General features: G+C 39.9%; 1 long non-coding RNA gene across 2 annotated transcripts; it reads right to left on the minus strand.

The window, feature by feature from the left end:
* Positions 1-5,054: 5,054 nt before the first annotated feature.
* Positions 5,055-209,948, minus strand: LOC112441180 (uncharacterized). 2 transcript variants are annotated; one of them, XR_008620282.2, is made up of 5 exons: positions 208,969-209,948; positions 134,070-134,189; positions 44,512-44,657; positions 22,117-22,179; positions 5,055-16,553 (listed from the first exon to the last, which is right to left on the minus strand). It is a non-coding gene; the product is annotated as an uncharacterized LOC112441180 (long non-coding RNA). The 2 variants fall into 2 exon arrangements; XR_010113501.1 differs by having other exon boundaries at positions 44,512-45,327.
* Between the last annotated feature and the right edge of the window lie 78,410 nt (positions 209,949-288,358).

Below are 288,358 nucleotides of genomic sequence, written 5' to 3' on the forward strand. Positions count from 1 at the left end.
TTCTTGAGGGTTTTGACCGCATGACAATGGAGTCTTGTTCTGGGAAAGTTATAGAGGAGCCTGGAACGTCCAAAATGATACTTATAAAAAAAAAAAAAGCAACCTTCAAACCCAAGAAAAGATGTTCAGCTGAAACAGAAAGACCTTTTTCTTACTCCAGGGTGCAGATCCACTCAGAGGAAAAGTCACACACCCCTGTCTCTCTGCATTTCACCCAGCAGGTCAGCGTTTCTCCACCTAGGGCTCTCCATGTCTATTGATTTCCACATGTCTCTCTTTGTTTGGAACAACAACCAACCAACTAGAAGACGATTTTATATACTCTTCACCAAATTGAAGTTGGGAAAGAAAAAAAGTATTAGACTATTTTCCTTACTTCTCGCTCTCAACTTGTCCCAAATATTGATCTGGTTATTTTGCTTTCTAGCCCTCCATCAACCTCCTAACTCTTCCTCTCTCTCTCTCTCTCTCTCTCACACACACACACACACACACACACACACACACACACACACAACTGCTGCTTGATCCAATCTGATGCCTGCTTAACAACAAGAGAATGACAAGCAACATCTGTTTGTAAAAGAGCCAAAGTCAAACCTTAACATTTTTTTGGCTAGGTTTCTTTTTTCCTTTTTCCCCAGACTCTAAAATGGGAGGGGGCAGAAAGAGAAATATGAAGATTTATATTCAGCATCGGCTCCAGTGAGGCAGCATGTATACTCCCCTAGAGCTATTTCAAGGTAAAAACAATTTTAGGTAAAACCACTGCAGAATTTATGGTCGTCTCCCCTGCAGCAAGCCCAGCCACATAAAATCCAACATATCAAATCCCTAAAAGTCAGGGTTTTTTCCTAATAGCTTTATATTCATCTTCTAATTAGAATTACAGGGTCTTTGTGTTGGGGGAGGGGTGGTGAGAGATAGAAAGGGAGGAGAGTAAGACAGAAAAAGAAAAATAGCAGAGAGGAAAGGAGCGCCGTTGTTCCTCCCAGATTTTATAACCCAGGCGTATAACAGGCATATTTACACTTGTGCCACACACAGGATCGTGCACTTGAAGCAGCAAGGCTGTGGCAGAAATCTGCACAGCTGTAGCCATCAGAAACAGGCTCTCTCATTCCCCCACGGAGAGGTGGATTTCTGGAAAGCTACCAACAGACCACAAAGTCACAATGCAAAGGATCAGAGCTCCCTCAATGGGAGGGGTGGGGGGTGGAAGGGAGGAGAAGGAGCTGGTAAAAAAGAGAAAGCCTCACTCACCAAATGAAACAATTTTGCCCCCGAAGAAGGGAAATAGGGGACTGTCAGAAACTCAACTCCCATTTCACTCAGGGTTTGGAATAAACCCACACACATTAAGGGAAAAATAAATGCAGACAAGTTGCTAAGGAGACTTGTGTAAACTCCAAGCGCAGACATATTTCTTGGCCTTTCCCCCTACGCTCCATCTTGTATTCTGATCACGCTGCTCTGCGGCAACGTTGCACCAACCTTCTGCATTAATCTTGGCCCTAACCGTGCATTCTGGCAAAGCACACGGGTTGTAGATATCATCATCTTTCAAACTTAACAAGTTAAAAGGGTGTGTGTGTTTGTGTGCATGTGTGTGTGTGTGTGATTAGTTGGGGGGAAAAGTAGAGAAATCTTAATTTGGATTTTAAAAACATAGGTGTTGAACAAAGAATATTTACAGTGCATATTTTGGGAGCAATGGGGAAAGGATAGGTAAAACATCTAGCACTGGAAATTTCCTTTAGTCTGTAGATTCCTTCATTTCTCCATACCCCTATACTTTTTCCCCCTCCCACATCTTTGGTTAAAATCCTGTGCCCCTGGCAGATGCAAGCAGAGCCTGCATCACTGCAGATGACGGCGTAGGGGCCTAGGCTTCTGCAGAAAACAGTGCATTCGACAAAGTTGAATCCTGCTCCCCTACTCAGGGTGTCCCAGAGAGACCAGCTTTTTGAAAACAAAGTGGGTCAATTCAAAAAACACCTAAACCAAACCCGTTTAGGTTAGAAACCAGCTAGCATTTTGGAGGAGGGATTTCAGCCTGATGTCCACCCACTGGAGCTGAGAGCTTGTCCCACAGTGATACATCTTCAGTAGCAGCTGATATATGTCAACATTTGATTTAGAAGAAAATTAACATTTTCTTTCAGGACAGGGATGTTTGTACTGTAGAAGCCAATATTTTCCTTTCTCAGCCTCTCGTATTAGAATTTCTAAAATCTTCCCCAGGACAGAGAGAGGGCAGACAACAAAGGTTCTAAATAATTGCTCAGAGCACTGGAGCAAACTATATGTCCCCAAATCAAATCTGTGTGTAGGTTTACATGTGTGACTTTGCATGTGTGCATGTGTGTGTGTTTACATGTGTGCACATGTGTGTTAATGTGTTTGTTCCTTTGTGTGTGTCTCCTCTATGTGCGTGCATGCATATTTGAGGATGTATGTTTGTGTGTGTGCAAGTGTGTATGCTTATGTGTGTTTGTGTTTTTGCAGGTGTTTGTATGTGTGCATATGTGTGTTTGTGTGTGCATGCTCACATGTGTGTGTACATGTGTGTGCGTGTGTGTGAGTGTGTATTTCCCTGCCTCGCTATGATAGTGGGATTAGTGAGATGCACACCAAGGCAGTTGGAAGGTGAGCCATCTGCTCAGTCCCTTCTCAAATTAGGGAAGTTCAAAACATTTGCCCACCAGCCACAACAGAAAAGCTCCAGTGACGAGCACCCAATCGAGCCTGCTGATTTAGTTGCAATCCTTGGACGGGTGGCCGTGGGACAAGATCCTGGTGAAGGGATGGGAAAAGTCTTTGCATTCTGCAAAGGGCTGGGTGTGTCTCTTCATGCTCCAAGAAGGCTATGCATCTTCCATCTCTTCCCTCTGCCAACCTCTATTTGGTTTTCGCACTTCAAGGCTAAAGCAAGCTGTGCTGCCTCAGTTGAAATAAGGCCGCCAAGCAACTCTTAAGCTAGCAAGATGGAGATTTGGCTCCTGCCATTTGCAGAGAAAGGCACTGTCCTGTAACTAGGCCTGCTTGCCTACCCTTTACACATAGGAGCCCTCGATTTTAGGGAAGGGGAGATCATTGGAGTTTTTTGTGACCTTTTCCCTACAAAGCATATCCTCAGATGTTTTATGGCACTAAGCCATCATGACTCAATCAAAATGAAAAATGAACCTGGAGGGAGAAGCTCAGGGTGGGCATATCTCAGCAGGCCACTGGGCAATTACCCTGTGACCTGGTTGGCCTGGGGGCAGGGCAGTGACACCTGCATTTTTTCATTTGTCCATGAAACTGCAGTAGCCTGAATCCCAGGAAATCCTGCCTAGGCACCTGTTGGCCTATTTTTCCTGCCTGCTGGGATTGAGAGAATTGTCTCACCCTAATGTGAAGACATATTTGTTAGGATACTGCGTGATTCTATATGATCAAAGAGAGGAAGAACTAATTTACAGGATCAATGCAACAAACGGTCCTAAAATAGAGGATTCTTTCCCATGTAGATTGCCAAAGAAAATGCTTTCTATTATAAGTTGGCTCACTGCTTTCTCAAATTCTCTAAAGAACAGAAAACACATGAGACACCTTTCATTATACCACCACCTCCCCTCCCTCCAACCTTACCAGTTCTTCGTGGAAAAATGAAAGCTATTAGGAAAGAAACAAGCAACATGGCTAGGCCAGCCTGGAAGGGAGACTGCACCAGACACATAAGTGCATTTGGATAACTTTCAGATAGAAAAAATATAGTTTTAAAAAACATACTGGAAAATCCTTAAGAAGCTTGTTTTTTGTTGTTGTTGTTGTTGTTGTTTGAGATGCAGAAGGAAAAATAACCAAATTAACAGTGGCTGGAAAATTAAAATGCTACCCAGACACATCTCAAAGAATAAAGTAACACAACTTCTATTTCCAACAGGGGTATTGGGACGTGTTTGCATATATGTGTAGATTTGTAAACAGACTCAAGTACTTGTCATCCAAATCTCTCACTTCTAGCCTTGAAGTGAAAGAACATATCTTTTTCACATTGTGTAAAGTGACCTTCCTTTACTCCACCCTAAAATTCAGTTTTATACTGTACATACAGGTTAAGGAACAGAATGTTCTACCTCCATCGTTTATGAGCTAATGCTCCAGATTGTGAAATGCTTTACACATCATTCAGCAATTGTCTCCCAAGTCCAGTTGGTATTACCACTCCACATTGCATAGAGAGTTGACATAGAGGAAAAGTTAAGTGTCTTTCCCAAGCTCGTATATTATTGTAATGACAGCTTTAGAATTCAGATTTTTCTCCCCTTTTTAAACTGGCGAGAGGGTTCTAGGTCTGGCTGAAGGAATTTGGAGGTGTCCCTTCCCTCATTCTGCATTGTCAGTCAGCTGTTTTGTATCACATGTAATCCCAAGGTATAGAAAACCCCAGCCATGTGGCCTTCAGTGCTGCCATCTTGGGTGACCCCAAAGAATAAGCAACCAATGGCTCATCTTGGGGACTGGCATCAGAGATCAATTCAGGTTGAGAATGGTCTCCAGACATGTATTCTACTCATGCCAATCCATTGGCACGTTTCTGTCATTCTGATCATAAGCAACAGATGACAGGCCTCACTCACAATTCTGCAAAATGGTTTATACTATCTAGACTAAAACTAAAGCCCAGCTTTCCATTACCTGAGTTAATTGTCAGTGCTCTCCGAATTTGTATTGTTTTTATACATGGACAGGGTTGAAGAGAGGACAAATTCAAGATTTGAAGAGAGGGTATCAAGTACAAAGTATCCTATGTAAAATATTTATGTTTTCTATATATCCACAAGTCAGGTGGTTATTAATGTATACTTAAAAATTGCTAGTGTCTCTCGGGGGGCATTCAAATGGTTAAGATGCTATTCTTGGGTAAAATTAATCCATAATATAATTACATCTGTATTTTCATCTTACATAAATAATTTATTTCTGACATTTAATGTGAACCAGACATCACCTCATGGATGGCTCATAGAAGCAGGGTCATATTTCCCATTTCTTTTGGTGTGGTATTTTTGGGGTGGTAGACAAGAATGGGTGGGGTAAGTGGAAAGTCAAATCTTGACTCGCATCTAAATGATTTGTAAACAGAAAAGGCTGGGAAAAATCACATATGCAGTCCAAAACTCCTTCTGCAGACATTTTAATCATACCATGAGAAGTTGAGATGCCACCATTTTTTACTTTTATTTTTAAAAATTAAACCACTTACTCCAACTCTAACGGACTGATTGGGGCTTTTTGGAAAGTGAGAAGTATTCTGAAATCATGTCTGATCTCGGTAGGAAAGAGTTTTATAAGCACTTAGTAAGTCATCACTGCCATGGGGGAAGAAGGTTGATGATAAAATGTAGACCAAATATTTGCCATTCCTGGCTGACCCCAAACTTTTTCTGTATTGGCAGGTCTTTATCTTTCCCATGACAATGGGAGAAAGCTATTCAGCAGCTTCTCTGTGATCAGTATTTGGATTCCTGAGAAGAATATTTTTATTATTATATCATTTCTGGACATTCTTGCTAATAAAGAAGGAGTTCAGGTTGATTTTTATCTTGCATTAACCAGGTCTGACACATTTTATTCACATAATCTTTAGGGCACAATCTAAGTTACTAGAACAAGGTAGAAAAAAACACAAAATAACTCCCATCCCCTTTTACCCATCACTGGAAGATGCAAACCTGCTGATAGCTAAGCCTCTGTTAAAAGCAAAACATCAAGAAAAAGAGAAAGTCTGGTGCAGCCAGCACCCTCAAATCCATTAATCCTAAGTCTAATTCTCTTTAGAATCTAAGTAAGACAATATATTTTACAACAAAAACCTCTCTCGGGCCAATGCAACATGACAAGACTGGCATGACTATTTCTTCTGGGAAGACTGGGAAACAAACTCTTGGTGATGAGTGAGGGCAAGCAAGGGCGAGGAGGAGCCATTGTAATGAGCTGTGGATGCTTTCCATCTGACCTTATTGACTTTGCCAGGCTCCCTCTCGCTGCAAGGTTAGACAGCTATGGTCGAACAGGACATAAAAGTAGCAGACTTGCCCTTTATTTAGGACACTCAGCCACAGACAGAGGCACCAGAAGACCTTAGGCCCTAAGGAAGCTTTATCACTGTGAACGAGGTCTCACTATAAATTCAAAGGATCACTAATGGACTGCTGTTCCTACATGGAGGTGAAGCCTCAGTCTAAGGTCCAGGTAATTCAAATAAAAGTCCCTTTTCAGATACAGATGCCTAAAGGCACCACATTACAGACTCTCGCACTCCTATTGATCTAGATTTCTCTGCTGAACTCATATGGTAGGCCATGAAATCCACCTTCCCCAGAGACAAGGGAGTTGGGTATTGATTCCAACCTGCAGGGAAACCCACTCTATTTCCACATTTCCAAGATGAGGCAGAGGACGCTTTCTTCCCCTTAGCCCTCAGGAGCTACCATAATGGCCCACAGAGATGGAGACTTTCCAGCCATTGAAGAGAGGTCATCAGTCCTTTTTATGAGCAAAATAGATAGGGCTCACAGGTCCTCATGAAGTTGGACCATCAACTAGTTCATCCCTCTGTCACCAGCGAGGAAGAAAAATGTGTTCTCCAGTCCCTCCCCACTTTCAGTACATTTGGTAAATGAACAGGAAGGGTCAGGGCCGCCAGATGTTTTTCAGTGACCTGTGTGCATGCAGCCAGGGATTAAGATCAAGTTGCTGATGAGTTTTCCTGGTGGACCTGGAGTCCCCAGCAAAAGCAATGACCACAGGAGACAGAAGCCCCTACCTCTGAGGTAGGAATTTTCAAGGAGACTTAGAGGCTTGACCTCCAAAGGGGAAGCCTGGTTGGAGATTAGAAATAAAGTACAATAAAAACTCTGTCTGGAACAGGTTTACATAGAATCCCCTGGGTAACAAAAAATTATGAGAAATTCCATCCAGGAGTTGAGCTGAGCATCAGAACCTTCATGTCTGCACATCTGTAAGTCCTATTAGTGCTTATAAGATTGACTTGCCCCTGGATAGATTTGGGAAATGCAGTTACCTTGAAGGGGCCATGACAATATGAGAGCTAACACATGGCTGCCTCAAACCTCTCCTCAGAGCTTCCTTTCGGGGGATATGAGCAAGTGGATTGTGAGCTCCAGGGTACCCCCATCCTAAATTATCACCCCCCCATCCATGTGCAGAAGTGTAACTGCGTGTCTCCCCAGCAACTGCTTAGTCGATGCCAGTTTGCAGGTAGAGATGTTGGCATTTTACTGCTGAAATCCAGAGCTAGATTTTCTTCTTAGCAGTTCACAGCCCCTCTAGACCCATGGCAGACAAAGGCATCACCAAATCCTCACTAAGCTAACATAAAAGCCCTGAAAACAGAAACCCCTCTCTCTCTAACTGCCTTTCTTATAACATATGGCCAACTGGCCTCACTAAAGCTAATACGACGAAATTCCTATTTAAACATCCTAGCGGAGGGCTCTAATATGGCACTGTCTCTACTGTGCATTTTCTTTTTTTTTTTTTTTCTGTTAGATCTCTGCCTTTACTAGATTCCCACTTCCCTGCACACACATACCTCACAAATGGGCTGCGCCAGATGGACTCTTAATCATAGTAATCAGCTGGGAAATTAAATGTTAGAAAATCCAGCTAGTCTCCTGAATTTTCCCACTTGAGATTAGGGCCTGAGCTGTCACCATGTCCTATATGAGACCCAGGCTGCCTTTTAAAGAAGGACCAATGTGACAGATCCAGTATGGGCTTCATGCTTTATGGGTGTTTGTGTTTCTTTCCCGGAAAATGACTGCAGCTCAATTCAGTTTTGTTTCAGTTCTGACGGCTGCTATTAATACCTCCTATTTACAGAACACACACCTCAGAGGAGCTCAAAACATTTACAGAAATTAATCAAGCCTTGCAACATCCTGTCAAGTATGCAGGGGCTAGATCTTACTTTCTTCATTTCAGAGGAAGAAACTGAATTAAGAGGGCAATTTTTTTTTTTTTTTACCATGCCACAAAGACAGGACCTCATTACCCCCTCATTTCTGGTGCTCTGCCAAATGAAGTAGGTGTTGTTGTTTTTTTTCATAGTGTACTCACCAGCTTGTTATGCTAGTATTTTTCAGACACACACAGGCACACATCATGATGTAAAATCCTGATGTGCAAATACGTCTTCTTTCTATAAATCTCCCCACAAGTGTTATCACAGGTTTCCTCTAGTAGGTGATCAGTGAGTATGATTGATTGGTTTGCAATAAACCTAACTTCTTTAGTTTTCTCCATCTTTTCCCAGAAGGCTCCTAGATGCTGCTCAAATGTTGCTTCCTCAAGTGACTCTGAGGTCCCATCAACGGCCAGGTTTTTGATGATTCTGTTGTACCCACCTCATCCAGCTCTCACCTCACTGGAACTATTAAAAGGCATCATAGTAAAAAGAAAGGAACTTTGTAGTCTTTGAGATAGACAGGACTCCATTTGAATCCAAGGTCTGCCATTGGGGGACAAGGTAATGAACTTTTCTCTATTTCCTTATCTATAAAATGATATAATAATATCTACTTCGGAATCCATCAGGATGCTATTTGTAAAAGGTGAAAATGTAAACTATTTACTATTCATCAATATGGGAATCATCAGATACATCCCCAGTATTGATGAATATCAATGCTGAGGGATACTCTGTAGCCCTTATAAAGAAATACTAGACATATATAAAGCAAGAACTGACAAAGAAATACTTTTAAGACATATTAAATGTGAAGAACAAGTTGAAGAGAATATATGTGATTATACATATATATATATATGAAATATTACCAAACTATGTGGTTATAATATAATAGTATACAGGCTTACTGAAAGGCAGGGAATGAGATAGGTGAATGAGATAAACTGTATGACGTATGTATAAATAAAGTGCTCAAGAAATGGTAGTTACTTCTGTTACTATTATATGAGTTCCTTGGGGGTGTGACTGTGTTTTAATCTTTTATTTGTAGCTCCTGGCAAACCACAGAGGCTGACTGAGTAAAAGAAAATTACTCAATGAATGACTCAATCAGGAATTAATTGTTGAGTCAGTAAATAAGAGCACTAATGTGAATTACAAAGACTCTTATGTATTGTTTGGAATGTTTTCGAATGTAGGGAGGCAACATAGTCCTTTGGGAAGAAACAGGACTAAGAGTCATAAGGCCTTGATTCTTGATTAGTGTTTCTTAAAGTGTGGTCTCAGGACCACCTGCAGCCAAATCACCCAGGAGGCTTATTAATTATTAAAGATTCGTGGGACCCACCCCTGATCTGAATCAGATTCTTTGAAATTGAGATCCTGGGATCTGTCTTGTAAACAATTTTTCTTTTTTTTTCAGCTTTTTTGAGGTAAAATTGACATATAGAAATTGTACATATTTAAGGTGTACAACTTAATGTTTTGATATATGTATACATTGCGAAATGTATATATTTTGATTTATGTGTACGTTGTGAAATGATCACCACAATGAAGCTAATTAACACATCTTCACATAGTTCTTTCTCTTTCTCTCTCTTTCTTCCTTTCTTTCTCTTTTTTGTGGTGAAAACACTTAAGATTTACCTGCTTAGCAAATGAAAGAAGACACAGAAAAATGGAGACATGAATAGTTTCTTCAATAAACGATATTAGAAAAACTGCATATCCATATGCAGAAGAATGAAATTAGATCCTTGTCTCATATCATATACAAAAATCAACTCAAAACAAGTTAGAGACTTAAAAGTAAGATCTGAACCTGTAAAACTACTCGAAAAAAAAATAGGAAAAACTTTCTTGACATTGGTTCTTGGCAATACTACTTTGGATATGACTTCAAAGACACAAGCAATAAAAGCAGAAATAGACAAGTAGGATCATATCAAATAAAAACTTCTGCACAGCAAAGGAAACAATCAACAGAGTGAAAAGGTAACCTACTGAATGGGAGAAAATATTTGTCGGTCATATTTCTGATGAGGGGTTAATCTCAGTCTATTTACAGATAAAAGTTTGAGAATTGCTGGTTTAGATCATGTTCTGACTTCCTGTTTGACTTTGGGCAAATCACTAACCTTTCCAGAATATAGTTTCTTCTCTACAATGTAGTGGATGGATCTTAAATGCACCTTGAAGTTGTAAAATTCTACACCCATGACTAATCCAATTCCCTGACTTTAGGTAGGTCTGTATATAAGCCATATAAAATGAACTATTCAAACCTGGTTTGAGCTGTCTTTGGTCCTTGGGCTATCATTTGGACACCTTTCAAATTCAGAAGCTGCTTCCTATTCACCCATGCTCCTTATAGTCTTTAATTATTAAAACCAACTAGTAAGGACATTATCTGAGCATTGGTTCTAAATGATTAAAACATACCATTTTAATTTCTAATACATTTGTATCATAATTATAATAAATATATTAACATAACTATAACAAATAATATAACAAATATATTCTCTCTCACACACACACAACACAACACACACACATAAGAAAGGTAGAATAATATAAAGGCTTTGGAACAGATATGAAAAACAATGTTAGGGAGAGATTACTGAAAAATGCCAATAAAATATCTCTCTTTGGCCTTGGGTATTTATGAAATAAGAAGAATGTGTCCAGCCATTTTTATGAAAATTAAAAGCCAAGAGCACAGATGGCTGAGTTGAAGGGAGCTGTATAGCATATTTTAAGTGTAGAGGACAAAAAATGGCAAGTGATAGTAACACCCAATAAACCCCAAAGGTTTTAGAAGGCAAAATCCAAAACCAAATTAACTTTTCCTTTTGTCTTCAGATACAGAAGCGTTTCTTAGAGTCACCAAGAAAAGGCTCTACGTCTTAATAAGAATGTTCTGAAAGAGATTTCTACCTAAGAAAGGACTTTGGAGTCAATAAATCTGGATTTCAGTCCTCTCTACCTTATTTATTAGGTGTATGTGTTGGATGCCTTCCTTAGCCACTTAGAGCCCCAATTTTCTTATCTATAAAATTGGAATAATGATGAGATATATTTCACAAGGCTATTGGAACAATGCAAAGAAATAGCATGTGACAGTGCCTAGCCTTGTGCCCAAGATGGATTGAGATTTCGGTCAATATTGAAAAGAAAACACACTTCATTTAGCCATGGCATAGAAGGTAATTGCCCCTTGAGCCCTGTCTTGCCTTTGCCGGTGAGCCTGACAAAATAAAGTGGTGATTTAGGACTATTTAAAGGGCCATGCTCTTGAAAATCTCAAATTGTTTTAATTCTAGAGTTTCTATGTTATTCAACTGTGCTCCGTATTCTTTTAGAAATTAAAAGCAAATCACAAACCTTATTATAAGTCCTTTTATCAAAAGCTGGAGTCTAAAGACTCAGAGACACATTGAAATGTATCTTATAAGGGAAGGCCAAGATTATTGATGCTAACACAGGGTAGTGATTTTGGGCTAATGAATTACTAGGGTCTAGAACCCTGTCTAACACACAGCAAGTGCCAAATATGCACTAAATGAACACAAGATTGGATGCCTCTAGCTATTTTAAAAGTGGGAACAGACTTTAAAAAAAAAGGTTAATAGAGTATGGATAGTAGAGATGGTGGGGCTAAACTCTAAAATTCACTGGAAATCTTAGGTCACGGTTAAACACGACATCTGGAAATAAGCTAGTCTACCAATAACCTAGATTGCTGATGCTATTTAAACATTTGTCATAATTCTAGTAAACTCATCGCTATGGTTTGAATGTGTCCTCTCCAAAATTCAGGTGTTGCCAATATGGTAGTATTAAGAGGTAGGGCCTTTAAGAGGTGGTTAGACCATGAAGGGTCCTCTCTCATGAATGGGGTTAAGGCCCTTATAAAAGAGGCTTCACGCATCATTCTGCCATGTGGGGACACAGAGGAGGCTGTACCCCTCTGGAGGATGTAGCCTTCACCAGACAACAGAACCCACCAGCACCTTGATCTTGGACCTCCCAGCCTCCAGAAATAGGAAAAATAAATTTCAATTTTTTACAAACCACCCAGTCTGTGGTATTCTGTCATAGCAGCACAAAGAGGCTAAGACACTCAGGTTCTGTCACCTCAACAATACCAAGCTTTTCCTTGAAAAAGTTTCTAAGGGAGAGAGTTAAAATTCCTTAAGTGACAGCCACCATCTTCAGAATTCTTTGGGCCTAAAAAATAGAGTACTAAGAGCCTTTAGATGTGGTTTCCGACTTTCTTACTGTCCCTCTCCTTCCCTATTACTCTCTCACTCTCATGTCTCCCACTCATACTCACTCTCATTTTCACCTCTGAGTCAGACATCTTGGCCTGCACCTTCCTTAGACGCAGTCTCACACATTTCTTGTTCACTGCCATGTGCCCATCCCTGGCATACTGTCGGGCATACAGAAGTACATAAAAAAATAGTTGTTAAATAAATTACATATTAGCTGAACAAGTCAGGGAGATTTCACATCAGGTAGAAAATCTCATTGTTTTATCTCTAAAAGTATCCCCAGTCATTTGTACTATACTCCACTGTTTCTTTTTGCTAGGCATATATTATGCATTTCATGTACTTATTTGTTCACTATCCTATGGACTGTGAGAGCCTCATGAATGAGGAAAATATCTTCCTCCTCTGCATCCTCCCACAAAGAGCCACTTCAAGGCTCCACCCACAGTGGTTTGTGATTCACCAAGCATGGCTGACTGACTCAGAACCAACATGATACTTGCAGCCCACTCTGGACCTTCCATGGGAGAAGGGACCACATCTCACTCATCCTGGCACTTAGTCCAGTGCCTGACACACTAAAGACACTCAGTAAATATTGACTGAGGAAGAGAGAGAAGCAGTATGAGTGAATAATACTAAAAAAATCCAAATGTTTCAGCAAAGCCAAACATGAAGCAAAATAAACTAGCGTGCTTCTTCCATTTATTGTATCCTGCATTCATTCAACAAGTATCTCCTGAATGCCTAGTTTGTGCCAACCATTGTGCTTGGCACCAGTGACTTGCAGATGAATTATATATGAGTGAGAAAACAGGTCTGCATGGAATTTCCACTCTAGCGAGGAAGGTGGATGATACACAAATAATTGCATGTGTGCTAGCATCGTCCATGGGCAATGAGAAAGTACATCTCAGCCAGGCACGGTGCCTCACGCCTGTAATCTCAGCCCTTTGGGAGGCTGAACAGGTGGATTATGAGGTCAGCAGATCGAGACCATCCTGGCCAACATGGTGAAACCCCATCTCTACTAAAATATAAAAAATTAGCTGTGCGTGGGGGCCTGCGCCTGTAGTCCCAGCTACTTGGGAGGCTGAGGCAGGGGAATCGCTTGAACCAGAAAGGTAGAGGTTGCAGTGAGCTGAGACAGTGCCATTGCACTCCAGCCTGGCGAAGAACAAGATCCCGTCTCAAATAAAAAAAAAAAAGAAAAGAAAAAGTACTTCTCTTGTAGAAGTGTTGAGGAAGCACAAAGGAGGCAGGTGAGCGGGGAGAGATGAGGAAAGGAGGAAAGAGGAGACTAAAAATTCTTCAACAAAATTCATCTGCCTCTGCAACAAGGAACTTCTTTTTTTTATTTTATTATTATTATACTTTAAGTTTTAGGGTACATGTGCATAATGTGCAGGTTAGTTACATATGTATACATGTGCCATGCTGGTGTGCTGCACCCATTAACTCGTCATTTCGCATTAGGTATATCTCCTAATGCTATCCCTCCCCCCTCCCCCCACCCCACAACAGCCCCCAGAGTGTGATGTTCCCCTTCCTGTGTCCACGTGTTCTCATTGTTCAATTCCCACCTATGAGTGAGAACATGCGGTGTTTGGTTTTTTGTTCTTACGATAGTTTACTGAGAATGATGATTTCCAGTTTCATCCATGTCCCTACAAAGGACATGAACTCATCATTTTTTATGGCTGCATAGTATTCTATGGTGTATATGTGCCATATTTTCTTAATCCAATCTACCATTCTTGGACATTTGGGTTGGTTCCAAGTCTTTGCTATTGTGAATAGTGCCGCAATAAACATACGTGTGCATGTGTCTTTATAGCAGAACTTCTTATAAAGACAAATGTGCTCAGTACATCAGTCACTCCTTAAACTTATGGCTTCGTGTTATGGCAAATTGTGATATAGCAAACAGTATATTTTATGCATTAGCAATATTGACATGCATCAGCCAAAAAAACCCAACATTCCCATTTGATTGACTCATTTGACAGATTCAAATGCCTGTGCTCAAGTGTAGTCTGGGCTCCCTGACCTTGGCACTAACACAGGAGATGTTTCAGTATGTTTCAGCAAGTTGTTAGAAGTGGTCAGATTTTGTTTAACTTAGTTTTCACAGAGATATCTGTTGCCTTGCACTTGGCAGTCAGTGTAGTATTTTTCACCAGGGATTCAACCTCAGTGGGAAAGAGCAGCAGGGATAGAGGATGAGGAGGAAAGGCATCTGGGAAATTTTCAAGGTAGAAGCACAGGAATTTAAACACTAAATAAACTACTTGAAAAAGGAACCCAGAAGTGAGTTACAACATTGTTTTAGAATAAACTCAAGCTCAAGTGCAACTACTTTAAACATCAAGATGAATAAAAGGAAAACCAAGGAGTTTCAGTATTTGGCCATACACAACCCTTTGATCTGGCTCTGACAAATCGTCTCTGTTCCAGATTTTTACCTCCCATAACCATACTGGCCTGCCCTATAACAGAAGTGAAGTCATGGACCCTGATCTCTAACATAGAACCTTTGTAGTTGCATTAGCAGGAAAGATGGGGGAAGACTCAAGCTTACATATGTGGAGAAAAAATGAGTGTCCCCCTGTATTGGCCTGTATACAAAAGGAGTGCATGGAAGCAAGAAAATAAATCTTCAAACAGAATATTTCTTATCACCAAGCATGTCCTTTTATCCAGGTTCTCAAAATTTTCTTTTGGTCCTAAGGAGTTACCACGTAGAAATAAAGAGGCAGACAGCCAAGGGCTGCAAACAGTCCTACCACCTAGGTGGAAGCTCTGGATAAGTTGCTTAACTTCCTCATAATCAGTTTTTTCCATCTAAAACATGTTGAGTTGGAGAGTACGTAAAGTCACCTGGCACCTATAGATGTCTAATAAATATGGATTACTTTTTCTCATTCCCTAACAGAAATACCAGGTAAGAACCAAGGTTGCATTTGCTTAAATGTTTTTGTAAAACAAGGAGGGTTAATGAGCAGTATAAGCAAGGATACGAGGAACACACCTGAAATACAGTAGTGAGTAACCGAAGGTGAATACAGGACTCTTAGAGCAATACAGGAAAGAAAAACGGCACTGTTCCTTTGGGAGATAAATTCTTTGTTTCATTCTCTTTTGCTCTTGTGACCTTCCTGTTTCTATGGTCCTTGAACATGCCCACTTGCTTCTGAATGCCCCAATGCCCAAGGCTCAGTGACACCTCATGAAGAATTTGGCTGCTGTAGGGAGCTATATCCCAGCCACGCTGCTATCCTTCCACCCTAACTTCTCAGGCGAGTCCTCCCACCGGGACAACAGGCTCTTGAAACTTCTTGCAGCACATGCTGTTGCCCTTACTTGGTTGGACGCCCCTGAGTCAGGCAGGCCCATACCATTCTAATTTTGCTTGTTATTTCTTTTATGAAATCCAAGATTGAGATAAACAGGGAAGGGTGCACATCCACAAGACTGCTGTGGCCTCCTAAAGAATTGTTCTATCTGAACGAATGTAATGAGAAAACTGCTAAGAAACTAAATGGCAATTCACACACTCACAAAGGTTCACTCAAAAGTCTTACATCCATAGTCTGTAAAATTTCTATTTGTCATAGAAAACAAACATAGAAGGCACTTTCTTTTAGTGGTTTTTCAGTTAACCGAGCTTCCAAAATATTATGTTCATCAACACGTTACACAGAGGACTATTGTATTTTCCTTATGGGCATAACATAAATAAAATATAAATAATAAGTTATTTACATTGTAATATAAATATCCATCTAACAAACATTTATTTTGTTTGTTTTTATTATTATTATTATAACCTTCTGTGGTTAAGCAATGAGCTAGATGAACAGAAATGCATACATGGAAGAAATTTTTATATTCTCTTGGGTAGTATTTATTGATATAGTTTGGATACAGATTTCATGAATATACAGTGAAATATCCTGCCACATTTTTCAAGTGCATCACATTTGGCTTTCATAATATTTTTATAAACATAACATTTTCACCCTTAGTTCATTCTTTCTTCAAATTATTTTTGGCCAATCTCACCAAACTGCCATCTCTAGCTTTAAAAAAAAAATGGGATTCCCCATTTAAGATGATGCTACACTTGCTATGGAAATATTGATTCTAAAAAGAAGGACTGAGATCAGGTAGTGTTGGACTCAAATGCCAAATAGAAGAGAAGCACATTAACGCCAGGATGATGAGTGTCCTCACATAAGGCCATCCTTTCTTACAGTTTCCAAGGTAAGTCATGTTTGCAGGGTCTTTGGAGAGAAGAATGAGGAATAAGAATAAGAATGGAGAAGAGAAAGACAAGTAAGGTAGGAAAAATGTCTGTAGGTAAAATACACATTACATATCATTAATAAATTTTAAAAATTATTAAAACATGTTCATTTCAAAGAAAAGTAACACTTGTTAATAGGGTGCTGGGAGTCTAACACCAATTATTATTTGCCCATAGGAAGTGGGCTTAAAGATGAGAATATGGCATCTCAGAATATGAGATGACATATTCTCAAAGTGGTGATTAAATCATAGATTCGGCTCAGTCTTAAAAAAAAATGAAATCATGTCTTTTGCAGCAACATGGATGGAACCGAATGCCATTGTCCTGAGGGAAATAACCTCGAACTAGAAAGTCAAATACCACATATTCTCATTTATAAGTGGGAGCTAAGCAATGGGCACACACAGACATACAGAGTGGAAAAATAGACATTGGAGACTCCAAAAGGTGGGAGAGTGGGAGGAGAGTGACGGTTGAAAAACTCCCTGTTAAGTACAATGTTCACTATTTGGGTTCACCAAAAGCCCAGACTTTACCACTATGCAATAGATGCATGTAAGAAATTTGCACTTATACCCCCTAAATCTGTAAAAACACTTTAAAAGAGTTGTGGTTAAAATATGTTGATACTTATGAGGAATCTCATAATGACTCAGTGAATAGACAAAGGCAGGAAAAAGTTAAAAATGCAGAAGGGAAGAAGACACACGGCACTGGCCATCAGTCCACATGCTCTGGGGACATGAGTTCCATGGGGCTCCCACCACTATTAGCTACTGGTTTTTGAATACTTCTCAAATGCCAGGCGCATTGCACGATTTACATATATTCTCATTTAATTCTCAATGGCATAATGAGGTGGGTAATATTTTCCCCATTTTAATCAATTTTCTAAATAAGGATGTGAGACATAGAGAAGTGGCATGTCTAAGCTCACATACTCAGGAAAGGTAGAGGCAGGGTCTAAGCCAGGACCCAAGCTTGCCTTGTGTTGCTTACCTCTGATCAGTTTCAATCCAAAATTCAAAGTGGGAAATCTAGTTGTAAGGAAACAAGGGTTGCTTCAGAACATTTTCTCCATCTACAGTAGTGAGTCTTATTATTCATTGGGTCTCAGACTCCTATAACAATTTTATAAAAGTGGTAGACCCTCTCCTTAGAGAGAGGCACATATGTTCATAATTGTGTGCATGTGTACTTTTCAGGGATTTCAAAACTCTTCAAAACCAAGGCTAAGAAACTGCGAACTAAAAGTTGCCACTAAAAAGGGACCTAGATCACAGATAGAACCTGACCGGGATGAGTGCACAGAAATGTCTCCCTGGCCAACCCAACCCAGTCGGTGCAAATCCTCTAGTGTAAGCAACTCTTTACAAGCATAGAATTGACCCTTAACAGGACTAGTCATGATAGACAGAGATCCCCAATGATAAAGGTATTCACAAAGAACACAGGTTACAACCCAATTCTTGAGGGATCCTTGAATGAGCCAGATGCAATGTGCAAGGGAGGAGGAAGAACGTTGCTAGAATGAATGTCAACTTTACAGTTGGGCTGTGCCCCTTGGTCATGACCTTGAGGCTCAGAGAATTGACTCAGACAGTTCTGAACAGAGTAGCCATTTCACAGACAGCCCACAGCCCAGCAGGTCACCGCTCTCTAACTCTGCCATCATGACACGGCCATCTGCAGCCACTGAGCTGAGATTTCTCAAGACCAAATTTATCACGCCCGAGATTCCATTCTTACATAAGAATCACCTGTCGCTGATGCATAAATTTCAGCACCTAGCAGAGCCAAGGGTAATCAGGATTTAAAAGGAAGGGGCCTGAATAAATTCAAGCAGATTTCCTCTCTGTGGGACTGAGTCTTGAAAAACCTTTGTGCCCTCATCTGCCCCTCAACAGAGACTGTCATTTTTCTACTTTCTGTCTGCATCACTATTGTCGAGGGGCCTGATGCTCTCAGAGCCACAGGCAATCTGTCTTCTTGGAGGTTCTGTTCCAGCTCTGACCTCGGTTTGTTGCAGTTTATGTCTCTTCTCACAAGTTTCAGCTTGCTCTCATCACCAGCTAAATTAACCATAAAGCAAAACCTTGACTCACATTACTGAAGCCTCAGAGAAACTGGTAGAAGCCCGGAGTGATGCATCACTATATCAAATAAAGCACTTTGGGTCAATGAGAAGATTCCCTTGTCTTGAAACCTTGGAATGAATGTACAGGTGTGCTAGATGAGAGCAAAGAAAATGCCATTTGAAAGCATTGGAAGGAAGGAGAGTTGTCTAAGAAGTGGTGGGATAGGGACAACACTGGATAGTGAGAAGCATCTAGGAAGGAGGGTATTTCCGAAACTAAAAAAGGGCCAAGGCCAAGAAAATCACCTACCGTTCTATTCAGTGAAATGTGGGGAAATTAAATTAGGGTTAACAAATATCTGAGAAGGTCTGCATCTGTGACCTTGGGCAAATAGTTTCCTTCTCTGGGTTTCCATCTGTAAAATGTAGGAACAGAATGGAGGCTTCTTCCAGCACTAGCATGCCAGGATGGAAGGTAGAAGAAAAGGCCTTTGAAGCCAACATAATTACTCCTCTGTCCAGAGAAATATAAACAACAATAACTCCAACAGCCTTCAGCTCTGCTTTTGAATGAGTTCTTTGCTTCTGCCTGAGAGGTAAAGTAGTTCATTCCTTGGGGAAAAGTTGAATGTGGAATGCTAGGCCATGCCCTTCTCACTTTGGTTTCATTATGTTATTTCGAATTATTAATACAAAGAACATTCAATGTAAGTTAACAAGGATTTACTGAGTACCATGTATCCAGGCCTGCAGTTGGTCCTCTAGGGTAGATGAAGAAAGAGTGTGTGACAAGTTCAGGGTCTTCAATTCCCTTAATCTCCCTTAACAGGTTTGCATGTCCCATTTCAAAAGCCAAGCACAAAATCAGCAAAAATGAGGCTAATTGTTTAAATACATCTTACTTCTCTGTATTTACATAAGCAATTGAATTGAATGAAATTTGCTAATTTTGATGCTCTTACTAATACATACTGCATATGTGTTTCGTATCTTTGTTGTGTATGTCTATGAGAAGCCTCGCTTTGGCATTTATAGGGTGTGCATTGGCTTGATTCTAGTCAGATGCCTCTGGGTGAAACAGAAATAAAAGTCAATCAACAAACTTTTGACTTTTCAAGCAAACACATGCTTATACATTTTGAAGTTCCACTGAAGTGCAATCTCTGTATGACGTGAAAGCAAACTAAATGAATCATTTTGTGGAAACTACTCTAATTCCTGAGTATGCACATTGGTTAATATTTTTGCATATCTCTGGAACACCAATGCTGCTTCACATTAATTACTGGCAATGTACTATTATTCTTTAATGAGTACTTATTTTTTGATACCAAGTAGATGATCAATTATGACACCTTCCTCAGACTCTTTTGTCTTCCTTTGAGGTTTTCTAAAACCAATCAATCAATTTGTTGTAAATGGCAATCACATCCAAAATATGCCTTGGGTACAAAACAGAACTTTTCAAGAAGTTAAGATGATCCAAATGAGGTTTTTCCAATGCAAATTATCATCATGACCACCTGAAAGTACTTTTCTTAAATGTTCTCTATAAATACTCCTGTGTACTTTCAATTACATGTATGTAAACACGTAAGGATGATATAAACCATAATTCCAGTTACATATTTCTAAGCACCAAGAATGATGCACCAAGAATTAAGGTGCATTATTCTTACTTAAGAACTAATGTACTATAATATACCGTATTGCTATGTTTTTCTTCCAATACCCCAAAGCACTATTTTTGGAACTTGGGTGTTCAGAATTGAGCTGATTATTATATTCTTCGGTTCATGAAATGTCAAAGCACTTTTATTCTGCTGCCTGTATGGTGAACACAGTAAGAAAAGAGAGGCAGGTATTTAGGGTGACCAACTATCCTAGTTTTCCCCAGGACTGAGAGGCTTTTGGGACATAACACTTGCCATGGGAGTGGCCAAGGCAAATAAGGGACAAGTTGGCCATCCTGCAGGTATTATCATTCCCGTTTATAATTAGAGAAACAAACGTACAGAGAAGCAGAATGTGTTGCCCAGCTTACCCAGGAAGTGAGAAGCAGATGTGGGACTGAGTCCTATGTGTTCTAACGACAGCCAGTTCACAACTACACAGATCAGTACTACTTCTTCTGCACCTTACTTTCTCCTTGAACTTTAAGAAAACCCATGTTGTCTTTGCCTTTTTGTGTGCTACCCTTCCAAAAGTGCTAGGTTGAATACCATGGGCAGTACTGAATGGGGCCCTTTGTCTATGCTGCAGATTACTCAGGAGGAACAACATTGCCACTTTGTGTTTTAGAGAGAGGAATGAGATGTTATAATTATCACAGCACTCTAAAGCAGAGGAAGCACTAGTACAAGTTCTGTCTACCCACCAATTATCTGTTAAGACCACTAAGATATCTGGTCTTGACTGGGCCAGATGTATAATTTCATGAAACAAATCAACCTAAATGAACCTCAGGAAAAATGGCCAGGTAACCACCTTTTGAACCACTATACGCTGACAGCTAACATTTACTGAAGGCTTACTGTGTGCTGGGCGCTGTGCTTAGAGCTTTATAGGGATTAATTCAATTAAGGCTCACAACAATAATTCCATGAATTTGCAATTATTGTTCCCATTTCACATGTAAGAAAAATGAGGCTGAGAGAGGTTAAGTAATTCACCAAAGCCCACACAGCTGATACAGGTTGGAACTTGGATTTAACCCCAAGCAGTCTGACTCCAAAACAAGTGCTTTTAGCCACCCAGTACATCACTTTTAATAAAAACAACCAAACAATGTTTAATCTGTCCAAACAGTGTTCTGACTTCCAATCACTGAGGCAGTTTATTAGGGTAGATCCAAAACTAGCTAGACTGCAAATTACTGTGAAGCAAAGCAGGTATGTCTGTCTACCTGTTTAGGTCAAAAGGTATGAGGCTTTCTGGTCATAGGCATTAAAGGATCTGAAGGGAGAAATTTTAATCTGTTGATTAATTTAGGAGATTAACTGCCCTGCCAAGCTGCTGTTATGTCTTCAGTACCTCTATTTCCTTCTCTGAAAAATGTAAATAATACATCTTGAGCTTCTATAAGAAATGACGGTGTAAAACAACAGAAAGCACTAAGCAAACTGTAAAGTGCTTTAAAACAATTATTTCATATGTTAAGCAGCTTACAAAATAGCAATTTCTTCAAATGCCCTTGCAAAGCAAATGAGACACAGCTGCTAAAATTCTCTGCAAAGAGGCGGAAATCCAGCTCTTTAAAATGTCCAAGGGGAAAACGCACACTGTAAAATTACTCCAAAGATGAATTTTACAAGAAGGATGGAAGTGTCATCAAGTTTTTCCATGGTTAATTCTAAAAGAGTGCCAGCATCGAAAAGATAAAAAAAGGCAGTTCTTCAACAGAAACCTGGGAAAATATTCTTCAATGACATTGCATAATAGAAATAGGAATTAAACTCACCTGAGAAGCAGAAGTGAGGAAGCCAAGTTTATGAGTTCTTCTCAATTTTGTCCAAAGACAAGTCTGTTGGGAATAAAAAATATTAAGAGAACTTAAAAAAGGAAAAAGAAAAAAAAAGGAAAGTCAAGAAGGATGAGCTGTCGTGGAATGCTGTGAAGTTTGAGAGTGACTCAGCACTAGCTAAGGGGCAGCAACAATTAAATGAGTTTGTTGAAAGAACCCTAATAAAACTCAGCATTCCCTGTAATCTCAGAACAAGGTTGCACCACTAAAGAAAATGTTAAACTGTGCATTAGGGGGGCTGTGGTTTGATGAAGTTGGTTGGGGGTGGGGGAACTCAGGGCTGAGTCACTGGCTCCTTGGAGGCAGCACCATTGGGTCTCTGCCCTCTTGCCTGTTTCTCTCCCTCTCTCCAGGGAGTTCAGTTCCTCTACAATTAGCCAAAAGAAGCAAGTGAGCTGGCCATTGAACGATGACAAATTGTGATTCACTTGTAGCATAAATTATAAAATACATACACTGTATAAATAAGTCCTGAGATGGAGAGGGGAAAAGAACTTCTGCCACATCTGGGCCCACGAGAATCGTGAGTGCAGGTGCCTGTTTCTAGATGGAAGAGCACCTAGGTTATCCAAAATGGATGCTGAGCAGATTTTTTAAATTCTCTGGGAAAAAGAAGATCACAATTCCTCCTAGTAACTAATTTATATCTTTAGTTACTCTTTCTAGCCATTAAGCCCCATGCTAAAACTACCCTAAATCTCTCCTGTTCTAAACTGGCCTTGGTGGTTGTGGGTGGGCAAATTGTTTTTTCATTATTGAAAAATATAAATCCTTCATATATTTGCACACAGTTATTCTTATACTAAGCTCAGAATGGAAACCAGGCAGTTCTCCTCTCCCTTCCAGAATGAGAATTCTCCACCTCTCCATCCAAGTTACAGAAAGAAAGAAACATTTTGAGGCTCTGGCATCATGTTTTCCTGTTTTCATGGGGTCAGCTATAGACTCAGTGAAGAGTTTATGTGTTCACGTCTTTAAAAAAACACTCAAAGGGTTAAAAACTGGAGGTTTGACATTTCCATAATAAGTGTTCTAAATGCTTGTATTGATATATATTTTGTTCTAGAATAAACTCAGGTACAAAATATAATATTTGTAAGTTGTTCTGCCAGCCAAACTGTTCTCCTTCATTTATAAATGAAGTTGCTAAGTGTTCAACAACTGATTGCCATAAATGAATGGGGTATGACATCCTTCCAAGTCTCCAAAGAGTTGCAACAACTTGGTTTTCCCCTTGGGAGAAAAAAAAGTTATTGTTCTAATTGATTTTTTCTGTTCTGAATAGAAAAAAATAAATTAGATCCTTCCTTCCTTCCTTCCTCCCTCCCTCCCTCTTTCTTTCCTTCTTTCTTTCTTTCTTTCTTTTCTTTCTTTCTCTTTCTTTTTTCTTTCCTTTTTTTTCTTTCTCTTTTCCTATTTCTGCATTCCTACAGGAAGAGAGAAGGAATATTGTGCTTTTCATTAACCACAGCAAGAGTCATTTGAGTTTGAAACACAGCTAGTTTTTAAGGAAACTATACCATGGTCTTCTGGAATGGGAAAAGCTTTTTCTTTCAAGGGACAAAAGATGAGATTTTCTTTTTGTCTTCAACCTTTACCAGTACTAAAGAGTGAACCATCTCTACATACATGTTCAGAGGCAAATCCGATGACTAATTGCAGAGTAAGCAAATTTCTTGATTCTGATCAAACCAGCAACATGCATTTGAATTTAGGTTGGATTTAGATGAGCAAGTCAATAACTTAGAATAGTGAAAAGAAGACTGAGGACTTAGGAATCAAATCCCATGGTGACCTTGGGAAGGATTTTGCTCTTTTATGGACAGCTTAGTAGATAAGGTCAGTCTTTTAATTTACTTAACAAATTGCAGACAGCTCTCCCATTGTAGCATTTAATCATTTCCTCCCAACTCAATTTCCTCATTCATACAATTGGGTTAATACAACTTACTCTGCAGGGCTATCATAAGGACTAAATACAATGTGTATCTAACATGCTTACTACAGTACCTGGCACATAAAAGCTGGACGAATTGTTTCTTTCAATTCATTCTTTAAATTCGTGCTTGATAAACTGATGCTGGCTATAGTAATCTTCTGTCACCCCCCACCCACAACACACACATACAAACCACACACACACACAGCAGCTAACTAAGAACAGTGCCCTAATTTTGTCAATTTTATGGAATTTTTCTTAAGGAACCCCATCACCATCTTATACCTACTACAGTAATGTATTAGTCACTTACCATGGGCCATGCATTGCCCTAAGTTACTTTACATGGACAATATCACTTCATTTCCCCTACAACCCTATGAGCTCAATACTATGGTTATTCCCCTTTTGCTTCAAATTCACTTGATCACTAATATGAAAGAATCTTAAAAAGTATTTTTAAAACATCTATCTTATATGTTTTATTATTACAATGGACTGAATATATGTGCCTCTCCAATATTTATATGTTGAAATCCTAACCCCCAACGTGATGGTATTAGGAGGTGGGGCTTTTGGGAAAAAATCAGGTCATGAGGGTGGAGCCCTCATGAATGGCATTAGTGTCCTTATAAAAGGGACCGCAGAGAGTTCTCTTTCCACCACATGAGGATACAACAAAAAGTTGGCAGTGTATAACTCAGGAGAGGAACCTGCACAACCAGGCGGGTACTCTGATATTGAACCTACAGACTCCAGAAATGTCAGAAATAAGTTCCTGTTGTTTATAAGCCACCCAGTTTATACTATTTTGTTATAGCAGCCCAAACTAAGATCATTACAATTGCAAAACATTTATGAAATAGCTTACTGAGTTGTGTTTTGTAAATTTTGTTCAAGCAAAGCACTAAAATATAGTTTCTAACCTCCAAAAAGTGACTTTTTTTTATACCAGAGAAGAAACAGAATTTAGATTAAAGGGTCCACTATGTCTTTTAAAAAAATCATATAGGTGCTTCCTATCTCTGATTAAAGTTTATGTACTTATTATAAATAAGAATAGTGGAAGCTCCTGTTTATATCTGTTTAAGAATTGCAGCCAATATCTACAAAGTACCAAATTGACAACACTGATAAGATGATGGGGGCCAGTCACCTTGTTGAAATGAAGAGCAAGAGATGGCTAAAGATTTTTCATAGAAATCACTCCACCCACATATAACATCTAAAAAAGTTACATTTATGCACATTTAATTGGCAAATAGAAAAATTTATATATAAATATCCCTATTTTTGAATAAATCTGAAGGTTAATGAAGCAAGGAAGAATGCCTGTGCTTAATACAGAGACATTCACCAGGAAAAGAAGTGTCCCTAATTGAAAAGACATTAGATCCCTATTCTAAAATCTCAATTGCTTCATGCAGAAAAACTCCTAAAATAGAACATTTATGGCATACTTTTTGTATTATGTTTGGCTGTGTTTTATTTTTTGAATAAATACTTATAGAGGCATATACCTGGGCTTCATTTTCTTTTGAACAATTTTTGAGATTGTGTGAGATAATGTTTCCTACTTCATGGAGAAACTAGGTGATAAAAAGGAATTTTACAGAGGGCCTTACTGCTATATCTACTTCCTCCCCAAGCAGCATTACTACCCTAAATATGCCTGTTACTATGGATGGAAATAATCTATATTCTCTTTGAAGCCAAATCTTCCACTTGGACATTAGATACTATCACTGTTTTCTGACTCAACAAAATTGCTTAAGGAATTCTTGCTATCTTTCCTAAAACATGAATCTCTCTCTCTCTCTACTGGACCATTTCCATCAGCACATAACCATATTGTAATTTCTCCTAATCAAAAACAGCAGCAATAACAAACCCCTTAGGTTGACCTCACTTTCCCCAGGTGTTTTCATCCAATTTCTTTACTTCCCTTTGCAGGAACCTCAAGAGTTGGATTTCCTCATTGTTTCAAGTTCCTGTCCTACCATTCCCCATTAAGCTACTTAAACCAGGCTTTAACTATCACAACTCTACCAAATTATGTTCTTGTTCAGGTCACCAGTGTTGCTCAGTTGGAAAATTCAATGAATGACTTTCAGTATTCATCATACTGGATCTATCAGCAATATTTGTCACTACTTTTGACTCCTCTCTACTTGATGCACTTCATTCTCTTGGGTTTTAGGACACCACAACCTCCTAGTTTTTCTTCTGCCTTGATAGTCACACCTCAGTCTCCACTTATAATTCTGAGGACCCCCAGAGCTGAGTCCCAGTCTTCTCTACTTTATTTATACACACTCACTTGATAATATCACTCAGCCTCACAGTTTGTAATCCCAACATGTTGGTGACTCCTAGGTCTCCATCTTTGGCTGGGGGAAGTTGACATTCTGGTTAGCTCCAAATATGCATGATCAACAACCGACTTGACATCTATAATTTGGTGTCTAATAGTCATTTCAATACCAGTATATCCAAAACCTAAAACCCAACATTCCTCACAAACTGGCTCTTCCTATAGCCATCTCAGTCAATAGCATCTCAATCCATATCTCAACCCATAGCTATATTTCTAGTTGCTCAAGCCAAAACTTTGCTTTCTTTTCAACTCACACTCCATATCCAATCTATCACAAAATCCTATTGAATTTTGATTTCAAAATATATCCATATGCAGACTACTTCTCATAACCTCTACTGACCAACCTATGGCCTGAGCCACATCATCTTTTTCTTGGGTTACTGGCACAGCCTCCTAATTAGTCTGTTTGCTTCTATCCTTGCCCTGCTCATCTAGTCTCTACATAATATCCTGAAAGACCCTTGTTAAAAAGTCAACTCTTCCTCAGCACCTTGAAGTAACACCCATTTCACTCAGATTAATGCCAAAGTCTTCTATCAGTAACCTGCAAAGCCTTATGGGGCCTCGCCCTTGCCTCTCTGTTATCTCTCTGACCTATAATGCATTCCCTTCCATCTCTTTGAATCAGCAATGCTGGCTTCTTTGCTGTTCATTAAATGTGCCAGGCAGTCTCCTGCCAATGGGCCTTTGCACAGGCTGTTCTCTCTGCCAGTGATACTCTTCCCTGGATATATACTTACAGTCTCACCTGCCTCAGATATTTGCTCAATTGACACTCCTATTTAAAATTGCAACTGTGCACATGGTCTTCCTCTGCCAGTGCCCCACCCCAGTCTTAAACCTAATCACTCTGCTTTATTTTCATCTTTTCCATAGCATTTACTATGAAGAATATAATATATTGGCTGATGTACTGTTTACTGTCTGTCTCCCTGTGCTAGAATGTAGATTCTGCAAGGGTAGGGATTGGTGTATGTCTTGGTCATGTCTTTTTTTAAGTCCCTAGAATAGTGCTTAGCATAGGAAGTCACACAATGGGTGTTGAACTGAATTGAATAAAATGAGCTTCCAGGAAAATAACCAGAATTGATAACATTGTACCTATATGAAATAAGAACTTGACTTAAAAGAACTTGATAGAGAATTACTGTCTACTGACTGATTAAATTACAAAGCAAGAGGGTAGAATGCCTGAATACATGGCCTGTTTGTTGGAAAAGAGATAACAACCTGGAATGACCACCTGAAAGAAAATGAAAACATATCTCCTCTCCCTTTTTTAAAAAGATTCTGGCAATATATTTTCAGATGACTCCAGAAGGAGCTTGGAACAGACCACAATAATATGTCCTACAAAGTCATGAAGGAGCTGAGCTTAAAACTTAACCTAAAAAAAATCTGTCTCTCTATATCTAGGGTTCATTGTAGTTCTATACAGACACTCTGACCCATAGATGTCTGCCTGTGGCTTGTGCTATTGATGGCTTATCTAAGTCCTATTTCATTAAATCAGTCTCAGAAAAGAGCAGCAGTCCCACGGAATGTTTATTTTCACCAGGCTTGGCAATCTTAAGGAAAATCAAGTAGCACAGTGTTCTCAAGGTATAGTCCCCGTCCTGTGGCATTAGCACCACCTAGAAACTTGTGATAATTGCAAGTTCTTGGGATCCACCCCACCCCCAAATTAGAATTTACAAAATCAGAAGAAATTTTAAGGGTAGTACCCAGCCATTTGTGATTTAACAAGTCCTCCAGATGACTCTGATGCCCATTCAGGTTTGAGAGCCATTGAGGAAGCAGAATTGTTCATTTACAAGTTTACAATGACTTTCTTAGCAAGGCAATCTTAGAATACAGACTTCCTCCATTGATTAATGCAATAAATTTGCTCTGTTATCCAACACCCAACAATGACTCAATGGACTTCTCTTTTGCACTAACCTTTGCGAAATACTCTTTCTGGGCATTCTGCCTCAGATTAATGAGAAAGTGGTAGACTGCTCACATATTCCAGAAGCCTGAATTAACTGATTTCATAATGCTCTGAGCTGCTTGGCTCCAGGTTCTTCCTGTTAAGATTTATGAACCCAGACTGTAACACCATTTCTCAACATATCTTCAAGTTGATGATTTCATTTCAATAGTAAAGTTGACCATAATGGAAAGTGAATTAAAGGAAATAAAAACAAACAAACAGATATCGAGGGTTGTGTGAATTTGTCAAAAATGACTTACTAATTAAAAATATTAATTCACAAGTAGGTCACCAAGAGCCCCTTTGCTTTGATTATTCATGTAAAGCCTGTTAGTCTGTAATTTATTAACTTAAAAACTAGAACTCCATCTAGTCTGTGAAGTCTAAAACAAATATTCCTTAAGGTCAAATTTCCTAGGACTCTCACATTCCCATTAAAGGTAGACAGAGATCCCATTTAACCGATGACAAAACAGAAGCTCAGAGTCTTAGCTAAGGCCACATCATTATGGACAAAGTCACAAGGCTCAGATTTCTTGAATTTTCTTATAGATGTCAATTCAATTGTAATTAATAATGTATTAAGTACCTGCTCTGTGCCAGACCCTGGATTAGGGGATGGGGCTACATAAGTTTCTTTTCTTTTCTTTTTTCTTATTTTTTGAGACAGAGTCTTGCTCTGTCACCCAGGCTGGAAGGCAGTGGTGCAATCTCAGCTCACTGAAACTCCGCCTCCCAGGTTCAAGCGATTCCCCCACCTCAGCCTCCTAAGTAGCTGGGATTACAGGCATGCACCACCATGCTAGGCTTTTTTTTTTTTTTTTTTTTAGTAGAAACAGGGTTTCACCATGTTGGTTGGGCTGGTCTTGAACTCCTGACCTCAAGCAATCCACCCACCTTGGCTTCTCAAAGTGCTGGGATTACAGGCGTGAGTCACGGCGCTCGGCATAAATTTCTGACATAGCCCCTGCCTTTAAGGAGTTCAATGCAAGAGACCCTGTCTCCCTGATTATTTAATATCTTTCTTTGGCTGACTTCGAACTCCAGTGAAGTAATGAAAGGAATAGTAATGATTGTTGATTTTTACATTGAAGAAATCTTGTGACAGAAAGAATTTCACCAGGAGGAGAATCAAGGTCCTCACACTGACCACGCACTATTTAATCAAGGCACCAAGATGTCCTATATCTTGGTGATGAAGAGATTAAAAGTGCCCTATTGTGGGCTATTAATATTTCATACCATAACACAATGTAGAGATACCATGTGAAAAAATGATGAGCTTGTAGAAAAGTCAGTGAGAATTGGAGCTCAAGCTCAGAGAAGAATAAAAGCTAAGTATGAACAAGTCACATTTTACAATTTAAAAATAACATGATGTTCAGATATATTCCCAAAACAAAGACATATTAGAACTGGTCTGCACTCTTGTTATTCTCTTCATTATATGAGTACAAGGTTGAGTTTGGGAGGTCTACATTTTTCAAAACACTAGCACCACCACTTTAGCAAATGTTCAGGTTAAGGCAATAAACTTGTGTGGCTGGGAACTGGAGACCAAGTTCTGGTCTCCACTGTAAAACTTACTGACTTTATAACCAAAGGTAAGGTTATTTTGGGTGGTGGAAAAGGTGAAAATAAGACAACTGCAGACAGGACTTTTTAAGGAAATTGAAGTTTTCCATAAAGCATTAAAAGCTATAGAAATATAAGGTCATATTTATTCAGTCACCATTTTAAGCACCTGTAATATACTCTGAGTGGCACCAAGTCCTGGGGATACCCAAGTGCATATACTGTCATCAAGTGGCATCCATGGAGAATTGGTTCCAGGATCCCCTGCCAATACCAAAATCTGCAGATGCTCAAGTCCTTTATATAAAATGTCTAGTATTTGCATGTAACCTATGCACATCCTCCTGTATACTTTAAATCATCTCTAGATTACATATGATATCTAATAAAATGTAAATACTATGTGAATAATTGTTATATTTTATTGTTTAGGGAATTACAAGAAAATAATCTGTAGGTGTGCAGTACAGACACAACAATCCTTTTTTTTTCCAAGTGTTTTTGATCCAGAGTTAATTGAATCCCCAGATGTGAAATCCATGGATGTGAAGGACCAATGGTAACAAACCATTGGTGTTTTTTATTCGTTACTAGAATAGCTGGGAAACATCCTTAGAACATCAGTCCAAAGTGACTTGAAGTGTAAAAAAATTGGATATAAGAGAGCTTTTCAAGAGAGTTAAGTTTCCTTCATTAGAAAAAAAAAAAACTAGGGAAGGTAGGCTTAATAACTTAAAAAAATTCATGGCGTCATTTTAAGAAGAGCTTAGGTCAGCCAGTATGAAAACAAAGAAAAAGAAAAGTTAGCCTCAAGTCATAGCGAAAAAAAAAAAAGATTTGGAAAGAGATTAGGGAGACTGATTTTTCTGGAACACTAGAGCTAGTTATTGGGGGAAAAAAAACCCTGTGGAATTGCTCTGCTGGAAGCATTTGGAAAGTAATTAGCTAATTCTCTTTCTCAATGTGTTTAAAGATAAGACTAAAAGTGGGTGCTAGAATACTCCTTTTCTTGAAGCTCCACTTCTAGAACTCTGAATGGCAATGAGGTGGATTAAAAGTCTATTCTCTTCTCCCTCCCTTATTTGGCTGGCATGTCTAATTCCAGAATTGGAAACTCATAGACATTGCTATGAAATGTATCATAGATCATGACTCACTATGAAAAGGACAAGTGTGCAAGTTGCCTTACCAGTGAAAAATCCTCTGCCTGCCCTCTTTCTTCCTGAGACAAGACTTCAGTTCTTTCTCTCTGATTCATATCCTGAGGAAATCAACATGATAAAAAATGGCTGCGTTCAATTAAAAAATGTCTCCAACCCACACTTTAAAAACGTAAGCTCTTTTCAATCCAGATATGGATTATCTTCCTGAGAAAGTCTTTTCCTTCAGAAGAATTTTGTGCCATTTAAGATAGGCAAAACAGGCAGAATGCCATTCCTGCAATGAAAGTTACGCATTTAGCCAACAGATTTGCAAAGTGCATCTGCCATGGCAATGGATTTAAAGATGGGAATTAGTAGGAGAAAGAACTATGGTTTATTTGAGCCCACCAACATCAGGTATTCTAGGTACTCTTCAACAGCAGCAGTTAACATTAATTGAATGCTTGCTAGGTATCAGGTACCATTCTAAGTTTTCCTTGCATTATTTCATTTAATCCAAACAAGTTCATGACATAAATCCTATTATGGATCCTAACTCACAGATGAGGAAAATGAGGCTCATCAGAGGTTAACCAATTTTTTCAATATGAGGTAGCAAGTAGCAGAGAGGGCTTTCAAATCAGAACTGTCTGACATCAGAACTTAAACTTCTAACTATTCCTCATACAGTCTTTTAGGAAAAGGTAGATAGAAGATCCCCATTGTGGATATGAGAAAATGGAAACTCAGAGAAGAAGAGTAGCTTGATTAAGAGCACAAAGATTACTGATGTTTTTGGCCTAGGATTTGAGCTCAGGTCAGGAGGACTCCAATGTTCACGTTCCAGTCATATCGATAGAAAACCTAGGAGATGAATAGATGTCCTGACATTCATTCCACGTAAATTATTTTTAATTCAAATAAGCAAATGCCCACTATGTATAAAACTCTGTACAAGTCTTACTGCATGTAAGACTTTGAAGATAGTATGAAAAAATTAAATATATTGTACCTGCCTCCAATGAACTTTAAATTCTAATTGACAGAGAAAACACACAGATGAATAAACTAAGATCAGTTGCAAAGTATTGTGACACCATAGGTAAAATAATATCCTACGCATTAAATAGATTCAGAAGAAATGCTGGGAGAAGCAGTGATTAGAGAAGAAAATTGATCAAGAAAAGCTTCCTTGAAGAGGTATAAAATGATATGTATGATGAATACAGTTGATCCCATTGCCTGACTCCCTGTCTATTTTTGTGGGTAGAAAAAAAAAGATACTTTGGAGAACCTACATGGAGAGAAAATATGATCTTAGCACCTATGGGAAACGTCCTATGAAAGATACGGCTCACAATTACAGAGCCATGGAAAGGTTGAAGGAGAGGGAAGGATTTCTCTGTGATTACAGTTAAAACTACTAGTGATTACTCTTTCTCTTGGCTAGTAGTTTTCCATAGGGTCCCATCAAATATAAACTATAATAGTTACAGATCAAATCTACACTCATTCTTTATGAAAAAAAGGCAAACAGCCAGAGGAGAGGGAGAGGAAAAGTCCATTTCAGCATTTTCAAGGGATTTTCCATGAGATCTAGCCAGTAATAGAAGAGAAAAAAATTTTCTCTGAATAAGGAATGGGCTCAAATGCTGATTGCTTATTTCACCTCCCACCTCCCCGGCAAACCCCCAATTTAATAAATAATTGGCTATTAAAAAGAACCTTTGGATGGTAAGCATGTATTCCTCAATTATAAGATTTATCCAAGCTACGTTCAACTTTTTTTCAGTCTAAAGCATGGACTTCAGCCTTCAAGAGGACTATTTACTGAGACTTCTCTAAGAACATTATCTTCTTATAAACTAGAAGCAAGAAGTATTCAAGGTGTTAATGAGTATTACTAAATAAAACAGTTCTAAAGTCAAATCACTGGGAAAGCAAATGTTTTATTTTATTTTACTTTATTGTATTATTTTTATTTTACAGCCTTAGCTATGCTGATGTACATTTTGAATGTCCAGTGGAGACATATTCAGGATTTCTTAAACTTGTTTGACCTTAGAATACCTCCTTATTTTGTAGAATTTGTATTGATATCTCATAGACTTCATATTCCAAGAAAAGAGTCATGCTCTCTTTCCTTACATAAGTTTTAGAAAGGTAGCTCTTAGAACAGTTAGGTCCAGGTGGATGCAGTAATGGATGGAGAAAGAGGACTACCAACTGGCCATAACTTCGAGCCCATAGCTGGGAGTGATGGGCCTCCACTTTCAGCTTCCTTGAATTCATCATTAAGCAAGAGTGAGTGACAAATCTCTAATGTTTCTTTTGATGCTTTTCAGGTCCACGTTCACAGCCACATGGAAAAGCACTGGAGTCACTCTCCTCTATAATGATCAGCTCAGTGTTGGTATCAGTGGGAACGAGGGAGACAAAGCAGGGGTTTCTTCCCACAAGATAGCCAAGGGCTGTCTAGAACTGATGGAGCACGTGGAGTGAAGGATTGTTTACACTGCATGCCTGAACACACTGTGTCAATTACATTTTAGTATTTCACCCATAGTCTTTGAAAAGCACTCAAAAGAGTTCAGATTCTTTTAGTGGGTCGTTCTGTATCTGTTAGATGTTCCTTGCCCTTGCCTACATCTGACCAGAGTATAAGACTAATGAAATCAAACTTCTCTAAACACCACTTGTATGAGTGTGACTTTAAAATGCTGCCATTGCTTATGGTCATTTAAAGAGGAGGAAATGGAGACAGTGAAGAGAAAGTTGCACCACTTAGAGTTCTATTTTGAGACAGAAATCCTGAAGTAAAACTTCTGTCTACAGGAATGCAGTTTGCTTAGGAGAGAGTTTACTTCAAAATTAGCACACCTGAACTACTTAATTCCTAACACATCACACGTACCACTGAATCAGACGGCCTACCCTGAAGGGCTGTTTTTCTGCCCTATCCTAAGAGTCAGAAATGTGTAAAAAGACACAGTCAACTCATTAACACATCTGCATTTTTCAATAGCATTAACCAAGATTTTTATACAAAGTATATGTATAAATATGTTAAATTAACATATTTTTAATGTAAATATTGTATCATTGCATGTAAGTATACTTATGCTTCTTTTTATATCATCCAAATATCTTTATCAATGAAGAATTCTCTATTTTACAGGTAAACAGTTTCAATGAACAAACTAATGTTTGTGTAGTGCTTTACAGTTTACAAGTCTTATTTTATCTTCAATACAACTCTGAGAGTTGAATCTTAGTGTCTTCATTTCATGATGTAGAAATTAAAGATTGAGAAAATATCACCAGGCTAATAATTGGCAGAGTGAGATTGAAACCCAGACCTTTTTTTATCTCAGATTTAGCACTGTCATTTCTCAAGGAGTGAGTCAGAACCCACATTTTCTGAGAGATTTCCAGAATAAGTGCATGGTGATCCGTTCTATACTCGTAGTTCATTGTACTGCAAAATTAGTACTTGATTGGAAACTGTCTTATTGTCCAACTACTTCATGTGTCTCTGTCTTATCTATCACACCCAAACATAAGCCTTTTATTATGTTGCTCTTTGGGGCATCCCCTGACTTCCTCATGTGCTGTTCTTACTGCAGAGAATGCTCTCTCCTTTCAGACCCCACACAACAAGGCTCCATCATATTCAACAGGACTCAGGCTAGGGGTGGTGCCTTTTCCTTCTTGGAAACTCTTGCTGGCATTCTCAACCGTCATCCTTGCTCCAGGAAGGAGACTCTCCTATATGCTCCTACAGTATCCAGAGCTGACATCTGTAATGGATTCATCCCACTGTCTTGCACTGCCAGTGTCTATTTATCATGCATTTCCCACATGACCTTCACCACCTTGAGAACAGGAATCTTATGTTACTTCTCTTTGAATCCTCAGAACCTACCACATAGTAGGCTATTAATAACTGATAAATAAATAATTGAATAAATAAAGTAACACAAAACCAATTAAGGCAGTTAGTTAATGTCTTTGAGGAGTTCTCAGGCTCATGGGAAGAAGAATCTGTAAAGAGAACAGGACAAGCAACACAGCAAGGTGTACTTCCCCAGTACACAGATGGATTCAGGTGCCTTGGGGGCATACACAAGAAGGGACAGTGCTGCCCTGCCAGTCAGGCCTCAGAGAAAGCAAAGTTGAACAGAGTCTTGAAAGGAGAGTAGAAAGTCACCAGTGTTTGTGGAGCTGAGAGAAGTAGGGTCGGAGTAGGCAGCATGAAGAGAAGGCAGGCTTTAGCAAGGCTCTATTTTATCTTGGCTGTGTAACAACCCTTTCTCTGGGGGAGCTGACCTTCACTGCATCCAACCTTAGGGTTCTATAGCAGCTGCCAGTCATGTTTCTTGTTTCCCTGGCTCAGAGGACTTCCCAGAGGTTTTGCACATTTTTCCAGCCTCATGGAGGAAGGTCTAAGAGAATAAAGCTGACCCAGAGAGAGAAGCTTAGGGCAAAGTGGGAGGAAGTGCCTGGATCCCTGATTCTAGTAATTTCTGGAGCCTGGTGTACCCAGCCCTTTCCAGAGTTTGGTTTGTTACCTAACTAAATTAAGCTGGGTTTCTTTCACTTGCAAACACAAGAGTACTGACCAAAAGTAAAACCTTAAAAGTGGCCGGGCGCAGTGACTCACACCTGTAATCTCAGCACTTTGAGAGGCTGAGGCAGATGGATCACTTGAGGTCAGGAGTTCAAGACCAGCCTGGCCAACATGATGAAACCCTGTCTCTACTAAAACTACAAAAATTAGCTGGGTGTAGCAGCGTGTACCTGTAGCCCCAGCTACTCAGGAGCCTGAGGCACAAGAATCACTTAAACCCAGATGGCAGAGGTTGCAGTGAGCTGAGATCATGCCACTGTACTCCAGCCTCAGCAACAGAGCAAGACTCAGTCAAAAAAACAAAACAAACAAAAAAACCCCACCTTAATAATATCTCCTGTGGGCTGGGCATGGTGACACACGCCTGTAATCCCAGCACTTTGGAAGGCCGAAGCAGGAGGATCACTTGAGCCCAGGAGTTCAAGACCAGCCTAGGCAACATAGTGAGACCCTATCTCTACACAAAATAAAACAATTAGCTGTGTGTGATGGCATACACCTGTAGTCCCAGTTACTCAGGAGGCTGAGCTGGGAGGATCACTTGAGCCCAGGAGTTTGAGGCTGCAGTGAGCTATGATCGCACCACTGTACTCCAGCCTGGGTGACAGAGTGAGACCTTGTCTCTAAATAAGATTAACAACAATGAATCTCCCCTATAGCATGCACATAGAGATAGTCACAAAGTAGCTACTCAAGAGTTTGTTCCTCAAATGGATCTTTTCCCATATCTGTTCAATCCTTTCATTTAAAGATGGAGACACAGACTTAAGTACCTTTTCCAAAGCCACTCATTCTACTCATAACAGATTTTATCCTAGTGCCTGACTTTTCTTCCCAGAACAGAGCTCTATCCACCAAATACTGCTTCCTTTGCTTTTTGCTGGCTAATTAGCCTTAAGGTAAGAGGTGATCATGGGATTCATATTTGATGAAAAAAAATCAAAATGAACAAAGAATTCATGAAATGACTATAAAGTGATGAAATTATGGTTTTTTATTCATTTAACAAATAGCCCCCACATACATCTGTCTCTGTGGTAGGCGGGTATTCTGGGATAAACAAGACATGCTCCTTGGCCTCAAGTAAGTTCACTAAGTGGAGGGAGGAACTGTACAACTTACCAGAGCTTCATATATCTTCAAATCAGCAATCTGGGAGAATATATACTTATTATTTTTTCATTTGCTGGTAAGTCCCTTTGAACCAGTTATGAGTCAAACAAAAATGTCAGCTTATGATTTTATAAGTGCATTTAAATTCTTTTTTTTTTAATTTTTTTTAGATGGAGTCTTGCTCTGTTGCCCAGGCTGGAGTGCAGTGGCATGATCTCGACTCACTGCAACCTCTGCCTCCTGAGTTCAAGCAATCCTCCTGCCTCAGCTGCCCAAGTAGCTGGGACTACAGGCATGTGCCACCATGCCCAGCTAATTTTTGTATCTTTAGTAGAGATGGGGTTTCACCATATTGGCCAGGCTGGTCTCGAACTCCTGATCTCGTGATCTGCCTGCCTTGGCCTCCCAAAGTGCTGGGATTACAGGTGTGAGCCACTGCACCTGGCCTTAAATTCATTTTTAATCAAAAGAGGTATCATGCAGCTGGACCAATTGAATATGGCACTTGGGTTTTTTTGAAAACACAAAATAGCCTCAAAAGACAATGAATTTCTTCCACTAAGTATATTGAAAGAATATGCTGTAGATTCTTAGGTCTGCTATAAAACAGGAGGTTCAAAGATGTTTTGCCCGAGGCTAGGCAGCATCACTGCCCTGAAAGTAACTATACTATTCAAGATGAGTATGTTTGTATGCATTTGTTAAAATAATGAGTTCTAGAATTTATATTAAATTTCCAGGCAGGCCTAGAGGCAGATGCCAGGATCGCCTTAAGTCACCTTGATGCCCTTCCAGCTCTGTGATTCTACGATTGCTTATACTGGATTTCTCCAACCCTGTGATGGGCTGAAGAGCTATTTCTGTCCTAGTTCTTTGCCTTATATAGGTCAAATCCCATTCCAATGAGTACCATAACAATAACCACCTCATGACCTGGTTATTTTAGACAACCTGATAAAATGAGAATCAAGTATGACCTCCAAACCGAAGTTGGCTGTTACAGAATTTGACCTGAATATTACTTAAGCAAGGAGGTGGCCAGTGTCTTAGGTTTTCATTTTCATGGCACTGAACCATTGCAAAACAGTTAGATTGAAGGTACCAAGAATCTATTAGTGAATCCAAACAACTGTACCCAGAGTCCCTAGTCAGTGACTCCATGTGCCTGATAGATACTACAAAATCAGAATGTCAGGGGACTGAATGCTATGAATTTCCATGTAAGAATGGTCTCCAACTTATGTGTATCCACTATAGCCAAAGAGTGTCAGGGCAATTGTCCATCTTAATTCAGGGCTATTAATAAGCCTTATTTTCATATTGGGCATCCCAAACCTAAGGTTTCTTCTCCAGTCTCTCCCAGGGAGCTAGATTCATGCTTCTTTTTGCATATATTGTTCCTGCTTGAAACAGGTGTTAGTTATTGCTCTCTGAAATGTACCTTTACAAGAGTGTAAAGACCCCGAGGGTACATATTTTTTTGGTTGATTCCCAGCTATGCTTAATATCTGGGTCCTCTCATTAGAATTTAAGTTCCACAAAAGCGTAAAATCTCATGCCTAGAACAGTGCCTAGCACATAGTAAGTGCTTGATAATTATTTGTTGAAATAATGAATGAATAATGATGGATAGTTATTCTTTAAGACCCAATTCCAATGCCACCTGTCCCCTCCCAAAGCAGCTATGTGTCTCTCCTCTGATCCTTTAGTACTGTTTGCATTTCTCTATAATAATACTTACAGGATACTCTCTTAATTGTTTATATGTGTTTTCCCAATTAAGCTGGGGAATATTTTATGGCCGGAACTATGTTTTATAATGCCATATGCTTTGTGCCTAAAACAACAGAAGTTCAATAAATGCTTATTGCTTGAACGGCTGAAAGAACGAATAAAAATATTTCTCTTGTCATGATAAATGCTAAAGATTTGTGATTTAACCTTATACCTCAAATTTTGCCTGGACTCAAGAGCTTTCCATGGATCAAACTGATGAAGCCATGAGTCACTGGGCTTGGAGGGAGGGGTGTTTGTTTGTAGAGGATTTGCTTCCCGACCTCGATGAATCACATGTATAATCACCCAAACTGCATCCTGTCTGGGGAAGTAACCAAAACCCCTATTTCTGGCCCCAATGGCTTTTTGGTTTTATGAGTAAATGCCACTGGCATGTCATTAAATAAATGCCCTCAGAAAGTCCTCAGCCAGTGCTATAACCTACAATAGTCAGGGTTGTGACAGAGAAGCAGTCTTGAAATTAGAGCGCAAGGTGGAGGAGGTACCTTTTTCACCTGGCGTCTTTCCGGTGACCTGCCTCCAAGTTCTTTCCCAATATCGGTCACACTCTACTCCCAGTCACAGGTGTGATCATGTAATTCTCCTGCGCACAAAGAATCAATGGCTCTCACTATCTACAGAATAAAGACCAAGCTTCTTAACTTACAATCCAAGGCCCTCCAGAATCTGGTTCCATCCTGTTTTACCTCCCTCATCTTCTTCTATTCCCATATAACCATACGTTCCACAAACACCGAACAATTTTCGGAACACATCCAAATCCTGCTCTTTGCTCTTATGCTTTTGCTCCCTCCTAGAATGCCACCCTCCCATTTTCAGATGCCCAGCACTTGTGTATTCTTCAAGTCTCACAAAATGCCACTTCCTCCATAATGTCCTCCGTGACTGTCTAAGGAAGAATGACTTCTCCATTGAGCATACCTAAGATTTTATCTGTACTCCCATCCCATTGCTTATTTCTAATAACACATAGGCACATGTTTGTTTCTCTAATCAATTTTCTTAGTCAATGTGATACTCCAACTCTTACCAGTGCCTGCCACAGTGGACACTCAAAATAAAAGTTGGTTGAATAAAAAAATTGAATTAGTTCAATTGTTTAAATCCTTATCTTTGTCTTGGAATCTTCAGGAAAGGTTCGATGTAAAAATTTCTTATTCTTATTTATCTCATTTTATCCCTCACCCCTTTCCAAGAAAACATGAGATTAAGAAAAGCTTTGGTCCCAGCAAACAATTGTTGTTTTATATCTATGAATCTCAAAGGCAAGGTTTTCATTCCAGGCTTCCTTCCTCTTCATATCTAGCACTTTGGGGCCCACTTTGCTAATAGATGTCCTAAGCTCGAGGGGAAAATATAATTTTGATATTAACTTGAATAAAAAAGAAACATAACAAAGAGAGGATTTACTGTTTCAAAATGCAAACTTTTAAAAAGATAGTGTATTCCAAAAACAAAGACTTTTCTGTTATCTGCTGTTTTGGAATATTCATGCCACAGTGCCAATTTCAGTGTGGATGCATTCCTTTCAGTATGGATAAGCGAAAGTTCATGCAGTAAAGTTTAGCTTTGACTGCAAACCACTTTGCTTTCCTTTCTGTTTATTAGTATAACTCTGGTTATGAGAATAAGGACATAGAAGCAGACAAGGCTAAAATCACCCCAGCCAAGTTCAGATAATGAGAGAAAAGAATGTCAAGAGTTTTATTTTCTCTACTGTCTTTGGGCAATGGTCATATCTAGGTGGATAAAAGAGACAGGTAGCCATTACTGCAGTTTGAGAGCCATCTCCTTTCCTGCTTCTTGAAAGCCGCCACTGGGGCAGCATTCTTCCTTCGTTAGAGGTCAAGTCCTCCCTATACCACTTTATGGCTGACTGACTATAGAAAAGTCAGCAACTGGTCATCGGAGAAATGCAAATCAAAACCGCAATGAGATACCATCTCACACTAGTTAGAATGGCGATCATTAAAAAGTCAGGAAACAACAGGTGCTGGAGAGGATGTGGAGAAATAAGAACACTTTTACACTGTTGGTGGGACTGTAAACTAGTTCAACCATTGTGGAAGACCATGTGGCGATTCCTCAAGGATCTAGAACTAGAAGTACCATTTGACCCAGTGATCCCATTACTGGGTATATACCCAAAGGATTATAAATCATGCTACTATAAAGACACATGCACACGTATGTTTATTGTGGCACTATTCACAATAGCAAAGACTTGGAACCAACCCAATGTCCAACAATGATAGACTGGATTAAGAAAATGTGGCACATATACAACATGGACTACTATGCAGCAACAAAAAAGGATGAGTTCATGTCCTTTGTAGTGACATGGTTGAAGCTGGAAACCATCATTCTGAGCAAACTATCGCAAGGATAGAAAACCAAACACCGCATGTTCTCACTCATAGGTGGGAATTGAACAATGAGAACACTTGGACACAGGGTGGGGAACATCACACACCGGGGCCTGTCATGGGGTGGGGGCAGTGGGGACAGATAGCATTAGGAGGAATACCTAATGTGAATGACGAGTTAATGGGTGCAGCACACCAACATGACACATGTATACATATGTAACAAACCTGCACGTTGTGCACTTGTACCCTAGAACTTAAAGTATAATTTAAAAAAAGAAGAAAAGTCGGCGATTTCTTCATCAGTTAAGTGAAGATAATAATACCTATTACAACATAACATGGTCAGACTTTATAAACTCTAAAGTGCTGTTCAAAGATTAGCTACTGTTATAAATTCAAAGATGAATTTTTTTTTTTTCATTACCTAACACAGGGGTTGGCAGACGCTTTTTGTAAGAGAATGATAATAACATTTTAAGATTCGTGGACCATGTGGTGTCTGTTGTAACAACTCCATTCTGCCTCTGTAGTAGGAAAGCAGCCAAAGACAATATCTAAATAAATGGATGGGCTTTGTTCCAACAAAACTTTATTTATAACAGGTAGTGGACCAGATTTGGCCCATGGGACACATTTGCAAATCTCTGCCCTACTCCTTTGGTGAGAACGAAACACTAGAGGCAGAGGGGAATATCTAAACTCTGTTTGTGGCATGAAGAGTAATATAGTTGGGTTTTGTGAACAGTTGTCTTGAGGCTTTCAAATATCTTTTTAAGGTACTCTCTTTAACATTAGAGTTTTAATTTTGTACATTATCACCACCATCTTCATCATCATCAATATCATTCTGTACCTATCTGAGAAGTATTACCAAGAGAGGTATAAAAGAACCCTAGTTTTCTATACCTATCACTTGACCATACTCTGTTCTGGGAAAGACAGCTCTGATTATTGTTAAAGAAAATATCAATCATACTTGTGGTGAAAGGTCGCTACATTTTTTAACAAATTGGTCCTTTGAGCAAGATGAATTTTAATGGATTGGTTTATTAACCTAAAGGTTGAACCAGACTGAGAGTAACTGAATGATTTGCTCATAATTAGTATTATTTATAATTATTTTACTTGGGAAAAAATATCACCTTAAATGTCAGGATGTTTTTTAATTGCTTCAGATGAGATTCAAAATAATTGACTTCGCAAATTTATTTTTAAAAACTCATTTAAAAACATCTGAAGCTGCTGACAGTCTGTCTAGAAGAGGCAAGATATTGATATTCATTACTAGGAACAGGGCAGAAATTGATCCATCATTTTTTTAACCACATGAATTGTGCATTATGGTCACTTCTGGACTCTGAAATAGCTACAATGCTGATAGAGTGATGCGTTTGTTCCTCTCCCCCATTAAATCTGCTATCTAAGCGAAGATGCTGTGTGTGTGGATGTAGGTATTATGTTTCTTGCTCAAATACATATTTACATATATTTTTATTAAAAGGGGAATAGGCACATGGGCGAAAAAAGGATGTATATATGTATTTAGTATTTTTAGAAAAATACAAATAGTCTATGTACACATTGTGCATCTATTCATGTGATTTAGATAGGATACTAACTTTTTGATGGTGAGTAGGTATATGACAAATTTAGCATCTTTATAAATATTTGATTTATCAGTTGATTGGTGGAAATGAAAAAAAGTAAGGGACTATATTAACAGCTGGGGAAAGACAGCTTTTCAAATAATTTTAATTGTGCAATACGGGTAAATCACTAGTAAGAAACATGCAGCAAAATAATGACTATAAAACCTTACAATTATACAGCACTTGGATAGTTAGGAACTGTTGGTGTGTGCAGTATAATCACATGTGCTCCTTACATCTATATTTGGATGCACGAAGGAAGGATGGTAACAGTTTCATTTGACAGATGAGCAAGAGAAGTCAAGTGATTTTCCCACCATCTACATTGCCTTCCCCATACACCACATGGCCTCTGGAACCCGAGGGAAGGGTGAGTGCATCTATAGGCATCAAAGCCAACTTCAGTCTTCGCACGCAGAATCAACCAGCCAGATCCAGTGTGCAGAACCCAATTTTCATCCAAGACATTTCAATGAACTAAGTAACAAATGACCCAGACCAAAAACAAACAAACAAACAAACAAAAAAGCAAACACATTTCAGGCAGTGAATATAGTGATGGGATGATTAACTGATTAACAGAGTCTCTTATTTGCTTCTTCCAAGCATATTTAGTCTGATAATGTGCCTGAGACATGGTGTGACATTTGCTCTGGCAGCAGTGTCCAGGACACAGACAAATCACTCATCAGTCAGGTAGCCAGGCAGACACCATCAATCATTATCTGCATGTTTGAGAAATACAAAATTGTAGCTGAGGTTGGGGAAAAGAACATTTGATGGTGGCTAAAAGGTAAGTATACAAAGATTCCTATTTATCTCCCAAAGAGGTTACTCTAACATGTGCTGTGGAAATAGAGTCATAAATTCTAAATTTTCTCACAGATAGTAGGTTAAGGCTAATATATCTATATAACGTATATGTTATATATTATCTTATTCACAGCTCAGCAGGCAAACCCGCTGTTGAGGATAGGAAGAATATATTAACTGATTAATTATTATTAATGCCATCTTTTATTTAACTAGCAATTGTAATCTATTAAGAGCATTCATTCACACTGTCTGACTTATTCAACCCTCAGAAAAACCCTGTAGGGCTCATAAGTAATATATTATTATCTTCCTTTTATAGACAAAGGAAAAGGAAACTCAGATATTTCCTTTCTTAAGCTAATCTCACCAGTAAGTGGCAAAGCCTGGACTAGAACACGGAATTTCTGACTCCTATTCCATTACCTAGAGCGACTGTGGAAGAGCCGAAGGAAGAAAGGGAAAGTGTGAAACATGAGTTCCGAGCAGAGAGGACCTGAAAACACACTCAGACCAGAATTCTTTCTAGTTTGGGTTAAAGTCCGGAGTGGGTGTGGCTATACGACACACAACCAGAATGATTAGATTGACTTTCTGGCACACCTACTCACTTTGAATTTTCTTGTGCAACTGAGCCTTTTGTGTCAATCTCCCATCCTCTCCTGCTTTGTGAAGTTTCTGGGGTGGCCGAGTTGGAACCAACTTCAAACCCTCTTATGTCTCTGATTCACTTTCCAAACCCTCCCTCTCCCACTCCGTGGTCAGCCTTTTGCATCACACCCTGCAAACATTTTTTTCTTTTGCACTCCTTTGGGACTCCTCCCTCTTCTCTCCCTCCATCTCCCAACTCCTCTGCACTGCCTTTCCCCTTTAATCTCTGCTGACCACCTTTTGTGAATGCTCCATCCACTCCTCCCCGCCGTCACGACTGTCCTCTTGCGGGTACCTACCTGTGTGCTCTGCAGCCACACGCACCTCCTGGTTGCCCCTCAGATGTCTTGGTTCTGTCTGTCTGATGTCGCCAGCCTCCACCCGGGGCCTGTGAGCTGTGCATGTCTTCAAGCTCTTTGTTACTTTTCCTCCTTAATTTATAATGCTAGGCAAATAACAACACACAATAAAAGATGACATCAGCTGTGTTTCTCGCCTGCAGCCTCCAGAAGTGTTATCTTAGACCCCATCATTGCAACAAAGAAATCTCTCAGTTGAGTGAGTGAAAACCAGTTACAGGACAGGAGGAGAAAACTTCTGCGCTTCCAAAATTCCGCAGCCCCAGCTGCCCTCCGGCGGCTCCCCCTTGTGGGAGATGTGGGGCATAGCAAGGCAGTGCCCAGTTGGGACGGTGCCTGGGTGGGAGGAGGGCGAGAGAAGAGTGCTCGCACTCAGGGATGTGCCCTAGAGGGCGTGGGGTCCGGTTCCGGCCACGAAGAACTGCCTCTGTGTGAGTTGCAGGATTGAGGTCCTCTGCAATTTCTCAGGGAAATACTTCCGGGAGACGGAGTCTCAGTGCCTGGAGGTCTCTGGGTCCAGGTGAGTGTGGTGTGAGTAATAAGCCTGCATGGCTTACGCGCTGCATGGGAAGTCCTGTATCACAATCACAATGTATCATAAAGTCGGATGTTCACACAGGGCTGTTCCGAGAGGTAAGGCGTGGTCTCCAGTCTCTGAGTAAAAGACTTGATGGTCCAGTCTCCCGGATTCTCTTGCCACTGTGGACACTTGGCCTTTCGGTCCCTCTAGAGCTCTGGACACATACTGCTCCCCACCTTAGTGAAAACAGACTGTATGTCCAAATAGTATCTTTCTCCAGAGGAACACGGTCTCATTATACTAACCCACCCTGGCAGATATCACTGTCATCCCCCTCCTCCTCCTCCTCCTCCTCATTTTAGTGTCATACAGCTTCTTTTGCTTACGGTTATTATTGTTTTGTTTTTTAATCTTTATTACTGTAGTGTCTATGTTGCTTATGGAGAAACAGCTCATGAAGTAGCTGTGGTTTTTAACAAATGGAGCTTTATTATTTTATTCCAAGTTCAATCTTCACGTATGGTTCAGTACAGAGCTGCCACCAACATCAGAAAGGTAGTGGAGTTTAATAGAGTCCAATGGAAATTGGTCTGAGATTTGTTTTGCTGAAATTAAGGGCTCCCTTGCCAGGACTGCTGGAAGAGTCAATGAGACAATGTGACGTGGCAAAACAAGCTCTAGGCTTCAACAGATCTAGACTTGATACCTATCTCTGCTACTTATTTTATGCTCAATTAACTACTCTCACCTCAGTTTCTTTGTCCATAAAATGGAGTTAACTTAGTTTCACAAGCAAGATCTCACAACTGGTATGATGGCAGAATGAAATAATACGTCACAACCGCATGCTCACCTACAGTTCAGTGGCAGAGCACGGTTGTCATTCTGGAAAGTTTCTTTGTTTGGATTCCACTAACTGTGCTGATAAATAGAGAACATCCCACCAGGCCTATTGGTTGTTTCCTCCACATTTGACATCATGACCAGTTTTCTCCTGCAGACTCGGCCTGGGTCTCTCTGTCTGTGTCACACGCAGCATACTGTTCTCACAGCGGGGGAGCCAATCAATACTCCTTAATGGTGTGGCTCAATGCCCTGTACTGAGGATGATCAGTGAGTGTCACTCCCGCTTTTCTCCAGAGACAGAACATAGTCTAGACATACGGGGCGGGAGATCAGGAACCCTGGGTTCTGATCTTAGCTCCACTTACTAGTGCATTGGAAATGATACTTGAAGTTGCACGAGTCTCTGATTCTGCTGCAGCTACTTTATGAGCTCTTTCTCCATAACTAACATTGGTATTACAGGAATAAAGACAAAAGACAGCAATAACTTTAAGCAAAAGAAGTTGTGTGCCACTTAAATGATGACGATGATGATGAGGAGGAGGATGACAAAGCAGAAGAAAGTATGTCAATGATGATATTACTATGAACCATAAACTCACTAAATATTTCTCAGACCTATGTTGGGCCTAGGGCTGAATATGAAAGGGTTAAACTGCCCTGAAGATAATTAAGCCCTGTTACAAACTCAAGTTAAAAAAAAAACAAAAAACAAAACAAAACAAAAAAACAGCAATAAGGATTTAGAGAAATCAAGAAAAGCAGCAAAAACATTCCCTTTCACGCAAACAGATCTAAAACTGAGAACCTTCAGTGACAAGCCCGCTGTGAAAGATGGGATCAAAATCCAGAATTACTTCTACAGGAGGAAGTATCAGAGGGTCTGGAGCATACGTGTCCCCATCAGGGACACGGGGTCATGAGTGGAGAAACAGGAAAATGAGTGGTGAGGGAAGGAGAGTCTTGTTCCCCTTTGGATTGGCAGAGCATTCCATTCTGCTCTGCAGCCCACACCAGGAAAAATGCAGGACCCAGACAATAGGACAACAAAGATGAAGCAACCATGTCATGAGGAACTTGAAGAACTGGAAATATTTAGGCAGATAAAGATACAACTCTGTAATTGCTGTCTTTGAATATTTAAAGGACTCTTAATTAGAAAAGGGTGGGATTTGCTCCACCCAGCTTCAGGAAATAGAATGAAACTAATGGAGAGACATGTCAAAGAGAAATATTTTTGATCCACTATAAGAAAAATATTCTGGTAGTTTAGTCCAGATTTGGAAAGGTCACTTTGTGTCTGGAGAAGGCTGTGAGGGCTCTGTCATTGGACATTCTTTGGCCAAATGCAGGGCCAGTCATGGAGACTGCCTGCACTGAGACAACCTTTGGGGATCCTTCTAGCTCTTGGACTATTTGAGTCTATGAACGATCTGGGATCCAAAAGGAGAAACTAGACAAAAGAAGCATGTGACATCCTCACACAGAGCATTTTAACTCCTGCTGAGGGATCTCCTGATCCAACACATTAGATGATCAGATAAATCCAAAGTGTGCTTGCAACCTTTTCCTCTCTTTCCCTTGAACAGCACTATTTCTTTAACTATCACAGGTAAGTCCAAGAGTTAGGTATCTCCCAGGTGGGGCAAATGGCCTTTAGTATAGTGGAAAACACACAAGAAAAGGCAGAACTCTTACACTGAATGATCAGTTTAAGGAGAATCGCAGGTTTGAAAAGAGATGATGTTTAGAAGCCATCTTATCAAATATCTCCCCCAATGTCTGAATTCCACCCATATCTTCCCTGATCGAGTGGTTGTCTGATCTCTGTTTGAACTCAGCCTCTGAAGTCAATTTGATTGGAGGCCATTCTGATTGGGCTCAAGAATAAGCAAAACACACACATAGAAAATGCAATCAGCAAGACATGGATGCAAGGGAAAAGGCACCTTTGGTATAGTACCAGAATACAAGGCAGAACCTAAAGCTAATTAGAATTTCTTGAAGTCAGAATTACAGTAAATTTTAAAAGCCCTACCTACAGTCTGAGGAGACATACTTGGGACACACAGTACCAGTAAAAATTGTAGGTGACGTTGTTGCCTTTTCTGCAATCTTTTGCGTCTATGTGTGAGCCTTACATGGCAGGCTGGGAAGGTATAAGAATAGGGGCAGGGGCGGTAGAAAGGGTGCAGATTGCTAAAAAGGAAGGAACTACGGGGCTTTGGGCGGAGCTGGTATGTGGTATGCGTTTGGAGTTGCTTTCATGATATTATCCTGGACAGAGTTGCAAAAAAGGGTGCAAAGCTGATGAGGGTGTCAGATAAGAGAAATGGAGCATTCGAGAATTGACTTCTGATTGAGCAGAGGGAACACTGAGCTCAGACAAAGGAGAAAAAAAGAGTTTAGGGATGAAGGAAAAGGGAGAAAAATTTAGAGGTAGGAAGATGTGAAGGGAGAAACTGCATAGGAGGTGTAAGATATCTGGGACATTTCCAAGACCATCACGGGGTCCCAAGGGGTGATGAGAAGCAGGAAAAAGGGTAAATGCTGAGGAGGAAGAAGGAGGCCGGGCACTGAAAGATCTTCTGAGTAGAAAGAAACAGGAAGAAAGCTAGACCCATCATAAGACTTGGTGTCTCCATTTCCCGACTAGGTCACTTCTCAGGAGAGAGAATCAAAGGGCACCGTCCTGGCTGCAAAAGATGGTTAATTCACGAGAAAAATCTGAATCCATCAAGTGTTGACGAGACACCTCCTATATGCTCAAGATACAGGATAGAAGTAGAAATCAAGTTCCACAGTAACCTGAATTACTACTAGTCAGTTAACAATCATTTGCTCAGTAACTACTCTTGGCCAAAGACCACGGTAAGCATCAGGAACCCGACTAGCATGACTAGGCCAACCCTCCCAGGGGTCACAGAGTAACAGGTGAAAGGGAGAAGCACAGCCCAGTGTAAAACTCCTGCAAAGGATTATAGGGTGCTGTGAAGGAAGATAACAGAATATCCAAATAATCATTTCTAGGTTTTATGTTTTTAACAGAAAAGACATGTCAGACACCACAAAGAATCAGGAGCAGTCAGTCTATAGGAAGTGTCGTCCTGGCCTGGGAATGTCAGAAAGAATATTCGTAGTCCCCAGTGCCCAGATAAGGGCAGTGGAGGCTGAACTCAGAAGAGGACCACTGAGCAACTGGCCACACTGGGGACTGTACTCCTCAGGGCGATGAGGAGGATGAGAATGGAAGGAGGAGGCCTCCCATTCTATATCCTTCTCGGGCAGACCCCACTCACCCTGCCAGGTGACAGTTCAGTGGATGTGACTTCCACCCGTGGCTAAGCAAGGAAACAGCCTCTTTGGAACTTCTCCAATGTCGCAGCTCTCCTGTCCCCACTGCTGTTCCACTCAAGCTCGCAGATGAGCCCAGCTCCTCTCCTCCATTCTAAACGCCTCTGTTTCAGGGAAGCGTTTGCATTTTCCTTGGCACAGGTACAGCTTGCTGAATTCTTTTAGGCCAGGCCAATTACAACAAGCCCCAAAATTGCTGAGCCAAGTGGTTTCTTCAGAGATCTGCTTACATTCCCTCCCTGAAAAGAGCAGGGGGCCCACTTCGTGCAGTCTCTGCACACAAAAAGTGCACGTTTCGCTTTTAAGGTGGAGTAGGCATAGGACAGTTTTCCCAGAGAGAGGGTGAGATGCAACCTATTTTCACTCTGGTTTTACTTCGCCTAATTGGGCTTCATCCCATTTCAGAGGACGGACAAGATGGCTCAGGGCCGGCTCCCTTGAAGACTGTCTTGAGAAAGGGCTAGAGAGGCTTTTAGTGCAAGCCCCATGGGATCACAAGTTGAAAGAAGTATTTACATGTGTCAGTACCCTCTCATTCCTGAACTTCAACTAGGTTCAGGGTTCAGTATTGCAATCACATTCTCGTAAGTTCTGGCTTTGGGAGGAAGATGGAGTCAGTAATGCATAACTTTGATTTTTTTATGTAATCATGATATTTGGGTAGAAATAACTCAATTCCAAAGAATTATTTAGATTAGTCTAAAGTTGTTTTTTTTTCCTGATTTTGAAATTGTTACACCATGACTTTTCAACAAACTCACCTCTTTGTTTATTTTCTATTATGCTTACATCAGAATACATAACATTCCCTAGCTATTTCTAGCTTAGAGGAAGACATTGAGAGATTATCTTAATGAGAACAGGTCAAGCGGTGGCATAGCCAGTTTGGAATTTAAAATTATCCATGAATAATAAATAAAGCACCTAATCTAGTGCAGATCATTGAGAACTGACCAATTCTGAGAGGTACTTGCCAGAAAACCAAACAGTGTCCTTCCCACAATAAAAATGTATCACAGAAAGAAGTGTGTCCTTGATTCTTGGCATTAACCCATGGCTAGTAAGGCCACGGCATTGCAGATCTGTGCTCTGAGTCTGAAAGCATTCTTCAGATGGGGAAACAGGATCTCTTGAAAAGGGAAATTTGAACTCATTCTCACAGATGAGATGACCTACATGTGTCCAGAGATATAAGAGCAGTCATTTAGAGCAGAACTTTCTTACTCAGACAGAAACTAAAGGGTCACAAGGTAAAAAACTGCCATTTTTAACTTAAAAGGCAAAAAATCAGGGCAAATCTCATTTGCAGATGGATAAATAAATTCTAGGAACGTAATCTGGTTCTAACATCCTTATCAAAAAGCCTGGCATGATGGACAAGAGGGTCTCTGGTGGTCAATCTCCTGGGAGGGGGCTCTACCAAGAGCCCCCAGTGCCACTCAACCCAGAGACTTTCAGCCCCCACTGGGTACTTGGCAATCAGAAGTAACCACATGTCTATGCTTTTGAGGAAATTTTACAAACTGAAATTTGCCTGGCTTAATTACAAGGATGCTTGGTTTTTCTATATCAGCTAATGAATAGTAGAGGTTCACATTTCCATACCAAGAAGGGAAAGAACATCCTAAACTCAGAGCAGTCTTCAGTGTGGGAAACCAAATGGGATGGTGAGAGGGTCTAGTTTCTTGTCTTTCATTTAGAATATAGCTGGACTCAAGAGCTGCTCATCTTCAGGGAATTTCATAGGTTTTTGGCTAGGGACCAATCTGGGTCATAAAAAGAGGAAACCCCCCTGGGCCCAGGTAGATCTCTAAAGAAAAAGCTTTGGTTGCTTGGGCTTTGTTTAGCAAAAGAATATTTTTTTCTTGTCCTAGAGTCAGCAAACATACTGCCAGGTAATCTGAGAGGCCCACAGGGAGACTCCAAGAAGACAAGCCCAATAGTCCCATACCAAAATCTTTCATCTTGAAGGCCATTAATGTGCCACATCTTCACTACATTTCCAAATGCCTACTGCCTTTGGGTGGCATCACAGCAATAAACACAGGACTTAATTAAAAGTCATTTCCATTTCATTGCTAAAGCCAAGGAAATCTGGTACCACAGCCTTGAATTTATAAGTAGGAAAATGGTACAAAAAAAGTGAGGGTGGGAACTAATTTAAAACACTAAAAGTCACTCAACACTGCCAGTGGGTGGTGCAGGATATTGCCATGGCACTTTCTGTTAAATTTCTTCCTCCCAATTCTTTGCAGAATTCTCCTCACTTTTGTGTGCAGAGAGCCCCACTGACTAAAAGCAACCTGAGTATTAGATATTATCACCATGAAGGGTTGGGGCAATGGGATGCATCAAACGGCATCATCCCTCAGGGAAGTACAAACCTGCATCCACTGCCCTATTTCTAATCTTGACTCACCCTATGACAGGGTCATACTCTCCTCATCATGAGAGGTTATGGGGGAGTTTGCACAGCTAACAGGCCACTGTTACTCCCTGCTTGTTTGTCGGCAAGAAAAGTGCAGAAAGTTCAGTTGCTCCCATTGGCCATTGGACAAATGCCCAGTTGCTCTCTGGGGAAATCTGATTGTGTCATAGTTAATTCCTCCCTCACCCATGCCCCTCCTTTATAGCTGCTTAGTTGCCAAGCTCTGTCCATTCTTTCTCCATTGTATTTCTTGAATTAGTCCCTTTCTTTTATTCCTACTGCAGTTATCCTCAGTGAAGTTTTCATTTTTTCTTGATTGGACTATTGCTATATCTTCTTACTTGGTTTCTTATTGCTAGGATCTATCCACTGTAATCCATTTTACATGTGACTTGTAGTTTAGTCTCCCTAATACATGTCTCTGATTATGTCACTCTTATGTTCCAAAACTCATGGTGATTCTTTGTTGCCTGCTGGTCACAAGTGATTCTGCATTGCCTACTGACCAAAGTCCAACAAATAAATTGACAGCTTTCTTCACAAAGAAGAAGTTGTCCTATGACTCACATGTTACCCCATAATTAAAGGACTGAGACCTAGAAAGTTACTCAAACTTCAAGTAGCCCATGCCCCAGAGGTAAATTTCACTTGCCCTATTTAAACAAGGTTTTCTTCAATATATTCTCCTTGTCACAATCAAAAAGTTCTTTCCAGTGTCTGCCTTGAATTATCCCCTAAGCTCTGGAACTCTACTATCTTTAACTATTATTTGCTTTAATAGCAAGTTCCACTCTCAGAAATGAGACTAACAAATAAAAAAGAAACAAGTGACTCCCAAGAAAAACACCAGAGCATGACATCATAGTGAGTTGAAAGGGGCTGAAGTTGGAAGTGGGCTAATGGCTGTTTATGATTTTTGTTTGTTCAACACCATATGTCTTAGGACCTTAACCCTCTACAGACTATTATCTTGATGGTGATGGGTATTTCTCTGCTGCACTTATACTTCCATTCCTCAAATCATAAAACATTTATTATATATCACCACAATCAAGTTATAATAATAATCCACGATGATAGCAATAGTCTAATGAAGAAATATGCTCTGGTAAAGATCCTTGGATATCAGAGAGAAGTGTAAAGATTGTAGAGGACAGATGCAGTGGCTCATGCCTGTAATCCCAGTACTTTGGGAGGCCGAGGTGGGCGGATCACCTGAGGTCAAGAGTTCGAGACCAGCCTAGCCAACATGGTGAAACCCCATCTCTACTAAAAATACAAAAAATTAGCCGGGCATGGTGGTGTGTGCCTGTAATCCCAGCTACTCGAGAGGCTGAGGCAGGAGAATCACTTGAACTCGGGAGGTGGAGGTTGCAGTGAACCAAGACTGCACCACTCCAGCCTGGGCAACAGAGAGAGATTCCATCTCAAAAAAAAAAAAAAAAAAAAAAAAAAAGACTGTAGAAAGCAACTTGGAGAATAATTAATAGAAAAAACAACTCAGACAGTTTACCCATCATTAGAGCATCGATATTTCTGGGGTTGAATGCAGCAGTGGCTAGGAATGGACATTAACTTTTCACACTAAGGGGAATAACACACTATACCACACACAATGTTGAGGATTCAAATTCTAGAGAGTGTCTTTGTCATGTGTTAATGATGGATATAAAGGTTCTCTATATGAGGCCTATGATAGTCAATGGTCATTCCTCTAACTTGGGAATGGTATGGGCTATACAGATAACAGCCTAGAGAGGTTAGAAGCTAACTTTCTTTCAAAAAAAGATGAGGAGAAGAAGGGAAGGGAAGGGAAGGGAAGGGAAGGAAAGAGAAGGGAAGGGGAGGGAAGGGGAGGGAAGGGGAGGGAAGGGGAGGGAAGGGGAGGGAAGGGGAGGGAAGGGGAGAGAAGGGGAGGAGAGGGGACAGGAGGGGAGGGGAGGGGAGGGGAGCTCAGCAAATTCTGGGGCACAACTTACAATTTTGCCTGATGTCTTACCACACTGCACAGCTAGGAAGTTCTTCTGAAGATCTAACCTGTGTTTCTTCTGGTGTTTTTGTTTATTTGTTTACCATAGATTATTTATAGCCTTTTTCCAAACAGAGAGATACTCACAGCCCTTCCCAGTTGGCTGTTTGGCTCAGCTAACAGAGCTGCTCTAAAAGTCATGGTTAAAACTTCATTCCCCTAAAAGGGTCATCGAGTTTGCTCCATAAGAGAGCTATATCAATCACCCTTCCTAAATGATAGTCTTGTCATACATAGAAGAGAAGCCAGGCAGGTGAGTAGATGCCATTATCACCACTGCTTCTGTCTATTAAAAAAATAAAAACAAGATTTCTGCCTACTCTCCAACCCAGCCAAAGAGAGCCTCAGAGTCAGACACCTGGAATTAACCCTCATCCCTGCATCTACAGAGGACGCCTGGCCAGAGCAGTACCGGCGGTGACAGAGCTGGGACCACTGACATCTGAAATGCATCCTGCACTCCAGCCCTTATGTGGTACTTGCTTGTCTCATAAAACCATTTTGTTTTTTGAGGATGAAGATAAGGTTCTTTAACACAATTTTCAATCTATAGTTGTACTCCAACGTGTTCCTTATACATCTACAATTTCTTCTATCTTATAAAATGAAATACACCCCTGATTTCCGAAAGAAAATAAAAAAGCACAGCATTAAAAAAAGGAACCTGAGAGGCCACGAGGCTTTTCACATTTTGCCAGAACCAGGCTTTTGTCTGTGCTGGCGCCCTGGAGCTCAGGGATTTCTTAGGAATGAGAGTACAAGTGGCCTTAGGACCTCAATGATTGGAAAGAGACACCTTGAAGGCTGGAAGGAGGAGGTAAGGGCAGAGTTGCATCCAATCTGTGCTCACCTTCCTGTTCAGAATTACCTGGGCGGTAGCTTAACATCTCCTAACCTTGGTTTCTTCACCTGTAAAATGAGAATAATAAGACAACACATCCCACGGGATCTTTGAGAACACGTATTCAATGGAATGAAACCCTCAGCACAATGCCTGGCACCTCGGGAGTGACCATTAACGATGCCTCTTGTTATTAATATTATCACAATCATCTCAGGGGGGCAAAGTAGCGAAGACTGACCGTGGGAAAGAGAGCTGTGGGAAAGTGACAGAGGTGCTGCCATCCCCTCGGCCCTACACATGACCCCACTGTCAGGGGTGCAGAACATTTTTCCCATTCACCAGGTCCCAACCCACTCCCAGATAGAGCAACGTGGTGAAACAGTAAAAGCCTGGCTCCCGCAAGATGGCACCATGATGGGCTGTGCCTGGATCCAGAGGAGACATCTCTGTCCAGCATTTCCATCAGGCTCTTCCGAGCCAGCTCCTGGGGTGCGCACAAAGACCCATTCAGGATGGCTGGAGTTCTGAAAGCCAGCAGATGAGCCGAGGAGCCGGGAAGGGGGTGGAGAATCAGCACAGCGCCTGGCACTAACCCCACTGGGACCTGCCCTGGGCAAGCAGGCGTGGAGGGCTCAGGTCTGCCGCCACGGCTGCACTCTTTGTTTTCCCGCAGATTCCGTTCTCTGATGGTGGTCCAGGGCACCAAGGACACCAGCTGCCATGGCTGGGATTGAATGACCTCCCTGGGGTGGCTGGGAACCCCCACTCCCATAGTGCCAGCCCAATGGGCAGGATACCCAGTGGAAACAGGCCATTACTAACAGGCCTGCCATTTCGAAAGTGCCTCTTTCTGGGAAAATTGACTCTCAGAGGTTCCCACCCTGGGAAGGTACAGTGAGAAATAAGAAGCTAAATTACTATGCAGTAGCCAATAGTTATTCCCCAGGGCCTAGAAAGTGACTCTGTGCCCTTCAGCCTCAGTTTCCCCACCTGTACAATGGGGCTAGGTACAACAACCTGTTGGAACTCAAAAAGTAGCTGCTGTGAGAGAACTTATCAGTAGTAGTTGGTTTGTTCCCTTTGAACACAAATATATCAGATCTGATGCATCAAGGATATGCCAGTCCTGCAGCTCCCTGAATGTTAGAGCACAGAGGCTGCTTAATGCATCATGATCCTTGGATGCAAATGAAAATAAGATTCCCTCTTTTACTTTTTCCCTCCTAAGTCTATAAGAGGCTGTCCTAACAAGGTGACAAGCTGAACATGCAATAGAAAACTGAGCCCCTTTAGGCTGCCAGAATTGTAAGACATTTCCTGTGGGACAACAGCATTTCCCAGATGACTCAATTCAGAAGGACTAAAAGGAGTTTCTGTGACCTGAAGATGTTTGTACATCAGCTAGTCTAGCTTTCCACCTTTGCTGGAATATGCTGACTGCATTTATTTCTCTAGATATCTCTCACCCAATAGTAAGACTCAGTAGAAGCACCACCTCCTCCAGGAAGCCTTCCCTGACTACACAGCTTGAATTAGTGCACTTTCATATTCTCCCACAACACCCTGGGCACATATACTTCCCTCTTAGCAATCAGGAAATTATATTGAAATTGTCTGCTTGTTAGTCTCTGTCTTCTTGTGACCAGGTACTATACTTTACAATCTTTTTTACTCCAGTATCTAATACAGTGCTGGCATAATGCAGGAATTTAATAAGTGTTTATTGAACTACATGGATGTGTATCTCTCTCTAGAGTATTTGCTAGCGTAAACCCCCATTTGTATTTTATAAGGGTATCCCATAACCTCTGCTCTTAGGAAGTTCTATCTCATATCTAACTCAGTTCTCTCCTGCATGCATATATTTCTCTTTTTTCAAACCTCGGGAGACCACAGCCAGTCACGATCCTCATTCTTATCAGAGTGATCATAGAAATCACAACTTGCACTCATCATTGTTTTTCTCTCAGGTTCAGCTTTATTTTTTTGGTCTGAAATCAGGAATGAACTTTCACAGTCTCAACTCTGGCCATTTTTCCTTTTAACAAACAAATAGAAAAGAACTTCCAAGAATGATTTTGACCAGATAGAGTCTGCTCCTTTTAACAAGATTGTGTGAAGCACCTACTGTGTGCCAGGCTGTGTGTGATGGAGAGGGAGCAAATGCGTAAGTCCCTGACATCAAGAGATCTTCAACCTAAAACAGAGAATAATGGGGGTACTTAATTTAATTCATAAAAAGTAGCACTGCACTTTCTTGTGATCCCTTGGTTAGAATCACCAACTTTTATGAGTTTGTAGAAAAGCCCAGAGTGCTAAAAAGTAAAAAGCAAACATTCCATTTCTGAGCAATTTGGGAGAAACTAAGTGGCCCAGTCAGGAGACACGTTGGGGAGTACCTTAAAGGATAAGTGTCAAGTGTCTGTTGACATTTCTAAAGAAATCCATTTGCATTTTCACTGCTAAGGAGAGGCCGGCCTCCACTGGCCACACATTCAGAAAGCTGGCAGGAGCCACTGGTCAGCAACCCCCAATCAAACAGGCTTCCTCTTTCTGGCCAAAGAGCTCAGGGTCTGCGTGACTTGAGGCAAGTCATCCAGGGACATTTGGGATTCTGATCTAGTGAGCCAGTGAAGACGGTACAGATAAGGCCCAGACAGAAATCTGGCAGCCTAAGTAACATCTGGTTGGTCTGAGGTTTGGACTCTGGCTGGGGCTGGGAGCCCAGGGCTGGCGACTGGGGAGCCTGCATTTGGAGCTGGTGACAGCAGGTGGCGCAGGAGCGCAGAAACCAACCTTCAGTGGGCCCTGAAAGAAATCATGGTGTTAATGCCACCCCAAACCACAGCCAAGCAAGGCAAAGGCGACCATGTTGTCCTCAAGTCCTGAAAAGGGCAAATTGCACAGATGGAGCAAAGAACCATAGATGGGCAATTCTCAGGTAAAGAAAAGCCAAGGTAGGTCGTCAGAGATCTAGGTAAAATCCTTCGATGGGCAAGGACTTCAGAACTTTAGGAAATGTGCAAAGAAAATGAAAGAGAAAGACAACACATAACATTAAGTTCAGGAGCAATATAAGAGCTCCTGGAGAGGAAAGGCTCAAGTCACTTTGAACCCTTAGGGCAGCTGATGAGCCAGGTATCGTTCTCCAAATAGCCTCTCCTTCCCTCCAGCAACAAAACGCAAACAGAATATTCACAACAAAAACCTCACCTATTACAGTTAGTAAAGCCTCGAAAATCAACATTTTTAAACAAAAAATGGAAATGTTATCTCCTTCTTAAAGCTAGTAGAAGGCACCTTCTTGTTGCCCCAATCTCTGCATAAGTTCTCCTCCAAAGCATATCACTGGGGGAAGAAGGGAGAAAGTTCCCCTCCAGTAAGTATCCAAGGTTCTTCCATTTGTGTGCCCAAAAGGGACAAAAAAGCATAGTCCTACTTATCTATTTACCTAACACCATAAGTCGAGGAATTTTAAGCAGCTGATTCTAAAAGCTAGAATAAAAGCGTTACACACAAGATATGAGACAACCTCCCTCCAAAAGACAACGGGCACAAGCAGTAGACTGCTGAGATATGCAATGGAGAATTTTCCCTCATCCACTTAAGCAGTAAGGGTTGGCTTTGGGATAAATCTCAGGGAATGCAAAGAATATTACTTATTTTTCCATTTGGTTTACTTTCATGTTGTTACTTCTCTCGTGGGAAGTAGATGCCTAAGCTCTGATGTATATAAATCCATTTTCAGTGTTTACTTAAGTACATATACATACACTATAGCAAAATGTTGCTTTGCTTGAAAAATCATTGAAACATTTGATGTGTTTGCTCTCAATAAATATTCTGCAAAAAGCATCTGGGTTCGCTGCTCAACTAGGACAGTAGACAAGTCTGGAGTCTTTTCCATGAGCCACCTGCCACTTGCCAGCTCTATGGGGTCCCACATCACAGTTGTCCCAGTAGCAGACAGTATAAGGGCTATGTGATTTAGGCTGCAACAAAGGGTGATGACAGAACAGAGAAAGGCAAGGTGAATTCCCTCTGAATGTGACCAGAAAGGCTTCATGGAGAAGGACACTCCAGTTGTTTGACTACTCCATGCCTTTGGACATGTTTTTTTTTTTTTTTTTTTGCCTGAAATGCCATTCCTCAACTCCCACCATCATCCTTTTGGGGGAATTTCCAGTTTCCTTCAAAAATAAGTTCTGATGTTATCTAGAGCCCTCCCTGACCATGACTTTGCCCCTTAGAAGTCCTATACAAATCTCATTCCAAATACATGGCACAGGAATGATGCTTGTGTCTTTGTTGTTGTCTTTATTATAATATTCACTCACCAGCTGGGAGACTCCTTTTTTTCTAATTTTTTTTTTTTTTTTTGAGGTGGAATCTCGCTGTGTCACCCAGTCTGGAGTGCAATGGTGTGATCCTGGCTCACTGCAACCTCTGCCTCCTGGGTTCAAGTGATTCTCCTGCTTCAGCCTCCTGAGTAGTTGGGATTACAGGTGTATGCCACCACACCCAGCTAATTTTTTGTAATTTTAGTACAGACAGGGTTTCACTATGTTGGTCAGGCTGGTCTCGAACTCCTCACCTTGTGATCCACCTGCCTCTGCCTCCTAAAGTACTGGGACTACAGGCGTGAGCCACTGCATCCCGCCTTTTTCTACTTCTTAATGGTTTCCCAGATACCTCTCCCTACAGCTCCTCCCAACTAAGTAGGGTTGCCAAATAAAAACAGAACTGCCCAGTTCCATTTGAATTTTGAACAAACAACAAATAGTTTTTTAGTGTAGTATGTCTCAGATACTTCATATATCATATTCTCATTTGTTAACTATGGCAGTCTTATTCCTGAGGTCACTGAGTTCGTGCCTTGTGCCCCCTCCCCGCCCTAGGGCAACCATTCAAAGCTTCAGGCGCACTTTCTCAGCATTAGCCTCTCTCCCCAGCCCTCCAGAAGAAAGGTGACACTCCTTGCACACACTGTTAGCAGCCTGGAAGAGTCATCTAAGGTCAGTTTCAGATCCATTTTGAGATTTTTTCTTTTTCTGTCCTGTATTGGCTGTATTTATTCAATAGAAGTCAAGTTTAAGTGTTTCAATTCAATATAATACCACTTGTTCAATTAATTGTTAAATAGGAGAATATCACTTACTTTTCATTTAAATGTGGTTTAATGAATTGCATGAATTACATGACTAAGACACTTTGCAATCTGTTAAATCCATGTTTAATTTCAAAGTATGGCAGGCTGGGTGTTGTGACATTTACCTTTTCAGTTCCTACTGTCTCTTTCTACCATTTCTCTCCTGCAGAAAACAAGGGAGATCCAGCTGGGAAGGCAGAAATCTGCAGAAACACATCCAATCCCATCAGAGTGCCCATCACCGAGAAACACCTTTAAGTTAAAGTTGCCCACTTTATTTCACTATCTTGTCAAATGGAGCTTTAAACATGAAAATAGAAACATCTTGGATTCTTTTAACAAGTCCCTTCTACCAAGACTAACATTATTCTCCATTTACATCCACTTCCCAGGGTGAAAAATGGCAAAAAGGATAATTTGTAACAACGCTGCCCTACCTTTTTTCACTTCATGACAGGCACAGAAAATTATAATAGCTGAATGACAGGGATCAATTGGAAAGAATTTGGGAGATTCAGTATGAGGCTTAGTAATAAAATTAATTAATATGATTTAAAATTAATAAAAATTATTTTGTTCATTATTTTAAAATATAAAATGTTATATAAATATATTAAATGTGAAATTTGCATAACGTCTCCCAGTTAATGGTATTCTATTTAGAAATGCCTAACATCTGATTGTAAAAGGTAAAGATAAAAGTCACGTATGCCTTCTACCTTATTAGAACAATACAAAATATAAGAGCAAATTAAATCAGAAAATAATCTAATATTTTTATACTGCAGGCAAAGCGAAGAACTTCCCTGAGAATAAATAAATCTGACTAAGAAAAAATTGAACTCATACTAGGACATTTTAACAGGAAGATCCAGGGAGTGAAATGTACTTCAGCTGTCGCACAACACGCTCTGGTGGCAGGGTCCGTTCAGAGAGTTGCATACACCCAAACAGTCATCACAGAAGCTAGTGAGTTTATAGACAAAGCGATGTATGTTCAGATACACTTGAAAATTTCTAAATGGTTGTCCAAATGATTTTCATACTCTACCACTACAAAAAGCATGCAATCATGAAGAACTCAGGGCACACCTGTAGGCCATTCCAGGTGCCCCCAAGACCACACAGCACCTCTGGGAAGCTCTGCCTTATAGGAAGAGGTCACCGTGTGCTTACGTCCTGGCACATTTTAAATGAATGAATACCAAAGAAGAGAAATTAACTAAATGAAAATCTTCCCCTAACTATTAAAGATTGTAGTGGGAAAATGCAGGGATAGCCTCCCTTCCCTAGCCAGCCCTGGTGTATGGAAAGGGCAGGTGAAACCATTCTGTTCAATCCCACATGCGAGTAGCTGTGAGATGCCAGGCACGGGGGTAGGCACTGGAGAGAGAAAATATGCAAACACCTTGGTCCTATTTAGGATCAGCTCACAATGTGGGGAGTGAGACTAATAGATATAAACAGAGATCCAAGAGAATCTATGGTTTATCATCATCACGCCTGTGATAAGAGTCAATGATTCTTAGAATTCAAGGATTCTTCTCTGCTCACCCTCAATGTATGCTCTAACCAGACACACATGATTTTAGCATCGTGCTGTCTTTCTCCTGAATAATTCTCTTTCCCCCCAATAGCTTGCTTTAAGCTTGCTTCTTAAGAATGTTTTTCTCCTACTGAAGAGTCTGCCACTGTTCTCCCTCTCACTCTCAGCTAGCCCAGATGGTTTCAGAGCTTGGGAAGAAGAGCACAGCACCACCGGTTACCATTTTGTGGCTGTATTCCTACATGCCTCGAATGTTAAACTCAGATGGCTGGAGAGCTGGGTTGACAATGAACCCAACAGTGTTTAAGGAAAAAGAGTTTTCTCTACGCATCCCGTTTTCTAGGCCTCAGCAGGGTTTCCTTGAGCAGATGACTTTGAAATTGTCAGCCAAACCTGTGCCTCTCAAGAGCCTGTCTCCTTTAGTTCCAGCCCTAGAAGGATCACAGTATTGAGCCATGTGGTTTTGTTGACTCTGTCATGGATGGCACATCCATCAGGGAGTCCCATCTGAGCCCCCAGCAAAACAAAATTAACTAATGTGCATAAATTAGCACCAAATGTCTCCTCTGTGGAGAAATGCCAAAGCCATTCTTTCCTACAACAGATAACTGACCGTCCCCCAGCTCCCATCCGACTCTCTTCAACAATGACCTGCACCTCACTGCACCTTGTGTTTGCTTTTATACCTTACCAAATGATTTCAAATGTATTTCCTCACTTGATCTTTGGCATTTGGGAAAGAGACAATGTAGATGTTTCATTTCCATTATACACATGACTAAAATAAAGCTCTGAGGAGTTAAATGACGAGCCCACGTCACACCACTGAATCTTGAAGGGGTGGTTGTTGGACCAAGATCTTCTGACTCTGAATCCAGTATTCTTTCCACTACCCCATATCCAGCCAGAAGCAATAAGAAAAATATTTGGGAAAACTAACACTGAAGAAGCCAGCATGTCTCTTTCTTGTTCTCTCAACCTCCAAAACAATTCACCAGAAATCTCTGGCAAGTTTCATAAATGTCTGAGTCACCTTTGGTGCACAGTTGATTCTGAAAAAAACTACACACACATATGCACACACACACACACACACACATTGATATATGCATAAAATGTATTATCATCCCAGTATTGAAAAATCTTTATCATGTTCCATGTTGTTCTTCTCAATGCAGTATGTGCCTATAACCTAGTTCGGTAACTATTTGCTGAATGAATACATTAATGTTTATCTCCCTTGTGGCTACATCTTCTTTTACATCTCAGAATCATTCTTCTATTTCGGCCTGCCCCATACCCTAGCTGCCCCTAACAACCTTGCTGCAGTTTTGGAGCAGGCTCAGCCTAAGAGGAAGCCACACACAGATAAATGAATCACAGCCAGACAGAAATAAAACAACAGTCCCTATTCTGTTGAAGCACAACCTATAAATTCTAGCTTCAGAGATGAGTGGGGTAAATAAATGCTTTAATCCTTTGAGACAGATAACCCCTTGAAATAGATATGCAAATCTCATTTTATAAGTGAAGGGTTATATGCTCAGAGGAGTTAAATAACCAGTCAAAGTTCACACAACAGGCAAGTGACAGAGGCCGAATTTGAACTAGGTTCTGAAAGTTCAGTTTACTGCTGAGTATCTAGTGTCTGGCATGGTAACCGGCCTCTCTGGTGCTTCTTGAAGAGGTGCTGTATGATACACTTGAAGGCTTTTGTACTGGACGTGTACTTGGCCTTCAAGGCTCTTCCTCAGCTATTTGCTAGATGGTGGTTAACTCTCTCACCTCCTCTGAGGGTTTGCATTTTACTCAATAAGCCCTCTGCTCACCATCCTAAATTGCAATCCATCATTTCCCCGGCCTCTCTCACTCTAGATCCCTCTTGCTCTGCCTTGTTGTTTTTCCATAAAACTTATTACTATATCTCACATATAAAATTTAGTCATTTATTATGTTTATGGTTATTTGCTAAGTAGGCTTTGCTATAGCATGAATTTTTGTCTTTTTTTTTTTTTTTTTTTTTGAGATAGAGTCTTGCTCTGTTGCCAGGCTGGAGTGCGGTGGCACGATCTCAGCCCACTGTAACCTCTGCCTCCCAGGTTCAAGTGATTCTCCTGCCTCAGCCTCCCCAGTAGCTGGGACTACAGGCATGCCCCATCATGCCCAGCTAATTTTTGTATTTTTAGTAGAGACGGGGTTTCACCATGTTGGCCAGGATGGTCTCGATATCTTGAACTCGTGATCTGCCCGCCTCGGCCTCCCAAAGTGCTGGTATCACAGGCGTGAGCCACCGCGCCCAGCCGGATTTTTATCTTTTTAAATGTACTGATGCATCCTGAACACTAAGAATTCTACCAGAAAAAGAGCACGTGTTCACAAAATATTTGCTGAATTGAAGGAATACATGAATGGGAGATACTTATTAATGGTAGTTAATATTTGGTGAATGAACGAAGAGTCAAGACTCCTTGCCTTATCTAAGCCATCCTGTGAATAGATTCAATTTGTTACGCATCTCCTGCCTGCTAGGCCCAGTGATGCATAAGTGATCTCACTTAATCAGCCCCCAAATCCTTTGAGATGGAGAATAGTATCTCATATTCTAGATGAAGATATGCAAGTTCAGGGAAATTAAATTAAATTAGCCAAAGATCATACAACTGGTAAGTAAGAAAGGCAGAATTTGAACTCAGTTCTGTCTAACTTCAAAGTTCAGGGGTCATTCTGCCCTGTCACGGCACTTCTCAATGCACTCACACCTAGAAAGGTGCTCCTCTGTAAATGAAATGCTGCCCCATATGAATAGGTAAGTTTTAGCCATTCATAGTTAATATTATTTTCTCATTAGACTCATGTTCAACTGGAGACGCTTCCATTAACTGAGATGAGGCCGTTTATTTCCTCTACTATCCTGGAGCTGGGCAGCAATGCTCCATGCTAAACCTAGCCTGGCAATTTACATTTCTAATCACTCCACAATTTAATTAATATCATGGCCTTTATCAGGTGCACTGCAAATACAGCTGATGTCATCAGTGCTTACTTAATTAGTTTGAAGGAGAAAAAAGTTTTTTTACAGTCTGAATATGTCTCCACTGGTATGGCCTCAGGGGTTTGTGGAGGAAAATAGAAACCAACTTAAAATCTGGATTCTGTGATTAAAGACTTTTTTGCTATATAACCTGGGAAAGGTTTATGAAATGGTAATATCACTGGAAATAAAAATATGAAGGTAAACAAGTGGTAATTTCAACCATTTTTTCCAACCTTATTGAAGTATAATTTAGATACCTTAGCATTCACCCATGGTTAAGTGTACAATTCAATGATGATTTGCAAATTTATAGAGCTTAGCAGTTATCACCACAATCCAGTTTTAGAACATTCCTATCACCCCTCAAAATTTCCTCAAGCCTGTTTGTCACCAATTCCTGCTCCTGCCCTACCCCTCCCCATCTTCTGACAATCCCAGGCAACCAATGATCTGCTTCGTCTAAAGTTTGTCTTTTCTGGACATTTTATATAAGTGGAGTCATACAATATGTCTTCCCTTTTCTCCCTTCCTTCCTTCTTTCCTTCCTTCCTTGCTTTCTCTCTTTTTTTCTTTCTTTCCTTTTTTTTCGAAGTCTTGCTCTGTCGCCCAGGCTGGAGGGCAGTAGCGCTATCTTGGCACACTGCAACCTCTGCCTCCCAGGTTCAAGCGATTTTCCTGCCTCAGCTTCCGGAGTAGCTGGGATTACAAGTGCATGCCACTGTGCCCGGCTAATTTTTGTAATTTTTGTGGAGATGGGGTTTCACCATGTTGGCCAGGCTGGTCTCGAACTCCTGACCTCAAGTGAACTGCCCACCTAGGCCTCCCAAAATGCTGGGATTACAGATGTGAACCATTGCACCCAGCCATGCTTGGGTTCTTTCCCTTAGTATGTTTCTAGGTTCATCTATGTTACACCATGTGTCAGTATTCTATATCTTTTTCTTGTTGAATAGCATAAATGCACTCCATTTTGTTTCATCACTCGTCAGTTGATGGACGTTTGGGTTGATTTCATTTTTTGGCTATTGTGAACAACGCTGCTATGAACATTCATGCACAAGTGTTTACGTAGATGTGTACTTTCATTTCAAAAAATTGGGTAGATTCCTGAGAGAGGAATTGATAAGTCTTATGCTAAGTTTCCATTTAATTTTTTAAGACACTGCCAAACTGTTTTCCAAAGTGGCTGTTTCATTATACATTCCCACCAGCAACAGATGAAGGCAACCATTGATTTCTGAAATGGCTTTAGATAGTGGAATTGAAAGTCTTCAGCTTTGGTTACATTGGTCTTTGAACTGCAACCTTGAAAGGAAACTGAAATACCTAAATCATACTATATACTCTTAAAGAGAAAGAATGATGGGAAAATAATTGAAATAAATGAGGTTTAGATAACAGAAGGGATTTGTAACAAGTAAGTGTTCTCAGGGATAGTATTTTCAGCCTTCATTTGCTAGGAAATTAAATCAACCAATTAAATAAAATAACTCTCCATAAAGATCAGTTAGATTTGCCATATAGATTGTTCATTTACCAAAATGCACTTTGAGAGTTATGTAACAAAGACACTGGTTTCATTTATTTCATTCTCCCTTCCTTTAGCTCCACATCTTGGAAAGAAGAAATATCTTATGAGCTTCATCCAGTTTTAGTATTTACTAGTAAAGCTGAATTGAGCCCACTTCCACATGGAAGCTATAAATTGTTTTATTTTGTTTGAGAGCTTCAGACAAAACTCCTGCATCACCAAGATGATGCAGCCAAATCCTAAGATGCAAATTTAGTTGGGGAAAAAATTTAGGCTCTCTATTTCACAGTTCATTAGTTCATTCGTTTACTGTGGAAAACATTAATATGTTTCTTGAGATACCAAGACTCCTAAGGCATGGGTTGTGGCTTCAAGAGAGAAACAAGCATGTCAACGAATACTGCAGTAAAATATTGTAAGTTCTATCATGAAAATAAATACAAATTGGGGAACAAAACCAGACACACAAAAAGGAACAGATTAGGAAATATATAATATAATATAATATAATATATATAAAAATATAATTTTGACTTAAGATCATGCAAGAGGTATTATTGAATTGCTACATTAAAGACAAGTAGATGTTTGCCAGAGAGTCAGCCATGGGGTGAGGGGGTGGTCATTCTAGTTAGATGCTCTAGCAAGAGCAAAGGCCTGGAGCTGTGAAACAGCAGAGAGAGTTTAGAGAAGTGCAAAATCCTGCAGCATGTCTGGAGTGCCCAAGGGACAAACTGAGTGGATGAGGCAGAAGAGAAAGGCTGGTGAGGGCCTTATTTGTCTTAGCAAAGAGAATAAGTTATTTTATAGAAAATAGGGAGCTATTTTATGCTAGATCTGACATAAGATTGGAATTTTGCTCAGTTTATTTTGAATGCAGTAAAGAGGATAACTCAGAGACCAATTAGGAGACTGTTACAGCAGCCAGGCTCGAGTCTGAACTAAGGCAGCAGCAGTAGAAGTAACAAGGAGGCGTAGGATATGAGTGATGTTAAGGCGTAGGATCTAGAGAAGTTATCTGGGGTGGATTACCATGATCTCAGGCTCATCATGAGATGCAAACTTTCAGGTCCTATAGGCATGATTCAGAGGTCTGGACTTTGGCCTAGGAATCTTCATTTTCATAAGCATTCCAGGTGATTCTAATGCATCTTGACTGAGGATGCTGACCTGAAGTTTGTAAGCTCACAATACAGAACCACTGAATCTCCAGCTACCACTGGAACCAGGGGAATCAGGAGACTTCTAGGAGTAAATAGACTGCCAAATGTTAGGTGAACTTTGCTGCTGGTCTTTGCTAAGTTAGCTCCTCATTCTGGTTCAGATAACTTTGAAAAAGAAAATTGTAATTCAAAGGAAAACAAATTGAAATTAGTCAACAAATGCAACCAAATTTAATAGAAATCTCTTGCCCATGTATAAGGTTCCAAATAGGGTATCTCATACTCATCTAAAATGAATTTATATGTCACCACATAGATCAATAACATTTCTATGAACTAATTCAGTACAAAAATATTATTCTGCCTTAAGAGTATCTGCTCTCTCTCTCTTGCTCCCTCTCCCTCTCTTTCATTTCTCTGTCTGTCTGTCTACCTATGAGACAGAGCTCAGTATTGTCTCTTTTATACCACAAACTCCAAAAGGGTAGAAGCTCTATGCATCAAAAATCATGTTATTCTAGTATGCATATGGAAAATAAGTGCAAAATAAATGCTTTGTGATGATGAATCTACAAATATGTTGATGCTTTATTTGCATATTGCCATAGATGTTGAATGTATAATTTGTGTATTATGCCAATTTAAGGGAGTGGGGGCTGTGCTGTGTTGTGTTTTGCACATTTTTTAAATGCAAAAACACCAGAGCAATAAATTAAACATTTTAATTAAGTGTTGTAGCATACTGCTGGTAGAATTCACTGTTACATGGCTCCGATAACTGTGTGTCAAATAATGTCCTTATTACACATCTGCATTTACTACAAGCATGACAGAACATGGTTAGCCTATATCTGGTCAACTTTCATTGTGTCCCTCAACCAGAATGATAAATATTGTCAAATACAATCACCTACATTTAGTGCCTAGTTATTTCGTGCCAGGTACTAAGTGCTTTACATGGAAGATTTCATTGAATGTTCACACAGACCTTAAATAGTTGATGTTATTATTAGCTCCATTTTACAGATGAGAAAACTGAGGCTTCAGTTAAGTAAACATAGTCAAGGCCATGTGATAAGTAATTAGGGAGTAAGAATTTAACTTAGGTCGAGCAGAGTGAGCTCTTAAAATGAGCCCATTATTTCTTAAGTTTCCTTTCAATGTGAGCAATGAAATAAGTGAATGTCATGTGATAGAAAACGAAGAACGAAAGAACAAAATCTAGAGTATGGAAGATCCTACCCCACAATGGTTATCTGTAGGAATCACCAACTGGAAATTCACCCTACCTCTCTTTCAGTGGTGTGATGGTCAATGTTTACCATGCCGCTCTCCAGGGAAGAAAAAGTCCTGATTTGTAGCATTTGCAGATTTCCGTGTTGCAAATACTCTCACCAAACTTCCATTACTAAAGGTGGAGTTAGGAAGAGATCACACACACAACTGGTTTGCATGAGCTGCTGAGAGCCAGCTCCAGGATACCACAGTGCCTGTTCCCTTCCGAAGATGAAATTCCTCATCGTCTCTGGACATACCCCAGAGACCTTGGACCATGGAGAAGATACTTACCTTTTTCTGTGGGAGGAGCCAGTGCATGGAGGAAGCGTGGTGCTCAACTGTCTACATCAGAGTGCTGGAATGTACATGCCACCAGGCTATTTTTCATTAAAAAGTGATGACAGCTAAATATATTCCCTGACTCTGTGGCTAATAACTTCCTGACCTAGACCTCACTTGCTAGACCCATTCCTGAAACCAGACCGCACTAGTCCCTGTGGGGCTTCTATTATTGGTGAGCCATCTCAACAGATGCAGGTCTAACCAAATCCATGTCTAATATATGCATGCAAATTGGGAGATGAAAGGGAAAATTTTATGTGCTGAATCACAATCCACAGAGAGAGAAGTAGGGGCATAAGCAGCTGTCTGGAAGACAGGACACCAAAAGTCATTGTCATAGAGGTCCTAAGCAGCACAGGGTTCATTCCGTCCAGCCATCATTCATAGCTATGCCCTTTGAATATTCACCTCTCACATTAAAAATATTTGCCTGGCTGCCCTGTTATGAAGGCAGTATGTGTATATCAAAGCATGGTTTTTGCAGTGAGACACACATGAAGCATTTTATCTGCATTTTAATACCATTTAATCCTCACTATTATTATGCCCATTTTACAGCTAGGAGAACTGAGTCACAAGGACACAAGTGGAAGTTCTCGAATTAAAACCAAAATAAGCCTAATTCTAAGAGCTGAGCTCTTTGCCAATTTATTTTAAGTCTCATTTCCCTGCTGACCAACTCTCCCTTTGTCTTGCTTCAACAACCACACTAATTTCTTCTTCCCCTATTTTTTTTTTTTTTTTTTTTCTGAGACAGGGTCTCACTCCCATCACCCAGGCTGGAGTGCAGTGGCATGATCATGGCTCACTGCAGCCTCGACTTCCCGGGCTCAGGTGATTGTCCCACCTCAGCCTCCCGAGTAGCTGGAACTACAGGTGCATGCCACCACACCCGGCTTTTTTTCTTTTTTTTCTTTTCAGTAGAGACTGGGATCTTGACATATTGCCCAGGCTGGTCTCAAACTTCTGGGCTCAAGTGATCCACCTCTCTCAGCCTCCCACAGTGCTATGATTACAGGCAAGAGCCACAGCACCAGGCCTATCTCTTCTTTTAAGAGCTTGCCAAATGCTACTATCTTAACTTGGAACTTCTCCCCACCTCCATCCCTTAAACCTATCCAAGTTCTAGCCACGCTTTAAGGCTCTAGTAGGAAAGGCTCAACTTTCCTGTAATGTATTCTCTGATGATTCTAACCCAGGTAGATATCCCACTCATATTACATGTACTGCCTCTGTTGGCATTAATTTGGCATTGCCTCAGTTGTACCGTTTCATAACTTGTTTGGCTTATTTTCTGACCTAATGCGCAAATTGTCAAGGGCAGAAACCATGTGTAGACCTCATAATGCTAAGTTCTAAGTAGATACTCAAAAAATTTTTAATTAATGAATAATACTGATACCATAGGTCTATTGATGGACTGAAGCTCTGAATATTCTAGAACAGGGAGGAAGATTCAACATTTTTGAAGGCTTACTACGTGCTAAGCCCTAAGTTAGGCATTTTATACAATGATTTTATTTAAACCTATATGGCTGATATTGTGACTTCCATTTTACAGATTTTTTAAAAGGTCCAGAGAGGTTAAGAAATTTGCTAACACAGGGCTGGGTGTGGTAGCTCATGCCTGTAATCCCAGCACTTTGGGAGGCCGAGGCGGGCAAATCACGAGGTCAGGAGTTCGAGACCAGCATGGCCAACATGGTAAAACCCCGTCCCTACTAAAAATACAAAAAATTAGCTGGATGTGGTGGCGGGCGCCTGTAATCCCAGCTACTTGGGAGGCTGAGGCAGGAAAATCACTTAAACCTGGGAGGCGGAGGTTGCAGTGAGCCAAGATCACGCCACTGCACTCCAGCCCAGGCGATAGTGTGAGGCTCTGTCTCAAAAAAAAGGAAATTTGCTAACACGTTATTAGATTGTGGCAGAGCTATGACTTAAATGTAGACTAGTCTGACTCCAAAGCCCGCACCACACAGCCACGTGGGTCATCACTGCATCTGTGAACGAGTTAACCTACACAAACCCCAGGGGACGGGGATCGTAGCTAGCCCAGAAAGAAATGACAAATGGTCACTTGGTAATACATTCTAGGTTCTGTTAACTCTAATATTCAGAAAGTTGTTCTTCATGTCTGACTTAATTCTCTCCTGCTTCCATTTCATGCCATTTCCCCTTGTTTTGTAGTCAAGCATATGGAAAACATCTGGCTACCATTTCCTAGACACCACTCCTTCTTGGTCTAAAAAATTCCTATGGTAGCAGCTCAACTTTATTTTGTGTCATCTAAAATATAGCCACACACCTTTTAGAGTGTAGGTTGTCCTAACTGATAGGCTTTCCTACCCAGGCAGAATTATAGCTGTCAGCAGGGAAAATGAGTGAGAGCTACTGGCAGGATGAGCTAATCCGTGGTCAGATGCTCTTGGATCAAAGATTCATGCTGAAACCAGCCGTCAGAGCAAAGAAGCCAAGTTCATGGATGAAAAAAAAATGAGGCTGGGAAGCACAATGCACCCCAGTGACCTACCATTACCACTGGCCTCAAAATAGCCTTGGAGCCAGGATAGGGGGTGGGAGAATATAGAAACCAGGCAAGTAGGCCATGGCAGAGATTAATTTGGGGAAACCAAGGATGGGCAGACAGCCCCCATCCCCTGGCATCTGGGGAACAAGGGCAGCTGTACAGGAAACATAAAAACACAGTGGAGACCAGAGGAGGGGAGTCAAATGAGAATGCTAAATGTTTGGAACCCAGTGGCTAAGAAAGACGTTGCCAAGTGTCACACTGAAAACAGGAAAGCTTTCCTGGGCCCTGGGTGTGGAGGCCACCGAACAATGAAAGGGGAAGCCTGTAAGAAGAATAACAATGACACGGAAGCCTGCTGCAGCCTGGTGAAATCCCTTCTGCAGTTTTTACAGGAAGCAAAACAAACAACAGTCTGACCCCTCGGCTCGCCCCCGACGCCACACCCCCTCCTCAGTCCGCGTGTTGGGTCAGGAAGGGCAGTGGTGTGGCCAGATCCATGAAAGGGATTCTAAGAACAAAGCCTGTGCCGTTTACCTGCAGATCAAAGTTTGCCGTTAATAACATGTGTGTTGGAGAGGGCAGAGGGAGGACCGTTGCCCCTGCATTCCATTAAAAAGGGATTATGGGCTGTCTGACCAGGTAAGCAGTGTGATCTGTGAACAGAAACTTGTCCTTTGGAAGTGGGGCTGTGGCAAAACAAAAGCCTTAGGAGACGTAATCAGCAACCGTTCACTGCAGCAGGGCGGGTGGTGCGGTGTCTGTGTTTGTGCCTGTGTGCAAGGGCATGTGCGATATTTTCTGCTGTTGCTAAGATGGGTTCCCCCTTCACTGGCCTCTCGCCCAATCGAAAGGTAGCTGCTCCTCATTGGCTGCCTGGCTTTATCGAATGACCATGACGAGCTGGAGCGAAGCCCACCTCATTGGCTTATTCCTATGGCCATTGTCAGGGGAGAGCAAATCAGACACCTAATCAATATTTTGTGAAGTGGCACTAGACTCTTGGCTAAATTTGCATTAAATTTCTCCCTGTCTGTGCCTTTGCACTCAGATAAGCATCATATTAACTTCGGGGATAGAGAGAGAGACAAGCAATCAAACACTGTCATCCTTCAGCCATTTTGGATGAATTTCTGAGTCTTGGCAAAAATCTTGGAGTGCCGAGCGTGCAACAGAGAAATTAGTCATAAACAGATGCAAACCTCCCGAGCAGAGACATATTTAACTAGGCTAGATTAGTGGTGGCCCTTCTAGACAAAAACTGACTTCCTTCCTTCCTTCTTCTTTCCTTCCTTCCTTCCTATATTCATTCAACAATTATTTATTGCACACCTATTCTGAGTCAGGTTCTTCGATGGCCCCGGATATATCACTGTGCCAGGCAAGAAATGTTTCCCTGCTAGGTCTTTCAGGGTGCTAAAGGGCCGGGGTTCATCACATGGTAAATTACCTGGCTCTTAAAGAAAAGAGAGGGGGCTCTGATCATCATCCATGGAACGAGATGGAACAGAAGTCCCACAGATGAAAGTCTCCTGAGTAGACACAGATTCTGAATGAAAAACTGGCCTAGTAACTGGAGTTCCCCAGAATTCTACGTGAATCTCAGTTAAAATGTGGATAGGTAGTGGTCCTGAGGAAGAGAAAAAAATGGATGTGAATACATTTCCTGTCTTTCACAGAGAAAACCAGGAAAGAAATTCCACATGCCCTCTACCTCCCACCACTAAGCAGCTAAGCTATACCTGCGCCCCTGCCCTCTGTGCTCCTTCCTGTTGGAACAAACAACGAGGCGTGTTTCTATCAAAATCAACCCTTTGGCTTGTGTACAAGTCCCAGCCCCATTCGCCCACTCAAGCATCTCCTGTCATTCTCACCTTGTTCTCTTACATCATCAAATTTTCAATCTTCCCCTCTCATCATCATTAAAAAATGCTGCAATATCCCTCATCTTTAAAAATAAAGATAATTAAAAAACACACACACCACAACTCTTTATAGATCCAAGGCTGATGTTCAGCCGGCGCCCATGAGCACTATTATGGTGATTGCTAAAATATTGAAAGAATTCTGGATGGGTTGGTGAGCACTGCTACCCTGAGCCTCCCGAGTATCTGCCTCTGACCTTTTCCAACCTAGCCTCTTCCCTGGGACCTCCTGGACAGCCTATAATCCAGAAACCAAAAGGTTAATGCCAGGACCAGCAAAGCCCTCCAAGACCCTGCTCCAGACCTATAGGCAGCATCCCTTCTGACTCCTCAGTGCCCATGCCGTAGTTATTCTAATAGCATCCCTGCTTAGACACGGCATTTTCTTCGAGTCATTCCCTCTTCCCCTCGCCACTACTTTCCTCTCCTTTAGAGTAAAACCCCTGGAAGAGTTGTCTATCCTGTCTCCATTTATCTTTTTTTCTTTTTTGAACCCATTTCAACCAGATTATCTTTCCAATCTCTCTCCAGCATCACTTTTCTCAAGGTTATCAAGGAAACCTCCACTTTGCCAAATCCAAAGATCAGGCCTCAGTCCTCATCTTATTTGGCTTACTAGTGTCATTTGACACAGCTGACCAATTCCTTTTCCTTAAAACATCTTTTTTTATTACTTTCTTTCCTTGTCTCTGAGACGCCACTTTCTCCTGGCTCCCCTTCTTCCCGTCGGTCTGCCTTTTGCTCTCCTTTTCTGGTTCTGTCTCACCATCCTGGTCCCTAAGGCTGAAGCTCTCTAGGGCTCAGTCTCTGGAATCTCATCTATTTTCCTCTCTGCATTCACTCTTTGGGTGATCTCTTCTAGTCCCTTGACACTGAATACCATCTATATGCCAATGATTGTCAAATTTCTATTTCCTGCACCAACATTTCTATACTCATAATCCAATTGTCACTCTGCACCTTCACGTGAATATATAATATACATCTCAAATTTAAATTGTGTAGAAGTGCGCCCTTGCTATTCCCATCAAAACTTCTTTTTCTTGCCCCTGGTCTTCATCTTAGAAAGTGACAACATCATTTTTCCTATTGCTGAGGCCAAAATCCTTGGAGTCAGCCTTGACTCCTCTCTTTTCTCTCACACCAAACTATAATCTACCAGGAAATTCTGAAGCCCTACCCTCAAATCAGACCCAGAATCTAACGATTTATCACCACCTCCCACCACAGCCATTTAAGTCCAAACCACCATCATGTGTCTCCTTTATTAATGCCATGATGATGCAAAGGTTTCCCTGCTGTCAGCCCGGCCCCTTTTACAATCTCTTCTTTGCACATTGGCTGAATAAGTCTCTTCAAGTAAATTTAGTTCATTATACTCCTTTGCTCAGAGTTTCCAAATGGGTTTCATCTCACCTAGAATAAAATTCAAAGTCTATACACTACACTTAGACACTAAATGGAGCCCACACATTATTAGCTGGGTTCCGGCTTTGCTCCACAGTGTGGCCATCTTCCAAATATGTTATTCATCACAAGGAAGACTGGGTAAGAATATGAATGTTTTATTATGCAAATCTAAAAATAAAACAAACAAAAACAAAATATTTGTTACAAAGTTAAATCTTAATGATGGTCCCTTATGAATTTCAACTTTTTATTTAAGGGCACTATATTTCCTTAATGTGCATTAAAATGATTTCATTTTGTCTCCACTCATACCATGAGCTGAAATTAAATTATGTCTAATTGTCAGTGTACATAGTGGGCAGTATTGAATAAAGAAATGCTTAGAAAATGACCTTTTTTTTTTTTTTTGAGACTGGTTCTCACTCTATCATCAAGGCTAGATTGCAGTGGAGCAGAGCAATCATGACTCACTGCAGCCTTGACTTCCTGGGCTCAAGTGATCCTCCCACATCAGCCTCCAGAGTAGCTGGGACTACAGGCATGAACCATCACATCTGGTTAATTTTTGTATTTTTGTAGAGATGGGGTTTTGCCATGTTGCCCAGGTTGGTCTTGAATTCCTGGGCTCGAGCAATCTGCCCATCTCAGCCTCCCAAAGTGCTGGGATCGCAGGTGTGAGCCACTGGACTTCTTATTAATTACCTGTGAGGATGATAATGATAATCATAAATTGAATATTCCTGGGTAAGTTATGGCATTTTATGTATTTAAATTACATATATTTCCAACAACTTTATCTCCATTCTAAAGGTGCAGCCACAGTTTTGTGGCTCAGAAAATTTGATGCCTTAATCAAGGTATAGTACTTGCTATGGTAAGTAACACAGTTTGAGAGCAATGGTCTGTGTGGCTTCAATGTTTGTGCTTCTGCAATAGCCATATCATGGTGAACCATTTAAAGATGTAATACTTTTGTCTTTATCATGCTATCATCATTATTATCTCAACAAACTCCAAGGATCACTGACAAGTGAGAAGCTGATACTGCTGTCCTTGGTCTGTGAATGAGTATGCTGAGCTCCAAAGAGCCTCAAGCTCAAGTAAGAAGAAAACCCCAGTTCTCTGTTCCCCTCTCCCAGTATGTTTCCACTAGTGTCTCATGCTACTTTACCCATATTTTTCTTAGCTAAGTGAGTGAATTGGACCTATTTACCCTTAGAGTTCCAGAACAGATTTCCTAGAATCTATCAGTTTGCAGGTCACCTTTTTCATATACCATGCTTTACAATGCCAATTCCCCATCTGCCAGAACATAAGCCTTCTTTCTGAAGATGCTCTCAAGCCCATGGGGAGCTGAGCTCAAATGTACTAATTTTCTGATGCCAAATTCCAATCAGGTGTTTGTTTTTAATATGAAAAAGAAACTAGACAAATTCAAAACTGTGCACATGCACTTGTATATTCTGACATAATCCAATAAAGAACAACTTCCTATGTGGTGGAGAATCTCCTAGATTTCATATTATTTTTTGAGAATTTAGTTTTTATGAACTAATCATGACTTACCCCTGTTTGCACCAAATATGCCCCTTTTGTCAATAGCCTCTGTGTTGAATGTTTCTTCTGTCCTTGGTCCAGGGAAGAACCAAGGAGGGAGAATCCTATTGAGGAATCAGAACAATGGAGTGACACTGTGTAGCCTCTGCCACAAGAAGGCTGATCTTCTAGGTCACATAAATATGAAACCCCAGCTGGCCAAGCGAATCAGGATACAAGTATAGCTATTAGGAGATGCATGGCTTAGTTTCACTTCTCTAAAGAAAACAGAAATTCATACAAAGCTCTGCCATGGGGTCAACTTCATGGGTTGAATAAATGAATGAATGGTCATTCAGTCATTCAACAAGTACACCTGCTGTTTTCAAGTCACTGCTGTCAGTGTTACGAAGAGAAATCCTTTTTAAAGTTCTTCATTGTATGTACGAGTTATATATAAAGAGTCACTTTGACTGAATGTTGCTGCTAGATACTTCAGCACTTGGATACCTGCACATTCTGCTGAAGGAAACTCACCCTGGGACAATCAGGGTTAGAGAAGCAATGGTATAGTAACACATCCATTTAGTACAGTCCGCAGAAATAATTTTAACACATATAAAACACAACCATGACTAATGAAGAAAGTAAACCTCTTTTAAATGAATTGCTAATATTATAGTCTACTTAGAATAAATATTTTCAGACAAAGATAAGCCCAGTGGTTGCACAAGCTAAGCAAGCCCAGCTTATTGTCCAGGAATTTAAATAAGTGCCTTTTTTAAAGGTATGTTAATTCTGGGTTGGTTTATGAAAATTAATCTTGGAGATGATTTTTCAGAAATCGATGAATTTCTTTAAGATGAGTTATTCCGTTGAGATATAATAGTCAGATGCTGTCACATTCATAGTTAACAAGCTTTCTTCTAAGTATTTTTCATGTGTGTGATCTGTGATCATAAGATTCCTGAGGGCAGAATTACAGTCACTCTTTCAAAGAGGAGTAGCTTCTTATCCTTCAGTGTTTTATCAGTGCTGAGTACAGAAAGGACTCTTGTACAAAGTTCAAAACAGAAATAGATGGTCTCACTAATAGGATACTTATATGGACTAGAAAAAGGTAACCATGACACCAGAGACCAAGGGCATCTATAATACAGTGGGGACCTACCAATTCACATGATTCCGAGGGAAAAGAAACTGGGCAGGTCTGGCTTGCTTCTCTTGGTAGCTCCATGAAATCTGCAGGGCTCTGCAAAGAACAGTTTGAAGACCACGGATATAGCCTACCTTCTCATTTCTCAAAAAGAGAAACTGAGACCAAGTAATGCAAAATGGCTTCTCCAAAATTATATAACCAACTGTTACTGAGCTGAAATTAGTTTCCTGTTTCCCAAGACAGTACTTTTCCTCATCCCAGACTCATCTCAATTTCAGAGTTTACTGCAGCCTCCCTCCAGCAACCTTTCCTCTCTATTTCAGGCAACCAGAGCAAGCCAGGTTGGGACTGAGCCACCCAAAGCCATTTGTCAGTGCCAGTCTCCCACTGGGCAATGCTAACCCCAGCATCTGGTCCTGGTTTCTAGCACTTACGCTGTCGTGATTAAAGAGTTGACATATGTAAACAAACCATAACTTAAGCACAACATGGTCAGTGAGTAGAGCCCAAACGTGGATGAGTGCTGACTCATAAGTTAAGAAGGAGCCAGTTTAGAAATTTCTAGTCTTGTTTTTCTCTGGTGACAGGTATATAAATATTGCAATTGCTACAGACAGCTTTTTTTTGTGCTTTACATTGATTTTTATTTTATTATTATTTTTTTCTTTCCAATCTTTATGTTCAGGGTTACATGTGCAGGTTTGTTACATGGGTTTATTGTGTGTTGTGGGGGTTTAGTGTACAGGTTGTTTCATCATACATATATATATATATGTGTGTGTGTGTATATATATATATCCTATAGATATATATATCCTATTTTATACATATATATCCTGTAAGTCTGTACCTCTAGAGAACCCTAATACAATGTGATATACCACATAAACAGAATTAAAAACAAAAATCACATGATCATCTCAATAGATGCAGAAACAGCATTTGATAAAATGCAGCATCCCTTTATGATTAAAACTCTCACCAAACTCTCTGGTACCAAGCCTAGTACCCAATAGATAGTTTTTTGATCCTCACCATCCTTCCACCCTCCACACTCAAGTAGGCCCCATGTCTATTGTTCCCTTTTGTGTGTCCATGTGTATTTAATGTTTAGCTCTCACTTATAAGTGAGAATATGTGGTATTAGGTTTTCTGTTCTAGCGTGAGTTTGCTTAGGATAATGGCCTCCAGCTCCTTCCATGTTGCTGCAAAGGACGTGATTTCATTCTTTTTTTTTTATGGCTGCATACTATTTAATAGTACATATGTATCACATTTTCTTTATCCAGTCCACTGCTGCTGGACATCTATGTTCATTCTATTTAACCTTTGCTATTGCAAATAGTGCTACAATGAGCACACATGTGCATGTGGCCTTATGGTAGAACAATTTATATTCCTGTGAGAATATATATAATAATGGGATTGTTGGGTTGAATAAAGTTCTATTTTAAGTTCTTTGAGAAATCCCCAAATTGCTTTCCACAGACAGCTTCTTGTAATTCTTACCCTCAAATATTTCTTAACCCCATAGCAAGTTTAACAAAATGTATTCTACCCCATTTTGACTAAGTAGGACTTTTTGAGGGCCAGTAGGCTGGAGTTACTTTCAGATTTGAATCAGGTCTTGATTACTCAGTGGGACATGCCAGGGCCAGCATGGTGAGAAAACTCTTTGGGACTCTTTTCAGGTCACCAAAATAATCTTATTTGCTGAGAGTGTACATAATTTTACTGGCTCTCTTCTTGGGACAGACACCATTTTGTGTGGCCACACTCAGACAATATGTGACACAAGATTGAAAGATCCACAGCAACATCAGCAGCATAATCTGAGAGATGTGCTGTTTTCCTCTGTTGCTGAAATCTGGTTGCAGTTATTTTGTTTGACTAACAAGTTGTATTTCCCACTTTGTGAAACAAGCTAGAGCCTCGCCATTCAAATTGTGGTCAAGTGCATTAGCAGAACCTGGGAATTGGTTAGATAGGTAGACTCCCAAGCTTCATAGAATCAGACTCACTCAATCAGAATCTGCATTTTAACAAGATGCCCAGTTGATCTGTAAGCACATTAAATTTGAGAAGCACTGATCTAGAGATAAAGATCATGATCCTCTGGCTTCACCATGAGCTCCATCTATAAAATTTCAGTTAGTGGACCACGTTGGTTTTGGACAGTTAAATAGAGAAGAAAAACAAATCCAAAGCTTCCTTAAAGTGAATTCTCTTTTTGCCCCAGCAGGTTTATCACTTTCATCTTTTCCTTTAAGAGCTGTTGGAGAATGATAATGTTTGATGTTGTACCACCACTCAAATCTCATCTTGAATTGTAATCCCATAATCCCCATGTGACATGGGAGGGACCCAGTGGGAGGTAATTGAATCATGGAGGTCTTTTCCACCCATGCTGTTCTCATGATAGTGAGTGAGTTCTCATGAGATCTGATGGTTTTATAAGGGGCCTCCCCCTTCACCCAGCACTCATTCTCTCTCCTGCTGCCCTGTGAAGAAGTGCCTGGTGCCATGATTGTAAGTTTCCCGAGGCCTCCCCAGCCATGTGGAACTGTGAATCAATTAAACCTCTTTTCCTTATAAATTACTTAGTCACAGGCAGTTCTTTATAGCAGCATGAAAATGAACTAATATAGAGAATAATTTTTTTGAATCACCAATGAGGACTTGAAGGAGGTTATACTCATGGATTGTTATAGCTGCTAGTATATATGTTGGCTTTAAATTAAGAGTCATTGTGGCTGGGCACAGTGACTCATGCCTGGAATCCCAGCACTTTGGAAGGCTGAGGCAGATGGATCACATGAGGTCAAGAGTTCTAGACCAGTCTGGCCAACATCTACTAAAAATACAAAAATTGGCCAGGTGTAGTGGTGCATGCCTGTAGTCCCAGACACTTGGGAGGCTTGAGGCACAAGAATCACTTGAACCCAGGAGGTGGAGGTTGTAGTAAGCTGAGATGGCACCACTGCACTCCAGCCTGGGTGAGAGAGTGAGACTCTGTTTCGGAAAAAAAAAAAAAAAAAGAAGGAGTCTCTCCTTCATTTCTAGACATTCAGTTGGCCACCAAGGCCTTTTGATTTTACCTCCTAAATTGTTTTCTAAACTGAGTACTCCCTTTTGTTCCCACTGCTGTACTTTAGATCACATCCTTTCACCTATAAAGTGGATATTAAAACAGTCTTTCAACTGCATGACAGGCCTCCCTATGTCATGTTCTCCTCTCATCTAGTGTGTCTTCCAATCTGTTGTCAGAATATTCTCAAAGGCAGCTCTGATCATACTGAAGTCCACCAATGGTATCTGATAAAGTCAACACCTACAAGTATGTTATGCAAGGTCTTTGGTCATGTTGGTTTTTTCTACCTGCCCAATCCCATTTCTTCTACTTTCCTACTTTTATTCCAACCTCCCAACATACACTCCATGCCTTCCCCTTTGCCCAGGCAGCCTCTCTGCTGGGATTTCTCCTTTTTCTCTCTCTTCCAGATAAACTTCTTCTAAGATCATGTCATGCTTTTTATGTGACGCTCTTCTTGACCATGACTCTCTACCACTAAGGTAGAGTTGACCATCCTCAGAGCCTGATAGCACTTCATACTTGCTCTATAAGCAGTGCTTTCACTGAACTGAAGTGTTGGTAAATGTGTCTATTGTTGCATTAGTCTAGAAAAACTTAGGGCCGGGAACCATGTCATATCTTTTTTTTTTTTTTTTTTTTGTATCTTGAGTATCAAGTACCATTGCTAACATATAGTATGTTAACTCTCAATAAATATTGATGAATTAAATAACTAAATGAATATAGTCATTGTGCAAAATAGCTATCCCATTGTCCCTGGGAACTGTGAAAACTATGCAGCCTCCACAGATCTAGGAACTATTTTCAAAGGATTAATCTTTGAATTTCTCCAATAATGGATATTAAGGAATTGGACTGACGTTAACAGTAAAAATTACCTACATGAGCTCTGCCACTACCATAAAGGAAAACAATCCTATCTCAAATCCTGTATCAAACACCGGATCACCTGTGACATCTAGTGAAGAGCAGAATTATAGCCTAAGGCACAACCATGTTGTGCCCTACCTTCCAGTGACTTGGACTGTTAAAGTGAACACCAGCCACTCTGCCAGATGGTCCTAGAACTCTTTCTCTTGGAGCCTGATGTTGTTGTCAAGAGGGGAAAAAGACAAGGGGCCAGATTAGGTGGAGAGAACAGATCTAAAAATTGGGTCTTGGCCTCTGCTCCTCCATATCCCCACAGTGATGTTCACTGAATCCTCTGATTCAAGCTTAGTTCAGAGGGTCTCCACAAATGATTGGGGCCTTGATCAGGAAAGAATTCAAGAGCCCCAGCCCAACATTCTTTCTCAGAGGTCAAGCTACACTTGCACCCTACCTCCCACCTCATATTCCCCTTCCCTGTTCTTGAGGCCCAGAACCTACCTTATACTCCAGTTTCTGTTGATGAAAGCAGTAATAATAATAATGTGATTTCACATTAATGCAACCTTACTATTTGCCAGGTACCATTCTGGGTGCTGTACACGTATTTACAAGTTTAATCACCACAACATATTGCCTTACTAGGTACTGAATTATACACATTTTACAGATGAGGAAGACAAAGGCACACAAAAGCTTTGTAAGTTGTCTACTTTTTGGTTTCTCCTCATTACGTTGTGCCTAATTACTGCAGACTCCATGATGCTGACTGCTGTGGACTGTCTTACCCTTTCAATATTATGCCTTGAACACTTGCGGCTAGACCTGCACACCCATGTCCCCTTCCCCCTTTCCCCTGCCACCTCCTGTCCCCTGCCACCAACTATTACAGATCTACCTGCTCATCCCAGCCCTGTCCTGAATAGGAAAGGAAAAGATAGACTAAAGCACATTTATTCTCTACTCTATTAATATGGGTGCTTAATTAATGCTGATAGAAGAATTAAACTCAGGGTATGTAATATGAGTAAAAGGCCTAGTGGTGACAGGCATCCACGGTCTATAATATCTGAATTAAGGTTGAGGAAAGACAAGGCACTATTTGAAAGAATGTGTCATTTTGTAGTATTCTCTTAGACATGCAGACTCCATAAACTCTCCTTATAATAAAACACAGGGCGTCCATTAACAAACTGAAGTATCTACACAGAACAAGAAACAAACCGTCACTGCTCCATTACCTGGGAGAGAGAATCCATGGAAACACCAGACTCAGGATTTTATTTGTCCCTAACAAGCCTTTTCGATGAACTTCACACTCACTTACTCTCACATTTGCATAGTTCAGATAATAACAGCTCTCTATTTCATTCTCAGTGTTGAGGTCAATGTCAGAAAAAGCTGTTTTAGCAACGATTCCCCTTTGCAGTCAGTTCTGGGATCAGGTAGAACAGACAACTTGAAGTGGGAACTGAAACCATCTATTGTGCTGTGCTTGGAGTTCTAAAGCAGATTGCACTTCCAGACACACATATGGTAATTTTAGAGTCCTCTGGAGAACTTTGAGAAACATAGATTAGATTTCATTATCCTACTCCATCCCTTTAAATCAGAATTTCCCAAGTGTGACCTGGGTATCTATCTATATATATATTTATGTATGGATATATAGAGAGCTATATATAGAGAGAGCTATATATATATATATGGCTAGAATACATATACTGCACATTGTTGTTAATGTAAATAAATTCTTCCAGAATGATAATATAAGGTTGAGTATGAAAGAATTACCATCTTGGAAGAGCAAGAACATTAATAGCATATATATTCTGCTCCAATAATATCAGGAAATGTAAATGAGATACTAATAAACTAAACCAAAAGAATTAGGAACAAGGGAGTGTCCTTAAATACCAAAGAATTCTGATCATGTTGAAATGGGTTCTTCAAAACCTCATAAATGATGACTGCCCCTCAGAGATACTTAATTTGAAAACAGAGGGGAGAAGTGAATGTTTAGCTGACCCCTACCTTAGAGAAACATGTATTAAAAATTCCTAGCTAATAAGAGATTAGGTAGAAATTAGGAGAATGAAGATGGGTTTGAGAGAAGATTCCTGGCAGGATTTTTGATTGTAGTTCATTGACTATCTGGTACGTTGAAATGGTAATATATAATTTGCAAATATTTGATAAACATAATTTGCAGAAGAACATGTTCTACTATCTACTCTATAAAAATAAGCTGATCTCTGGACTAGAAGTTTCCAAGCCCACGAAGGTGAATTTTCAGAAGTCACAACATTGGTCAGATTTTCCTCCCATTTCCTGTCAACTTCTGCCCCAATGTTGGTGACAGCGGTTGCCTGAATTGAAGACATCATCCAAGACAAAGCTCTTATGTGATGCAATGTGCAGGTCTTACACAAGCAGGACCCACAAGGAACTGCAGGAGCTTTGGGTCCTTTTTAACCAAGACAGGTCATTAAAAGAAATGAAAAGATGTCTTCTGGAGGCTTAATTAAGAAAGTTAATTCTAGGCCCCATCATAGCCCCATTAACCTTTCTCTGTTCCTAAAATATCTTATGTAATGTCAAAAAGAAGCAAGGATGGGAAAAGGAGCAGTGTAATTAAACCTACTTAACCTTAAAATGGAAATGTGTCAAGGGATAGAAGCAATTGGTATGAAGCTCCTAACCTGTATTTATGACCCCAAAACCCAGAACCCATAAGCCTCATTTTGCTATGCTCTTCTCACATTTTCTTTGCTATGGTGTTGGACAATTTAGCCTGCTAATTTACTTAGCAGGTCTGACCTGAACCATGAGAAGTCAGTTCTGAAAAATGCTGGAAGGGCAGCACTGTCCTGGTACAGGGAACAAATAAATTGCTGGTTTCCATAAAGATTTCTTGTCGCATGGAATATTTCTCAAGATTTTCAAAGTGATGGTTTTCCCTGACCCAGGAACACCTGAGCACTGACTTCCCTCTCCTCGGTCCTGTGAGAATGTGGCCTGGCTGGGGTTGAGTTTGGTTAAGATCCAGGAGAACCTGATGGATGTATTTTCTTCAATAAAAGCACATTGTTGGCCAGGCGCGGTGGCTCACACCTGTAATCCCAGCATTTCGGGAGGCCAAGGCGGGTGGATCACGAGGTCAGGAGATGGAGACCATCCTGGCTCACACGGTGAAACACCATCTGTACTAAAAATACAAAAAACATTAGCTGGGCATGGTGGCACACACCTGTAATCCCAGCTACCCGGGAGGCTGAGGCAGGAGAATCACTTGAACCCAGGAGGCAGAGGTTGCAGTGAGCCGAGATGGTTCCATTGCACTCCAGCCTGGGTGACAGAGCGAGACTCCATCTCAAAAATAAACGAACAAAAGCACATTGTTGTTAATGTAGATAAATTCTTCCGGAATGATAACATAAGGTTGAGTATGAAAGGGAGGGGCATAGCAAAAATTTAGCTGCCTTGTCAACTCCAGCAGAACCTTGTGAAGGGAGTGTGACCAGCAGGTTCCTTCCCTAGTAGGGAACCATCGCAGGGCCAGGGAACCATCTGGTTGCAGTTGTTTCCGTTCTGCTTAGTCACCTCATTTCCTCCAAGTTCTGTGTCCCAGGCTATATCAGTTAGAAAGAGAGCATTTTCCACCAATCTAAAACTGATCAGAAATGCTGCAAGTTCCCAAAATTAACATAAGCAATCAAGTCTCTATTAAATATAAGTAAATTATGCACACTTCAGATAATTCATGATGACTCTGTGTCCCCCAGGAGCCTCTCAGTGCAACCTCTTATATTGGGGTTGACATAAAATACAGGACATCTTTATTTTTATTTGAAAAATCTGGCAACCCTATTTGATATCCAATGGGCAATCATCACCCATCACCATAAGACAGAGAGAACTTGGAGCCAGCCCTGGTATCTCATTTTACATATGAGGAAATAGAGACCTGGAGCTTTCTTTTTGATGGGGGTGGAAGGGCTGCTTGTACTTAAGTCTCACAGCTAGTGAGGGGCAGCATATGGACCAGAAGCCAGCTCAATTTCTACCCATTTTGTTTCCACTGCTTATGCTGCTTCTCTAATAAATGCACATTTTTTCAAATTGTTGTCATATTAACTAGGCTTTCCAAAATCTTTTGAAAAACCTGACATTTGTTGAGCATAACCCTGTTCAGGCCTCTATGCTAAATGTTGTGCACAAACCAAAAGAAGTAACATGATCTCCCTGACCTTTAGCGCTTTTATAGTTTTATTCAGTTTAAATGCTAAAGAAAATAAAAATTAAGAAAAGTTTTAATACTGGAAAATGGCCAAAGAATACTTTTTTCAAGCCCAAATATAAATATATTCTTTTTAATGAACTATTTAAAATTAATTAAGCCATTGTCTTCTTCCAACAATGTTAATAATCCATGCTGGCATTCCAGGCAAGGGTGAAAAATACAGTGAGGCTTTAGCCAATTGTTAGATCACTCAGCTCTACAGAATCCATTGTGGAAGTTTATTCCACTTTCCATTTAACTCCAGCTGGAACATCCCTCATACCTTCAGTCACTATCCATCCAGAACCTTCTTTCTACACTTTTTCCAGTAGAAGACATGATATGAAAATTTGACATGTACATAAGTCTTTCACTCACTCATGAAGAGCTGAACAGTAAAACAGCATTGGCAATATTCAAGGTATATGCAATGGAGGGGGAGCTTCATCTTTTCATTCATTTTTGGGCTGGGCCTGGTGGCTCAGCTTGTAATCCCAGCACTTTGAGAGGCCAAAGCGGGAGGATTGCTTGAGGCCAGGAGTTCCAAAGATTAGGAACTCTTGGTTGACCACTAGGTTAGATACCAACCTAGTCAACATAGCGAGACTCTGTCTCTACAAAATTTGGAAACAAAAAAATTTAGGCCATGGTGGTGCGTACCTGTAGTTTCAACTACTTGAGAGGCTAAAGTGGGAAGATCACCTGAGCCCAGGAGTTTGAGGCTACAGTGAGCTATGACCACACCAGGGCACTCTAGCCTTGGCAACGGAGAGATCTTGTTTCAAAAAAGAGAGATAAACTTGTTCCTCTCCAGCCATCTCTGCTACGTGAACTCTATATGTGCTTGTGCCTTTCTTATTTAAAACAATATTTTTTCAGGTCTTTCTCAGGAATAATTGATTTTGCACCTGTTTATAAAATATGGTCTTGGACTTTGTAATAATAGGCATCACATACTAATATAAATGAATCCAGTCTAGCTAGGACTTTTACAATGATAATATTAATCCACTTGGAAATTCAACTTTTTTTAATGCCTTTAAATAAAAGATTTATATTTTCAGATGATCAGACTGAATGGTGTCCCCCCAACTCCAGCAATTCATATGTTGAAGTCCTACCCCCAATGTGATTATCTTTGCAGACAGGGCCTTTTAAAAAGGCAATGAAGCTTAAATGAAGTCATAATGGTATGGTCCTAATCTGATAAAACTGTGTCCTTATAAGAAGGGAAATGACAACAAGGATGTGTGTGGATAGAAGGACAAGCATGTGAGGACACACTAAGATGATGGTTGCCTGCAAGCCAAGGAGAGAGGTTGCATAGGAATCCAACCCTGCCAGCACTTTGATCATGGACTTCCAGCCCCCAGAACTGTGAAAAACTTAATTTCTGTTGTTTATACCATTCATCTGTGGTACTCTGTTATGGCAACTCTAGCAGGCTAATATAATCAGAGTAACTTTTATAAACATTAGCCAAATAATTATTAGAGTACCACATGAATGTAAGCAAGAATTCTATCTCGTTCACTGCAATATTCACAACATGTAAGACAGTGCCTAGCACATAGTTGGTACTGAGTAAATAGCTAGCAAAAGATTAATGAATGAATTACCCCCCATAAGCTGTATTATCCATACAATGTAACCACAGTGTGAGATTGGGAAAACTGAGCCTTTGGGGTCTGACACACTGGTTTTATCCTCAGTCCCTTTAGTCCCTGGACCTTGGGGAAGTTTCCTTATCTTTCTGGGCCTTGGTTTCTCACCTATAAATTGGCAATGGTAATGTTTTCATCATTAGTTATTGCAACGATTAATTGGGGTAATGTGCCTGCACATATAAAGTGATAGCTGCTATGGTGTTGATGCAATTGGTGGGGAGCTTCATTTTTTCATTCATTTATTCACCCACCAACTATCTATTGAACCCCTTCTATGCACCTAGCATTGTTCCTGACATTGAGGATAAAAAATAGGTAAGAAGACAGTCTGTTAGCTCATGTGCATTTTACATTCAAGAAGATGGAGTCAAAAATAACAAGAAACAATAAAATAATTTCAGAAGATGGTAATTGTCACAAAGAAAATAAAGCAGAGTAATGTGATGATGACTGTGGGTGACAGTGTCTGTGTAAGGGAGCAGAGGCAAGAAGTCTCTTTGAGAAGATGACAGGTGAGGCTGAGTCTCAAATGAGAAGTCAGTCGGCCTAGAAGGTGTCTGGGGAAGAGCATTCTAGAGAGTATAGCTGGTACACAAGTCCTAAGGGGGGAATTACTTTAGCATATTCAGGGGGCAGAAAGAATGCCGGTGTGGCTGTAGTGTTGTGAGCAAAGAGGAGAGAGGTACAAGATGAGGTCCAAAATATTAGCTGGAGCCAAATCATGTGAAGACTTACAGGCCAGGGCAATGGGTTTGGACTTTTTATAAATGCAATGGGAATAATTGTAGGGTTGAAGGAGGGGAGTGCCATGATGAGATTTATATTAAAAACAATGTTCTGCTGCTATGAAGATGGGTGGCAGAAAGGCATGAGTGGAAGCAGAAAGCTGGTCAGGAGTCCTGCCTAGTAGCCCAGGAGAGAGAGCATCGGCTTGGACCAAGGTGGTGTAGAGATGGACAGTGGATGAATTCAGTTGCTATGGCAGCAAGTGGACAGTCCCTTGATGGATTGGATGTGAGGAGAAAAAGAATGAGAGGGTCTGGGATGACTTTTGGGGTCTCAGCTTAAGGAACTTGGTGGGATGGTGCCCTCTGTTGTGATCCTTTGTGGGTTGGGGGAGGTAGAGAGAATCAACAGAGATGACATTAACCCTAACTTTGTGTCTACCATTGAGTTGATGCAGCAACCTTCTTGGCATAGCCAGCAGAAGCCTGTCCCCTGAGAAGAATCACTGGTGATTGATCATCAACATTTCAGATTAGTTATTGACTCATTAATCATTGCTGAGAATCACACTTTAAACAGTTATGTGAAAAATGATCTGGGTGAATCTTAAGTTTTTCACTGGACTCCTATTCTAGGCTTTGGTTTTCTTTGCTATGGAATGAGGTTTTCTTGAGTGTTTATTTTTTAAGACACTTCCCAACTGAGCCACATCATGTACCCTCACTATAAGAAAGCAAAACCAGAGCAGAAGCATCTCCTAAGAGCTACAAGGATGGGAGAATAGACCCTGGCCAAAACGTGGACATTCTGTACCTTGTGCAGAGTTCAGATTTCTTGCTCTCCCTTATTCTGCTCTTGCCACTCTTCCTTTCTCTCTCAGGTATCGTCTTCTTCACTTAGGGCTCATATGGCTGCCATTGGCTGGCTTTAATTAGTCTGGGGTACTGAGCATCATTACCATGTTGGTGGTGTTAAATTTCAATATACTCAAATACCATGAGCTGAAGTCACAGCTCATGACAACTACAGGAAGCTAGCCTTGAACTAAGCTGGGAGATAATTAAAACAGGCAGGAGCAGAGATTGTTCATACAGACCTCTTCTGCACTCCGACCCAACCAGCCTCTTTTGGTGTCATATCTTTCTTCCTTTGTCTTATTCATTTTCTCTCCAGTAAAGGTTATTCTAAAGTGGGCATCTAACAATGATGACAATGTTGTGAGCAAGAAAAGAAAGCAAGTAGAAATATGAAATGTTTGTCCTGAGAAGCTGCCTCTGATGGGTTTAAAATCACTGTGGAATAAAACCAGAATGAATTGTTCTGAGCAGTACCAAGTGTGCCTTTTAGGCCCAAATACTTCTGTAGTCCTTCTATTGTGTCTACATGAGGGTGAGCAGTTTCTTTTTCCATTGTACTAAAGAGAAAGAAGACAGACACAAATAGCAGCTAACCCAAAATCAGATAGATAGCTTTGGAATTTACTCAGGCAAAAAGCATTCATCAAAGGCAGTCAGCAGATATGCTATTTGTCACTTAACCTGAAACCCACCCACCCCTAACCCTCACTGTCACTGGGCCCAAAGTAAAGTGTAAAGATTTTTTTTTCTTTTTTTAGATAGAGTCTCGCTCTGTCACCCAGGCTGGAGTGCAGTGACGTGACCTTGGTTCATTGCAGCCTCCGTCTCCTGGGTTCAAGCAACTCTGCTGCCTCAGCTTCCCAGGTAGCTGGGATTACAGGTGCGCACCACCACGCCAGGCTGATTTTTGTATTTTTAGTAGAAATGGGCTTTCACTATGTTGGCCAGGCTGACCTCGAACTCCTGACCTCAGGTGGCCTCCCAAAGTGGTGGCATTACAGGCATGAGCTACCACGCCCAGCCAGGTGAAAAGAATTTTGATTGGTTAAAAGAAAGCTTGCCTCTATGCGGTTTGGATACATAATTAGCCTTTTTACAAATTGAGGTAAGACTGGATTCTAGGAGATGCTATTATGGGAGCTATAGATACAAACAAGCAAGTAAATGGCTTAGTATCTAACCCCAGAGCAGAGATATTTGGGAAACAAGCCTGAACTACATGGACTACCCCCACTTCCAGGTTTAAGTCATTTTAGGCAAAAATAAGCTCTAAGAAGAAAATCAAGCAGATGTGGTGATAGAGAAGAAATAAGAGGCAGGAGTGGCCTCTCTGAGAAGGTTAAATTTAAACTGAAGCATGAAAAATGAGGAGCAGCCAGGCTCAGAGCCAGACAGGGAAAGAAAACAACAGGTGCAAAGCTCCCAGGGTGGGAAAGAGCGTGGAGTGTCGTAGAAACTGTCACAGAGCCAGGGAGGGCTGGGTAATAGTGACAAGGGGCACAGGAACGTGGAATGAGGTTGGAGAGCTAAACAGGTGGGCAGAAGCCAGATTCCGTGTGGTGTTTAAGGCAGAGTAAGGAGTTTAAATATTTTCTAGGTAGAATTGGAAGTCATTAAAAGGTTTAAGCAGGGAAAAGACATGAACTGGTTTTGTTTTGTGTTTTAAAGATCACTCTAGCTACTCTCTGATGAATGGCTTGTTGGGATGGGGTTGCAGCAGGGAGATCAGCGAGGCAGCCACTGCAATAATATGGGCAGTAGATAAGATGACTTGGGTTGGGATGGTAGCAAGAGGAGACCAGGAGAATAAAACAGTTTAAGGTGCATTTTAGATGTAGAATCAACAGGACTTGCTCATAGACTGAGTAACAGGAATGAAGGAAGGGCAGAAATTAAGGGCAACTCCCAAGTTTCTGGCCTGAGCCCGCAGGTGGGTGAAGAGGCCCCTTTTCTTTGGGGGTAATGCCAGGAAGGATGAAGGTTGGGTGCAATGAGAAAGAGTTTAGGAGCAGGAGAAAATCAAGAGTTCCATGTTGGACATCTCAATACTGGGATTCTTATGCGGCATCTAATTAAAGGCCTCATCTATCATTACTTACACAGTTAAGTACATGAATCCGGAGCTCAGACGAGAGGGCAGGGGTGAAGATATGAATGTTGGGGCATCGTCATAGTGATGGCATGTACGTCACTGCGTTAGATGAGCTCACCCGGGGAGAGAGTGGAGACAGAGCCAAGAGGATAACCCCGAGGTGATACAGGAGGAGACTCGCCTTCATGACAGGAAGAAAGGGTGATTCAAGGCAAAGGGTGATTCACCCAACCCAAAGTGAATGGACCCAAAAAGAGAGAAACAGCCAAAGAGAATGTGGTCCCACCCCAGAGCCTAGTGCCTACCAAGGAAACCACAGTGGGGCCCTGTGAAGATTAAATAAATAATGCATAGGTAAGCGTCTAGTGAACTACAACTTATACAATAGGTGGTAAAAGGATTACTTTACTATCTCATCTTTGATTTTTGTATGTGTTTACTGCTTTTCCCCTTACTAAGGGGCAAACACATAAAGGCAAAGATGCCACTTCATTCACTCCTTTTGTTCTCTAGCACCTAGAACAAGTACATGTTTATTGGCTGATGGGTCGATTGTTGTTTTGACCATGCCTAGGAGAATTACTCTCCAATGCCTGCTTCAGGTTGGCTTCTGATAGACCATTCTTGCTGCTTCCTGCAACTTCGCACTTGCAAGACACACATTAGAACTCTTTAATCCTGAGGAAAGCATGCAGCAGAATCTCCTTCTTTCCAATCGATAGGAACAGAATAGATGCTCATCTGTTCAGGATGGATTTTTTTCCCCCTTTAGTTTTGCCAAGAAAATTCAAAATCACACACAAGAGTAGGAGAACTCATTTGAACTAAAAGGAAACGAGGGTTTAACTGAAACTCTTGTAACAGATCTGGACTGCAGCATATTTCTCGGCAGGGAACATCAATAAGGCAGGCCATCAGTCAGAGCAGAGCAAATGCTACTGGAGAACTTTGCGAGAGGAAAAAAAATAAATTTTCTTACTTTTTCCTCCATCAAGTTGTTCTTGTCTATTTTTCAAAGAAGCTTTTCTCTTCTCCTGCTAAAGCCAAATACAGCCTCAAGAAAAAAAAAAATTACAGATCTTCTCGCTTATGTTAGAAATCCCCCCTTCCTTCTGACAGGACTTCTAAACTTTCTTCTTCACCTAACTGCCTTTTAGGAAATCTGAGGCAAAAAAGAGATTAATCTGTATTGTAAAAGGTGAGAAGGTTTAGAGGTTAAGCCATCTCAGCAGACAATAGTAGAACGTACTTTCAAAACACATTTTGAGACGATGCACACCACCCTCCTTACATCAAAAATAAAACTCCATGAGAATAGCCAACATCTAAAAGGCCTAGAAGTGGAACTACAAATGATATTAACATGGCATATATGGAAGCCGTCCAGACTTCACAATCAAAAGGAATTGGTTTCTAATCCTGATTTGCTGGCTGTGAAACCTCGGACAAATTATTTCTCTATATCCTTTTCTTCATTTTACAAATGGATTGATACCGCTTACCTGGTATAGTTTTTGTGAGGTTTAGATACAAAGCACAAAGAGTTGGTACTCCACATGGCAGAATATACGGGTTGGGAGACAGACGCAAATGTCTACTTGCTACTCTGCTGTGGCTGTTAGGACACATGGGAAACTGGTGTACAGTAATAACAGCAAACAATATTTTTGAGCTCTTGCTTTGTGTTAGACACTGTTTGAAAGCAATACAATAAAAAAATTTAAGACATTTTCTTGAAGTTGCTCAATAGGAAGTGGTGAAACTGGATTTCATATCCAGATATTTGGACTCCAGAGTGCCTTCTCTTCCTACTAATAATATACAATTTCATAGGTATATCAAATATATATACATATAGAAACAGGGCACTTGGATTCTAGTTTGCATTTCCCACAAATTTAGTTGTTTGGCCCTTGGGAAAGTCATCTAATTCCTCTGACTCTCAGTCTTCTCAATTTAAAATGAGGAGAGTAGCTGGGCACGGTGGCTCATTCCTTTAATCCCAGCACTTTGGGAGACTAAGGCAGACAGATCATTTAAGGTCAGGAGTTTGAGACCAGCCTGGCCAACATGGTGAAACCCCATCTCTACTAAAAATACAAAAATTAGCTGGCCGTGGTGGCACATGCCTGTAATCCCAGCTACTTGGGAGGCTGAGGCAGGAGGATAGCTTGAACCTGGTAGGCGGAGCTTGCAGTGAGCTGAGATCATGCCACTGCACTCCAGCCTGGGGACAGAGCCAGACTCTGTCTCAAAATAAAATAAAATAGGAACAGTGGGACAGTAGACACTATTGGATCGCTCAGGTTGTGACTCTTCTACAATCATGAAGTCCTGTGATTTTATGCTTGTTTTAATCAACTATGGACATCCAGCTTTTCAAAACAGGCCAATCCCTTGGCTGACAGAACAGAAACCATGAAAGTCTGCAAAGATGAACCAAGGTTTCGCACATCTCAGGTGGGCTGAAAACTATTGGTTCTATTTTGAACCCACAGAAATGGAAGGAATTGGCATTTTTTTCAGAAAGAACAATGAGAAATTCCACAGTCCTTCTCTATCTCACAGTCTTGGTAGAGTTTCCTGCCATAATCAAACATGAAATATTTTATATTATAGATGACAAGAAAAAGCAACTGACCCAAGGAGGTAAGGGCAGGCCTAGAAAGCAGTGGAAGCCACAATCACAGCTCACTGTGATGACCACGTATTACAGTACTCATTGCACCTGTGGCAAAACAGGGCCCATACCACCTGGAAAACAGCACGGTCATGTGGAAAACCAGGGCTGGAAGCCAAATGTCTGACACTCGCATGCTGAGCTCTTCTTTTGACTTTTCTGTTTAATAGCATCAGTAGGAAACAAAGAGCAGATTTTCCTGATCCAACATGATTAGGTATCAAATTTTCAGATATAGAATGATGGTGTTCCCCTGCCTAAACGGCAATGATTAAGTTCCATCTGAAATGGCTGACAGAAGCCCTGTCGTGGCTTCAGTCTAAATTGTTGAAGCATCAGAATTATATGGTGCTTTTATTATCTTGTGGAATGCATGTCCCTGGGGTACTTCTTTGAGTTCAACTAAAATGACAGTTTAATTCTCAGTAAATGAGTGCTAATTAAAATGCTGGGGGAAAGACTGTCATAATTGAATAATGAGAATAATGCAGCATACATTTGTTTAAAGGTTCCTGTAAGCTGAATTTCAGGATCAGAAAATGGTCTTTAGGAGCTCACAGGCAAAACCAACTCTGAAAAACCTTTAATACTCAGCATGGGTATTCACTAAGTTAAGTCTCCACCCTGAGTAGGAATTGTTTTAAAGCTGCTGTAAGAGTCTAAATCTTTCCTTCACGTTTTATCTCTTGCAAATGTTTGTGAACGTGTTCCTTGCTCTTAGATTTTGTGAAATGTAGGCTAGAGTAGAACTTATAGCATTGAAATCCATTTCTGCTTTACTCTTAGACAGGTAGCTGTGATGGCATCTCTGGAGCCAAGTCTCTAGAATGCAATAGTCTTTGACATAATAGTGCTTTCGCAAAGCTGGAGAATTAGACAATGCCAAAATTAGAAGTGTTTGGAAGGAAGCAATGTGAAGTTAGTGGGAAGAGCATCAGATTCTAATCTTAGCCTTGCCAATAATTCTAAAACAGGATATAAATAATCTATCCTGGATCCTTATCATTTAGTTAAACCTGTTTGGAGGGTAAAATAAGATAATGCATTTAAAAATAATTCTAAAAGAAAAAAATTATAAAATGAAATAAAACTTTATCTCAACAATTGGTTGACTTAGTATAAATTTATTTAACAATTGGTTGACTTTGGTATAAATACAGGATGAGAATCCAAAATCTTAAATATTCCAAATTCTGAAACTTTTTGAGTGCCAGCAAGGTGCCACAAGTGGAGAATTCCACACCTGACTTCAGGTGATGAGTCACAGTCAAAACTTTTTTTCATGCACACAGTTATTTAAAATATTGTATAAAATTACCTTTAGGCTATGTGTATAAGGTGTATGTGAAATAAATGAATTTTCATATTTAGATTTGGGTCCCATCCCAAAATATCTCATTACATATGTGAATATTACAAAATCTGAAAAAGATTTCAAATTTGAAACACTTCTGGTCCCAACCATTTCAGATAAGGGATACTCAAACTGTAACATAAACCTCATATTTATTTTCCTAATTCAGATGAGTCTGGTATTAATATATTTAACAGGGTAGGTCTGTAATGGCCAAGCTCATCACAGTAGTATATTATTAGGGAAATCTGTATTATCCTAAAATACAAAATGTATCCTTAATCCCACACGATGTTCAATTTATATACTAACCCCCACCCTCAGCTGCTGAGATAATTGGATTGACTTTCATGCTTCTCAGTTTCTACGTTTCCTTTAGCTCTTCCATCCTAGTAATAGTTAATTTCAAAGGCTTTAGGATTTTATTGAATGCAATCTATTCAGTGAGTTTCTGTCCTGTCCTTAAAGATCTATGGGAAAAATAAATTCTATAACCTCCTTCTACGCCTAACAACTTTTACAGTGAGTAAATTCTGTACAATCTGAATTCCTTGATTGTGAAAAAATGTCCCCAGGGCCACCCATTGGGAGGCCTCCCATACACTTACTAATCCAACACAGCTTAGAGGCCTTGACAGCTCCAGCGGTGCTGCTTAGACACCCCCCTTATGAATATGCAAAGACAATCTTTCACTTACAAAAGAAACTGATATAGCCATTATGGCCTGTGGTTAATCAAACCTCCATTCACTTCCCTCTGCTTTGAGAACCGTCATCAAGAAAATGTGTTGCTAAGCAAACTTAGCAGTAAGGACCTGGTTCCCGTGTAAATGACTGCCTAGAGGGCAGCTTGCTTAGAAGTAAGAATCCAGGTTTTTTTCAGCTTCTAATTTGATTTCCTGTAAAATTCAAGCTCATCATTCAGTTTAAGGAAGATTTGAAAGTTGCTCACACATTTATCATTTAAACAAGTTCGAGTTTACACACACACAGACACACATGCACATGCATGCACACGCACACACACACACACACACTTCCTCATACCAGGTCCTCCCTCTTGCTTCTGCAATTGTTTTTTTGGAAAACCTCCAAGCTTAAGCCAAGGAAATGCATAATAGAGAAACTGCTGACTTTCCAAGCATCTGGTGAATTCACAACTTTCACTGAGCCTTACATAATATATCATCAATATTCATTCTTTCATAGACATATATCTTAGTCATTCCCACCTCCCCCAGGAAACTTGGTCAAGGGAAAACATAAAGGACATTTCATAGCAAATTCTTAATAGAGAGTACACATGAGTAGAAATATACCCTGCTTTGCAACTAACTTTCAGTGTAACCTTAAAAGATCACTTAAGGCCAGGTGCGGTGGCTCACGCCTGTAATCCCAGCACTTTGGCAGGCTGAGGCAGGCGGATCACAAGGTCAGGAGATCAAGACCATCCTGGCTAACATGGTGAAACCCCATCTCTACTAAAAATACAAAAAATTAACTGAGCGTGGGGGTGGGCGCCTGTAGTGCCAGCTACTCGGGAGGCTGGGGCAGGAGAATGGCATGAATCCGGGAGGCAGAGCTTGCAGTGAGCCGAGATCACACGACTGCACTCCAGCCTGGATGACAGAGCGAGACTCCATCTCAAAAAAAAAAAAAAAAAAAAAAAAAGATTACTTAAAATAATTGGTGCCATGGATTCCATAGTCCCAAAATGGAGAACAATATACTTTCTATGGTACCAAGATAAGGCCTTAAGCCTGCTCACACAAATAGTTTAACGTATTTCATAAACGACCTGGATTATCACATTCTGTCTTGGCTAGACAAAACTTGTTTTATAGGATTTAGGCACTAATTTTTTCCAGTGGGTGGTAAACCAGTGGTCTCAATTCTCCATTCTATGCAACAATTTTAGTTTTCCACTTGGAAAAGAATTCAAAGAGATGAGATGAGACCCAGGCAGGATAGAACTGGATTGTGGTATTAAGTAATCAAATCTGAGCTACCAAATTTATTTTAGAAAAATGCTTTATTAGATGGTGGATGTAGATGGCAGGTTATGTCATCCAACGTTCACATTTAATTGCTTTATGCCAAATAACCTTGCTTTTGCCATTTCTTAAGGTATTTGCATATAATAAACATGATTAGAGAATATTGTGTTATTCTGCATTTTCCTAGATTCTGTATTTGTCTATTTGGCATCCATTCAGCACAGGGCCAAGTATATTTGCTACGTTTTTAAAATTTTCTATATTCTTGATGTTTTGGCATTTGAGGGTCTTACATACCCAAGAAGAGACTGTCCCTTTCAGGGTTAGCTAATTCCTAAAGATAGTAAACAAGTTACTTGAGTGCATGTCTCTCATATGCAAGCTGACCACCCCCTTTATCTAACTCTCACATACAAAGCCAATATTTCTTCTGCCCTAAATCATCCCAGGACCGGTGCTATGATTTGGGTGTGGTTTGTTCCTGCCAAAACTCATGTTGAAATTTGATTCCCAGTGTGGCAGTGTTGAGAGGTCGGGCCTGGTAGGAGGTGTTTGGGTCAGTGGGGTGGATCCCTCATGAACAGATCAATGTCCTTCTGAGAAGGTGAGGGAGTTCTCACTCTTGCTAATAGGTTAGTTCCCATGAGAACAGGTTGTTAAAAAGGGTCTAGCTTCTTCTCCTGCCTTGTGATCTCTGCACAAACTCTCCCTCCTTTCACTTTCCACCATGAGTTGAAGAAGCATGAGGCTCTCATGAGATGCAGCTGCCCAACCTTGAAATTTCCAGCCACCAGAATCATGAGCCAAATAGATCTCTTTTCTTTATAAATTATAAATGACCCAGCCTCCGGTATTCTGTTATAGCAACATTAAAATGACAAAGACAGCCAGATACTAGGCATCTAAGGACTACCCCTATAGCCCGAAGCCCTCTAGAATTATTCAAACTAGCCAGTCCAAAACTGCTTACTCTGCCCTGCCTTTCCTTTCCTTTGGAAACCCCATAAAGAAAGGCTTTGGCTTAGATTCTCCTCTCTCCACTTTCTGCCTTGTGACCAATACTCGTGCTCACCATGTGTACTTGTGTAGCATGACATAGCCCTTCTCTGGGAATGCAAGGGAGAAAAATGTTCTTTCCATGGCATGAGCTTCCCCATGTCACCACTTGGTAATCTCCATAAATTAAAACCCTGTGGGTACAAATGAGACATATGTCTGCCCTCAGTTTAGTTTGTTATGGAATTAATGTTATTTGATATAGGATAAGTGATATGGTTTGGCTCTGTGTCCCCACCCAAACCTCATCTTGAATTATAATCACCACGTGTCAAGGGAGGAAAGTGATTAGATTATGGGGGTGATTTCCTCCATGCTGTTCTCATGATAGTGAGTGAATTCTCACGAGATCTGATGTTTTTATAAATATGGTCGTTTTTCTTGCACTCATTCTCTCTCTTGCCTGCCACCATGCAAGATGTGCCTTTGCTTCTCCTTCGCCTTCCACCATGGCTGTAAGTTTTCTGAGGCTTCCCCAGTCATTCAGAACTGAGAGTCAATTAAAACTCCTTCCTTTATAAATTACCCAGTCTTGGGTATTTCTTTATAACAGTGTGAGAACGGACTAATACAATGAGAGGTAGCAACAAGTAAATTGCCCTCTAAAGACTTAAGCTCCACTCAACCCTGAACTTCTTGATTACAGAAATGGTGTAATTATTTATCTCACTGTGTCTCCTGGACACAGTGCTTGGCACATGTGAAGTTCCAATTAGTTTTCACAGAATAAATACATTGGAAATGGCTAAATTAATATTTTCCATTAGTGTGATGGTGACCGTAGATCAATGGTCCAGAATCATCTGAGCACTTGTGCAAAGATGAGATTCTGAAGCCCTACTCGATGCTTTCTGAATCCTAATCTCTCTTTATGAGGCTGAGGGATCTGCCATTTAAACAAACTCCAAGGCAGTTCTTGGTTACATTTTGGTAAGAGAATCTCTGCTTTGCTTTCTTGTCTCAAAAGCATCATTCTTGGCTTTAATGGAACTCTTCAGTCAAGATGAAGCACATAATGATTCTAAAATATGAGGAACTCTTATTCTAAACACTTACTATTCATATGTAGTTTGAGGACCTATATTTTTGATATTCCAAAAACTTATCAACAATGCCAATATGTGGATGACTATTTGGTGCTCAATCCATCTCTGACATCAGATGCATGAAATCAGTTTCTCCTATATCTGTTTTGCCTTCTAATTAATATGAATTGATTGGTTAAGTTTTTCCAGTATGGAAACTAACAGACTTTTGAGTCAAATGGTATGTGCGTGTGTGTGTGTGTCTGTGTGTGTATGTGTGTGTGCTTGCATACATGTTAACATGTTAACATGTGTTTAAATGCTTTACTTTTGTTTTACTTTATTTAATTCATTCATTAGCTTGCAACCAGTCAAGTGTGACTGTGGGTGGGTTATGTATACTCCTTCAATCAACTCTTGGCATCTTATGCCCTCATCTTCTTCTCAGAACACTTGTATGAGACCTCTGCCTGCTTTGGCTACACCTTATAGAAAAGGTTCTCTGAGGGCACTTGTGGATTTTTTTTTTATTCAGTCATGAGAAAACACATGAAAGTACATTCTCATGAATATTCAGGTCCACATTCCTGAAAAATATGCTCCTCAGGGGCACCATGGCATAGCTTTGTGAAGGAGCCCTTCTCTAATAACAGTTGATATGAATCAAGGTCTCATCCAAGCCTTCAGTGAAGTTTTCCATCCAACCTTTTCTCTTAGAATTGACAATTCTGGCACTTCTGTCAACATTGTGCCTACAGCTTCTGTGACATGACTGAAACTCCTCAAGGGCAGTAAGTGATGGCATGTCTTTTTTTCCTTTCATCTCACCTTCTGTCTCTCTCAAAGGCATCAGGAAAAATCTGAGATAAGATGCTCACTTCTACACAGGCGACAATGCAGCCACATGAATAAGTAATTAAGTATAAGTCAGTTTCTCAGACCTCAAAGGGCCAGAATGTTAGAATGGAAGAGGGTGAGAGATACACACTGAGTGTCCCCTGGCAAATCTGTGGGGCCCTCAGCTTCTCTAGGCCCATCTCTGGGCCCCTGGCAGTTCACATTTTTGTCCTAAAGGGCTGAGCTTCCCCTCTGATGCTGCTAATCATGTCTCTCCTCTGTTTCATGACCTAAATTCTGGCTGCCCTGGAACTCATGGATCTCATTTGCTGATCACCACTATTGTTGGCCTGTTCTCTCTTATGAGTCCCCTAATGCTGCAGTTACATTGATCCTTATAGGGTTTGGACTACATCAAAATTTTCAAGGTACAAGATTGGGATGGAAAAGGAAGAAAAGAGGTAGATGAAGGGCTCTTCCTTCCCTAGCATTTTGATGGCTTCATGAAGTCCAAACGAAATGGCACTATTCTTTTAAGGCCTTTAATTGTGTCCCTGGTGTGAATAATATTTCATCTGATTTGATTTTTCAGTGACTTTCATGAAATTCTGTCCTTCAAAGAACAACAAATAAAACACTTGCCACTAATTATCTGTGACTGCATCAGACAACAATGTGAATGTGACCACATTTAAGACCAAAGCTCTTTGCTCTCCAACAACCAGAAGCCCTGGACAAGGAGAGTGCAGTGACTATCCCACTTCTAGTTGTCCTACTCCTAGGGCTAGCTGTCAAGACTACAGCTCTAGCCTGTCCACTTATTGTTCCTCTTTCTATGAGACCCAGAGGAAATGATAATTTAGCAACCTTCACAGTTAAGCCCACGTGCCCTAGAGCAGCTACCTTCAAATCCTTTGTCATGTAAGACTTAGCCAGATTCTGCCACAGAGATGAAGGTGAACCCCCTCCAGCCATCCAGTAAAATTGCCAATTAAATCAGATAAACCAAATTGGATCTAGTAGATATCTCTAACTCAACTGGCTCTAGGGAAATAGTGACTGCCAGCAGGTGGTTCAGAGCAACTCTTTGTAATACTCATTTCCTGTTGCTTAAAGATGTGAAAAAGACCAAGTCTACCAGCTTCTGGTGTTTGACAAACCAAGCTCCTGTTGGATCATATTTGAACAGACAGCTGTATCTGAGTGTGCCAGGGAAAGCCTTCCCAGACAATCAAGTAAGGTCAGCAAAAATTCCCCAGACTAGCTAAGAATTGGTAATCACCTAATCCCATGAAAACATAGTGGCAAGCTATGCACACTGTTGGCTTTTTTGTACACGTTTTTTCATTTACCCATCACTCATTCACTAGCCATTCAACAATTATTCATCCAGCTCTAATCTGCACCCATCTCTGTCCTAGGTGCTGGGCACACACTGTCCCGGCCAACGCAAAGCCTGCAGGCTAGTGGCCAATAACGACCACACCTGTATTTTCTCATGCATCAACTGGAACCTTTCCTGAAAAAAACTCACAGGATGCAATTCTTACTAATAAAACAAGATTGTCAGCAATGCTTAATTATTTAATTTTGTAACCGCAAAATAAAGTGGCAGAATAAATGAAGTATTTATACCCTGGATCAAAGTCAAATAGAAGTTCCTGTCTAACCCAGGAATAGATTTCAAGTTGCCTAATGTCTAATCTGGTTTTCTCACTAATCATCACTTCATCCCTTTGCAAGAGAAAACCTATAAAAAGTGTAAGAGTCCCATGGCTAGAAAAATATGTAACTTAGATTATGCCTAGAAATAAAACAAACAAGCAAATAAAACCCCAATAAGACACAACCATATAAAAGGCCAATTCTTGCTTTCTGGATAACATCTGAACCAGGCAACGAGAGCAAAAACATCTGAATTCTGAATTAGCTGTCATAAGAGTGTCTTCTTTTTCCCAGGCTTCATCTATTCCCACTGAATATGAGTTCATACATCTTCTTCTGTAGTTGGCCAATGGAAGCCTTCCCATTACTCACTGGCATGTAATTCTTAATAGCTTATTTACTTAGTGATTTGGAATGTATCATATTATAAATAACAAAATAGAAGGGAACGGGGGTAAGAAGCTTTTACATTAAGCATGATAAGAGAAGTGCACGTTGATAACGTGGGAAGAAGAAGAACTGGCATTAGGCATACAGCTATTCTCAGGAGTTAATGTTCATAACGATACTGGGTGTTCATCCTGCTGATACCGTCTTGCTTGACTAAAGAAATAACTGAAATCCAAGAGAAATTGAGTTTTAAGAAGATAACAATATCTATGCTACACTTTTGATAGATTTTTGATAGATTTTGATAGATTTCCATCAACAAATAATTTAATAACATTCACTTACGCATGAATTTCCAAATAGTACTTTACTCTAGAATGGCAGCTTGTACAGTTTCTCAGACATGTGTTCAACCCATTGATCTTCATAGCAACCCTGTGAGGCACATAGATATTCATTTATTTATTCATTGTTTGTTCATTTGTTTTCACTATTTTTTTTCATTTGCCTTCTCATTTATTCTGCCAGTCAATAAGTATTTGTTGATTTCTTCCCCATTGTGGGCACTGTGCTACACTATTATCCTGGACTGTCCAGTATGGTAGCCCCAAGCCACATGCGGCTATTGAAATTAATTAAAACTAAATGAGATTTTAAATTCAGTTATTCAATCACACTAGACACATTTTAAGTACTCCGAAACCACTTGTGGTTAAAGGTTACCTTATTAGAGTACAGATACAGAATATTTCCATCACTGCAGAAAATTCTATTGAACAGTACTGCATATTATCATCCATTGACAAATAGAGTCACCAAGACTTGCCAAGGGATGCCAAGCTGATTTACATCTCCTTAAGATTTATTACCTCTGACTTTGGAAAAGTACTATCCTTCTACCTCACACTTACTTATACTTCCAAATCTCTATATGGGAGATACAGGGGCAAGAGAGATGAGGGAGGATAACACACACTTGTTCCAGTCTAGAAGATGCTCAGCCCAGCCACTGCTCCACGCCTACCCGTGGAAGGATATCCTGCAACTTCCCTTCTCCTGTTAGTTATGTTTTGTTCTATCTTCAGCACATCTCATTCACCTACACTGCCTGAGCCAGTTAAGCAAGTGACTGTCTCTCTCCTTTTCTCAATGATTTCCAAGAACTCCACATCCACAATTACTAACCTACTCTAAGGTACCATTGCTTGCTTTAAAATTCTGTCTATATTGTTGACAACTATGAAAACAATCCAACTCCCTTTCTCTTCTTTGCCTTTACTTCCCTTTTTCAGATGACAGAGCCAAGGTTGGAGAATTCTTCCAAAGAATCCCTCAAGGCAACAAAACTGTCATTTCTTACAGAGGAGCTGCCCAATCTTTCACCTTCTGCTGTGCTCACCTATGATGCCAGCCCCCATAACAACAAAATCTTTCTCTTGAAGAAGAGTAATGTAACTTTTCCAGGAATGCTCATGTTTTTCTCTCAACAAGGAAATTAGATATTGAAAAGGAATAGTCTTTGTTACCTTAGAGTTATTCTGAAAGTTTAATTTCTTTTTAAGCAGAAAATATAGACTCAAAATGCAGAGGAAGCATTTCTGTATCCATGCAAGAAAAAAAAATGATAAAGAAACTAGAGTGGATATGATCTAATAAGCGTGTTAGGGACAAACCCTAAAGATAACTCAAGGATTTTAAAAGGCTTAATGGCAAGTCATGATGATTCATGCCAGTAATCCCAGCACTTTAGGAGGCTGAGGTGGCAGGATGACTTGTGCCCAGGAGTTCAAGACCAGCCTGGGCAACATAGTGAGACCTCGTCCTTATGAATAATTTAAAAAGAAAAAAATTAGCTGGGCATGGTGGTGTGTGCCTGTGGACCCAGCTGTTTGAGAGGCTGAAGTGGCAGGATCACTTGAGCCAGGGATTTTAATGCTGCAGTGAGTCATATGGACTTCACTGCACTCCAACGTGAGAGACAAAGCGAGACCCCATCTCAAACAAAACAAAATAATTAATGTTGTTTATGAGAAAAGAAGTAATGGAAATGTGAAGAGGTGATTCTGCAGGCCAACCAGAAGCTATGGAAAAGACCACATTAAGCTCAAAGAAAAATACAGACTCAGTTGTTACCACCGAAGTCTTATCAAAAACCTTCACCAGTCACGGAGCTTTTTTTTTTTTTTTTTAATTATACTTTAAGTTTTAGGGTACATGCGCACAATATGCAGGTTAGTTACATATGTATACATGTGGCATGCTGGTGTGCTGCACCTACTAACTCATCATCTAGCATTAAGTATATCTCGTGCTAACCCTCCCCTCTCCCACCACCCCCCACAACAGTCCCCAGAGCGTGATGTTCCCCCTCCTGTGTCCATGTGTTCCCATTGTTCAATTCCCACCTATGAGTGAGAATATGCGGTGTTTGATTTTTTGTTCTTGCGATAGTTTACTGAGAATGATGATTTCCAATTTCATCCATGTCCCTACAAAGGACACGAACTCATCATTTTTTATGGCTGCATAGTATTCCATGCTGTATATGTGCCACATTTTCTTAATCCAGTCTATCATTGCTGGACATTTGGGTTGGTTCCAAGTCTTTGCTATTGTGAATAATGCCGCAATAAACATACGTGTGCATGTGTCTTTATAGCAGCATGATTTATAGTCCTTTGGGTATATACCCAGTAATGGGATGGCTGGGTCAAATGGTATTTCTAGTCAGTAACCAAAACAGCATGGTACTGGTACCAAAACAGAGATATAGATCAATGGAACAGAACAGAGCCCTCAGAAATAACGTCGCATATCTACAACTATCTGATCTTTGACAAACCTGAGAAAAACAAGCAATGGGGAAAGCATTCCCTATTTAATAAATGGTGCTGGGAAAACTGGCTAGCCATATGTACAAAGCTGAAACTGGATCCCTTCCTTACACCTTATACAAAAATCAATTCAAGATGGATTAAACACTTAAACATTAGACCTAAAACCATAAAAAACCCTAGAAGAAAACCTAGGCATTACCATTCAGGACATAGGCACGGGCAAGGACTTCATGTCTAAAACACCAAAAGCAATGGCAACAAAAGCCAAAATTGACAAATGGGATCTAATTAAACTAAAGAGCTTCTGCACAGCAAAAGAAACTACCATCAGAGTGAGCAGGCAACCCACAAAATGGGAGAAAATTTTCGCAACCTACTCATCTGACAAAGGGCTAATATCCAGAATCTACAATGAACTCAAACAAATTTACAAGAAAAAAACAAACAACCCCATCAAAAAGTGGGCAAAGGACATGAACAGACACTTCTCAAAAGAAGACATTTATGCAGCCAAAAAACACATGAAAAAATGCTCACCGTCACTGGCCATCAGAGAAATGCAAATCAAAACCACAATGAGATATCATCTCACACCAGTTAGAATGGCAATCATTAAAAAGTCAGGAAACAACAGGTGCTGGAGAGGATGTGGAGAAATAGGAACACTTTTACACTGTTGGTGGGACTGTAAACTAGTTCAACCATTGTGGAAGTCAGTGTGGCGATTCCTCAGGGATCTAGAACTAGAAATACCATTTGACCCAGTCACGGAGCTTTGAGGAAGCACTGCAGCCTTAACCAAAAAATAAAACTAAATACAACAAATATAACAAAATAAAATAAATAAAGGTTGCTTTGTGAAGGCCAGTACAATGAGTGAATGAAGGGACTGTTGTAATTTAACGCAGCCTTTAATTTAAAAAAATTTTTGGGGTGAGGACATTTTCCCCTGAATGTCAAGTACTGGTTAAACACTGTGGCAGCACAGTCTGCAGTGAATGAGATATGAGAAGCGAATGAGTTCCCATTCAGAGGGAAAGATGATGACCTGAGTCTCAAAACCAATAGTGGACCCTGGGGCCCCCAGCTGCCCAGCTCCAGCCAGCTACAGGTGCTGAAAACCATCAAGCACAGGGCTTTTCTGCGCCTACCCCTGAATGAATGTAAGCTCTAAGGAACCCCACTGCCCTGAAACCCCAGTGGATGAGCCCACAAGAGGTCATTCTGCCCGAGGTATACTTCAGTCTACCCAGCTAAAGCCTTCCTTCCTCCTCCCTGTTACCCAACCACTGATTTTCAGAATACTAGCCAGTTCTCTCCTGGACTAGAGTCCTATTCTGAACCCAGGTGATTTGCTAGCGTTCACAGGGAAGCTGGACCCTGCCAGGCGGTGCTTAACACATCTGGAACCACCAGCCTGGGGTGTATTCTCACTGCTTCAAGAGCCTTATTATAATACCTCCTCCCATATTGACCCCCTAAGGACATTGAGGCCAGCCTACATTGGACCCCATCTGCCATGTCCCCTTGATGTTGTGATTTGACCACATTTCGACAGCTGTGTTTATCCTCCTAGCTCTGGTCTAAGCTCTCCCGGCCAGCTGATCACTGAGATTCTAAGCAAGCTGTCCAATTTTAAGCTGATCATTGCAGATCCAAGATGCTAGTATCATACAAAATCAAACATATGAATGCCTGTAAAGCCTTGTAGACCAAAGTAAAAAATTTGTATTTGATTCTAAGTATAAGTAAAGAGTTTTATGCAGAAGAGTGGCATAATATAAGGTACATTTTAAAAATGCAACTCTGGCTACGACGTGAAGAATAGATCTTAAAGTGGTAAGAGAAGATGCGAGGTAACAAGTTGGGAGAAAACCTAATAGACCAGGGCTTACCTAGTGCTCACATGGTAGTTCAGGTGAGAAACAGTGATGACTTGGACTAGGGTGGTAGCAGTGGAGATAGACAAAAATATAAGGATTAGAGATATGTTTTAAAGGTAGAGTTGATTAACATTCTCATACAGAAAAACAAGGGATGCCTGCAACCCTTGTCCATATCAAGAAAACATCAATTTAAACTATAACACACAAAAAGGATTTCAGTAAGACACAAGTAAGAATTTCATTTTAATTTAGGACTAGATAGCACTGACATAGTTATTCATACATAGATGTTGGAACTTTTCATGGTGGTGGGGGATTGCTTTAGAATAGAACAAGTATCCAACTCCCTAATTTAAATGAAGTTAATTTTAACAGTAACTTCTTGCTTGGACATAGTAAATACTTTTGCTCTAAAAATTACTCTTTCCCCTAAATAAGTTTCCCAGTGCAACAACAGAAAACCAACATACTAGCTCAACACTGTGACTTTTCAGAAGGATTTTGCAATGGAATTAAACACATTTTAAACTGTTTTGAGAGACTCTATCAAAGTTTATTGCCTAGTATGAACATATTTTTTAAATTTCACAAATGAATATGAGCTGCTGACAAAGGATTCTCTGACTACACCTATGGAAAAAGAATCCTGGGTAAAATAAACTAAGTAGCCTGGAATATGTTTTGTTCGTTGACAATATTTTCAATGTTATAATCAATTAATCAACAGACATGGCCTCTATTAATGCTTTCATTTGAATTCATTCAACTGTGTGTGTACGGCTCAGCCAATGTAGAGATTACCTTCTGATACGACAATACAGTTTCTTTGCTATACTTTATGTACAGAAAAATCATTCTTACTACTTATAACTTCAGTTTTTCATAGAACTATTCTCTGGCCTACCCCCCGCTCTCTTTTTCGGTTTAAATTATAAACCAATTTTATAACCATTAAAATGTATTACACAATTTTATCAATGTGAAAAGGTGAGTCAGGAAAGTCTAATGGTAGCAAATAATCCAGCAAAACCCAAGACTGGAACTGAGTGATGATTCTGGGCATCAGCATTAGATAAAGTTCGCTAGACATGTGGCCCAGTGTGTTGACATGTTCCCTAACCAAAGTCTTCAAATGTGAAGTTGATCACGTATGTGTAAAACGAAAACATCATTGAATGGGATTACCAAAGAAAATTATAAACTAATAAAAACGGCATAGACATTGCAGCCACAGTGTACGTGGAATTTTCTAAATCCTTCAATAAGAGCACAGGTTCCCTGTCAATCTGGATAGTGATTCTGTGTGTATACATTCTTTAGTAGGAAACCATCAGGGCCTCAGGGCTATTTATTATGTGTGGTCCTTTCCCATTCTAACATTCTATCATTCTGTCACCTTGTACTGTGTCTTCTGAAAAGATACACAAGAAATAAAAAAAAAAAACACCCTTTTACCCCATAACAAAATGAAGTAGAAATCCTCAAAGCTGTGGTTTGAGACAGATGGCATGGTTATGCAATATAAGTGGCAATATCTCCACTAGACTGTGGATTTCATTTGTGAAATATGTCTCTGAACTATGACTGATGATTGTTGGATTTTTAAAAGTGCCTTCAATAATCTCGTCAGTGTAATGAATTATCAAATATCTTGGTCCCAGATAAAGCAAGAGCCATGACAAGTACAATGGTTAGATGCATTTGTATTGCAGAGATCATCAGAAGTTGTGCATGCTTGGGCTTCAGATCTTTTACTGAATTTGCTTCAAGATAAAATGAAAGTAGTCTATTATCACATGAATTCCAGAAATGAGGCTTAAAAAAAAACTCTCCAGCAGGCTCAAAAGAAGTAATTTCAAACACAGGATCTACTGAGTTTCTAGGTTGGAAGCAGCGTTCAATTGCTCTTGTAGTACCTGGGAAGGGATTTACAGTACCAGCAGCTTCTCACCTCGCTCCTGAAAAGATTCCCTTCTGGTTGCTGGAAGATGTTCTGCTTAAGTAGGCAAGGGTGACAAGGTCTTCTGCCGGAATCACATAATGGAGTCAAATACTCCAAACTAAAAATCCAATTTGTAATAGCATAAGCTCTGTGAGCTCAAAATAACAAAAAATCTCTACAGTGAACCATAGTATTCCTGGCATATGTAATGTCTGTGGTCTGTGCAGAGGCAGCAAGCACAAGGGCTGTCTTGTGCTTCAGCTCTGTCTACCTAGTACAACAGATCTGTGATGTTTTTGAGGCAGATTATCTGGTAAATTGATCTTTTTTCTTGTAATTTTCTTCCAATTACCTACCTTTAGGGAAAATGAATGCAAAATCACTGGCCTTGAAATGCCTTTTTACATTTTCACTTTAGCAAATTTTCAAATTATGATGGGATACAAATTCCAAAACGATTTGGCAGAGATCAGGAGAGAGGACTTTGGTGTCATCAGAAAGAAACGCACCTGTTTGATGGGGGCAGAGGAGGGAATTACCCTGGTGTCAGAAATCCTGAGCATGTTAATGGTGCTCCATTCACTAACTGCATAACTCTGGAAAAATTCTCTAAACTTCCATTACTCAGTTGCCTCAGCTGCAAAAGGAATAATCACACATCCCCAGCCCACCCCACCAGACTGTCAGATTACCGAAAGGCATAATCCTTTTGCAAATTGTAACCCCACAATTCATGAAGTCAAATGCCTGATCAATCAATTATACAATTGGGATTTTTTTAACAAGAGGAAATAGGCAAAACTCTTCCCTAGTTGACATGGAAATAAAATGTCTCTCATCAACCTTCGGAGTCAGAAAAACGGAAAATCAAAAATTCAGAGAGGTAAATTTGATAATAAAGCAAACAATGGCAGAGCACTCACTAGATGCCAGGCTTCAACTTATTCATGAATCACATAATTTAATCCTCACAGGAAGGCTATGAGGGAGAGACTCTTCCTTTCCTCTCCTTTTGCAGAGAAGATAACTGAAGCTTGGCAGATTCAGTATTTTTGCCCTTGGCCACTTCCCCAGTATGTAGCTGAGTCAGCACTCAAACCAGTGCTACCTGATTATAGAATCCATGCCCTTAACCACAGGGCTGATTACCTCCTATGGAGCTGTCAATTCAGAACCCAGCTCCATCCAGTCTAGCCTCACACTCCACTCATCACTCAGCTTCAGCCCAGTGGTTGTCTCCAGCTCTGCATTCTACCTCATGCTCTCCTTTCCTAAATAGTCTCCTCGGCTTCACTGTGTTCTTTGCATCCTCAAAGGCTCACCAGAAGCCTTGTCTCTGGCACATGCCTTCCTAATAAAATTCCATTTCCTACTGATCACTCTCTGTGTTGCCCTGATTGGTTAATTATGTCTTAGATGTCTCCTGTTGCTTGGGTCTCTCATGAAAGCATACATTTCATAATACATGCCTTCTCTCTCTCTCCCCCATCCCCCAACTAATAAACGCCTAAGACTGTACTAGGTTAAGAGAAAACTTCTTAAATAATTTCTTGGAGATATTAACAGAACTTTTCCTTGTCCTACTCAAGTCCAGGCTGGCTTTCCCATTCCTCATATTGTCTGAAGGCAAATATCACACACAACAATACACTGTATGCAGGTGAGCAAGACAGGGTCCCTTCCTCCAGTAACCTGTTCAGTTTATCAGGGAAGACAGAAAACAAGCAATCCTGTTAGGCTAAGGGAAGTGCAGATTATGACAGAGGCACAAAGTAGCCACAGCCACCCCAGTCTATAGAACCATGAGAAGGTTATTTAATGAGTCTGGTATTTAGGCTGAAATTTTAAGGATGGTATAATGATAATAACAATGAATTATTGAATGTGTCCTCTCTTCTTAGAACTTTATATGTATCACCTCATTTAATCCTCTCAATAACTCTACAAAGCAGATGCTATTATATCTCCCTATTTTACTGATAAGAAAACTCGGGCTAATGCAGAATAATTTACCCAAGGTTACTAGTACATGGTAGAAATAAAATTCAAACCCAGGCAGGCTGGCTTCCAGAGACCACACCTTTAACTTGTATGCTATCCTTCCTCTCAAGTAGACGAGCCACTGAAGCGAGAGAGAAAGATTGTTCCAGGGAGATGGCCCAGGGTTTGCAAAGGTCATGAGAAGAATTCAAGCAGGATATGTAGAGAAACTAAAGGAATTTAATACAGGGCCCTGACAACTCCACATGAGTCATTGGGCACCTGAGATGGACATTTAGCCGTTTTCCAATGAGGGTGTAGGAAAGTACCTGTCCCTGCGGGGAGGTTTGCGGTTCTGCCACAGAGAGGCCTTTGTTGTACTTGGATCACCGGGGATTGTGCTTTCCTGGCCTCAAGAGCCAGCAGAGTCTGCTCCATTGTGCATCAAGAGACAGGTCTCTGACTCTCCTTTTTAACATCAGTCTGTCTCACCCCTACGGAATCAGAGAATCCTCAAAGATCCTCTGGTTCTAGAAGAGAAGAGAACTAGAATGGCCTGTTCCTCTGTTGCCAGGTTTCCACACCATCAGATTGCAAAGAAGATTCCAGAACTCCCTTAACCTCTCATTTTAATGTCAAATTATCCTTTCCATGAAGACAGTCTTACTTAGATCTGATGTAAACCCTTCATGCTAAAAATCTAGCCCCAATCTCAGCTCTCTTTTCATGTGTGGCAGAATAGTAGGCCATCTCCTCTGAGGAGACCACCTCAAATGCCTGTGACACAGCCATGCCTTGGGCTTGCAGTCACCTTGGGCCTCCTGGCTTGACCACTTGTGAGCTGTGATGTTAGGCAGATTACTCAACCTCTCAGTGATTCCATTTCTCGTCTGTAAAATGGGAACAATAATTGAGCTTATACATGAATTTGTTTTGAGGATTAAAAATAGATAAAAGGCTTAGCCCAGTTGCCTAGTTCATCATAAATGCCTATCAAATTTTAGCTTAAAAAAGAAAAGAAAAGGTATAATTCCATCTTATCTTGGGCTAATGTGCATACAGATTAGGGACTAACAAATAAACCTCTGGTCAACTTTTCCAGGGAGAGTAAAAAAGATCAAATGCCTAAAAGCAGTAATTACACTTTCAGTCTTCTTATTTTCTACAAGTATGCAGATGAATAGAACATCCACTTTTAAATGGCAGGTATAAATCAGTTATAAAAGTGTTAAATAGATCTGTGAAGGCCAGGAAAAAAGAAAAAAGAAAGAGACAGGAACCATCCCGCTGTTGCCATGACAATGAGGCACGTTACCTGGACAAAGATTTTGGAAATCTCTTAAAAGAATAGCCAGAGATGCTTCTGTCTATTTTGGGAAGGACAAAGTCTTTTATCCTGCACTAAAGACACGCATCCACTTGTCTGCTGAATATCTCCCAATTAACACAGGGCAAGATCTGAGAGGAGCGGGGATGTCATGAGCAGGCAGGAGGTGGCATGGAAAGGGACTTGGCAGGGGGCTGAGAGGTGAAGGCAAATATCAGTGGAAAACGCAAGATCAAACTGCCCAGAATCTCTATTGTTTCATTTAAAATGCCCAAAGAACATTCATTAAAAAGCATCATTCTCACGCATGAAGGCCCCCAACTGCTGCAGATGAAGCTTACACGAAATGGAATCCTAAACCAATAACACTTTTATTTTTATTAACAGTGGTGACATGAAGAAAGTGACTGAAAACTCTGGTGGGCAAGACTTTCCCCGAAAGTCATTTTTATGTGTAGAGGAATAGAGAGCTTAAGATTCATACAATGTGTTTTCTCCACCATCTCTTTAGGTGTTTGTAAGTAGATCGTGTGTGTGTTTGTGTGTGTGTGTGTGTTTCCCTCCTTCAATCTGTAGTTTACACTTAACATAATAATCTTGCACACCTCTCTCATTTTTCAGTTAATCGATAGTATTTTTAAAGCAACAAATAGAGGCTATTTGTAATAGTATTTCCTTTAATTGCATATTTTTCAAACATGAGACTATTAAAGTAGCTGTCCCTGAAAGCAGTCATTCAATTCTCCTCTGAGGTGCCCCTTCATTCTGAAAGGGCCTCCGTAATCAAGCTCAATAGCATCTCTTGGCTGCCTGAGAAAAAGCACTGGAGGAAAAAAAAAAAGAAATCTATTTTCCAGATCAAAGTAATCCCTGCTCCATTGCCATGGCTCCAGACGTCTCTTTTTTCTTTTCATTGACCAGACAAGTTTCTTCTCAGCTCCCTGCTTCATTTTTTTTTTTTTTTTTTTGCCTGAATTTGTTTTCTCTTTGGGAAAAGTGGTCATTAAAGTATTAGTTTAGGTTGATTGGTTCTTCAGCAACAGAAGAGGCTTCTGATGCTTTGTTATCTTTGACATGATCTCAAAACAGTTGCCTGATTATTATACGATATGGAAATAATAACTCAAGGCAACTGGCCTCCCTCTGAGACCAATGCAGGTGCCAGGTACAGGATTACACACCTCATCTACTAGTCTTCTCATGGGTGCTTTTAGGGCCTCAGTGTCTGACCACATCCCTGGATGTTACAGGGGACTTCACCTCCCTGCCCTAGCCATGGAGGCCCCGCCCCCACCCATGGACCTGAATTCTTCCCAAGTGGTCGAGACTGCTCAGCACTTGTCTCCATTTATACCAACCAGTGGCGCATTCAGTGGGAAGAATGAGGCAGAGGAGAGGGTGGCTTTGATGTTTCCAGGGGCAGGAAATCACTTGGATGATATTCCAGGGCCACTTGGCAGCAGGTAGAGGGTGTGACAGCTGGTGGGAAGGTCGGCGGCTGGGATGTGGCCGCTCAACCATAGCAGGGAACTGCTCTGCCCTTGCAAACTGAGAAGTTTATTTCTATAGTCTGGTGGGGGGTAGGGATGAGGGAGAAAGATCAGAGGGCCTGGCACATACCACCTGGGAAAATGAGAATTCAGAAACAATCAAATAACATGCCAGAAGAGTTCACTACTTTTAAAGACCAATTGGCCCAAGCCCTTAAATCCAATCTAATAATAATGTATGACGGCCAGTGCGCAAGAGGTGGTACAAATGGTGGTTAGCCACATCAACTTTGAATCCAGACTTTAAGCCTCTCTTTGCTCATCTGTTAAAATGCAGTTAGTAACAGGCTTACTGTGAGGATTAATAATAATAATAAGGCTTACTGCATACTTTGTGTCAGGCACTGTGCATGTTACTTGGCATGCATTATCTTATTTCCTACTCACAATAACTCTTCGGAATAGATACCAGTACTATGCCCCCACTTTCTTATCAGAAAACAGGCATAGAGAGTTCGTTATCCAGAGTCACACAGCTGGTAAGTGAAGCCAGAATTCACATCTAGTCAGCCCAAACTCTAGCACCTGCACTATTAGCCATTACTTAGGAATGAAATGGAATAATGTATAAAGTATCGATTCTGGTACCAGACACTCAGCACATTACCCATCATTAATTTTACATTGCTGACATTATTATTAGACTCCCTCTGTTGCCATGGCCAATTGAACTAAAGTAAGTGACAGTACTTCAATAAGTGAAGGGGCTTTATTAAAGCATGAACATGAAATATAATGAGGATGACTGGAGCTGGCTCCAAGTGGTGGTGATCCAAAAGTTCCATGGACATAATCACACTTACAGAATTTGCTGGTAAAAATGGCAAAAAGAAAGGCAGTAAGGAAATGGCGGTTGGGGGTGAGAATGGCAGCTCATTTCTAGAGGTTGCCCAAACAAGAGGTATGACCAAAAGGTCTGGAGACACTGGTATCATTGCTGCCTTAGCTGGGTGGACTTATAGATGTAGACAATGTCTGAGAATTAGACAGGGAGAGAGAGGATGTCCAGATGACAGGTGCATTCTGATTAGCCAACTAAGTAATACCTAACCGCATGCTCACTCCCATTCGTATTCAGAAAACACATTCACAGAGGAACTAAATCTTTCCCCACTCCTATCTGAAGATCCCAAGTAATCAAGTGCTACTGCCATCTGCAAATTTTTAAGGAGACCCAGAGAGCTTACTCAAAAGCCTCATTTATTTATTCATTGGAGGAGTATTTATTAAAAACCTTTTATGTGTCTTTGGTGCAAAGAATGTAAGAAGAGCTTACTCGGTCCCTGACCTGTAGTAGGAGAAGATCCGTGTGCTATGTCATCTCAGGGAAATGTGTGCAGACAACTCTGGGAAGGATGGCAAGGCAAGGGTGGCCAGGTCTGACTTGAAGGTGGAAGGAGGGTGGGATTGTGCATAATTCAAAGCAGTTTTTTTCGCCTCCCAGATAAGGAGTATCTTGTTTGTTATCAGAATGGAACTTATCAGTAGAGAAAAATTGGAGACAATTTATGAAAGAGGAGAGAACATGGTGAGCTTGCATGTAGTGGTTCCAGCTGGGAGCCCTAGTCTCAGCAAGAAGGAGGACACTATATTTTCTGATTCAAGTAGAAGAAGGAGAAGACAGATGAAGATACAGATAATTTTGATATGGAGGGAAGTTGAGGCAACTCATGTCAGATGGTCCCAACCTTCTCAGCAAGGAGAGTTCATCTGTTGAGAGTTTTAGGAAAGGAGGTGAGGATGTTGCTGGAGAATGCCTAGATAAGTCACTGTGGAAAATGCCATTCCCCATTTCTGTCTGTTTGGCAAACCCCAATAATCCTCCAGGACTCAGATCAAACAACATCTCCTGTAACCTCCCAAGTTCTCAGACAGAGTTGGGAGCTCTGTTCCCTGCACTTGTTTTTCTATTACCTTATTAGTCATATCATATTGTAATTCTTTTCATTTCTGTCTCTCTTTTCCTCTTGCCTGAAATCCTTGAGGGTGGAGACCATATTTTACTCATCTTAATTTCTCCAACTCTAATCTGGTACAAAATGATATTCAGGAAATGTGTGTTGAATGCATAAATAAATTACTCCATAAGCCATACATAAAAGAATTGCAATTCAGATCCAGAAAGATTAAGGAATAACATTTTAGAACTGGCATCCTAAATGTCTAGTTTCATTTCAGAGCAAAACAGTCTGCTCTTGGGCAATTACCCTAACCTTGCTGCATCTAATAACCCAGGCTCTGAAAAATGGAGACAACAATTCATGGAGCTGTGAGTTTCAGCATGAATGCCTGTAAAGGGCTTTTTAAGTGGCAAAGCAGATAATTACAGAAAAGGCCCTTGAGGAGGAAGGATGACTAAGACATGTCTCAGAGACAATGAAAGACCATCCTTTCAGGATTTCTACCACATTTCACTCTGATACAAGCAGTTACAGAGGATCTAGGGCCCTCTCAAAGGCCTTGGCACCACTAGATTCCAAGATTATGTGTTCACCAAGTTCATGAACTGTTGTGAAGGAATAGTGGTTAGAAAGCACCAGAGTCCTGCTGCTCAGCACCTCCCAGCTCAGGGCCACTGTGCTCTCTGCGGAACTTTCAGCTTTTTCTATTGTTCTGTTTTGCCTTGGCTCCTAGTTTCCTCTCTTACAGATCATCAACAGATCACTCAAATGTGCTTGACCTTTGGAAATACACTTCTGTTCCTGGGAAGTACATGATCATTTATCACTGCCATTTACCAAGTGTTAGCAAGATAAATAGCTACCTGGGTAAGCCTTGAAAGCAGCCACTAGCCCATTTGCACAAGATGTGATACAATTTATCCCAGAAGAGCCACAAAAAGAGTAAGATGCTGAACAATACGGTCTGTTAATAGATGCAGACATTCTGGAGCTTTATAAAAACAACAAATAGATGAATAAGACATTTTATACCTATTTCTAACACTGTGGAAACCTAAGGCATAATCTACACTAGATTGCCTGTTCTAATTTACAGTAGCATTTCTATGAATAAAATAAGAAAATTGATAATTCTAAAACATTGTTTGATTCATAATTCCCCTCTACACACACAAATGCACACAGACACACAAACACACACCCGTGTGCATGTGTGTGCACAGACACCTGCCTCTAAAATTGGATTTTGTTGAAGATAAATTTTAATGAGTTTGCCCCCCAATACACATACTCTAGGTTTAGCAATATGTGTGATAACGATCGGTAAAGATAGCCTGGGGTTTTTAATTGTCATAGTTAATCAAAAGGTGACTATATACAGGAGAACAGATTAGAGTTGGAAAGAGTAGTAGAAGAAAAAAAGAATTGGGACTAGAAGAGAAGAAAAAAATATAAAACCAAAAAAGAAGGATAGGCCAGGTGCGCTGGCTCGCACCTGTAATCCTAGCACTTTGGGAGGTCGAGGCAGGTGGATCACGAAGTCAGGAGTTCGAGACCAGCCTGGCCAATATTGTGAAACCCTGTCTATACTAAAAATACAAAAATTATCCAGGCATGGTGGCACATGCCTGTAGTCCCACCTACTTGGGAGGCTGAGGCAGAAGAATCGCTTGAACCAGGGAGGCGGAGGTTGCAGTCAGCTGAGATCGTACCACTGTACTCCAGCCTGGGAGACAGAGCAAGACTCTGTCTCAAAAAAAAAAAAAAAAAAAAAGAAGGATAACAATCTTTATTACTAGATACGAGTGTCAGTTAGTGGTCTCAATTCTTTCCCATACTGATTGTCAGTACATATTCAACACATAAACACCTCCAGAGTAGGGGCAGTTCAGATTTGAGGAGGACCTTAAATAGCTGTATACATTATCCTAAAGGAGCTTTTATTTTCTGAGACTGCAGGCTGCTTTCTTATCACCAGAGCCTGCAGTTATGCATCAACATTAAATGTAGAAATTTTGCTACAGCTATAATCAAAACTCTGGTTAGTATCTACATTACCTAGTTGATATTAATATTAGCCACTCAGAGCTCTTTTGAAACTTAAAATTAGTTGGAAGAGAAACAAAATGACATTTCTTATTATTGATATAACTTAAGGGCCCACACAGAGCCTGAATTGACTTTACTCAAGGATTCCATATATAGAAGCCTTTCAATTGCTGGAAAGTTAGATCACTTATAACTATGAAGTATGATTGAATGACCTTGTGTGAAAATGGCAAGATTATTCTGTGATGTAGCCTTCATTGGAACGTTCCATCCCTGCCAGAAAGGCCACTTGCTCATTACGTGGGAGAAATTGCTAAAACAATAGTCAGTCCTGCCCTCACTGATCAAAACATCTCCAGGGATCCTCTATGCTGCTTGGGCCCAAAGGACCCGACTCTATGTGCCTTGATTAACTTTCTTTGGCCCTAGTTCATCACTCAGAAATGTCTGTCTTTAGCGGAATCTTAGCTTGTGACTTTTTTTGGGTAAAGTCAAGGTAAATAATTTTGGAGCCCAACATACTTTAGAAATTGTAGGTCACTATTCCATCAATAAAAACATAAATAAAAGAAAGCCTCATTCGGAAGAATAAACCAGTATGTCCTCAATGTAACAGACACAAATTAGAAGAGTTAGAAAGATCTTGTCTTTTTTGAGGTCTAGGTCTTCAAATCTCTCTCCTCAGTATCTCAATTCCTTCAAAAAAAAATTCAAGTACTGAATTTGGAAAGATTAAAGTCTAGGGAAGAAAGAGTAGGGGAAAGCAAGACCAGTAGCTTAGGAGAAGGGGGGAGAGGAGAAGAGGGGCCATATCATGATTAAAGCTTCCATCATGCAATCAATCAAATGCAGGATATAAAAGGCAACCACAATGAAAAGTACAAACACTCGCTGCATACACTTAGAATCTAACACTTGTAGAAAAAAGTAGGATATAAGTCATCACTTCAACTGTCCATTTATAGATTTATAGAAACTAAGGCTCAAGGCTCTCAAGTGACTAATGAGCTGTTTTAGAGTACAAGAGAAGCCAAGCCACAACCAGAATTTAAAAGCCAAGATCTGAAAACCAAGCAAATGTATGAAATTCTCTTCTTTTTTCTTAAAAAGCATTCAAAGAGAGAAAAAACTAATCTCTTCCATGGCAAAATGCATAAGTATATACAATAACTCATAGATAAGGGTTTTTTTAATCTAATAATCTAACTGCTTCAATTTCTTCTGCTTGTGGACGCTGCATTTACATCCATGCTTTGTCAATTACTTTATGTTTCTGGTTCTGTCTCCCAAACTAAACTCCAAATACTTGAGGGTAATGTCTTTTTCTTTTATCAATATCAATTTCTTACCATGCTCACTATGATTGATAGTGTCCCATAGAATCACTGAAAATGCTTAACACAAGTCTAACTTTGGTTTTCCCTTAGGTAAGAGGGATTTGTTGAAGTGCAACACTCTTGACCCACTGCAAATATCACTACCAAAATTCTCCATTTGAGATATTGATAATAATTACTCTGTACCTTCTTTCATTTGGATTGTAGTAATTGTAACGTTTCGAAGCATATTTTATGGCTACCGTTTCACTTGAATATTTGTTTCATGAGTGGACCTCAAAGAACATTACAACTACAAATCCGCCAATTGCCCCACCTGCCAAAAAGATTATATCCTGGCTCTTGGTGTGTTTTGGTGCACTGGTAATTGGTTATTCCTCCTCCAGGCATGGAAATCTCGATTCACAATTCACTGGGTTAGAATATAACAATAGTCGGCACTGGAGACAGACAGTGCTCAACTGACAAAGTATATCAACTCCAACTGTAAAAAGATCCAGAAGGCAAAAATACAGACTTCTGAGTCCTTGTAGTGTTGAGGGAAGAGACCTCAGTGTCCTTCCATGACCCCCGCCTCCAGTAATATGTCTTAGTGTTTATAGCATCCTCCCATCCTGACATTTCCTCATAATTTAGCATTCCTGGTAAGGCTTAAAGGAAAGCTGAATTTTTCACTGGAGGTAGGTCATGCTGACAGTGATAGCAACTGACAGGAGATTAAAAGGAACCAAAGATACAGTGTTGAAAAAGTCTCATCAAGGTCACCCACTCGTGATAAGGCAAGTGAAGAGCGAGGGAGAAATATAGGCTTATCACTTAAGAACCAGCAGGGACAACTACATTATCTAATTATTCCTCTTCATTTCCACCTCCTGTAGTCTCCCACTCCTACACACGTGCTTTTAAGCCAGTCCATTATTTTAAAATTACTTTACGGTAGTTCTCCTTATCAGTTCAAGGTACAGCTGCCTTTAAAGGCAGTGCCACCAGCAGTCCCAACCCTGCCAAGTAGAGGTAGCTGCTCCCCAGGGCACTCAGCTCAGCCTTTTACTATAGCACGTACATGTTTACATGACTTTCTCCCCCCAAAACTGTGAACCCTTCATGGTTACAAGCATGTCTTACTCATCTTTCTACCTACCTGCATGGTGACAGAGTTAGCCAGCTATCTATTAAATTCAGAATTCTCCCCTAGCACTGAGTTGCTGCTGGGAAGCTGCTACCAAGCCAGGGACTACATTTTCCAGCTCAATTTCCATCCAGATGTGGCCATGGGATAATAATTAGCCAATGGAAAATGAACAGATGTGAGGTATTTCACTTGGAGGCTTTTATAACACATCATATATATATACACGTATATATACATATATATGATGTGTTATATTTCATATATATACATGTATACATATGTATATATATGATGTGTTATATTTATATATATTTATACGATGTGTTATAAAAGCCTCCATATATATAACTTTTTTTTTTGAGATGGAGTCTTGGTCTGTCACCCAGGCTGGAGTGCAGTGGTGCGATGTCGGCTCACTGCAAGTTCCACCTCCTGGGTTCACACCATTCTCCTGCCTCAGCCTCCCAAGTAGCTGGGACTACAGGTGCCTGCCACCATGCCCAGCTAATTTTTTTTGTATTTTTAGTAGAGACGGGGTTTCATTGTGTTAGCCAGGATGGTCTCGATCTCCTAACCTCATGATCCACCCACCTCGGCCTCCCAAAGTGCTGGGAATAATTTTTTTTTTTTTTTTTTGAGACAGAGTCTCGCTCTGTCGCCCAGGCTGGAGAGCAGTGGCATGATCTCGGCTCACTGCAACCTCCGCCTCCCAGGTTCAAGTGATTCTCTCGCCTCAGCCTCCTGAGTAGCTGAGCACTTGCCACCACACCCGGCCAATTTTTTGTATTTTTAGTAGAGACAAGGTTTCACCATGTTGGCCAGGCTGGTCTCGAACTCCTGACCTCAAGTGATCCACCCACCGTGGTCTCCCAAAGTGCTGGGATTATAGGCGTGAACCACCATGCCCAGCCATATTTTTATAACACGCCACGGTCTTTGGCCTGCTGTCAGGTAAGTGGATGCAGAGGTTGATAAACAGCAAGGAGCTGGCTGACCCGTGTGATGGAAAGAACTTGGACTCCTGAATCACTGTATCAGCTACTACTGACCAGAAACAATGTATTGGACAATTACAAGAGGAGAAAATAGGCTTCTATCTTTAAAAATCTTTACATATTTTTGGGTCTTCTTTTTTTTACTGAAGTATACTTTATTTAATACATGAATTTAATACAGTGGCATATATAGGTGTTCAAGAGATGGTGAATAACTGAATAAGGTACTTGCCCATTTGCCCATGGAAGAGCCTGAATATTTCATACTTTCCCAAGAAAGATTATTTATGGATTGCAGCTCATGAAATTATATGCAATAATTGTTATTATGGAAATCTTCCCAGAATGCTATATGAAACAGACTAATGTGACTGGGGTTTTATTTAATCTTATAGTTGTTTTTTACAAATTCATAGATACAAATTTAATTTTTTTTTTTTTACTGTGGGAGAATGTTGAGGTTGCCATAGCAACAAGTTAAAGCAATAGAGTGTATGTGATGGACTAAGATGCTTGGTGCTAGCCATGCCAGCAAAAAAATAAAATGATTGTATCATACAGAAAACTAGACTAAGGGCTATGGTGTGATAGTCAACTCTTTGTCTTTCACCTTCTATTTATTATAATTTAAGACACTGATTAGTTGACAATTTTGACAATATTGCTAGTTTATTGCTAGTTCTATAATGAAATTAATTTTAGAATAAAGATCATCATTCTAACCACCCTATCCCCACCTGCCTGAGGGGAAAAAATACACACACACAGACACACACACACACACACACACACACACACACACACAGATATCTACTGCATAACAACATTTCGGTCAACAACATACCACATATACAATGGTGGTCCCATAAGGTTTTAATGGAGCTGATAAATTCCTATCTCCTAGTGATGTCATAGCCATCGTAACGTCATAGCATAACACATCACCTTTTCCATATTTAGATATGTTTAGATGCACAAATACTTGTTTTGCAGTTGTTTACAGTGTTCAGTACAGTAACATGCTGTACAGGTTTGTGGCCTAGGAACAATAGGCTATACAAAATAGCTCAGGTGTGTAGTAGGCTATACCAACTAAAGTTGTGTAAGCACACTCTATGCTGATCACACAACAATGAAATCACTTCATGATGCAGTCCTCAGAATATATCTTCATTGTTAAGTAAAGCATGACTATGTATGATGCATGACTGTCTCTCATATCCATTTATGTATCTATTCATGAGAGGTTTGGGAGCAAGTTTTTAAAATAATTACTCCAACTCTCTGATTTACTTTACCACACAGACAGGGTCTTTATTGATCCCTTCTCTGTGGACCGGAAGCCTATTTTTCCGCCATATATTTGCAACTCATTCAAATGATCATCATTACCTTACAGAAAATTAAATGATTCAAGTGGTGCTATCCTACCTTCCCCCAGAGATATTATTCTCCTTTCTAAGTGACCCTAGGCTTCAAAGTGTCTAGAGGCACTGACACTTGTCTTGAGACAACAAAAAGACAGGTGACTTGGATTATCATGCAGGATCCAGAATAAGCATGGGGTCAGCTAGAGTAGAGTAGTTTGGCAAGTAAGGATGATTTGGGGTGACTAATATTCCTAACTGTTCTTTGAATGAGTAAAATAAAATAAGAAAAAAAATTTCTAATTTTCAGATTTCTTTTCTCACTGAAGCCCTAGAAGGTAATTCAAGAAAACCTTCAACTCTTGTGGGGGGCGGAGGGGAGAAGAAACATGACATCTCCACTTTTAGCCTAGAGTCCCCCTTTTCTCCCCATCTCATTATGTCATTTCTATTTATATGTGCTGATTAAATAATTTCTTCTCCAGCCCCCTCCTTGCTTCATTCAGAAACTATATTGACCCAACTTCCTGGAGAGGAAACCCAAGCTTTGAGAGCCCCTTCCCTAACTGGGATAGCAGGAGCCACGCAGGGAACAGATTCTGACCCTGAGAGAAGTCATTACTATATTGAGAAGCATGACACGAAGGATGCAGACCCTCAACTCCACTGCAATAGTATGAAGTATTTTAATGTAGAACAGGAAGGCATATGCAAACGTAAACAGGAATTAAACTCGGTACAATGCCAGACGGTCTCCAGCGCCCCCACCCCCTTGACTGCTCCTGCTACAAACCAGGGTCAAAGGCAGAGGGGATCAATAATGCTAAAGAGTAGTGCTGCAGTAAGAAACAAATCATTGCAAATAGATAAAATGGTCTCTGTGCTCAGGGCTCCTGATGAAAGATCCACATCTGCCATTTGACATTAGCCTAGTGACACCCCCTCCATAGGAGAGCGGAATAAGCAAGAGAGATAGGGAAAGAAATAGCAGGAGCCGGGGGTGATATCACAGGATTGTGTTGTCTTCAACTGAGAAGCCCCAAATAGCTGTGTCCGTCTGGCCAATTCAAGGAGAAATCACTGAGGTTGTAAACTATTTTTAGAATCACTGGGGATAAACTATACATCAGTTTCAAGAGGTCATAAGGTAGCTTAGTGAAGTCAACAGAAGGATAAACAGAAAGCTAATTGTATTTAATGACTTATATTTGTTAAGTGCTTATAACATAAACCATGCATTTTACTAATAAGAAATACAGGCTGGGCTCGGTGGCTCACGCCTGTAATCCCAGCACTTTGGGAGGCCGAGGCAGGTGGATCACCTGAGATCAGGAGATTAAGACTAGCCTGGCCAACATGGTGAAACCCGTATCTACTAAAAATACAAAAAATTAGGTATATGTGGTGGCTTATGCCTGTAGTCCCAGCTACTTGGGAGGCTGAGGCACGAGAATCCCTTGAACCCAGGAGGCAGAGGTTGCAATGAGCCGACATTAGGCCACTGCACTCCAGCCTGGACAACAAATTGAGACTCAGTCTCCAAAAAAAAAAAAAAAGAGGCCAGGCGCGGTGGCTCACGCCTGTAATCCCAGCACTTTGGGAGGCCGAGGTGGGCGGATCACGAGGTCAGGAGATCGAGACCATCCTGGCTAACACGGTGATACCCTGTCTCTACTAAAAATACAAAAAAATCAGCCGGGCGCAGTGGCGGGCACCTGTAGTCCCAGCTACTCGGGAGGCTGAGACAGGAGAATGGCGTGAACCCGGGAGGCGGAACTTGCAGTGAGCTGAGACTGCGCCACTGCACCCCAGCCTGGGTGACAGAGTAAGATTCTGTTTTGGAAAAAAAAAAAAAAAAGAAAGAAAGAAAGAAGGAAAGAAAGAAAGAGAGAGAGAGAGAGAAAGAGAGAGAGAGAGAAAGAAAGAAAGAAAGAAAGAAAGAAAGAAAGAAAGAAAGAAAGAAAGAAAGAAAGAAACAGAAAGAGAAAGATGAGGCTCAGAGAAATTAAATCACTTTCCCAGTATCATAAGATTATAAATGGTAGATCCAGGACCAAGGTCTGCTTCACTATAAAGCGAGATAGTGCTCTTAACCCCAATGTTACCTCTCTCAAGGTTCATTTGTAAATACAATTAAATATCTTTCTCAAAGCATTTCCTGTTGTCGTGGTCTTCAACAGGTAGAGGTCATTAGTGTGCATGTGACCTATCTGGATTCATAGCCCCTGATGAAATAAGGAGAAAAGTGTCTCTAAAGGTGATTGTGCTGTCTGGTTATAGGGTAGAGCCATAAAACAATGGATTGTAGGGAAATGCAGTCAGCAAAGAGATTTAAGCCTAGTACTATACCATTTGCTTCCATTGGCTAAATCTGTTCAGAGAAAATTATGCTGTTGAATTAAAGCAATAAACTGGTGATTTCTACTGTTGGTCATTAATCTTCTGTGTTTTTGTTGTTGTTGTCAATATATGACATATAATGGTGAGAACCTTCACTGATAGAAGCAAGAATAGTATAGGAGACAGAGAACTGCTTGCCAAGAAATAAATTCCATATTGGGAGTGCACTTTTGCCTTTTCTGTAGGCAAAACGGCCTCAGTATTCCCAAGTCTCTTGACTAACTTCACCGATGCTACCCTAGCGGTAAAAAAGGAAAAACTCTAAATGACCAACAACCACTTTGTTTTGCTTGTGGTTGAAAATTATTTTTCTGCTTTATGAAGGAAAGTAAGATTTATTGAGCAGGTACAATACATTTCTTATGCTAGGTGATTTATACACACATTATCTCACCGACTTCTCACAACTGTCTTTTGAGATACTACATGCCCACCTTCCAGCTGATGGAACTGGAGTTAGAGTGATCAATTTGCCTGGAGCAGCAATCTATGTAGCTGCATAGGAATTCAAGTCCACATTCTTGGGACTTTCCAGTCAGTACTCTTTCCTCTACTCTCTTCCTTGGTCCTCTTTAATGATTCAGGTCCTTGTCACACCTCTTTGGGTTATCATTCTAAATTTCAACAGTCATAGTTCAATAGAGTAGGAGGTATAGATCAGAGGTGCCCAGTCTTTTGACTTCCCTGGGCCAGAAGAATTGTCTAAGGCCACACATAAAACACACTAACGCTAGCGATAGCTGATGAGATTTTTTTTTTAATCACAAAATATCTCATAATGCTTTAAGAAAGTTTACAAATTTGTGTTGGGCCACTTTCAAAGCCATCCTGGGTCACATGTGCCCCACGGGTCATGGGTTACACAAGCTTGGTATAGAAGATTAAGCTGAAAAAGTGTACTGAAATAAATGTATATTCTTGAAGTTAATGCTTTGTCTAAACTCTTAAGCTAATGGGTTTATCTCTCTTTATCTCTTTCAACTAAAGTTGGAATATAGAAAAATCATTTTAATTACTTGAAAGTTTGGGTTAGCTGATTCCAGATTTCTGGAGACTTAAAGATAAGCATCTCATGTCAAAAAAAAAAAAAAACCCTCTATTGGATAATGAATAATTGGCAAAGAATGTGAGAGGAGGAGATATAATGCGTCTTCAACCTCTGAGAACCATGCATGTAGAGGAAAGAGCTTGATCTGAAAGTCACCCAGTCCCAAATGAGAATGCTGGGTCCACCACTGGGTAAAGTGGAGCAAGTTATTTTATGTCTCTGAGCCTCTTTCTCTTCATCTTTATAATCTAAATGATGCCATCAACCTTAGAGTGTTGTTATGAGGGCCAAATGAGATGATATATACAAAATGTCAAGCATTCTGCCTGGCACATAGACACCTTCAGTAAAGCTTAGTTTCTTTCCCAATCCCTTCTGATATAGCTTTTTATTAATGTAGATTTTTTTAAATTTAATTTTTAAATTTTTGAGATTTTCAAAATATTTTTACATTTTGGGGGGTTCCATCATGATATTTTGATACATGTCATGTGTAGTGATCAGGTCAGATGAATTAGCATATCCATCATCTCAAATGTTTGTCATTTCTATGTATTGGGAAGTTCACTATCCTCTCTTCTAGCTGTTTGAAAATACATATTATTGTTAACTACAGTCATCTTACAGTGTGCTAAAGCACTAGAAGTTATCTCTCTCATCTGGTTGGTACAGCCAGTATGAAGAACAGTATGGCAGTTTCTTAAAAAGTGTATCCAGCAATCCCACTACTGGGTTTTTTTGTTTGTTTGTTTGTTTGTTTGTTTGTTTGTTTTTTAGATGGAGTTTCACTCTGTTGCACTGCTAGAGCGCAGTGGCGTGGTCTCGGCTCACTGCAAGCTCCGCCTCCCAGGTTCAAGTAATTCTCCTGCCTCAGCCTCCCAAGTAGCTGAGACTACAGGTACCCGCCACCACACCCAGCTAATTTTTGTATTTTTAGTAGAGACAGAGTTCCACCATGTTGGCCAGGCTGGTCTCGAACTCCTGAACTCAAGTGATTCACCCGCCTCAGCCTCCCAATGTGTGGGGATTACAGGCATGAGCCGCCATGCCTGGCACAGTACTGGGTATTTATCCAAAGAAAAGGAAATTGATATGTCAAAGAGGTGTCAACACCTTGATGTTCACTGCATCACTATTCACAATGGCCAAGATATGGAATCAACCCAAGTGTCCAACAACAAATGAACAGATAAAGCAAATGTAGTATATGTGCCCAGTGGAATACTATTCAGCCATAAAAAAAGAATAAAATCCTGTCATTTGTGGCAACATGGATGAGAGCCTGGAGAACAATATGTTAAGTTAAATAAGCCAGGAACAGAAAGTTAAACACCACATGTTCTCATTCATGTGTGGAAACTAAAGAAGTTGCTCTCACAGAAGCAGAGTAGAACAGAGGTTACTAGAGGCTAAGAAGGCTAGGGGGAAGGAGGACAGAGATTTATTAAACTATGCATCTGTTTATTATACTTGGATAAGATGGCTTGAGGGCATGTGCAGTGCCCAATGTAGTCCAGTGGAGAGTCCATCTAGGGAGGAAATTGTTTCTTATTCTCACTTTCTGCAAATTGAATTGGTTGGAGGAAGAGGCCATTTATAGCCTTGCCATTTATAACCATGGCTACACTGGTATTCATGGCTGGGAAGGTGGCATTTCAAACAAAGAATGTCTGACAATTGTAGGCCCAGATGATTACTTTACTACTATTTGTTGTGTTGTAGAACAGATCTCCATATTGTGTCATTCGGAGTCACTCACAACTGCCTGGATCCCACAGATGGTGTCTCTGCTTTTATACTGCCCTACTTTCCCAGAATTTCTCCATCTCCAGGGCCATTACCGCCTCCTGACTCTCTCGCACTTATCTTATTATGCTATTATCCTGCACCCAGCACTGGCTGTTTTATTTGCTACTTTCTGCCACAATATTATGGTCCTGAGTTGCAGCCTCCTAGATAGTGTCTGTCTGCTCACTGTTTGTGTGCTTCACTGGGGAAAAGGGTGGTACGCAGTCTCCATTTGTACATACGTTATCAGAGGAGAGACAATGCCAAAGCATTCAGGGGAGTGGGAACATGCTACTGGGGATGCTGCAGGCAGAGGGAGAGGTAGAGCACTCCAGCTAAAAGAATTAAAACCCATAGTTTAAAGTCACCACATACCCTGATACATAAACAATCCAGACTGAAAGGGAAAGTTAGCAATTAGCTGGTAAATTATTTTTACATTCGTTCTCCTTTTTGAAAAATCACTTTGCAGTATTAATATCAAGGGTGACGGCCTACGCAGTTCTCTGCCGCGATTACAGCCGTGTTTGCGTATAGATTGAACAGAATGGAATTCAAGGGTTGTTTGGATCCAGTGCCGGGTTCAAATTACACCTTGAGTTTCAAGTATTAGTTGTGTCATCTGAATTATAGTCTTAGCTCTGCAATGAGTCTGCCAGATTACTCAATGTCTTTGAGCCCCCATTTCCTCATCTATAAAATGGGAATAATACTGTCTATCTTGCATGGTTTTAGGAAAGATAAATGAAATATATATGAGCTTCTGATTTTGTGCCTGATTCATAATCAGAGCAACTGATGTCTCTTTACTCAACCTTCTTCGTTCTTTAACACTCAAATTCATCATCACTGCATCAATCCACAAGCAATTAATTATCACATAACCCTGATGGCCTATCTTACCAGCTAAAATGAAGTTTCCATGGGGCTAGAATCATTGCATTTTACTCAGCCCAGGGACTTAGACTAAAAGCTCAACAAATATTAGTGGATTTAGGAGAGAGTGGGATGATAAACCTGTACAACAACTGATGAGTTCAAGGGAAGAGAAGATTATAGTTTTCCTAATTTGATTTTTTAGCCACATTCTTATACAAATTATCATTAGTAGTAACCTTTTCAAAAATATTCTTTCTCTATTTTTATGTACAGAAAATGAGAGAGAGAAAGAAAGAAAGAGAGAAAGAGAGAGAAGAGAGAGAGAAACAGAGAAAGAAGATAATCCTTAGAATCTTCCTATGCTAAATAGCAGTCTCTGACCCATATTAACCAGAATGCTCACAGAAAACAAACCAATCACTTCTAAGGATAATTACTACTAATTATCTTTATTAGTAAAGATATTGTAAGGCCAGATGATTACTTTACTACTGTTTGTTGCAGGCATGATAAAGTTTGAATCAAACTCTGATTTCCTATTAATTCTCTTTATTAGTAAAGATAACTAGCAGTAGTAATATTAGTATTACCACTAGTTTAGTATCAATACTACTAAATACTAGTAGAACTAGTATTATTACTATTAATAATTACAATTCACTACTAACCACTTCTAGAGGTAATTTAGAAGGAAGATGTGATTTAGGAAAAGAGGGAGGGAGAACCCCTGCCTCCCACAGCTAAACAAAAGTGACTTTTCAATTTTCTGACATTTTCATATTATCAGTGTTAGTATTACAGTCCAGTGATGAAACAGATTGAAAGTTGACAGTGTATCTTTCCTGAACTCTCAAGCAGATCATAATCAGACATCATCTTTATTTACTGAACACCTACTACGTGTCCCTAGCTCAGCAGCCCAGAAACTAATTCAGATCAGCTTAGCCCCCACGGGATGAAGTTTGAGCCATGCATGATAAAGTTTGAATCAAACTCTGATTTAGAAGGAAGAAACAAGCGAGCCGCCTCAAAAGGAAGGAAAAGGGCACCGGCCCCCATTCTGGGAGGGACATCGTCTCGACCTCTCCTCAAAGGAAGTCTTAAGTGTGGACCCAGGTGCTGCTGAGGGGGGCCTGGTAGGGCGGGGGAAGATAAAAGGCTTTCTGGAGGCCCTCTGACCCCAGCCATCCCACGGGAAATGAGCGAGGAGGCTGCTGGCTGGCAGACAAGCAGGTGTGCCCTTCAGAAGCCACGGAGATTAGCTGGGGCTTATCCAAACCTCTGCAGGAGGCAAATCTCTCCTGGTTCTCTCAGGAGACCTCGGTGCTCCTCTGGCATCAAATAAGCCAGATGCAGAATGAACGTCAACTTGGCCTTTTGTGAATCTAGGGCCCCAGACTGGGAATCTGGACACTATCATACTCACCAGGGCCCCAAAGAGAATAAGTTTTTAGAGAGTAAATTTAAAAAAGGAAAAGGGGGAGAAAAATGACTTCAAGGCAAGATCGCAGATGAAGCTTCACTTATGTTTGAATCTTTGTCTTTGGAGCAATTGTCTGCCACCCATATTAGATCAAAAGCGGCTTTTTTCTCTAGAAAACAACTTCCGGGGAAAATAGGTGATATTTGTTCTTCAGCAAAGGTAAAAACCAGAAGACTCAAAGGTTGAGAGCTCTCTTTTTCAGAAACTCCAAAAGAAGAAAGCAAATTAGCAATTTCAGCAGTGAGAGGAGGGGGACGTAGGTCCCCATGGGTGTAGAATATGTCAGCTTTGTACTGTGTCAAAGTATATGGATGTCCAAGAAAGATCAGTGGTGTTAGATCCAGCCGATCAAATATGCATTGAAATTCTGATTCTTCTGTGTATCTGCTGTGTTATTTTAAAGCAGTCACTTAACCTCTCTGAGCATCAATCATCCCACCCTAAGATGAGCCCAGCAATGGCTCCTTCACAGAGCAGTTTGAGCATTAATAGGATAACTTACGTAAACACCTGGCATAGTAACCAGCACATAGAAGACGCTAAAGAAAAATTAGCACCTTCTATTTTTCCCTTTCTTTCAGCAATCCAATCATATATATATTAGCTATACAGATAGATATTATATATCTACTATATATTACATAAAATGATGGATTACATATTTTATATATCTACAATGTATATTATATAATTGATATATATTATATGATATATAATTGATATATATCAGTGTTACTATTACATTCAATGATGAAACAGATTGAAAGTTATATATATACAATATGATATATAATTATATGATATATAAGAGATATATAATATGATATATAATTGATAAATATCAATTAATATTTATATCATAAGTCACAGGTATCAATTATATATTATATATAATATGTCAGATATCAATTATATATTTTATATTATAGATATATATTTTATATATCTATAGATACATATTTTATATATATCTATATATAGATATATATATTATATAGATAGATAGATATTTATATATATCTCCCTCATATAAAACAAAAGATAAAATCCTTACTATTTTGGACCTGTAGAAACCCATTCTCAGCAGGATAAGTCACTTGCCCAAACTTCACATAGACAGAAAGAGCAGAGGTTAGAACACAGATCTCCCTGATGCCCTTGCTAGAACTTGCTGTTTAATTGGCACCATAAAGACAGCCTAATACTCAGTCTCAGAATGATCCAATAATGGCCATAGTAGAAGAGAGACCTCAGAATCAGATACCAGTATACCACAGGCCACTTCTTGCAGAGGTGTCCATCAGGGAGATGGTAGTTGTAATTGTCTCTCAAACATGGTTGAAACTGGCTCACAAAACATGTGGGGCATATGGAGTATAGGTGGGACTGGTAGGGTATGGTACTCATTTTTTTTGTTGTTGTTTTTTGTTTTGAGACAGGGTCTCACTCTGTCACCAAGAATGGAGTGCGGTGGTGCGATCTCAGCTCACTGCAACCTCTGCCTCCCAGGCTCAAGCGATTCTCCTGCCTCAGCCTCCCGAGTAGTGGGATTATAGGCACACACCACCACGCCCAGCTAATTTTTTTTGTATTTTTAGCATAGACGAGATTTGGCCATGTTGGCCAGGCTGACCTCAAACTCCTGACCTCAAGTGATCCACCCACCTCATCCTCTCAAAATGCTGGGATTACAGGCGTGAACCACCGTGCCCAGCCTCAATACTTTTAACTAGTAATGTCACCAAGAGCTCTATTATCTTTTAAACTGGTTGTGCCACATATATATATAAGACAATTCACTCTGGAGAGGCTGAAAATGTAGAGCTGTCCCTGATTCAATAACAACAACAACAACAATAATAGTAACTTTATTTTATTTTATTTTCAAAGCCCCCTTCTTCATGAGCACTTATGGCAAAAGCAGGAATATAACTCTGAGGACTGATCCACAGCCTTCCCCCAAACTATCCCAATTATTTTTGTGGTAGGAAGTTTCTCTGTGAGAGATCAGATTGTGGTAAACCTTGTCTTTGTTTGTTCCCAGAAATAGTTGAATTTCTACTCTTGTTAGAATTGTCTTGTCACCAATAGCTAAACTTTCATAATTTTAGAATTAGAAGGAATCATGTACAGGTTCTAATTTTCCCCTCTTGCTTTCTAAATGAAGAAATTAAGGGAGACTCAGATGTGGAATAACTCACCCAAAGACAAGAAACAAACGTGGCCAGCTCTTCACCTCATGCTTTGCCCAGAGTTTCAGGGACCCATGTGTGGACAAAAGAAACAATCTTCTTGGGCAATCTTTATTTTCCCCACAGAGCTAACTGTGCACAGAGCCCATGATAAAGGCACTTAAGTCCAAAAGAGCACAATTATTATGACAAATATCCAAATATTTCATTAAACATCCTCAGGAAAAAGTAAATAAATAAAATGCCAAAAAGTCCTTCAAAGATTTGAAAGCAGCATTGCCTTTTTAATTTAGAGCTTTCTTTGTGGGTTGTCAAAGCACTTAAAATTTTTGAAACTGCTATAATTAATTATTATTAAGCTAGCAAATCACTGAAAATATAATCTTTGGTTTATTTTCATTATATCTGATGAAATTGTTTCATACAACTAAAATTAACTGAGCACTTACTATGTGCCAGGTAGATGCTAAGTGCTTAGAATACAATGATGAAAAGCCATTGTCTCTCTGCTCAAGAAATTCACAGTCTAGGGTGGGGTAAAACAGCTACTACACAAAATAGATCAATGACCTAAATGTAAGACCTAAAACTATAAAACTCTTAGAAGAAAACATAGGAGAACAATTTCATGACACTGGATTTTTGCAATGATTTCTTGGATATAACACCAATAGCACATGCAATAAAAGAAAAAGTAGATAAATTAAACTACATCAAAGTTAAAAGCTTTTGTGGACTAAAGGACAGAATTAACAGAGTGAAAAGACAACTCACCGGATGGAAGAGAACACTTGCCAATCATAGATCTGATAAAGGATCCAGAATATATAAAACACTACCAAAATTCAACAACAAAAAAAACCAGACAACTTGATTCAAAAATGAGAAGACTTGAATAGACATTTCTCCAAAGATATACAAGTAACCAGTAAGCACAGAAAAAAAAACAGCATAACTAATTATTAAAGAAGTGCAAATCAAAACCATGATGAGATATCACTTTACCCCTATTAGGATGGCTACCATTAAAAAAAAAAACACAGAAACTAATAAGTATTGATGAGGATACGGAAAAATTAAAATCCTTACTGGAATGTAAAATGGTGCCACTGCTATGGAAACTAGTGTAGTGGTACTTCAAAAAATTGAAAACATAGTTACCATTTGATCTCTCAATTCCAATTCTGAGTTTGTACCCAAAGGAATCGAAAGCAGGGACTCTAAGAGAGATCTGTAGCAGTATTATTCTTAATAACCAAAAAATGGAAGCAAACCAAGTGTCCATGGATGGATGAATGGATAAATAAAATGTGGCATATACATACAATGGAATATTATTCAACCTTAAACAAGAAGGAAGTTCAGACACATGCTATAACATGGATGAACCTAAAGGACATTACGCTAGGTGATATAAGCCAATCACAAAACAACAAATATTGTATGAAACCACTTATATGAAGTATCTAGAGTTCAAATTCATAGAGATAGAAAATAGAATGGTGGTTTCCAGGAGCTGAGGTGAGGGAGTAATGGATAAACATTTTTAATAGATACAGAATTTCAGTTTTGCAAAATGAAAAGAGTTCTGTGGATGGATAGTGGTGATGCTAGCACAACAGTGTGAATTAGTTTACAACTACTGTACATACAGTTAAAAATGGTTAAGATGGTAATTTTTCTGAATTTTTTTTACCAAAATTTTAAAAATATACAAGTACTACAATCACCATTATTAGTAAACTCACCAGATGCCAGCATAGGTCTCCTAATATAGCCAGGGACTATATTAGGTGGAACCCCTATAGAAATCCACTCAAAAAGAAATCTTCAGATTCTATTGAAAGTATAATATGATATACTGAGAGTAAAAGAGAAGAAGCTTTGTTGAAAAAAGCTGGTAAACTGCAGAGCCCTATCTAGTCTTTTCTGGAGACCATAAAGCTCACTAGAACTTTATAAAACCAACAGTGCTAAATTTTTCCATTAATAAAAATCGTTTTAAATGCCATTTCCATCTCTATAGAATATACACATTAGGACAGACAAACATTAGTTTTTGCCATTGACCATTGAGAGGCTGTGCTTCACGGTATGTGGCAGGGGCATGGGTACTGTTTGCCAGGCATGGGGGATCTTTGTTGTTATTTGGTACATTTTAGAAACAAACGTTAAACTCGCTGGTAAGGACTTACCAGTTGTACTTCCTCGAGGAGATACTCTAGATCTTAGTTCCTCTTAGCAGTGAAGGTTTCCTGGAATGTCATAGTCTTGGAAGGAGGTGAACGATTGGATGTGTAACACCGGGATCTTCACTGAGAGTGAATACAAGAAAGATCAATTATCTAAGATGCAGGTAAAATAATTTCCCATGACCCCAACATTCATAGATGTCATCCAATCTATCAGTGCCTTTAAAAAGCCACAACTTTACTCAGAGCATTTAACAAGCTCTCCTTTTATGTCTTCTCTTTGCTGGATACTGTGCGAGGTTAGGGGTATGCATACACAAGATACAATCCCTGTATTTGATAATCTTACATCCTAGAGTATGACAAAGCATAAAGAAGGAATGACAATGTCATTATATAGGATATATTTTGGTTTCGTCTGCATAAGCTAAAGAAAGCACACACACCTCCCCTCACACCACTTTCCAACGAGACAGCCAAAGCCTATAGAAATGAAAAAGTGAGTCAAGTAATGCCACTTCACGCATTTTGTCCAATGAGGTGACTGTCTGAAATCCATAGTTTCTGATGCCCAGTGTCCCCCTCATGAGATGCCCCATCTCCATCTGAACTTGGTTGGAGCCAGAAACTAAGACTGAGATTGTAGTCTCCCATCCTCATTCAAGCTCGTGAGCCTCCCAAATAGGAAACACTCCCTGTCCCTTGGCCACAGAATAGGCAGCCATTTGATCAGAAAAGCAAGCAGCCAGCTAGTGCAAATGGCAAATCCATCAGCACCATTATCCAAATGGTAAGGTTGGCAGTATTGTCGTCACAAATTTAAAATGACACATCACAACAATTACATGGCTTCTCACTGCCTGACATGCTGGTTCAGCCTAATTCCCAGACTGTTTCAGACACCCAAACAAATTAACACGTTTTCTAATGATATAAAATTGTGTTGCTCTGTGTGTGTGTGTGTGTGTGTGTGTGTATGTGTAAACCTCCATACAACCACATCATCATCAATTAAATATTTATCAGAGTTCCACTGACCTGTGACAAGCATCAGCAATTGGCCCTTGGAGCATCAGTGTTGGCTATTTTTTAAAGCCAGCTTCTAGCCTCGGTCAGTGGAACATGTTAAACCTCAATGAACAGCTCTCACTATCTTTTGTACTGGATCCATACTCCAGGCTGAAGGAAGCTTTTAGAACCAGCAAGAACCAGATGGCCCTCCAAGATCATTTTTGAATGTTTGGATCTGAGTCATTTGTATGCGGAAGCCTTCACAAAATAGCAATCTGGGGAACATGCTCCAGGCTGAGTCCAGCTTTCCAGACAGCCCATCTTTGCCTACAATTGAGAAGACAAGCACAATATTGTAGGGTTCCACAAAAATATTGCAGCATTTATCTATATGTGTAGCACCAAATACATGGAGTGTCCCAGTCAGGCTGTCACTACAATGGTAGTTCGCCACCGCTCTTCCTCCTCACTCCCCCTAATTATTTTTCTTTTTTCTATTGTACCTACAGTTTCTCTTCCAGCACAGGCATAAAGCCATCTTTGCGAATCGGCCAGCAGAGGGTACTACAATACTGGTGCAATAATCCAAATCACAGCAAATTTACAGCTGAAAAAGATTTAGACAAATTAAAATGGGCTTTGGTTTTATGATGTGCTTGGAGCTCCTAGCCAGAAATAAGAGAGTGGTGGGATGGAAGAGATGGAACCAAAACTGGTAGACAGGGACTGCTCATCAGAGGAAGAGGCAAGGCAGCAGTGTAGGTTCAGTATCACTAATCCGGGGGTGAGGCAAACCTAGATTCAAAAGTGAGAAGGAATCAAAACTAAGGGGTCAACCGCTTCTAGGTATTCACCCTAGAAAAACTTTTTAAATACCTGTACGTGAATATTTATAACAGTTCTATTTATAATCGCCCCAAACTAGGAACAATCCAGATGTCTTTTAATCAGTGAAAGAAGAAACCAAGTGTGGTATATCCATACAATGGAATACTACTCAGGGGTAAAAAAGAAGAAATTATGAATACATACAGTAACAGGGATGAATCTCAAAGGCATTATGTTGAGTGGTGGAAGCCATTCTTAAAAAGAAAGTTAGATAAATATGAGTCCATTTAGATGACATTCTCAACAGATCAGCAATTGCCAGAGACTGGGGCTGAAGAGAAGGTATAACTATAAAGAAATAGCATGAAAGAATTCTTTGGAGTTATGGAAATGTTCTGTATTTTATTATTGTTGATGATTACATCAATCTATACATGTGTTAAATTTATAGAAACAGTACACCAAAAATTAATGTCAGTGTTTCAGCTTAATGTAAAATTGTTTCATTAATGGTATGCTAAATTTCAAAAAGAAAATTTTAAAAAGAAAAAAAAGACATTAAAAAAAGATGGAGCCTGAGGGCAGAATGGGATAAGCAGATAAAGAGTGAGGCCAATTTGAGGTCTCATCAAGCATGTATAGAGGAGGTAAATTATGAGAAGACAGAGTTGAGTTGAGACTTGGAGGACAGGCTAACAGGAAATTGGTGAGAAGATCAGGTTCTTCACACTCACTTTGTTTTTGTGAACAGTGGTGTTTCACTGAGTATCAACCAGCAGCTTGAGCTGAAGGGACCACAGAAGCCACCTGGACCCACATGGTGTTGATGGAGCAAGAAGGTCACCAGTCAGGGTTGGTGCAGGACCCGAATCTGCCCACCCTAGGAGCCAGCATCTATGCTGGTGTAGATAAGAATCAAGTTAATTCTAGGAGCCATCATCCATGACAGTATAGACAGCCTCAAGTTAATTCTTCACCTCACTCGCTGGTAGGAATAGGCTCATTATCTTTGGGCAAGGGTTTAGTTGAGAGAGGAAGTGATAAACAAAACTAGATAAATGTAATCTAACCCTCTCATTTACAGATGAGGAGCCTGGGAGAGCAAAGCAGTGTGAGTTCTCCAAATTGCACAGCTTGTGAGTGCCCTTCAGGGTTCTGTAAGTTGGCCCTGGACCAGGGACCAGGAATGGTATTTCTTCTCATCTGCCTTAGGTAGGTGAGATTGTGTTTTATATTTAAAAGATAGCAAGACAGACAATGGTGACTCCATAGCATGCCATTAGAATCCATTGAAAAATACACTACCTCCCTTCAAACCTTTGTTGTTGTTCTTTTCTCAGATGAATTGCTCGAGAATTCCTGTGTCTGATTCTTATATCAGCCTTCTCTTATTCTATCCAATGATTAGACTGCTGACTGAAAAAAATAGTCCAAGAGTTCTTATCTATCAGATTGCCTCCTATGCCTATCTATGTTTTTTGTTTCTGTCTAACTTCGGAGAGCTCAGAAGAAGGAGGACAGTCTCACACTTTGCAATCACACTCTTAGATTGAATGGTATGCGAAAAAAGTCCTGGTTGAGAAGTTGAGGCACAGGTTTTGCTCCAGATTTGCTGATAACTGCATGTGAGATTTTAGGTAAGTCTCTTCCTTTCTCTGGGCCTTAATTTCCTCCTCTATAAAGTGAGCCGTTGGATTTGAAGATCTTAAAGTAATTTCTAGTCCTACAATGTTTCACTTCTATGTTTAGTCTTAAATGTAAATGATAAATACTTAAACTGATGCACAAAAGAACTGATAATTTTCAGTTTAATTCAAAAATATGTACTTAGAGTCTATTTTCAGGCTATATACTAGCCATGAGGGATATTAAAATAATTAAGAAATAAACCCTGCCTTTCAGCACATACAATCTATGGATTAGAACAAGAGTCTGGAGTTAAAGGTTACAGATTCAAGGACACTGCTCTACTTGAAATGACTCAGACCATTTATTTAACCTCTCTGAACCTATTTCTTCATCTATAAATTGTGAATAATAATAGCTCCCTCTGGGAGTGAAGAATAAATGAAAGTATATTCGTTTTTATTATGAAGTCATTCATATCACTATCCTGCCCTCTTGAAACAGCATTTTTCTTTCTCGCCCATACCTTTTGGCAAATGATCTCCATTTTTAATCTCTCAAAGCTGAATAAGCTATTAATACTTTCAGATGCAACTCAAGTTTCACTTATCCGAGAAGTCTTATCTGTCTGCTCCAGACAATACAGATCTCCCTTGCCTCTGGTTTTCTGTTGCCAATGTTTAACACTTCTATGGTACTGTCTATTGCTTCTATTCTATTGCCTCACAATTACTTGGGTATTTATGGTTTTAAGCTCTCTTGAACTCCAGTTCTTTATATTATCAACTGCCTATAGTGACTTCAAATTCTACCTGTATCAAGTAGAATCCACAACTATGTCCAGAAACCCTACTCCTCTTCTTGGGATCATTTCAGTTTATAGTATCTCAGTCACTCAAACTAAGCACCTGTTTGTCATGTTTCCTCTCCATTACACCCTCATCCAATCCATCCTATGTAATTCCAACTCATGTGCCTCTCAAATCCATTCTTTATCATCTCCATTGTCACAGCCTTACTTAAGTACCTCTTGGCTAAATTAAAGCAATGGTAGAGGGAAGGATTTATCAGTATCATCTAGCAAGCATTTTTCAAAATGCTTACCTTCCTGTAACCCCATATCACATCAGAAGTGTGGTTGAAGGAGAAGACAGAACAGTGGAGGAAAAACCAGGCTTGCGTATTTTGCAAAAGCTTTACAGATTATTCTCACAGATTTCCCATTCCTGTTGAGAATCACTGTCTTAATCTTTCTCCTTCCAATCCTTCCTGCCTGTCCTGCCTGAGTAACTTTTCAAAACTTCCAGTTAATCAATAAAGGCTTCTCATTGCCTTTCTTCAGGTTGGCTTGCACATTCTGCCCCAGGCCACTCTCTTGCCCTTGTTTTCTTCAATTTCTTCCATGCCTATATTAGTCCATTTGTACTGCCATAAAGAAATACCTGAGGCTGGGTAATTTATAAAGAAAAGAGATTTATTTGTCTCATGGTTCCGTAGGCTGTACAAGAAGCATGGCATTGGCATTTGCTTCTGGTAAAGACCTCAGGAAGTTTCCAATCATGTCAGAAGGTGGAGGGGGTACAGGCACATCACATGGCTAGAATGGGACTCAAAGAGAGGAGGGAGAGGTCTCAGTTTCTTTTAAACACCCAGATCTCATGTTAACTAACTGAGCATGAACTCACTCATCATCAAAGGGATTGCACTAAGCCATTCAATAGGAATCTGTCCCCATGACCCAATATCCTCCACTAAGCCCCATCTCCAACATTGGGGATGACCTTTCAACATGAGATTTGGAAAGGACAAACATCCAAACCATATCATTTTCCCCTGGCCCCTGAAATCTCATGTCCTTCTCATATTGCAAAATTCAGTCATCCCTTTTCAATAGTTTTTCAAAGTCTTGACGTGTTCTAATGCCAACTCAAGTGTCCCAAGTCCAAAATCTCATCTGAAGATGAGATCCTTTGACCTATGAGCCTTTGTGATCAAAAACAAATTATTTATTTCCCAGATACAATAATCATAGAGGCATTTTGTGGACATTCTCATTGCAAGAGGGAGAAGTTGGCCAAAAGAAAGGGGCAACCGGCCCTATGCAAATTTGAAACCCAGCAGGGCAGTCATCGAATCTTAAAGCTCTAAAATAATCTACTTTGACTCCATGTCCTGCATCCAGGGCACACTGGTGCAAGGGCTGGGCTCCCAAAGCCTTAGGCAGCTCTGCTTCTGTGGCTTTGCAGGTTGCAGCCCTCGTGGCTGCTCTCATGAGATAGAGTTGAGTGCCTGCAACTTTTCCAGGCTCAGAATGTAAGCTGCCATTCTTGGGTCTGGAGGGCAACAGCCTTGTTCCCACAGCTCCACTAGGCTGTGCCCCAATGGAAATTCTATGTAGAGGCTCTAACCCCACATTTTTCCTCTGAACTTTCCTAGTAGATGTTCTCTATGGGGTCTCTGCCTCTGTAGCAGGTTTCTGCCTGGGCACCCAGGCTTTCTCATACATCCTTTGAAATCTAGATGGAAGCTGCCTAGTCTCCTTCACTGTTGCATTCTGTGCACCTGCAGGCCTAACACCACGTGGAAGCTGCCAAGGCTTGCAGAGGTTTGGCACCAGCTGGAGCTGCCAAGGCTTACAGAGGCTTGCACCTGCTGGAGCTTTGAACTGAACTATACCTGTGGCCCTCTGAGCTGAGGCTGGAGCCAGAGTGATTAGGATGCAAGGAGCAACTTCCCAGGGTGGCGTAGAGCAGTAGCACCCTGGGCCTGGCCCATGAAACCATTCTTTCCTCATAGGCCTCTGGGCCTGTGATGGAAGGGGCTGCCTTGAAGATCTCTGAAATGCCTTCAAGGCCTTTTCCCCATTGTCTTGGATATTAGCACCTGGCTCCATTTTAGTCATGCAAGTCTCTCTTGCAAGTGATTGTTCCACAGACCATTTGTATTTCTCTCCTGAAAATACTTTTTTCCTTCTTTACCACATAGCTAAGTTGCAAAATTTCCAAATTTTTATATTTAAAGTTCCAAATTTAAGTCGTCTATGTGCTTCTGTATATGATCATAGGCTGTTAAAAGCAGCCAGGTCACATCTTGAATGCTTTGCTGCTCACCAGATATTCTAGGTCATCACTCTTAAGTTCAAGCTTCCTCAGATCTCTCGGGCATAAACACAATGCAGCCAAGTTCTTTGCTAGAGCATAGCACAGGTGACCTTTACTCTAATTCCCAATAACTTCCCCATTTCCATCTGAGACCTTGTCAGCCTAGCCCTCACTATTTATATTTCTATTAGCACTTTGGTCACAATCATTTAACTAGTGTCTAATATGTTCCAAACTTTCCCTCATCTTCCTGTTTTCTTCTGAGCTCTCCAAACTCTTCCAACCTCTCTCTGCTTATTACCCAGATCCAAAGTCACTTCCACATCTGCAGGTATCTTTATAGCAATAGTAATACCCCACTCCCAGTACCAATTTTCTATGTTAGTCCATTTTTGTTGTCATTAAGAAATATCTGAGTCTGGGTAATTTATAAAGAAAAGAAGTTTAACTGGCTCAGCGTTCTGCAGGCTATACAAACACGGTGCTAGCATCTGCTTGTAGTGAGGGCCTCAGGGAGCTTCCATTCATGGTGGAGAGTAAAGCAAGAACGGGTGCCTCATATGGCAGGAGCAAGAAGGGGGAGGTCTCAGACTCTTTTAAGCAGCCAGATCACATGTGAAATAACTGCACAAGAACACACTCATCACCAAAGGGATGGTGATAAGCCATTCATGAGGGATCTGCCTCCGTGATCCAATATCCACCACTAGGCCCAACCTCCAAAATTGGGGATCACATTTTAATGTGAGGTTTGGAGGGGACACACATCCAAACCATTATCAGTGCCCCACAAGTTCCAGCCAAACCAAAGTAGAACTTGTTTCTCTAAATACACCAGAGCTGTTCACAACCCCAAGCATTGGTTCATGCTATCTCATCTTCTTGGGATTTTCTTCTGTTCTTCTTTCACTCTTCCTACCTGGGAGCATTCCACTTAATTTTCAGTGCTCAGATCAAATGCCACCTCCTCCATGAAGTCTTAAGAAATTTCTACCCTCTTCCAGGCAAAATTAGTCACTCCTTCCTCTACATATCTTCATATCTCTCTATTCACAGTGCTAATACACTTAATAGCAGCTTGGGTAGGCCACCTTTCTTAACTCCCTCCAAAAGGATCTGGATTCCTCCTTTGGTTTCCTAAAACAAATTTTAGACCTCTGTTATAGTCTATACCCTATTCCACTTTGTGTGTACATGGTGTGTTTTATAACCTGTTTGTTTCTTAAATTAGACAACAATCCCCCTCAAAGATAGACATTGCCTTCTCCTTTAATTTCCCAGCATGAAGCAAAGATTCCACAGTTTTAATGGACACTAAATAAATAATTCTTTAGGCAAGATTCAGATTAGACATCATCTTCTCAGGAAGCCTTTCCAAGCCCTAACAAGTGGTAGTGAGCTGCATCTGTCACATCAGCACCCTACATGTAGCACATTCTATTGAAATTACCTGCTTATGAGCCTATACTTTCGCTAGACTGCAAGTTCCTTCTGGGCAGCAACTGTATTTTTCTCTCTCTCCTACCATGGCACATTACACAGTGCCTGGCAGACGGTTGTACTCTTCAGTGTTCTGGAACAACTATGCTGAATTTACTGTAATTTCCTTGCAGATGATAAACACTCCAAGTGCACTTATGGCATTTTTTACCACTCTCAAATTTTTGACATCATCTTCCTCCAACCCTGAATTGAGAGCAAACATTCAAACAATATTTGTCAATTGACAAATTATTATTAAATATTCCTGAATAAGTTTAGGCCTGCGTATGAGAGGATGGAATGTCCCACTTAGATGTGTTCCCAGGAAAGGAAGGATTCAGTCTTTTAATGGCCATACCCCAATTCTGTTTGTTGTCATGTATCTATATCCTGATATTTCAGCAATGATTAGTCAAGTCTCTAGTAGGTTGGATCTGTCACTGATTCAATCTCAGCATATTGACCTGGTTCCATACTGGCCACTTTCCTCCTCTCCTGTGGTCCCAATATATACACCAGATTGGCATATTAACCTTGTCTAGGAATTTTTAAAAATTAAAGGCCGGGCGCGGTGGCTCATGCCTGTAATCCCAGTATTTTGGGAGGCCAAAGCAGGCAGATCACAAGGTCAGGAGTTCGAGACCAGCCTGACCAACATGGTGAAATCCCATCTCTACTAAAAATACAAAAATTAGCCAGTCGTGGTGGCGCGCACCTGTAATCCGGCTGAGGCAGGAGAATCACTTGAACCCGGGAGGCAGAGGTTGCAGTGAGCTGAGATCACACCATTGCACTCCAGCCTGGGTGACAGAGAGAGACTCCATCTCAAAAAACAGGAAAAAGAAAAAAGAAAAAAAATTAAAAGGGACATGAAAATAAAATTTTCGGGAAAATTCAAAATAATGCCTATTCATGAGACAAGTGCCATTCCAACACAGCTGAGGGTTGGGTCATTGCTCAATGTATTCATAATACATAGACCTGCTGGGTGATGAAAACTTATAACATTACTTTATCTAAAACTGAAATGTTTTGGAATTTTTTAGGTGAATGAAAATATCAGGATATTTGTGGAAATAAACCCAATCTCACATCATCATTATTAAAATAAAAGTTACAATGCTACTATGTGATATGTTTTATTTTAAGCATAAAATAAAGCATGTTTTACTATTAGGTTTTTTAAAAGCATAAAAATGAAAAGAAGCTCCCTTTTTCTCCATTGTTTAAATAAAATAACATAAATCTCCTTTTACAAGTTTATAAATTAATCAACCATTGTTGAATGCCTGGGCATAACTTAGCTGACACCATATCCAAACATTAAGCTAGTGCTGAGCAACCAATGAGAAGGTAGTTTTTCTGGAAGTTGGAAAATCACATCAACTTGATGTAAATAAAAAGAACAAGCTCGACATTGATCACAGCGTATCAACTGGGAGGAGGAATGGAAGCATGGTTGCCATCATAATATATCACAATCGCAGATATGTCAAAAAATTGTAAGGGTTTTTCCAGATAGGTCTAGTATGAAATTACTTGGAGGCAAAAAATAATGACACTGCACTTCTTACTTAAAGTAAAACTCATGGGATATCAGTGAACTTTAACTCACATCTTATGATTTTATTTAAAAGTCCCCAGAGTCCTGATTACTCCAAAATTCTGTGATCTAGGATTGATGATTTTCTCTCTGCAGTGAGGTCATTGATGTGATTAGCTGCAATGCAGTATTTTAAGGCTCCATTGAGAGGAATGGAATAAAGTCAAGAATTGAGGCATTCGTCCAGATTAGTCTTATAAATTCTGATACTAGATGAGAAAAAAAAAAAAAGTTGGTGTGGACTTGAATGGTCCCAAGTGACTACCTGTACAACCAAAATTCACTGATATAAAATGGGAGGAAGTGGAATATCCAAAATTACTAGTCCTAGTCAGCGAAGGACAGGCCCCAGTAAAGGTCAACACCCTGTAGGCCTGAGTTGCCATTTCAAATCATTTCTCAGGTTAGTAAATAGTGGGGAAAAAATAAAACAAAACATTTTAAGGAGTTTTGACACTTCTCATTTCTCATATTATTCATTCTAATATCCCTATATTCGACTTTTGTCAAAGTTTTACATAAAAGAAATAAAAATTCACAAGTATTTAAAATGTCTCAAATGTGCAAAAAGGTTGACTTTCTCTACCAAGAAATAGGTGCCTGAAACCAGCAAAGGGCATCATATTGAAATAACTTTCTTATTTGGTTGTGAGTTTCTTAAAGGGCAGTCCAGGTCTCAGGTCCTATTAACCAGCCGAGAGCAGCAACTGAATTCCTATAAAATCTCAAATACAACCTTGAAAAGTAATGCACGCTAGCACAGGGATCTGGACCAGGGAACACAGGTCTTAGCCTCAGTACATGCTCCAGCACCACGTGTTTCTTAATCTTAGGTAAGCCAAAACGGTCGTTGTTGTTGTTGTTGTTGTTGTTGTTGTTGTTGTTGTTGTTGTTGTTATGGAGTCTTGCTCTGTCGCCCAGGCAGAGTACAGTGGTGCCATCTCGGCTCACTGTAACCTCCACCTCCCAGGTTCAAGCAATTGTCCCGCCTCAGCCTCCCAAGCAAGTAGGTGGGATTACAGGCAAGTGCCACCACACCCGGCTGATTTTTGTATTTTCAGTAGAGATGGGGTTTCACCATGTTAACCAAGCTGGTCTCAAACTCCTGATCTCAGGTGATCCACCTGCCTCAGCCTCCCAAAGTGCTGGGATTACAGGCATGAGCCACTGCACCCGGCCCCAAACTGTCTTTGATCTTTAGTTTCCCCTTACACATGGCAGGGAAAAAAATAAAAAAATCACCCTTCCAAGAGTACGATGATGAAATACATATTGACAGTCAAATAACTTTAATTTCTTGGAAAAAAAGGCTTTGCACAATAAAAATAACCTATTTTCTTCAAAAAACTGAATAATATGAATACATCACATTTACTTTGCCAGTTCTTGATTTATAGTTAGATACCCTGATCTTATTGGGTAAGGGCATTGGTATTCCTTGCCAGCATTTATTTTAGCTCTACCTTGCCAGTGATTGGGGCAAGGGTAGAACGAGAGGACCCAAAGGAATGGGGGATAATAAAAGGGATTGAAGAAGGGTAGAGAGGCACTGCTAATCTTTTAAAGAATTGCTAATCTGAGATATCCCTGTTAATACCTGCCCACAGACTTTCTTTTTAGCACTTGTGGAGTGGGTATTTTGCATATATTCTTCTCATTCTTCCAGATTTACACTCACAGAAGAGTAGAGGGGGCAGTTTCTCCAAGTCATCACTGTTTCTTTTACGTAGACTTTCACATTAAATGAATATATATTCACTTAATAGGAATGAATATATATAAATATGAATGAATATTTTAAAATATATATCAATAAAATAAATATCAGCCGTGGATTACAACATAACTTCTCTTAGAATATGCTTGGGAGTTTTATAATCTACTTAACACACCACTTGTAAAAATAATAGAGTTATTTTTCAAGGAAATTCCAAATTTCAGTCTATATGAATGAAATAATACCTATCCTTGCCACACACTAAAAAAATATCAGGGAGGAAAAGAGAACTTTGTCAGAGCATTCTCTATAACAGGGTCTTCATTTTGCATATTTGCTTATTTTTAACCCCAACTCCTTGAATATAAAATATTATATCCAAATGCTCCCCCTTTGCCAACTTAACAAACCATGAGAAGGTTTCTGTTTGTTTGCCCAAATATTACGAGCATTGTTTATTGAGTTGGTTGATTAGCACTGTAGAAAGTCTTTGTTTTGCTGATACTTTTCACATGCTATATAAGTACTACCAGGAAACCTGCCTCAGAGTAAATTAAATGAGCATGTTATCTCTGAAGGCCTCATACAGTTAGGAAGTGGAAGGCAGTCAGAAAGGGGAAGCTCAACTTTGTCCTCCCAATTCGGAGTGGAAAAAAGAAATCCAACAAAGTTTAAAAAGTGGGAGCTCTGAAAGCTGTGTCTGCTACTTAACTGTAAAGTCTCAGTGACATGCTTTTGAAAAAGAAAACTTTTTCAATTAATGGGGCCATTGAAAATAAATTTAGTATTTTTGGTCGTGTGCTGCCATCTTAGTGATTATTTTAAATCAGCCTGAGGGCATTATGGGTAAAGAGAAGGAGAACAGTTACATCCTATTTCATCTTCTGTCTACCTATACATGTGATCTTCTGCTTCATGTTCTTCCAAAATTCCAGAATGTGTGCTACATTTCTCTTTCTTTTTAAAAGATATTTGTATTTTTAGGACTCAGAAGATATAAGTTACAAACAATATTTTGACCACATTATGTTCAGTATGTTAAATACTGGGGGTGGCCATTTTCAAGAAATGTCAGGGTTAGGTCTTCAGTCTGATTTACAAGTTTTCTATTTATTGGAGCAATTACAGACACTTGTTGAAATGTCTGGATTAATGGTTGAACTTGAACCTATGCTTTCAAAATGTCTTGGGATGGACCTTGGCCACAAGATGAGTTGTTCCTTTCAAGTTGTTCCAGAAGTTAAATATCTGCAGAAGACACAGGCTAAGAGATGGGGTTCCGTCCAAATCTGTTCTCCCAAGGGTTTCAGCATTCCTTCCAGCTCCTTGGAGAACTACGCTATTTGTGAGTGCAAAAAGAACTTGTTTCGACTGCTTCAACCATAGAGACTCAGCTTTTCATTAACCTCTTTGTCTCTTCTAGCATTTTAGGTGGAAATATTACCCAGCCTTATAATATTTCAGCCATTTCCTTCCTTCCCCCTTCATTTCACACCTTATTAAAGCATAACTGATCAGAAGATGGGACGATCCATTTTTCTCCATCCAAAATGCACCGAAGAATTTAGCAATGCCAACTTCTCCTTTCACAAAAGCTTCAGAATCATTTGTTTAAATTTGACTTTTGAATCAGCCCCAAGTGACTGTTCCTTGGCAACAAAATATGTAACTTTATCACAGATAAATTTTCTTTGCTCACAGTTCCTGGCCTGGAGTTGCTGTAAGGATCATCCAGACACATGCTGGAAATTAAACAGTGTACTACCAGGGTGGCCGCAATTAAATTCAGACTTGCATTCAAACCATGGCCCGCTCCGCATTTCTTCGAGAAGTTTGCTTTCTAAAGACATTTCAGAATGTCTTTTCACAAACGAAAGGCAGGGTAGCTCTGCCCAAGTCCCCTAAATCCAGGCAATGAGAATGAAAAGGGAGAGATGTATTTGCAGCATGCCAAACTAGATGTTCATCTACAGGAAGATCTGAGGCTTCTAATTTAGGGTGTTTTCTTCTGGAACCCAAAGGTAATTCTATCCACGCCTTCACAGACAGACTACAATTATTATTTGAAAAAGAAATAAATCATGAGTTCTCATCGGACATCAACCCACCAGCATGTGTTATAAAATGGAATGGCTCCTTGAAAGAAAATATTTCTCCCTCTGCATGTAGACATATCCCCCTTGACTTAAAAATATAATTTAGAATTGAAATGCTGAATGCTTAGCAAATTCTGAAAATAGTGAAGAGTTCTGGACTCAAGCCAAATGTTGTATGGCTTAAGGGAAAAAATGATCAATTTGGAATAATTTTTTCTAGATACTTATGGATAGTACAATATTTAGAAGGAAGAAAACTATGGAGGACCATTTATAGGTATGTTATATTTCTAGGCTAAAACTAAGTTTATAAAATGTGTAAATTTGTTTTTTAGCAAAATCGTTTAAAGATGGAGTTCAAATTTAATCTGCTCCTCTGTTTCTTTTTAGGTAGAATCAGTTTTAATCACTTGTATTGATTTGAAGAAATATAAATTGCATAAAGTTAAAGTGGCTGGAAGAGATCTCCAGATTTTCATGTTATGTCAAATGCCCATTTGAAATACTTTCCTAAAAATCTGTTTTGAGGGTGTAACTCTGTAACCTTTGAAAACTTTGGGAGTTGTCAGGCGTTGGCCTGTTCATAGAAGACAATCACTCATGCATAAATGTCATTCAAAAGAACAGCTACGTTTAAGGTACAAAATAACATAGTATCAAGACTTAATAGCCACACAAACGATAGTCAAACCCTTTTTTTTTCCTACAGAGCAGAAAGTTACCACAGAAATTTCACATGCAAGCCTAAATGATCTGAAAAAGACAATCACCAATTTAGGTTGAACTGATTTCAACATTTGAGCAAATTACAAACAGCAGACCTGGCCTTCCTTACAACTTCCATCTAGTTGTTGCACTGAACAAAAATAAACAAATGGAAAGCTTGACAGATGAATAAGACTTTTCTCATGATTTAAAAAAATGAAAATGCAACAGGAAAGCAAATATCACCACCGAAGTTATTCCGAAGAAACTGCCTTTGGTATGTAGGCTGGAGCAAAGACTCCAAAGCCTCCCCTCGATCTCCCATCAGAATCCTCCACTTTTGCTGTATTTCCTAATTTTGTAGACTCTATTGCTGAGCTCTTTATCAAAACAGTGTGCAATAAAAAAGCCTCCACCGTTCTACTAACTTGCAATTTTCTCCCTCCTCCTGGACAGAGGCCACTAGGAAGGGAAAGCCTCAAAAAAAAAAAAAAAAAAAAAAAAGAGGAGTGAAAGCGAAGAAACAATAGACAACCGTGGCTTTGACAATGCCTTCCCTCAACCCCCTTTCTGCTCCTGCTGTGACACTTGCATTCAAGAGCAAGGACGTCTGCCATCCGATGCACGGACAATGGAATGAGGAATACAAGGCAGGGGGGAAAATAGGAAATCAGATGAATTCTGAGCTAAGATGGCAGGGTTCTCACCTTTTCCATTTTGGGGATTTTTTTTGTTTTTTGGTTTTTTTTTTTTTTTTTTTTTTTTTTTTTGCCAAAAATAAAAAGTCTGGATGGAGTCTTCCCGCAGAGAAGAAATAAAAAGAGTGTTTGAATTGTTGGATGGTTCTGAAGGCTTCTGAATTTGCAAACGAATTTTAGAACTATTTGCAGAGGTCTACTTGCTGCCAGCCATCTCTCTCTCTCTCTCTCTCTTCTGTTTTATGTCATGCTATCTCCATCATGCCTCTGTTACTATGAAGACTTTCTGCCTGTGTAAGTAAGTGAGAGTGTGCATTCCTTAATGTTTGAATCAAGACACACGTCTGCATGCATTTCTAATCTAAGAAGCCTATAGCAGTTACTACAACTATCAATTAGTCAGCAATAGCTGAGAACTTCAACGCCTCTGAAGGAACAAAGGTGGAAAGACAGGCAGATACTCCAGCATCTGGATCATGCAACTTGCTGGCTACAAATAATGGCACCTTCTCTGGCTTTTATCTGTGTTTAGTCCTCAAATCTATGTAACGTTATGGGTTATGAATGTATCCAGCCACATAATTAGGTATGGAGCATCTAAGACATATATGTTTCTTTGGCATTATTGGGAATAAAATGCATTAAGCTGAACTAAAAGGAAGTGCCTGCTGACAAAAAAGAGTTTATCGTATATGTGATCTACGTTCCATTTTAATCAACTCCCACTAGAACTGAAATTAACTATACGGTAGAGTTCTTTGTTCATTTCAGTGGTTTTTATGAAAGAAGCTAAGAAAATAGTGATTAAAAAAGGAAAGCTAAATATTTAGCTGTAGAAAAGCATATAAGAAGATTAATTTTCCTCCATAAATGAAATCATTTTGGTTTAAACTCAAGCCTGGATTTTGGTTAATGTTGAGTGGGTTTGTGTGGGGGGCTGTGTGTGTTTAGTTGCAAGTGTTGTGAGCACCGTCTTACACTGCATATGTCTGTGTTAACTTGTATTGAATATATTCTGGGCTAACCACCTGAAACAAAATAAAGACTTCTTTTATCTCATTTTACAGAAACCTCAAAAAAAACCGACCCTTCTGAAAACCAATGCTCTGCCTTTCGTTTTCAAGGACATTAAAATATTGCTAACTTGAATACACAAGAAGAAAGAGGGTGGTATAAGTAACAGCTGATCTCACTCCCTTTTAAATATAAATCATTTCAAATGGAATGATGTCCTTTGCATCTGATGTTATCTGTGATTTTGTCCCTCTTTTCTGGTGCATGAAAAGCAATGCTTCTTTCCTCCGCACTTTTTGTTAGAATTGAAATAATTTCCAAGCGAGATATGGAAAATATCATGAAGGTTAACATTTGTCTCTAACTCCATAAACACAACAGAAAGTCTCACCTGAGCACAGGTATTCACAGCCAAGCCGTAGCAGAAGCTGCAGAACAATATCCCCTCATTTCCCTCTGCTACTCATTCCTTTTCTTGGGACTATCACCCCAAAGAGCAAAATTTTTTTCTTCCTAAAGAAAATAGCTCAGACAATAATTTTACCCCTGTTAACTTGTGAGGTAACCACAGAAGCTGAGAAATTTGGGACTAACATTCAAAGAGAAAACCCAAACAATAGAGCAGAAAAACTGAGTTGCAGGAACCGGGAATGAGAGTCTAGCAAGCTTTTATAATGAGGAGAGGTGTTAGAAATCAGGATAAAGCAAGTCCTTATCAAGATAAAGCAGGGGTAGACAGGGGGGCACAGGAACCCCCATCAAACCCTGTCACTTAAGAAAGAGAAAATTCTAACAAGGTTGAGGAAGAGAAAGGAAATGGTGCTAAATAGCTGGCGAGGTGACCCACCGTCCTGTTTGCTCCTTGGCTCTTGCCGAGGGGAATAACAGCCACAGCAGTGACAACGGAGTTCTAATGTGTCAGGTGCAACCTCTGCCCCGTGCTCTCTACCTCCCAAAAACGAAAGAAAATCATGCCTCAGATAGAACACAACAGGAACGAGCAGGCGCCATCGTCAAGTCCCGGACCCCATCAGCACCGGCTGGTCTATGAAAGCCTTGTATCAAGGGTCCCATTCAAAGGCAACGAAGAACCAGAGACAATGGCAAATCAAAAACTGGCAGGGTTTCTGGAATAATTTAATTCCTCACTCCAGAATTTAGATGGGTATAGCAAGAAACACAGGCGAGAGCTCCTTCACACCAAGACGCGAGCATATGCCTGCCTCTCTGTGGATGTATTTTTAGACATAATATCATGGGGAAGGCAGCCTGTGCACTCATCAACAGCATTTGCTTCCTAACGTGGGTGCAGCCTCTTTTTCACTCTGAGAGTAGCTGATGAGCAGAGGAAGCAATCCACATTTCTCACCAAGCCAAAGGTCAGGAAGGAGGACCCCAAACCACAATCCATTGTCTCTGTGCTCAGAAAGCATTAAATACATTTTCAAGATGTGTTCCAGTATGAGGTCATGCCGCGTGGCAATTTGCTCACTTCCTATTTTTCCACAAATGACTTATTCTATCATCCAAAAGCATAACCAGAAAAAGAAATCACACCTTGACAAAGACAATTCAAACACTGTAGACGAAGGATAAAAATATTTGACAGGACATCTATTATTAATAACATGTACTAAACTTTTTAACATGTCTGTTAAAAGCAAGAGACGGATAATGATTTATGTCAGATTTAAATGTGCTTTAAAATTGGATATTCCTCGCATTCACTTCAAGCTTCAAACATTTAAAATAATAAACACACACAAAAATAGCTCAGCTCTTTAAAATGTGATCAACTAGAAAGGAACAATTCAGCCTTTGCAAACAAATTAACCATAATCTGGTATATTCTTATCTGATCTGGGGAATTTTCCCCTCATGTGGAGGATTAAAAAATTTTTAAAGACTCCTTTAAATTTTTCATATTAAAGTAGTAATCAAATATGTATGTGGACTTATCTATACACAGACAAAATTCTCAAGTTAATTTAAACTTATGAGAGAAATCCAAGGACTAGTAGGTCAAACCATCAGAAAAGAAAAAATAACCATAAAAACAATCTTTAACCACACACCAATTTCTAGTTTCATGCACTTCTGGAATAGAAATGGACTGAATGGAAATGAATGAAATTAATTTTTCACAACCACTATTATTGCAAAACACAATCACTTAAAATGAAGAACAAACAGCCCACCTTCCATATTTTTGAGTCAGAATTTGTTTGTGTCAGAATTACGTTTTTTAAAAATATTGTATGTAAGTAATCTGTAAAAGAGAGTTACAGGATGGATTATTTCTAACTCTACAAATAAGCATTCTGAGTTTTGATTTTGCTTTAACAATTGAAACAGTTTACAATTTCACATTGTAAATCTCACTAGGACTGAATAATGCTCTCACATGGATTGACAAAGAAAGAATAATTCATGTCAGACCAAAAGGCTTCTTTCAGTCAGTTTCATGCAGCTTTCTTCCAACCGATCTGGGCCAAAACAAATGTAGAATCTTGAGCTGAACTATCCATCACATTTTCCTAGTCTTTCAATTAATGACACTGCAATCAGATCGATAGAATGTAATAAGAAAAGAGCTTTGCATTTCTATACCTATTAATTCGCTGAGTAACTCCAGCAGTAAAACGTGACCTGAAAGGAAAAACACTCAAGGAAAATGAATTCTCTTAGCATATTGAGCAATGACTCCCTGACCCAAAAATGAACACTAGAGTTTCTATCTTCCAGCCAGGGTTATTAAGATCTAAAGATCAGATTGCCTTGTCAAGAGTGAGCTTATTCTTTTTTCACAAGATTCTCTGCAATACACTCACACCACAAGAGGTCTAGTGAAATTGGCCATTTTTTAGAATTTTGGAACAAACATCTTTGAAGTGCAGGTTAGAGTATCTGAAAGGAAAGGCATTGTTCTTCACTTCCTAGGCCACCCTGAACTACCACATTTCTGATCTTGGTTTTCTGTGATGTTCTGCACCAAGGAATTGGGTTTAGAAAGGGTGAAGCAGGGAAAGAATCGTGGGAATGCTAATTGAGCACAGCCCCATTCCAAATTATTGCATTGGTTTGAGTCTATGCAAACAGTGACAGACATAACAATGCAATACGATGTCTGGATACTCCATATTTATCACCAGAGACAGAGAACCAGGAACACACGGGATGAGCTTTCTGTGGGAAGGATGAGGCAAAGAAAGGCTGGCCTGAGATGTCCTCTATTATCATGTGCGTGTCTAGATTTTAATGTCACTGGAGGTTCATAAACAGTAACTTCAGTCATAAAAAGTAGACTCTTTCTACTAAATTAGGGTTATAAGGTAGTTCAATCAACCACTAGTGTAGCAGAAAGAACATAGGTTTTGTTGCCAGACAAACCAGAGTTTGAATTTCAATTCTACCATATACTAGTTAGCACCTCTGAACCTCAAATTTTTATTAGCAAAATAGAAATATTATTGCTTACTTGAAGGGCTACTATGAGGGTTGAGTGAGATAACATATGTAAACTATGTGGCACATAATAGCTAACCCTTTCCCCTCACAATCCTTGTGTTTCCAAATATAAACTAGCAGTAAAAATACAATCTTGGCTGAGCACAGAGGCTCAGGCCTGTAATTCCAGCACTTTGAGAGATCCAGGAGGGTGAATCGCTTGAGCCCAGAAGTTCAGTACCAGCCTAGGCCACATAGTGAGACTCTGCCTCTACAAAAAAATTTTTTTAAGTTAGCCAGGTATGGTGGATGCGCCTGTCGTTCTAGCTACTTGGGAGGCCAAGGTGGGAAGATAGCTTGAGCCCAAGGAGGTCGAGGCTGCAGTGAGCTATGATCACACCACTGCACTCCAGCCTGGGCAACAGAGTAAGATCCTGTCTCAAAAAAAAAAAAAGGAAAAAATGCAATCTTATTGTACAAATTAAATGAAATAGTGTATATAGAACTCTCAATAAACTGTTCACCAATGCACAACTGAAGGTATTATTATTGTTGACAAAAATAACAATAAAGCCTTAAAAATTGAATCTGTTATTTCATGTAAGACATAAAGAAATAGTATGGTCTGAGACCTCCCTTTTTTGCAATTATGTATTTAAATCCAAGAGGAAATATTGCTGCTGGAAGAGCTGTATCAAGTGAATTGGCCACCAGCAACCAGTCTTTCAGTGCACGCCAATCTTAGTTGCCAATGGTAGCACCATCTTTTGAAGGTTAAAAAAAAAAAGTACTTAAAATTCCAAGATGAAACTACAAGAAGAAATCTAGCAGTGAGTTGGCGGAAACACCTTTGATGAGAAGTAAGAATAGCATGGCTAAGTGTTCCCTGTGTTTGCAATAAAAGAGGAAAAGATCTGATTATTCATTTAATAAGTTTTTATCTATCAGTAGAATATTCATAAAACAGTATAGGTGGGAGCTGTAGGGAAGATAAATTGCCCTCAAAGAGCTTCAAGTCTAAAGAAAAAATACTTATGTCATAAAATGAAAATAATTACAAAACCTGAAGTGAGAAAAATACTACTAGTCTTGGAATAAAGTTTGGCAGTAATTGATGTTTGACATCTGCAGTATCTGAAGTATTTTAAAAGGACCTCTTTTATTACTTTGTCATGACAATCATTAACTAATGAAATCAGACAATAGATGAGAGAGCTTAAAATAATTGCTGCAAAATATCAAGCTTTATTAAGACATCAAGTTCATTACCTATGCATGGTCTGGATAGAAAATATTGGAAAGCTTGTAGAAACTAAAAAAACCAATTCAATAGGTATAATTAACTGAAGAAGATATCTGCTGCTTTTAGGGGAAAATAATAATAACAATATCTACCACTTACAGAGTACTTATACAATGCCGGACAACGTGCTAAGTGTTTTATGTCTAACAACCCACTTAATCTTCAAAATATCCCTAAGAGGTGTGTACTACTGTTATCATCACAGCTTTACAGATGAAGAAACTAAAGCACAAAGACGGCAAGTGACCTGCCCAAGATCACAGAGCTAGCACATAATACAGTCAATTTCACACCCAGGCAATTTGATGCCTGAGCCCATGCCCTTGACCACTCTCATCATTTTTTCCTCCTTAGAACCTCTTTAATCTGATTTTCAGTAAAAGTGGGACCAAATGGCCGATAAGCTAAGTTTGCTGTGGGTAAACTCTAAGAAAAAAAGAGAGATAACCCACTTGGTCAAGTATAACTTATGGTCAGAAGCAAAATACAGCAGTGTAAATTTATTCATTCCTTGAGTGCATTCATTCATTCAACAAATATTACTGAGCATGACTCTACTATACTGAGCAGATCTCTACCCCATCAAAGCTCACAGGCTAGTATATGAGACTGCCACTAAAAGAAGCAACGGGCCAGGTGCGGTGACTCATGCCTGTAATACCAGCATTCTGGAGACGAGGCAGGAGGATTGCTTGAGCCTGGGAGTTCCAGACCAGCCTGGGCACATGGCGAGACCCTGTCTCTACAAAACTTAGCTGGGCATGGTAGGGTGCACCTGTGGTCCTAGCTATTCAGGAGGCTGAGGTGGGAGGAGGACTTAAGCCCAGGATTTTGAGGCTGCAATGAGCTATGATCCTGCCACTGCACTCCAGGCTGGGTGACAGAGAAAGACCCTGTCTCAAAAACAAACAAACAAAAACCCACAAGTAATCACAATATAGGGAGTAAGTGGGCTGTTAGAAAAACTAACAAACAAAAACCCACAAGCAATCACAACACAGGGAACAAGTGCTGTATTAGAAAAGCTAGAGCTGAAAACTCAGAGTAGTATTTTTCCATATGAGATAACTGTTAAGAGAGCAGGTTCAGGAGATGAAAACTGGCTGGATCCAGATGTCCCAGACAGGAACAGTTATCAGTAGTATTTTCATGTGGTTTCATGCTAACCACAATCATTCCTTCTAATCTGGGGCTTTGGAAAGTGTCTGGGGAGGGGATGCTTTTTTGGCACTGTGTGGCATGTGCAACTCAACCAGGATGCCCTTTTGAGTTCCCTGGAGATGCACGTTCTCTGCTTCTGAAACAACTTACTCCAGCCCAGGTACTACAAAGGGAAGAAAGACACCTGCGTTTTTACCTCTCTCCCCTGATGCTTTACAGAAATTTAAAAAGAAAGTTCCATAATAACTCAAGAGTACAGGTACACACATTTCAATAATGTTAGTATTTTTCCTCATATTTTCTGATATTTCCTGATTTTCCTGATATTTTCTTTGGTATTTTAATAAATTTATTTCTAGTCTTTTATACATGTGAATGTTTATTCATATTTATATAATTTTTACAATGTTTGGATCATAATATAAATATTTATTCTTCCTATTCTCTTAGTTTAACATTGTATCAGGAACATTTTTGAAGTTTAAGTATCTTTCAAAAACAGTTTAAAGGACAATATAATATTCCATTGTACAGATATGTTACTTGACCATTCCTCTAATATTGAACATTTAGGATAATTTCATTTTTTTGCACTATACGTAAGATTGTAAGAGACATCTTTTCACATGAATATTTGACTGCTTTCCTTAGTACAGATTAGGAGTGAGATTATTGGATGAAAGTGCTTTCTTTCTTTTTTTTTTTAAGTATTGCTAAATAGCTTTCTAGAAAGTTTTGCCCGTTTGAAGGGAGTTGAAATCTCACTAGGTTTCAGTTTTACTTAGCAGTGCTTTTTAATTTGGTTTTTTAAAATTGAATTCTAGTGAGATTGGATTGATATTTCAAGAGTTCATTGATCATGTCTCTTTTTTTAAAATTTTGTTAATTATCTGTTTGTGTTCTTTGCCATTTTCTCAGTGGTGCTGCTATTATTTTCTGATTGATTTGTAAGACACACACATATATGTATGTGTATACGTGTGTTTGTTTATATATATACACATGCACAAACATACCTCTATGTATGCATGTATTTGAACTCTTTTTCAATTATTGCAAATGCGTTTTCTACTTTTTTTCAGTTTACAGAACTTTTATATTCTATATATGCAGGTGTATTGATATTTTCTTTGAGGACATCATCACATGCTTTTATATCTTGAAGTATTTTTTACTCAAAATCAAATATTCACTTATATTGTCTTCAAGTTATTTATGTATACAATTTTTGCATGTAATCTACCTGAAATTAATTGTGGTGCCTTTTGTGAGGTGAGAATATAACTTGAGGGTTTTGTTTCCCTTTCAACAGGTAATTTTCCTAGGATCCAGTCCTACTTATATTGATATTTTAAGTGTGACAAAATTGTTTATATATTCAAAACTGTTTTGGGGCTGCCACTTATTCCATTCAGATGTTTGTATTTAAATTCTTTCTAGTAAATGAAACCGTCAAAACTTATTTCTATTTTGTCAACACTAGGACTATCAGTTTGAGAGACAATAATATCCTGTTGTTTAAGGATTGGGCCAAGTTGTATTGCTGATTATGGATGTGATAAGACAACTGCAAAAAATTGCTGGGTCTCAGGAATGGCCTTAATGGCAAAGGGCCTGAAATTTAATTCAGAAGAGTTGAGATTAGGACTGGAGATTCCACCTTAAAGCAACCAGAGAAGCTAGAAGTCAAAGGGGTTAATCAAATAAAAATCTGCAGAAGAAAGCCAAGGCCCAGATACTGACAAGAGCACTATAAATTAAAGTTTGAAGAGATCAGACCAAACTTGAGCTCATCTTCACAGAACCAGGTGACAACAGGAGCCAAGGCATCTCAAAGAGGGAAAGATAGAATATGGGGTGGGGAGGAGCAGGGATTCAGGCTCATCTTCTAGGCTAGCATGGGGACAATGCATGGATGGAGAGAGTGGTCTAGGGCAAGGAGCACCAATTTATTTGGGCATCTTGTTTGCAGAAACTTAACACTAGTTTATATTTCCTCAACATAATGGTGAATTTATTACAGAAAGCTGACTTGGATAATTTAAATGCCTCCCCACCTATTTTTTTTTTTTTTTTTGATTGGTACAAAGACAGAGTTTTGACTGAAATAAGCAGAGGGAGATACCTGTCTCAGTTCACCTTCTTTGGCAGTGCCAGAAACTGATTCAAATGGAAAGAATGAAAACTGAAGCGGCTCATTTACCAGGAGTGTGCTAGGTATTGAAAATAAGAGATTTTTCAATTCTGAAAAGCAGGTCAATTTAACTAAACAGTACTGTCAAAAGAAGATCACTTCCCCTATCTAAAATACAGTGAGGAAAGGGCTGTACCACAATGATAGAAAAACTTGCCAGTGTATACTTCCTGCTGCAGTTTTGATGAGCCACTGGCATGGCACACAGCTAACTAGTCCCACAAGGCCACCACGCTCCACTGTCCATGCAAGGGCATTTCTGGGAGTGCATAGGGAGTAATGGGTAGTGGCTGGAAATGCAGTCTTTAGTGTAAGCTGATCAAAGCTTGAGTCTAGCAATGCCAATAACTAACCAGCTGTGTGATCTTGAGTAATTTCCCTAACCTCTCTGAGCTTCAGGGTCATCACCTGTAACATGGGCATAATAATTTTATTCACTTCATAAGGTTGTTGCAACAACTAAATAAGAAAATGCATATGTACTATATGTGGGCCTGATTCATGCATAGAATTCAATTAAATATTAGACTGTGTTCGGAGGCAGTGTGGTGAATGCAAGTGGTAGAACTAAACCTGGATTCAAACACCAGCTCTACTACTTGTTTATTCTATGGCTTCATCCGTCTATGCCTCCTCTAGAAAATGTCCATATTAATACAGTGACATCTATTCCATAAGACTGTTGTGAAGATTAAGTGAAATAATACGCACAGGCACTTGATAGTGCCTATCTCTGTAAAGACTGGCTGTAGTTATTGCTATCATTTTAGTATCCAGAATGTAAAGCTAAAAATCCTCAGGCCAAAAGTCAATAAGAAACTGAAAACATGAAATAAGGGAAAATTTCTTTTCCTTTGGAAATCTACTATATAACTAAAGCTGATTTTCTGAGTTGGTTTTCCCCTCTCTAATGGAAAATCCACATTGCAATAAAATGGATTCCTGTGGCAATGCTAGAGGCATCCAGCATGTAATCACAGACAAGGCAGCACCTCTAAAACAGCTGGGATGACACTTGCAAGGCTCTGCTGAGTTCATTCAGAGGCCACAGGATGTCTTTTCTCCAGACTGTGACAGCAGGCATTCTCTCTCAATGCTTTCTTGGGAATCCTGTGGGTGATTTCAGAGCCAGCAGCCAGGAAACATCTCTGGCTATGATAAGAATCCCAAGGAGACCTTAGGTGTCCTGATTCCTACGGCCATGCAGCTCTACCCACTCAAGATTTTAGTTTTAAATCCTTTCATCCATCCATCAAGCATTTATTTTTTAGTATCTAGGCTAGGGGCTAAGTGTGGAGTGGTGAACAAAACAAATTAGGGGTCGGGTGTGGTGGCTCATGCCTGTAATCCCAGCACTTTGGGAGGCCAAAAAGGTGGGCGGATCACTTGAGGCTAGGAGTTTGAGACCAACCTGGGCAATATGTTGAAACCCTGTCTCTACTAAAAATACAAAAATTAGCCAGGTGTAGTGGAGGATGCATGTAATCCCAGCTACTAGGAAGGAGGAGGCACAAGAATCACTTGAACCCAGGAGGCGGAGATTTCAGTGAGCCAAGATCACACCACTTCAGTCCAGCCTGGGCGACAGAGTGAGATTCTGTCTCAAAAAGCAAAGCAAAACAAAAAACAAATTAGGTCCCTGACTCATAGAACTTACATTCTAGTGGGAGAGTCAAACATGAATCAGGTAAGCGCACAGGTTAACATATAATTGCAAATTGTGATATAAGTACTGCAACTGAAAAGAAGGGGAATGATTATGTCTATCTGTAGGGGAAGACTTCCCCAAAGAAGGGGCATTTAAGCTTATATGAAGCATGAAGCCAAGTGTGGGGACTCATGCCTGTAATTCCAGCATGTTGGGGGGCCAAGGCAGGAAGATCGTTTGAGGCCAGGAGTTCAAGACCAGCCTGGCCAACAAGCGAAACCCTGTCTCTACTAAAAATATAAAAATTAGCCAGGTGTGGTGGCAAGCACCTGTAGTCCCAGGTACTTGGGAGGCTGAGGTATGAGATTCGCTTGAACCCAGGAGGTGGAGGTTGCAGTGAGCCCACATCTCACCATTGCACTCCAGCCTGGGCAACAGAGCAATACTCTGTCTCAAATAAATAAATAAACAAATATGAAGCATGAGATATAAGGAGCGCCACCAGCTTTGAGTACAAAATCTTCACGAACATTGGCTTGGAGAAAGCTGCCACCAGGTTGAAGAAATTACCAATACTGCCCACCGGAAGTTACACCGCCACTGGTGAGCACCACGCTAGACGACCAGAGATCCCTGGGTATCTGAGCTTGCCAGTTCTTCATTAAAGGAGGCAAAGGTGAAGGCAAATACCAGTTTAGTCCTGCCCACCACGAGGAAGGAAGGCAAAGTGTGTAGTCATGAATCCTTTTCTGTGGGCTTATTCCTCCTTCAGCACCTAATATGTGTGTCTCATAAAAGGGGTGCTTATTGGAGAATGACTAGCACAAAGCTCTGTCAGTAAAAATCACAGAAGCTTTGATCGTCGCTGAAGGTGGAGGATATGGGTTATAAGGTGGGCAGGATGGTCCCTACAACCTGCATAGGAGCAGTCTCCAGGGGGAGAAAGGAATGAAATCTCAATTCCTGTATAAGCTACACAGACATTAAGATGTTTCTCCCAAGCCCTCTATTTTCTACCAGTTTAAATCCAGCACATTCCTCAGAAGCCAATTCAAGTCTGGCCTCATTCCATGAAACTTCCCTACACCCCAGAGCATGTCGTCTGCCCCCACAGTATCATCCTTCCACTGCACTGTGCTGTATTGTTCTCGAGTCACTCAGTGAATTATTTTCTTGCCCACTCAATAAGATGATATAGTCCTCAAGGACTAGGACTATTCCTTTACTTCTTTTGTATTCCCCACAGTGCTGTGCTTAGTATTGTGCCCACTCTAGGCACTTAACATATCAATGCCTGTTGGGTAAATGAATGGTTTAATTAATCCATATATCTGTAAGATTTCAGTAGGTGGGGAAAATAAAAAGAAGTGGCTCTGAGTATAACAAAATTGAGCCATCCCTGGCTGGGGCTGGATAGTTATCTTTAGGAGAGTGTTTAATACTGTATATTGGTTCTTATTTAAACAGAGGGCTTAGGGTCCTATATCTGGAGATTTTCATCTGTCTAGGGTAATTGAAGGGCACCTCTGCCTGGCAATAAGCGATGGTCTAGGAAGACCTTTCAAAGCCCTTTCCATTTCTAATTCTGATTCTGTAGATTCGGATGTGTTACCATCTCAGTCCAGAGAGTACATGGTGTGAATGTTAGCCAGTCCTCACAACAGTCCCTGAACCATCTCCTGCAAAGATCTCTAGAAACTCCAGACCCCTTTGTGAGCTCTGGAATGGAAGATGCACCCCAGCCCCCACCAAATAAAAGCATATTCCAGGGGCCACCAGAGTGCAGCCATTGGTTTAGCCTCATTAATGCTGGGCTTCTATGAAAGAGTGGGGAAGAAAGAGGATTGTTGCATAAAACTATTTGTCTAAAAATGAAACAAGGAAGATTCAGCCCAGAGTGCAGTGCTGCTTTACTTTCTTCCTGTTTTAATGGAGGTAGAGCATGAGGTAATCTTTTAAGAAAGTCTTAACGGGTTGGAGTAATTTTATTGTACGTTTATTATTATTCTCATTTAGAAGACTCAGCTATTTTATTCCCAGTTAGGATTAAAGGGATCCTTTCTATTTACTTCTAACAAGCTTTAATATAAAACATAGGAACATAAAACTTGCCTCTCTAAAGGCGCCAATAGCCCATCAAATCTGATGTCACTGGTTCAGAAGACACTGAAACAAAAGGCCAGTCTCTGCCAAGCCAGGCATCTCACACGGCCCAGTAGCAGCAAGGCTGCCGGACAGGAAGGTCTGAGCCTCCACGCATAAAGCATCCATCACTCCCTGGACTCACCCCAGCACAAAGGACTCGGTTTTCTCCCATTAGGCAGCACGGTATGCCCTCTTACAGACCCCTTGTCACACTCTATGACCTCCTCAGTTGGTGTGGTCTTTGTTTCCTGCTCTTATTTTAAAATAACTCAACTGGCATAGCATTGAAGCCCAGCCAAGTTTTTAATTTAAAAGTTGCCACTCTCTTGAAAGCCTTGGGTGAGTTTGCTGCTAGGCAGGTGCCATGCTTTAAAGCTATAAGAAGGCATTGTTTTTGTAAGTATTGTCTACCTGTAGAATTGCTTGGAATTATTTTGCTCACTTTGGCTTTTCTAGTCTCACTTGGCACCTTCTCCAGTCTGTCTGGCCCCCTCAACCCTAAAACGCCAGTTGGAGTTTAGTGAAATCAATTCACCAATGAAGGAAGAAAGTATTTAGAGACACAGAGTTCCCCCACGCAGCAGTCACTGGCAGCATAAATCACAGGAAACTATAGGAAGGGGCAGCAAAAACCCAGTGAGCTTAGTCCATTATGCATTCAGCCTGGAATAATGACCTCTAATTTATTTAAGCTACGTCGCTCTTGGGGAGGGATGCCCTAATCTCACTCTGAAGATTTCAGAATATTTTTCAGTTGTTCTTCTTGCCTTTAAACCGAGGAATATGGCTTATTCTCTATCTGTGGAGTAGTTAATCTACTTAGACATTTCCCCCTACATTACCATCTGTTCTACCTTGAATTTTTTACCTCTTCACACTACCCCAGCCTTAGCCTGCTCTGCTGGCTCATTCAGTGATCTTTAATTTCTCATCTGCCTTTATGTCTGGTTGCTTATTTTTGGAGCAGACAATAGAGGTGATATAGGCCATTATTCATGAGTAGCTTCAAGGGTAACGTGAGAAATGCCTCATCTCCTGACCTCTTTTAGCATAAGAATTGCTGATAAAATTCTGAACTGAAAAGAAAAGTTCTTCTAAGAAAAAATATTAGAGAGCTACTCACTCTGGAGCAGCTTCCTGGAGAAAAGACCTGAGGTGGGGAGGGCATCCATAAAAATTTTTTAAAATAAAAATGTTTCACACAAGGGAAAATATTGATTATAATTGACATCACCAGTTTATTACAATCCATGACAGCATCTGGGAATGGCAATGTAAATTCAAAAGAACTAAAACATCATGACAGCCAACAGTTGAATGGGACTATCTCCAAACCTAATAGACTAGGGGTCTCTCATAGGAAGCTGAGTGGGCCCTTTTGGTTTCCCTCTCCTCACCTTCATTCCATCAGCCTCAGGTGAGCAATGGCATCGCAGAAGATACGCAGTAGGAGAAGGAAACTCAACTACCTACCAGCGGCCCCATCACTCTCTACACACTCTGGAGTTGCCAGTAAGAGAAATGTGCAGCCCCAGTGAAATGCCCGAAACTGTGGTTCTTAGAGGAACTTTATCCAACAATTACCATTTGTGTAGTAAAATCCTCTGGTCTCTGCAGACACAGACAAAACTAAGCAATTTCTCACTGCCCATTCTCCCTGTGACATCTTTTCCACAGCTGACGCTTCAACTGTCCACTTCACTGATATTGCTCATTTATATTCTCTTTGCCATCCCAAGTCTCTCTCCAGAATACCAAATACTTCCAAGACTTTTGCCAATGGCCACCAGAAACTAAAATTCAACATAACTAAGCAGAACTCCTCATCAGTACTTAACCCTATATGGCTAGTGTTGATGATAGCCAACCATTCACCCAGTCACCAGAGCCAGAAACCTGGGAGTCACCCCAACTCCTTCTTTCTAAATGGCTCTCCCCTCCCAATAACCAACCCTGCCAAATATATCCAAAAGATCTCACCAATCTGAGTTGCTTTTCCAGTGCCTTTGCTGTAGTCTTAATGTGTGTCTTCAGTTTCTCTTGCCTAGATGATGGTAGCACCTAAAACCAGCTTCCAGTAATCACACTCTCCAAGCCTTTTCTACATAAACAACAAAGTGCTCTCTTTTTTAAAAAAAAAATCAGCATGTCATTTTATGTTTGAAATCATGCAATGTTACTCTGTTGCTTTCAAGACAAATAAATGTTCATCCCTTTGGCGTGGCATACAGATTTCTTCACAATCTGACTCCAGCCCACTTCCTTCAACTCAACTTCTGCCAAAGCCTCAGATTCTCACTGTGCTTTAGCTATGTGGAGACACTTGCATTCCCTGGATGTTCTCTCACAATTCTTTACACTCTATGCACCATTCCCTCTATTCGTCCTGTCCTTCCTTCCTCTGGCCTTTTGTCTAGGTAATGCCAACTCATCAGTTAGAACCCAGTTCAAGGATAACTTTGCCAAACTCCCCTGGCACTTGAGTGCTTCCTTACTTGTGCACGCCAAAGCACCTTGCTTTCATTATTCACCTGAAAAAAATTGTTAAATGCTTGTACATTGTTTATTTTTTATACATCTGACTTACCCACTACGTGTGAGCTCTCCAAGTGCAAACACTATACCACTCATATTCCAGTTTCCCTCATGTCTAACACAGTGCTTAGCCCAGAGTAGGTGCCTATAAGAACATATTAAATGAAAATACTTGTCATATATAGACCCAGGGTTAAAGCCAATGTTCCATCCTTCTCTCGAAGAAATTCTCTTTCTGGTCTCCCACCCAGATCTTGGAAAACAGCACAGTGTATGACTTTGAGCATTAACCTGAGTTAGAGCACCTACGTCCTAGGCCAGGTCTGTCATCAGGAATGTGTGAGATCTGGAGCAAAGCACCAAATAAACAGCCAACATATGTTCAACATTGACTATGTGACAGATTCCCTGCTAAGCATGCTATATGCATGATCTTTTTTCCTCACAGCTACCTGAGGTGACAGATGTTAATATCATGCACATTTTACAGGTGATGAATTTAAGTAACTCAAACTCATGTTTGATGCCACCTCCCTTCATCTGGGTTATGGAGAGATCAAATGAGACTTGGTGTGTAACACAGCTCTGTAAGCTATACAGATCTACACAAACATAAGTCACCATAATTATAGAAAGCAACAAAGATTGTCTAAATGTAATTGAAGCTTTGTGATTATAGTGAAAAATAAGATGTAAAGATTTAAGCCGGGTGCAGTGGCTCATGCTTGTGATTCCAGCACTTTGGGAGGCCAAGAGAGGCACATCACTTGACCCTAAGAGTTCAAGACCAGCCTAGGCAACATGGTGAAATTCTGTCTCTACAAAACATATACAAATTAGCTGGGCGTGGTGGCCTGCACCTGTAGTCCCAGCTACTTGGGAGGCTGATGTGGGAGGATTGCTTGAGCCGGAGAGGTTGAGGCTGAGTGAGCTGAGATGACATCACTGCACTCCAGCCTGGATGACAGAGCAACACCTTGTCTAAAATATATATATATATACTTGTTTTTAGACCTTGGCTAAAAATAAAGATTTGAGACAGAGCAAGACCCTGTCTGAAAAAAAAAAGATACAAAGATGTTATAAAGATATTAAGATCCATCATCTTACACAACTGAATTCAGATGACTCAGCTGAAATAAGCCCCCAAATCAGGGATATATTGTAAAATCATAGGCGTAGGAACTCAATGTGTCCAAACCCTTCTCGTTTTGCAATGGAGAAAAAGCTACACCCAGAAGCCGCACAGCTAATCTGTAGAAACCCAGGACTCCTTAGTCAAAAACCACACTATTTGCCCCAGTAGAAATAGAATATGAGGTTCAGAGAGTGGGACTGATAGAGCTGAGTGTCCAAGTCAGAGAGCGCCTGAGTGTTTCAGAGCCAACATTGAGCTCAATACATGTTCCTGACGTCTCTCCTCCCAGACGTTGTGAATGAACACATCTGTCCTTACCAGGCATCCAACTAGTACCACATCCAACAGCCCCAACATATAAAAAAACAGAAACGACATGTGTCCAGGAAATTGAGTTTAATGAAAAGCATTAGGATGTAATAGAAAGAGTAAAGACTTTTGAACCAAAAGATGTGGGTGGAAATCCTAACTCTACCACTTACTGACTCTTTGGTAATTGAGCAAACCACTTTTCTGAGCCTTGACTTCCTCATCTCTAAAATGAACAAAATGATACCCCTTTATTGAGGGAATAAAATATTTGCCCCTGTGTTCAGTACCTTTTGGCTTCTCTTCTATTCATTAAGGTGTGTTGATGTAATACATGAGCCTTGGCCAATTTGCCAAGCCATAATATAATTTCATTTTTCTACTTTTAGTAAGTGACAATGTTTGTCTGGTATAACTACATAAAAATGTAGACACATCAAAGACATTAAATATGTTTCTCCTTTTTCTTGTCACAAGTATCAAGTCTACATTCAGCCAACATGAGTGCCAAGAACACCCTTATTGAATGATAGATTTAGTGTGTGGTTTAGTGATGCTAAGTTCTCCTGCGTGACTCTCAGCAGTCTAAAAAGAATGATCAAATGTGGGGAAGAAAAATTAACACCAGCTTAATACACTTTCGTGCCATATCCTACTGCAGGTAGTGAATAAGAGTCTGGGCTCTGAAATCAAAACAACGTGGGTTCAAATTTCACTCCAGTATATACTAGCTGTCTGGTGTTGGGCAAGTTACTTCTCTTTAGTTGTGGAATTTTCTTATCGGTAGAATGGGCAGAATAATAGCACCTACTTTATAGACATACGATGAGAGTTAAATTAATGGATGTAAAGGAGTTAGCACCAGGCCTGACACATTGCAAGAGCTTAATAAATGCAAGCTGTTGTCAATACTTACTTTAGATGCATTGTTAAGTGGGGAAAGACAGCATTAAAATAAAAGAAATATAAACCTAATTTTATTGAAAGAGCTCTGTTTTTGTTATCCGTTAGTTCTCCTAATTTGATAGTTGGTATAAAATACTATCGGGTGCTTTGTATGAGGAATTTCTCAAGAAGGTACCTTGTTCAGATGTCCTTCCACATTTCTCAAATTCCATCATCTAATCCTAGTCTATCTTCATCCATTATGAAGCCTTTAAAATATGACCTAATGCCACTGACTCCTCGATTCTATGAAACATTCCTGGAATCAACAAGGAAAAATGGCAATTTGTTCCAATGATGCCTAATTTAATAATGAAGTTCTAAAGACTACTCCACTCATTCGAGGCCCCATCAATGCAGTTTCCTTTTGTAGCCATACATATTTAGACAATGCCTACTACTTCCTATTTGAAGCAGCTGTAGATTTGTGAAACCAGCACTCAAATTGGCATCAGGAGATTTGAAGTTCAAACCTCGCTCTCTGCTCATTTTAACTTTGGTGGAGGTGCTTTATCTCACTGAGCCTTATCTTCCTGATGTGAAAATGTATATAATAACATCCATGTAATGGAATATATTCAGCTCTAAAAAGAAATGATCTATCAAGCCAGAAAAAGGCATGCAATCATAAATGCATAATGCTAAGTGAAAGAAGTCAATCTGAAAAGGCTACATACTGTATGAGTCCAGCTATGTGACATTCTGGAATAGACAAAACTATAGAGACAGTAAAAGATCAGTGGTTGCCAGGGGTTAGCGGGGAGGGAGGGATGAATAGGCAGAGCATGGAAGATTTTTAAGGCAGTGAATCTATTCTTTATGAGACTATAATGGTGGGTACCTGTCATTATATGTTTGTCAAAACCCATAGAATGTTCAACACCAGGAGTGAACCCTCATGTAAACTATGAACTTTGGGTGATAACGATGTGTCAATGTAGATTTATTGGTTGTAACAAATGTACCGTTTTAGAGGGGGTTGTTGATGGGGGGAGTCTGTGTATGTGTGGCGACAGTGGGTATGTGAGAACTCTCTATACTTTCCACTTGATTTTTCTGTGAATTTAAAAGTACTCTAAAAAATAAAGTCTATTTTTTACAAAATGCATGTAAACTTGCTCACAGAGCATCTAGAACATTGTGTGTGCTCACTAAATGTCAACTGAATCTAAATGTTCCCTCTACATAGCCTGTTGGATTGTAAATTCCAAGAAGGAAGGCATCACATATGACCAGAGCATTCTAGAAAACACCTAGCAGACCAAAAACAATCAGTCACAAAATGTTCATATTATGAGGATAATGATTCTGTCATAATTTTGCAGGCTAGATTGTACTATCTAGCCTATCATGCACTATCTTCTTAATCTATGCTTCTTCAGGAAGCGTGCCTTTTTAAAATAATTAAGACAATATTTTTAAATGAATTCACTTGTCACTGGTGCACACACAGACACACACACACATATAAAAGAATTAAGGCTAGGATTAGTGAGATGAGTGAGGTACTTGCATCAAGTACAAATAAAGGTGGAACCAAAAATCTCAGTAAATCCAGGTAAATAATGTATTGCATTAATACTTTATAAAAACATGTAAAAATACATTATTACGTTATTACATTTAATGCGATATGTATTATAAAAAACATGATTCATGCAAAAAATTCATGATGAATACAATATCTTTTTTTAATACAGAATCAATATAACTAATTATTTCCTTTTGACTTAGTTTTCAACATGGCTTGGTCCAGCACTAAAATGACACTGAGGCACCTGCCACAGATTTCACTAAGGTAAAGGTTAAGTAGCTCTTATTCAGTGGCATCAGGTGCGTCGGTGGTACTAGATGCATTACTGGCCCTTTCTTTTGAAGACCAGACACTTCCTAATAATGTCCAGAATTATTCTTTAACCTTTCAATGGTGTCCATTAGCAAACATGTTTTAGAGGGTGATTTTAATAAGACACTAAAACCCAAAAGCCATGAAACTGTCTCCAATTTCTCACTCCAGCTCTTACTCTCCTCCCATAATACTGTGGAATAGTTTACTGGCCCCTGTAATTATATTATAACCAAGATAACTGTACTCAGATTCATAATATATTCTAGGTTTTTGACTTGGCCAAAGGGTCAGTGGCTTACCTAAGCATGAGTACTGAAATTAAATGAATGGCAGAAGTTCACGGTTCTCTTTACTTCCTAAAACATGATGAAAACAGGGACAAACGGGGAATAAGTAAGTGTGAGAATCAGTATGTTGGGGAGGCTGGCGGGAGGAAAAGTTTAAAGGGAGGGTATCAGAGAACCCCTATGATCTCACATTTCTAAAGGATACCTTGTCTCGTTTGTAAACAAACACAGTCCTACAAGAACAATTTGCTAACCCACTCTCCTTCCTGTGGAGATGATTCGACATTCATTCACTTGATATTTCCTGAGCTCTTGTTATGGGCAAGGCATCATGCTTCAAACTATTCAGGACACAAAGGAAAAGTATTGGTGTGCAAAATGCAGCACTGGGGTTCCTAAGACTTGCAAACTAATAGAAAAGATAAAATATAACAAGAGCCTCTTTGCAGTGTGTAACACTTTCACATAAATATCATTTTCACACTTGATCTTTATCCTACTCTAACAAAGGTTAGCTAGGCATCCACACCCTCATTTCAAAAATGAAGAAATCATTCCAAAAATGGTGACACTAGAGCTACATCATAGCTAATGCTATGTCTTCTTTGATATGAGGCAGTAGATGACAAGTTTGAAGTGAGTAGGATAAATCACCTAAGTGTTGCAGATTAGAAATGGTAGGATTACTTTTGAATGGTGTGGTACCAAAAGGAATTACAAAGTGGGTGTGAAAAAAAGAGTAAGGCCAGGCAAAAGAACGTGGAGAAAGAGTGGTAGCGGGGAGGATAGAAAGGAAGAAGGTAGACATTTCTACGCAAGGGGACCATCACCGGCAAAGCATAGAGGTAGGCAATCACCAGGTGCCTTTTGGGATAGTCGGCAATCAGATAGCTACAGCATAAAGTTTTGCTTGGGAAGTGGTGTTAGACAAAGCAGCAAAATAATGTCATGGAGAGACTGGGAAGCCTTACATATCAAGCTAAGGAGGTTGAACTTTATTGGGTAGAGAAAAAAGAGATTAAATTTTTACATAGAAAAGTGGGGCAAATGTTAATTTTAGAAAGACTAATCTGCTTATACATTGGATGCAGTGTGGTTTGGTGGAGAGATACTATTCTGAATCAAAGAAAACTTGTTAAGAAGCCATTTCAGGGGTCTAAGTAACAAGATCCTGACTTAGTGATGGAAAGGAAGAAAAATAAAAGGGAGTTGGTGTCAGAAAACCTGGTTTCAATTCTCTTCTACCTTACCCATTTCCAAATGGACAGTGGAAAACAAATGCTGACCCACTTTTCGAAGCATATTTTAACTAATCAAATATTATAATTCACTACATGCCAGATGCTATATTAAGCATCAAGATACCAAGGTGAAGATCAGTCCTTGCCTTTGAAAGGACCGCGAGAATGAGAAAGAAAAAGCAACCAGATGTCCTGGGAGAGTCAGGGAGGTCTTCATAGAAGGATAGATGCTTGAAGTGATTCATGAGGCATGAGTAGTGCTATGGATAAAACTGTGTCCCCAAAAACTACTATAATATGTTGAAATCCTAACTGCCAATGTGACTGTACTTGGAGATAGGGCTTTTAGGAGAATGATTAAGGTTAAATAAAGCCATAAAGATGGGGTCCTAATTCAATAGGATTATTGGGCCTTATAAGAAGAGGAAGAGAGTGGGGGTGGGAGAAGAGAGATCGCTGAACACACACCAAGGAAAGGCCATGTGAAGTCATAGCAAAAAGGCAGAAGTCTACAAACCAGAAAGAGAGGCCTCAACCAGAAACCAACCCTGACAGTTCTTGATCTTGGACTTTCCAGCCTTCAGAACTGTGAGAAATAATTTTCTGTTGTTAAGCTGCCCAGTCTATGGTGTTTGTTGTGGAGGCCCAAGCTGACAAATACAAGTAGGAAGTTTCTGAGGCAGAATATAAGGAGTGAGTATACTTTGCAAAGAGGGAAGAGGGTGGAGGTATGCAGGGAAAGAGAAAGAGATAACATGGAAAGATGTCAAAACAAAATGGCATAGTGCATTTTAAGAATTCCAAGTAACTTGGTAGGACTGAAATAATGGTGGATTTGAAGAAAGGAGAAGAAGCCCAATAGGATAGTGAGAAGAGGCCATATTGTTCACACCAAAATGTTGGGACTTGTTTTGGGAAAGGAAGTGAGGCCATTTTAGGATCTTTAGCAGGGCAATGGCATGCTCAGAGAAATGTCTCAGAAAGATAATTCCAACAGGAGAGTGAAGAATGGATAACAGGAGATCAAGACTGGAGGCAGGGAGCTTATTAGAGGAAATTTATCAATCATCCAGACAAGAGCAAATGAGAAGGTAGGGCTGTAGAAGAAGCAGTGACTAAGAGTGATATTTAGGAGGAAGAATCATCCACTCCTTAAGGAACATTGCAAAATCTGCTAACCACGGAAGACAAACACCTTTTAACTTGTCTGCCCACTTCAATCATCTAAAGTTTCTTGGAATTTCCTAAAATATTGCCTTGACTATCTGCAGCCAGACCTGGCCTCGGAGGAAAAGGGGGCCATGGCCATTGACTAACAACATTTGCCATGGGCGTGTCAGTGAGGAGTGGTGATTGACAGAGTGACTGCCAATCCACTCTCCTTTGGAGCAAGATTAACCTAAAACAAGATACATTAACACAATTCAAGTTTCTTTTAAGGATCTCTACACAAGAAACACATGTTTTATCATAAAAAGCATTCCAGGGCCTCATAATCCTGATTGCTAAAGGAAAAGCTTAATCTCTGAAAATTCTTCTTCCTTCAGATTTCTTTTCCATAAGGAATAATTCTCATCTATTGAGTCTTTCCTTCAGAGCCTTATTCTTCCTTGTCACAGCTTTCTTGGAAGATTACAGCTGCTGCTAACCAGTTAGATGTCTCCCTACCCGTTCACCCTGAATCCTTCCTTTCTTCCTAAGTCTATGAGAATAACTGTGATCACAGTCCATGCCCTGTGCCCTCTGTCCTGCTCCACATTGACAATGGTCTGACTATGAAAGCCCTCTACCTCCTTGCAGCCTGATCACATTGCTAGTAGCCTCTGGTCTCCTTGTGCTTACCACACATGATCATGGCCTGCTATGGGGCTAGCTAACCTCAGCTAGAATTTTCCCTCCAGCTTCCTCTCTATAATATCACATCCTTCCCCTATTTCCAAGCTAATATTCAAGATTTATTTTTCTGGGTAAGACTTTCTTCTAAGACATCCCCAGTCAACACACACACACGTACGTGTAATGTAATGCTGTTGCATTATCAAAGCCACACCTCTCCCACAGTTATAAAGAACAGGATTACTTAATGGTTAAAAGCTTGACATCTGGAGTCCGATGGCCTGGGTGATAATCCTAGATCTGCCCTTCATTGAGCCAGTTATTTACAATTGCTGTGATTCAGTTTCCTCATCTGTATAATGTAGATCATAATAGTAGAGTATCCACCTCATTGATTTGTCGTGAAAATTGAATGAGTTAACATATACAAAATGCCTGGAATAGTGCCAGGCACATGACTGGCTATAAATGTTCCTAGTATTATTATTGCTATAGTGCAGTGGTTAAGAGCAGGGTGTTGGACCTCTCTGAATTTCAGCTTCTTTATTTAAAATATGAATGGAAAATACCTATTTTATAAGCTTACATGAAATGAGATCATGTCAAAGATTTTAGCATAGAGCAATCAATAAATTGCATTATTATAATTATTGTCATTTATAACTCAATATTGTCCACATACTAAATGAACTTGTATTTATTTTCTAAAATGCCCAGACTGTCAGAAACCTCAAAGACTGTTGACTTCAATCTCTTCATTTGCACAGGAACCTGTCTAATAGAAAGTTGACACGACTTGGCAAGGCTGCACTTCCATATGGTGAGTCAGAACTAGAACTCAGTCCTGCTGACTCCCAGACCTTCTTCCCACCACATCACATGGCATGGCACAGTTTGTCTTTTTTCTCCTCTGTGTGCTGTGCAAACCCTTCTCAACAGCACAGTGCACACAAACTAGAACTCTTTCTTTACTTGTAACTTTTATTGTAGGTTTAGGGTACATGTAAAGGTTTAATACATAGATATACATGTGTCATGAGGGTTTGTTGTACATATTATTTTATCACCCAGGTATTAAGCCCAGTACCCGCTAGTTATCTTTTCTGCTCCTCTCCTGCCTCCCAACCTCCCTGCTCAAGTAGACCCCAGTGTCTGTTCTTTCCTTTTTTGTTGTTTGTTTGTTTGTTTGTTTGTTTGTTTTTGAGATAGAGTCTCACTCACTCTGTCACCCAGACTGAAGTGCAGTGGCACCATCTCAGCATACTGTAGCCTCCACCTCCTGGGTTCAAGAGATTCTTGTGCCTCAGCCTCCCTAGTAGCTGGGATGATAGGTGCACACCACCACTCCCAGCTAATTTTTGTATTTTTAGTAGAGACGGGGTTTCTCCGTGTTGGTCAGGCTGGTCTTGAACTCCTGACCTCAGGTGATCCACCGCCTCGGCCTCCCAAAGTGCTGGCATTACAGGCATGAGCCACCTTGCCTGACCTGTTATTTCCTTATGTTCTTAAGTTCTTATCATTTAGCTCCCACTTATAAGTGAGAACATGCAGTCTTTGGTTTTCTGTTCCTGTTGCTAACAGCCTCCAGCTCCATCTGTGTTCCCACAAAAGACATGAACTTATTCTTTTTATGGCTGCATAGTATTCCATGGTATATATGTACCACATTTTCTGTATTCAATCTGTCATTGACAGGCATTTAGGTTGATTCCATGTCTTTGCTATTATGAATAGTGCTGCAATGAACATTTGTATGCATGTGTCTTTATGGTAAAATAATTTATATTCCTCTGGGTATACACCCAGTAATGGGATTGCTGGGTTGAATGGCAGTTCTGCTTTTAGGTCTTTGAGGAATCTCCATACTGCTTTCTACAATGGTTGAACTAATTTACACTACCACCAACAGTGCGTACGTATTCCCTTTTCTCTGCAACCTTGCCAGCATCTATTATTTTTTGACTTTTTAATAACATCCATTCTGACTGATGTGAGGTGGCATCTCATTGTGGTTTTGATTTGTATTTCTCTAATGATCAGTGATATTGAGCTTTTCTTCACATGCTTGTTGGATGCATGTATGTCTTCTTCACCTTTGAAGTTCTTCTGTGTCCCTGTTCATATACTAAATCCTCTCACACACACCTGCCAAAGACGTGCTACAGTTCTCAGTGCACAGCATGTGCTCAAGTATGGCAATGACCTTCTTTAATATTTTAACATTTGTCCTTTGAAGGCTTATCATAAGGAATCTTTATATATGTGTGACTATTTGTAATGTCATATTTGTGTCTGTGATGAAAACAATGGACTTATTCCCGGGTGCAGCATTTGATTTTCCCTATGTTCTGGCTAGCAGTGTTCTATTAAACAATACACTGCCTCCTGTCTAAAGCTATAAAAGAGGCATACACAATAATCTTAAAAGCAGGCAGGGCTGGTTCCATGTCATTTGTGTAGCCAAAAAGTTCCCCTCAGCTGCCACAAATTCAGTAGAACCATCAAAGGTAAGTTCTGATCATTGAATAGTATGTCCAACCCAATCCAGTAATTTACAGCCTTCTAGGGTAACACAATCCCTCTTTATCAGATTCCTCATTATTCCCAGTGTAACCTGCACCCTTCTGCACTATGCAGAGAAGGTAGTGTGATTCGAGTGGAGTGTCCATGTGATGTGTTTCATTGTATTCTTTTCTTCTCTTCTGTTCTGTTTCTTTCCCTTCTCTTTCCTTTCCCACCTCATTCTCTCTGTTTTTCACTTTTTTCTTCTTCATTTCTTTCTTTCTCCCTCCTTTCCTTCCTTCCTACCTTCCTTTCTCTCCCTCCTTCTCTCCCTTTCTTCCTTTCTTCCTTCTCTTTTTCCCACCTGCCTGCCATAACGATCATGTCTTGCCTGAAAGGACAATGATTAATAGCATTTCCTTACATTTGTATAGTTTTTTCAAGTACTGTTCTTTATCCATTTCAACGATTTCCTTTGTCTTCCCACTTGAGCCTTCATACCAGCCCCCATGAAATGAAGCAGAGCAGCCATTTCTAAAATTATTGAAAAGGAGGTCACACAATGAGTTAGTAACAAAGCCAGGACAATGAGCTATGCCACTCATTTGTTTATTCATTCATTCATTTATTCATATTGAGTTCTGCACTGTAAAATTCATTACAGATTCTTACAGGGAGTCAGACTTCATGCATGCCAGAGTTCTGTACCAGAGGGCCTCACCAGTGGCAGGTGCTCCCGCCCAGCACGGAGAAGTCAGTCAGGTGGGACTTTTCATAACAGTTACTAAGAAGTAGGAAAGGAATGTCTGGAAAAGTGCAGACATTCCATGTTTATCCTAATTCCTTGGTGGGACCAACCAGAGGAAATGCTAAGTACCCTCCTGTCTCCAGTAACCCTCATCGAGCCGGAGATCCTTTATTTCTCCCCATTGTCTCTACATATATCTATTACAATATGCACAACACTTCAATCCATTTATTTACATACTTGTTTATCTTGAACAGCTAAACTACTGGCTCCTGAACATTAAGACTTAGCTCAGCACCCAACACACTATGTGTGGGCACCTAGACATTTGGCGTGAGTGAATTAATGCATGAAATTCAGGATTGTACTATAGCATACTTCCTCCAGAACATAGCAGGAACCTGGAGGCAGAAGGGCCAGTGCACTGACTGCATCGGCCTCTTTCCTTCTGCCCCTGAAGTCTAGACTGAATGACATTGGGTCGATTTTCCTGGTCAGACTTAGTAAGAGACTTGTTAGGGGCAACAGCAGAGGAGGGCTTGATATTTGGCTCTTTGCTGATTTGGAGACAAAGAGGCAAAGGGGAACAGTTCTTATCAAAACATTTAATTATCTAGACTCTCCTAAGACATAATTTCTTCCTGCAAATATCTCTACATGCTTTAAAAATATTCAGAGTAACAGGTTTCCACTTATAAGTTATGAAGTTTAAGAATGGTTAAGTACTCTCTGTAGTCTGAAAAAAAATAGCATTGCGTCTAAAGGAAGCTAACTTTCTCTAGAAGAACAACTTTAACAGTGGGGGAATCTGTCCCCACACTTGGGCCAATGTTTATGACAAACCATCAAGCTCATTAAAACTCCCAGAGAAGAAAGCAAAGAGGATGGTACTTGGTCCTTGATCAAGGTTTTGCCGTTGAATCCTTCAACCTCCTACCACTGCTTCTAGCTGTCAGTTCCAGAATTTGAAACGCGGTGGAAGAGGCTCGTGGGTGTACAGAAAAACCTTCCTTGTGAAGCAGGGCAGTTTCCTCACACTCTGACCACAATCAAATACCATTAACTTGCAAAAGACACAGGCTGCAAAGCTGAAGAGGAGGAGAATTGTATTCCCCGAGACAGCCTGAAACAGGCAAAAAAAAAAACAGGGAGATGAATTTGCTAGAGAACGCAAATAAGACTGCCTGTGTGTTGAAGCCCCAGGAGAACAGAAAAAGATATAAATTATAAAACTGTTTATACTTAATGCACAAATCTCTCCAGATGAGGCAGCCCTAAAACATTTCCACAAGCTAGTGATGGAGAAAATTTTTAAAAAAGCAACTTTTGCAGAAACCCACAAGTGAGTACTTGATCTTGCTCAATTTCAATTTGTTTCTTTAGGAACTTTTTTCCATAAACGCAGGCCTGGGAGCCGAGCAGTACGTGCAGAGGGCCCATCTTCTGAGGGCCCAGGGACCTCCATGTTCCATTCCCATGCCAAGGAAAACACAGACGGAGAAAATGATCACCTCCAGAGGACTGCTTTTCATCACTGTACTCCGTATCAGGAGGAAGTGTGTGTTCACAGAGACCGAGGGACCCAGGCTGTATATTGACATCTGCCTTAGAAGGGTCCAGGGAAAGTTAATCAGATTTTCTTGAGCCACAATTTGACCACCAACTCAGGTAGGAATACCTGAGAGTTTTAGGCACTCCTTACATTCAAAATGATGGTAATTTTGTGTGCTTCCATTGGCACAGGGTCTCCATCAATCCAAATCCCAAAAATGACATCCCTACGATAGATGGTTCAAAGTGCAAACAACTTTGCCAGCTGAAGTGGTGGAATCTTTGAAACCAAGGAGCAAAAAAATCATAGAAACAGAATTCTAGAGCTGGTATGGTCTTTAAGAAACGATCCGGGTCAGCACCAGCATTTGCAAAAATAGTGTCTAAGTGTTGCCCAAGAGATGAGTATTTGTCTAATTGTAACAGTCTTTTGCAGAGTGAAGGTAAGAGAAATTCACTTTCTTTGCTCTACTCTTAGGCACAGTGTGTATCTTTTCTTAGATAAGCATAGCTTGGAAAAGTTCACACAACTGGGATTGTTCAACCCCACAGAACCAGCCTTGTTACAAAGTTCCATTTATGGCTATTAAATCTTTTTTCTTGATATCAAACAGAACAGGGCAAGCAGGTACCCAAACAGAATGGCTTTAAAAGATAAAATAAAATAAAATAAAATAAAAATGAAAAGATGTTTGCCATAAATGAATCCCCAATTCTGTAAGAAAATACTAAGAGAATGTTCTTTAGAAGGTCATGGGATATGTAAGTAATAAAGAAGAGAAAAATGTTTTAAGAAACAGAATAAAGGCATGGGAAATTGATTGTCAACGCATTATTTGAAAGCTTTCTTAAATTTAGTATAATATCCAATAGAATATCTCCTTCATGGTGATACTAATCTCTCTTTGAAAAGAATCAACACAAAATCTCATTAATTTGAGTCACACTATTTCAGAATTCAGGATAATTCAAACCAGACAGCTAAACTTACTTTTGTAAGTTACTGCCAGGTCTCTTTAAAAACTCAGTGCCAACAGGAAAAGACAGAAAAATAGTTTTAGCACTTTACAAACATCAACTTACATACAAATAAATATAATATTATAATTTTTATACATACATGAAAAGTTACATGAAAATTCTAAATGGCAACACTTTGTTAATTCTGACACAGCACAGAAGGGAGCAGCCAGGTTTTCCCTGGAAAGACCTGATTTCTGCATTTTCCAGGCCGTTTTCTAGCTGTGGGAGCTTGGGGAAAACCACCTGATCTCCCTGGGTCTCCGTGGCTTCTCTATAAAAGGACAGTTAGTTTAATAATACGTCACCAAAGGACCAGAGGCTTTCTTGAGCCCTCCAGCTTTTAGGTCTCTGTTACAACTTTCATGTAAATACCGAGTGTTTTTCTTTTAGATCTCCTCTTTAGTTCAAATTTCTTTATAAGTTTAAACTGATCCATCCACAGATGAATTCAAATGAACAAGATTTTGTTGCACAACACACGTCTTTCAGGCTACAATCTGAAATATATGTTGACCAAAGGAATATATTTATCTTCAGTGCTGCTGTGAGCACAAACAGAACAGCAAACCAAACAATGACGATGGATGACGATGGTGATGATGCACTTGCTTCTCATCTCGTTCATTTCTGTAGCAGTCTCTGCCTTTTGGAGCCTAATGATCATGGAACTAAACAGCCATGGAATAGCAGTCCGTGCTGCTTAGTATCTGTCTCTTTGCTATTTCATAACCAACTTGTAGTTTACTAAGAAACTTCTTCATAACCCAGCTCAGGTTATATGACTAATTCAAATGAGACCTTGAAGTCAAAGTATCCTGTGTATATAGTAGTATATGGTGATATTCTCACTTGAAAATTAATACCATAATATTATTGTTATCTTTCAGAGAGGAGAGCCTCAACATCTAATGAATTATGACGTAAATAAGAAAAAACGGAAGGAAAACAAAGTATGGGATTTAAGTCACAAAAATGATTTTAGAATCTAATTGCTATTTACTTAACTGAATTTGTTAACTATGTGGCTTTGGGCAAGTTACCTAATCTCTCTATGCTTCAGCTTCTTTACTCATGAAGTGGGCATAATTATTCCTAATTCATCATGAAACTGAATGGCTACATGAGATAAGGGATGAGATAGTGCCTCGCCCGTTATCTGCCACAGAGGAAGTATTTGTAAATACTTGGTACTTCCCTTTCATACAGACATTCGTAAGCCCAAAGAATGCAAAAATATTCATCTTTACCTGTGATAGACAGACAACGATTCTCACTTAACGCTTTTTATAAAGAGAAAGTCATTTTCTGAAGGTTTTCCATTAATATAATCAGAAGAATTTCAAATATCCATAAAACACAGAGACAAGAAAACAAGTTTCTTGACTGTTTTCAGCCCTGGCTGTTGATATTGGTTTCACTCCCGCCACTCCCAACAAGTTGACTGTTGTCTCCTAAAGGGCAGGCACAGGGACTTACCTTGGTATCCCCTGCCAAGCCTTGCAGAATCCTCACATGGAGTATGTGCGATGTGAATATTTGTTGAGCCAAATTTATCTCAAAATTCTTCTGTCCATCAAGACAGATTGTTTTTAACTCATATGGTATTTGGATACAAAACAGTCAACTTTCATGACCCCTGATGGGTCAGCAGATCAGAGACTGCACAAGAAAAACACTTGACATCTGTGAATTCCAACTAAGATATTCATGTTTCCTGGTTCTGTCAAAATACCCTTATCTCTAAGTAGAAAGAAAGGTTAGTATTCTGAAGGCATGTCAGAGGTTTCCTATTTAAGTCCCTCCCTAGATCACAGTGAGCATTCCATTCACTGGTGACAAAAAGACTGGTACTAATTTATTATAGAATTCTTAGCAACCAACACTTTAAAGAGTCATGAAAACCACATGTTCATTCCCTTGGCCTTTCAAGCACCCACTTCCATGGGGAAGAGCTTTTGCCCTCAGCCAAACGAGTACCCTTTCTTTTTCAAGTATCATCAAAATTTATATTAATGAAATTTTGACGATGTTTGAAGATTGTTCATTGACTTAATAGAGGTTTGCATAACTACCACATGCCAGACAGTGTTCTAGATGCTGATGCTTATTAGTATTAGTAGTATGAACAAAGCATCTCCCACTCGCTACCCCCCCACACACACACCTGCTCTCTTGCACTATACATTCTAGCATCGGAGGGACAAACAGTAAACAAAGAAGGGAAATATAGTAAATCTGATAGCGAGAAGTGCTTAGAGAAAAATAGGGAAGAAGCTTCAAGAGAACAGAGGGGAGTCAGGTCTTGTAAATGTCAAGATTACAGAAAAACATAACAAAGACACTGAACTTCTATGCATATGTTCACCCTACGATGGTTATAATAGTAATAATTATTATTATATATTAATAATCTTTCTAGAAAATGTACCAACTAAGCTGATATATAAGAATAGGCAGAAATTGGACTAACGATAATTAGGCTAATGATAATATATTGATCAACAGGCACTCAGACAAGCAATTCCATATGTTATCCCATGAATCATCACAATATCCCATAAATCCCATGTGTTATCTCATGAATCCTCTAGGGAGGAGGTAGTGTTCTCTTTTAACCAATACAAATAAGGAAACAGCACAATGAAGTTATTGGCCTGATGTCACAAACCGAGTGGCAGAGTTGAATGTGACTCCAGGCCCCAGGCTCTTGACACTAAACTGCCCTTAGCCCCAAGCCCGATATTGATATTCAACAGATTTAAATAAATATCTCCAAGAAATATAAAGAATACCTTATTTTCTAAAAGATAGAACATATTTTTGATGTTCCACTTCTAGAGAGATTTACTAAATTTAATCCGATCACTTTGCTCTAAATTACACTAAATTGCATGTGTGTCTTTCAGGGCAGAAAGTACCCAGTATTCCATAACTTTGAGCATTCTTAAGTTTCTGCATTTAAACAAAAAAGTTGTTGTAATTTATGAAGGCAAGATAAGGCAAACCTGCAGTGTGACTGAAGAACAAGCTCAAGAGTAAAGAAACACAAGGCTGATTAGACCAAGGTTATTGGCAAAGATTTGTGAGGACTAGAATCTGAGCATGTCCTCTGCTCCCTGAGCTTCACAAAGCCTGGACTGCCAACTCACAAACAAGAGCTGGGGTCCTAGGAAAGAGTGAGTGAAAGTATGTGGGCTGACATGAAAATACACCCCTCAGCAGCAGAGGGCAAGGCAAAACTCTCAAATTCCATGCTATGCTAAGGCAATTTAATTACATTTTAATTATTTATATCTTGCTTTATTCTAGAAACGATAAGATAAACTAGATGTAGAAGAGAAAAAGAAAGAAGAAAAATATGGATAACACTAAAGAATGGAGACAGGAATGGAGCCAATACAGAAATACAGGCCACCAAGACCTAAACATTTGCAGGAGGTGTTGAGGGGGTAAAAATTTAGCTCTAAACTGGCTGGCAGCCAATCAAAGAAGAAAACCTAATCAGTTACATTACTCAGTGTCTGGGAGATAAAATATGTCTGTTGTGTTCACATAAAAGGAAATGTTACTAAATGATATTCCAGCTCCCCACAAAGAAATTTCCAATTGATAAAAGGCAGAAGAGAGATGAGCTTCATCCTGCACAAAAAGGGAGACAAGATGGAGTGGGCAGATTATGGGCTCCTTCCTCTACAGATAATCCTGATTGTGGTAAGGATTAAATGACACCATATTTGTATGCGCCTGGTAGGCTCTAACCCATGGTAGGGGCTCAACACATAGTGGTCATTATGATGAAGATGAAGATCAAAAAGAAGATGACAAAGAGAAGGAGGAGGAGGATGGAGACTTCTTCAAGACTCAACTTTAGCAATTACTCATTAAATAATCTTGGGGAAGTCATCATGTCTCTGGGCCTCATCTATAAGATTGGGGAATATTATCTATTTCATGGGTTTAATGTGATAATTAAGTGAGATAACATGTGTGCAAGAATTTTTAAAATGAGGTTATGATTGCTAAGCAATTATTCTGTGATCACTCACACAAAGCCATGTGTAGCTGGCCCTGAGTGAGTGTTTTCTTTCTATGATGATGGAGACCCATGGAGGTAAAACTCCCTACTCTTTGCACTGTCTGCTGTAGACACATCTGTTCTCTGCCATCTAAAGGCTTTCACATGTACTATACCCTCTGCCTTGAGCAACCTTCTTCTCTTGCCACCCTTCACTTAAAATCACATACTCTTCATTCAGGGCTCAGCCCTTCTCCCAGACAGTCTTCTCTGCCTTTCTTGACTGACTTCCATGTATCTCACACTGCCCTAGTTGTCTCTGGTCATAACACTGTCTTGCAATATTCAGTGCTCTTGTCCAGACCCTGACACTGGACCACAGACTCCTCAAAGGTAGAGAATACGTCTCCTCCTTACCATTGTAGTTGTGACATGTAGCCCAGTGCCAACACATGGAAGGAATTCAGTAATATTCATTGAATCATGAAAAAGTAAAAGTGGATTCCAGGAGACCAGTCATGTGATTCTTCCTTTTTCTCCTAAGGTACTGTGATGCTGAACTGATTGTCATTCTTTCTTGCACTGAAGATGTAGCATCCACACTCTCAACTAGAATTAACAAGCGCTAGAAATTATACTTAAACCTGTGCTCATTCACGTTTCAAAGCCATCTTCCAGAAAGCTTAGCAACACGAAAAAAAAAATTGTTTAGATCTGAATATTTTTCATCTGAGAGCATTTAGAAAGGTTCAATAAGTCAGTTCAACAAATATTTATCTTGAACCAAGTCCTTTTTTTCTAAGCTTTTTACAACTTTGTTCGGTTCAAAAGAAATGCAATCCCTTATGTTATTCCTTCATTTGTTTATAAATCATTAATATGATGGTTTGAATGAGCTTTTAAAGATGAAAAAAAATCACCCTTTCATAGTTGTTTAAAGCAGCTTTTTCTGTTAAATATGGAGGTCATTTTTTACAGAAGAGAAACCGAAATATACCAAGATACTGTTGCCTCCTAATTTGTACCATTTGAAGTACCAAATTTGACTAAATACATTTTCCTATTATGTTTCTACATTTTCAAGATGTACCTAAGATTGCAGTGGGCCATTCAAAACTACTCATCAAGTCAGCTATCAAAACCTTCAGACGTTTTCCAGCAAATAGTGAAAGGACATTAAATGTTTTGGTCATCTAAAGAAACAAAGAGCTGTTGAATGGAAAAATAAAATTACTTGGGCTACTCAGTGAAGCTAATACCCAACATATGACCTTTCTTCACAGCCTTATTAATATCTTTCACATCACAAGTGGTGCCAGAATTGAATAGAGAGACTTTAAAACAAGGCTGTTTATAGGCAATAAGCTATTATCCTCTAGGACTTAGCGAACTGGCTATCAGCCAACCTTATATTTGGATACTCCTGGAAGGATAAAATATGACAGTTAATTGGTTTATGTGAGAAGAGTAAAATATCTTAAACAAAAATATAGCCCATGCCAGTCAAACGCTAGGGAAGATTATTTTCTCAGAAAACCACATTGACAATATCAGACACACGGAAGCAGAATATCTTAAATAATAGTTAATAATGTATTAATGTTTTATCTGGGGGTTCTCTTTCTCCCTTTACTCACTGGCTATAAGCCTGTACAATTCCTTCAAATTGAGCTAATCTGTAGGTACTCCAAAATCACTGCAGTTGATAGATAAAAGGTCTTACCTAATATATTTTACAATAAATACCCACATGGTACCCTAAATCCATGCTAAATTGATCTATCTCATATAGGCATAATGTGTAAAAGACTCTAGTGGTCAAATGACTCAACTCAAGTCATTTTGCAGCTAAGATTATTTGTCCCCTGTTACATAACAGGGGGTTATTCATAGAGGTTATTCATAAACAGGTTATTCATCGAGTTAAGTATAGAATGCAGGTCTCCTGACCCTTGCCCCAGGCTCTGTCAACTGCCCCATCTCAAGTCTTCAAAGCCTACTTCCCATGAGTCAAGAGTAACTCACTGTTCTGAAGCTGTGTTAAAGCATTGTATTACTCTGTTCTCACACTGCTATAAAGAACTACCTGCGACTGGGTAATTTATGAAGAAAAGAGGTTAAATTAACTCACAGTTTCACAGGCTGTACAGGCAGCATGGCTGGGAGACCTCAGGAAACTTACAATCATGGCGGAAGGCAAAGGGGAAGTGAGCATGTCTTCACATGTCAGAGCAGAAGACTGAGAGTGAAGGAGGAAGTGCCAGACACTTTTAAACCATCAGGTCTTGTTAGAACTCATTCACTACCATGAGAACAGCAAGGGGGAAATCTGCCTCTATAATCAATCACCTTCCACTAATTGCCTTCCTTAACATTGGGAATTAACAATTTTACATGAGATTTGGGTGGGGACACAGAGCTAAACTATATCAACTATCTGCAATTTGCTTGATTAAGGAACAATTTGCACACATTCCTGAGTCCACTCAGAAGGAGTGAAGTATAGTCTGAATGGAAAGTGTAGTGGAAGAACTTTCTAGTAGCAAAAAAGGGGACTATTCTCTGAAAGCTTTGTAATTAAACTAAAGAGAAGAAACAAAGGTACAGCCAGAAAGGAAGCCCTGGTCATAGAAAGTAAATAGTGTGTTCACTCAGAAGAACAAGGTTGTGTACCACAAGCATGGCCAGTAAACTCAGTGGAGAAGAGGACTTAAACAATGGCTGGGAAATGTAGAGGGGTCACGAATCCTAAAACTCTGGACATGAGATAGAATGTTCACGTAATGAAAGTTCCGTGCATCTCACTGGTATCGGTGGAGAACAGGATTTCCTAAAGGAGGCAATCTGGCCAGAACATACTCATTTGTCCCTGACATAAAGGAACCTCCATTTGTGTTCACATCTCATCACTGTGATTCTGTGATGAATGCATGATCCCTGCATCAAATCCCAACTGGAAGAGCTCCTGCTTCCACTTGCAGTTTCAGGCTTGCAGCGGTTTTTTTAGCCCTCGTCTCTTTATCTAATGAAAAGATTAATAGCCAAACACCAGTGAGACCAAGACCAAACACTAAATCTAAGAACACAGGCAGAATGGAGTTTAAGGTTGCCAAGCCAGGCATTTGGAGATGGGCTGAGATTAGACAAGGAAAAAAGCCACTGAAAAAAATTAATGAGGATATCTTTGCAGTGAGTGTTTAGGCTAGAATCAGGGGACAGAGGAGGGGAAGGTATGCAGTGGCTGGCTGAGTATAGCTGGCATGATTGGCATGCGAAAGACACAAAAAGAGAAAATCTTTATTTATAATCACTCTTTTTGTTGTTGTTTTTGAGAAGGTGTCTCGCTCTGTCACCTGGGCTGGAGTGCAGGGGCACGATCTTGGCTCACTGCAACCTCTGCCTCCTGGGTTTAAGCAATTCTCCTGTCTCAGCCTCCTGAGTAGCTGGGACTACAGTCGCCTGCCACCATGCCTGGCTAATTTTTGTATTTTTAGTAGAGACGGGGTTTCACCTTGTTGGTCAAGCTGGTCTCGAACTCCTGATCTACCCTCAGGTTCGAGATCACCTCTCAAACTCCTCAGGTGATCCACCCACCTCGACCTCACAAAGTGCTGGGATTATAGGCGTGAGCCACCATGCCTGGCCTATTTATGATTATTCTACTCTATATTTTCAAAAGATATTTGAACATCCATTAGGCTAACTGCTATGGATAGATGCCTTTTCCTTTGTAATCTACAATCGGATAATGTTTTCCCAATTTGATGAATATTCTTATTAGTTCAGAGAAAGAAAATAATATGTTTGATTCTATACCTTCAATGGCCCTAGTAATTTCCAGCAAAGAATTCTAAATTAATCCAGGAAGATACTGTAGGGTTCTTTCATTGTATTTCCTTCCAAAGGTAGTGGTGGCCCTGATGAACCACAAGCTCTGTGATGCCCAATCACTTTACCTCTCCAAGTCCCTCTTGCATCATCTGCAAAATTAAGGCATCAGTTTCAAAGACCTCTCCATTCTCTTCTACTCTAACAAGCCATAAATCTCGGAATATATTCTGGGTTTGGCCCGAGTACATCTTTACGTAGATACTTTATCTATCTTGCTACAATAACAACCACATGCCCCAGATGGGAAAACTATGCTGGAAAAAACCCAAGGCTCTGTCAGCATAATGCATGGGTGTGGTGAAGACAGGCAACTAGATTGTGTGTGAGTCAAAAACATGATTAGAAAAAGGCAGATTCTGATAAACAGCTCAAGCTCATGGAATGTAGCTAAGAAAGACAGCATATAAAATAGTCCATTGATTTAGAATGTCACAAGTCAGAGAGGGTAGTAAAAACAAAATAAAACAAGAGAAGGGAAAAGATGCTTTTAGAGTGACAATACAGTGAAACATTGCTAAATACTGTTCAGTTATTGATACTAAGCCTACATTTTCATTTAGGTGGTTTTTAAACTTTCTTAACCCCAGAATTTGTAGTCAAATCACACCATCGCTCACCCCTCTCACCCCAAAATGAAATTCTGCATTATCCTGAAATGTGTGATTTGCATTTGAGAAAATTTTGAGTTTTTCAAACATGGGTTTGAGGAAAACAAAAATGGAAAAGAAACATCCCTTCTAATTATTTCCACTCTAAATATTTTTCTTAAAAAGAGGATAGTTGCTTCCTATGTAACAAACCTGCACATTATGCACATGTATCCCGGAACTTAAAGTAAAATTTAAGGCCGGGCGCCGTGGCTCAGGCTTGTAATCCCAGCACTTTGGGAGGCCGAGGCGGGCGGATCACGAGGTCAGGAGATTGAGACCATCCTGGCTAACACGGTAAAACCACGTCTCTACTAAAAATACAAAATATTAGCCGGGCGTGGTGGCGGGCGCCCGTACTCCCAGCTACTCGGGAGGCTGAGGCAGGAGAATGGTATGAGCCCAGGAGGCGGAGCTTGCAGTGAGCCGAGATCGCGTCACTGCAGCCTGGGCAACAGAGCGAGACTCCGTCTCAAAAATAAAAAAATAAAAAAATAAAAAATTTTAAAGATAGTTTCGAAGAACACCAAAACCTTCATAATCTCCACCATTATCTGAAAATTTGCTCATAACTTATTTCAGAATTTGAAAGTACACAGAAACTACTTCTCCCATTACATGACTGAACATACATAGGTTCAAAGAAGTCAAGTAACTTGACCAAGGCCACACAGCTGAAAACAGGAACATAATCGTCCGGGCTGCAGGTTTCTCTAAGTCTTAGACTACACTGCCTGGCTCGCCTCTTGTTTGGAGTAAAATGCTAGGCAACAAAGCTCCCATGGGCAGCCTTTTGGCAGAAATCTACTTCTGTTGGGGGTGAACTGCTGAACCCCAATTGCTAAGAATAGCTGAAAGCACCTTGGAAGGAGTGCTAGTTTCTAAAGAAATCCCCACTTAAGGAGTGTGCCTCCTTCCCCTCAGCCCATCTGTCGTTATGAATCTCGAGTAATGCATCAGAGATCATTCAATCTATGGAAACATATTGAAGGTATTATATATGTCAGAGATATCTTCTTTCATATTTCCATTAAAAGCTCCCAGCTATGCCAAAAATGCTTCATTCCCAAATGAGGTACATTTCAGTAAACGAGATGACGGATAGGACTTAAAGAATCCTCTAAGGAAGAAGGAAAGTTGCAAAAAGAGAGGAAAAACTTGCCAAAAAAGAAAAATGCAGGCAGTTTCATAAGAAAGGGTTTCTTCCTTTAATTATACACTATCTTTTAAGGCCTGTAACCTGTGACGTACAACTTTCCATTCATGTCACCTTTCCAAGCTTCTATTTCTAAATTAGACAGCAAAGATCAGTGGGCCAAAAAGTGGACAGAAATGAGTCTATGTGGATATGCATGTATTTGTGAACACACGTGAACAAGTGCTGTGATCATGGGATGCATTGTTTATTGGAAGAAATGCAGTGATTCTAAAAGTGTTCATTTCCAAGTCTTTTCCCAATTTCATCTAGTGGCCTCAGAGTTCTACGATGTACATTTAAACTTCAAAGGATCTTTGTACTTTAGGGAAGACTTTTTTCCAACAAATATAGTTTTTTTAATTTATGAAATTCCCAGTCTGTTTCAGATACAAAGTGAGAAACTGGAGATGCAGTTGTGACCAGGATAGACCAACTGCTGCCCACATTTAGATTTTATTCTATCAAGAAAGTCTTAAACACATCTTTAGGACAACTTGTTACACATGTGTCAATGAGATCTAAAGACAGTGCCCAAGTCCTAGAGACATGGCAGGGAGCAGCTAACTCATTCGCATCTCTAATTCTCTAGATAACCTCAACACTTACAACTTGGAATCCTTGCAAGGTCCGAGGATATCTGCGATACCACACTGCCAGAAAAGAGACACAACAAAAACTACTGGGGTGATTCTTCCTATTCATTTGAAGCTACCCTTGTCCCAATGCTTTAGTAATTACCAAGCCTCTAGTTACTGTTCAGTTATGAAGTTGCTTGACCTCACTCTGACATTTGCTAATGAAGATTATTCTTATATATACACCCAGGACTCCACATAGTACATACTCAATTAATATGATGTATGATTAAAAAATAGGTAATACTAAAAAAATAGAAATCTGTATCATAGAGATGCAACATAGTCATAATACATTCAATTTTTTTTTTTTTTTGAGACGGAGTCTTGCTCTGTTGGCCAGGCTGGAGTGCTGTGGCACGATCTTGGCTCACTGCAACCTCCGCCTCCCAGGTATAAGCAATTCTCCTGCCTCAGCCTCCTGAGTAGCTGGGATTACAGGCATGTGCCACCACGCCTGGCTAATTTTTGTATTTTTTTAATACAGACGGGGCTTCACCATGTTGGTCAGGTTGGTCTCAAGCTCCTGACCTTGTGATCTGCCCGTCTCAGCCTCCCAAAGTGCTGGGATTACAGGCATGAGCCATCGTGCCCGGCCAATACATTCAATTTTTAAATTATCATTTAGTTTTCATAGTACAGTTAACACTATTAAAATAAATGAATATTACATGCGATTTTATAAGCAATCCTTTTCCTTGTGAATTTTATCACTCTACATATTCAATACTCCTTTACCCTCCACCTTCATGGAAGGTAATTCAATGGCTTTCTATTGGAGATTCCAAAAGTGCTCAACTGAGCACATCAGCACATGCTTGGTTCACTTAACAAACACCCAGGAATGCCTAGGACATAGAAGGGAGTTGGCATCAATATAAGCCACCATGTATTGTATGTAATATGTCATCAACTGAGCACACAAAATGCTAACAAAAACAAAATTGGTTGCCAGTTCAGTTTTAAGGCATCACAGGAGATCTGATTATTGTATTTATTCTTTTTCACCTTCCTCTGGTTCTAGAATCTATCTTCCTGTCACACACTCCTGACATTTTCCAATTCCCACTTGCTTGAGGGTCAAATAGCCTAATCTCCCCCTTTCTCTCTCACTAGCGATTGAGTCATGATTTCTATGCAAATAATCAATACGCTGTGTAGCCACAAGTTCACTGCCCTCTCTACTTTAGAAAACAGCCAGTAATGTATCCAATTCATACATATATTCAAAAAGCCAATTTTCCATTATTACAACACCATTTTTTTTTTTTTGAGACAGAGTCTCACTCTGTCTTCCCAGGCTGGAGTGCAGTGGTGTGATCTCAGCTCACTCAAACCTCCGCCTCCCAGGTTCAAGCGATTCTCATGTCTCAGCCTCCCAAGTAGCTGAGATTACAGGCACACACCACCACACCCAGCTAATTTTTGTATTTTTTGGTAGATACGGCGTTTCACTATGTTGGCCAGGCTGGTCTCAAATTCCTAACCTCAAGTGATCCACCCACCTTGGCCTCCCAAAGTGCTGGGATCACAGGCGTGAGCCCCTGCACCCAGCCTTACGACACCATTTTCTACAGAAGAAAACTCTTCTCATTAACATTGCCACTGCACTTGGCCTAATTCAATGTCTGGAAAGTTAGTATTATTCTTTCTACTGATAGAGATTAAGTTACATTATTTTAAAATAATTCTTCAGCATTCTGATCATTCTTTATTTGGGAAATAAAACAAATAAATGATCAAACCATTCTCCATTCTAGGTTCCAAAGACCTTGGCTGACTGTTGTCTAATCCACACAGCACTCTCATAACTATTTGTTATTCCAAAGAATTCAGACAGATTTTCTCTTCCTAATGGCAGCAATAATCATACTCCTTTTCTATCTATCTGTAAGTATCTATCATACTCCTTTCCTATCTATCTGTAATTTTGCACTGCAAAATCTGGAAAGTTTCAAAAGTATCATCTATTATTTTACCTTTGTTAAAATCATATTAAAAGGTACTATTATGCCCATTTTACAGGTAACAAAATTTATCTCAATTAAGTTTAATGACTTGCTCCAATTAAAATAGCTACTAAGTGAAGAGCCTGGGATACATCTGGGTCTCTTTAAGTCTCAGTCCACAGCCTTCCCCCATAATCTTCTTGCCACATTTTCTTGTCCCCAGCTGGTGTTCAGAACATGCTGTCTCCAAAACACATGTTCCTGAACACAAAACTTTCTTCTTTTTTCCCCGTGAACTCACTGCCTTCAGGAACTCTTTCTAAATTAAGAGGAAAAAGATATCTAAAGCAAAGAACTCAGGGAGAAATTGTAGGGGTATTTTTGTATGCGTGCTTTCTTTAAAATGCAGCTTCCTTAGAGATATTAATGATTTTGCCAATGTTATCCAGGCTTGGCATATTTGTAGAGTCCCAACAGTTTCTCCTCACCAAGGGATGGAATATCAGACAGCATGTCACTAACAGAGAGGGTGTTAGGGATAGAGGACAGACCTCAGAATCTCCTGTCTCTAATCACTAGGTACCTTTCCAACTGGGCTATAAAAGCGGTAGCACTCTCAGTTGTCTGATGCATTCCGACACAGTAAAGAACGGCCATAAGCAGGACCCTGCCGCACCGTCCTTGGACTGGCCTGGAGGCAGCCACGCTCTTCCTTCTACAGCAATTTCTCATGTCTACCCATTCATGAGAAACTTTCATGACTATATTACAGTCAGGAGTCAGAGGTTCCTATCACTTGTTCAAGGGAATCTCAAGCCTCTTCCTAAACTCATCTCCTGTACAACCTTCTGAGCCCCTCAATGCACACACGTGTGCTCCCAATACCACCTCCATCACAGCTAAAATGTATCAAATTCTTTCTTCATTTATGTTGAAAAACTCTATTTCAAAAAGGATTTTAAGCATCCCAGGCCAGGGAGATGCTCTCGGTTCCACCTTCTTTCCTCAGCCACTTAATAACTTTCTCGCCACCACAACCTGGCCCTCTCTATAATAGTGACTAAACTAAAATTGTCATTGATGTGGCACTTTAAAAAAAAATAGTGAAAATTTTAATTTTCCATTCTTCATCATGAACGTCCACAAACAGGAGAAAAAACAACGTGGTCAGATAATTTAAATCAAATATCCTAAGACAGAAGCAGATGATCCTGGAAGAATGCAACTTACAGAGGGATGGTTTTCCTCAGGGTTCACCAGCTCCAGAACCACCTTTGCCTTCACTCCTACTCCTATTTCTCTCCAAGCTGCCTTCCTCCCATTTTTCGGCAAGTGAATCTTATTTTGAAAACTAGCCCCATCGTCTTTGCCTCTGAAGATCTGTTTCCTACTTGGACTGGAGGATGGAGTGTCTCCTTAATCTGTGTTTCTGGAGTTTCGTCAATGTCTCCATTCTGCCATATCTCACATGGCATTGTAATCAGTTGGTTGTTTTTTTTTTTACCCACTTCTCACAGTAGGCTAGGAGATCCTCAGGAAGATAAACTATGCCTTCATTATAATTGTCTTTAGTACCTGCTAAATCTGTCGTGTAGCAGTCTCTGGTAGGATTTGTTTTCTGCATCTTACAGTACCATGGGGTCATCTGAGTATCTGCTGATACCTTTGTGTTAGCACTTTAGTGTCTTAGCTAGGACTCTATGTCTTGTGTTTATCTTTACCATCAAACTAAGCTTCTTGGGGGCAGAAGGATGGCATTTCTTTCTGGAACTCTCACAGCACCTACCACCATGCTTTGCTCATGGTTGGTGTTCAAAGATAAATAATTATCACCAGTAATTATCATTCCCCTGTAGAGGTATGTAACTGCCAATAACTAAAATCCCAGATAGATATTTGTGATATTGTTCCCAAGCAGAATTAGGTCTTTAGTCCAAAAATAGGATGCCAAGCCTTTGCAGGTATTCATGCCACGTGACTGCCTCTAATTTTGCAGGAATTCATGCCACTTGACTGCCCTTTTAGTCATAGTCCCTGCCCATAAGACCTCCTTTGGTTGAGCAGAGATGAGAAACTGCAAGTATAAAAGGCATCCTTTTTCTTCATGAGAGCACAACCACGTAAAAATAAGCACAAAACATTAATATGAAGGATGATGGCATCAAAAATTAGGAATGTGTGGAAGCCATGTAAAGTGCAATAACTATTAGTATCGGGTTCAAATCCACACGGTCAAATTCCAACCACTATCTGAGATCAACAGTCTTGTCATTTCTTGGTTCTTAGGTAACTATGAGCTCAAGTTATAGCAAAGCATGGAGCAAAATGAAAGTTAAAATTCACTTATGCTATGGTTAATTTTACTACTAACTGGTAACCACCAAAGTGAATGGTAAGTTTGACAAAACATATATTAACCCCTTCCCTGCTGGTAAATATTAGAATCCTCTAACATTCCCCCATTCCTAAATAAGTAGGGGACAATTTCCTTGATAAAGAGAAAGCCTTGAAGAGAAAATGAATGGTAATTTATATCAGATTGTGACTTTGTGATAAATAATTCAGAAATACTTTTAATTTAAGAATATTTGTTAAAACATTGTCTATGCACCAAACAGAAAGCCAAATCATGAGTAAACTCCTATTCACAATTGCTACAAAGAGAATAAAATACCTAGGAATCCAACTTACAAGGGATGTGAAGGACCTCTTCAAGAGAACCACAAATCACTGCTCAAGGAAATAAAAGAGAACACAAACAAATGGAATAATATTCCATGCTCATGGATAGGAAGAATCAATATCGTGAAAATGGCCATACTGCCCTAAGTAATTTGCAGATTCAACGCTATCCCTATCAAGCTACCAATGACTTTCTTCACAGAATTGGAAAAAACTACTTTAAAGTTCATATGGAACCAAAAAAGAGCCTACATTGCCAAGACAATCCTAAGCAAAAAGAACAAAGCTGGAGGCATCATGCCACCTGACTTCAAACTATACTACAAGGCTACAGTAACCAAAACAGCATGGTACTACTACCAAAACAGATATATAGACCAATGGAACAGAACAGAGGCTTCAGAAATAACACCACAAATCTACAACCATCTGATCTTTGACAAACCTGACAAAAACAAGAAATGGGGAAAAGATTCCCTATTTAATAAATGGTGCTGGGAAAACTGGCTAGCCATATGCAGAAAGCTGAAACTGTGTCCCTTCCTTACACTGTATACAAAAATTAATTCAAGATGGATTAAACACTTAAATGTTAGACCTTAAAACTATAAAAACCCTAGAAGAAAACCTAGGCAATACCATTCAGGACATTGGCATGGGCAAGGACTTCATGACTAAAACACCAAAAGCAACGGCAACAAAAGCCAAAATAGACAAACAGGATCAAATTAAACTAAACAGCTTCTTCACAGCAAAAGAAACTACCATCAGAGTGAACAGGCAACCTACACAACAGGAGAAAATTTTTGCAATCTACCCATCTGACAAAAGGCTAATATCCAGAATCTACAAAGAACTCAAACAAATTTACAAGAAAAAAAAAACAAACAACCCCATCAAAAAGTAGGCAAAGGATATGAACAGATACTTCTCCAAAGAAAACATCTATGCAGCCAACAGACACATGAAAAAATGCTCATCATCACTGGTCATCAGAGAAATGCAAATCAAAACCACAATGAGATACCATCTCACGCCAGTTAGAATGGCAATCATTAAAAAGTCAGGAAACAACAGATGTTGGAGAGGATGTGGAGAAATAGGATCACTTTTACACTGTTGGTGGGAGGGTAAATTAGTTCAACCATTGTGGAAGGCCGTGTGGTGATTCCTCGAGGATCTAGAACTAGAATTACCATTTGACCCAGCAATCCCATTACTGGGTATATACCCAAAGGATTATAAATCATGCTACTATAAAGACACATGCACACGTATGTTTATTGAGGCACTATTCACAATAGCAAAGACTTGGAACCAACCCAAATGTCCATCAATGATAGACTGGATTAAGGAAATGTGGCACATATACACCATAGAATATTATGCAACCATAAAAAAGGATGAGTTCATGTCCTTTGCAGGGACATGGTTGAAGCTGGAAACCATCATTCTTAGCAAACTATCACAAGGACAGAAAACCAAACACCGCGTGTTCTCATTCATAGGTGAGAATTGAACAATGAGATCACTTAGACACAGGGTAGGGAACATCACACACCAGGGCCTGTTAAGGGGTGGGGGGCTGGAGGAGGGATAGCATTAGGAGAAATACCTAATGTAAATGATGAGTTGATGGGTGCAGCAAACCAACATGGCACATGTATACCTATGTATCAAACCTGCATATTGTGCACATGTACCCTAGAACTTAGAGTATAATAAAAAAAAATTGTCTATTCACAACTATACACCTGCACTGCCCAAGACACTAACCATTAGTCATACAAAACATGGCTATTGAATGCCTGAAATGTGCTAGTCCAAATGGAGATGTGTGGGAAGTATAAAATACACTTCAAAATGCGTAGACTTAGTAAAAACATGTAAAATATATCATTAATAGTTTTTATATGAATTTTATGATATACTTTAGATATAAGGGCTTAAATAAAATATATTATTAAAATTAATTTTAACTGTTTATTTTTACTTTTTTGATGTAGTTACCATAAAATTTTAAACTGTATATGTGACCTGCATTTTATTTCTATTCGGCAGTACTACTAGAGATGACATTGCAGCAGAAACCCCGTAAAACATGACTTATGCTACGATTCACACTGCTTTCCTCAAAATCTAGTGCAGGTAAGACAGTCTGGGATCAGCTTTAAGGATATATACTGAAATTCACCACAGCAGAAACCGTAAAACTTGTAGCCAAATTTAAATGGAACTAAGGGGAGGAAGAAACAATGAAAATACAAAAGAACGGAAAATTCCAAAACCGTAACTTTTTGATCCTAGAAAATAGCGTATGTACTCCTCTACTGGAGACACATACTGAGACACTACCTCCTCCCACCTCAGATCCTTCATATCCAGCTCCCTGATGAAGACCCATCAGGTCACTCCTCCCATTAACTATCCTCCTATTAACTATCCTCAGGAGACACTAAACAGTACTGAGCTTGGTAATGAGAGACAGACACTCCTTCTGCTACTATGGATGGATAGTTACTGAAGGTCACTAATATCTGATGCAAATTTCCAGGTGTTCTCTATGGAAAGGATGGTAGTCTTTGGTCCTTTCAAATGGACAAGTATAATTTATTTCATATGTTTCCATCAGAAGCACAAGAGGCAAAGCCCAGAGGGGGATAATACTTACGAAATAGAAAGCAATTACATCTCTTTTTCCTCCAACTTCCAAGACAGGGAGGAAAATTCATTGATGAGTATTTATTAGCTAATGATGAAAGGGCACTTCAAAAATGAAAATGGCTCTAAAATGCACTGCATTATCCTGATTGCAGAAAATGGAGACTAAAGAGAAAGGGCGCTCTATAAAATGTCCTCAGCAATTGGCTCTGTCTCTCATGAGCCACTCAGATTTCTTTGTCCCTCCCACGATAATAATTTGTCTTCATGGTCATAGCCAAGAACGCATTCTTTGTTTGGTTACATAAGCTTCTAAAAATAGTAATTTATCATGGAAATGCTAAATGATCCTTGAATATAGTGTTTTAATGGACTATTAAGTTATTGCAGTGTCTATTTTCTTTAACATATTATAATTAAAGATAAAATCTTTTTTGGTGCTTTTCAAACTAGAAGCATATCAGTCTCATGCTTTGGATATTTTTTCATCTTGAAAAACATGAAGAAAGGTTTCCTGTGGTCAAAGAAGTTTCACCACAGGCAGAGAGATGAATTTTCTCCTCATTACTGAGGTCCAATAAAAAAAAAAAAAGAGGAGGCTAATTCAAAGTGTAATTTATTTTTTCTGTCTGTCTAGCTAGATTTGATAAATGAATTCAAAGTAAAATAATCTGAGAAATTAGCTGGCCGAATATTTAAAGGAAACCTAATAATGCATTTCTCATTTCTTCTTAGAAGTTTATAACTGAAAGAATCCCAAGAAATGATCTACTTAATGTCCCTCTGAAACCAGAAGGGTAAGGTACCCACCAAAGTTACACAGCAGGGCTGGTTCCCTGTCCTCTGTCTGGATCACACATTATCACTCGCCTTAGCACCCGGTGAGTGAACAAGTGGATAAATGAATGAAAGAAAGAAAAAGAAATGACTTAAACAGAACTTGAGTAGTCTTGGAGGTATATAATACCAAGGTGTTAAGATGGGCCTACAGAAGGTAGGAAAAAAACATAAAGAAGTATAGGAGACTTTCTTCATCAAACTCACAAATGACCAAGACGATATAAAGAGCCAGGAAGGCTTCCTATACAGTCAACTTCTTCAGTGTTTATTTTATAAATTTATTTTTATTTTATGTTGTATTTTTTGAGACAGTCACTCTGTCACTCAGGCTGGAGTGCAGTGGCGCGATCATGGCTCCCTGCAGCCTTGACCTTCCAAGCTCAAGCAGTCCTCCCACTCAGGCTCCTAAGCAACTAGGACTACAGTTGTGCACCTCCATGACTGGCTAATTTATTTATTCATTTTTTTGTAGAGACGGGGTCTCCCTGTGTTGCCCAGGCTGGTCTCAAGATCCTGGGTTCAAGCAACCCTCTCACCTTGGCCTTCCAAAGTGCTGAGATTACAAGCAGGAGGCACTACACCTGGCCTGGTGATTTGTTTTGTTTTGACAGTATTTTTTTTTAATTGAGGTGAAATGCCCATCACATAAAATTAGCTATTTTGAAGGAAATAACTTGGTAGGATTTAGTAAATTTACAATATTGTGCAACCACCACCTCTAACTAGTTCCAAAACATTTTTATCATCCCCAAAGAAAACCCCATACCCATTAAGCTCCCTATTTTCCTCTTCCATAACCCCTGGAAACCACTAATCTGCTTTATTTCTATAGATTCACCTATTCTGGAGATTTCATAAAGGTGGAATCACACAGTATGTACTGTTTTGTGTCTGGGTCCTTTCACTTAGTCTGATGTTTTCAAGGTTCATTCATGCTGTAGCATGTATCAGTACTTTATTCCTTTTCCTGGCTGAATAATATTCCATTGTATGTATATATCACCATTTAGTCAACTCTTTCTTATCCATATGTAACTTATGTGTGGTAACTTTCGATTTTCAGTACTCACTGAACTCCCTGCCATCAATTAACATACTCTTAAGGGTCTTCACTCAGACGCCAGTCATTGTTCAAAAAAATGGAAAGCTGTTTTAATATTGCATCAAGTCAACATAATGACTCTCTTTGTAAAATCTGTTATATTCTACAAAGCATTTCTAACAACAACCCAAGGAAATTAGTACTATTATTATTATCTTTCTTTTGAATATGAGAAGACTGCAGTAGTGAGCTGAAGTAGCCATTCAGTGTCACAGCTGGTAAATGGCAAGACCAGGACTGGATCCCTTCCCTTTCCATTCGCTGCCCAGGATCTGAGCTCAAAACATGTTCCATTTTCAGAGTGAAGAGATCTGAAAATCTGAGGGACTCACTGCACATTGCCCAGCCCCACTCACTCTACTTTGCTCCAGTAATTGAGGAAATTCCAGGAGCAGTGAGACGGAGTCCTGCAGATGAGGGGCTTGAATTAAATAAGTTCCCGGACAAACCTCCAAAGAGGGACAGGAGTGGATACGAGGATTAAGCAAACTCTCAGAGCAAAGCTGCAGAATATTTCAGAAGTAAGGAGAGAGATAGAATGGAGCAGGGATAAGGTTTGTTTGATATTTAGTGGTAGGTTCATTGGTCCAAGTCATAGCTTGACATAAATTCCAGTGTTAAATAGAGACAATCTGGAAGGTTGATCATTATGACAGCATAGATAATTGAGATGACAATAATTGTACATGCATTTCAAAAACTCAAATGATACAGCATAAGTTCTCCCCATAGGCACAGTGCTTTAGAGTTTATACAACACTTTCACATCCATTATCTCCTGAGGTCCTCATAACAATACCATTAGGATAGGTTTTTTTTATTATTATTATACTTTAAGTTTTAGGGTACATGTGCACAATGTGCAGGTTAGTTACATATGTATACACGTGCCATGCTGGTGCGCTGCACCCACTAACTCGTCATCTAGCATTAGGTATATCTCCCAGTGCTATCCCTCCCCCCTCCCCCCACCAGGATAGGTATTGTTATACCCATTTTCTTGATGCAAAAATTGATAAGGACAGTTAAATCCTGTAGCCACACAGCTAATAAGTCATGAATCCGGGACTCAAATGAAAGTTTCTGAAGCCTGTACATTTTGAATTCTGTCTGCAACACCATGCCACCTCAGGCCAACTTCAAGGGAAAAATAATTATCCTAAATCAGTTTGCAAAAAGGAAAAGAGCTGAGAAATAAAAATTGCTCCAGGCAGGAGAAATAGCAAAACACAGCATCTCACACTGTTGATGGGGAAGAGAACATGACTTCGTCTTGAGCGTTTCTAATTTTGCAGCTCACACACATCCCATCTCAAAATCGTAAATCATGAGACAAAGTTTACCTCTGAGACAGTAGGAATGTAGCCTGCCACCTGTAAAGGAGGAGTTTAAGGTTTTGCCAAAGTTCAGATTTTTTCAAATCAAAATAGCTTCAGTTAATCCAGGGATATGCACAGTTACATTTTATTCCTAAACACTGGGCATTTTATTTTGTCTGTAAGGTTACCCCTTCTTCTTTAATTACAAGCACTTAGGAAAGAAGCCTTTCTACAACACCATCATGTTATTTTTCTAAAAATAGAATGAGGCTGGGTGTGGTGGCTCACACCTGTAATCCCAGCACTGTGGGAGGCCGAGGTGGGCAGATCACTTGAGGTCAGGAGTTTGAGACCAGCCTGGGCAACATGGCAAGAGCCCCATCTCTACTAAAAATTCAAAAATGTAGCTGGGCATGGTGGTGCACACCTGTAATCCCAGCTACTCTGGAGGCTGAGGCATGAGAATCGTTTGAACCCAGGAGGCAGAGGTTGTGGTGAGCCAAGATCACGCCACTGAACTCCCGCCTGGGTGACATACATAAATAAAATAAAATAAAATAAAATAAAATAAAATAAAATAAAATAAAGAATGACTCAAATCTGGGGCCTCTTTATTGTGCTGTAGGGCTCTGAGGCAGCAGCTTGGCCATCAGGCAAGAAGAAATGGTCTGTTCTTCCCCAGTTAGAGGGGTCCAGATAGAAGATGACCCAGTTGTGGAAGGCCCACCAGCTCACCATCGCTATCATTTTGTCCTTTTACTAACATCTTGGAAGCTCCTTACACATGCTGTGGAAATGAGAGAGGATCTTACAGTATCTGGGATTTATAGGCATAAATTCCATTAGCCAGCCTCACAACTAATTGCTGTTCTAACACTCAGCGCGGGATAAATTATAATTGATGGTAATACATGAGGAACAATGATTTATTATAGTCTCTCTAAAAAAGAGAATAATATCTGTGAGTTTGCTGGGGTGGAGTGGAGGGCCAGTGTGTGGGAAGGAGGGAGGAAACGGTCACTAGTGACTGTTTTGCCCTTCTTTCTAAAAGCTTATCAGACCTCAGGTGGACTGACCTTGAACATAAATCAGATGAGTGGAAACATAGGTGTCTGTGTGTTTGGTTGAGCTCTGATTCATTTCATTATTGTCTAAGTAGTTAGGCAAAGTTTGACCTATCGCATCTCCTACTCTCTAGCTTCTGCTGCTCAGCACTGGGTGACCTTGGTGAAACATTACTGCCCTTGCACTACCGTGGTGTCTGGTAATGCAACCTGAATCTGGAATCAGGTGCCCTAGACTTGAATCTTGCATTTGTCATTTATTAGTCATGTGACCTTACCTAGGCAGCAAGCAGGCTAATGAGCCTGCATTTCTTCAACTGTGTACAGAAAATAATACACCTACTTCTTGGCACTGTTAAGGAAATGAAATAAAATAATGCATATTTTAAAAACTTGAAAGCTTTAAAATGTCATTCAGATATGATTTATCTACCCACTAAACAAATGCAAGTCACTATTCAGGTGAAAATAATAATCTACATCCTTCCTGTGTGAGTTTATTGCCAGATTTTCTTAGTCATTTTCACAGGATAAAATTAAGTGGACATTTAAGTACAACCAGACCATGAAAGGGCTAACTTGATATGTTCTAGGCATAGAGGGTAGGGAGGTTTATGTTAAGGTGGTTCGATTTAATATCTCACATGTCACTCATTGTAAAGGCAGTCGCAGGGACTGACCCACGAATGTCCTGTTGTTGAAAATCCCATAATGAAGAAGAGAATATGACTTCACCAGTCTCCTTCCTGCCCCTAGAAGGGTTTCCATCATTTCATTAAAAGAGAAAAACCCACCACGTACTGCTCAATATGGTGACTGGCTCCTGAACAGTCAAGATGTTATTTTCAAACACATTCTTTCCTTGCTTTTCCATCCCCATGGGGCCCTGCTCTAATTCCTGGCCTTCTGAAACCCCGTGGCTGCAGCTTCCATCTTACTGAGCAGATTTTCAAACAAAGTCCCCTTGCTGTGTGCACAGAACTGCCCTCCAGAGCTGCAGGCACGCCGGTCGGGGGGCTCAATGCTGAATTTATTTCCTACATCTTGGACACGTCGTCGCTCTCTCTCCTCCCTCCCTCACTCCCTCCAGTCCCCTCTCCCCGCCTCCCCTTCATCCTAAATCCTGCAGCCATGACAGAAATAAATTAGCTAGAGGTACAGGTCACACCTTGGAGAGCAGTAAACGTTCCGTGGGAAATCAATAGAGAAGATGGGATTCTCAAACAGCTGAAGCAGAAGGAATGATGCATTGATGGCTATACATAAACCAAACAAAGGAGTCTCAGCACAGCCTTCCCGGAAGGGGCTCGCGCACTGGGCTTCATTTATTCTAACACCTGAACCTGAGACAGCACCGCAGAAAAAGACGCTCCGCAGATACCTGGGCTTTTTTCCTCAGGAAGGCTCAATGTTGCTGGGCGAGTGTTGGTGAAAATGAAAAATTATGTTCAGATCGTGGATGTTAAAGCCAGAGCCCCCAGGAAACCCCTGGAGAACCGTAAGCTGAGTGTGTGAGACACACATCTGTTCCACGAAGACCTCCTCATCCACGGCTGCTGACAGCAAAAGCCAGAGAGGGATTGGCTGGATAGTTAACTGAAGAGGTGTAATTCCTAAAGTCATTTAGTGTGATGTGTCGGAAACGCCTAGGCTTTAGGCTCTGACAGACCTGGGTTCCAGTCCTGGCTTCACCACTAGGTAGCAAAAATGGGAAAGTTGCATTTATAAAGTGGCAATAGGAGGTCTACCATAGAGGCAATTGTGCGGATTAAATGAATAACACACATAAACACCTAGTACAAAATAGGCACTCAATAAATGCTAGTTGCTTTCCCTTCCATCCCCCTGCCTGATCGTAAGCGGCTTCGTCATGTCTCTGGAGTTCTACAACTTCTCCCCACAGAGTCTTCACAATGGCAGGCCCTCATAAAATTTTTCTCTGATGGCAAAAGCAATGTCTAGCAAAAACAGGTGCTCAGCAGGACTTTCGGTGCCCTACAGTCTCGATCAGCTGCCAAATGCCACCCCAAATAAGCCACCTAAGTTAAAGCAGTGTGCCTGCTATGCAAATGCAGGGATGGAATACAATCCTGCCCCTGAGCACCTCCTATCTAGAAATCCTGAAATTTCCATTGCTATATACCAAGAGCCGATTTTTCTCCTGTCTTCCCTTGCTCTTTTTTTTTCTCCTGAAAACTGCATTTTTATTATCTTTTCCTCCTCAGTTTGAGCCTGATTTCTTCCTCACACACAGCTGAATTTCAGTAATAACACAAATAGTTACAGTGAGAAGCCATTATAAATTATCTAGAAAATAAACATTCAAATAATCTCAATCCTAAAATGTTTAATTGTGGCAAAATGTAGAGAGCATGAAGTTGACCAGCTTCACCATTTTTACGTGTATGCTCAGTGACATTAACTACATTCATATTGTTGTGTTAACATCACCGTTATCCATCTCCAGAACGTTTTCACCTTCCTCATGTACAGCGCTGTACGTGCTAATCATAACTCCCCATTCACCCCTTTTCACAGCCCCTGGAACCCGCCATTCTACTTTCTGTTGCTATAATTTTACTACTCTAGGAACCTCCTGTAAGTGGAATCATATGATATTTGTCCTTTTAGTCCTGTCTTATTTCACTTAGCGTAATGACCTCAAGTTTCTTCCATGTCGTAGCATGTGTCAGGATTCCTTCCTTTTTAACACCAAATAATTTTCCATTGTATGGATATACCACATTTTGTTTATCCATACCTCCTTTGATGGGCACTTGGGTTGTCTCCACCTTGTGGCTATTGTGAACAACGCTGTTATGAATATGGGTGTGCAACTATCCCTTCAAGACCCTGCTTTCAGTTCCCTGGGGATATACCCAGGAGTGGAAGTGCTGGGTCAAATGGTAATTTTATTTGTTAATTTTTGAGGAGCCATCATACTGTTCTCTATAGCAGCTGCACCATTTTACATTCCCACCAACAGTGCACGAAGGTTCCAACTTCTCCACATCCTTGTCAGCACTTGTTATTTTCTGTTTTTTTTGAAAGTAACCATTCTGACATCTTTTCACGGTTCGTATCTTCTCTGGGAAAATGGGGGCCGTATATGTGTGGCAACCATTTGTTTGGTAGCCCGACTTGTTCATTCCTCCTTGCATACAGGAAATTCTTAACGTCAACCAGATTCTGCTCTGGCTATAGCTTCTGTCTAATGTCTCTGTCTTTTCCAAGTCTTCTATCTTTCATTAATTCAGGAAACATAAAGTTAAGTTGAACAATTCAAGAGTTTTCAGTACTCTGATATAAAGCAGTTTGCCTAGCCCAGTTACTCATGCTACCCTCAATCTCAGTAAATGAAGGAGAAAGCCTTTTTGTTTTGTTTTGTCATCTAGGCTGGAGTGCAGTGGTACGATCTCAGCTCACTGCTATCTCTGCCTCCCGCTTCTCCTGCCTCAGCCACCGGAGTAGCTGGGACTACAGGTGGGCACCACCACACCTGGCTAATTTTTGTATTTTTAGTAGAGATGGGGTTTTGCCATGTTGGCCAGGCTCGTCTCAAACTCCTGACCTCAGGTGATCTGCTTGCCTCTGCCTCCCAAGGTTCTGGGATTACAGGCGTGAGCCACTGCACCCGGACAGGAAAGCCTTTTCAGAACAGAAAAGGTAAAAGCACTAGAACCTACTGGAAAACACTGAGATAGCTTGGAGAATAAAAGTAACAGCTCTCATATAGCAGGCTAAATTTTAAAACATCGTTTAATTTTTTTTACTTCATTAATTTTATTTTATTGCATGTGAGAACACTTAACATGAGGTCTACCCTCTTAACAAATTTTTCATGTACAATACAGTATTGTTGACTATAGGTACAATGTTGAATAGCAGATCTGAGCATGTCACCTGAGAAAATTCCCATTGACAATTTCAGATGTGGGAACTGAGGCACAGTGAAGTGAAATCATTTATCCAAAGTCAGATAGCAAGTAAATTCCAGGGTCAGGACCCAAAACCCAGTCATATCACTCCAAATCCATTTTTTTTTCACCATACAATACTACCTAAAGATTACTAAGCTCTTTACTTTTGAAACTGCCAAACTTTTAAGGACCTATTTGTAAAAGACAAACAAAAAAGAAATGTGGTTTGAGCTTGCTGTTGAAGAGGAATGGTTCCCTAAAGGCAGGCAGTACATAGACTTCACCAAGCACTAACTTCATGGGACGTGACTTGCTCAACTCTGGACAATACATGTTAGTGGACCCAGAATGAGGCAAGACATAGGCATCACCCATGAAAGGAACGTAGTCTATTGGACAACAGCAGTCCTTTCCACTTAGAATGTTTCTTGAAGGCCTTGTGTGACACATGACATCCTATGCTCAGCTGGTGAATCATGTGACTCCTCTTTGCCCGGGGGGAAACCTATCTCCTATGGGGATAGGTTTCCTCCCTTTAAACTTTCCAGGGGTATTGTGAACTTTAAATATAATATTGATAAAGCATGAAACCTAGCATCAGGTGTGTAATAGATGTTCAATAAACCAAAACCCATTGCCATCTCGCTGCTGTATCCCCAGAGTAGCTTTTCATTCCCAGCAGGGACAAGTGGGTGAAGACCATGAAGAGGCATCTGAAAGAGAACTGTGAACTGAGTGGTAAAGAATTTAAGAATTTTAGGCCAAGCGAGGTGACTCACACCTGTAATCCCAGCACTTTTAGAGGCCGAGGCAGGCAGATCACCTGAGGTCAGGAGTTTGAGACCAGCCTGGCCAACATGGCGAAACCCCGTCTCTACCAAAATTACAAAAATTAGCCAGGTATGGTGGCGCATGCCTGTGGTCCCAGCTCCTTGGGAGGCTGAGGCAGGAGAATCGCTCAAACCCAGGAGGCAGAGGTCGCAGTGAGCCGAGATCACACTACTGCATTCCAGCCTGGGTGACAGAGCAAGACATCTTCTCAAAAAAAAAAAAAAAAAATTAAGAATAGACACTTAGAATATTTAACCATCAACTGCTGTCCCTGAAGTTTGCCTCACATTTCTGCACCAACAGACTTGTTTTACTGGTCTGCATTTGAGTGCTATGTGCACTTCTGTGTACCATTTATTCATTTAGACTGTACATGCTCTGAGGGAGTGGCCCTTCCTTCCATTTGGTCTTACAGCCCTGTGACTGTGCACTTACAGTTCCCGGTTCTCTACAGAGAACAGTCCATTACGGATCACTGATTTGCTCAGAAGCAGGCCCTTGAGATTCATCTCTCTAAAGGGATTTCTCTAACGTAATGATATGTGTAAGCCAGGAACTTCGGAGCCCAGACAGTGCACCTCAAGAGCCTGGTCAGCAGTGGTCAGAAGACCCCCCATAAAACCCGAAATCTTGACATTTCCAAAACCTGTCTGCATATGTGCCTTTACTTCTTTTTTTCTTTTCTTTTTTTCTTTTTTTTTTTTTTTTGAGACGGAGTCTCGCTCTGTCGCCCAGGCTGGAGTGCAGTGGCGTGATCTCGGCTCACTGCAAGCTCCGCCTCCCGGGTTCACGCCATTCTCCCGCCTCAGCCTCCTGAGTAGCTGGGACTACAGGTGCCCGCCACCATGCCCAGGTAATTTTTTGTATTTTCAGTAGAGACGGGGTTTCACCGTGGTCTCGATCTCCTGACCTCGTGATCCGCCCGCCTCGGCCTCCCAAAGTGCTGGGATTACAGGCGTGAGCCACGGCGCCCGGCCTTTACTTCTTTTTTGACTCCCACTGAACCTTTGAGACTGTAATTGACTTCCTTCCCTTCAGAGAGACTCCTCACTTCCGAGCAGCCTGCTTAGCCGCATTGGAAAGTTACGGAAGATAACTAGATTTGACTCAACAAATGTGCGCTTATCTCAGACATATCTGCCTGGATAGCCTCCCTCTGGCTATCCAGAGCAAGAAGAATAAGCGTTCTGCCTCAGTTAACTCTCTGTGCCATTTAGCACATTTTTGTATTTTCAATAAATATGCCTTAAGCACTATTCCTCTTGTGGTGTTAATTTACCAACACGAGTGCCCTGAGGATCTGTGGGTTGAGCTAAGAGCTGACTGGGATTCACAGTAAGAATAGTTCATGCTTACCTTGGGTGATACAACACAAGCAACAAATAAGAGCATATGCCAATCAAAACATTTTCGGGTTTAGCCTGCTGTGTGAGGCACCGTGCTAAGTAATTTACATGCATCCTTTCATATAATCCTCATAGCAACCCCTTGGTATCCCCATTCTACACATGATGAAAAAGAGACGCAGAGAAATTAGCAAAGCCCATGTGTATAGTCACCATACCATAGAACACACACTTTGGGATTCTACGGATAGGATTTAAATTCAAGTCTCCAACTCCTTGAGTGTGACTAACATACCTTCTCCAGCTGGAGTTTTCTCCTTCATAGTGTGACAATATCCAAAGTCCCTGGTGCTGCCACACTTTCCACCTTCATGAATCATGGAACTCCTCTTTTATATCCTATCTACCTCAGTAACCCAGGGATTCAGGATGGTCTAGAATTTCAAATCCCCAGTTGGGCAACCTGAATTCCCATGTAGCTCTATCCTGACCTTAGGCAGCAAGTCATTCAATCTTTCAGTTTCCTCATTTGTCAAAAGAAAATGACAACACTGGCCCAATCTATTTTAACAGGTAGTGTTGAAGATAAGATCAAAGGAAATATGTCAAAGTCTTCTGAAAAGCTTCAAATACTTCTCAAATTATTACAGTAATGGATTCAGTTGGAGAACTTACTGCACAGAATGTCTTTGTCCAAAATCTTAAAATGAATGGGGAAACTGAGTTCAAGGTGCAGAAATGGAACCCAGATTATTTCTATCCTTGTATAAGCAGAGGCTTGGACTGGAGCTCCAGGTATCTGTATGCTTGCTCCAGCCTAGGCGCTGCTTGGGGCAAATCACTGCACTTCACTACAAAATATGGATGTGATACCTACCTTCTCCCGAATCCTATGGGTAGGGTCTGAGCAGGAGACAAAAACACTCAGAAAACTTGAGACAAGAAAAACTCTAGAAAGTCAATTATATGCATTTTTTAATGTGGTGTCAGATTTTTTTTCTCCCACTCATTTTCCCTTGTCTCAATCTAAATTTTATCCAGATGTGAACATGAAGAGGCCTGTCTTTGTTCATTCTCTGCTTCTTTGGTTTTCCTTTGTGCCTCAAAAGGTTTCGGTGCTATGCTTCAAGACACAGGTCATGAAGGGGAAACAGTTGGGGTGTTGTGGGGAGACTGCAGTATTAGGAACGAGGACTCAGGGTAAAGAGTTACAGCATGCTGCAGAATGTGCACCTCCTCTTTGCCAACGCAGAGACAAGGTGATGAAAAGATCCCTGGCTCCAGACAAATGCCCTCAGCCTTGCAAAGCCTTCCAAGAGGCAGCGTCCCAGAGTCCAGACTGCAAATGACTTGCATGCGCACACACACACACACATACGCTCACACACACTCTTCCATGGAAAACTGTGCTCTCGCATCCCAGAAAAGGTTTGTTGTTTCAATTAAACCTCATCAATGCCACATGTCAGAGAAGAAAGAAAAAAAACAAAACAAGACTAAATTACTTCAGCTATCTCCTTAGGGATTGATCTGTATCGAATAAAGCGCCATCTACACATGGGGAGAAGCTTTTACTTATGAAAAACAGAGGCAGGTGCAGAAGAGCAGCATTTGGTACTAAATCAAAGCTCTGGGAGCAGAAGGAAGTGGATTTAGACGCATCCGCTTAGCTCCTCCTGATATCTAACTTGCAGGGTGGGGAACAGATCACAGCCTTGGCTGGGTCTGGCCTCTGCTTCCTGGTCCCCCCTGAGGTCCCGTCCCACTTTGCTCACTGCTTCAGCTGCCCGGTAAGAACAGATGGACAGAAGTTAAAAGAGCAAGGTCAGCTCATTGGCTAAGTCTCATTTCACACCCTGCCCCACCTCTATCATCCCTTTCTGGGACATAAAGATGAAGAAAGCAGGGCAGGGGTGTTGCTGCATTTGATTCTGGCTGAAACTATGGTCGTTTCATTTACATCCCCTGAATAGCTGGCGAGTCTGATTTACACATTGATAATATGTGATGCTTTGTATTCCAGCAAATATTTAATCCCTGACGGATCAATAATCCTCGCCTGGCTGTTCTTTTTTGAAAAGAAATAAATCCCCTTTTACTCTTAAAATTCTTGAATAAAATTAAAGTGCTTTAGCCTAGGATGCACTGCTCCTACATGAAGCCATGTGGTTTCATAACCTCAGTCCTCAGATGTTTTTAAAGGGGCCACCTTTGCTAACTTGATATTTTCTGAGATCCTAACATCTCTCCAATGAGTCCTCTGTGTTATCAGTTGATATTATAAGACAGCCCTTTAAGGCCTGGTATACTTTTTTAAAATTAAAAAGTAAAATTATTAACCTAAACTGAATCAGTACGTACATAGCATGCAGTATTTTTTTGCATTTTTTGCTTCTATTCACCATGGCGGTGTTGATTTAAATTCTTTATTACAAACCTTTCTATAAACCATTTCCCTCCAAAACTACATTTTTAAGAAAACTCTATTCCTACACAGATTCTTAAAAAGCTATACTCCCGTCTTAGAGTTAAATTTGAATATTTTGAAAAATGCACATTAAACGTGGAAAGAGATGGCTCTCCTCTCTATAAGGGGCTCCCAAGGCAGCCTCAAAGCTCACCAAAAGTTCCAAAACAACATCCACAATAAAACAAACTCTCTTTCATCTCTGGCAGCAACAAAAGCAATAACTTTCACCAAACCTACCCAAGCCAAGAATTAATATAACACAGAACACATCCACATTCAGACCATTACGGCTACATCAGCTCACCACAATATTTGTTTAAAAAACACATAATTTGTGGTAGAGAGAAAGAACCTTTCATACAAAAAGAAGTTCTTTCAAATGCAAATTAACCAAAAGACATATTTTCCCTGTGTTTGGGAAATCACTCCAATACATGAAAAACATAGTTTTTGTGTGGAAAAAAAAAAAAATCAGTGTACACCCACTAATTGAAAAGGCAATTACATTAGCTGTAGATTACCTTAACAGTTAAGAAAAGTTAACTCCTGGCTCCGTAAGTCTTTAAGAAGTTTATTAGCATTTACTGACCTAAGTAGTCTTCAGTTCCCAGGTAGCAAAGTTTCTTTTCTTCTCCACTGAGATACTCATATGGACACTGAAGGACATTGTATTACTGAACTGATCGGAAAAGAATACTGTTTCCATTCTTCTGGAGGAAAAAAAAATGGAAAGAAAGAAAAGAAAGAAGGAAGGAAGGAAGGAAAGAAGAAAAAAAGAAAGAAGGAAAGAGAGAAAGAGGAAAGAAAGAAAAGAAACGAAAGAAAGAAAGAGAAAGAAAAGAAAGAAAGAGAGAGAGAAAGGGAGAAGGAATAGCAAGGCAAAATGCAGTCTAATCGAGTATTCTTCCTGGTGGGGAAAAAAAAAGTAAATCCACTATTCTGGAACGAGTTCAAACATAGCTTGACAGGCTCCAGGAGAATTTACACTGAGCATGCTTAGCCCCGCACGGCTTGCATGAGACACTCTTAATGAATATTACTTCCTTCCCACTGGCTATTCCTGCTGGAAGTCCACACCCACCCCTCTTTCAGAAGTCAGGAATTTAGCTTCAGCCAAAGTCCAGAAAACATGCTTATGCGGAGACAAGGCCTCACCGATCCATAAACTTTCAGGTTGTGACCTGCAGGTCAGTTTGACAAATAGAACATAGGGGTGAATTTTTTTTCTGCCCTTGGTTATGTTGCCAGCTTTATGCCTGTCCTAAACTGCAGTTCCTCTGGAGAAAAGAAAAACAGACAGCTTTCTTTCTGAAGAACATGACGCCCTCAACACCACAGTAAAGACCTTTCCTGATCAAGCTTCCAAACTGAAATCAGAATGAGGGTTATCTGCATATTAAAACACAACACTCGATGATTTTTAGCTTCTGGATAAAACAAAAGTCCTACCCCAAATGTATGCTTTTTGATAACTTACATAACACCTCTCTCAAAAATGCTGCATGCCAAAGCGCACTCTGAAAATATGTTCAAAATCCAGCTTTAACCTGCTATGTTGTCTAAACATTGGACTCGTATACATTTAGGTCACACTAAAAACTGACTTTCTTTTTCAAACAATGCTTTCTCTTTCCCTAAATCCCTCTGTCGTGTTTAATGACAGGAGACCTGAAATTCTGAAAATTTAAAAATAGATTACTTTTCTGACAGTCTGAGAAGGCAAGATTCTTGCTCTGCCAAAAAATCAGGGGAGGGGGGAAAGGGGAGGATAAGCAGGTGAGGGCCTGATATAGACCGCATAGTAAAAGAAGGGCATTTTAGATTTTAAAATTAATAATAAGGTATCTTTTTTGTTGTCCATTTGATATTTCAAGGGTGCCATTTATATGTATCAAATTACAAGTTATAAATATTATTAAATACTCATTTGAACTGTAATGCTTATTTGCCTAGACACACACACACATACATGCACACACAAAAACACACACCCCAATTTGTGGTTTGAAAAAAATGATGTCACAAGCATCAAAAGGCAATAGAAATTTTCTAAGTCTCCAAGAAATATGGCGTGCCCAGTGTCTAATACAAAGCCTGCCTGGCCAGCATTGATTCTTTGGATTAATAAAGGATGCATCTATGAACCTGATACGTAAATCCGTTGCCTCTTCATGCCTGTAACACTTTACGCAGCCCACTGCTGAGCTGCCATGATATGTTCTCCCTATGGAAGGTCTTTGTACCATAAAATACGTCCTTACCCACTATTCAATAAATAAAATCTCCGCAGACATATTTTCCCTGTGGTAACTATGAGTTTTTTGGAGACTTTAGGCATGGTGGTTGTTTTGTTTGTTTTTATGCTTTGCCTAAGGGAAGAATAAAATGTAGCCCCCTGCCCCGAGTGTGCTTATTTATATTACAAGAGCAAACTAAGTTTTCAGCAGTTAGACGAAGCCCAAGAGAAATCAGGCTTTGAAAGGCTAAGTAATCCTCGTGACCACACATAAGGTAAGTATAAAATAGGAAGGACATTTATTCATTTGACTCAAAGAGATTGCCTAGAGACAAGGTCCCGCAACACAGAGGACAGGGACCCTTCCTTGTAGACAGCTTACCTCCCTGCCATCGGGGTGCAGTTTCTTTTGTCTCCTACCATGAGGATGACTCTCTCCCCTGGAGCTAAGGGGAGACACAGAAGCCTGTGTAGGAAACACAGGAGCCTGAGTAGAACCATGCTGTTTCCAGCTTGAATGTTAAAACCACTCTGTGCAAAGCTGAGATAGTCTTGACAGTGCCATCACACTCATTAATTCAATTAGCAAATATTCATTGAGCCCCTACACTGACATTCATTTGGGTGCTGGAAATTGGGACGTGACTAAGACAACGTTCCTGCACTCAGGGAGTTTACATTCTGGCAATTAGATGTTGAATGGAAAACATTAGATGTTTAATGGAAAAAATTCAAGATGTAGGCTGGGTGCGGTGGCTCACGCCTGTAATCCCAGCAATTTGGGAGGCAGAGGCGGGTGGATCACCTGAGGTTGGGAGTTCAAGACCAGCCTGACCAACATTGAGAAACCCCGTCTCTACTAAAAATACAAAATTAGCTGGGCGTGGTGGTGCATGCCTATAATCCCAGCTACTCGGGAGGCTGAGGCAGGAGAATCACTTGAACCCATGAGGTGGAGGTTGTAGTGAGCCGAGATTGCACCATTGCACTCCAGCCTGGGCAATAAGAACAAAACTCTGTTTCAAAAAAAAAAAAAAAATTCAAGATGTAAATAGTAAATACATTTACAAACTGTGATAAGTCTAAGAAAGAACTAAAAGGGAAATGATGAGAAAGAAACAAGCCATGTGTGTTGGGGGCTGAGGGACAGAGCATCAGGAAAATGGAATAAATATTTGGGAAAATCATTAGTAACCAATCCAATATAAGTTAAAATGAAAAAAATATGTGGCATGGCTGGATTAAAGCCTTGAATGCAACACTAATGCATTTGGATTTCATATGATATATTATGGGAAGCTATTGAGGGCTTCTGAGAAGAATTATTATTACTGATTTGACTATAACTATTCTTTATAGCAGTTTGTAGGATACACTGGGGATGAGCATGAAAAGACCAAAGTTTTTGGAAGAGCCAAGATTGGCAGAGGTGAGGAGAACACCTAATCTAGGACAATGCAAATACTGATGGAGGGGAGAAGACAGCAATGAGAGGTATTATTACTTACTTATTTATTTATTTATTTATTTATTTATTTATTTTATTTTTTTGAGATGGAGTCTTGCTCTGTCACCCAGGCTGGAGTGCAGTGGTGCCATCTCAGCTCACTGCAACCTCTCCCTCCTGGGTTCAAGCAATTCTCCTGCCTCAGCCTCCCAAGTAGCTGGGATTACAGGTGCCCACCACCATGCTCAGCTAATTTCTGTCTTTTTAGTAAAGACAGGGTCCCACCATGTTGGCCAGGCTGGTCTTAAACTCCTAACCTCAGGTGACGCACAGGCCTCGGCCTTCCAAATTGCTAGGATTACAGGTGTGAGCCACCGTACCAGGCCGAGAGATATTATTGAGGCAGAATGACAGGCTTTGACAACTAACTGGATGTGCAGATTAGGATGAGAAGGCATTTAAGGGGAAGGCTAAGATTTCTGGTCTCAGTAGCTCTTAGTAGATCAGGAGCTCAGACATCTCTTCACTTACTTTATACCTGAACTCATGCAGCTGAAGATAGCTGGACCAAAATGTACAAGCACGTCAACTGTTCTCACATTACACTCTTGCTCACTAAACCTCACATGGGTTCTTAAGCAGATGGTGAGAATGGAGAATGATGGTGTCTTAAGCAGAAATGGAGAAATCTAGGGAAAGAAATGTCTGGCACATGGTGAACTCAAATATTTACTGGATGTATGGTATATGGAGTTTGAGGGTTAGGGGGATATCTGTCCTACACTATTATTTTACTTGGGAATTTTATTTAGCTGTTAATAGGGACCTGATAATAGTCAAACACCTAAGGGTATATTTTTCTCTCATTAAAAAAAAAAAAAATCTGTGATTGAGAGTTCAAAACATGACTACCTGGGACCCAAATCCTTCTATCTTTTTGGTTTCCCATTCTTAATGCAAGGTGTCCATCTTCAGTTTTACCTTATGGTTCATTGTGGACTATGCCTAATTTTGAGTAAATGCACAAATGTAACAGTCAACTCTAGAAAATGGTTTGGTAGCCAAGGAACCAGGGGCTCAGACACCTCTTATATAAGAATCTGGGTCATACCACCAGGTAAGCTACCTAGATAAGCAGAGGTGCTAGCCAAGAAAGAGGAGAATCTAGAACGGATAGTACATTGAGGTAGTACAAATGAGGAGTATCAATGGCAGCCTCTAGACCGGTCATAGAGGCAGGATTAGTCCCACTAACCTTCCTCATGTAATAAGACTTTCTAGGAAAAGAAACTTATCAGAATGCAGGAGGAGGTCTTAGAAGGAGTAAGCTTAGTACACAAGCAAGCAGGGCAAACGGCGAACTGTAGCAGATTCTGTGGTGTGCCATCATTACCTTCCCTTCAGGACTAAGGCACTTACTACCGCACCTACTAGGAGTGTTAATTTCTGTCATCTCACAGCCAAGTCCCTCTTGAGGAATTACCCTCACTTCTTGGGAGCCTCTGAGACCACAGGAATTCCATGTCTAAATGTCTACAAAGGAGCACAAATGCCAAGCCTCCTTACTCCAATTTGGGACAAATCAGAGGGTTGTTCCAGCTCCACAGCTCCCTGTAGGATTGCCTGAGACCTGTTACAACTGCACTTCTGTTTAACCCCTCCTCTGCTCATTCCTCCTGCCCTCCATCCCTTATAGATGTTGCTTCTGAAAACACTCCTCAGTAAACTCCTGCATACAAATCTCGATCTCACAGTATGTTGTCTGGAAACCCAATATAATCCAGCAAAATAAAAACCCTGGATAAACTCAACTCCTCACTTACTCCATGCCTGAATTCATGCAGTTGAAGATAGCTGGAGAAAAATACACAGGCATGTCAACTGTTCTCACATTATACTCATGCTCACTAAACTTCACAAGCGTTCACCCCAGAAATCATCCTTTTCTTCCCTAATCCATTTTTTCTTTCACTCTCCAGAACAAGTATTTCAAATTTTCTCTTCTAATTTCCAACACTTGTTCCTCACCATCATTCTCAGTAGTCAATCTTGCTTTCTACTATGATGAGAAAAATGAAGCAATTATAAGAGAATTTTCAAAAACCTCAACCTAAAATCTACACACCTGCCAGAATCAGAGTGAATATACTTCACCTCCCCTTCTATTACTATGGATGAACTGTCCATCCTCCCGCAGAGCAAATCCCTCCACCTATGCACTACATCTTCATTCTCTCTTTCCTACTTGAAAATATTGCTCCACGAAGTCTTCTCTCATTCTTGTTTTATCAAACTTCCCTTTTTTATTAGATTGATTGCAACATCATAAAATACACTGGTATTTCTCTCATCTTAAAAACAATAACCTTTCTTTAATCCAGATTTCCTCTTCAACTAATGATGTATTATTATCGCTTTCTTATAGCACTCTTGAAAGCATTCTCTACTAGATCTTTCTAATATCTGTCTTCCCATTCTTTCTTCTTTTAAAAAATGTTTCATGAGATATAATTCTCATACCATAAAATTATATAAAATTCAAACTTTTAGCATGCACAAAGTTGTGTAAGCATTAGCAAAATCTAAGTTTAGAATATTTTTATTACCCCCAAAAAACCTGCCAATTAGCAGTAATTTCCTATTTATCTCCATCCTCTATCCCCCAGGCCCAGGAAATCAGAAATATACTTTCTATTTCTATAAATTTTTCCTATTCTGGTCTTTTCATATAAATGAAAAGCATAAAATATGTGGTCATTTGTGACTGGCTTCTTTTACTTAGCATAGTGTTTTCAAGGCTCACCACTGTAGCATGTATCAGTTTTCTTTCATTTAAATTCTCAAATAATATTCCATTATAAGAATATACCACATTTTATTTATGTATGCGTCAGTTGATGGGCATTTAGATTATCTTCCCTTGTTAGCTCTTATAAATAATGCTGCCCTGGACATTCATGTACAAGTTTTTGTGTGGATGCATGTTTTTATTTCTCTTGAGTATATACTAGGAATGAAATTTTTGGGTCATATGGTAACTCTGTGTTTAACTTTTTCAGGAACTGTCAGACCATTTTCTAAGTTGTTGAACCATTTTACATTCCTTCAAGAAGTGCATGAGGGTCCCAATGTCTTCGTGTCCTTCTCAACTCATGTTATCACCTACAGTGTTTATCACAGCCATCCTGGGTGGGTATGAAGTGGTAGCTCATTGTGATTTTGATGTTTCCTTTGTGTTCCATTATGTTGGACATTTATCTTTTCATGTGCTCCCATTCTTTCTTAAACACACTCCAATTAAGCTTTTTTCTCCATCACTATACTGAAATGATTCTTCACAAGGCTACCAACAGCCACCTTGTTACATTCTAAGACCATTTCTCAGTCCTTATTTTTCTTTACCTATCAGTAGTTTCTGACATGGGTAAAAATTCTCTCAATAAAACACTGTATTCTTGGCTTCCAGAACACCACATTGTCTTTGTTTTCCTCCTTCACTTCTGGTTGCACCTGTTTAGCTCCTTTTCCTGTTTGTTTGTTTGTTTGTTTTCTCATCTCTCTCACTTCCAAATGTTAGATTTCTCCAAGACTCAATTCTAGAATATATTCTTTCTTACTATCTACACTCATTCCCTATACAATCTCATCTAGGATCTACATAACTTCTCCTAGAATCATGACTTTAAGTGCCATCTATATGGTTATGATGACTCTCAATATTATATCCTCAACCTGGATCCCTCCACATATTCGAAACTAACTATTTAACATCACTTGGATGTCTAAGAGGCAAAATTAAACATGCCCCAAACTGAGCTCCTACTGTTTTTCCCAAACTAGTTCCTTTTCTTTCTCAATTTCTGGCAACTTAAAATTTGAAGCTAAGACAGAAGTGGAGCAAGATGGCAGAATAGAAGCTGGACTGATCATTCTTCGAACAGAGTACCAATTCAACAACTATCTATACACACAAAATAAAAACACCTTCATAAGACTCAAAAATTACGTGAGCACTCACAGTACCTGGTTTTAACTTCATATCACTGAAAGAGGCACTGAAAAGGTAGGAAAAACAGTCTTCAATAGCTGACCCACCCGTCCTCTATCTCCTGGTAGGGGTGGCATGGTGTGGACAGTGTTTCTGTGCACTGGGGAGAGGCAGAACTCAGTGATTGTGAGGCATTGAACTCAGTGCTGCCCTGTTATAGCAGAAAGATAAACAAAACCAAGCTCAGCTGATGCTTGACCAAAGAGGGATCATTTCCCCAAGAAAGAGGGGAATTACAGATTCCAGCAGTTGGAACTTAAGAGTTCCTGCAAGCCTTGCCATCATGAGTTAAAGTTTTCTGGAGCCCTAAAAAACCTTGAAAGCCAGTCTAGGCCACAAGTTTTGCAACACCTAGGTGAGTCCTAGTGCTGAGCTGAGCTAAGAGGCAGAGAACTGCAGGGGCAGTGACCTACTGAGACACCAGCCAGGGCAACTAAGGAAATGTTGGCATCACCCTTCCCCTAACCCTAGGCTGCACAGCTAGTAGCTCCAAAAGAAATTCCTTCCTTCTGCATGAGGAGAAAAGATGGAAGAGTGGGGAGGACTTTGCCTTCCATCTTGGATACCAACTGAGCTACAGGAGGATAGAGCATCAGTCAGAGTTTTGAGGTCCCCATTCTAGTCCTTAGCTCCAAGAGAACATCTCTAGACACACTCTGGCCCAGAAGGGAACCTGCTGCCTTGAAGAAAATGATTCAGTCCTGGCAGCGTTCATTACCTGCTAACTGAAGAGCCCTTAGGCCCTGAATAACCAGCAGTGATACCCAGGTACTACACTGAGGGCCTTGGGTGAGACTCAGTTTTGTTGGCTTCAGCTGAGACTCAGCACATCCCCAACTCTGGTGACTATGGGGTGAGACTTCTGCTTGAGAAAAGTGGAGGGAAGAGTAAAGAGGGCTTTGCCTTGCACCTTATGTACCAGCTTGGCCACAGCAGGTAGAGCACCAAGTAGGCTCTTGGGGTCCCTAGTTCCAAGCCTTGGCTTTTGGATGGCATTTCTGGACCTGCCCTGGGCCAGAGGGGAGCCCACTGCCCTGAAGGGTGAATCCCAGGCCAGGAAGCTTCCACCACAAGCTCACTGAAGAGCCCTCGGGCCTTAAGGGAACCTCAGCAGTAGTCTGGCAGTACTCCCTATGGGCCTGTGGTGGTGGTGGTGGCCATGGTGTGAGGCTGCTCTGCCTTTGGAAAGAAGAAGGAAGAGTGACAAGGACTGAGCCTTGTGGTTTGAGTGCCAGCTCAGCCACAGTACAATAGAACACCAGGTAGACTGTTAAGATTTTTGACTCTAGTCCCTGGCTCCCAAGTGGCACCTCAGGCCTGCCCAGGGCCTGGGAGACCTCACTGGCCTGAAGGGAAGAACACAGGCTTGGCTGGCTTTGCTACCTGCTAGTCGCAGAGACCAGGGCATTGAGCAGACATAACCAGTAGCCAGGGAGTGGTTACAGCAGGCCTTGAGTGAGACCCAGTGATGTGCTGGCATTGGGTCTGACTCATCACAGTACTAGTGGTGGTAACCACAGGGTGCTTGTGTCACTCTACCCCTAGCTCCACGTGGCTCAAAAAAGAGAGAGAGACTCCATTTGCTCGGGAGAGAGTAAGAGAAGAGAGCAAGGGTCTGTACCAGGTAATCTAGAGAAATCACCTGGACCTCGTCCAAGACCATCAAGGCAGTACCTCTATGAGTCTATAAAAGCCACAGTGTTACTGAGCTTTGGGTGTTCCCTAAAGCACATACAGCTTAGATCATGATACCTGACTCCATTTGAATATCTGGAAAGCCTTCCCAAGAAGGACGGGTACAAACAAACTCAGACTGCCAAGACTACACTAAACATGTAACTCTTCAATGACCAGATACAGATGAACATCTACAGGTACTAAGATGATCCAGAAAAACGTGACCTCGTCAAATGAACTAAATAAGGTACCAGGGACCAATCCTGGAGAAACAAAGATATATGACTTTTCAGACAGAGAATTCAAAAGAGCTGTCTTGAGGAAACTCAAATAAATTCAAGATAATACAGAGAAAAATTTCAGAATTCTGTCAGATAAACATAATAAAGATATTGAAATAATTTTAAAGGACTGAGCAGAAATTCTGGACCTGAAAAATTCAATTGGCCTACTGAAGAATACATCAGAGTCTTTGAATAGCAGAACTGATCAAGGAGAAGAAAAAATTAGTGAGCTTGGCACAGGCTACTTGAAAATAGGCAGACAGAGAAGACTAAAGAAAAAAAGAATAAAAAACAATGAAGCATGCCTCCAGGATCTAGAAAATAACTTCATCAGGGCAAATATAAGAGATATTGACCTTACAGGGAAGGTAAAGAGATAGGGGTAGAAAGTTTATTCAAAGGGATAATACCAAGGAACTTCCCAAACTTAGAGGACGATAACAGCATTCAAGTACAAGAAGCTTATAGAAAACCAAGTAGACTTAACACAAAGACTACCTGAAAGCATTTAATAATCAAACTCCCAAAGGATAAAGAAACTATCCTAAGAGCAGCAAGAGAGAAACAAACAACATGGCAATGGAGCTCCAATGCATGTGGCAGCAGACTTTTCAGTGGGAACTTTATAGGCCAGGAGGCAGTGCATGACATTTTTAAAGTGCTGAAATGCTGAAGGGTGGGGGGGAAAAAAGAAGAAAAAAAATCACTTTTACCCTAGAATAGTATATCTGGAAAAAAAAAAAAATCCTTCAAACACGAAGGAGAAATAAAGACTTCCAGACAAACAAAACGTGATGAATCAACACCAGATCTTCCCTGCAAGAAATACTAAATCAATCAGAAAGAAAAAGACATTAATGAGCAATAAGACATCATCTGAAGGCATAAAACTCCCTGATAATAGTAAGTATACAAAAAAACACAGGATATTATAACACTGTAACTGTGGTATGTAAACTATTCTTAAGTAGAAAGGCTAATCAATAAATCAATCAAAAATAATAATTACAGATCATCATGGCAGACAGGAGGCAGGACTAGATTGCAGCCCCGATTTGGACGAACAGAGCAGAGTGCAGAGGCTCACATGATGAATTTTAGCTCCAGAACAACTGCAAGAACAAACTAGGAATCCCGAGAGGACCCACAGACTCTTTGAAGGAAGCAGACTGCTCCTGCAGGACCCGGGAGACACCCCAAATACTGTGAGTGCCCAAACTGTGGAACTGGGAAGGGAGATCCTCTACTCCTGAACACACACCACCACTGGCGAAAATGAAGGTCTAGTTTGCAGGAGAAGTTTCTGACTTTACCTGGGGCTGAGTCAATTTAGAGAGCCAAGCAAAATATAGGGGTAGAGGAAGGAGCAAGAAAGGCCCTGGGAGCTCACTGGGTCCCCAAGCAGGCCATTCCTGCCTGGCACCACAGGGGCCCTTCGGGACAGTGGCCAGAGGCATGGGGGAAAACGCCACAGGAGGAACACAATCTTCATCAAAATACCACCATCATTCTTCACAGGATTAGAAAAAAAAAAATTATAAAATTCATATGGAACCAAAAAAGAGCCCATATAGCCAAAGCAAGACTAAACACAAAGAACAAATCTGGAGGCATCACACTACCTGACTTCAAACTATATTATAAAGCCATAGTCACAAAAACAGCATGGTACTGGTATAAAAATAGGCACATAGAATGGAACAGAATAGATAACCTGGAAATAAACCCAAATATGTACAGCCAACTGATCTTTGACAAAGCAAACAAAAACATAAAGTGGGGAAAGGACACCCTTTTCAACAAATAGTGCTGGGATAATTGGGTAGCCACATGTAGGAGAATGAAACTGTATTCTCATATCTCACCTTATGCAAAAATCAACTCAAGATGGATTATGGACTTAAATCTAAGACTTGAAACTATAAAAATTCTAGAAGATAACATTGGAAAACCCCTTCTAGACATTGGCTTAGGCAAGGATTTCATGACCAAGAACCCAAAAGCAAATGCAATGAAAACAAAGATAAATAATTGGGACTTAAACTAAAGAGCTTTTGCACAGCAAAAGGAACAGTCAGCAGAGTAAACAGACAACCCACAGAGTGGGAGAAAATGTTCACAATCTATACATCTGACAAAGGACTAATATCCAGAATCTACAATGAAGTCAAACAAATCAGTAAAAAAAAAAAAAAAAAAAAAAAAAAAACCATCAAAAAGTGGGCTGAGGACATAAATGTCTAGACAATTATCAAAAGAAAATATACAAATGGCCAACAAACATATGAAAAATGATCAGCATCACTAATGATCAGGGAAATGCAAATCAAAACCACAGTGTGATACCACCTTACTCTTGCAAGAATGGCCATCATCAAAAAATCAAAAAACATTGGATGTTGACATGGATGCGGTGATCAGGCAACGCTTCTATCTACATTGCTGGTGGGAATGTAAACTAGTACAGCCACTATGGAAAACAGTGTGGAGATTCCTCAAAGAACTAAAAGTAGAACTACCATTTGATCCAGCAATCCCACTACTGGGTATCTACCCAGAGGAAAAGAAGTCATTATACAAAAAAGAACTTGTACACACAGGTTTATAGCAGCACAATTCATAATTGCAAAATCATGGAACCAACCCAAATGCCCATAAATCAACAAGTAAAGAAACTGTAGTATATACATACATACAATGTAACACTACTCAGCCATAAAAAGGAATGAATTAATGGCATTTGCAGTTACCTGGGTGAGATTGGAGACTATTATTCTAAGTGAAATAACTCAGGAATGGAAAACCAAACATCGTATGTTCTCACTGATATGTGGGAGCTAAGCTACAAGGACACAAAGACATAAGAATGACACAATGGACTTTGGGGACTTGGGGGGAAGTGTGGGAAAAAGATGAGGAATAAAAGACTACAAATAGGGTGCAATGTTTACTGATCAGGTGATGGGTGCACCACAATCTCACAAATCACCACTAAAGAACTTACTCATGTAACCAAACACCACCTGTACCCCAATAACCTGTGGAAAATATAAATAAAATAAATAAAATTAAAAATAAAAATATATAAAAGTAACATCAAAGATGATTAAATAATAATAACTACAACAACTTTTCAAGACATAGACAGTACAATAAGGTATAAATAGAAACAACAAAAAATTAAAAAGTTAGGTGAACAAAGTTAAGGCATAGAGTTTTTATTAACTTTCTTTTTGCTTATTTGTTTATGGAGAAAGTGTTAAGTTGTTATCAGCTTAAAATAATGAGCTATAAAATAGTATTTGCAAGCCCCATGGTAATCTCAAACCAAAATCATATAACACATACACAAAAAATTAAAAAGCAAGAAACTAAATCATATCACCAGAGAAAATCACCTTCAGTAAAAGAAAGAAACAAAAGAAGGAAGAGAAATCTACAAAACAACCAGAAAACAAATAACGAACTGGAAAAAGTCTTTACTTATGAATAATAATATTGAATGTAAATGGACCAAACTTTCCAATCAAGACAGAATAGCTGAATGGATTCAAAAAACAAGACCCAATGATCTGTTGCCTACAAGAAATACACTTCACCTATAAAAACGCTCACATACTAAAAATAAATTAATAAAGAAAAGGACATTTCATGCCAATGGAAACGAATAAAGAGGAAGAGTAGCAACATTTACCTCAGACAAAATAGATTTTAAGACAAAAACTACAAAAGACAAAGAAGGTCACTGTATAATGATAAAGGGGTCAATTCAGCAACAGTTTATAGCAATTATAAATATATGTGCACCCAACACTGGAGCACCCAGATATATAAAACAAATATCATTAGACCTAAAGAAAAAGAGACTGCAATACAATAATAGCTAGAGACTTCAACACTCCACTTTCAGCATTGGACAGATCTTCCAGACAGAAAAATCAAAAAATAAACACTGGATTTAATCTGCACTATAGACCAAATAGATCTATTAATAACATATATTTACGGAAAATTTCATCCAATGGCTGCAGAATGCACATTCTTCTGCTCAGCACATGAATCATTCTCAAGGATAGATTATATGTGAGGTCATGAAACAAGTCTTAAAACATTCAAAAAATGGAAATAATATCAAGCATCTTCTCTGACCACAATGGAGTAAAACTAGAAATCAGTAACAAGAAGAATTTTGGAAACTAAACAAATACATGAAAATTAAATAATATGCTCCTGAATGAAAAGTGGGTCAATGAAGAAATTAAAAAGGAAAGAAAAATATTTTGAAACAGATGATAAATGAAACAAAACATACTAAAACCTATGGGATACAGCAAAAATGGTCCTAAGAGACAAGTTTATAGCTATAAGTGCCTACATCAAAAAAGAAGCAAAATTAATGATACATCTTAAATAACTAAAAAAAAAAATCAAACCAAACCCAAAATTAGTAGAAGAAAATAAAAAACAAAGATCAGAGCAGAAACAAATACAATTGAAATAAAGAAAACAATACAAAAGATTAGTGAAGCAAAAAGTTGTTTTTTTGAAAAGTTATACAAAATTGACAAACAGCCAGACTAAGAAAAAATAGAGAAAACCCAAATAAATAAAATTAGAAATAAACATTACAACTGATACCACAGAAATTCAAAGAATCATTAGTGGCTACTATGAGCAACTATAAGCCAATAAATTGGAAAATCTGGAAGAAAGGGATGAATTCCTATACATATACAATCTACCAGGATTAACTATAAAAAAAATCCAAAACCTGAACAGACCAATAACAAGTAATGAGGTCAAAGCTGTAACAAAAAGTCTCCCAGTAAAGAAAAGCCTGGGACCCAATGGCTTCACTACCAAACATTTAAAGAAGAACTAATACCAATTCTATTCAAACTGTTCTGAAAAAGAGAGGAGGGAGTATTTCCAAACTCATTCTATGAGTCCAGTAATACCCTGATACCAAAACCAGACAAAGACACATCAAATAAAGAAAACTACAGGCCAATACTTCTGATAAATATTGATGCAAAAATCCTCAACAAAATACTAGCAAATTGAATTCAATAACACATTACAAAGACCATTCATCATGACCAAGTGAGATGTATACCAGGGATGCAAGGATGGCTCAACATATGCAAGTAAATCAATTTGATACATCATATTAAGAGAATGAAGAACAAAAGTCATGAGATCATTTCAATTGATGCTGAAAAAACATTTGATGAAATTCAACATCCCTTCATGATAAAAGCCCTCAAAAAAATGGGTATAGAAGGAACACACTTCAACATAACAAAAGCCATATGAGACAGACCCACAGCTAGTATCATACTGAATAGAGAAAAACTGAAAGCCTTTCCTCTAAGATCAGAAACATGACAAAGATGCCCACTTTCACCACTGTTTATTCAACATAGTACTGGAAGGCCTAGCTAGAGCAACCGAACAAGAGAAAGAATGAAAAGGCATCCAAATTGGAAAGGAAGAAATTAATTTATTCTTGTTTGTGGATGACATGATCTTACATTTGGAAAAAGCTAAAGACTCCACCAAAAAACTATTTGAACTAATAAAAAAAATTAGTAAAGTTGCAGGATACCAAGTCAACATACAAAAATTCATAGCATTTGTATACCCAAACAGTGAACAATCTGAACAACAAATTTAAAAAGTAATCCCATTCATAGTAGCCACAAGTAAAATTAAATACCTATGAATTAACTTAACCAAACAAGTGAAAAATCTCTACAATCAAAACTATTAAACACTGATGAAAGAAATGGAAGAGGGCACCAAAACATGGAAAGATTCTATGTTCATGGATTGGAAGAAACAATATTGTTAAAATACTCATACTGCCCAAGGCAATCTACAGATTCAATACAATCCCTATCAAAATACCAATGACACTCTTCACAGAAATAGAAAAAACAATCCTAAAATTTCTATGGAACTACAAAAGACCCAGAATAGCCAAAGATATCCTAAGCAAAAAAAAACAAACAAAAAAAAAAAAGAAGAAATCACATTACATGAGTTCAAATTATACTACAGAGCTATAGTAATTAAAATAGCATGATACTGGCATAAAAACAAACACATAGACCAATGAAACAGAATAGAGAACCCAGAAATAAATCCCCACACCTACAGTGAACTCATTTACAACAAAGGTGCCAAGAACATACACTGAAGGAAAGATAGTCTCTTCAATAAATGATGCTGGGAAAACTGGATATCTATATGCAGAAGAATGAAACTAGATCCCTATCTCTCACCGTATACAAAATTCAAATCAAAATGGATTTAAGACCTAAATCTAAGACCTTAAACTATGAAACTACAGAAAGAAAATACTGAGAAAACTCTACAGGACATTGGACTGAGCAAAGATTTCTTGAGTAACACCCACAAGCATGGGCAACCAAATCAAAAATGGACAAATGGGATCAAGTTAAAAACCTTCTTCACAGCAAAGGAAACAATCAGCAAAGTGAAGAGACAACCCCAGAATGGGAGAAAATAGTTGCAAACTACCCATCTGACAAGGGATTAATAACCAGAATATATAAGGAGCTCAAACAACTCTATTTTTAAAAATCCAATAATCCAATTTTTAAATGGGCAAGAGATTTATTTATTTATTTACTTATTTATTTATTTATTTATTTATTTATTTTTGTGACAAGATCTCCCTCTGACACCCAGGCCAGAGTGCAATGGTGCAATCATGACTCACTGCAATCTTGACCTCCCGGGCTCAACTGATTCTCCCACATCAGCCTCTCCAGTAGCTGGAACTTCAGGAGCTACACACTCAGCTAATTTTTGTATGTTTTGGAGAGATGAGTTTCTGCCATGTTGCCCAGGCTGATCTCAAACTACCAGGCTCAAGTGATCCACCTGTCTCAGCCCCACAAAGTGCTAAGATTATAAGCATGAGCCACCATGCCCAGCCTGGGCAAGAGGTTTGAAAAAACATTTCTCCAAAGAAGACACACAAATGACAAACAGGCATATGAAAAGGTGCTCAACATCACTGATCACCAGAGAAATGTAAATCAAAACTACAGTGAGATATCATCTCACCCCAGTTAAAATGGCTTTTATACAAAAGACAGGTAATAACAAATGCTGGCAAGGATGTAGAGAGAAGGGAACCCGTGTACACTGTCATTGGGAAAGTAAACTACTACAACCATATGGAGAACAGTTTGGAGCTTCCTCAAACACCTAAAAAACTAAAAATAGAGCTACCATATTATCCAGCAATCCCACTGCTGGGTATATACCCCAAAGAAAGGAAATCAGTATATCAAAGAGATCTCCACACTCCTATGTCTATTGCAGCACTGTTCCCAATAGCCAAGATTTGGAAGCAACTTAAGTGTTCATCAACAGATGAGTGGATTTTTAAAAAACATGGTACTTATACACAATGGAGTAGTATTCAGCCATGAAAAGAATGAGATTCTGTCATTTGCCACAACACAGATGGAAATGGAAGTCATTATGTTAAGTGAAATAAACCAGGCACAGAAAGACAAATATGGCATGTTCTCACTTATTTCTGGTATCTAAAAATCAAAACAATTAAACTCATGGAGATAGAGAGTAGAAGGATGGTCACCAGAGGCTGGGAAGGATAGTAGGGGCTGGTGGGGCAGGGGTAGTGGAGTAATTAATGGGTACAAAAAACATAGAAAGCGGTCGGGCACAGGGGCTCACACCTGTAATTCCAGAACTTCGGGGGGCCGAGGCAGGTGGATCCCCTGAGCTCAGGGGTTTGAGATCAGCCTGGCCAACATGGCAAAACCGCATCTCCACTAAAAATACAAAAATTAGCTAGATGTGGTGATGGGTGCCTGTAATTCCAGTTACTCAGGAGGCTGAGGCAGGAGAATTACTCGAACTTGGGAGGCGGAGGTTGCAGTAAGCTGAGATCACGCCACTGCACTCCAGCCTGGGCAACAGAGCAAGACCCCATCTTAAAAAAAAATAGAAAGAATGAATAAGACCAAGTATTTGCTAGCACAACAGGGTGACTATAGTCAAAATAACTAAAAGAGCATAATTGAATTGTTTCTAACACAAAGAATAAATGCTTGAGGGGATGGACACCCCATTTTCCATTATGTGATTATTATACCTGTACATAATGGATGCTTGTATCAAAAAAATCTCCTGCACCCCATAAGTATATACACCATGAACCCACAAAAATTTAAAATTTAAAAGACCTTTGAGCTATTCTTGACTCTTCTTCCTCTCATACCTCATGTTCAAAATATTATTAATTTATGTCAGTCACCTTCAAAATACATCTAGAGTTCGAACCGTTCTCACCATCCCCACATCTCTGGTTCGAGTTAACATAATTTCTGACCTGGATTGTAAAACTAGCCTCCCAAATGATCCTCCTGTTTCTGCCTTTGACTCCCTGCAGTCATTTCTCAACATAACCACCAGAGTGACTCTATTAAAATCTTAGTCAGAATGTATTTCTCGGCCTGGTGCGGTGGCTCACAGCTGTAATCCCAGCACTTTGGGAGGCTGGGCGGGGAGGGTGGATCACCTGAGGTCAGGAGTTCGAGACCAGCCTGACCAACATGGTGAAAACCCATCTCTACTAAAAATACAAAAAATTAGCCAGGAGTGTGGCAGAGACCTGTAATTCCAGCTACTCGGGAGGCTGAAGCAGGAGAATCGCTTGAACAAGGGAGGCGGAGGTTGCAGTGAGCTGAGATTGCACCGCTGCACTCCAGCCTGGGCAACAAGAGCAAAACTCTGTCTCCAAAAAAAAAAAAACAAGAATGTATTTCTCCTCTGCTCAGTACCCTGTAATGGCTCTTCAATCTGCTCTACGGAAAAGCCAAAGTCCTTACTGTGTCCTACAAGGTCCCAGGTTCTCCCCTCTCTTTACCTTTCTTATCTCACTTCCTCCTAGTCCCCACTCCTCAGTCTTTCCATTTCTCTCATCCTGACCTCCTTGCTGTCTCCCAAAGACCCCACATCTGCACCTGGCTCAGGCCTCTGCACTTGCTGTTTCCTCTGCTCAAAGCATCCTTATCCCTGCTGGCCATATGATTAGTTCCCTTACTTTCTTCATATCTTTATTCTGAAATCACCTTCTCAGGGAGGCTTTCCAGGTCATTCTACTGAAAATATTAGTTCCCCTCCCGGCATTTCATATCTCTCATGCCTGCTTGATTCTTTCTCATTACCACCTACATGTAACATTCTGTATATTTTAATCATCAATCTTATTTATTTTCTGTCTCCCTAACTAGAATGTGAACTCCCTAAGTGTGGACTTTTGTCTGTTTGTTCATTGATATATTCCAAACAACTAGAAAAGCATGTAATGCATAGTAGGTGTCCAATAAATACATACTTGGAGAATGAATTCCTCTACAATCTTCTCTCCCTAGAATGCTATTCCTCCTGTTCTCTATCTGCAAAATATGTTTACCCATTCAGATGCAAATAAATATTACTTTCTCTCTGTAGCTTCTTGTTGTTCTTTGCTTTCTCTGCTTTCTCTTCTTTCTCTCTGTATTTACATCTTCTATAGAGTTTATTGCTTCCCACTCTATGCTCCAAGATCACATTACATTTAACCTCTGCTGTTGCTTATAATATTGCTTTGTGACTTACGGTATCAAATTTTCCTATTAGATAATGAGTAATTGCAATGCAAAATCATCATATTATTATTTTTTATAATCCCTGGTGCCTGGCCCATCATAAAATTCAATAAAAGTGTTGAATGAATCACCAAACACATTCTCTCTTCTTTCAGCTCCCTCCTCCCCCTTTTCATCACCCCTTACCACTACCCAAAAATGACAGCTAACTCTTCCATTCCAAAATTATCCATGAGCCTCCTGCTGACCAGACTTTATTGGCAGTGTCTGTTTCCCGGTCCCAGATTCTGCCTCCATACCCCCTCCTCCTGGTCAGACAGTTATTCTCTCAGGCATTTGCTAAGAAAGATAATATAGCCAATTAATTGTGCCAAGATTCCAGTAAAAGTTAATGGATTGATGATTGAATATTAAATTGTAAGTTACTACATATTTTTTAATTCAGGCAACTAAGTAACCTCATGCTGTGGGAAGAAAATTTAAGGGTAAGAAACCCAAGCAGAAAGTACTGTTTAGTGGTTGCCTGATTGCTATGATATAGAAGATTTTGACCTCAGGGTGAATTAATTTATCAGATTACTTCCTGAGAATAGAAAGAGGATTTCTTAAGAAGAGAATTAAGGAGAAGAGCATGGATATACTGGACTCCTGAGAAGAGGTAACTCCACTAAAGGAATGAAATGGGCATCAGGGTGACACCATCACCAAAGACAGTTTTGAGGAAAGCCTTCGTTCCCTTCCAGCCACTCCATATTGCCCTTCACAAGGATCAGTTCTGGGTAAAAGCATGATCCACAATCTAGGTAATCCAATACAGAAAAGGCTGAGTGAATAGAAGAGGCCACACAATATGAATCATGTGAAAATGCTTTGGAGACTAGAATACACCATTCTTCAACACTCACTGAGCACAGAGAAGTAAAAGCAAGTCCAAGCATATATTGTATATTGAACACTACCTCTGTGAAAGAATTAAGCACCAGGGCTACAAAGATGAGTAAAACAAATTTCTAATCTGAAAGGAATTTAAAATCTAATATGGGAAAAATCAATGCCAACAAGTAGGACAAGTACTAGATAACAGAATTATGAACACATCATAGTATAGAGGCAGCATTCAGCTCTTGTTAGGTAGTGCTGGCTAAATGAGACGGTGTCATGCAGTAATATTTGAGGTAGGTCTTAAAGGATGAGTAGTTTTCTGGACAAATGAGAATTGGTAGAAAGAAGGGCATATAAAAAGGATAGGGTCACAAAGCAGCCTGGGTTGGGGAGAACTATTAGTAATGGGATATGGCTGAATCATAGGATTGGAGAGGATGTGTAATGATAGATGAGATTCACAGATAGTAAGAGATCAGGTTATGAAGGATCTTGAAGTCCATGCTAGAAAGTTTAGATTTTGTCTTTTTAGACAATGATAAGCCATTTAAGAACTTTAAGCAAGGGACTAACATGTTCAGAATTTTATTTTTGAAAGATGATTGTAGTTGTAATATAGAGAACAGATTGGAAGGTGAGGAAGACTGAACTCAGAAGGACCAATTTGTTGACAAGTGTGTTATGCAAATGAAGATGAATGAGAGTCTAAGTTAGGCAACAATAGCAAAGATGGATAGAAATAAACAGATGCAAGATATATACAGGAAATAGAAAAAGGCTTCATGACCAATTGGCTATGATGGGGAGGGGTTATGGATGGCACAGTCAACTGTTTTGATGCTCTAGTGGATTTGCTGATATGGATAATACAGAACTCTTTTTACTGACCAAGTTTTTGTGGGACTGTTATAAATCTGTGCTGGGTCATATTGAGTTTGATATTGCATGAGACCAAGGGAGAAGTTTGAAGGCAAATGGAATATGGACAGTCAAGCAGGAGACAGATCTATCTGGAAGGTGTGAACTTCAGAACCACATAAACATATAATGTTATGTGGAAACCATGGGTAGAGATAAATTGTCCTAGGAGAGTATGTTAACAGACAACCAGATATGCTATGCCCAAATGTGAAGACTGGTTGAAAAAGGAAACCTATGCAAGAGACCAAGAGTATCTGGAGACAGAAGAGGAGAATAGAGTGACCATAAAGATAAAGGAAGAGAGTTTCAATGAAGGAATATCAAATACATAAAGAGACCAAGAATGAGATTTTCAAAGCCTGAACATGTTCATTGAATTTAACAATATAGAGATCATTGTGACCTTGCTAAGAATACATTTAATGAAGTGATAGGGCTAAGTGAGTCAAGAAAGGCACCCAAGGAGGAAAATTTAAGGCGGCACTCACTCTCAAAGTTGTGCAAACATGGGGTCAGCACCTGAGAGTGAGAGCAGCCTTAAATCTGGCACCTGAGGTGCCTCACTGGCTTCACCCAAGTCCCATGCAGGCTAAGGAGTAAATGAGAGGAGAAGAAATAAAGTTAACAAGTGTACGCTGACTGCACTGACTCAGGCCTTACACTCCTTTGTCCTGTAAATCACCCTGAAGAAGTAGGTTTAAGCCACCGTATTTTGTCTTTTTTTCTTTTAATTCTTATACTTTAAGTTCTAGGGTACATGTGCACAACATGCAGGTTTGTTAGATAGGTATACATGTGGCATGTTGGTTTGCTGCACCCATCAACTCATCATTTACATTAGGTATTTCTCCTAATGCTATCTCTCCCCCAGCCCCCCACCCCCTAAAAGGCCCTGGTGTATCATGTTTCCCACCCTGTGTCCATGTGTTCTCATTGTTCAACTCCCACCTGTGAGTGAGAACATACAGTGTTTGGTTTTCTGTCCTTGTGATATTTTGCTGAGAAAGATGGTTTCCAGCTTCACCCATGTCCCTGCAAAGGACATGAACTCATCCTTTTTTATGGCTGCATAATATTGCATGGTGTCTATGTGCCACATTTTCCTAATCCAGTCTATCATTGATGGACATTTGGGTTGGTTCCAAGCCTTTGCTATTGTGAATAGTGCCACAATAAACATATGTGTGGATGTGTCTTTGTAGTAGCATGATTTATAATCCTTTGGGTATATACCCAGTAATGGGATGGCTGGGTCAAATGGTATTTCTAGTTCTAGATCCCTAAGGAATCGCCACACTGTCTTCCACAATGGCTGAACTAATTTACCCTCCAACCAACAGTGTAAAAGTGTTCCTATTTCTCCATATCCTCTCCAGCATCTGTTGCTTCCTGACTTCTTAATGATTGCCATTCTAACTGGCATGAGATGGTATCTCATTGTGGTTTTGATTTGCATTTCTCTGATGACCAGTGATGATGAGCATTTTTTCATATGTCTGTTGGCTGCATAAATGTCTTCTTTTGAGAAGTGTCTGTTCATATTCTTTGCCCACTTTTTGATGGGGTTATTTTTTTCTTGTAAATTTGTTTGAGTTCTCTGTAGATTTTGGATATTAGCCCTTTGTCAGATGGGTAGATTGCAAAGATTTTCTCCCATTCTGTAGGTTGCCTGTTCACTCTGATGGTAGTTTCTTTTGCTATGCAGAAGCTCTTTAGTTGAATTAGATCCCATTTGTCTATTTTGGCTTTTGTTGCCATTGCTTTTGGTGTTTTAGTCATGAAGTCTTTGCCCAGGCCTATGTCCTGAATGGTACTGCCTAGGTTTTCTTCCAGGGTTTTTATGGTGTTAGGTCTTACATTTAAGTCTTTAATCCATTTTGAGTTAATTTTTGTATACAGTGTAAGGAAGGGATCTAGTTTCAGCTTTCTACATATGGCTAGCCAGTTTTCCCAGCACCATTTATTAAATAGGGAATTCTTTCCCCATTGCTTGTTTTTGTCAGGTTCATCAAAGATCAGATGGTTGTAGATGTGTGATGTTATTTCTGAGTGCTTTGTTCTGTTCCATTGGTCTATATATCTGTTTTGGTACCAGTGACATGCTGTTTTGGTTAGTGTAGCCTTGTAGTATAGTTTGAAGTCAGGGGCATGATGCCTCCAGCTTTGTTCTTTTTGCTTAGGATTGTCTTGGCTATGAGGGCTCTTTTTTGTTTCCATATGAAGTTTAAGCCACCATATTTTGTCTTACATGTACGGTAACTCAGGCCTCATTTGACTGACCCAGGTATGGACATATGACCCAAGGACAGCTCATTTTAAACTTTCAGTATGCAGGGCAATCCTATTTTCTCTGCTGAGATTTTAAGCAAGAGAATACCATAACAATTTATTACTTGGCAGTAGAAAAAAACTGAAGAAAGCTTATCTTTTAGAGGCTAGAATAGCCATAATGGACCACACATATGCCAAAGTTATCAGAAGACTGAGCTCTGAAATAGCGAATCCTTTGGTAGAAAGAAAATGGAATCCAGGCTGGGTGTGGTAGCTCACTCCTATAATCCCAGCACTTTGGGAGGCTGAGGCAGGCAGATCACTTGAGGTCAGGAGTTCGAGACCAGCCTGGTCAACATGGTGAAACTTTGTCTCTACTAAAAATACAAAAATTAGCTGGGCATGGTTGTTGGCGCCTGTAATCCCAGCTACTTGAGAGGCTGAGGCAGGAGAATTGCTTGAACCCAGGAGGTAGAAGTTGCAGTGAGCCGAGATCTTACTACTGCACTGCAGCCTGGGAGATGGAGTGAGACTCCACCTCAAAAAAAAAAAAAAAAAAAAAAAAAGGAATCCAGTAGGAAAGAGAAGATAGGCAATAAAAGAGACATAAGGAATCACCAATCTCTACTACTCCCTCAGCTCCAGAGAGCTTTTTGTGTCCTGTTCAAATGCTTTCACATTAAGCTTTTTTTCACTCAAGTTACTTTGAGTTGAATGTTTCTTCCTTGCCACTGGAAGGGCCTAACTAAAGTTATTTTTAAAGGAAGCTTGTCAGAGCAACAAGCAAAAATAGACAAGTGGGATTCCAAAAAACTAAAAAGCTTATGCAAGTATAGAAAATAATCAACCAAATGAAAAGGCAACTTATGGAATGAGAGAAAATATTGATGAGTCATACATTTGATAAGGGATCAGTATCCAAAATATATAAGAAACTCAACTCAATAGCAAGAAAACACATAACTTGACTTTAAAATGGACAAAAGACCTGAAATGGCATTTCTCTGAAGAAGACATACAAGTGGCCAAGTATATGAAAAAATACTCAACATCAATAACCATCAGGGAAATGTAAACCAAAACCACAGTGAGATATCACCACACATCGGTTAGGGTGGCTACTATCAAAAAGACAAGACATAACAAGTGTTGGTGAGGATGTGGAGAAAAGGAAACTCTTGGACACTCTTGGTGGGAATGTAAACTAGAACAGACATTGTGGAAAACAGTATGGAAGAAGTAAAGTCAGCAAGTGTATGTTTAATTTCTCAAAGAATTACAAATATAACTACCATATGATCTGAGTACACATTCAAAGAAAATAAAATCAACTTGTTGAAGAGATATCTCAGCCTTATGTTCATTGGAGCATTATTTACAATAGCCAAGATAAGGATGCAACCTGTGTCCATCTCAACAGATAAACAGATAAAGAAAATATGGTACATATACACACTGTATACTATTCAGCCTTTAAAAGAAAAGGAAATGCTGTCACTTGTGAACCTGGAGGACATTATGTTAAGTGAAATAAGCCAGGCCCAGAAAGACAAGTACTGCATGATCTCACTTACAAATGGAATCTAAAAAAGTTGAACTAACGAAGCAAAGAGTAGAATAGTGATTGGGAAGATGCTATCAAATAATACAAAATTTCAGTTAGACAGGAGGAATAAGCTCAGGAGATCCACCGTACTCTGTGGTGACTGTAGTTAATAACAATGTATTGTATACTTGAAAATTGCTAAGATGGTTGAGTTTACATGTTCTCACCACAAAAAAAAAGACACGTATATCAGGTAATGTGTATGTTAATTAGCTTGATGTTGCCATTTCAAATTGTAGGTATGTATCAAAACTTCATGCTGTATACCATAAATATATGCAATATTTGTCAATTGAAATAATAATTTCTAAAATAAAACAAACTGTTTAAAAAGGGAGCTTGTCTGTGAAATAAAGGAAAAAGCTCAGATATTAGAACAAGGCTCATTTGAGCTATATATAATGGAATGAAAGGAGAAAATATTAATGAGCTACTCTGACTAACTTGACCAGCTTATTTGTCTTATTGATTTGTTTCTAAAGAGCTCTGGACTTGCAAGACAAGAGATGTAATGCTTGCCTAACAGTTGGTTGTTCAATAAGTCTTAGTTTTCTTCCCTAAAATGTGGAAATGTAAACATTTATCTACTTATCTCATAGGATGGATGGTTATATTGAAAGACAAGTTATTACACTGAAAAGTGAAAATGTGAGATGTTAATAATTGTGAATCATATCAATTATAAGAGTAATGATTTATATTTACTGAACAGTACTGCACCCACCCTATCTCACCCGCCTGCCTCTCCCACTTCTTTCTATCTCTTTCATGAGTGCTTGAAGCTCTTTGATACTCTGCCATTGCTATCTTTTACTTTGGTTGAGTTTTACTAATGTCCGATAACTGAATAATGAACAAACCTCACCTGGAAAAGCTCCAACGTGTTTGTTCACCTTCAAAAAAGTATTCCAGCTATAACAGAGCACTTTAGAAACAGAAAATGTTCTGTGGTAGTGGCCATAGTAGTGATAATAGTAAGTACTGGTGGCGTAGTAATAGCTGTCTACACTATAGAAAATTATATTTATTAATCTGAAATTGAGCTTAGCTCTTATATCTTTGTACCTTACAGAGAGTCCTATGTTCACCCTTTTGCCATACTTTTTAGACCAGAGTTTTTTCATGCCATTATACCAAGTTTTAATATAATTTGAGAGCATCAACAATCTAATTAATTAGCAGACAGATGAGAATAACATTGTTATAACACTGTCTCACGAACTGCATAGACCCCAATTCCATGCTCATGGAGGCCAAGAGCTAATTCAAAAGGAGATTTAGGGTGCTGTGAAAACTTTTACAGCAGTAGCATAATTTTGGGATGCTATTAGAAAATGGGTACATTTTGTTACTTCATGTAGAAACATATTGCTTTATTCAAAGATAAGAGCAATTTTTGGAGCCCTCCTCTTGGTCAACACAGGAAGTCAGTTGGCTGGTTCAGAAGAGATTACTTGGTGATGCAATCTGTGAGGCTAGTCTCATTCAAACCAGGGAACAGTAACAAGAGTGACAGCAGAATGGCTAAGAAGCCAGCCACCATGAACCCCTCACTGGCTGGGCAGGTGGATTCTCAATGCATTCTCAGGTCTCCTGACCGCCCGGGGATGGGGAGAGGAAAGCGCTAACATGCAGTCCACAATCCAGTTCTCTAGAAGTGTCCCAACAGTGCCCAGGACTCTATTCTGTGTCACCCTTAGAGAAATCTTCATCCTTGGGCTGTTGAGCAACTCACCCTGGCTGAGGCTGAGGTGGGGAAGAGAAGGGTAAGAGCACTCCTTTCGGCTCTGAATTTACCTGTCAAGCATGGTGAACATCTGTAAAGAAGGCAGCTGAAGTGATGGGTTCACAGGGGTTGTTATACTATGCTCCCTACTTTGGTGAATGAAATTTTTCATGAGAAATGCTAAAACAGAAAAGGCAGCTTCTTCACTGCAAAAAGTAAGGGTTTTGGAGAAGGAGATCTTTCTTCTCCAATTTTTTTCCATCATTTTCCTGGACAATGCTTTTTGTTCCACAGTTGGAAATAGGATTGGATATACAAATACAAAGTAGAATTGGGCAGCAAATAAAATTCACTTTCAGATGGAAACTACTGAAAGTAGATCCTTTCCCAAGAGGGAGTAGCAGGGGACCAAGCACCTAAAAGGAGAGAGCGAAGCACTGAGGAAGGAACATGGGAGAGTAGAAACTGGGACCCTCAGACACATTTTATTGACCTCTCCGCGTGGCCATCTCTCTGCCTCAAAGGTGTTCATTGGAGGACTCAACCTTGTGCTTCCTAAGGTCCCCTCTTCTCCTATGAGCTCCCCATCCTACTCCATCCCTGACACAATTACCCTGGGCTTCACAGACAAAGTCCCTCACTGGCTTTTGACCCCTGCCCCCTTAATAATATTAGACTATAAAGTTGCCTAGCATGAGGAGTTGCCATGACGACGGCACCCATATCCCTGTACAAGTGCCAGCACTGAGACCCGGGGGCTTGGGCACATGGCAAAAGGACGGCTTGAGAGAAACAATGGAGGGAGCTGACTGCAGATTCTTTTCATGCCTAATTACCCATGAGCACATGGCACAATGGCTTATTTAACTCTGCCTTGGCTCAGAGTAGAGACAGGTTCTCATTCCAGTTGGAAAGGATTCCAGCTCTGGCCCATTGCAGGGAGGGGCAAAAGGAAAGGGAAAGTAAGTTATTGAAATGCATAGACCTTGTCTTCTTAATTATTTTGCATTTGGCCATCATTCCTTGTCTCAGAAGCTAATTATTCCAAGTCAGGAGAATTGTTCCACCTCAGAGTTAGCTGCAAGCGAAATGCTGACAACCTGTGCTGGGAACAACTGTTTCCTGTGCCTAGCTAGGCGATAGAAGATCATTCTTTCTCAGAACTAACTCAGCCAGTCAGAGCATGGAATGACTTATTAAATCCTCAGGATGTGTAAGGTAACCTACCTACCTGTCTTCCTTCTTTCTTTCTTAGAATAGAATTCAGGCCTCACCACCCCCTGGAATTTTGCAGACTGTGGAGAAACAGTCTTGCCAGAACCATGCTGTAAGGTGATCCCAGGAAAAAGAGACAGAATGGACATACACGCAAAGAAGATTCTCCACCCTGTGCAGACTCAAGGCCATGTGACCTTCTCCACACAGTGAGCCCACAGGTAACCAAAAGTGCTTCTGAGTCCTCAAAGATGGCAGGAGAGCAAAGGAGACCATTGCCTTATAAGCGTTAGGAGGGTGAGTGTTTTCAGAGATGTAATGCCATTGTTTTTTTTGTGGGTTCTCTTGTCATGGCAGCCAAATACATGTGGTAAGAAATATGTGGAGAATATTATATATTTTTATTGATTACCAAAATTGCATCCAAGTCAATTCAGGTAACATTGCTTTAATTATCTGTTTGGATTCCTACTTCAGGTCCTGATCCCTTCTACTTTCTTCCCAATGTGATATGCTATTTATCACCGGACTCAAATAATGACAGGCAGGAGGCCAAAGGCTTTCCAACTCTCTTTCCTGACTCAGCAAAATCCAGTGGGTCCACCTGTATACCCTCTGAATATTTCTGCCTTAGCAGTGAAGGTACTGGATTGTAAGATTTTGGAAGCCATAATTCTGGGAGGGTCCAGAACATATTCTTCATTAAGGCAAAAAGAAATGCACAGTTACAGGGGTCACTTATATCTCTGAGGAGCTCAGTGGTGACTGTCTTCTGTAGAACAGGACTGACAGGAGATGTAACCATGAAATTGAACCTCTTGATATTAAGTGGAGTTTCAAGTGGGGTCCAGAGTAAGATAAGGCTCTGCTGCAGATTCAGGCTCCAGTTCAAATCATCTTGCCACTCAGGCCTAGATCCAATGGTATAGAAGTGTTGGAGGTGGATAAAGAAGACATGTAGAATTGCAAGCCCCACTTGGAGACTCAAAGCACAGATCTATGATTGTGGAGGAAAACCATGCCTTCTGCAGCAGAAAATTATTCTCATATGAAAAGAAGCTCATAAGTAACTGAATGAGAGTAGGATACCAAGTGGCTATGTGACCAGGGCTGCTCATCAAAGTTGGAGATTACCTGGTCAACTGATTCATAAGATCAGGTGGTCAAGGAAGTAATATCTATGTAATAGAAATTGAGCATCAGGCCTACAGAACACCAGGAGGTACAAGTAAATGATATGAGCAAGTGGCCAGACTTCTACATCCCCTTGCTCCGTTTCTCTCTCAACTCACATCTATAAAGAGTAAAAAATAGTTCAAGTCCAATTAAAAGACTGGGACTACACTATATTGGGTGCTAGCAAAAAAATGAACTGCTGATACATTACAGCATCACTCAGGAGTGACATTAAGGGATCTTAGCAAAGGAAAATTCTCCCAGAGGTCAGAGCTTTAAGCACTACTCTGGGCTATTCACTTCCTATGGAAGAAAATTTGAAACGTGTGTATGTATATATGTATATATGTGTATATATGTGTGTGTGTATATATATATGTATATATATATATGACTCCTGAGAAGTGACAACTTACTTGGCTCAAGGAAACAAGACTGGAATGTTTGTGTATTAGTTTCCTGTGGCTGCTGTTAAAAACTACCAAAAGCTTGGTGACTCAAATCAGCAGAAATTTCTTGTCTCATGGTCTAGAGTCCAGAAGTTGGAAATCAGTATCACTGGGTTGAAAGCAAGTTGTCTGCACCTCTTCCAGCTTCTGCTTGCTGCTGGCATTTGTTGGTCTTGTGACCACATCACTCCAATCTGTCTCCTTCTTCATATCATGTGCTCCTCAGTGTGTGTGGAATCTCCCACTGTCTCCTTCTTCTAAGGACACTTGTGATTTTATTTAAGGCCCTCCTGGATAATTCAGGATAATCTCCCTATTTCAAGATCCTTAACTTAGTCACACCTGCAAAGACTACTTTTTCATATAAGGTAATATTTACAGGTTCCAGGGATAAGGATCTGATATCTTTGGGGGTTGGGGTGCATTACCAATCTACCATGATCTGGGACAGGTAGGTTTTAGGAAGACATTTGTTGGGGGTATTATCAGCCTACCACAATCTGGGTCCAGTAGACTTTAGGAAGACATTTGTAGCTGAACCTATGGAAATGGACGCAAAAGGTACAAGGATCTTTGTGTCTCGTGTTGCTGCCCACCAAGATGTATTCACCTCAGAAAAGGTTCTCAGTCCCCAGGGAGGTGGCATAACCTTCTGTGGACATCAACCAGCCTCTTTTCATGGTTTAATACTGTCTTGGGCCTTTGAGCCAGTGGCTATGATGGCAAAGATAGAGAACTGCATGGCTGCAACAACCTGGGCTCCCTCTCATCAAGGCTCTTGATACTGCTCAATCTGCCAGCATTAGAGACTGATTATAATCACTTGACATGGTTCTATTCCTTTCGGACAGAACATCTTAATCTTTGGTGAGTAAACGGTTTTTATATTTGCTGTTTTAAAAAACTTCCAAACACTGGCCAGGCACACTTTGGGAGACTGAGGTGGGCAAATTGCTTGCTCCCAGCACTTTGAAAGGCCAAGGTTGGGGGATTGCTTAAGCCCAGGAGTTCAAGATCAGCCTGGGTAACATGGCAAAGCCCATCTCTACAAAAAAAAAAAAAAAATACAAAAATTAGCTGGGCATAGTGGTGCACACTTGTAGTCCTAGATACTCAGGAGACTGAGGTGGGAGAATTGCTTGAGCCTGGGGAGGTTGAGGCTGCAGAGAGCTGTGATTGTGCAACTGCACTCCAGGCTGGGCAACAGGGCAAGACCCTGTCTCAAATATATAAATAAATACTATGGAAAATACTTTTATATAATTCAATGAAATCATCATGGAAATAATCAGAAAAATTATCAGATGCTTAGACATTGTAGCAATGTCAAATTACTTTAAAAATGTTCCTAAACATTTACAATTTATCCACTTACAATTTATATACTTATCACAGATTGGTAAAAGTGTGCAGACCAGCCCAGATCCATGGATTATGTTTTGAAATCACTGCCCTAGAAAATTATCCAGCACCTATTGGCAGATCACATACATCAGATCCTTTCCAGCCTGACGTGGGTAGTGATTCCTCTTTATCCAAGGCTATATCTATTCTGAAAATGGATTCTCCTCCCCTGCTCCTCACCATGTAGCTTTTACCAGCACCATGGTCTAAATGCCTAATCAATGGACATGGTATGACACTCCATGTTGCCTCAGGCCAAGAGAAATATTTTACAGCCAAAGAGGTACAACCATGGACATATAACTATGGGACTTGTGGGTGTTACCATGTACCCCTCACCCAGAGGCAGCCAGCCAAATACAAAGATGAAACTGCCTGTGTCTCTAGAAACTGGAACTCATTAATCTTGAAAGCAAAGGATAGTAGTAAGATTGAAACCTCTCTGAATCATTCCCAGCGACCTACTTGCAGAATTTGTGCTTCTCCTTCTTACATCATTGGACTCTGACAGATTAGAGGTCCTGACTCCTGGGAGGGAATGTCTCCACTAGGAGTTGTACTGAATTGAAGGCCGAGACAGCAGCTATGCCACTCTTTACTCCTCATCCCAATGGACAAAAGTCAAAGAAAAGAATTACTGTATCCCTAGTGATAATTGAACCTGATGACTATGAAAAGTTAGGAATGCTGCCCCACAATAAGGGTAAGAAGTCTAAGGAATTCCCAGAATCCAGAGATCCACTGAGACTTCTCTCTGTGCTTCCATGCCCAATTATAAGAGCAAATGAGCAGCTGGATACAATGGCTCACGCCTGTAATCCCAGCACTTTGGGAGGCCGAGGCAGGCAGATCACCTGAGGTCAGGAGTTAGAGACTAGCCTGGCCAACATGATGAAACCCTGTCTCTACTAAAAATACAAAAATTAGCCAGGAGTGATGGCACATGCCTGTGATCCCAGCTACCCGGCAGGCTGAGGCAGGAGAATCGCTTGAACCTGGGAGTCAGATGTTGCAGTGAGCTGAGATCATGCCATCATTGCACTCCAGCTTGGGTGACAAGAATGAAACTCTCTCTCAAAAAAAAAAAAAAAGAAGAAGAAGACCAAATGAGCAATGTAGCAACCATAACTCAAAAAGGCAAGGCAATTTAGGCTGCAAACCCCTCAGGAGTAGAACTGTAGATTACCCCACCAGAGAGAAAACTCAGCAGCTAAAGTGTTGGCTGATGGGAAGAAAAATCTAAAATGAATGGAGGAGAGGAGAGATGATGATTATTAAGGATGGCTTTGGGACCAGATGCAGCTTGTTTCCATATCCTTCTTGCTGTCAGTCCTCTCCCAAATTGCTGCTGGCCACTCTCCTGAAGGGGTCTTTGTCACTGGTTGGGCTTGTCCCTCCCCTATCAGAACATGAGTGAGGATGTTTTGTTTTCACAAAAATTGAGGTACTAAATTGTAATAGTGAGCCAGATATAATAGGAGGCCCCAAACGGACTTTAATGGTGCAAGGGTTACACTATTAGTCACTTATTTTGCACCATCTCAGATCCTCTCAGCCTCATCAGTTTTGGATACTTCTAACCACTTGTTCCACCCCAGATCCCACTGCAACAACAAATACTCTGAGTTTCAGTTCACTTAATTACAAGTAGCAGACACCTTAGTAACATATCCTCATATTGACTCACCCTCTTAATCTGCCTCACCACTCCTTCTTCCTTGACATTGTATACCTTAATCAAGTGGTAGTTCAGAAGCTTTTGCCTTAGCCTCTGTTTAGCCAAGGGCACTCTGCCAGTGACTGCAGAGTTCATGTTATCACTGCCCTTCTTCCTAGGTGGGTCACCAATTATTTATGCTACTAATAATGGTGTATATTTTTTCTGCTAAAGCTGAACATCTTTCTTTACCTTTGTTTGTCAAACAGTTAAAGAATTTCTGGACAAGCTAAAATGCTGGAGTCAACTAGAAAGAGTTTAAGGAAACAGAGACCAATCACAAAGGTCAAGAGTTTGACATGGGGGAAAGTGAAAGGAAGAAACTGTATCATTGGAAGAATGCCATGAATATGAACGTCTTCCCATTGACACTGAATTGAAATATTCTGCAGAAGATGCAATATTGCATAGGAAAGGCAACATGCCATCTTCCATTAAAAAAGGAAGAAGGATTAAAGGGAATTAGCAATGTTGAGGAAATTGTGCACCTTGAAAAAGATTCTCTCTAATGAATCTATTCCTACTAAATTTGGTGACAAATTTCCTCAATATTGAGTTCTTTCAATGGCAAACTACCTCATAGAGAATTGCTACAGGCATAACATATTGCAAGTGATGGACCCTACAATGTGGAATTGTCTAAGTCAAAATTAAGTAGTGGGCATCTTTTTATATAAGAGGATTGATTTATTTTGTTGTTGTTTTCTCACTTTTCAACTCTACTTTCAAATAATATCAATATAATCTATTTCTGATTTTTTAATATTTGCCTGAAGAGAAAGAAATAAAGGGTATTCACGTAAGAAGAGAAGAAGTCAAATTGTCTCTGTTTGCAGATGACATAATCCTAAGAAAACCCCATCATCTCAGCCCAAAAGCTTCTTAAGCTGATAAGCAACTTCACCAAAGTCTCAGGATACAAAATCAATGTGCAAAAATTGCTAGCTTTCCTATACACCAACAACAGGCAAGCAGAGAGCCAAATTATGAATAAACTTCCATGTATAATTGCTACAAAGAGAATAAAATACTTAAAAATACAGCTAAAAAGGGAAGTGAAGGACCTCTTCAAGGAGAACTACATACCACTGCTCCAAGAAATCAAAGTGCACAAACAAATGGAAAACATTTCATGCTCATGGATAGGAAGAATCAATATTGTGAAAATGGCCATACTGCCCAAAGTAATTTATAGGTTCAATGCTACTCTCATTAAACTACCATTGACATTCTTCACAGAATTAAAAAACAAAATTTTAAATTCATATGGAACCAAAAAAGAGCCCAAACAGCCAAAACAATCCTAACCAAAAAGAACAAAGCTGGAGTTATCACGCTACCCGACTTCAAACTGTACTACAAGGCTACAGTAACCAAAACAGAGTGGTACTCATACCAAAACAGATATATAGACTAATGGAACAGAGCAGAGGCCTCAGAAATAACACCTCACATCTACAACCATCTGATCTTTGACAAACCTGACAAAAACAAGCAATGGGGAAAGGATTCTCTATTTAATAAATGGTGCTGGGAAAACTGGCTAGCCATATGCAGAAAACAGAAACTGGACCCCTTCCTTATACCTTATACAAAAGTAAACTCAAGATGGATTAAAGACTTAAATGTAAAACCTAAAACCAGAAAAACCCTGGGAGAAAACCTAGGCAATACCATTCAGGACACAGACATGGGCAAAGACTTCATGACAAAAACACCAAAAGCAAATGTAATAAAAGCAAAAATTGACAAATGGGATCTAATTAAACTAAAGAGCTTCTGCACAGCAATGGAAACTATCATCAGAGAGAACAGACAACCTACAGAATGGGAGAAAATTTTTGCAAACTATCCATCTGACAAAGATCTAATATTCAGAGTCAATAAGGAACCTAAACAAATTTACAAGAAAAAAAAAACACAGCCCCATTAAAAAGTAGGACTGCAAAAGTTCATGTCCGACACTTCTCTAAAGAAGACATTCAAGTGGCCTACAAACATGTGGAAAAAACTCACCATCACTGGTCATTAGAGAAATGCAAATCAAAACCACAATGAGATACCATCTCACACTAGTCAGAATGGTGATTATTAAAATGTCAAGAAACAACAGATGCTGGCAAGGTTGTGGAGAAAAAGGAACGCTGTTCTTCCACTTCCACTGTTGGTGGGAGTGTAAATTATTTCAACCACAGTGGAAGACCGCGTGATGATTCCTCAAAGACCTAGAACCAGAAATACCTTTTGACCCAGCTATCCTATTACTGGGTATATACCCAAAGGAATATAAATCATTTTATTATAAAGCTATATGCACACATGTGTTCATTGCAGGACTATTCACAATAGCAAAGACATGGAATGAACCCAAACTTGAAAATGTGGTACATGTACACCATGGAATACTATGCAGCCATAAGAAGGAACAAGATCATGTCCTTTGCAGGGACAAGGATGGAGCTGTCGTTGTTTTTCTCAGCAAACTAACTCAGGAACAGAAAACCAAACATGGCATGTTCTCACTTATAAGTGGGAGCTGAACAATGAGATCACATGGACACATAGTGGGGAATAACACACGCTGGTGCCTGTCATGGGGCGGGGAGAGGGAGAGCATCAGGAAGAATAGCTAATGGATTCTGGGCTTAATACCTAGGTGAGGGGTTGATCTGCTCAGTAAGCCACCATGGCACATGTTTACCTATGAAACAAACCTGCACACTCTGCAGATGTATCCCAGAACTTAAAGTTGAAGAAAATACAAAGATAAATTTTTTAAAAAGTGTTTGCTTTTAGTTTTATAATAGCAATCCATGTTATGCAGCAAAGTTGCTGACTTCATGTGTGCCCTTTGGTGTCTTGAGGATTAATTAAACAATGCTCCCTCCAAAGCTGCTGTTTTAGGAGGCTTGCCACTGCTCATGCAGTGCTACCTTAGAGACAAGCATCATTCCAAACTAGCTGGATTTGAAATCAGAAAGGAACAGCACAGCAAAGATATAGCTTTATTAAGAAAATTTCTTTCTACCTGTGGCCCCTGCTCTAAGATCATGGTAGGTCAGAGCATTGTGTACTCTGTAGAATTGCAAAAGCTACTGCTTCACACTTAAGTTAGTGTAAAAAAGGGAAGAATATAGGAAGCCCTTGTGACATAAGTTGGAGAAAGAATTGAAGGAAACTTGATTCCTGAGATTTCCTTCAAAAACTTCTGCCTTAGGCTTTATAAATCAGATATAATCGCTACCCCACTCCCTTTGTAAAATGCAACTCACTGGGGAGCAGTGCAGCAGCAGGGGTCATATTTTCTCTGCCCACCATACCGGGTTATTATTTCACGCTGCAGTGAGGCAGAGAGGCCAGGCAGGGAAACCCTGGACAATGGGTACATCTCTTAGGCCTATTGCTGAGGGAGAGAAATCACAGAGGAAAGCTCCAAGCTCAAAGATTGCAATTAAAAAATAGCATTTGTTACTATCTAATGTAAAACTTTAAAAAATAAAACAAAGAAGCAATTTGGTTTTTGCTTTTTGAGACAGAGTCTTGCTGCGTTGCCCAGGCTAGAGTGCAGTGGCATGATGTCAGCTCACTGCAACCTCCGCCTCCTGGGCTCAAGCAAATCTCAGGTTTCAGCCTCCCTAGTAGCTGGGATTACAGGCGCCCACCACCAGGCCCAGCTAATTTTTGTATTTTTAGTAGACACAAGGTTTCACCGTGCTGGCCAGGCTAGTCTTGAACTCCTGGCCTCAAGTGGTCTGCCAGCCTCAGCCTTCCAAAGTGCTGGGATTACAGGCATGAGCCACCACGCCCAGCCAAGACGCAGTTTTTTTCATTTGTGTGTTTTGACAGAGAAAATTCAAATCAGGCAACCAAATTTTTTTTTTAATGTTTAAATTTATTTTCTACAGCCCACACTTTCTACACTTAAAATCAGTATTTTTTATCCTTTTTCTATAAGATGATTGATTGATTTTGCTTTCAGTTTCCCACTTCTCACCCTTGCTTCCAAATATTGTCAAGATAATCTAGATTAAAAAGCTGTCTTCTTGCTATAAATTTGTTCTTACAATGTATTTTATTTCTAATTGTTTATATTAGATTTCATTTTATAATGGCACATAACAATTGTATAATAAATTTGTGTTTACTGGTTTGGGTGCTCACTACTTTTTTTTTTTTTTTTTCTTTTAGACAGTCTCACTCTGTCTCCTAGGCTGGAGTGCAATGGCACCATCTCAGCTCACTACAACCTCTGCCTCCTGGGTTCAAGCAATTCTCCTGCCTCAGCCTCCTGAGTAGCTGGGACTACAGGTGCGCACCACCACACCTGGCTAATTTTTCACCATGTTGGTCGGGGGTTTCACCATGTTGGTCAGGCTGGTCTCAAACTCCTGACCTCATGATCCGTCCACCTCGGCATCCCAAAGTGCTGGGGTTACCGGCGTGAGCCACCGCACCTGGCGTCAACATTCTTATGACTGTTTGTTGATAGACATAAGCACTCATGTTTTAGGGAAATATATTCACTAATTAATTATAGAATATGTGTGTTTAGCTTTACTAGATACTGCCAAACAGTTTTTTTGAAGTAGTTGTGCCAATTTACTAACCAGTCATGTAGTAGAGTTCCATTTGCTTCACATCCTCACCAGCGTTTAGTACTGTTAGTCTTTTTACTTTTAGCCAGTTTATGGAAATGTAATGGTGTCTCCTTGTGGTTTTAATTTTAATGTCTCAATAAGTACTGAGGCAGAGGACATTTTCCTATGCTTAGCATTTGGATATTTTTTTGAGTGAAATGCCTATGGAGGCTTTGCCTCGAAGAAAGAAGGCCATTCAAGCTAAAGGAACAGAAATGTCCAAGTCACCACCAAAGTGAGAAATGTGCTTTTCTCTACATTCATTTAGCTTGAAGCTCATTGACCTTTTTGGTGCTTTGGTTTAAGTATTTTTTCATCAAATTTGAATAGTTTTGGCATTATTACTTCAAATCTTTTTTCTGCCTCAATATTTCTCTACTATCTGATATAATTACAGGTGTACATTACAGGTGCACAAGTGAGCAATGCTAAAGAAATGACAATGAGGCAATTGTGACTATTGCATAGACTGCATGAGGAGCTGTGGTCAGAGATAAGGGTGTACACACAAGCTTGGGCCATATCACAAAAGACTCAATGCCTAGATCTCTCACTTCCATGTCCCTGTTTTACTCAACCAATTTTTATTCAATACTATTTATGAATTATTTTCTATGTGTAAGGCACTGTCTTAGTCCATTTGTGTTGTTATAACAGAATACCTAAAAGTGGAGAATTTATTAATAAAAGAGGTTTATTTAACTCATGGTTCTGCAAGCTGGGAAGTTTAAGGGCATGGCCCTGGCTTCTAGTGAGGGCTTTTATGCTGCGTCACAACATGGTAGAGAAGGTCAAAGGGAAAGCAGACACCTGTGAAGAGACAAAACTCAAAGAACGCGCTGGTTTCAAAACAACTCACTCTTGCAGGAATTAGTCCATTCCTGTGGGAATTAATTCAGTCTCACTAATTTAGAACAAGAACTTACTACAGCAAGAATGGCACCAAGCCATTCATGAGGGATCCACTCCCATGTCCCAAACACCTGCCACCAGGCCCCACCTCCCAATGCCACTACATTGGGGATCAAGTTTTAACATGACATTTGATAATGGGATAAACAGACCATTTCCAAACCATAACAGACACTATTATAGAATATTTAGGAAAAGCAAAACTAAGTCAAGGACTTGACTGTCCAGAAGGTTGAAATCCAGATGTGATTGTTTAGGATATGACATTGAACAAAGAAATGATTCTGTAGATAAAGCTGTATCTGCAATGGGACTACAGTCTTTTGCAGAAGGAAACTGACTCCTCTTCGGTCCCATAAGGACAGATCAGGAACAAAAACAAGCAAACCCACACAAATAATTAGGATTAAAATTCAGAAATGACATTAGAATTTTGTTTTGCATGCCTCATACTCTGCATGTCTCATACTCTGCTAATTCCTTTGCTTCCTCCGAATTAAACACAATTGCCAGTAGAAACTAGCAGAAACTTTAGTCTGCCACAACATCCTGACCTAGCAAAAGTTAGGGGCACTCTTACATCAATCGCCAATCTGATGAAGAAAATTGTTTACTTGAATCATAGAAACACATATTTTGCTGGAACACAGTGAAAATGTAGTAGTAACAAAAATATCTAAACTCTAGCCTTTATTCTCTGAAAAGTTTACACAGATCTTTTCCTCATGACGTTATTATGTTAAAGTTTGTGTAATTAGACAGTCTCAAAGCATAAGCAATTTCAATGTGACGTGTGTATTTTAGGGGAGAGGGACAGGAGAAGGACTTTTGGTAGAATTTATTACTACTTCAAAAAAGTAAACTTGGCAAATCCATCCCTTCTTGGCATTAAACAGATATTGTCTTCATAGTGGTAAATGGTCTCCATGACTCAGCCTCCAGTTGCAAGGCAGATGAGAGGTCTCTAAACCTGTCAGAGAGCCCACGGGGTTACTTAAGTCAACTCCCTGCCCCAGTCAGCTATCTATCTACTCCCCACAATAAATGGCTGGTCAGTTCCACTTTAAATATCTCTCAGATAAAGACCTATGCTCTTTCCCAGTAGATTTCTTCAGTCTTTTCTTGTTCCAAACATACTTTCTATAAGAAGATATTACTGCTTCTTCTGCCCTCCACATACGGCAAATACTTGCTCAATGTCATCTTTTTAGTAACAGAGGCCACATTATCCCAAAAAGTATATTTATTAAAAGGCTGGATTCTGCAATAAAAAATGTATACTTGGAAACATTCTTTGTTTCCAAGCAAATCTCAGTTATTGTAGGCTTTTTATAGTCATTTCTCTCACCTTCAATCAAGCAGGAAAATTTGCCCTACACTGTCTATTCTTCTTCTCTTTCCATTCAAATCTCCTAGTCTGGGATGACATAATGCCTGGTATTTAGGTGCATGCTACAGCCTCCGGGCTGTTTTTCCTGTTTCCAACCTCTCCCCAGATCGATCCTGCATGTATATGCCACCTTTATCTTCTTAAAATACTGTTTTTTTCCTCAATATGCTTCTTCCAAAACGGAAGAAAGGAAACATAAGAAATAAGAGAATATGTTCATGACTGAGGGACAGGCAAATATTTCTAGACAAAAACCAAAAAGAAAAAAATGATAAATAAATTGACCTATATTAAAATCAAGAACTTCTGTCCCTCAAAAGAAGCATTAAAAGAATGAAGGGCCGGGCCGGGCGCGGTCGCTCACGCCTGTAATCCCAGCACTTTGGGAGGCCGAGGCAGGCAGATCACGAGGTCAGGAGATCAAGACCATCCTGGCTAACACGGTGAAACCCCGTCTCTACTAAAAATACAAAAAATTAGCTGGGCGTGGTGGCGGGTGCCTGTGGTCCCAGCTACTCGGGAGGCTGAGGCAGGAGAATGGCATGAACCCGGGAGGCGGAGCTTGCAGTGAGCCGAGATCGAGCCACTGTACTCCAGCCTGGGCGACAGAGTGAGACTCCGTCTCAAAAAAAAAAAAAAGAATGAAGGGCCGGGTACAGTGGCTCACGCCTGTAATCCCAGCACTTTGGGACGCTGAGGCAAGCAGATCACAAGGTAAGGAGATCGAGACCATCCTGGCTAACACAGTGAAACCCCATCTCTACTGAAAATACAAAAAATTAGCTGGGCGTGGTGGCGGGCGCCTGTAGTCCCAGCTACTCAGGAGGCTGAGGCAGGAGAATGGCATGAACCTGGGAGGCAGAGCTTGCAGTGAGCCGAGATGGCGCCACCTCACTCCAGCCCAGGCGACAGAATGAGACTCCGTCTTAAAATAAAATAAAACAAAATAATGAAAAGGCAATCATAGAGTGGCTTATGTGTATAATACACATAAATGACAGAAGAATAATAATCAGAATATATAACAAATTCCTCGAACAATAAAGAAATAATTTATTCAGTAGAAAATTGACAGGCATTTTATGAAGGAAGATATCCAAATGAACAGTAAATCTGTGAAAACATATTTAACTTCATTATTCATTAAGAAAATAAACATTAAAACCACAATAAACTGCTATTGCATATGTCACCAGAAAGACTAAATAGAAAAGACAATACCTAGTGATGGTGTGAAAGTAGAGTAACTGGAACTCTGAAACCCACTGATGGGCATGTAAATAAGTGCAACCATTTAGGGAAAACTGTTTGCCAATACCAACTAACCTTGCTCATGCACGTAACCTATACCCAGAAATTCTATCCCTAGGTATACATCTAAAGAGACTTGTATACATATTCAATGAAGTACATATACAAGAATATCCATTCATTCAACATTATTTGTGATATCCAAATCCAGAAAGCAACACATATGTCTATGAAAAGTACAGTGAATAAATATATTGTGCTGTAATCATATCATGAAATACTAATCAGCAACAAATGTGACTCAAGTATTACTATGTGCTGAATCTCAGAACATGAATGAATCTCAGAAACATGTTGAATGAAAGTAGCCAGGAACACAAAGAATACATTCTGCAAGATTTAATTTATATAAAAGACTAAAACAGACAAAAATGAATCTATAATGCACAGATTCAGGATAAGTGGTTTCCCTTACAGGAGATATCGACTGGTCAGGGTTAGAAGAATAGCTTTTGGGATTCTGGTAATGTTCTGTTTCTTAATCTTGGTGCTGGATGCACGGGTATGGTTACTTGGTGAAAATTCATCAGGTTCTACACTAATGATTTGTGCCTCTTTCCATATATAAATTATACTTTAGTAAAAAAGTTAAAACCAAACAATGTGTACATTTTCCTCCTATTACTCAATAATTTGCGTGGCTTTCCAGGATCTACCAAACCAAGGTTCATTTTTCACACACACACACACACACATACACACATGCGCCCTCCTTCACATCTTTATTCATACAGTTTCCCCTTATTGAAATATTCTTTATTCTCCATATGCTGGTTTGGTAAACTGTATCTCTTTGACATGTACTAATTTGCTCAGGACAGTCCTACTTTGAAGCTGTTGCCCTGGAGTAATTACCAAAAGTAACTAGAATAATTAGAAATATTTAGAACATGTCCCTTACCTTTAGAGTTGTCTTTACCATACTTAATTCAAAAACAAACTTTTAGTGACTCTATTTTCCCATGTCTTTGCAAAGCATTCGGCATAGTTTTTGTAGAAACAACATTTCATGTAACATGTAATTAAGTTATATCTACTTAGCAAGTAAAACTGGCAGAAATAGGAACAAACATTAGTGGCTTTTGGGAACTCAACTGATGGAGAGGCAAGCTGGTGTACTGGCTGCACGGCATTAGGTTTGCATCTATAGCACCCACTTACGTTTTACAGAGAGAATGGGGCACCTTATTTCATCTGTCTAGTCAGTTAATTGGAGGTTGGATGAGAGAATTTCTACTATATATCCATTTGTTAAGAAAACTACCAAATACATCAGGTATAAAAGCAAAGATACCAAATCAACAATGAGTGAAAGGAATTTTGTTTAATTTGGTCTAGAGTCAGACTCTTAGCTTCTTTCAAACTAAGTGTGGGTTTAGTCAAGACATCAAAAAAGCTTCAGGTTGAACTACATAAATCTCTTTTGGAATCTAAAAGCCAGCACTTGTAATCAGAAGCATTTTTCATCCTTATACAGCCAAATGTTCGGTCCAAAACCATCAGGGAAAGAACAGCACTAGGACATAGCTCATCTTGAGGGTACTCAGAGTTTCCCTATCACCTGCAGGTTAATGTTGGCATGACCACAGAAACCTGCCACCTGATCATTAGCCAGTTCCTTGATGGGGGTGTAGGTGAAAGGAAGAAACCCTAATGGGATTAGAAAAATGAAAAAGTAGGCTGGAGCCAAGATGACATTAGACTAGGAAGGCTAGAGATGGGAAAATATTGCAAGAAAGGACATTCTTAATTCATGTCATCTTCAGAAAATCCATTCATCTTGATGCTAAATTCCTTGGCAAGGTCTAAATATGAAATTTAAAGAAGCTTTTCCCATTAAATTGCCACTTGGCATTACACATTTGGAGGGAAAAAAGTCTCAGAGATGGAAGTCTTGTCATCTAGCTGGCCGACTACTCAGCAGAGTGAATAGAGGTGCTCCATTTCTCTGAATCTAGCACTGCTCACTGTGTCCTAGTCAAGTCAACCAGGAACAGCCTGACCCAGAATGTCTAGCAAGAAGGGAATTAGATCAAAGTGCTCTTCCATCCTGGATGCCTTTAAATAATATTATGGGATTAAAGGTTTTACAAAAAATGTAATTCAATTAACTGGTTCCTCTTACTGTTTTCTTAAAGCAACAATGATTGAATAGATCTGTAGGCCCAAGGACAGAAGGGCATCATCTAACCCTATTTGGAGAATTTAACCCTATTTTGAAGAACTCTTTTTATGAGATTACTTTATGTTTGTAAAATCCATCATAATCACCTTTTGGCTGTTCCAGAAAATCTCAGAACCTGGTCAACACATTTGCTCATCACAAGTGGAGGAAAAGCAGAAGCAACAAAGATAGACGTGGTCAGAAGATAATAAAAGGAGCAAAAATAATGTGATCAGTAGCAGATCCCTTTCCTCATAAGCTGTTTGTTTCAGAATAAAACATTCACTACCACCCCACCCCAAACCACCCAACACATAGAGCTACCATGCTCACTAGCTTAGCTGCCCGTCTGCTAGGACCTGCCAAGCTGGCAGAGGAATCTGGTGCTGGCCCTCAATAAAGGGTCATCACTTTCCCTTCATCTTGCCTTATGAGGACACTCCTCCTGTTCTGTGTCTCACAGCCTTGGGGCTACAGGCAGTAAGTTCCACACCTATTTCATATTCTAGTCATTTTTGAACTTTAAAAAAAATAGCTAAATGCCTTTTATACAAATAACAAATAAGTATATGAAAAGGTAGAAGACGTGTCTTAGTCCATTTTGTGTTGCTATACAGAAATGCTGGAAGTTGGGTAATTTATAAAGAGAAGGGGTTCATTTGGCTTACAATTCTGATGGCTGGAAAGTTTAAGACAGGCATTCTAGCGAAGACCTTAGGCTGCTTTCATTCATGGCATAGGACAAAGGGGAGCCAGCCTGTGCAGAAATCACATGGCAAGAGGGAAAGCAAGAGAGAGGGGGGAAGTGCCAGGCTCGTTTTAACAACCAGTTCTCAGGAGAACTAAGAGCAACAACTCACTCACCCCCAAGGGAAGGCATTAACCTATGCTTGAGGGATCCACCCCCATGACCCAAACACCTTCTATTAGACCAATCTCCAACACTGGGGATCAAATTTCAACATAAGGTTTCGAGAAAACAAACATCCAAACCATTGCAAGGGGTCTTCTCTGGTTGTAGCAGAAGAGAGGCAAAAAATGTCCACATTCCTTGTCTCTCCCTCCCCTGTCATCCTCTTGGGACACTGTGTAAGGAAACCTGGCTTCTTAGAACAGAATGAAAAAACAACTGACAACAAACTGCCTGGCAGATGTGCTAATAGGAATAAAGGAAACCAAAAATATTTTACCCCAAAATATACTTCTTTAACATATTTTGAGATGGCTATTCAGAGGGTCTGCAAACAGGAATAGCCTTGAAAAGCTGCCTTTTGTGGAGGAGATTTGCATCTGTAGAGAAAATCTACATTGGTGAAATAAATAGCCAGGCTTTCTCTGCCCCCTGTTCTCCATCTGGATCTAGAAAGGGCTGTCTCATGGGAGAGAGAAACTGAGAGTCTGACACCTTTCGAGGTCTGACAGAAACCTATTCTGAGAACTGTTACCTGTGAGGTTTCATCTGCATAACAAGACCACCTTTGCTAGCCTTGCCTTTCCTCTTCTCTCTCTCTCAAAACCTGTCTTGCCATGTTCCATGCCTCTTTTTCTATAACCTCAAGATGGTATAAAAGAATCAACTATCTGGGCCTTTCTTTGAGTTTTTATATTTTGTATGACTTCCATGCACATGTGTACATGTTAATACTTTTTTTTCTATTAATCTGCCTTTTGTCCATTTATTTTCACTGAACCTTCAAAGGGTGAAGGGGAAGGTTTTCCTTGGCCCCTAAAGTTTTTGGTACTGTGAGCAGGATAACCAGAACTGTCCTGCTGTTCTGAAAGCTGCAGTCAAGGTTACCCAGAACCTGACAAGCCAGCAGAAGGGCACAAATTTCTTACCAGTGAGATTCCTGGGTGTCTGCCTGTGAAATCCAGTGAAGCAGATGGTAAAAATCACTGTTTCTTTCTTTTCTCTTTTCCAAATTAATTTTTTTCCTTTGTCTGTATCTTTCTATGGTATTTGTCATAAAGAGTCCCTCTCATTTTACATCCTTGAGAGCTTGACTTGTAACCAAGTAACTCTCTCTTGTTCTCTGATCTCCATGGGGTCACATTTGGTGGCCAGCCTGAAAGGACTGGGAACCTGAAATGTTAAGCAGCAGACTCTGTGTTTTAAGTGTGCCAAGCTCTTAGGGGAATTTTAATAAGGAGTTCCTTCTATAAGGGGCTTTTGTTGCCTTTACTCTTGTTGCCTGGTTAGAACCGGGACAGTTCAATCCCAGGAGGGCCTATCCAGTGTCACAGATTAACAGGTCCGTGACTGGTGGACCCTCACAAATTTGTGAGATAGTGGAGACACTATAGGCATAAATAGCGGCTGTAACTGTCTATGACAAGAGTCTTTTGCTATCTTAGCCTATTTCTGGGACTAAATTTGTGAGACGGTATCACTGGGGAGGTGCAACTTTTGCATCCATTTTTAAAATGCCACTTATGACCATGGTATTGTAAACCTGGAAAATTACCCATGGGACTTTCCATGGAAAAGGCTTGTTGGCTTGAGTCACTGATGGAATAAATAAATTGGCTAGATTTAAAAGAGAACTCTTAAGAGAGCTCTTGTCCTAAACAGCTATCTTATCAGTACCTATGAAAGAAATATAGCCTTAAAAACTTCCTTGGCAGGATTTGAAAAAAGCAGAAATCAGAGTTAAAACTAAGTTAAAATCCTTCATACATTCAAACTGCCTGCTTTGGATCCCCCACAGGATCTTCAAGGAAGGGTATCCAGCCTGCAGTCTAGTGTCAAGGATTCCACACATTCACTGCTGAGGCATGAGTTTAATTTCCAGTCAGAGAGTCAGTTCCTTCGGGATGTAAATCCTTTAACTCAGGAGAAAAGAAAAAAGAAACATCTACAAGAATTAGTTTGAATTCTTTGTTTTGAATTTATATTTGTGTGACTCAACTTTTTAAGATATTCATTTGTTATTGATCCTTTTCCCTTCTGTGGACAGCTATTGTTTTCCTGTTCATCTCCAAGTCTCTTTTTTCTTCCAGCTTTCTTTGGAGTGGCTCTGGATCTTGTGAGCACTGCTTTTTTGCTGCTTTTTGGAGATGGCTAGTGCATCCATGGTGAAATTACAAAAACCATGCTGGTTTTGATTCTGAGTCGCTTGATAGTGACATTTGATTTTAAAAAAAAAGAGAGAGAAAAAAAAAGTTCAAAAGCCAGGAATATTGGCTACTTGTCCTGACTAAAATCTGGTAATGAAAGATTAAAAATATATATATTTTAAGAGCTCTATGGTCAAAAGTCAGCTTAATTAAAAGCTGATATTCAGACTGATTTAAAAAAAAGCTCCTCTTTTCTCTTTTGGATCCTATTTCTCTCATGTATTTTTTCAGTCAACTGAACCCTTTTTAATTTTATGTTTGGCCCTCTGTTAGCTTCCTTTCTTGTTGACAAGATTTTTGCTTTAAAAGAAAAATATAAAATTGTATTGGCCTTTGTGAGAAGCTTAAGATCTTCCCAAATTGGCTCCCCTCAGACTCATTCACCCATTTGCTTTTGCCCTTCCTTTTGCCACCTTTGTCACCCCCAACTTCCTCCATTTGGTAGTCAGTAGATTTAAAAATTATAGAAAGGAAATATGATGGGTTTAGTTATTGCATAAAGAGATCTGAAAGAGGCTTCTAGAGACTCTAATTTCCTATGAGGAACACAGCCAAAGCACCACTGACCTTTTTAGGGGTCCCTGTCTTCCTCTTGGAGCCCCAAGAGTCATGAGTAGGTTCAGCACTATTTTTTAATGAGCTTTGCCCTGAACTCAGTAATCCAGTTAAAAACAGAAACTAAGCTTTTTAGCCACCTATCCAAATAAATCAGTTTCCAAAGTACAACTTTCTGGCATTTAGCTGGCTATTTTTTAAACTCTTTGTAAAAGAAATTTATATCTATAAAGAAAATCTCCATTTGTAAGGGCATCTTCCTCTACATAAACCACTAGAAACTGTTACAATGGGAAAGACATTTACTTAAAAGTTTACATAGAAAATCTTACCTTTGTTTAAAGTCCTTTTCCTGACCATCTTACCTTAACCAGGCTTTTACCCATACCATTTTTTGTCTTGGTAAATAATGATGTTTATGTCTAAGTTTTGTGCCTTTGAGATATAAATTTTCTTCTTGTTTCACCTAACAGTTATCCTTTTGGACGTGTGAATTTAGAGTTGCCTAGTTAACAATTGCTTGGGGCAATGAAACAGGTAATTAGAAGTGTAATGATCTGAATGGGGAAAAACAAAAACTAGCTAGAAGCTGGCAAATGCAGAAACTTAATGAAAGCTTTAAGATCTGCTTCTGTTTGTATATCTATATGTATAGGTGATATTTCATGTGATCTGAAATAATCTTAGGTAAATACAGCTAGTTTTAAGATTGTTGGTAAAATAAAATAGAAACGTTTTCAGAATTGTTGGTATTAAATATAATTCAGACATTTTTGCCTGGATCTACTGGTCAGATAGGTTTATGCTGTCTCTGATACATGTTTTAAGTTCATGAAACTACTTCTGTAATATTTCATATACATGCCTGGTTTATCTGTAAGCTAAAGCTGTAAAGTCTGACTGCTAGGCTTTCCTGAATCCTTGCACACATCTTGCTATAAGCTTATGTTTTTTATTTTGAGCCTCTGAATTCTGTAGTCTGAACAGGTGGCCATGGCAGCGACTGGGGACATGAGTGTTCAGAGTGCCTTGACAATTAGCTGCAAGGAAAAGCCAAGCTCAATTTGGCCTCATCCTCCCAGGTCCAGCTATGCCTCCTGGCCATGCTGGGAAGGGGCCAATCCTCCAGGCATTTCATCACTCACAGCTCTGTCCTCCATCCCGGGCTGTATATCTGGTATGGGAATTCAGGACCCAGACAGACCGTGCTCTTCATAGGCATCCTGGGTGCCATGTGGGCACTGGAGAAATGAATTAGGATGGGTATCTGTGTCATAATTTCAAATTTATTTTTAGAATTTAAAATCTTGGTCATGTTATATTAAAGTATGTAATAGATTATCATAAAATGTCTGAGTCATTTCCAAGTAAGTTAAAATACTGAAACATTAATTACTAAACAAAAGTTAAGTTTATATACTTTGATATCTTGTATTTCTATGCTATAGAAAAGCTAAATATATTTAGATTTGTCAATAAACAAAAAATTGAGAAAACATATCTTTCTAAGATATTATGAAATAGTTTTTAACTACAAATTCTGATATAAAACAGTTCAAAAGCACAAACTTCCTAGATTTTCACTAGAAATTATGGTAAATAAGTGTTAAGATTTATATTAGTATATGTAATTAAGACAACTAATGTGAGAATAATAATTCTATATGCAAATTGCACCAAAAAGAGGGGGACAAGATATGTTTTTGGTGAGAAAGTTATTAAAAAAGGCAGGAGAATGTGGTTTTATTGTTAAAGAAAAAATGATTTTGTCTAGTTTAGAAGTAATTTAAAGGTTGTTTCAAATTGAAGGAATAAAAAAATGATATGAATAAAACTAAAAAGATATAAAAAGAGAATAGAAAAATATAAGAGGTTATAAAAGATTTATGGAAATCTTGTGTGGTCAAAGCTTACTGAGACTGGATAAATTTGTTTATAAGATTTTATTAAAGTTAGGTTTAGTATGAATACACAAACACATGTAAAATTTGGTTTTCTCTTTTGAAAAAGATGTTTGTGTAGTATTAATAGGAAGCAAAAACTGTAGTAGTAAAGAAATGATGTTTAACCTTCTTTGAGTTATCTTGTATATGCATATTATTAACAGGTGTTCCAAAATTATATGATTCCTAAAATGTTGATATGCCTTGGTATATTTTATGTCATAATTATGACTATTTGGTTAAATTTTTATAGAAAATAACCAAATTTCCTTGTCAATTGTGTCTTTAATCATGGCCATTTTAAGTCTTGTCATCCACAGTTAATTGCTTTATTTTGATGCCTTTTTTCCTAAAAGCTAGTTGCAAATCTTAGTATTGTGTCTTCAAGGACATTTATGGAAAAGACTGCAGCAAGTACTCTTTTGAGATGGAGTTTCACTCTGTCACCCAGGCTGGAGTGTAGTGGCATGATCTCGGCTCACTGCAACCTCTGCCTCCTGGGTTCAAGCAATTCTCCGGCGTCAGCCTCCCAAGTAGCTGAGATTACAGGCACCCGCCACCACGCTTGGCTAATTTTTGTATTTTTAGTAGTGACTGGGTTTCACTATGTTGGCCAGGCTGGTCTCAAACTCCTGACCTCAAGCGATCTGCCTGCCTCAGCCTCCCAAAGTGCTAGGATTGCAGGCGTGAGCCACTGCGCCTGGCCAACAAGTACTCTTAAATACAGATTTCTGACAACTTTGAGATCATATAATTGAACTGGGTAACAATTTCAAAAACTCCAAGGAAAGAAAAATGGACTTATAAAATTTCTAACATAACATCAACCAGAATAAGAATGAATGACATGGGATGAAACTTATGGAAAACTAAAATGACTTTTTTGCCTTTTTTTGTTTAAAACATTATTGATTCTTTTTATATTTTGTTTTCCAGAGTCAAGAAAACTTTTTTTCTTTCAAAGTTATCTATAGCTTGTAGCAATTGGGTAAAAAGTATCTGTGAGCAAAACTTATTTACTTTTCTCTCTACCTGATCCTTCCAGAATTTGAATACTATTCATGAGTATTCTTATTTTATGGCAACATAAATGTTTGTATAAATTCAGTAAGAATCTGTTTTCTTTTGTAACAGAACACAATTGGAGACATTGGTTATTTTACCATGGCTCTGACTGGAATGTAATATTCTCAAACATGACCAGATTGCTTTGAGGAACTGAGGTTGAATTTATAAGACCAATAGACTTGGGAAAACACAAGCCTAGTATCTTGTTTACGTGGTTCTCTAACAAGGTTCCTTGTGGCAAGTAAAGAACGTCACTTTCTGACAGGCCCAGGAACCTCGGGATATTTAGGGCACCTCAAAAAAGAGGAACTCATCCTATTTGTACAGGTATTACAGAACCTTTGGCTTGGCTCATAAGCATCACCAGGTTTTCAAAAGTCATATCTGAAATTATTTACAGATTTGCTGGAACAATGTTCCAGCAAAACCAATCTAAAAAGATCCTATATGGCATATCACTATTTTTGGTACACTTTACGCAAACAATCAAGCCAAGTATAATAATGAGACTAACACTTATTTGGCTAATAAAGGTCTCACTATTACTTATTCTTGGTAGAAATGGGGGACTGAAAAGAGAAAAAATTATGTTCTGGAAGAAAACCTATAATACACCCATTATTAGGTAACAATGCCTCATTTGTTCATTTGTTTGTTTGAGGTTTTATTATTTACCTCCTATCCAAACCAAATTCTAAGACGTTAGTTCCTTCAAATATCTGGCTGTGACCCTTCAGACTAATGATTCCCATTTTTCTCCCACCCTTATTACTTTAATTGACAGAAATTAAAACTGTGCTTTTCTTAAAGGCCTAAGTAGTAAAGCTAGATTACTTGTTATAAACTTTGAAAGAAATCACTACAGCAATTTATATGTAAATGGCTTTTGTGCCTGCTGATATATGAACTATCCAGACAGTTCATTGGAACATCTGATTCAAACTGCAATCCAGAAAAATCTGCCAGTCTTCCACTGCCTGCCTACTCCAACTAAAGATGCTTCGGAGACTCTAGAAAAACTAGCTTATAGACGACTCCAGACATTAACTTTTATTTTTCTTCTGTTTCCATAGACATGCCTCTTATTAAAGATCTGTTTTCCTGCATCACATATAGAGGCTGAGATTTGAAAATGTAGGAGCTCAGAAAATGACACCCCAAAATAAAGTCCTCAAAATCTGCTCTCTCTGACCTTCTCCCACCCTTCTGTCTCCGGCGTCTCCTTCTTTCCCAAGGTCAGCCATAGAAACCAGAATCCTTTTTCCCTGAGGTAGTTCATAGAAACCAGAATACCTTTCCCCCAAAGCCAACCATAAAATGTAAAAATATTATTCTAACTCCCCCAAACCTCCACAACACACACCTTTCTGTGTAAAAACTGACCAAAAAGAAATTACCTGACCTGTCTTGTTTCATTGTAGGTCCCAAGACCTCCATTCCAGAGAGGGCCCTGCCCGAGACTCAGAAGGAAGGAATGCTCCGCAGAAAGGCCAAGAAGAATCTAACCAGACAGGCCTTGCTGCATTTCCCCGCTCAGTCTATTACCATTATATTACACATTTTTTGTCCAATCATATTTCTACATGGCTGTCCATACATTGTTAAACCTAAGCATAAAAATGGACAACTTTCCCTGCATCTTTAGGTCTTCATTAGAAGGCTCCTGTGTCACATAAAACTATGACCCAATAAATTTATATGCCTTTTCTTCTATTAACCTGCCTTTAGTCAGTGATTTTTCAGTGATCCTTCAGAGGGCAAAGGGGGGGTTTTTTCCTTGGTCCTTACAAGAGCCCATCTGCAATGCCATCATAGGGAACACAACTGTTTAACTGAACAGACCTATTCTCATGACTAAGAGACTGATTCAAAAAGATGTGGGATGCTTGTTCCAATAGGGATTTCTTTTCCCCTTTTACCAACTTCGTATCTCACAATCTCTAACCCAAATCTCCCCAAACCTACCAACTTGGGCTTTAATATGTGACACTCGAAAAATAAAAGTTTCAAATGGGGGACTAGAGGAAAATAAAAATATTCACCCCAAAATATTTCTTTGACATGTTTTGAGATGGCTATTCAGAGGGCCTGCAGACAGAATAGCCCTGAAAAGCTGAATTTTGTGGAGGAGATTTGCATCTCTAGAGAAGATCTCCATCCGTGAAATCAACAGGCAGGCTTTCTCTGCTCACCCCCTTGTCTAGATCTAGGAAGGACTGGCTCACGAGAGAAAGTGACTGAAAGTCTCACACCTTTGGGGGTTTAACAGTAACTTATACTTTCTAAGAGCTGCTACCTGTGAGGTATCATCTACAATAACAAGGCCACCTTTGCCAGCCTTGCCTTTCCTCTTCTTTCCCTCCCAGTACCTGTCTTGCCATGCTCTGTGCATCTATTCTTTCTGTAACCTCAAGATGGTATAAAAGTGTTAAAAGAACAAACCTTAGCCAAATTAAATTTAACAGAGTTTAACTGAGCAAAGAATGATTCATGAATCAGGCAGCCTCCTGAGGCAGAATAGGCTCAGAGACTCCAGCACAGCCACATAGTGGAAGAAGATTTGTGGACAGAAAAAGGAAAGTGACGGTCCGGGCATGGTGGCTCATGCCTGTAATCCCAGCACTTTGGGAGGCCAAGGCCAGTGGATCACATGAGGCCAGGAGTTCAAACCAGCTTGGTCAACATGGTGAAACCCCGTCTCTACTAAAAATAGAAACACTAGCCAGCTATTGTGGTGCATGTCTAAAATCTCAGCTACTTGGGAGGCTGAGGCACAAGAATCTCTTGAACCTAGGAAGCAGAGGTTGTGGTGAGCCGAGATTGCTCCACTGCACTCCAGCCTAGGTGACAGAGCGAGACCCTGTCTCAAAAAAAAATGGAAAGAGATGTACAGAAAAATAGAAATGAGGTACAGAAACAGCCAAGTTGGTTACAGCCTGGCATCTGCCTTACTTAAACACGGTTTGAAGAGTTGACCTCCTTTGATTGGCCAAACCTCTGTGATTGGCACAAGAGTAGGCTACAGTCTGTTTACAATTGCATTTAGGTTATAGTTCACGATGTACAGAGAAATCTTTAGGCCAAACTTAAAATATGTAAGAAGGCAGCTTTGGACTAAACTTGATTTAACAAAAGAATCAACCATCTGGTCTTTTCTTTGAGTTTTCATATTTTGTATGACTCCAGTGCACATGTGTGCCTCTTAATGCATTTTGTATGCATTTTTTTCTGTTAATCTGCCTTTTGTCAGTTTATTTTCAGTGAACCTGCAGAGGGCAAAGAGGAAGTTTTTCCTTGCCACCTATGGGAGAACATCGCAGGGCCTTCTTCCTAGCTCCCAGAGCACAAACATTTCTTTAACTGGCTCTTGGTACACAATTTAGGTCAACAGACAATTTCAACCGTGATTAGCACAAGAGTAGCAACTGTTTAAAATGTACAAAAATCCTATTACCTCTTCCCTGAAGCACACCCTTCGTAACACCTATGCTCAAGGCACTGTTCTTAGTGTCAGAAGAGAAAGGAATCAAATTCTAGAACTTTAAAATTACAAATGAGTATGACATGGAAAACAAGTATGCTGTCCTCAGAGTTAAAACAAATATATCTATAATAATCTAGATGGAAACTTTCTGATGGATATTCTGGGTTTATTGAAAAGCAGAGATCACAGCTCTCAATGTGAGCTTTGGTCTTATTCAAATTATGCTGTTTCCCATTATAATTAGAGGCAAACAGATTACTTTCCTCCTCGTTTATCCTTTTTAAAAAATGAGTATTCTGGCCAGGTGCAGTGGCTCACACCTGCAATCCCAGCACTTTGGGAGGCAGAGGCAGGTGGATCACTTGAGGACAGGAGTTCGAGACCAACCTGGCCAACATGGTGAAACCCATGTCTACTAAAAAATACAAAAATTAGCTGTGCATGGTGGCATATGCCTGTAGTCTCAGCTACTAGGGAGGCTGAGGCATGAGAATTGCTTGAACCTGAGAGGTGGAGGTTGCAATGAGCTGAGGTTGCACTACGGCACTCCAGCCTGGGCAACAGAGCAAGACTCTGTCTCAAAAAAATATAAATAAAAAGAGTATTTTGTTGAAAAACAGGAACAAAAACCCTAACATCATTAATTGCTAACAACACTTGCAGGCAGATACAAAGAAATGCACTCACTGAAATACACTCTCAAACATACAGAGCACTCACCACACAACCCCTTTGTGCATTGAGACATTATATACACAAATTCTTAGCTATTGCAGTCACTGATCAATCTATTCCAGATATTCTCCAAGTTTATACAGTAATTACAACTGGATCTCTTAATTTGAGACTAGACTTCTTCAATCGTCTCTGTTTTTTGAGGTTTTCAACAACTTCACCAAGTATAAAAACCCGGCAATATCTCTTCCATTATAGATTTGATTCCTGTAAAAGGAAGTAATTTGATAGCCAAGCCTGGCTGTCTCTCTTGCTCTTTCTCTCTCTTTATCTTTTTCCCTGCAGTGCTCAGCACACTATCTACACTTCTATCTTCTTTCTTTGAAAGAAAAAATTGCTTTTCTTCACCATTCAATTGCAAAAAAAAGAGAGACCATAGACCCATAGTGTGTATCCATATCAACAGTATGACACAAGTCCATATTTTGCCATCAGAAAAGCTTAATTTCCTTTACAATAAAGACTTATTTCTTCTTACGTGAACCGTCTAAGACTTCCAGTGGCTAAGTGCTGGTGAATGTAAAAACAATGGCATCCCTAGCAACCCTCTCTAACACAAGACATTTTAAAACTTCCTTCTTTCTTTTTATAGGTATATTATCAGCCTGGGTGACAGAGCAAAACCCTATCTCAAAAAAAAAAAAAAAGCATATTCATTTTGAGCTTCAAATCCCAGTTAATGCAATCATTATAAATACATTTATGTCAAACCTGATGAAATCTGAAAATAAAATACAATTAAACAGAGCATAGCAGAAATTTACATCACAGTGTGAGATAATTTTACCCTAAGTACTTGCACTTGAGGTCAAAGTCATTTAGGCATCTGTTCCTAGTGTTCCTATAGTTTCCTGAAATTGACAGCGATTGCAGAGCACAGTAACATGCTATCTGTTGACTATCTACAGCATTACCTCATCTAAAAACATTCAACATAACCATGCCCAGACTTGAAAGATCTGGCTGCCTGAACTCTTTCACAGCTCCTCCTTGGAAACTCATAAGTGACCTAAAGTCAAATTTGACCTAAAGTCAAATTTTACACCAAACAGGCTTTTCTTTTCGTTCTTTGTGTTTAGTTGTTTTTTGTTGGTCTGTTTTTCCTATTTGAAAATTAAGGAAATTGAACCAAAGACCCACAAGTTCTCTTCTAGCAAGACCAGAGTACTAGGTTTGAATCTACCCTGCCACTTGGGACGTGAGTGGCATAGGCAAGTTAGCTGAGCCACCACGGCTCACTTTTTTCATTTGTAACATTCTCATCCCAGGGTGGTTGTGAACATTAGGGAAAACATGCATAACAGGCTTAGTGCTGTGCCAATTCTTTGCTACTCCCATGGAGACCTGGAGGACAACTCCCCTCCCCCTGAATATGGTCTGGCCTTAATGATTTGCCTGAATGATAGACCTCTGAGGCCAGGTCATAAGAAGCCTTTTAGACTCAACCTGGGCTTCTGAGAAGAGTAACTCTGGAAACCCCAAATTGCAGATTCATAAGCAAAATAAATGATTGTCATTATTTCAAGTCACTGAATTTTGGGGTGGTTTATTATATAGCAAGAGATAACAAGAGCACCCACGTAAGATCCTCAAGGGAGAGGCAGCTACTAATTCATCTTTATATTCCCCAGGAGTGTCAAATCCAGACAGGTGTCTGTTTACTCTTCATTGCCAAAAAATGTTTTGCCTGTCAGCAGACAGTAGCTGAAAACTCAGTTTTGCACTTACCCAAGGTGGTGCTGAGCTGAATGAAGCCTTCCTAATGCTGCATTGATTGGCCTCCCATTTGAAGCGATGCCCTTCTTATCTTTAGCTAGAATTCTGCAAGCTCCCTGAAGAGCCACAGGGACACAAATAATCCCACTGAAAAAACCTCACGGAAACTCCTGGCAGGATTAAAACATCAAGAGAACACACAAGGAGAGCACTCACCTTAATGGAATTTGCCTACGCAAGAATGACGCACTTGGGAACTAAAAAATGAACCCTTATAGTCAATGAGTTTTGCAGCATACCTAATATTTCTTGCCAAATCACTAGTAGACTGAAGCACAGCAAATTCCATTTAATTGCCTTGATAAAATACAGATAGGCTAACAGCACCAATGATCTTGGGGCTACAGGCAGAGATCTTGGGGCTACAAGAGATCTTGGGGCTACCAGAGATCTTGGGGCTACAGGCTGCCCCAGCATCACTTGGGCTTGCTAGGAGAGTTTACTCTTCCCCAAGAGCTCCGATGGGACACTAGGCACTTTGAATGGATATACTGTTTGTGGTTTTCTTTAACTTTTTGAAAAAATTTTTCCAAAGAGCTCACTAAAAATACACTCTGAGGACTGAAGAGGAGAGAAAACTTTTAGAGAAAATGATGGCACCTTTCTGTATGAGATATTTACCAAAGAAAAACATAGGGCAAGGATACTTTGTGTGAACACCATGTCTTCCATACAGTCACATTTCCCAGACTTTTAAATCAGGTTTCACAATGTGAATTTACATGAAATTCCAGGCTTCCAATTATGCACAGTGGCATGTCAGCAAATCAGTCTTTAAGAGCTGGAAGAAAAAAAGTGACACCGAAACTCATCTCCTCCTCCGTTTAGAATCATCATAAATGATGTTCCCAGTGAGAATATCCTGGATTTTTTAAAAAAATAATAATTAGGTTAAATGCTTTCAAACTAGATTTTATAGAATGTATCCTAAAATCCTTTATAGAATGTAACCTTAAAGATCCTTTTTTTTTTTTTTAACGAGAGCTATTCTTTGAAGGAACTCCACAGAGGAAGCCCCATTTGCAAAATTGGTGAAATGCAGAGATGCTCTTTGTTGGATGGTAGTTTGCAGTAACCCTTGAAATATCTGGCAGTACAAGAAACAACAGATCTATGCCCACAATCTCATTTTACAAATTAGGAAACTAAGGCCTAGAGAAGTTTCATGTAAGCCCAAAGCCACACAGCTAAGTCAGTGGCATTGCCAAGACTAGAACCCAGGACTCCTTAATCCCAGGTGAGGCTCTGCAGTCTGCAGGCTCACTCCTGGTAAGTTCAGACTGGTCACATAGCCTGCGGACATTGGCAGGTGGCATAGTATGAGAGCAGTGGTTCATCACCTTCAGGGCAGGCAGGCAGCTGCCACAATCCTGAGGCTGGCACCCCATACACACAGCAGGCCACCCTCGACCAGCCAGCTGAGACTTACCTAAAGGGAAATGTGCAGCATCACCAGCCAATAAGCATCACCTAGAGACATGGCTGTCTTAACGTGAGACAGAGAAAATAGACACCTTCTAGCTTTAAAAGGCCTGTTTCATACTTCTCTCCCGAATCTTATTCCCTGGAGTCTAGACTCTATCATACTAGGTTCCCTGCTTGAGAATAAACTTTTCCACTAAGCACTTAATCTTTGGCCTTGTAGTATGTTATTTCTCTTTAACACTACCCTACACAATGCCATATGGATATGAATGCACAGCCTAGCTGAATTGAAGCAAGCACTGATAAGATACTCAGTGGATTCAGGCAGAGTAGGTCCCAATTTTCTTGAAGAAAAATGTTAAATTATTTAGAAAATTGCCTTTAATTTCACTTCAAATTTTCTGTACAGATATGCCACTAATGTATTCTTAGTCATAATACGCAGTCAGAAATGAAAACTCAGATTTCTTGAGTTGGAAACTAAGGAAATTTAAACAAAAAATAAAACAGATATGGACCACACCACCCAAATCTCATCTTCCTCTTTCTTCCTGGGTTTGATTAATGACTTTCTGGTGCCAGTTGACTAGAACATTAAGCCTCACCAGTCCAAACATTTGAGTAATTCTGGAGTTTTCAGCTAAATTTCTCAGAACAAGCCAAGCATCCACCCACCATACTCCAGACATGACTTCAGAACAGTATTTTTTTCCGTTCCCAGTCTTTAAAACAGCCTGATGCTGATTATAGTAGCTTCCACCCACCATTTAAATGACTGGGTAGTATTACAGAAGATTTATCAAATCAGAAACATATTTAGTAATTTAAGGCTTGCTTGGGACTATAAAATAGAAGGAAATGTAAAGACCAATGTATTTGGGTAGATATAATTTTTATGAACAGGAAATTTTAAAAAGAAGCTTGAAATGAGGTTTAACTGAACAGAACTGCCCCCACCACTGCCCCGATCTTTACCTTACATTACTACTTAGTTTAACAATGTGATTAAAAAGGTAGACTCTGAAAGTGAACAATTTGAGTTCAAATTCTCGCTCTACCCCTTAATACTTACATAACCTTGGATAAATTAAACCTCTCCATATCGCATAGGATGGAGATGAGGATTAAGATGAGTTAATAACAGTGTCTGGCTCAGAGTAAAATCAAAATAACTATTAGCTATTAACTATTTTTTTCATAGGTTTGTTGTATCTTAGGGTGGTTATGAGGATTAAATGGCATTATTATGTAAATCACAGTACATGATACAAAGGCTTAACAGATGTTTCTTCTTCCTCTTCTGATTATAATTATTATTATTAAATAATAGAAAATTACAACTGAAAGGAATTTTAAAAACTTAACCAGATCAAAACTCTCATTTTAAATATGAGAAAACTAAAGCTGAGAGAAGGGAAGAAATGGTCCATGGTTACTCAATCAGTACATCACGAAGCTAGGATTTCATTCATTCATTCATTTATTCATTCATTCATATATTCAACAAGTATTACTGAACAGTAACCAGCCAAGTCAGTCAGCCCAGTTTTAGTTACAGGATATAGTGAGGAACACGATGACAAAGTTTGTGGGATTTGAATATTGGTCTTAGTCCAGTGCACTTTCCACTACGGTGCTTGTAGTATGAAGCTGAAATAGACCAAGAATTGACTTGATATCAACAAAAAAAAATATGCCTTTAACTAGCTTTATCTTCTTGGATAGACAACTTTAGCTCTATGTGCCTTGATTACTTCAAAGGTAAAATGAGAAGGATGTTTTAAGGGCCCTCTCAGATATGTCATACAATTGTTCTACCTATGCTTTTGTCTCTTAATCGCTTATCTAATTCTTGATCCACTAGAACACACACTGTACTCACCAAAGATCTCATCTCTGAGAGAGAATGAATTTAACACCTGCTGACAATCTAACAGATAGGGACAAACCAAGTTTCTGTTTCTATAGTTAGATAAGTTCAGATGGTAAGAAAATATAATAACCCCTCCTGTTTATGAAGCAAACAAGACGACTTCCTATGTTCTGAGATACTTCACTAATTGTCAACCACTTGACTCATGCAGTGAAGCTGCTTCAGGGAGAGGTCTATAAACCCAGCTAATTAATTGGAAGGAGGCTGATGAGAGCACACACCTTATAGTGTTCAAGAGAAACAGTAAATACTGAGTAACACAACTTTTCAGACACTTCTGTTTTAAAACTATTTGATACTTCCCTGAGAAAAAGGCAATACTACTTTCAGACAGGTCTGAAATCTTGAAAACCAATGTGTGTATTAGTATTTGACCTCTTGTAGAGCTTCGAGATAAAACTTTTATGACTCTTATTTACTTGTGATATTTTAGAGATAACTTTAAACCAAAGAAAAACAATTTCACTCTAATTTTCAAATTTCTATAGTTAATAGGATGGATGTGGTATTTTATTTAGGTATGATGATCATCTGTGGTAGGCAGTTTTCAAATATGGCATTTAAAGGCCCCCACTGGTATTCACGCCATGTGTAATCCCCTCCCCTTAAGTGTTGGGAAGAGCTAATGACATGTGTCTACTAAATAGAATACAGCAAAAATGACAGAATGTGCTCTCTTGATCAGATTACAAGAGACAGTGACTTATGTCTTGCTAGACTCTGTCAACTTCTTAGTCTCCATCCTTTAATGAAACAACATGCCATGCAGAAGAAACTCACATGGCAAGAAACCGAGGGTGGTCTGACAACAACATCCAGTGAGGAACTGAGACCCTCAATCTGACAGCCCATGAGAAACTAAATCCTATCAAGAGCCATGTGAGCTTGGAAGCTGAGCTTCCCAAGTTAATCCTGGAGGTGACTACAGCCCAGCCATCATCTTGATAGCAGCCTGGAGAGGCCTTAAAGTAGAAGACCAGCTAAGATGTGCCACAGTAATACATGTGTGTTATTTTAAACCACTATGTTTTAGGGGAATTTAAAATGCCAGAATAGATACCTAATACATCATCCTAGACAACACACACACACACACACACTCTCTCTCTCTCTCTCTCTCTCTCTGTCTCTCTCTCTACTTGTATACATTTAAAAAAATCAATCAATCCTAGTCATCTATAGGTAGTGAGACTCTTCATATATGGGCTCAGCACTGACTATTTTTTAAGATCAAGATTAGATCGGATCAAGGCAATAATATATTGGTAGTTTTACATCCTTCTCTTCTAACGAAATTGATCTAAACTGATTGGGGTTTTTTTCTTTTTCTTTCTTTTTTTTTAAGAGATGGGGCAGCAGGTGCGGGAGTCTCGCTTTGTTGCCCAGGCTGGAATGTAGTGGCATGATCACAGCTCATGCAGCCTTGACCTCCTGGGCTCAACTGATCCTCCCACCTTAGCCTCCTGAGTAGCTGGGACTATAGCCACACCTGTCTAATATTTTTATTTTTTATAGAGACAGGATCTCACTATATTGGCCAGCCTGGTCTCAAATTTCTAGTCTCAAGCAATCCCCCTGCCTCAGCCTCCTGAGTAGCTGGGATTACAAGTGCGAGCTACTGCTTCAGGCTAAAACTGATTTCTCTATAACCTTGGTCTCATATACAGAGTGAGCCCCAGACATTAGTTTTTCTGGGCTTTTCTCTTACTGCTGACTTTGTGTAATCCCTGAAACAAGAATCATTTGCTTGTTATTTGGCTTCCAAAATAGCTGAAGATTTGTATTAAATGCTGGCTACTTGCTTATGCCTAATCTTTGCCTAACCCCTCTCTTAGAGAACTAGAACTAGAATCTCTAATTCTAGCTACTATGTGAAAACCTGAGCCAATCACGTATCTATCTATAATCAGAAGACTGATGCCTATCTAATATTGAGGATAGAAAAGAGAATCAAAAATATATATATTTTTTACCCTTGGAAGTGATTTTAGTAATTATTTTGACCTTCCAAAAGACCACCAAAAAATCTACAGAACAAGCAAATCTAAGTTTACTGGAACTACTATAGTAAGAGAGACAAGATGTGTCTCAAATGGAGTAATTCAGGGAACATACTTACGGGGTTAAAGGGTCTGGATTGCATGGTTTTAAAGTAGGTCTTATAAGGCGTGAAACTGGTTGAAACTGGGTGAAGTTTATGACACAGGAGCTTTGCAGTGGTGGGCATGATAAGTCAATGACCTTAAAATGAGCCTTGATAAACATCTTGTTAGGTTTTTTTTAGGTGAAATTCACATAACATAGAATTTACCATTTTACAGTAAACAACTCAGTGGCAACTAGTACATTCACAGTGTTGAACAACCACCACCTCTATCAAATTCCAAAACTAATAGGAAAAGCCTTACCCACAGCAACTACTTCTCATTCCCATAGCCTCTGGGGTTTACCTGTGGGTTTTATGTATTCTGGATATTTCCTATGAATGGAATAATGCAATATGTGACCCTTTGTGTTCGGTGCCACCTATTAGTTTTGATAAATAAACCCTTTTAGTTGGTCAACAGTCTGATAATCCCAGAGGCAATATTACCTAGCTAAGTTATTTCTTTGCTGGTCCCACTGTTGTTTAGCACAAAAATGGGAAGATATGCTTAATCACAGACTTATTTAGCATGGGAACAGGAAAGCATATTTGTTTTATTTCTAAGTTCCCAATTTTTGTCATTCTTCATGTTTATAGAATGATGAATTCAGATCTGCAAAGGTGTTAGATGGAGTTTCGATGGTAGGTAGTCCAACTCTCAGCATTTCTTTTTTTGTTGTTGTTGTTTGGGAATATAATTTCTTGGATCATTTGACTGGTGTACAGTAGCATTTAAGACTCTAGAAACCAAACATCTGAGCACTGCAAGATGAACAAATTCTAAGAGAAGGCACTATGATCTGAATGCCTCTCCAAAACTCATGTTGAAATTTAATTGCTTTTATGATGGTGTAAGAGTACGGACCATTCAGAGGGGTTTAGGCCATGAAGGCCCTTAAAAATGAATTAACGTTGTTATTGTGGGAGTGGGTTTGCTATCATGAGAGTGGATTGTTATAAAACAAAGCTTGGCCCTCTTCTCTTGTGCTCTCTTGCCCTTCTACCTTTCACCACAGGATGCCATAGCAAGAAGGTCCTCACCAGATGTAGCCCCTTCATCTTGGACTTCCAAGCCTCCAGAACTGTGAGCAAAATCAAAGTTTTTTCTTTATAAATTATCCAGTCTCAGGTATCCCGTTATAGCAGCAGGAAACAGACTAAGAAAATACTGAGAAGTGGATATCATGAAGTGGGGCTGTTGCGATAACAAATAACTGAAAATGTGGAAGCAGCTTTGGAACTGGTTAATGGATAGCGGTTGAAAGAATTTGGAGGAGCAGGTTAGAAAAAGTCTAAACTGAGCATTCAGGGCAATCCTGGTGAGGGCTCAGAAGAAGAGAATAGCTATAGGAAAAATCTGAATCTAGTTGGAGATTACCTAAGTAGTTGTGATCAGAACATTCATAGAAACATGGCCACTAACAGCCATTCTTTTTTATTATTATTATTATACTTTAAGTTTTAGGGTACATGTGCACAACGTGCAGGTTTGTTACATATGGGTGCAGCACACCAACTAACAGCCATTCTGATGAGGACCTAAACACAAGTAAGAAACATCTCATTGGAAACTGGAGTAACGGCCACCCTTATAATAAATTGGCAAAGAACTTGGTTGAATTGTGTTCATGCACTCCCATGTGTTTATGGGAGGCAAAATTTAAGAACAATGAATGAGGGTATCTGGCAGAAGAAATTTCTTAGCAAAATATCTAAGGAACTGAGTAGCTACTTTTAGCCACATGTAGTAAGATGCAAGGTGAAACAAATGTATTAAAGATGCAATTTATAATTAAAAGAGAACCAGAACAAAAAGATTTTGAGCCAACCACAGTGGCTCACACCTGTGATCCCAGCATTTTGGGAGGCCGAGGTGGGAGAATCACTTGAGCCCAGGAGTTTGAGACCAGCCTGGGCAACAGAGTGAGACCCCATCTTTAAGAAAAAATAAAAAGAATTAGCCGAGCATGGTGGTACACATCTATAATCGCAGCTACTCAGGGGCTGAAGTGGGAGTATTGAGTGCAGGAGGATGAGGCTGCAGTGATCCACGGTCACACTAATACACTCCAACCTGGGCGACAGAGCAAGACCTGTTCACTCCAACCCGGGCGACAGAGCAAGACCTGTACACTCCAACCTGGGCGACAGAGCAAGACCTGTTCTCAAAAAAAAAAAAAAAAAAAAAAAAAGACTTTGAGAATTTTTAGCCTATTTATGAAAAGAAATAAAAGGCATGTTTAGGAGAGCAAATGGTCACTTGTGGCCAATTGACAATTTGTTAAAGAGATTGGTACAGATTAGAAGGAATTGAAGACAATGGAAGAATAACCCTGAAGGCATTTCAGAGATCTACAGGGCTGCTTCTCCCATCACAGGCCCAGACCTCTAGGAGGGCAGAATGGTTTCAAGGGATGGGCCCAGGGTTTGCTGCTCAGGGTCACCTCAAGATCCCTGCTCCCTGCATTTCAGCACAGTGCTCCTCAACCACCCAGCCCTGGCTCAAGCAGGCCCAAGAGTTGCTCAATCCACTGTTCCAGAAGGCATAAGCTGTAAACTTTGGCAGCATCCACATGGCACTAATCCTGCAGGCACAGAGAATGCAAGAGCTGTGAGGGTATGGCTTCCTCCATCTAGACTTCAAAGGTTGTAATAGACAGCCTGGGGGTCCAGACAGAGACTTTCTACATGAGCAAATCCACTGCTGCAGAGAATCCTTACTAGGGCAATGCTGAATGGAAACAGAGTCAAAGCCACCACACAGTCCCCACTAGGGCAATGTCCAGTGGAGCCATGGGAGTAGGGCCACTCCCAAGACCCCAGAACTGTAGACTACCAGCTTGCAAGATCAGCCTGGGTGAGCTGCAAGCACAAGACTCCAACTTGTGAGAGCTGCTGGACGGAGCTCAGCAATGTCACAGGGGTGGGCTGCCTGAGACTATGGGGACCCAACGCCCGATCCAGTGTATCCTGGAGGTGGGACATGGAGTCAAAGGAGATTATTTTGGAGCTTTAAGACTTAATGTTTTTCCTGTTGAGGTTTGGACTCGTGACAAGTTACCCCTTTCTTCTTGCCTATTTTTCTATTTTTGGAATGGGAATCTCTAACCTAAGCCTGTCCCACCATTGTGTTTTGGAAGCATGTAACTCAGTTTGATTTCACAAGCTCATAGAGGGAGAGAAATTTGCCTTGGTTTGAATCCCACCTTGAGTCTCATCTATATCTGACTGAGACTGGGCTTTGAACTTTTGAGTTGACTTGGAACAAGTTAAGATTTTGGGGCTATTGGGATAAAATGAATGTATTTATAAGTGAGAAGGACATGAGTCTGGGGGGTCCAGGGGTGGAATGCTATTGCTTGAATGTTCCCTTCGAAACTCATGTTCAAATTTGTAACTGTGATGGTGTTAAGAGGTAATTAGGCCATGAGGGCTCCTCCCTCATGAATGAATTAATGTTGTTGTTGTGAGAGTGGGTTCATTATCACAAGAGTAGGTTGTTATAAGAGAGTTCAGACTTCCCTTACTATCTCAAGCTCTCTTGCCCATCTGCCTTCCACCATGGGATGACATAGCAAGAATACTTGCACCAGATGCAGCCCCTTGATCTTGGACTTCCAAGTCTCAAGAAGCATGAGCCAAGTGAATTTATTTTCTTTACAAATTATCCAATCTCAAGTATTCCATTATAGCAGCAGAAATAGACTATGACAGAAGAAATTATACAATTAGTGTTTATAGTACACTTTCAAGCTAGAATCCTAGCATGCACAAATGAAATCAAGAAAATAGCTCCCAACCCCAATCCAAAAACACTAAAGAACCAGATATGGAGGAATTAGCCTATTTACATAATTTCATGATTGTGTGTGTGTGTCCTAGATCTTGTTAGTAATATTAAACACATTAGAGAAGTCTGAGGAGACATCCTCCTAGCACGCATTCTACAAGGAGACAGTGTTATATAGATCACAAACCACTATGTGTCAAATTTCATGAGCCTTTAGGGCAAGATGTCCTATGGTCCTGTTGACATTGTCTAGCTCTCCCATTCTTTTCTGAACCATAGCATGTATGATTCTCCCACTTTGTGAGTCTCTTGTAAAACATGAAATAAAGGGGCTTAAAGACAAAAGAAGGCAGTTCAGAGTTCTACTTGAGTTGTTAAAGACTTTGAATGCTAAATGAGGCCCAGTTTTTCTCCTTCTTGAATTAAATTATTTAAAGATCTTTTTTTCTAAGAAGAGAAAGTTATGCTTCAAGACAGACTCTGGATGATATCAGGGGCTATCCTGAATGCAAACAACAGTTTAGGAAGAAAACAAATCTATGTCCAATTTGTGGGTAGTCACCAATACACTTTTACACTACAAATTTAGTAACAGACATTAGGGGTCATCCAATGCCCTATTTTCAAGTAATATACTCCAATGAGGTTATCAAATGGTACAGGAATTTGCAATGTAGAGATTATCAGGTTAGGGCAAAGCAAAAGAATGTAGGGATGAGGGAATGCAGTGACCTTTATTTGTAAGGTCTGAAAAAAAGTGAAATAGTCTCCAAATACACACTACCATTGCCTAAATCTTTCCCAAGCTCTATTTCTTAAAAAGCTTGGTTATAAAGGCAAGCTCCTTTTCTAATACCCTTTCTTTTATAAGGTGAAGGAGTCAGTCTTTGTGCTACTTAGTGGTCGTACCATGAAACCCAAAGATGAATTTTGTTTAAAATGTATCTTAACAGTTTGATTGCTTTGATTTGGTGATTTTTACCTTAGAAATGGGAAGTCAAGAAGAGGTATCAAAGGCAACAAAATAGAAATATGTCAGGATATTCAAAGACAAAAAAATAGTTATAAAGAAATTTTTTAACTCACAAAAAAAAGTAACAATGATTACTAAAAAACTTAATTTTTGTCAACAAAAAAGGGAACTTTCTGTCAAAGCAATTCAAAATATTCCAAAAGTTTCAGGATTTAGTAGAATATTTTTGTGACTGAAAAAAACCTCTGTTATCTAGACACAGAATAATTTGGTCTTTTTTTTCTAAAGAAAGCCCAAATCCTCATTTTACACTTTATATATATATTATTATTGCTATGAACTGGATGTCCATGTTTCCCTGAGACGCATATGTTTAAGCCCTAATTCCCAGGGTAATGGTATTTGGAGGTCTTTGGGACATAATTAGGTCATGAGAGTAGAATTCTCATGATTGGATTAGTGCCCTTATAAGAAGAGACATAAGACGGATGATCTCTTTTAGATACATGGGAATACAGAGAGAAGAGGGCCGTCACCAGACACCGAAATAGGACTCCAGGACTATGAAGTCCCTCAGTCTATGATATTTTGGTATAGCAGCCCAAACAGACAGAGACAATCATCCATACAACCACTTGCAGTAGAGGATTCATGAGCCTTTCCTTTCCTTTTTTTTTTTTTTTTTTTGGAATAAATCCATTAGCTTGGAGCCAACTTTGTATATAATTTTTTTTTTAAATAATTGTTTCCTTCAAACTCATGCCAGCATTACCAACTTGGGCAAACAAATTTTGCCTTCCTCAGACCTTTTACATTTAGGGTTTGTCTTAAAATTACATTTTTTAAATTTTTAATATTTTGAATTAAACTTAATATACCTTTATATATATGTATTTAGACTTATACAAATACTTAACTGTGAAAACAGATTATTTAATTAAACTTTTTAACTTTCTTAGCATATCAAATAAAACAATGCATGTATGTATGTAGGGGTGTGTGAACATATATATAATTGAATTTACCATACTAATAAACTGTAACAATTTTCTTAAAAAGCAAATAAACCACATTTATTATCTGGTATACCTATTCATATTTCTCCCAAATTATTGTACCTAATAGTGTCTCAACAATTTATATTGTAAGCAGCTTTTGTTTTTCTAGACCTGAGACAGGAAACAAAAACAATCCAGTTAATTTTTTCCACAAACATTTATATTACCTTAACAAATTTTAAGGTGGAAAAGTAAGCATATATATTGCATCACTTAAAGACATTTGCATACCCTGTTAAGGTATAGTCATTTACATATATAAAATAAAGAGTAGGGGAAATTAAAACTATATTTAGTAACTAATATTTGCATATTTGTCTTACTTATAAATTGCCCATATAGCCAAAGTTTATATATTAATTCAACTGAATACTAGTCTAAGGTTGGCTAAAGATCTGGAAATTACAATTTAAGCTAATATATTATGTCCATACAATTTGCAGCATTACAAGAATTCACAAGATTAACCCTTTTTGAAAGACATGCATTCTTACAAGTTCATATAGTTAAATATGATTCAATATTCTTTTACATCTTAACCAATTTGTAGAAATAACTTACTGAACACATAGAATTTATGTAGAAATTTTTAAACTTTAAGAAAATCTTAAATCATGAGAAACTAAACCCAGATCTTATCTTAAATAAAAATTGTGCTTACATCATATTTACATGTCAATAAAATCAGAGAGAAAAAACAGTTTTTTATATGCTAAAGGTCAATTTCTTTAATTTGATTAAAAGTCATCTATTTATCAGAAATATTACATAAATTATTTTAATACAAATTAACCTCATTTGTCATATATAAAAAAATGTGCACCTGTAAGCTCCCTCAAGACAAAACGAGTCTTTTTCCCTCAGTTCAGAACCTGGTACTGAGGAGTACAATCTTTAGAATGAGCTGTCTCCAGTGTGTTTCTAAACTTCCAGGCCACACTGCTTCTGTTTTTCTTCATCCATAAGACTTATCAGTGAATACAAAAGTATACTTTTCCCTCTCTCCTCTCTCCCTCTCCTCTCTCTCTCTCACACACACACACACACACACGTGGAAACACCTCCCTTATCTGCACAAACAGACCTTCTCAAGCAGTCCTGATTCACTATCTAAAGCCCTGATTCATGTGGGAACCAAGTGAAGAAAATCAAAGTATTTCACCCCAAAATATATTTGTTTAACATATTTTGAGATGGCTGTTCAGAGGGCCTGCAAACAGGAGTAGCCCTGCAAAGTTGCCTTTTGTGAGGGAGATTTGCACTTGTAGAGAAAATCTCCATTGATGCAGCCAGTCTTTCGCTGATGGTCTTCCCTTGCCTGATCTGAGAAAAGTTAACAGAGAGTCTAGTATCTTTAAAGGTCTGAAAGAAATATTCACCATCTATTTTCTCTGAGAGTTGCTACCTGTGAAATTTCATCTACATAACAAGACCACCTTTGCTAGCCAGGCCTCCTCTTTTCCCCCTCCAATAACCTGTCTTGCCATGATCCAAGCCCCCATTCTTTCTGTAATCTCAAGATGGTATGATATATAAACTTCTCTACCCTACTGGAGTAATCACTCCATCGTTTTCCTCCATGTGCACGTTAATAAATTTGGATACCTTTCCCTTATTAATCCGCATGTTTTCAGTTGATTTTTCGGCGAACCTTCAGAAGGTGAAGGAAAGTTTTCCCTTGGTGCCTACATGAGTAATAATGGACGCCTGCCTGAAGACACCAGTCCAGAAATGGCACTGACACTTTGATTGTCCTTTCATAAATCAGTGTCATCTTGAGCTGAGCCCTAACCTGATGACAGAGCCACTGCTTCTGCACTACAAGATTGCATTTCACTTGGGTTAAAAGGTCTATTTTTTTCTGTGCCAAAAATGTCCTGTCTTCTCACTAGTCCCCTCACCTGCCCCCTGCAAAAGGTCAGAGAACCTTTTTTTAAATACCAGAAGTACCACCATGTCCAACCTTCCTATTCTTGTATTTCACAACAACAAAGATTGAACCCTCCTTCCCCCACCAATAAATGATTGAAGGAAACATGAGCTGAGTGCCTGTTAATCCTCTTCAAGCATTTATGAAATGTCCACCATGTTGTAATTATCATCCTCTTAATATACATTGTCACATACAGTGACTACATATAATTCAGTCTTATACTCTTCAAGACAGGCATTATTATTTCTACTTTTATAGTTAGGAAAATTGAAGTGTAAAGACTTTAAGTGACTTGCCCAAATCAAAACACCACTAAGGGATTAGAATCCAAATTTGACTGAAGCCAAGTTCGACATCACAAATAGTGCTCTTTTTGCTGCCTCTTCCCAGATGCCTGGATGTTTTCCAGTAAATGAATATATTCAGTTGGCTAACCTGGGTCACACTCTGCCAGGTTTCCTTTCCAAAGAGAGCCAAGGGAGGAGGCTGCCATTAGCACCAACACTATTCATGGCACTGCCCCCAAAGTAGTGTTTCCTGTATAGTCTTCTGGAACTTGAAAGTATGAAATGCAATATTCCCGAGCATGTCATAGTGATTGAACTCATGGTCAAGTATATATTGTGGGTCAGCAATACAGGCAAGAATGTTTTTTATATTTACAAATGCTTGAAAAAAATAAAAGAATAATATTTTGTGACATGTAAACATTCCAAGAAATTCAACTAACTTCAGTGTCCATAGATAAAGTTTTATCAGAACGTGTCCCACTCTTTCATTTACGTATTGGCCATGACTGGTTTTGTACTGCAACATCAGAGTTGAACTGTCGCAATGAGACTGTAAGGCCTGTAAAGCCTAAAATATTTACTATTTGGCTCTTTCTAGAAAAATCTTGCTGATCCTATTCACAATAGCAAAGACTTGGAACCAACCCAAATGTCCAACAATGATAGACTGGATTAAGAAAATGTGGCACATATACACCATGGAATACTATGCAGCCATAAAAAATGATGAGTTCACGTCCTTTGTAGGGACATGGATGAAGCTGGACACCATCATTCTCAGCAAACTATCACAAGGACAAAAAACCAAACACCGCATGTTCTCACTCATAGGTGGGAATTGAACAGTGAGAACACGTGGACACAGGAAGGGGAACATCACACACTGGGGACTGTTGTGGGGTGGGGGGAGGGGGGAGGGATAGCATTAGGAGATATACCTAATGTTAAATGAAGAGTTAATGAGTGCAGTACACCAACATGGCACATGTATACATATGTAACTAACCAGCACGTTGTGCACATGTACCCTAAAACTTAAAGTATAATAAAAAAAAGGAAAATCTTGCTGAACCCTAGTGTAAATGATTAATCACAGAGCCATTTTCAGAACAAGATTTTTTTGTTTTGTTTGAGCAGGCTAGGGAAAGAAGAAAGGGAATGCCAGGACAAATGGATGTTTAAAAATAAGAGAAGTAGTGACATGGTGATAGAAAAACAGAGAGTTGAAAAAGAAAAGACTTATCAGCTTCACAGTATAGCTTAGGGTCCACCCATGGCATGGGAAAGAAAATGTCAACTATCCATTTTAATCAATCAATTCTAATATAAATAAAAGTGATGATAATAATTCACATAATAATGGCATAATAAATAGCATTTCATATGAGCCAGGTACTGCACTAAATGCTGTACACGTTTAATCTCAGGGCAATCCTTACCATGATCCTATGTCATAAATGCTACTATTCCTCCACTTTTCATGTGAAATTAAGGAATAATGGGGTCAGATGGGTGAGGTGGCCCATGCCAGTAATCTCAACACTTTGGGAGGCTGAGATGGGAAGATTGCTTCAGGCTAGGAGTTTGGGACCAGCCTTGGCAACACAGTGAGACCTGTCTCTACAAAAAACTTTTAAAAATTAGCAAGGCATGGTGGTGCATGCCTGTAGCTCCACATACTCAGGAGGCTAAAGCAGGAGGATCGCTTGAGCCCAAGAGTTCAAGGTTGCAGTGAGCCATGATTGTGCCACTGTATTCCAGCCTGGGTGACAGAGCAAGACCCTATCTTAAAAGAAAACAAAAAGAAAGAAGAATAGAGGGGTTGAGTACTTTGCCCAAGGATGCAGGGTCTGAACTGAGAACTTACTGTACAAAAGAGGAGGTCATAGCAAAACTCTTACAAATGACTATGATGCTTTTAAAAGCTCTCACCTTTGCCAAACAGGTCGGTATTGCTAGCAAGAATTAGCTCTTCTCTTGCAGTGGCCTTAGAGCTAAAGGCTTGTTGTTTGATTTCAATGACAAATGTCTCCAGTCTTTGAAGATATGTTTGATTTTAAAAGTCATGTGAGGTTAAGTCTGGTAAGTGGTCAGGCTGAGTGGCAATGGTTTGAGTTATTAAAAGCAAGGTGTTCCCTTCACTATGAATGATGGTTTTCTTAGTGATAATCTTTGCCTAACTGGACAGATAATTCCAAGAAAGATATTACTGAAGAAAAAAAAAAGACTCAGTTCTTGTCTTTGTAGAGCTTCCAATCAAACTAACTCTTTAAGTCAGTATGACTGTCAGTCACTGAAAATTCTAACCTTAACTATTTATTTATTTATGTATTGAGACAGAGTCTCACTCTGCGGCCCAGGATGGAGTGCAGTGGCATGATCTTGGTTCACTGCAACCTCTACCTCTCAGGTTCAAGTGATTCTCCCGCCTCAGCCTCCCAAGTAACTGGGATTACAGGCATGTGCCACCACGCCAGCTAATTTTTGTATTTTTAGTAGAGAAGGGGTTTCACCATGTTGGCCAGGCTGGTCTCAAACTCCTGACCTCAGGTGTTCCGCCTGCCTCGACCTCCCAAAGTGCCACTGCACCCGGTCTCTATTTTTTTAAATAGTCAAATGGAAGTACAGAGCAATCTATTCACGCTATCTCAAAAGATTATAAATTTTTGAGTCAGGAAGGAAATTTCCATAATTGTTGGCATTGTTGGCTGTGTGATCTTGAGCAATTTCCCTGAGTCTCTGTTTCCTTGTCTGTTAAGTTAGGATACTTCACAACTTTCTCAAGAGGGACTCTGAGAGGGAATTAAAACTAATGCCTTCAAGCATTCATTGTATAAAGGGAATCAATTTCTCTTCTATCATATAGAATGGTACTAGTTATGCACCATCCTTGGGGTAATTGAGAAAACAAGTCACTCAAATCATTTCCTATGTCCTATGGCTCAGATAAAACCAGGTACTACATGTGAAAGACTGCATGAGGATTCAATAGAATAATAAATAGTGTTTATTGTAGGCATAAAATAGCATTTACTATAGGCTTAATAAATAGAATTTATTATAGGTGTTATTTATTATATATATAATAAATAGCATCATGTATGGCACATGGAAGGGGTACTCAGTAATATTAGTATTTTTCCTTTTCTACAGCAGGTTGGAAATTGGGCTGAGGTTTTCACTGAAGATGATAGCAGTGCCCTTCAATAGTGTGACTCTCAAGGCAGCTTCTGGGCGCCCATCTGCCCAGAATGACAATTTTTCCTATAAGGAGGCACTTTTGAAGAAGGAGAGGAAAGGGATGCTGATTGGCATTCTGTCAGGCATTCCATGAACTAAGAAATGAATGGGGATCATGCTGGTGGCTGTAATGGATCTGGCAGCCCCATAGTCACTCCTTCTTCCCTGTATTTATCTGTTTACCTAATCCACTTCTTGACTGACAGCCCCTTGAGAGCAGGGGCTAAGGACTAGTCTTTAATTGTACCTTTATATCTGCAGAGACTAGCAAATATTAATACCTATGAGGCATTAACGACTTCACGGTTTCCGAGGAAAGCCAGAAGGTATGAAACTGGGACTGTGGAGCAACCTCTTGCTTTTCATGGAACTTTTAGCCTATGAGGCACTTCAGGGAAAAGAAGTTCTTCCTGGAACCCAGGAAGCTGAGTTCCTCACATCTCTGAGCTCAGAGCGTCTATCTCATGTCAAGATCCCTTCGACAAGTGCAGGAGAGGGTGACAGGAAGGCTGCATAATCAACCCCGCCAGCTCACACGCAAGCTATGACCTCCAGAAGGGACAGGACACCTTTAGAATACTTTCTACCATTTCGCAAGCTTCTGGGCACGAAGTTCTCTAATCTCAGGTCCCCACGTGACTCCACAGTCCATTTTTCTCTTCTCACATCTCATCTGGTCAAGCTTGACTAAAATTATCTTGTGAACCACCCAAGTAAACACTTGCCTTTGTCTCTTCAAATGGTGTCGATGATATGTCAATGTACATACACACCAAACTGATATAGTATCGCTAGCAGTGTCTCTTTAAAGAGGAGATGTTTTGGAAGGCAGGACACTCTACAATAAGAGCCTTTTGCTGTGCAAGGTTCACAGCTGTTGCTGTGGCAACTCCCACAACCTCGCTGAGTATCCAAATAAATAGTTTGTTCTTTTTTTTCCTCCCTAAGTAAGATGGGGGAGGGGGACGATCGATGAGACTTGCTATCGGGATCCATTTGGAGTTCTGGAGTCAGTGCAAAAATTGAGGTTTCCTAAAACGACAAAGAAATAAAGGCTTTGGGAAAAGCCCACACCCCTCAAAGGCTGCAGATGGAAAATGGAAGGGAACTGCGTGCGGGAACCTTAGCAGGCGCCGTGGCTTTGAAAAGAAGCTCCCAGCAGCAAACACCCAGGCAGAAAGAAAGAAAGCTGCGGGGTTCCGACCCCACATTCCGGCGGAGAGCTCGGGCCTCTCTGCGGGGGGGACGCCCAGCCTCCCCCGGCCTGCCCCCCCACCCCACCTCCTCCGCTCCCCCCACAGACACTTCTAAACAGCCCAGGATCTCCGGTTAAACAAAGAGAGTGGTATGCCTTAAAAAAAAAAAAAAACTTTTATTTTCGTGTGATAGGTGATATGTGGAAAATTAATTACAGGAAATAGCACTGCGAAAAGCAGCAGCATTCGTCTTTAAATGGATATGGTCCCCCCCTTCTCCGCCCCCCTCCTGGCTCTTCCTCAGCCCTGCGCAGACAGACACCGCCCCTACCCTCCCCCAAACTCTTTTGTTATCAGTTGAATCACGTCTCGTGCCAAGCAAAAGGTCATTTCAGGTCATCTTGGAGATGAAAGGACGGGGTAATGTATATGAAGGTGCGGGAATTGGCAGGCCCAAAAAATATATACATACACATATACATATACATATACATATACATATACATATACATATACATGCACATAGAGACAGAGAGAGAGAGGTGGGGCAGCGCGGGGGTGGGGGGGAGCGCGGTAGTGGGGATGTGAGAAACGCCAGCATTCTAACAAGAACAGAGTGATGCCAGAAAGACGCAGGAAATGTTTCAAAGCATGACAAGCACTGTCCAATCTGTAGCTAATTCCTTATAAAAATAAGAATGTGGCTTATAATTGTTAGATGCCTGGAGGGTAATTAAAGTTTCTAATTGTTCTCATCCAGAATCTCATTTTTGACCCTTCATCAGAGAGCGAGAGATGCCGCCCATTGCGAAAGTGCGCGTTCTGGAAACGTGCTGCATCTGCGGGGCTTTGGCGAACGTGCTTTGCTGGGCCAGAGAGGCGGGACGTATCAGACTTAGAGCCTCCACCAGAAGGGGGTTGGGGGCAGAGGGTTGGCCTGGTCCAGTCACCGTCTTGAAGGGAATTTAACCACCAGGGTATGTGGGCAGTATATTTAGGGTGTTTCAGTAGCAAGCACAGATCTCTTTGTTTGGAGATAAGAAGAGAAAAAAAAAAAAACGAAACAAAAAAAAAATACCTTGCATAGAGTTGTTGTTGTTAATGTTTTCCCTACTCTGTTTACTGGGTAGGGATGGCATGGTTTTTTATTTCTCTACTAAAAGAGACGCCACTCCCTCCTTTGAGTTTGTAATTCAATGCCATTTCAATAAAGACAATTGGCTCTCGCTGTCTCTGAATTCTTGCCAAGTGCATTTTCCCCTTTCTTTTCCTTCCCACTGCTGTATTTGAATGTCCTGTATTTGCCTCATCAATTTTTTTTTCTAAGAAGCAAGTTCTTTTTTTTTTTTTTTCCCAATAACGCAGACGCCAACAGCAATCTATCAAGCGAGTGGGAGGTTTAGGTAATAAATCGTTTGTTCCCAGATACCAAAAGTTTCTTACATGGAAACTCCCCCTATAGCCTCCGCTGCCATGGGCTCCGCTCCACTCCCTCTTCTTACTAGTCAAACTCCATCTACCACCCCCCATTCTTTCCACACCCACAGCAATTCAAACAGGGAGGCTTCTGAGGCAACCAGTTAAAGGTAAGCTGATTCTTGACAGGTTCTGTAATAGTAAAGCCAATGAGATTTGGTAAGATTCGTCTGTTACCCCATCAGTCCTGGAAAATAGCTTTTTACAATGGTTATCATCTCAATGTGTGGCACCTGCTAGAGAAACTGGCCTCCATATATGCCTATTCCCCAACTCACACCATTATAAAGGCATACTCACTAAAGTTATACTAGCTTCCTCATTACTAGAGTCATGTGTTTCTAAAGAAATACAAGTCATTTCTGTAACTGTTGTAGATGCTAGCAGCAGAAAGCTTAACATCCTGGGGGTTTGAAGGGAATGGACTCAGTTCTTAACAAAATGGCATTCGTATATATGGGGTGTAGGGAGGTGGTCATTGTGCAGAATGAAGGGAGGAAGGAATAGAGAGTAGTCCAGAGGGTCGGGCAAGATACCTTGATTTAGCCAAAGTCAGCAGCTACCTGATTAATAATTGAAGTGCTGTTAATACGTGGATGAGGATTGTCTGATGCTTACACCAATCAGAGGATGTGGCACCCCCAAGTAACCAATGAGACTTCTCAGGCATTGGTCCTTTTCCATTGGTTACATGCACCCTGAGGAAAAACCCCAAGGCAAATCTGATGATGTCGGCTGGGGCATGCAACTGTCACATAGAGAAGATGGTAAGTTTCCTCTATTTATCATTTCTGTTGAGCAGTATTGTATTATACACACGAGCAAAGCGACAATATTCCATGTTTATGTCTTGCTAGATCACCTAGAAGTTCCGACAGACTTCAAATACAATCAGGCATTTTCCATGCCTTACTGAGAAGGAAGAAAGAAAGGGATCTAGTAGTTATTAAATAATCACTATGTATCAAGTGATAGTCACTTTAAATCACTATCACTCAGTCCTCACATCAACTCTGTGGATAGTGTAATTATTTCATTCACTGGCGAGGAAACTGACAATCAAGGTGGGTTGAGTAACCTAATTAGAGATCACCACACATCTCACAAGAGAAGGGAAGAAAGCTCACATTTAGTGAGCACCCCTTGTTTCAGAGACTATGCTTAACTTATCACACATCTACTTTCAAATAACCGTATGCTATGCATAATATTGTCTCCATATGATAGATGAAAGTGAGATTCAAGAAACTTAAGTAACTTATTCAAAGTCACAAAGTTGGTAAATGCAGGAGCTGGAATTCAGACTCAAGCCAGTGTGACGCCCAAAGCTCATGCTGTTTGCCTGCAACTGATGCCTCAAATATTAGCCTGGGATAGAAGAATGAAAGGTTAGTTATCAGCCTTACTCCCAATAGGATAGCACACAGTATATCCTCAATCCCTATAAGCTTACCTCGAAAAATTTACCTTGGCATGTATATAAAGACTGTCCATGATTGGGCATAATGAACAAAGTCCCATTTGTCTAAAGGAAAACGTTTCAGACAGTTTCACGGAGGATCACAAATATAAGCCTTTAGGTCTGATCTTCAACTCAGACCTCATGAGCGATGTTGGTTTGCTTAATGTTTCAAAGGCAGGAAAAGTGAAAGACAGGAAATTCCCTGGGCTTATTCTCATTCTAGCTTTTTACTATTAAGTCTAAGATTATTTCTGAATGTAATCACCAAATCTGTCATTTTCAACTGATTTGGCCATTTTAGTGTGTGGCATTTATTTACTCAATAAAATATTGAGTGCTTACTAGGCACCAGGCAACGTGCTCTATGTTAACCATACACCAGTGTTTGTGCAATTGACAGAGTAATGCTGCCATTCATTGTTTAGGGAACATCAGAGGAGAAGGAGAAAGAGAAGGAAGATCGGGAGGATGTAATGAAGTGGGTGGATTTGGCAGACTAAACTGAGTCTGAGGTGCCTGCAGAAGCACCTGCTGGTGCTTCCTGATAAGTAATTGGAATTATGGGTCTTGCTTTCCGGAGACAAATCTGGACTAAAAATATAGTCTCAGGATGGACTCACATATGGCAGATGGTAACTCAAGTCATGGTGGTAACTGAGATCATCTGGGGAAACAGGGCAAAATGGGAAAAGAACGGGACTTAGAATAGCAGAGACCAGAAGAACCTAATGTTTAAGGGATATTTGGGATCAAGTACGTTCCCCAATTTCGTATGTGGCAAAGTAGGCCACCCTTTTCATTAATTTGCTAATTTATCCAACCAGCCCTTACCCATCACCTCCTATATGTTAAGTGCTCATAATGCAAGCATGAGTAACATATGATTACTTGCCTTGAGGGGATATAATAGAGGAGAATTCAAATGTATTTATATACAAAGATCTGTCTATATTCTTTCTGAAGGAAAAAAAGAGATTGGTGAGACAGGCTCATAGTGGTAATGATTTTTTTAATTAATTTATTTATTCATTTATTTTTGAGACAGAGTTTTGCTCTTGTTGCCCAGGCTGGAGTGCAATGGCACTATCTTGGCTCACTACAACCTCTGCCTCTGGGTTCAAGTGATTCTCCTGCCTCAGCCTCCCGAGTAGCTGGGATTACAGGCACCCGCCACCACACCCAGCTAATTTTTGTATTTTTAGTAGAGATGAGTTTTCACCATGTTGGCCAGGCTGACCTGCAACTCTTGACCTCAGGTGGTCCACCCGCCTCGGCCTCCCAAAGTGCTGGGATTACAGGTGTGAACCACCATGCCCAGCCGATATATTTTTTTAATTTTTTACTTCCATAGATTATTAGGAAACGAGTGGTATTTGGTTACATGACTAAGTTCTTTAGTGGTGATTTGTGAGATTTTGGTGCACTCATCACCTGAGCAGTATACACTGCACCCAATTTGTAATCTTTTATCACTCATCCCCTTCCTACCCTTTCCCCCTGAGTCCCCAAGGTCCATTGTATCATTCTTATGCCTTTGCATCCTCATAGCTTAGCTACCACTTATGAGTGAGAAGATATGATGTTTGGTTTTCCATTCCTGAGTTACTTTACTAAGAATAACAGTCTCCAATGTCATCCAGGTTGGTGCAAATGCCATTAATTTATTCCTTTTATGGCTGAGTAGTATTCCATTATGAGTGTGTGTTTGTGTGTGTGTGTGTATATATATATGTATATATATCAGTTTCTTTATCCACTTATTGAATGATGAGCATTTGGGTTGGTCCCACATTTTTGCAATTGCAAATTATGCTACTATAAACATGAGTGTGCAAATATCTTTTTCGTATAATGACTTCTTTTCCTTTGAGTAGATACCCAGTAGTGGGATTGCTGGATCAAATGGTAGTTCTACTTTTAGATCTTTAAGGAATCTCCACACTGTTTTCCATGGTGGTTGAACTAGTTTACATTCCCAGCAGCAGTGTAGAAGTGCTCCCTCTTTGTCACATCCCTGCCAACATCTATTATTTTTTGATTTTTTGATTATGGCCATTCTTGCAAGAGTAAGGTAGTATCGCATTGTGGTTTTGGTTTGCATTTCCCTGATCATTAGTGATGTTGAGCATTTTTTCATATGTGTATTGGCCATTTATATATCTTCTTTTGAGAATTATCTATTCATGTCCTTAGCCCACTTTTTGATGGGATTGTTTGTTTATTTCTTGCTGATTTGTTGGAGTTTGTTTTAGATTCTGGATATTAGTCCTTTGTCAGGTGTATAGCTTGTGCAAATCTTCTCCCACTCTGTGGGTTGTCTTTTTACTCTGCTGACTATTCCTTTTGCTGTGCAAAAGCTCCTTAGTTTAATTAAGTCCAGCCTATTTATCTTTGTTTCTTGTTTTGTTTTGTTTTGTTTTGTTTTTTGAGATGAAGTCTCGCTCTTGTCCCCCAGGCTGGAGTGCAATGGCATAATCTCAGCTCACTGCAACCTCCACCTCCCGGGTTCAAGCGATTCTCCTGCCTCAGCCTCCCGAGTAGCTGGGATTACAGGCACCTGCCACCACGCCCGGCTAACTTTTGTATTTTTAGTAGAGACGGGTTTTCACCATGTTGGCCAGGCTGGTCTTGAACTCGTGACCTCAGGTGATCCACCTGCCTCAGCCTCCCAAAGTGCTGGGATTACAGGCGTGAGCCACCATGCCCAGCCTTATCTTTGTTTTTATTGCATTTGCTTTTGGGTTCCTGGTCATGAAATCCTTGCCTAAGCCAATGGCTAGAAGGGTTTTTCTGATGTTACCTTCTAGAATTTTTATAGTTTCAGGTCTTAGATGTAAGTCCTTGATCCATCTTGAGTTGATTTTTGTATAAGGTGAGAGATGAGGATCCAGTTTCATTCTCCTACATGTGGCTTGCCAATTATCCAAGCACTATTTGTTGAATAGGGTGTCCTTTCCCCACTTTATGTTTTTGTTTGCTTTGTTGAAGATCAGTTGGCTGTAAGTATTTGGGTTTATTTCTGGGTTCTCTATTCTGTTCCATTGGTCTATGTTCCTATTTTTATACCAGTACCATGCTGTTTTGGTGACTATGGCCTTATGGTACAGTTTAAAATCAGGTAATATGATGCCTCTAGATTTGTTCTTTTTGCTCAGTCGTGCTTGGGCTGTGCAGGCTCTTTTTTGGTTCCATATGAATTTTAGAATTGTTTTTTCTAGTTCTGTGAAGAATGACAGTGGTATTTTGATGG

Source organism: Pan paniscus, chromosome 9 (genome assembly GCF_029289425.2).
Source record: "Pan paniscus chromosome 9, NHGRI_mPanPan1-v2.0_pri, whole genome shotgun sequence".
Classification (NCBI taxonomy): Eukaryota; Metazoa; Chordata; class Mammalia; order Primates; family Hominidae; genus Pan; species Pan paniscus.